We start from the raw sequence: 243793 nt of genomic DNA on the forward strand, positions 1-243793 counted from the left end.
AGCGTGTAACAGTCGGCCGCTTGACCCTCCTCACCCGCTACTCCAGCCCCTCGTGGGTAGAGCTGGCGCGGGGTAAAAGGCCACACAAGCTGAAGGGAGCCGATACTCGCCTCCCACCTGATTCCTCATCAGGGGCTGACTCCGCCTTCCTTGAGGGAAGCGGTCTGACCGGGCATGCGTGCGAGATTAGCGGCTCAAAGACAGAGCCTGCTCAGCTCCGGTGAACCTCCTCCTTTGGTTCCGCCCTCGCTCCAGGACCCGTGTTCACTCGGCGGGGCCTGCGCAGTTCGAGGGAGGGATTCCCAAAGCGAACTTTCAACCACAGTCACCAGTCTAAGCAAGCATGGAGTGCTACACGGCCAAACCACTCGGCGTTTCTGCCCCAGGCACTTGGCTTTAGCCTCCGTCCAGGATGAACCCACTACCCCTATTGTGGCAGTTCGTTACCACAGGTACAGAGAGGGGGGATTCTGTTGAAATACCAGATGACGCCTATTTCTCTCCTAGTTCTTGTGGCGACTGACCAGGCTCACAGGTTTCTCTCTCCTCCACTACAATTCCTGCTTTGGTCTAATCCTCCATTCCTTGAGTCTAAATCAGGACCTTTCTTACTGGGCAATAATCGGAGTTACACTCCAGTTCAGTCTCCCTCACCCAATCTTTCTTCTGGGGGCTGGATGGGGATATGCGCCCAGGGTCTCCAGGATTTCCTCTGGCAGGGTCAGGTCGGTAACTACAAGGAGAAAGGGGTGGTGAAACAGTAAGGAAGCGTCCCTACACTGGAAGATCAACCCTCTGATTATCCTACCCCACCTTATGCTACAGCCTTTACTCCAGCTAGCCTTCTCTGAAAAGACAAAATGGCTGCACTACAGCTGGCCTTATATAGGGTGGCATCAGAAGGTCCAGAAGGGACCGGAAGGTTCTGGAAAGTCCCTACTCTAGTCTATGGGTCCTGTCCAGGGGTGATCGTTATGGCAGTTAATGGCGACCATTTTGTGGGTCCCATACTCTCCAGTCAGAAATGGCACCTAGGCCTCAGGTAAAAAACTATGAGGGCAAAAGAGCATCTAACCCCTAGGACAACACCGCAAAAATAATCCAGTGGACACAAAAAGGGATGAAGGTATGAGGGGCAAAAAGGGGACAAAATAAATAATAAATTGGAGGGACTACCCAAAGGCAGACAGGTCTAACACGCGTCCCCCCCAGCTGAAAGTGGGGAGAACTACCCAACCCCTTGGGAGTCCTCATCACTAAGGCGGAAATACCTAGAGAGACCGTCTGAATTGGCGTGGTCCACTCCAGGCCGATGTTCCACCCGGAAGTCCATTCCCTGTAGGGAGATGGACCATCTCAACAACTTGGGATTTTCCCCCTTCATTTGCATCTGCCAACTAAGGGGTCGGTGGTCAGTCTGAACCAGGAAGTGCGAGCCAAACAGGTATGGCCGCAACTTCTTCAGAGCCCACACCACCGCAAAAGCCTCCCTCTCAATTGCACTCCACTTCTGTTCCCGTGGAAGCAGTCTCCTGGACAGGAAGACTACAGGCTGATCCAGACCCTCTTCATTGAGTTGCGATAACACTGCCCCAATGCCATGTTCTGATGCATCTGTCTGGACAATGAACTCCTTGGAGAAGTCTGGGGCCCTCAGGACCGGTGCTGCACACATTGCCTGCTTCAGTTTTTCAAAAGCTTGCTGACAAGCCTCTGTCCAAACTACCCGTCGAGGTTGTTTCTTTGAGGTAAGCTCTGTGAGGGGCGCTACAATAGTGCCATACCCCTTCACAAAGCGACGGTAGGAACCTGTGAGGCCCAGGAAAGCTCGGACCTCAGTCTGGGTCTTGGGGGTTCCCAGGCCATGATTGCCTCAATCTTTGACTGGAGGGGCTGCACTGTTCCCCTACCCACCAAGTGTCCAAGGTACACAACCGACCCCTGCCCAATCTGACATTTGCTGGCCTTGATTGTCAAGCCAGCTTGTTTCAGGGCCTGGAGAACTGCTTGCAAATGTTGCAAATGGTCCTCCCAACTGCTGCTGAAGACAGCAATGTCATCCAGGTAAGCAGCGGAGAAACCCTCCATTCCGGAGAGGACCTGATTCACCAGCCGCTGAAAAGTGGCAGGGGCATTCTTGAGCCCAAAGGGCATCACACAAAATTGGAAGTGTCCCTCAGGCGTGGAGAAGGCTGACCTTTCCTTTGCTCCATCTGTCAGGGAGATCTGCCAGTACCCTGAAGTGAGGTCAAAGGTACTCAAGTATTGGGCAGCTCCCAGCCGGTCAATTAATTCATCCGCCCTAGGGATCGGATGAGCATCAGTTTTGGTAACTGAGTTCAGTCCCCGGTAATCCACACAGAACCTCAGTTCTGGAGTGGTGCCTGGTGGAGCTGCTTTTGGCACTAGAACCACCGGACTGGACCAGGGGCTACTGGAAGGTTCTATAACTCCTAGCTCTAGCATCTTGGTAACCTCACCATGGATGCTAGCCTTCACCTTGTCTGACAGCCGGTAGGTCTTAGACTTCACTGGTGGGCTGTCTCCTGTGTCCACATCATGGGTACACAGGTGGGTCCTTCCCGGGACAAGGGAGAACAACGTAGAGAACTGCTCCAGTATCTGGCGGCAGTCCTCTCGCTGTTCAGGAGTTAGGGATGGGGAGAGAATCACTCCCTCAACCGACCCATCCTTTTCCTGAGACGAAAACAAGTCTGGGAGAGGTTCGCTTTCCGCTTCCTCTCCTCCATCAGTCACCACCATTAAGATGACCTCGGGCCTCTCATGGTGGGGTTTGAGTCGGTTAGCATGTAGCACCCGTAGGGGCTGTCGAGGGGTCTTAAGGTCCACCAGGTAGGTGGCCTTACCCTTCTTTTCTAACACCTCAAAGGGGCCTGTCCAGCGATCCTGGAGGGCACTTAGCTCTCCAGGCTCCATTACACACACTTTCTGGCCAGGCTCCAACTCCACCGGTTGAGCGTTGTGGTCATACCACTCTTTCATGACTGCCTGGCTGGCCTCCAAGTTGTCAGAAGCTTGCTTCCACAACTTCGCCATTTGGCTCCTGAAGGCCAGCATGTAGCTCACCACATCCTGGGGGGGGTTCCTGGGAGACCTTTCCCATCCATCCTTCACCAGGCTGAGAGGACCGCGTACAGGGTGCCCATACAGAAGCTCAAAGGGGCTGAAGCCCACTCCCTTCTGTGGCAGTTCCCTGTAGGAAAATAGCAAACAGGGTAGGAGGACGTCCCATTTCCTCCGCAGGCTTTCAGGCAGACTTCTGATCATGCCCTTCAAGGTCTTGTTGAACCTTTCTACCAGTCCATTTGACTGGGGGTGATAGGGAGTGGTGAACCGGTAGGTCACTCCACACTCCTTCCACATTGCCCGCATGTATGCTGACATAAAGTTGGTCTCCCTGTCGGACACAACTTCTTTGGGGAAACCCACTCGGGTAAAGATCCCCATCAGGGCCCTAGCCACCACAGGTGCAGTGACAGTCCTCAGAGGAATTGCCTCTGGGTGCCGGGTGGCATGATCCACCAGAACCAGGATAAACCTGTGACCAGCTGTTGTTGGTGGATCCAATGGCCCCACAATGTTGATGCCCACCCTTTCAAAGGGGGTGCTAACGACAGGAAGTGGTTCCAGGGGTGCTTTCAGCTTCACCCCTGTTTTCCCACTGGCTTGGCAGGTTACACACGTCCGACAGTAGGTGTTAGACGCCACTTTCATCTGAGGCCAGTAAGGTGTCCTGCCAAGGGAATTTCATGAGCCAATTCCAGCAGAAAGGCTCGGTACCGTTGCGGGACTACCAAGGCCCTTGATGAACCAGGTAAGGGTACCTTGGGTTCACTGTAGAGGAGTCCGTCCTCCCAGTAAATGTGGTAGTGTCCCGCAACGTCCCCTGCTGCTTGGGCCTCGGCCTGTCGCCTCAGTCCCTCAAGGGTAGGGCACTCCTTCTGGCCCTTACAAAACTCCTCCCTGATAGGCCCTCCCTCCACATGCCACTCAGCAGGGATGGGTAGGTCCTCCAGGGAGACTACTTCCCCCTCCACGGACTCCTGGACCACCCCTGCAGGTGGCCGATCTGTCACATGGGGTGTGGAAGCCAAAGCAGGCTTCTCCTGTCTTCGGGTCTGTCCATTTTTGGCAGCGGGCTGGGCCATTGTTCCAGGCTCCAACCCGGGCGAACTCCCTCTCTGGGCAGTCGCAGACCTTGTGCTTGCACAGGCTCAGTCAGGTGTACCCAGCATCTCTGAATGCGTCCGGTATTCCACCTCTCTCCAAGCATTGTGCTCCATGTCATTCCCCAGCAGACAATCGACTGGCACGGCAGGGCTTACGGCAACTCGAAGTGAACCTGCAACCCCTTCCCACTCAAAGGGAACCTCGGCCACAGGGTAGTGGCCCATTCTGCCGTCAACCCTCGCGGCGGGGTGGAGTACATTGGGAATCACCTGCTCTGGAGACACCAGTTGACTTCTCACCATAGTCATACTGGCTCCTGTATCTCTCAGAGCCTCCCCTCTCTGGCCATTGATGGTGATCCACTGCCCATACTTGGTAGTATTTGGGGACACCTGGATCTTAGGAACCATCTCCCGTTCTCCCAGGGACACTAAGGTGACACCCGCCCACTCACCCCCCTTATCTAAGGGCAACTCCTCCCCGAGCGCTACACTAGCTACTCCCGGGGCTTTTCCTCCGGTGGGAGGGGGTGGTCTCTTTGGGCATCTGACATCTCCCTTATAATGTCCAACACCACCACACTCAAAACAGTGGACAACCCTTGGCTTCTGGCTCTGGCCAGGATGAGGGTTTCTGGGCGGGTTAGCCTTAGGGGTGAAACCTGTTCCCTTTCCCTGGAAACTGTTTTGGGGACCTTTAGAGAACTCCCGTTTTTTATCTCTCCCATCCTGCTTCTGAGGGGCGCCCTGTCCGGCCTTTTGGGAATCCCCTCCTGTCCCCTTTGAGAACACCCGGGTACTTGCCCAGATGTCCGCCTCCTCTGCAAGCTTCCGGGGGTTGGTCAGCTTGCTGTCCACCAGGTGTTGGCGCAGCTCGGGAAAACATTTCTCGAGTAGATGCTCTTTAAGAAAAAGGTCATACAAACCCTCATAGTCCTTCACCCCACTGCCCTGTACCCAGCCCTCCAATGCCTTCCTCGCATAGTCCAGGAAATCCACCCAGTTCTGGGTGCTTAACTTGTGGCTCCCCCTGAACTTTTGGCGATACTTCTCCGGGGTTAGCCCAAACTTTCTGATCAATGCTAACTTCATGATGGGGTAGTTGGTCTGCTCCTCCGGTTCTAAGGCTAACAAGGTGTCCCGACCAGTAGGAGGCATGTATTTGTACAACCCACCCCCCAGTGTTTCTCCTGGATCCCATGGGCTCTTAAGGAGACCTCATAGGCAGCCAGCCATTTGGCTATATCTTCCCCCTGACTATAGCTGGCAACTATATCCTTAGGCAGGTAGGGTCTGGACTCCCTGGTTGGTTCTCTGGTTTCGCTGCCACCATTTGGAGAGTTGGCGAGTCCTAACTGTAGTTCTAGCTCTTTTAGTCTAAGCTCATGACCCATCCTCTGTTCCTCCCTCCCCTGTTCTAACCTGGCTAACTCCCACTTCAGCTTCCTTTTTTCCCTCCTGTCTGTTAGTTCAGCTTCGGTCAAGCTTCCTCCGGAGACACTACTGCCCCCCCTTGAGTAGGTCATTGGTCCTGGAAGTAGGTTTCCCATCTCAGGATGGAACAATCCCTATACCTCTATGACTGTGTCCCGGTCCGTCCCCTCTTCCTTCTCCTTCCCTTCTCCATGTGCTGCCACCCAAGCCCTCAAGCTGGTTTGGAGCTCCCCCTTCTTGGCACCCCGCTTAAAGAACACTCCCATCTGTTGACAAAAGTCCCTAAGCTGGGCCACAGAATAAGTGTCCAGTTCTTCCAACGCAAATTCCATTTTGCTAAAGGCAAATCAGGGACAGGCACACAAAAAGAATGGAGTTACAAGGGCAATCTGAAGCTACCTCCACCCCACCACCAGGAATGAATTTGGAAAAAGCAAAAATTAGGAAGGCCGCCAGGAGAAAACTCCTGGTGTAGGTCAGTGGATTACACTTAGTTACTGCAGAGTAGTCGCAACCACAGTTCTCATCCCGCCGCTAGACACCAATATGTTGGACCTGGATTTTGCCAAGTCTCATAGGGTAGCCTGGCCTAGGGTAAGACAGTCAATATCCAGAAGCACAAGTGTGAAGTTTGCATACCACCCAGCAGTAACTCAATGCAGTTCCACTTAAAAACGACACTACACCAAATTTTTGTGGAAAAATACGTGCTGTTTTATAAAAATAGTACTAGGTTCTCTTTTCCACTATATATCCTTAGTCAGTACAGAAAAATACATTTAGTCCATGTCTCTACCAGTTACAATTGTTTTAGAAGAGTTCTCACAATTCAATTTATCAGCATTAAGGTACAATTCATAGGCTCTCAGGAATAGTGTCTTGCCACCTTACAAGCTCAGGGAGTCTTTGGACCTCCAAGATAGGTTAACACCAATTACCCCCCACTCTACTATTCTGAATAAGCTCTTCTCTAGACCTGTCACAAGGAGGTTTATATCTGGGCACCACGTAATCAGCGTTCCAGATCAGCTTTAATACAATCAGGTTCCTTGTGAAAGTCTTTAAGGCTTCTGACGGTTTTAGTTCACTCTTAGTGAGGCCAACCATTAGGTTCCGCCCCTCTGCCCTTCGATCATAAGATCTACATCCTTCACTCTCCCCCCTTCACACACTCCTTACTTTTCAGCGTTGGGCCCACTGGGCCAGAGTCTCGGATCGCTGGAGAAGGGAAGTTCACACCGCGGGGGGGGCTCAGCGTGTAACAGCCGGCCGCTTGACCCTCCTCACCCGCTACTCCAGCCCCTCATGGGTAGAGCTGGCGCGGGGTAAAAGGCCACACAAGCTGAAGGGAGCCGATGCTCGCCTCCCGCCCGATTCCTCCTCAGGGGCTGACTCCGCCTTCCTTGAGGGAAGTGGTCTGACCGGGCATGCGCGCGAGATTAGCGGCTCAAAGACAGAGCCTGCTCAGCTCCGGTGAACCTCCTCCTTTGGTTCCGCCCTCGCTCCAGGACCCGTGTTCACTCGGCGGGGCCTGCGCAGTTCGAGGGAGGGATTCCCACAGCGAACTTTCAACCACAGTCACCAGTCTAAGCAAGCATGGAGTGGCCTTCGCTACACGGCCAAACCACTCGGCGTTTCTGCCCCAGGCACTTGGCTTTAGCCTCCGTCCAGGATGAACCCACTACCCCTATTGTGGCAGTTCGTTACCACAGGTACAGAGAGGGGGGATTCTGTTGAAATACCAGATGACGCCTATTTCTCTCCTAGTTCTTGTGGTGACTGACCAGGCTCACAGGTTTCTCTCTCCTCCACTACAATTCCTGCTTTGGTCTAATCCTCCATTCCTTGAGTCTAAATCAGGACCTTTCTTACTGGGCAATAATCGGAGTTACACTCCAGTTCAGTCTCCCTCACCCAATCTTTCTTCTGGGGGCTGGATGGGGATATGCGCCCAGGGTCTCCAGGATTTCCTCTGGCAGGGTCAGGTCGGTAACTACAAGGAGAAATGGGTGGTGAAACAGTAAGGAAGCGTCCCTACACTGGGAGATCAACCCTCTGATTACCCTACCCCCACCTTATGCTACAGCCTTTACTCCAGCTAGCCTTCTCTGAAAAGACAAAATGGCTGCACTACAGCTGGCCTTATATAGGGTGGCCTCAGAAGGTCCAGAAGGGACCGGAAGGTTCTGGAAAGTCCCTACTCTAGTCTATGGGTCCTGTCCAGGGGTGATCGTTATGGCAGTTAATGGCGACCATTTTGTGGGTCCCATACTCTCCAGTCAGAAATGGCACCTAGGCCTCAGGTAAAAAAACTATGAGGGCAAAAGAGCATCTAACCCCTAGGACAACACCGCAAAAATAATCCAGTGGACACAAAAAGGGATGAAGGTATGAGGGGCAAAAAGGGGACAAAATAAATAATAAATTGGAGGGACTACCCAAAGGCAGACAGGTCTAACACCGGGTAAATAGAAATGTCCATGCCTTCATATTTTAGACTGCCCAGTTCCCTGGACTTACAGAGCACTGCATCCCAGTCTCTATAATTCAATACTCTTGCAATGATCGGGCGTGGCCATGCTCCCGGTGGAGGTGGTGGCGCCAAGATCTATGGGCTCGCTCAATGATAAAAAGGTCGAGAACTTTTCTTTGCCAAGCAATGTGGTTAGTAGGGTCTCGATGTAGCGCTCCAAGTTACCCGTATTTGTCAATTCTGCAATTCCCATAAGGCACAGGTTGTTTTGGCTAGACCTCGCTTCTAAGTCTTCTGACTTTGCTATCAGTATTGTAAAGGTTTTATCTATTTTTTCATGTTTGGTCTCGAGGTGATGGTGTGCATCCTAAGCATCAGAGATACGGCGCTCCGCCATGTCTATCCGTTCCGTGTGTCTGTCCAGTCGTTCAGGAATGCAATCCACCCGGTAGGGTAGAGTGTCTATTTTAACATCTATGTTTGATAGCGTTGACTGAATCATCGAAAACATAGATTGGAAGTCCACTGCAGCATCCGAGCCCGCCGCCGCCGGTGCCTAGGCAGCAGGTTGGTAATTTTCACCATGGTCGGCGGACTTTTTTGTCTGTTCAAAATGCAGCTTGGATTGGTTCCTCTCCGGTTTCCCCATTTCTGCCACATCGTAATTGCACAGTATCGTAACTAAATCCTCGCCACCTGGAGGCCAGGGCTCAGCAATTGTGGCTGCTGGGTTTTAGATATGCGATCAGTAGAGTCCAGTTGTGCGCTCAGCCAAGGCTCTTTCAGCGCAGCCCCACCTCCGAAGAACGCAGGCGGGCCACCTCAGAGGAACACAAGCTGCATGTTATTGGGACCAATGTACCGTGGGGGGCCTCCAGTTGCAACGGGTAGTGGATGAGCCACTCTAACAGAGATTGCGACACTTTAGGATGATAAAAAACAAACTAGAGGATTGCAGCAGCACAGTGTCCCGTAGCGTGGAGTTCCGCGCCTCGGTGGGCTAACGTCGACAAGGGGCAACCCGCCTAGTGCTCGTAATCCAGTCGCCGCTTCACCTCAGTCTACGGTGCCTGTGCAACGGCTCAGTGAGTTCATGCGCTCGTTCTGCGAGTAGGCCGCGCCGCAGTGCTACGATGCTTTTACCCACTATGGGGATGAATTGGGCAGTGAGAGTGGGATTCGCGGAATGCCGCTGAGTTCCGGTTTCAATATTGGTAGTTTTTAGTGTGTGTTGCAGGTTATGTACGCAGGATTGTTGCAGGATCGAGAAGCGACGGAAGGAGCTTGCTTACAGCGCAACCATCTTCAGACTTGGCTAGCTCCGCCCCCCCCTCCCCCCCCAGATTTGTGATTTCTCTGTTGTCGCACCAACACTCAATCTCCTTCATTGAAAGCAGTGTTCTTGGTACAACAACACTTGTTGGCATATGCTTTCATTTTTTGCTAGCGGCACCAATCTGTTTGACAAAGTTAACCATCTGTTATGGATCTTCTGTTGGTCCATTGTGGTAATTTGGTTGTCATGGCTCTCCCAGACATTAGGGTGGCAGGCCCTTCATCTGTCATTGAATGCGGGGTCAACTTGTAAGTTCAAAGAGAAGCATGGAGAGCAGACTTCAGATCAAGCTTTTACAATGTAGCATGTTGGGCAGTCTTTTTAAGTGTGCTCATAAAGTGTTCGATAACGTAATTTTCTTGTGGCCAAAGAGGTGTGCTTTTCTGACGATTCACATTGGGAGAATGAACAATGGCTCTGAATTTGCAACACAAACGACGGGCCATTGTCAGATTTAAGAATTGTAGGAACACCCCATGTTGCAAAAATGCTATCTAACTGCCCAATGACTTTTGAGTGGTCAATGAGAGATCTTCCAATGGAAAACAGGAGAATTCATCAATGACCATCATCTGGTGATGTCCGTTGTCAAGAGGACCAACAAAATCAACAGTTATTCTCCCCCATACATGTTCTGCTAATTCCAGCATGTTCAAGGTATGTTGATTGGTTTTGGGAGATAAGCAATTTCATAAATGACAGGCATTCGACTCTCTTTTGACTCTCTCATCCAGATGAGGAAAACGAACTCGGTATCGGAGAGCTTGTTTATGGGCAACAATTCCACAATATCCTTTGTGGGCCACTTCAATTACTTCTTGTTGCAGACTCTCCAGTATGACAATTCACAAATCTCATAAGACAACACCTTCTTGAGTAACGGACAGTTCACCTTTCACATTTTTTAACTTCTGATATTCACTGTTACAGGTGAGAGGTTGAGTGTGCTGTTTTCAGAATTGGTGTGCAATAATGTCTTTTAGTATCGACATGTCACTATCTTTGCTTGTTGCAGTAATTATTTGTTACACTGAAATAGCGGCAGGTGTACTGGTCTTTACAATTAAGTCAATGTAGGCTTCAGCCATTTTGGAAGGGGTACCATGACACTGTACTGGCACTCGTGAAAAGTAGTCAGTAGGGTTTTGATCTTTCCCTGGTCGGTGCACAATAGCTCGTACTTGAGGACATGGTTGGCTCTCTATAGACGGACTACCCATTTTTGAAGCGTCACGTGGGGTTACCTACTACAAAAGGACGCCTACGGGGATTTACATGTCCGTCTGCAAATGTATTGATTTTAGACATTTTGGATCGACTTAGGATCTTCATTGAGTTCCAATTTTGGAAACTTAACCTGAACTGTGCATATCGTCCTATATACATGTGGGGTGGAATTATCACCACATGACAAATTTCTACCAGAGACAGTTGAGCCTTGAAAAAGTTGCGGGACAATTTCCCAGTGTGGCGACGAAACACATGTTGGCTGGCTAAGAACTCTATAAAGTAACGAGAAAAGGAAAAGAATAAAAGAAAGAAAGGATTATGACTACTGAGTTTATATTTTGTGTACACTATTTCACATAACCATTGTCTTCACCCTACAGACGTGTGCGGAGGATTGTATATACCTGTTGTGTTGGCCTAGGCCACAATCTGAGGAGGTTGGTGGTTCTCTTCACCTTACAGCACCATCATCTGATATTGCCTTATTGTAAATACATGTGTGATATTTCCTGAGTGGAGCCAGTACACCTAGTCACATACCAACGATCTTTGGAACCTTGATCAGTGCACAACAGTGTAGTCAGATTCCTGAAGTTGCATACCCTAACGCTCAATTCTAGGACGCATCTTGGCTTTTGTTTTGCCTAAGATGGTAAGCAAGGCTTTATGATCTGTTACAAAAGTGAAACGTTTTCCGTTTAAGAATATGTAGAAATGTTAACAAGTCCACACCACTGATAAACTTTTCTTCTCAGGTTGTGAATAGGCACGTTCAGTTTGTGTCAAAATTCTGCTTGCAAATGTCACAATAAGCATTCGAGCATTTGGGTGTCCACTGTGCTGGGCGAGGGTCATGCTCGACCGGGCTTGCATCAACAACAACCTTTGTATGAAGCTTCGGATCAAAGTAGGCCATGTCCATGATGCTTTCAATTGCATGGTTTATTTTCTTAAAACTTTCACATTTGTGACCAGTAAAATTAAGCATTTCTTTTTGTTAAGTCTCTCAAGGAAGCATTTACTGTGGCAAAGTCCCGCAATTATCTGGAACAGTAACTGGCCATGCCAAGGCACTACCACTATGCACAGAGTTAGACCAGTAGATTGCTCAATATCATGCTTTAGTAATGTCTCAAGCTCTTTCTCAACAGCTTCTTATAGATGACATGCAATTTGTCTATGTCTTTGGGCAACAGGACGAACGTCCTCATTGATAGGTAGTTATATTTTCATGGTCTTAAGTTTTCCTATTCCATAAAACAACGACAGGAGCTGACTTACAATTCTGTGATGAGCATGTTGTAGTTCACAGATATCAGTCCCACATCAGCAGCAGTATTAAAACAGAGTAAGCAGGCACTTGACGCAGAACAGTATATGAATGGGTGCTTGTACTTTTGTCCTCATGTGTTTCATGGTTGCTACAAATGAACCTTGACACTTTAATGGTGTTGATGCAAACCATGTGTACACTTTAGTCTTTGATAGTAGACGGGGCAATGGAGACAGTTCACAGTATTTCTCTTCAAGCATAAAATTTATCGACACACCACTGTGATTAATAAAAGGAATAGAGCAACTGTTTACTTTTAGTGTAATTTTCGGACAATGTTTGAATGACAAAACAAGGCAAGGATGGCTGGGTCACAATTGTGCTATGCTGTGTAAAGTAATGCTGGCTATATTAGGGTGCTCCAAGGATATAAATAATGGTCATCCACCATTACCAAATATGCAGAAAAAGCCCGCACATATAAACACAAGCCAGAAAGTAATATCCTGAGCAATAAACGTCCACAATAATAAGCACAGTCCACAACAATAGTAGTCTCAAAGTTCTTCTTTGTCTTCTTTATTTCTTTAAAACACACTTCAACACAGGTCTCAGCCAACACGTGTTTCGCCTTAGTGTGCAGTCAACCACAGACTTCTTCTTGGCTAGAACATTTAACACAAGAAAAGCCCATATTACAATTACAGAATTTTTCACAAAGAAAACATGTCTATAAAGGACAACAAATAAGACCAAATTCATGTGAGCATACAGTGAACAGAGACCCCTAGCAAACATTACATGCTCATATTAACAAAAAGAATAAGAGTTTCAGTCTGGCACATCTTAGTGTTAGTGCACTTGATTCAGAGTAAAAATTCACCGTGCAAATTATAAAAGCTGAAAAATGAAACCAATGTGCGAAAGAGACTGTGAGAATATCTAAACCAGTAAAACCACCAGCCAAAAAAAACACTGAGTTGAGAAAGTGAGAAAGAAAGATAGATAACCAAAATAGGGAATGTAACCTATACGTCAACATGACCCTACAGTGATCTGATATTCAGGCAAAGACCCAACAAAAGTACCTAGTAGCTCAATATAGGTTAGAAGTATAGACTGTAGGGCCAAAAGAAATTTTTCATCCAAACACGAGAAAAGACCAAACCAATATGGATTCTATAGCATAATAAGAGACATGAGACGGCAGTAAACCAATACAACCCTCCATATTAACACAAGTCATCTCTCAGTTAGCTTTGAAATCTGCTTTGATTACGTAAAGATACTCACTTACAGGAGACCAAAGAACCCATGAAAGTCGCTATGGACTATCCAAGTCAATTGAGAGTCCAGAGTTTTGTATCCAGTCCCCTAATGCAAATATACATCAATGGGTCAGTACTCAAGTAATATCAATTATAGCTAAAATTCAATCAGTGTTTAAGAAAAGTACCGTCACGCTATCCCTATTGCGCTTGCTATGAGTTCCTTCAAAAAGTGTCTGCCATTAGGCATGCAAAGTTGCACATTTAAAACTCATGTTTAAGTGGTAAGATCATAAAGTCCAGAAAGTCTGTTGCAATGGCCGTATGCGAGACCCGTAATCCTTAATGGTCTTGTGGTGCATACGGGAGGTATAACAGATCATGACGTAAACCTCATAAAAATCAAGAGGGAGTCAACACCCTCTAAATCAATAATTTTTTGTTTACATCTGTTTTTATTGACTTTTAGGTTACATGTACATGAAAGGCAATGTACTCCTGTACTTAACTATGCATAAGATCACATATCAATAATGAAAATACATATCGGGTGCATGAAGGTAGAGCGTTATAGTGGTCCATAGGATGCACGTTGCACCAGGATGCTTGGAAGTCCCGTGATCGGCTCATTCCATGAACATAACAGGCTGCAGTACAGTGAAAGTATAGTTACATTAATCCAACGCATAAAGTCTTTCAAATGAGTCGGTGCAGACTTCTGAACAGATGTCCAGTAAGTAAAACAGTTAAAACCCAACAACCTCAACATAGACCGGTACTGATATGGATATCCCCACCACCCCTCTATTCCCCCCTCCACATTCTGCTGTACAGCAGGCTGGCTGTTACTCCCCAACCGTGGCGCTAGCTGAGTTCACCCATGGTACCTGTTCAGGTATTTTTCATACATGGAACACTACGGCCACACACTGGCATGGCTCCCACTACCTACCCTGGGTTTGGATCCCTCCCCTCGGGTTGTCCCCCTGGGCATGCCTTCCCGGTTCGTTGGAGTGCCTGGAGCAATCCCTCCCACTGTGCAGCTATGGGGGTCTTCCTCAACCCCAGTCTCTCTTCCCAGCGGATGGCGGTTCCCTCTGCTCCGGCCCACGCGGAGAGCAAGCACCTCCATGCCTGTGGATGTGGCGAGTCCTGCGCTTTCCACCTCTTCGTCAGAAGTCGCTTAGCGACCGCAAGCCCCAGGTCTAGAAACCGGGATGTTACTTTGGTGGCTTACGCGCAATGACTCGCTGATTGTGTGCCAGTATTTGTGTAATCTGCGGCAACTCCACAGCATGTGGACTAGATCAGCCCCTGGCTCGGCGCATCTAGGGCACACCACGTCCATGCCGTGAATGTACCTGTTGAGCGCCTTAGGTGCGAGGTATGCCCTATGCACAACAAACAACTGAATTTGTCGGAGTCTCATATTTCTGGGTATGCGTACTGGGCTCTTCAATACCCGCTCCCACTCCTTGTAAGCTAGTTGTCTCCCCAGGTCTAGTTGCCATTTGCGTCGGAGAGGTTCTAGGGTGATCGCCGAGTGTGTGCGTAGTGACGCTGCGAACCAACGGACTAGACGCCTGCCTCGCCCCCTAACGTGAAGATCCCTCTAGATCAATCATTACGAAGGTACCACCACAAGGGTTCTGGGCAAAGTAATGTCATCAAGCCGCCGCACTCTTTAGTCAAACTGACAACGGCAACAGAAGAGTCAATAAAGCATAGAATCGCCAAGCAATTTAAAATAAGGAGTATACGTGGGGAATAGTGAGCCACACAGTTTAATAACCTATATGAATATCATTCTGTTAATAAGTTGTGATCTCACAAGAGTAGCTTGCTATCTATAATTGTATTGAAGCTCCTGTCAAAAAGAATATTCAGCTGTAACTGGCAGAATGATAGCACAACCTAGCAACACATCATACCGTAAACTGGCAAAAAACGCCAAATAAGTATAAATTGATCGAGTAAACTTAAAAATCAGCGCAAGGGATAGCACACCATGCAATTAAATACCTTAAAAAGTAGCAATTCACTCAAGGAGGGTGCTCCAATTCACAGCGTCTAGCAACAGTGCCATGTTAGATAGGTGTTTTAATAGTACGTAGGGAAAAGAGATTGGACAAGGAAAACCTCTTCTAGAAGTCAGAAACTAGAGAAACTGCCGTCTTAAAATAGGTATAATCTGTTTGTAAATTCATAAATAAAAAATGAGTGTGCCCTATATTGCAGAGTAATGTATAACGCCCACTACTACTGTGATAATTATTAAAAGCGTAGTGCGCCCGACGACGGTGTAAACACCAGAGGGATTAATATTGTATAGAATAAACAGAACACAGACGGCAATCAGTGTGGTGAAATTCGAACAAGGTAGGTCTGGACCCATATGCCACCTGGTTATACACGGGAGGAGTAAAACAGAGATGAAATATTTCTTTTGGCCCTACATTCCATACTTCTATCCTATATTGAGCTACTACGTACTCTTGGTGAGTCTTTGCCTGAATATCAGATGACTATAGGGTTATGTTGAAGTATAGGTTATATTCCTTATTTTGGTTATCTTTCTTTCTTTCTCATTTTTGTGTTTTTGCTGGTGGTTTTACTGGTTTAGATTTTCTAAGTCTCTTTCGCACATTAGTTACACTTTTCCACTTTTAGAATTTACACAATGAGGTTTTACTCTGAATCAAGTGCACTAACACTAAGATGTACCAGATTGGATCTCTTATTCTTTTTGTGACTACGAGCATGTCATTTTTCCTAGGGGTCTCTGCTCACTGTATGCTCACAGGAATTCGGTCTTATTTGTTGTCCTTTATAGATATATTTTCTTTGTGAAAAATTCTGTAATTGTAATATGGCGCTTCTTGTGTTAAATATTCTAGCCCTGAAGATTCTGTGGTTGACTCCACACTAAGATGAAACAAGTGTTGGCTAAGACCTGTGTTGAAGTGTGTTTTAAAGAAATAAAGAAGACCTTTGAGACTACTATTGTTGTGGACTGTGCTTATTATTGTGGACATTTATTGCTCAGGATATTACTTTGTTGCTAATGTTTGAATGACATTTGGGATTTCAATTGTTGACTTCCCTTCGTCTCATTCTTCTTCGCATGCAGCCAGTCCGACATGCGCGCGTTTTTCTGAGGTAAACATTGACATCGCACATCTGTCTCCATCAGGGTCACTTGACAATAGAACTAAAAAAAAAGTTTCGATGAAGATTTAGGTGACAATCAACTTCTTCTAGTGTTGATTTCTCTCTGCTGATGTTACCGCTTGTCCTTTTTTTTGTTGAAAATGTATTTATAAAACATTGTTGAAAAGCATGTCAGTGAACATCAGTTACATATATACATTTCCGTCTGTAAGAAGTTATCACTATATACATTTACAAATAAACATACCACAGTGCATAGGAGTTAGTTGCACCCAAGAGACAGGGTGTTGCCATATCAAATGATCCAATGAATATCTTCCAATGTTTGTGCAATCATCGTCCATTTTAATCATCAATGTATATATTCATTTATCGCCTGATTCTAAACCAGAGGAATCCTGCTGCACGCTAACATGAAAGTAAACTTAACAAAACGACTAAAAAAGAAATCAATAACTGCCAGGAGTCTACATGGTTTCATTGCATGAAAGGAGTTAAGTGTCGACAATACAGGGCCGGGCCGGGGAAGGGTCAGTCCTGTCCACCGCTCCGAGCAAATAGCGCAAAGCATTCGTGGGTGAACTCCATGCGAGTACTACTCCGCTGTCTCTGTCCCGCTACCCTGGGGGTCCCGATCCAATCCATGTCGTGTTTCCCACGACCTGGCGATATCCCCCCCATGGCTCCGTGTACGGCTTATGCCGCTTAGTAATCTTATCCTCTGAAACTAGCAACTGTTCCTCCTCATCAAGTAACATCTGCTTCCCATGAGGTAACCAGAGGTGGAGTCTTAGCTTCCAGTGGAACGCAATCCTCCTCTTGGCCAAGAGGAGGGCCAGATCTACGAACCTGTGCCCTAGCTTACGGGACTTTAGGTCTCGGAAAGAGGCCCAAAAGCCAGACCTCAGGATTGCACTACAAAGTGTGATTCAGTACTTTATTAACCAGGTCCACAATCTTGTTCCAATAGTTAGAGAGCATCGGACACGACCAAACCATATGGAGCCTGCGTTCCCCATTAAACACCTAGCGCAGGCCTGGTCGTTCCTATTGTAAACCACGTTCAACCAATGCGGTGTGAGGTAGGTTCTATGGAGGACGTTGAACTGGAGGGCCTTAAAGGCCCTATTCCAAGAGACCTTTTTCAGGCTCGCTAGGTCTTTCCGCCATTCCTTATTGGTCAATGGTCTCGAAAACAGTCCTTCCTACCTCTCCCGTAGACCTCGGCAAGGTCCTAGGTGCCTGTTCTCTTATGGTGAGGTAAAGCCAGCGTTTCAGGTGCCCAGCGGAACCCAAAGTCACCACCACTTCCAGGGCCGGGTGTATATCCGGCTCGCCAGTGGCAGCACCCCAAAGCTCCGAGACAGACAGCCCCTCGGAGCTTATGGTAGTTTAAGAATTGGCCCAGTGGAAGTTTATGATATGTAAGAAAATCAGCCAACGAGAGCCACTCCTTGTCTCTGTAGCAGTCACCCACCGTACGTACCCCGCCTCCTCCAAAACCTTCAAGCGTCGCTGTGTAAGGGGGCACCTAGCCCTGCCCAAGGGCTGCCCACAATCAGAATGCTCGGGGCGTAAAGCTGTCTCTCCCGTGAACATGCCACACACCTATCCCAGCACTCCTCCGCTACCGAAAGCAGCGTTCCTATATTTGCTATCTTCTGGCGATGGTTAAGATGCCTAGGAAGTAACCTTATATGCAATTCCCCGGCGGGAAGGGAGAGCGTAAGTATATCTCGGCCATCTAACCATCTTGCCAACCATTGGAGTTGACCTGCCATGTAGTACGCCTCGAAATCCGGGGCCCCCAAAAACCCGTCCTCAAGGGGGAGGCTCCAGGGTCTGCAGTGACACTCTATTACGGCTGCCATCCCATATGAGATCTCTAGGAAGGCCATCCAACAACCTAAACCACGATTTTGGTATTAATACTGGCAGATTAACTAAATAAAAGAGGTGGGGGAGTACAATCACTTTGATAAACGCCAGCCGGGCCATGATTGACAACTTGAGGGTGCGCCAGAAGGCCACCTGCGGTCGCAAAGCCCTCAGGGTGCTTCCAAGGTTTCTATCGAACAGATCTGCCTGCGCATGGTAGATCTGATATTTAACAGATACAGGTGCTCATGTCAGGGTGGCATAGATGCTCAACGGCTGAGGCATGGTGTTGTGCAGCTGGAACACAAATGTTTTTTTCCTGTTTAACCGGAGGCCAGATAGAGCGGTAAATTCATCCAGGATGTCCAGTACTTGACGGACTCCCGAAGTTCCGTCCCGAAAGTAGATCAGCACATCATCCACGTATGCGAGATGATATGGGGAATCCCATCGAGCGTCACCACCAACCCCTCACATTCCCTCCGCATTCTCGCCACCAGAGGCTCTATGGCAAGAGCGAAAATCAGCGGCGACGAGGGGCACCCCTGCCGGGTCCCCTTATAGATGGGATAGGATGCCGAAATCGTGGTACCCGTTCGCACCCGTGCTGTGGGGTTCCCATAGAGCAGTCAAATCCACTGCAACCATCCATCTCCCAGCTGCAAAAAGCCCATTACCGAAAATAAACAATCCCACCGTAGGGTGTTAAACGCCTTTTCCAGGTCAATCGCCACCACCAGAGCATCAGGATAATCTCGCAAGTCAGGGTGAAACATAACATGATACAATCTTCTCAAATTACTGGACGTTGAACGGGAGGGGATCAAACCACTCTGGTCCGCATGCACCAGACGGCACATGTGGGGTAGTGTCAGAACTCGAACACTTATTGCAAGGCTTACCAAATCTTGCACAGGAACAGAGATGCTAGATCCCTAATCCCTCTTAGCAATGCCAGGAGGTCTATTACAGAACCTTCTAGTCATTACCTTAAGGGACGGGGGAATTGGATAAAATAATAAACAGAGAAGAGACTGGTCCAGAATTAGGCTCCTTCTGTCTGCTACCTGCAGTCACTTTTTCTGCTGGTGTAATGGAACCTGAAATTTAACCCATAATTACTCTATACATTTCTACTCATTCCTATCTCTAACTCTATGAAGAATGTGTACTCTTATGTATCGTACCCACCCTTTTTAGGTTGGACCTTGCCACTCTTCTTTTATTTTTTGATTTAGTGCTATCCTCCTTCTCTGGTTAGTTGTCACTGGTTGAAAATAACAAGGACATTTATTATACCTTTTTATTCTTCCTTGCGCTATTCTATTAATCTATTGTAATAAACAAGTGCACTTATTTCACTAACTAGTAGAAGGTTCTTTTATTTGGGGGTCTGTTGTCAATCTTTTTCTCTTGTGAATACTAAATATCTGCGACCGTTTCTAATGATATTCTCTTCTGTTTTGCAGAGTTAAAGATTGTCTCCAGTTTTCCAGTCACTGGTAAGTCTTTACTTTTATATGTACATATTTATATGGTTATTTTCAAAACTGCATTGTCTCTTGTAATGTTTATCACATTTCTTATTTTAAGCTCACAGTTCAGTCTCTCAATTTGACTTCTCACTCTTATTTGTGCTCTAATTCACTTTGCCTCCAAAAACGCCTTTTCATTCCATTTGCATATTCAACAAAAAAGGCTTTTTTAAACTTAGCTCTGTATGACGTCTTTTCTTCTTGTGAATGTAAATGTATAGGCATTTATATAGCGCACTACTTACCCGTAGGGTCCCAAGGCGCTTCGACCGCTGCGAAACCCTTCCTGGCTTCCCTGAGAGATGGTCCCTTAATGGGTATCTCCAGGGTGAGACCAGGCATCCCCGGCGGTCTGGTGGGGCCGTTAGTGAAGATGAGGCAAGCTAATGCCCAGAGTTGCCGAGTGTGATCGCTGATCAGAGTGGGCACCGAGGCGAGAGAATTATCGAGTCCGCTGACCCTGGTCCAGAAACCTGCCGCGCCGGGAATCGAACCCTGGTCCCGGGCCGTCCTCTGCTCTCGAGTCTGCCGCCTCTAACCAGTGAGCCACACTACTTCACTTGCTGCACGAAGCCTCTCACTGCTGAGGTTTTCTACTTGAACTCCACTGTGACACCAGTGAACTTTCACTCTGTGAAAAGCGTCGGCTTTTCAGCTTCCTGACACGAACTTCAAAGGAAAATACCGCCGCTACTGTAATTTGTCAAGAAGACAAGCCGGTCTTCGTTTCCGTCTCTCACACTCCGACTCCGGCTGCCAATACTTATTTCTAAAGGGACTCTAGGACACTTCTTTCGTAAAAAAAGGGGGGGAAATACTGAGGTAACGGGTTTTTAGGAACCCGTTTGGTGCCAGGGGATAACACCCGAAGACCTCTGAGATCTCCCTGTTCCGGACCACAGAAACACGGAGTCTTCTAGTCGAGTCAGAGATCAAGTTTTATTGATAGCTACCAAGTAACAGGTGTCCTAGAAGCACGACAAACACGGGTCATGTGTTCTCAGGAGACTGTTCGTTTTTACAGAACCAGCCTTCTCCTTATATACAAAAATAATAGCTGCAGGCAAGAATTCTTAAGTTTATGATATGGCTATACACATATTTCTACAATAATGCAAAAGAGCGAAGTCATGTATGCAAGCCCGTATTTTAGATGTCCAATTCGTGATAGATTACTCAGCTAAGCCCGGAACTCCCATCAGATATCGGTGAAGCCCCAATAAAGGAAGGCACCTCCTAGTCATAAAACTGGCCATAAACAGGTAACAGGACAGGTGTGTGTTTGTAGAAAGCATGGTTTGTATGTAGTGAATGGTTTGAGGAATGTTATGTATCGATGCTATCGCATTTGGCCACTGGGCGAGGGGCTGCCAAAACAGGTTTCGCTAAAGGCAATGGAGTCAGTTGGGACAGGTCAGGGGGAAGTCAGGGAAGGAGGACGTGTCCTTTTAGATCAAGCTCGACCTTTAATTGACTTATCATGAGGGCAAGGCACAAGATGGATACCGTTTACAAAATGGAGTCTGGGGGTTGGGACGGAAACTACGATTCAGGGGTGTTAGCATGCCTCGATCATGACGCAAATACATAGGAATGATGTCCTAATCATTATCGGTTCGTCGACACCAAATTCGTCATGGTACGTTGATGTTTCGGGACACGGATATCGGGTCTCGATACCGGGACAACAGTAGGGTCCAGAATTTCAGAACCACAGACCCTCCTTTTGCCCTCATATAAGGCAATGATTCATGTTAATCCGAGTCTAAATCTGTATGAAGGAATACGTGGAGATGCTGCTGTAGCATCATTCTGTTGCTAAGTTCGTCCCTTGACCCAGGCTTCCGTACACATGAGGTAGCACAGAGGCCACATAGTGCCGGAGCGCACTGTACACATAGGCAAAACATAAACAGAAGTGCTAAGATCATCCCAATGAAGATCAGTGTTTTCCATCCCCAGGTGGCGATCAGTCCCCAGAACCATCCTAATAAGGACCAGTCCCCTTTTTCTACGTGAAGGGAACCAGATATCTCGTGTAACTTAGAGATGGCCTGGTACACTGTCGGTGCGTTATCAGGGATGAAAATGCAACAACTGGATTGGATCACTCTACACACACCACCACGATCGGCGAGTATGATATCTAGGGCAACTCGGTTCTGAAGGGTCATAAGTCGATCCGACTGAAGTTCGGTCGTCAAGTTGCCAAGAGCTCCGGCCGTTGTACTCACGGCGGATTCAACTATCCTCGATAACTGGCGAATATTCCTGCTGTTCACCATAGGCCCCCAAAATGGCAGAAAACCCTTTGCGAAGTCAGCGAATTCCTGACCCGCGGTGTCGTCTTTACTCACGACACCTCTAGCTGTCCTTGTCCGATGGTAATCTGCTCTGGCCGTGTAGGTGGGAGGCAGCAGAAATGCGATAAAGCATGTACCTGAGAAGTCAGGGGGCAACCAGGTGTGGGCTTGGTCATGGCAGACGAAATACGTGCCTTTGGCTGCTAAGAGTATAGGGGAAGTTCGAGAAGCGAATACATAGGTTTCCGTGCATATACTCTTTCCTAATTGTGCTTTGGGATCCCTGCCGATACCTTGTAAACATAAGTGACCTCGGTTGGGTACTATCCAAACTGGGCGGGATTTCTTTGCTGTCTGGCTCTTACTCAGGTAAACCCCATATTTAGTTACGTTCCAACGAGTGTACGGAGTGAGTTCATCTTTGGGAATCGTAAGATAGGTGTCGAACTCTCTACTCGTATTTCTTATCCCTGCTATTAGTGCCTTGTTACTGGAGTCACTTTCAGTAGACCGTGTCGGGTATGGTTCTAGGGCGAATAGGAACATGGTCTGGAAAGCCCACAGAGAACCATAATAACTGAAAGGCAGGATGAAGTATGGGATACCCTTATCCGTTGTGTGTGGCATGAGTCCACATATCCAACAGTTCGATGTGTTCATGATGGACTGGTGTTGGTGTAGGAGTTGAATGAATGAGTTATTTACAAATTCGAGTCTTCTGGCAGATTTGTGTTCAGGTAGAGGGTGAAAGTAGTGTGGAGAGATAGTAGGCGGAGGCTGTGGCCGGGTGTCATTTGAAAACGTAACTTGGAATACGAATAGAGTATAGCCAGTCAAAAACATCGTTATGCTACACAACATTAAAATACATGTTATCAAAAACTTCCTTTTGGCCAGTACAGTGCATAGTTGTCTTTCAACGTTCGTGAGTGTGGTAGGTCTCTTTACCCTAGGAAACTCCATCCTCTACTTGCTGCCCGCGGTGGTAGGTTGGTTCTCCCAGGGAGTGCGCTCTGTTCAGTCCGGGGTAACTCCCTTGGACCAACCAGAACCGTTGACCTAAACGTCCCCAGTTGCACTCCCCAGACTTCAACCGCGACCCTAGCAGCAGAACCGGATGGCGGTTCGAAAATCAAAAATGAGCTAGTTCCCTGGGACGAGAGAGCTGAAGAATCAAAAAATAGTTCTTAGGGGAAAAGAAATCACATTAGTTTGCTCTTTTATTAGTCTCTGGGGTTAGATCTCAAGTTGTACCGTCGTTTCCCAGGTACGGAAGTGTCTTCAAACAATGTCTCAGGTTCGGTAGTGTCCAACTGCATAGACTGTGGCACAAGTCCTTGTAAAATATGATCACTCTCCTTTTCGGTACCAGTTTCTTTTAGACGTGCATCGCTGAAAGGGATGAAACGAGGTATGGACTCTGTCTCGGAGTCGGCAATTCCTTCGTTGACCCACCGGTCGTATGGAAGGGGCAGAGGGACCCGTTTACAATGGGTCCCGTGCACCCAGTTCTTTTTGCCTTCCACCCGAACCGCTGATCTCGTGGAAAGAAGTACCAGGTAAGGTCCGGTCCACCTCGGCTGTCCGTTGTTTGTGCGCTGAAAATTCCGCACCAAGACCCACGTGCCGGGTGCGATGGAGTGACCTGGATCGTCAGAGGCTGGCGGAGAGGAACTGTGAACCTGTTGGTGTAAAACACGCAATTTAGTTGTCAATTCGCACACATAGTCAAGCAGTACGGGGTGCTCTATTTGGCTAAGTTTGTTTGGCCTTGGCACGCCCCAGACGTTGGCTGGGCGGCCAAACACTATCTCATGGGGGCTAAGTCCTAATCTGGAATGGACTGTCATTCTCGTTGACAAGAGTGCTAGGGGCAAGGCGTCAGGCCATTTAAGACCTGTACTGGCTTGGATTTTGGCTAATTTGAGCTTCAAAGTGCCATTGTAGCACTCTACTAATCCAGCTGATTGGGGGTGATTCGCAGAGTGGAATTTTTGTTGGATGCCCAAACACTCACACACTCTCTTCATCACGCGTCCTACGAATTCATTTCCATTATCACTCCAGACGATTCTAGGCATGCCAAATCTCGGGAAGAACTCTTTGACAAGGGCTTTGGCAGTTGACAAGGCTGTATTGTCCTTAAGGGGGTACGCTTCCACCCACCTGGAGAAAGCGCAAACAACAACGAGCACATACTTCAGATTGTTGCATCTCTCCATGTGAATGAAATCGAGCTGCAAAACCTCGAACGGATACGTTGGAGGCGCAAAATGACCAGCTGGAGTTGGGGTTCCCCTACCGGGATTATACTTCAAACACACCATACAGTTTCTGACCACATTCTCTGCATATTTCGGGATATTGCTATTTTGCCATACTGGGGCCAATACTTTACAAATTCCTCTCGAACTGATGTGTGCAAATCCGTGAGCCATTGTTACTACTGCGAGTACATATGCGTTAGGTAATAGCCATCGCTGGTGTTCTGACAATTCGACCCAACAACCATTCGCATCTAACCTACCCTTACTTTCTCTCCATTCATTCACCTCTTTCTCAGTTGCCTCGGCTTGTATAGATTTCACGCTCTCAATGGTGTCCTCACACATTCCCACATCAGTAATCCACCTAGCGGGACCTACAACATACATCCGACTCATTGTGTTCCTTGCAGTCTCTTTTGCAACCTCGTCTGCAAATGCATTCCCGCGGCCAACATCGTCCTGAATCTTTTTGTGTGCACTGCATTTTATAATGGCAACTTGTAGTGGCAAGGTCAGTGACTGGAGGAGCTCATTAACTAGCTGACCGTGTTGTATCTTTGCACCATGGGACGTAAGAAATCCACGTTCACGCCACAATCTCCCAAAACTGTGAGCCACACCAAAGGCGTATTGGCTGTCAGTGTACACATTCACTCGCTTTCCTTTCGCTAGCACACATGCTCTGGTAAGCGCAATTAGCTCTGCAGCTTGTGCAGAATTATGGGAAATGCGCGCAGTCTCTATAACGGTGTGTAATGTCGTTACGGCATATGCTGCAGTCGTATCACCATTCGGCAACTTGAAGCATGAACCATCAACCCATAAAGTATTGTTGCATTCAGGAAGGGGAGTGTCCTGTAAGTCTACTCTCCCTTTTGTCTCTTCTTCTGTCCTAAAACAGCAGTCATACCTATCAATCTCGTCTGTTCCTGTCGGAATGGGTAATAACGTTGCGGGGTTCAGTGTATCACACCTCTTTATGTGGATGTGACTTGCTAGCAGTGTAAGTTCGTAACTGGATAGTCGAGCGCTGGTAAGGTGTTGTGTCTTTGTCCTGTTTAGTAAAATGTCTACTGCATGCGGAACCATAACGATCAGAGTATTATTCATGACTAATCCAGCGGATTGTCGGATGCAGACAGCTGCTGCGGCGGTAGCCCTCAGACAACTTGGTAGGGCTTTAGCCACAGGGTCTAGAGTTGCCGAAAAATACGCGCATGGGCGCTGTCTGTCCCCAAAATGTTCTGTTAAAACTGATAAGGCACAACCTTCCTTCTCATGGACATATAATGTAAAGGGCTTGCTGTAGTTGGGGTTTCCCAACACAGGAGCCGAACACAATGCATCACGCAACTCGTGGAAATTCGTCTGGCAATCTTCAGACCAAGGCATAGGATTTGGCGTGTCTTTGCAGAGTAGTGCCAGCAAGCGTTTAGCTAGTAGTGAGAAATTCGGTATCCATTGTCTACAGTACGATGTAATGCCCAAGAAAGCTCGAACCTCTCTCTGTGTCCTTGGGGCACTCAGTTCTGCGATTGCCTGTATTCTTTCTGGTGTCAGTCTCCTTCCCTCCTTCGACAAGATGTGACCTAAGTAGGTTACTTCTTGTCGGCAAAATTGTAGTTTGGAAAGAGAGACTTTGTGCTTCATATCACATAAGTGATGCAATAATGATAACGTAGCTTTCTTGCAAATCTCTTCAGTGTCTGCAGCGATCAGCAGATCGTCTACGTACTGAATCAGAGTTGAACCATTCGGTAGAACAATCGTGTCTAGTTGTGTTTTCAGGGCCTGACTGAATATTGAAGGGCTTTCGCAGTAGCCCTGAGGAGCGCACTTGAAGCGGAAGCTTCGTCCTCCTAAATTAAATCCGAAAATATCTCTACTCTCCTCAGCAATCGGGATGCTGAAGAAAGCGTTCTTCAGGTCGATCACCGAGAACCAATTTGCTGAAGCTGGAACCATTGTCAATAAGGCAGTAATATCGGGGACAACTGGAAACTGTGGGATAACTATCTTGTTCACTTCTCTGAGGTCGATCACGAACCTATACACAGGGGGCTGTGAAGGATTGGTACGTTTTAAAACCGGTAAGACTGGACTGTTACAAACATTTCCTGTTGTTTCTTCGATGACGTCTTTATCAATCAGGTCATAGACAATCGTCAATAACGCCTTTTCACATTCGCTAGATATTTTGTATTGGGGAATACGTGGCAACCTAACGTTGGCTTTCAACGTGATGACATACGGTGCTATTTCCAAACGACCTACATCATTAGAACCGTTTGCCCAGAGTACATCAGGAAGGCACGACAATTCAGTTGCAATATTTTCTTTCGACACATACATTGGAGAAACTATTTTCTTACCTAAAGTAAGCTGTACTCCCAATGGTGAACAGTACAAAGTCGCATATAACCTTTTTAGTAAATCTAAACCTAACAAATTTTCACCGCAACCTGTGGTAAGAATGAGGGGTGCCTCTAATTCGCATGGGCCAATAGAAAGAGATACAAGACTGGAGATCGGGTTTCTAACAGGGGCGCCAGAGAAACCTACTGAAACATTTATTTCGCCAGACAAAGGTGCGCCAGGAAGTTTTGAGTGCATGATAGAACTTTTTGTAGCACCAGTATCCAGCAGAAATGGCTCTGACACTCCTGAGGCGATCACCTCGACATAAGGTCCATTCTGATCTACTGGAACTAAAACAACTCCCTCTCTTTGTCCATGGCTGTCCTAGCAATCATTACCCTCATTTTCGTGTTCGGTGTAATAGTCGTCAGCATAGTACTGAGCTGACCTAGATGATGCATTGTTCTGTTGGTCAAAGCTGTTCATCGAATTCTGAGGCGGAAAAGAAGTTGTATTCTGCGTGAAATTTCCACGGCCCCTACCTCTAGGGGCATGTTGAACACCTCTTCCCCTTACACCTGAAGCACCGCTCAGACGTCGCGCAAGAGCCGGACAATTACTTTTAAAGTGACCCTCTTCCTTGCAATACGCACATTGATTCGGGCCATAAGCAATACGCTGGTGGGGAAACTCGTTTCCTTGCGCGTTTCTCGAATACTGCTGTTGTGGTTGATAATTGGGCTGACTAGCCGTACGAGGCGGATAAGCTTGCTGGAGAAGAACTTTAGTTTTTAAATCTTTCGTCTTTTTGTCGACTTTATCTAGCTCGTCTTTGCGCCTATTTTCATAGTACTGGGCTGTAGCTAAAATTTGAGCTGACGTAGAGACAGCCCAAGCACTCTCTGAATCTTTTAGTTTATTACACAGTTCAGGGATTAAATTATGTACAAACTTGTCTACAAACAATCTTTGACCACCCTCGGTAGCCATATCCTGATCACTATGATCGGTGAAAGTCTCCTCAAATCTTGTGAAAAAGTCAGACACATTCTCATCTTTCTTCTGCTTGCACGCAGATAGCTTGTCCCAGTTTACGCGTACCTCGGGCATTATCGTTTTCATGTACGCGATAATTCTACCGGGAAGTTCAGCTATTAACGGCTCAGGTTTAGAACCACCAATTTGTCTAGCATCGATAGCGGCAATGTTCGCCCATGAGTCACCTAGTTCTTGGTCATGGTTCGTATGACGTATTTTGCTCCATAGAGGATGTGGAACAACGTTCCCGAACAACATGTCTATGTCCGCTAAATTCATTATACATGAGCTTGCAGTTTGCGATAACTCCTTATAATACCCAGTCGGGTTTTTACGAGGATCAGGCAATGTCTGCTTTAGTGCTAAGACATCGGATCTTTTCCAGGGGACATGTACCCATACACGCTGGAAATGAGGCAGAATCGGTGGATTCGCATTCGCATCACCTTCCCTCCAAACCGGAGGAACTTCTCTCATGGGGTACTGTCTCGCTCTTTTCCCGTCTGGTGCATCGTCTTCGTAACATGATCTAGAGACGTTTCCCTTACTCCTATAAGAGAGCAATAATTCTATTGCTTTCTCAACATCTGCACCTATAATCATACCTTCATAGAACTTAAAGCGTGTACGCCATAGTTCGTTCATTGTATATTTGGGATCATTTGTCTTTACATCTTCGCCTAGATATACACACATTTCTTCGAATACGTATCTCTGAGTGGGTGCATTCCATTGACGGAAAACTTCCATAACAGACTGAACATCATATCTAACAGTATCCGTAATCCATTGGCGTGCTAATTCATTCAGCACTCGTCTTTCCTCATAATCAGGCAGTTGACTACGCAGCTGTCTATGTTCTGTTTTAGGGGTCGTTCTAGGCGACCCGAAGAAAGGTGAAAGCAGACCAGTGACGGTACCTGTCACTCTTTGTCTAATAGAAGGAGAAGCTTGCGGAGGAGCAAGTGCATCGGAAAAAACAGGCTGAGGCAAAGAAGAAGTAGAGGCAATAGTAGAGGAAGTTGAAACAGTGACAGACGTAGTATCATAGGGAACAGTTGGAGCTGTAGGCAAAGTGGTAGAAGTAGATGGAGTATGTAGCAAAGATGGCGGCCTTTGAGAAGGCTGCGCCGGAGAAGTAGGAACCAGCTGAAGAGTAGCCGGCGTGTGTGCAAGAGCTGTGTTTCGTGCGCCGGGGCGTGGTATAGAAAAACGCTTTGGCGTTGTAGTAGCGTCTAACGCATACGGTGGAGGTGAGCTTAATAAGTGGGACATTAATGGATCTTTCTCGGATCTTTCCTCTCGACCTTGTCCCTTATTTGGTAACATCGGGTAGCATTTATCTACTGCTAGTTTCTTGCTCCTAAGTATTTGTTCGCTTTCTTGCTCTTCCTCGTTATCCCTGTATGCAACGGCAGCTTGCACCATTGACATACCTCTTTTATTCCTTTTTGCTAACTTTATTTCCTTCTGTTTGGCTTCTTTGCGCCATAAGCGAAAAGAGTCAAACATCGCCGGCCGGGCTTTTCTCTTAAATAATTTGACCTCTAGGTTATCTAATATTTCTGAGTCGAAACTACCATATTGGGGCCATTTTAAAACACCATCCTTGTGGGTGTATTTTATCCATACTTCATTATATGTGATAGGACCTACGCCGTGCTTTACGTAGAGCTCGTATGTCGGAGTTCCAATCGGAGTAACCGGACAGGAATCCTCTAATCGGGAGTCCTTACTACAACCAAGACAAAACAAGTTTCCAAGTCTGCTAAAACCAGGCATCTTTGCTCACTAGTCTAGCTTCAAACTTCAAAGGATTATCTGTTACGATATTTCTCGTGAAAACACAAGTCCTTCGGCTTTGGGGCTTGCAAGTACCAAATCAAGGCGTATCTCAAGGATACCAAAAACTAAGGACAAACTAAGGACTGGGAGACGCTCCACTTATACTTAACTGAAGTATTTGAAGATCGGTGACGTCGCTAGAAGACTCGTCTATCGTTTCGCTCTACCAAGGATCACTGGGTCCAAAACAAGGCGATAGTCAGGGCAGCAGTCCTTCGTAGCCGTCGGGACGAGGGGAACCTCGCAGCAAAGACCTTCGGAACCACGTCGACATACAGGGGTCGCTGAAGTGGCTGGCCGTCCTCCGGAATTTTCACACGAAGCTCCTCACGAACATCTGGCTTGGACCGTCACCGCTTGATACCGCCCCGAGTTGGGCGCCAACTGAGGTAACGGGTTTTTAGGAACCCGTTTGGTGCCAGGGGATAACACCCGAAGACCTCTGAGTTCTCCCTGTTCCGGACCACAGAAACACGGAGTCTTCTAGTCGAGTCAGAGATCAAGTTTTATTGATAGCTACCAAGTAACAGGTGTCCTAGAAGCACGACAAACACGGGTCATGTGTTCTCAGGAGACTGTTCGTTTTTACAGAACCAGCCTTCTCCTTATATACAAAAATAATAGCTGCAGGCAAGAATTCTTAAGTTTATGATATGGCTATACACATATTTCTACAATAATGCAAAAGAGCGAAGTCATGTAGGCAAGCCCGTATTTTAGATGTCCAATTCGTGATAGATTACTCAGCTAAGCCCGGAACTCCCATCAGATATCGGTGAAGCCCCAATAAAGGAAGGCACCTCCTAGTCATAAAACTGGCCATAAACAGGGAACAGGACAGGTGTGTGTTTGTAGAAAGCATGGTTTGTATGTAGTGAATGGTTTGAGGAATGTTATGTATCGATGCTATCGCATTTGGCCACTGGGCGAGGGGCTGCCAAAACAGGTTTGGCTAAAGGCAATGGAGTCAGTTGGGACAGGTCAGGGGGAAGTCAGGGAAGGAGGACGTGTCCTTTTAGATCAAGCTCGACCTTTAATTGACTTATCATGAGGGCAAGGCACAAGATGGATACCGTTTACAAAATGGAGTCTGGGGGTTGGGACGGAAACTACGATTCAGGGGTGTTAGCATGCCTCGATCATGACGCAAATACATAGGAATGATGTCCTAATCATTATCAGTTCGTCGACACCAAATTCGTCATGGTACGTTGATGTTTCGGGACATGGATATCGGGTCTCGATACCGGGACAACAGTAGGGTCCAGAATTTCAGAACCACAATACAAGAACTCCAGATACGCGACCTCTTTGTCTAAGGGCTTTAGTGAAGTGCGCAATCTGCCGGGCGCTCGCGCTTCACTTAGCCTTCAGCACAGCTGTGCATTGGAAGACTAGAGCACCTATTTACACAGCGCTTCGGGCGCCGTGGTGGCCATCTTTAGTCTCCACCTTTGCACTAACGCTGCCCATGAGCAAGCGTTTTGAGGGGCATGGCACAAGTTAGCACTCGTAGTGCTACATATAGTGCGAACTGGAATTAGGGTTCTGACAGGTAGGAGTCTCAGGGCCAATGCTTTACTTAAAATGTGTAGATCAGTATTTAATATGAAGAGCGGCCTAAATTCCGTTAACCTAGGATGAACCAATTTAGATTTGGGCAGTGGGATCACTCCCGAAGAGAAGGCGGTAGGCTCCCATCTCGAAGTGCGGCGGCATACATGTTCCAACTGCGGGGAGAGGATATCAACGTAGGTACTATAAAATTCGGCTGGGGGCCATCAGGCCCTAGTGTTTTCCCTCTGGCCATTTCTCTAATAGCTGCCCTGATCTCGCCCGCCTTGATAGGTAAGGCCAACTGATCCCGGGCGTCTTGGTCCAATTGTACCAGTCGTTGCTCGTTTAGATAGGCTTGTAACTCTTCCCCAATGGGACGGCCCAGGAGGACCATACGGGGTCTCATAATATTCCTTGAATGCATCATTGATTAACCTCGGGGAGGAGAGAACTTGACCCTCGAAATTCGTGACACTCACTATGGGTGAACCTCTACTCTCTGGTCTGACTAACCAAGCTAGTAGTCTCCCAGCTCTGCCCCCCTCTGTGTGCTGTGTGGCCTGATACTGTTTAAAATCGAGGGCTCTCAATCAGTCCCTGGTAGCACTGTAAAGGCTCTTTACTTCGAGTAATTTCCCCAGGTTCCGGACTGTCTCTGCAATTCCCCTGCCCATTGTCAGGATTTGGGCCTCTAAGTCTGTCAGTTCCTGTGTGACCAGTCGTCGAGTGCCAACCATCTTGCCCAGACAGTGCACCCGTGTCACTACTTTATACGCCCCCCATTCCACCAGCGGAGAGCTGGCGGTTCCTTGATTAACAGTGAAATAGTCAGTTAGGGCCCCTAAAAGACCCTGATGGAACCCATAGTCATCTAGCAGCGACGGGTCCAGCCGCCAACGTGGGATTGGGGCTCTCTCCAGTACCGGGCCAAACCCCACAAGCAAAGGGCTATGGTCCGAAAAGGATCTTCTAAGATACTCAGCGCCTGTCATCTTGTGGGACAGAGCGGCAGAACAAAAGAACATGTCCAGGTGTGTGTGCATGTCATAAAGGTGTGAATAATAGGAATATTCTCTGCGCCCAACATTATGTAATCGCCATACCTCATGAAGGTCCCAACCTGTGGCCCAGGCTCTTAAACCCTTAGCAGTGGCAGAAGCCGTGGTTGCCGGCAGAGATGGGGTAGATCTATCCCAATAAGTATCAACAACACAGTTAAAGTCAATTCCCAGCAATAAGGTCCCATGGGAAAACCCCACCAACACCTCGGACAGCCGATCAAAAAATGTAAGCTACTCTTGGTCAGGGCCATACACACTGCCCAATGTGATCTCCCTACCCTTCACAGTGCCCGTGACCACCACATACCTCCCCTTGGGGTCTACTACTTTCCGGGTAAGCTGGAAGGGCACTCCCGGCCTAATCCATATCAACACTCCCCGAGAGAAGGCTGAAAATGTCATAGCAAAGAGTTAACCCTGCCATCATTGTCTCAGGCGAGAGACCTCCCCTTCAATTAGATGAGTCTCCTGCAGTAAAATCACTTGTGCCCCCCGCCTCTTGATAAAGTTGTAAACATTATAACGCTTAGCTGGTGATCCCATGCCTCTAATTTTCCGGGTCATAACCTTAAGCCCATCAGGGCTACCTGCAAATGCAGCCATCATTCCGGTTTGCATACCCCCTCATCCCCACTGCCCTCCATCCCTCACCCACACAGAAATCACCCTCCTGGCATAAAACAGCAAATCCCTTCAAAACAACTCCCCATCCCAAGAGTGGACTGACAACGGTCAGCTGCCAAAACACACAAGCAAACCGCATAATGAAAACTCACACCAAATTGGAAAAATCCAAGGCAAACTGCACTGGAACCTGCAAGGGGCGCAGCATGTCAGGGGACCAACAAATCGTCTGAATAACTTACTTCGCATAGCAGCAGCCATAATAGGCCGTCCCAACCTGCACCGGGGAGCGCTCGCCCAGAGAACCACCCCACCCTATGGCGCATTCAACACCTAGCAATAACCTGAGTATCCTCAAAACGTAATCCCGCCCAGGTAAATCATAAAGGATATAAAACGACAATATAAACAGGCAGGAGAAAGGAAGCAAGGAGAGAACCGTCTCCCAATCTCCAGAGCTACCAGTCTTACATGTCATTGGAAAGCTGCGGAGTCACTATGGGCATGGTGCCGCCAGAGGACCGGGAGGCATCTGAATCAGTGTCGTCCTCACCATATTTTGTTTCTGAGTCCGTCCCTGCAGAGGAGGCCCTTGATCGCACCATGAGGGAGACGGCTTCCAGTTCTGCTGCTCTTTCCATCGCCATCTGGGACAGGCTCGGCTTCTGGAGTTCCGTTTTCTTTTGGTGTTTCCGCAATCGTCTCACCGAACGTTCCGTCCCAGACGGCTGCCGCTCCAGTCGAGGCTGTGAAGGGTTTTGCCGCTTGTTCTTGTGTCGCTTCTGGAACGTTCAGGCGTCCATTTTGTTTACTGGTTGCGACGAACTTCGCTTTTTCTTTGCCTTGTAAACTGTTACAAAATGGTTCGCCTACCCACAGCCCTTGTATACTTGCCCAATGGTGGGACATTTACCTTGGTGTGGAAACGAAATCCACATCTATAGCGGTTTCTTTTACTCTGAAAACATCACTTTGTATCCTTCAGCTGTGTGTCTCTGCTTACTTTTCATGTTCATGACTGACTTATTCGCTTCAGTTTCTTTATTACCTCTTTTACTCCTTCATCAGCAAGAATGTTGGCAATCTTCTTGTTATTGGTTTCTCCCACTACATCAATGAAATCATCAAATGTTTCTGTCCAGGCAGTCCATCTGTCACCAATTTTGGCTTTTTCGTAGTATTGAAGGGAGGCTGTGGTTTTAGGAATGCGGCAGCTTCATAACCTGTGGAACTTTCTTGTGTCGAGAACGGCACTAACTCCGGCAGCATCTGTTGCCTATTGTACTGGCATCTTCGTTAAGCACTAGCTGCGTGCTACCATCAGGGTCGTCGCGCCCACTCTCAGGTGGTGAGATGCTAGCTTCTTATTTAGCAGTGAGTAGCGGCTTTGTTTCTTGAAACGTCTTCTCCACCCTTCTCACCTCTTTGCATTGTATTTGTTTTATCATGCCCTTAGCGTTTTTCTGCATTAGAAATGTTTTCCGCTTTTAAAAACGTCTTCTCCACCCTTCTCACCTCTTTGCATTGTATTTGTTTTATCATGCCCTTAGCGTTTTTCTGTATTATAAATGTTTTCCGCTTTTAGCGCATATTTGCACTCACCTACCTTTGTCTGTAACATCGTCGTACAGTATGATTTATAGCTCAGTGTTGTGCGCAGTACCTCTGTCACTGTCTTACTAGCAGGTTTCTGGCAGAGTAAACTTCTCAGTGAGGCTTTTGTTATCTTCAAACACTTCACTCTGGCTGAAGTAGTGCTTTGACTCCACATGCGCCAAACGTCGATCTTCACTTCAACTGAGGCACGTGTGGCAAGCATGAGTAGTTTGCTGGACCACGCCAAACTCTCTGGGAGAGCACCGTTGCTCTCGGGTTACGTATCCCCTAACTCGCTGCCAGTTGTAGCATCCTCCCCAGCCTGGGAACTCTGAGCTTGTACTATAAGTCTTTATTCCGCTGCATGTAATTGTGAACCAACATTCTAAACATGAATTATATTCCCCCACACCTGAACACTTACATTACAGTTCTACAGGTTGATCAGGAACCAAAAGTGTCCAGTCATCACTGGCTCACAATAAGGCACTACAGTTTCTACCATGTGTACGCTGGTGCGGGCGTGGAAACACCTGAAATTATGTACTCGTTAACATATATATATAAATGACTCACACATTCCCAGAAATTAAATTGAAGGAAATAACATTTCAACGGTTAATTTGCATTGGAATATACCAGGTTTTCAACGCGAAAAGCTTCTTGTTAAATCAGGGGCTCCCGCCAAAATAGGCTGCCGGTAGGCATGTATGAATCCTGAACGTCGGATTGGCTTTGCCGATAGTGCGAGACATTACATTCACTTAACAAAAACAACACTAGTCTTGCGGCCCGAAATGATTAGTTAATTTGTAAAGGCAGGAATGCGGACGGGCAGCTTCTTTCAGATGCAGGAAACGGAAAGCAGCGCATCCCTGAGGAGAGCGAGAGAGCGGCGGGTTCCGGGAGCCCGCCCAGCTGTGGAGGCGAAGAGGCGGAGGGCGGCTCCGTGCAGGGGGCGTGTAGTATCCGCGGCCATCACAACCAGCGAGAGACCCGCGGAGGGCCAGCGCGCGGAGGTCTGTTTACCTGTGAGGGGAGTCCCTCGCGAGCTGCGGACACGTAAGGTGAGAGGTGGGGTCAACCGTCACTCTGTCCGGGCAGCTGCGCCGCGGAGGTCAACCGTCCCCGGAGCTCACCGTTGGACGTCCGCGGAACTCTGCGCCGCTGACCTGTCCTGCTGTAGCGCTGCGCCAACCGCAGGGGTCGCTAGACCACTGTCACTCCAGGGGGCGCTGGACTGCTGCGCAAATATCATATTTAGTGCGTCGGCTGGGGGGGGGGGGGGGGGGGGGGAGAGGCTCGTTTTCACCCACGCTTAAATAGACAGGAATAATCAGTGCTTTACGTGGGCCGGTACTCACCGGTACTGAGTACCCGCACTTCTTTTTTTTACCTCTCTGAGTACCGGCACTTCTCCGCAGTCCGCTGCCAAGGAGAGTACCGGTACTCTTCAAAGGTAGGCTCATTGTTGCTTTTGTTCACGCGCACGAACGAGGCTGTCTGACAGCCAAAGCACCTCTGTGGCCCAAGCGGAGCCACTTTCAAACTATTTAGCAGGGCTCATCTGCATCTTGTCCGGTGTTCACCACCACGCTGTGTTTGACATAGAAGGGTCCATTCAGGCCCTGCGCTGTCAATCACATTCACACCATGGTGTGTATTTGTGCACACTCTCTCTGAATCCAGGCATCCCTCTGACAGCAGCAATAGCCGAGGGGTGTAAATGGTCTTTATCCCACCTGAGTGTTTTATGTGACTTTCTGTCTGCTTGTGTATGGGTGTTTGCCTGCTCGTGTGCCCATGTTTGTGTGTGTGTGTAAGAGAAAAGCGAGTGAAAGAGAGAGAGAATCCAGACACTAGGGAGGGATTTTAAAGGACATTCTGAAAAGCTTTGTGTGAGCATTGTTGCTGTGAGTGCGCAATCCAGAATATATAAGTATTCCACCACATAGTAGAAGTGTCTTATATGTCTTGTCCTTAGCACCGTCCACTGGCTACACTCATAGCTCATTTTAAGAGTACCTGCACTTATTTTTTCCCATTTAAAACAGGATAGTGGTGTAGCGGTCATCTCACCGTATGTAGCGCCTACATGGGAATTAATTTAAGTAGCTGCATACATCCTATACTTCATGCTTAAGCGCAGTTGCACGTTCGCCGCCACAAGAGTGAAGCCCGCATCTCAGGCCCCCCTTTAAAAACAAGCATTTACAATGCAATAGGTCTCGCATTTACACGAGTTTGAGCTATTGACATTGTAAATGACAATACCTTTTATTTTTGTTTTTGTTTTTAAAACATAAATAAAAGGCATTGTAATTTACAATGCTAATAGTGTAAACTCACGTAAATGCGAGACCTATTGCATTGCAAATGCTTGTTTTCAAAGTTGATGCCGGAGCAATTGCATAATCACAATGAAAACATGAACAATCATCCACCAAAGCACATACTCAAGTCAGCTGTCAGATACTTCAGTCAGAGGGGTACAAAAAAAATGTTGGCAGGGTTTGCTAGTAGCAAGAGAGTAGAAATGATTCGCTCACGTATCACTAAATGGCTCACTCACTAAACATTTCTTGATTTGTGAACAATCTTCTCAGCAGACCTCGTTAAAACCTCAATCAACCAATCAGGGGTGAGTTCCCACACTTATTGTTTTTACCCTCGTGCTTCACACAAAGGTCAGGCGATGCCAGGGCTCTCTATTACAAGTTGGAATCTGGCACAGGGGAGAAACGCACACAGTACTCAGGTGCCTGGCCTGTCGTCGTCTCTACTGAGGGGCAAAACCAGCTTCTAGCTTTCCTTTTCAAAAACAAACATGAACCGAATGAGCAACGGGCCAGTCTTTTATATAGCGCGGACTTTACCTGGGCTCCGACGTGCTGGTATCCGGGACGCTGTCTCCCCACTGCACTTAGCAATGCCTCTGCGGCCGCCGACGCTTGTTTTTTTTTGCGATACATCATAATAGCAACACAGACAAGAAAAGCTCTACTCTAAAGATTAACTGGTGGAAGGGTGTAGAGACAAAGACATAAAAGAAGGACTAGACAAAGGTAAACATGACGCAGTTAAAAATGACAACGGACCAGAGAGGGAGCATGTCTGCAAGGAGTTCTGCCTCCTGATTGGCTGTTTAAATAGAAACCTGTGGTGAGGAGCCGACGCGGGAATCGAAACTAGTGGTGCGCGCGCACACCAGAGGAGCGGGGCAAGGGAGCGCGAAGACGCCGAGACGAGGTAGGGGATGTGTGTGTAAGTGCCGGGGGTTCTCTGCTATGTGTGTGCGTGCGTGTGTGTATGCGGGCGTGTGTGTATGCGGGAGGGGAGGGGGTTCTGTATGTATGTATGTGTGTGTGTATGGGGGGGGCTGTATGTGTGTTGTGAAGAGCCTGCCGGAATCGGAGCGCGTGACCTGATCCTGGCAGGCTGCTGCTGCGTGCTTGCTGCTGCGTGCGCGTGACAGTCTGTTGTCCTCTCCGGCTCCCCTTGAGTCCTTGAAAGCCGGAATGATGACAATAGTCTCGCTCTGCGACTGCAGGCCTTTGGCCTGCAATCGCAGGGCGAGACCTAAAAATGGGTGGGGGGTGTTTTATGTTGACGAGTTAGAGCCATCCTTTATACTCTAACCAATGAACAACAGACTATTTGTCTACGGGACTGCCCGGTGATAGGAAAGCACTATAGAAGTGGTACAGCACAGTTGAGTGCCTAGAGGGGTAGTTTCTACCGCAGTGCACACACAAAATCTCAACTGTCGCCAGGGTCCAGGAGTCCACAAGTATTTTTGATAGAAAGTTAAAGTTTCAACAGAAAGGTTTTCCAAGTTTGACGCTCCATTAAATTCAGTGGCGCCGTAAGGATGAGCATGACTGTGAGTCAAGATGTGAGATCATACTGAGAGAACGAAGAATATGTATGTGCGCCTAGAAGCGAAGTGATTTCAGCTACAGCCACTATGCAGTCAATCAGTATTTCATTGAAATTATTTAAAATTGATGGTCAGCCAGTGACTGAATGCAGTGTCCGGACTAAACTTTTTTTGCAGGGTAACTTTCTAAAATGATACATTAGTAATCCTGATGAGTGTGTTTGAGGGTGTATCCTATAAACCTCTATGAGAAGAGTGTTTCACTGTAAGCGAAATTAACACAGCAACAAGGTTTGAGCACTTCTGTGACTTGTACACATGAATACAGTCTATAGAACAACAAACGTCAGCTGTAGTGTAAAAAAGTAACATCTTAAATTCTATAGTTGGATGTAGTTGAAACAGACCACGTGCAATTTCCACTTTGTGCTTGATGCATAGAAATATCCAAACGAGAAGATATATAATGTGTGTGTGTATATATGTATGTGTGTGTGTATAGAGAAAAAGAGAGACAAAAACACCATTGCAGAGCTCAAAAGAAGCTGTGCTCCATTAAGTGCGTGTTTTGCCAAGTTTGGGGCTTGTTTAGTGAGAGAATTCTGCCCATTCTTGAGCTTTCATTTAAACCTATTACATATCATCTTCCCAGTTGATTCAAAAGGGCTGGAATGCAAACTCATTCCGTGTTGAGGCCCGTCCATAAATGTGACCCAGGCAGTCGCCAAGGGAGACAAATTTGAGGAAAACACGGTACAAATTAAAAATAAGATCAAATCGAGGGCATATATTGAATGGCCCATCTACTATGTCAATTCTTGTGAGTCAATTTAGGGCCCTCCCCCCTTTGCCTTTAAGGGCCTTAGCCGAGGAGGTGCCCCTAGGGATACAGTAGAATAGTTGTTACTATCGCCCTCCAATATTTTATTTTCCTATATCCCTTTGCCCTTGTAATATTTGTAGCCTAGTTATCTGTAATTAACATTTATTGATTTTTATAAGGTGGGCACATAGTCGATAGTGCCTGGCATACTTACATGGATCCGACTTTGTCTTCACAATCCTTCATATGCGAGAGAGTTAGACACCTTTGTTATTTACAGATTAACCAAATCCTTTGTTCAGATTACATAGCGTACATTTTCGTTACCACCTCGTCACTCTTTCTTTGTCACAGGAATATATATCAAGCAGATAAGAGCAGAATTTGATCAACCACATAATCGAAAAAATGAGGAAGCACACCAGTGTTTCATAATATGCAAAATATTTTAGAGTTTCACAACTGAGAATAGCCGTTCCAAACTCTGCGAAGGAAACATCTGAAGTCTGACGTTAGAATATAGGTACCAGAAGTTGTCCCAGTCACTGCTCTATTGCTAACAGACATCAGTACGGCCACGAAACACCTGAGGCAAACAAACCGGCACCTGCTCATATGCCAACACAGTTGTCTCTCACACACCCTTCTATTCAGTGTAGCCAAAGAATGCTTCTTTAGGCCTGTGCCGTGCACCAAAAACTACTAAGAGGTGGGTCGGAGGAACAAAAACTGCTGCTCACTCCGGGACGGTGAGCACCCCGTTCCCCCTCCCTCCACCGCTACAATTCTGTTTTTTTTGCGCAGGGTGGACGGAGAAGGCTTCCTCTCTGAGCTCATCAAAAGAGGACGTTGAAGAGAAAAATTAAAGTTGCTATTTAGTTCATGTTATATATGGACCGCCCATCTGCTATCTTAGTAGATACAGTAGTTGTTCCTCATGAGAACCCCGGGTGCAGATATGGTGCGGAATAAGGTGCAGATGGAAGTCAGGAAACACCTTGGCTTAAACGAGGGCGAAGGAAGGGCCTTGGAGCATTGCAAACAGAAGAAAGTGCAGATAGGCAGTAGCAATCTCAATTGGGCTTTGTCCAAATGGAGACCTAGTGTTAATGAGCAATATGAACTACTTATGGCCAGCTGGTAGATATCACTCTTTTCTATGCAGTGGTAGGTAGAAGCCTATTGGGTGCTTTTGTAGCCAATCGAGGCCTTTGAAAACCGAGAAGGAAATGGTAGGTGGAGCTTAAATGAGAAAATAAAAGCCTACTTGTTCAAAATATATGGGGCTGGACCATGTTTTTATTGCTCGACCCACAACCGTTCAATAACATTTGAGTTCCAGTTATTTAAAAATGGGGCAAACGCATGATAGATTTTCTTACTTGGAAATCAACTACTAAAGACAGATAAGTCTGAATACATCGCGAATTTGACCCTCTCCATTGCCGTCGTAAATGTTGAAAAATGGCCTAACATTGTGGACAGTTAGTAGGAAAATGAGGAGAGAGACACAGCTGTTGTGACGTCTCTTCCAAGGTAGGTATACGGAGACCTCTCTCTTGGTACTGCTTGTTTGTTGGGTAAGTATTTGTCCAAGTACTCTGCGACCTCACGTTTGTTGCAGATTATTCTAAGTTTACATTGCATACTGGCACAGCCACACCTTAAATTCAGGGTAATAGCACATCAATAGGAAAACCATGTAATAGCAAGGCTCACAGTAATTCACAGTTGGTATCCATCTTATCTTGACCTCTACCACTTGTAGGGCTGTGTTGATCGTTGAGGAAGACTAGGAGACATTCCCAACAATCAGGTGAAAGCCAACGACACAGAAGCCAGCAAAATTAGAGTAAGGAAGCAATAAAATAGAACAGCAACAACCTGACTAACTGAGCAGGTATAATCAGTACCGAAGGGGGTAAAGGAACGGGAGAACAAACCCAACATGACAGAGAGACCATTTTCTGAACTGGAGCGGTGTTGAATACACCTTAGCAAGATGCAAATGTCCAGTCATGGTTTGTCTGCTCTACAAGCCCTCTTATGTAGGTGTTCAAATGATGACTTGAACGGCCACCCTTCCAGAACCACTGACTGCCTCGAAATGCTAGACTGCTAACCTATGTCAAAGGTGCCATCTTCTTATAGCCCTCAATTTCCAGGTTTTCCTACTCCGCACAAGAGCTTGACCCTTCTTAATCCTGGCCCATAGAGGAACCACTGTGTTTACTTTTAAGGTCCAGATTGGTACAGAAATCCCTGGTTTGTTTCCACACTGAGGTTTTGAGTATTTGTATAGGGCAGTTGACACCCAAGGGTTTCTTGGTGCTGGATTCAATAGAATCTCATCCCCTCTTCACCTTGTGATGCAGCAATCAGGACATCTCACTGCAGATAATCCCTGTGTTCCCAGAATAAGATTTTTGAATCCTCCTCAGTTGCTGACTAAAGTGACCAGAAATCTTGGAAAAAGGATGTGTTTATTGTGAATGGTCTCCACTCGCTCTAATAGAAAAATTGAGGGAATGATCGGAAATGTACAATAACTTTAGCCTGGTGGTATGTGAAGTTGACAAAAAGAGGCAGTTAACACTCTCTTTAAGTAGGAGAAACTGCTTAATTAAGTCTTTTATTTGGTGTTATTTTTCCAGAGGTTTCTGGTGGACACCAGCACACTTTTCCAAGATTTGCTGGTGTGTGGAGTTATCCTCTAGATCTCTTTCCACCGACAAAGATGTATTTCAATGTGTGAACCCCAAACTATACACAGAAAACAAACAAGTAGTGGCTAGGTCAGTAAGCCTGACGTTAATGTATGTAAACTGAAAATGTAAAATGCAGTGTCTCCATGCATAACCATATTAAAACCAGATGTTTTGGCTTTTCCATTACTTGTTTTATTTAAAGCAGCTGGATCGTACTCTGTGCATGTAGAGGTTTGTCAACATGTGTTTCACACACATTTCCTGACTAAAGCACACTTTAAAAGCCTTCTGCCGAGAAAACGCAAAAACATTGCTTTTCATATACATTGCACGTTTTTAGAAAAATAATTTAATATATGTTGAATCTTTGTATTTTTGAGATACAAAATAGTTCTTCATGCATTGCTACGTAATGTACGTCACAAGAGACCGAATAATACATCAAACACTCAATAGCGTGAGGTTGGAGAGGAATATATTTTTGGGTGGAGTCAAAGCACACATTTTGCATATTTTTAATCATTTATAGCAATACACATTGCTGCCTGTCAGGCCAGACATGAAATGGCAAAAATCATATGTAGAGGAACTGAGGTTATTATCCATGTTCATTAATAGTAAGCACTCAGTCTTACAAATGGAGACTTACAAAACAGGGTTACCTCAATGTACTTACTCTCCCTTCAGGGAGACGTAAAGATGGTGAAGTTACCCTTACTTACTGTCTACCAGATAGATAGATACATTTATTTCAGTTAATAAAACACATGAAATATTACACCGATAAAAACGTTCAAAGAACATAATTCTGCTGAAATCAGGTTTTGAAAGTTTCCTTGAGCATCACCGGAGTTCCGTCTACCAAATTAAAGCTGTGACAAGTCAGGGCGGCAACGTTCTATTGTCATCCTCTTTAGAGAGGCATGTTTTTTTCTGTAAAACAAACACGTGGTGGACTGCTTAGAGTATAGTAGTGTTTTTGGTTAGTCATCGCATAAGATGGTCATGCAAGTGCTCCCACTCACTTTGAAGAACCGGGTTATTTAAGACCAGGCGGCGCCAGGGGCACGCCCAAAGTCTTCGGGTATCACCTGTCTTAGAATACAGAGACACGGAAACTTCATGGTGGCGTCAAAGATCGAATTTATTGGCTGCAGCCAGTAACAGAAGTCCTAGAAGTCAACACGGTATGAGTTCTCAGGAGACTGCTCAATTTTACAAAGCAAGTCATCCCTTTTTATGCCAAAAATCACATTCAAGACAAATACCTTACATTTACAAACTGTCCAATCACATGTATCCACAACAGAGGTATCGCATGGCGGTAAAACCCACTTTTCAGTTGCACAGCCCATGATCAATCATTGGTCAAACCCAACATTCTTCAGACAGGTCGAACGAACCCATAATATAAAAGGGCACATCCCCATCGTAAATAGACCATAAAGAAAGGAGCAGAAACAGGTGAGAGTAGGATAAGACATATTTGTGTGCAATAAAGTTTTACAATGTCCTGTGCTTTGATCCTCAATCTTGATCAGCTACTGGGAAAGGAACTGGCCTAACAAGTTTGGCTTCAGGCAAGAGGGTCAGTTCGCTCAGGTCATTCAGAAGTCAGCTAAAGTGTACGTGTGCTAAAGACTCATTCGGCCGTAGTCATCGGCCTATGTGAGGGCAACCACAAAATGGTTGCCATACACAAAATGGAACCCAAGGGTTCAGAACGAAATCCCCAAATACGTAGTGAATCCATCTGTCTAACGTGACGAAAACACTCATACTTGCCGTACTAACTAGTTACGGTTCGCTAATATCAAATTCGTAGCGAAACCATGACCTTTATGAAACGGGTTCAGAATTCACGGAACCTCAACTTTCTCTTCTTTCTTCCCCTTTTTTTCTCACACAAAAAGACGTGGGAAGTTTTATTTCTGTCATTTTTCGGAGATTCGAATTCTAGGCTTCCCAAAAATGCAGGAAAGTGACGCCGACTACTTTACTACACATTTATATTTAACACATCCCACTGGAAGGTTAAGGCCAATAGAGATTTTTTTAGGCACACAGACTAGAAAGCACTACAGAGTCTCCATATAAACCAGGGGAAAACCGTATGTGCCACTGTCAAAAACTTAACCGGGTAACAGCCCAACCACCACTAATGCACCTAATTTCCTGAAGGTGGAAATCTACTATGCACACATTGCCAAAGTGTACGGACTTGGGTGTGGGGTTGTAACCCAACCACCACTAAGTATTTTGACAGAAAATATCTGCAGATTCCCAACTGTAATTACTTGATGCACAAAGCAGTCGTTCCTACTCCCTGGCCCAGGGAAGTACAGCCATGTTTGCACGTCAAAATCCTGCTTCTGAAGGGTGAGCCCAAGCGCTGTTCTGGTGAGGCATCCACATTGCCACTCCAGACAAAACCCCAGGGGGAAGGTTCTAAATTATCACTTCCATGGGCAGTTTGGAAAGAATAACCCTATTATCACTCGTATTCAATAAAGAAAGCCCATCTTAATTCCACTAAGCTACATCTGGGTCTGTGTCACACTGAGCATACGCTCTCTGTAGGAGCCCTTGCATCTAACATCTGTAGGAGTCTTCACATTTACATGGTGCTATCAGTCAGTCTGAAAGCTTAGTGAGGTGTTGACTTTTGACACTTAAGAGCTGATTACGATGTCAGTACGAAAGCCTCTGACCGCTAGTCAGAAGCTTTCTGACCGTGGTCGGAGGCTTTCTGACCGGCACGGTCGGTTTACGGTCTGACCACCCTTTTATGATGTTGACGGTCGGAACGTAAACCGCCCGGTCATTCTGACTCTGTTTCGACCGGCTCTTGGAGGATTCTTGCCAGTCAGAACCGCACCGGAATCCCCTAGTGACGGGGTTTCCGCCGTCTGGATTACAATGTCTATTTGCCACAGCCTTTCCGTACCAACCTTTGACACCTAAAGGCTGTCAGAAAGCAACTGTGGGTGCCCATAGCAAGGCCCCCTTGCCTCCGTGGTCTACAGTTGGTGGTCAAGGGGGTACCTAGGGTACCCCCTCTAAAACACTGCTCTGTGTGGTGTGGCAGGCACCATCTGCCTGCCTCAGGGTGCAAGGTTTTACACACACCCCAATTTCTCTATAGGAGCCTGTATTACAGCAGAGATGGTGTCGGTCGGAGGCAAATCTGACCAACATCGTAATAAGTGCCTTAGTCTCTCTGGGCTTAGACTACCTTCTCCATATCTGTGCAATCTCTTAGATAGCTGTGGACCAAGTCGAAGCTGCTTGAGCCTATATTACAAATAAGATGGACACAATGAGCTTTCTGCACTGCTTTGTTAGAATGTTAATTTTTTATTTTTTAGTGCACACAGGCGTTTTAACACCTGCCATTCTGGAGTAGGTTGACTGTAATTCATCAAGAACGTTTTAGATTAATACATGAGAATGGCAGCTGATACCTATGGTACTCTATTTTAGGGGAATTCTTGGACGGATCAAGGACTCAAAATGACAGTAGCATGAGGTTAAGAATAATCCCTGCATTACTTAAATATGGCACCGATTTCAAGAAATGCATTTATCCATTGTGCACTAATGCCAGCTCCTGTTGATTATCCTTCAGAATGTTTATCTTTCAATATACATCTAACAATCAAGATCTGCTGAAAATGTGGTAATTGTTGACTTTGAATATAATAAGAAATCTTTCAACTTTGAGGTTGAAACTGTTATCTTATGTGGTTATCGCTTCTCAGAAACTGTTAATTACAGTCTTTTATCAATTCAGTAGCCGCTAAGTGCTTCCGGTGACATAAGTATTACTAAACTTGGACTTCAGACTTGCAGATATGAGGATAGCTGCCAGTTTCGAGAAAGTACTGTTAAATTACTAAAAAAAGGTACCCCAGTAAGAGTGGGAACATATCAGGTTGCACACTTTATGTGATTGTGACAAGGTTGTTTTACAAATGTATTGTGTGTAATCACTGAACTTTATATTGATCCTGTGAGGTGGGCTGTCTCACTCACTCCCTTGCCTTTTTTCAGATATGCAAGATTGCTTGTAATGCATGATTGCTTTTGAAGGCTATGATGCGAGGTGGGGTGTCTGACTCGGTCACTTGCCTTTTTGCAGATATGCTAGATTACTTGTATTGTATGATTGATTTTGAAGGCTATGCTACGTTTAAAACCCTCAGACATCAACAATCAGCCTAGCTACTCTCCTCCCCCCTAAATGTATCCAGGAGTTTCGCAAACCTCAGAAGCAAAGGAGTTCAGCGTGAATTTAAAAGATTTCAATACCACGTGGCTCCAAGCAAATCTTTTCTGGGTCTACTCCCTCTTCCCTCTCCCTGAGGATCTCAGAGGCCAGGAAAACATAGCCCCGTCCCGAAAAGAACCGAAAACCCTTATGTTGACTGTTAAACTCTCACCTAAGCATTTCAATACTATGTCTTCCTTCTTCAACAACAGGTGGAAGGCAATTTGATTCTGTCAACCGAGATGCCTTACTTTTCTACTCCTCTCTTTTCCCTGGTACCCTTTACCATGCAGCATGAACTCAAGAGTTTTTCAAGTGCCTCTCGATGTTTCTTTGATTTATTATTAGATACCTTGGTCTCGTGTTTTCTTAAATGTAAGGTGCTCTGATACCCCATGGGGAAAAGCGCTATATTAATATCAGAATTAAATGTAAGTGAAAAAGTACCATACAATATCATTTCATAGCAGCCCACTGAGACTTTGGTACACCAGGCACACAAACGTGCAGATCAGCACAGTTAAAAACTAATATAAATTAAATGCATGCAACTTTTTTTTCACAGTCATAGCTTAATAAAAGACAATTTATTTTTTCTTTCTATTGGCCTTTTCCTGTGTGTTCTCAAATTTCCAAAATATTACACCGTTATTTTAAAAACTAAAGCTGGGATCTTTATTTTAATGCATTTTAATGGTTCTTTAAAATTATGTAGGACATATGAGATGCTTCAAGTCAACATTAGAAAATCAGAGAAGGTAGGGAAAATGTGTTTGAGGATTGAGGTTATTTTGTTGTCAGCAGGCACAATAGAAGCCAATGCCCCAATGATGACTTATGTAAGGTAAGATAGCATAAGTACAAGAGCCTGTATCCGAGTTGGCAGCAGTGCTAGATTCTGATGTACCATAGAGAGCATGTACAGTTGACCAGAGGAGGAGACTCTTGTCCAAATAATATTTCAGGTTGCTAAAGTCCTGATAGCTTTTGGTTCAATGTGATTTATGACTTCTTCATCAGGTATGTGTCTGAGGATGTAGGTTAGATATGATTTGAAATGTAATAGAATTTCTTGTCATGGAAACAAGTTTAAAGTTGTTGCTTTCTTATCACTTACAAAGTTTTCGATCCTTTTTACATATCACATCCAATTCGAGTACGTGGAAATTCAACAACTTTTCGCAAGGAAGGCAATTTGTAAGACACAGGAAGCCAGAATGTCAGGGACTCTGATTCGATAGAAATATATGTGCATGCGTAGGGATAATGATATTTTTCTCACATTGACCTGGTTCATAACATTTTGTAGTCACTTACTTTGGCGGTGGTCAGATAGTTTCTTAGGTGACAAGGCAGTGATCCTGTCTTGACATTTATACCTTTTTAAGCCCAGGCTGTTTTTTCTACCAGAAACTAAGACATTGCTGACATTTTTGCATATTGTTCAGTGAAATGAGCGACCACTTCCTTCTCAGGATAGCAACATTGAAGTTGTGCGTAAAAGCACTTCTGTTTGGGACACACTGGGCCTATTTCCCTGATAAAAGTAAACTTAGAGGCAGAGATTCACATATCCGCCCAAGCATACTTTTTATGGTCTGACTTGACCGTGCAGCTGTCACCAGTAACCTTTGTGAGTATTACCAGGAGAGTGGCTCTGGCTCTGCCTACTTACTGGGAGTACATGTTTTTTATTGGTCAGAAGGTGTGTACTTCCAGAAGAAAGTGCTTGACCTCCATTCTGCTGTGATCATTTTGTTTATTTATCCCTCTGCCTGAGCTTGCACTTTAAGGGTCACACACATGACATTGAAATGCTATTAAAGTGTCTTGGATAACAAGATCATTTTTTTTCACTGGCAGCAGCACAAGTGGGAGGAGTGTAGTCCTTAACCTACATGGATTTTTAGGTCTGGCTTTAAAGTGAACTTTCACCTGACGTTTTAACCTATATCCATATTTTTCTGCAGTTCTTTGCTTCCACACAAATAAATATCCACTCCTATGCTATTTACTTGTAATGCTTTACATTATCATACACCATTCCTTTAATGCCAGACCTATTGGCATTGCCAATGCTTGTTGGAGTTGCTCTATTAATAAACTTTTCCAGAATTAGGCCAGGAAAGCTGCACCCGCAGCTGGTTGCCAGGCAGACAATTGGGAATATTATGTGATGGTTCCCATGGTGTCCTGCTGTGCAAAATTCTACATAGTAAAGAATTCTTCAAAAGAGGTATGGAGCGCTTTTTTTCCTCCATGGGGATTTTCTTTTTCCTGTGGAGAAATTCTTACCCGCATGCCCCCCTCCCCAAATTGATGGTGAGCCTCTGCCCTACATGTACGACTATTTTCAGGTTGGGAAAGTGTTAGATGGAAGTTTGAGTATGACCACAAACATAGGGTTGCAGAGTTTCTCAAACCACCAAGCAAATCATGCCCCATTCCCTCTCCTGGGAATTTGACTTTAGATTTTTGCACTGCACTCGTGATAGAGAAATCCGCAGTGGTATTTCCATTTCCTGCAGGCAGTAATGCTTTTGTGAATTCCTGGCAACCTTAAATGGAGGTATTTTCTGCTGAACATACCTTTGTGAAATGGCCCACTGTATTTTTGCATACAGGCACTCATTTATCACATTTATACTCCTTTCACAAAGGACTGAGTATACTTTAGTTTAAAATTAATGGTGATCATTTTAAACGTGTACGTTTGAACGAGTAGAAATGCAGTTTCATGCAGCGTGCAACATATAGTTAACATTCAAACCTAGAGTATCTTGATTTTTTTTCAAAGCAGTTTTTATAGACGAAGCTCTGAACAGGTTTATTGATTTTCATGAATGATTTATGTGTTCGTTTGATTTTTTTAAATAGGCCTTTTTTCAAAATGTCTTCTGCAGTCAGCAATTGTCAACACTGCTACATCTATTAAACGCAAGTTTAGAAGATTACAAACATTTTGGTTGTTTTTAACCTTTGCATATCCCCATTTAGATACATGTAGTTATTTTAAAAATCTGGCATGAATCCGGCCCTCCAGGACCGGTTTGGAGAATCCTGGTCTAATTTTTGGACGTTAGTAAAACGTGTTCAAAATACAATAACAGAGATCATTTTTTCTTTTGCCTGAAAATGCACTCCTTTCGTTTTTAAATCATTTTTCTTGTAATTGGGTTTTAGAGGTAGTACATACATTAACTATAAAGATACTAAAAGCCAACCCTAGTCAAAAAACAAATGGATGCTTAAGACCGCAAGCTCACCTCGTGTGAGATCACTTCTCTTCCTGGGCGACGAGTGTGTAGCTGCCATACCACACAAGGACAAAGGTAAACTACAACAGGTGAAAAGCCTGTGGCCCTTTAGTGTAGCGGATGCAACACTTGGACTCAGCTAAAGACCGTGTTCTCAAATTGATTCTTCAAGTGTCATTTCACTCACTTATGTGATACATCAATGTATTGTAGTTCTTGCATGGATACAGTCCTTAAAATTGAAACCGAGCAGTGAAGATGTTCACTATTCCAGAGGACCTGTCTGCTCTTGAGAAGTGCAGACCCACTTCCATTATAAGTATTTCAGTCCTGATGAGAAGTGATGGCACGCTTGCTTTGAAATAAGGAAAGTGCAAGCACTCGGTACCTTAGGACAAAAAAATGCCCTCTAAGTTTACTGTGAAAGGTAGGGTGACCATATAAACCATAACTGAAAACAGAGCAGACCCTGTGATATCTTAAATGCAGAGCTTGCTTTGTGTCATTTCAAAAGGAGAGGCCAATTTCAAGAAGGCCCTTCTGCGCATGTCCCTCCCGGGCTCCCAAAGAGGAAACCTTCTCTAGCCAGGCAAGCCCCAAACTGACTAATACTCCAACTGGTCTGGTAGTTTGCCCACGCATACGTCTGACTAGAAACGGGCTGTCAACTACTACTTTGTAAAATTTAGAAGAGGCTCTGATCACCGTGAGGGTCACTCAACTCTCTTTAAGCACATTAAAACCCACAGCTACATTTTGATCCCAGAACATTTCACTGTGTTTTCTGCACATATGCAGTGCTGCCACGCTTTCAATGGAACCTGTGGAAAAGCCGTTGGACAATAAATGGAGCCTCATTCTCAATAATGAGTTAACTTAATTGTGATCCTGTACATGCAGATTTGGAGGCTGGGGAACCTGGAAGGGCAGCATTCTGGAACATGGAAAGGCCACATACATATCTCTGTGCAGGTGCCTTTCATTGTCCAGTTGGATCAGGCCACCTAGAAAGCTTCCATTAATCATTTCTGTAGAGGAGGCTATTTGCGCATGCACTATTGACAGTAAGCATCTACGAACCTCCCCCTCCCTGGCGGAATTCATTAGAGAAATCGAGACCTGGCTCTTCAACTGAGACCAGAGATACCTCCCTGCCCTGATACCCTCATGGGTGAGGAGTAGCGCTCTATAAAACTCATTGATTGAGTGGACCAGCGCATTGAGAAGTATTTTTCATAGTGCAAAAACAACAATTGATGGACAGAATGCAGAACAATGTCATTTTGCCACTGGATTCAAGCAAGCCCGGCTGAAGATGGCTGCAATGCCAGAAACCGGTCCAGGGAAGGCATGGCTTGGCAGTTCGGGCTGGACTGTTCCCATGAGGCACAGGGTCAGACTGATTTGCATATGGCCATGTCTGAACTGGGGTGGTAGAGTGGGCTAAAGAATGGTGATGGATTAAACCCAGATCAGTTGACTCTGGGTGAGTGCTTGTATTGTCAACGCTCCGTCCATCATTTCCTTTGGTTTTGCTGTATTTATCATAGTGCCTTGAGATCCACATGGTCACCACTTTGCCTGAACCGTCATAAAATGCCATTGCCTATTATGGACTGGTTTTACCAACCATATGCATCAGACTGCAGAAGTTATTTTTGATGTTTCACTAACAAATGTTTTTTAACAAGGTTGTTGTACTTTTGCCCAACCTAGTAGACCAGTGTATCGCGCTTCTTCCGGTCTCTACACTTTGACCTGTCTGGTTTAGGCGACCCTGCCAGGAGACTAAGCTTCTGCCGGCTTAGCTCTCCAGATCACTGAGACATACAAGCCCCTAAATCTTTTGTTTTCAAGAGCTGACTTTAAATTTTGGCTTGCAAATATTTTAAAAATGTTCTTCAGTAAACATGAAGTCATTTTCATCTTGTGAGTGTGCAGCTCAGCTCAAGAGGCAGCATCCAGAATAAGAGGTAAAGCAACAGATTTGGTTCAGTAGCACCGAATACGATGTGTCCATATAGCACATCAAATACTGTGTGAGACATCAAGGAGGCATAAGGTAATCTCTTCTTCTGTAGGGAATGCTTCGTCTTAAAGCTGGTGCAAATATTTTGACTCTTGATGCCCTCGAATTGCATTGACTGTATGGGATCTTTGGCCATCTTAGGTGAAAGTGCCTGGTTCCCAAGCAGGCAGCATCTTATTTGGCATGTTATTTGTCAGAAAAAAACTAGATGTATCTACTGTTGTGACTTGGTGAGGACTAGCTGAATGGCACATATGTTACTGTGTGAGAACATTGAAATGTCATAGGATGTACTTTATTGTCCGCATCACTGTACTCTGCCTTATGCCAGTCTTCAGTCTTTAACCGCTTCCGCGCTACCGCGTTTACCTGCTGTGCGCTGAAATTCGAAAAATGGCTTGATTGTGACAAAGCCAGCTCGTCATGCGCGCAGCGCAGGTAACGCCCATGACGAGCTGGCTTTGTCACCCGCGCTGAAGGGGTTAAAGAAATTACGTTTTGATAAATAATAAAACCAACTCACTTGGGGATTTCGAAGACCCTCTATCACCAGGATTGTCCGCTTTTTTTTTCTTCTTTTTTTTTTTTAAAATATTTTATTGAACAAAAGCAGAGGTAGTGATAAGTTGACAGTCATAAATTACAGACTTGACATAGAATACGTACATTACAGCAGTTTATCACAAGCACGATTCCGAGGGGAACCAGTTCTAGTCATCGCCATGTCAGTTGAGGGGGAAGTACAAAGTTCGCCTCTATAAACATTCCAGTGTCCCCATTTCTTATCCCAAGTTCCAGGACACCCCCTAACCTTGTAGACCGTTTTTTCGGATAGCATACAAACATCCATAGCAGCAACCCACTTAATCAAGAGCGGTGTAGATGGCGAACCCCATTGCATTGCTATTTCACGTTTCAGTAAGAGGAAGCCCAGAGCCGCCCATTGTCTTTCCATTGCAGTAAGATCTGTAGGGCCCCACACATTGAGGAGTTCGCATTTTGGAGTCAGAGGGACGGGTTTTCCTAGAGCATCAGTCATTTTGCGGGCAGCACGTTTCCACAGGTCCTGAATCACCGGGCATTCCCAGATAGTGTGGTAGAAAGTACCAGTCTGTCTGCAGTTACGGAGACAAAGGTCGGATGTGCGTCTGCCGATTTTGGCCAGGAGGGGAGCGGACATGTATGTTCTATGTAATATCTTTAATTGTATGAGTCTAAATCTGTGGTTGATAGCTGATTCGCGCGGAGACATCAATGCCGCCTGCCATTCGGTGTCATCTAGGACTCCGATATCTTTCTGCCATTTGTCTCGTAGAAGTTGGAAGGTGTTGGGCATGTTATTGCATAGTTTACGGTAGGTATGGGATATCGCTTTGGCCTGGAGGGGTTCTGACAAGAGTCTGTCCTCGAGGGGCGAGGATTGTGGGAGAGAAGAGAGGTTAGGGACATTGGCGAGTATGGCATGTTTGATTTGGAGATAGCGGAAGGCTTCAGATTGGGCTAAGTCGTGTGTATTTCGAAGCTCTTCGAATGTCAGTAATTTGCCCTTGTGAAGTATGTCTCCTAAGGTAGAGATTCCAATTGTGTCCCACTTATCAAAGCCCTGATAGTGACAGAGGGAGCTCAATTTATATGAGGTCCAGAGTGGGGTGGATAATGTAAGAGTGTCAGCCCAGCCGAGTCGCTGGTTCGCACGGTGCCAGATTGTTATTGTGTGGGACATCGGGTCTATATAACGGGTGCGGGAGAGACCATACAAAGCCTCAAGATAGCCCCCTCGGCCCGTCTGGTATCTCTCAAGGTGAAAAGCCGGATTCGTGGGTGATCCATATATCCCCGAGTTAGTGGCAGTTAATTGAGTAGCCCAATAGTAGAGTCGAATATTTGGCAAGGCAATACCCCATCATACCACCCCTGGGTAAGCGAGGGAAGAGCAATACGGGGAGAGCCGGCGTCCCATAAGAGGAGTCGGAGGTCTCCTTCAAGCGTGTTAAAATAAGAGTCCGCTATGGGAAAAGGGCAATTCTGCAGGGCATATAAAAAACGAGGGAGTGCAAGCATTTTGAAAAGGGCTGCTCTGCCCGGGAGAGAGAGAGGGAGTGATCTCCAGTGGGAGATGTCATTATGGAGTCTTTGGAGTGGGCCCTGTAGGTTACGGTCATAGAATAGTTTTGCGTCTGGGGTGATAAAAATGCCCAGGTATTTGAATCCGTCCAGGGCCACTTCGATCGAGTAGCCTCGTGGGAGAGGAGGGGGTGGGACATGCAGTACGTATAATACTGATTTGGACCAGTTGATGGAAAAACCCGAGTATTTGCCAAAATTAGTGATGACGTGTAGTAAACTTAAAAGAGGATTTGGGGGAAGAGACGTAGACGAGGATATCGTCTGCATAGAGCGAGATCTTGTCAATCGTGTCGTCATTCCAACGGAGGCCTCGGATGGAGTTGTCAGTTCTGATCCAATGAGCCAGGGGTTCCAGGGTGAGTGCGAACAGCAATGGGGGCAGAGGACACCCCTGCCTTGTACCTCTGTGCAGGGAAAATCGTCTGGATGTATGTCCATTAACATAGACTTGACCCCAAAGATCGGTATAGAGCAGTCGGATCCACTGGATGAATTTGGGACCAACACCATAGCGGAGTAGGACCTCGGAAGAGGTAAGGCCATTCTATAAAATCAAAGGCAAGCGTAGCGTCAAGGGAGAGGATAGCCACGTTCTTCTGGAGATGTGGTATCCTACTCATTACATTGTGAACCTGTCGGAGGTTAAGCGCTGTGTTGCGGCCTGGCAAGAAGCCCGACTGGTCCTCATGGATCAGGGTGGGGAGGACAGGATTGTCTGATTTTTTGTTTTTTTTCTCCTACCCATATTTTCCCTTTACTTCTTCCCATCCTGTACCATACAAATATCCTTATGACCCTATATTTCTACCTGCCTCTAAACTCTAAAATCACCCTTACCCCATTTACCTCTACACTCCCATAAACCCAAAAATCGCTTTTACCACCTTTACCTCTACGCATCCCTAAACACTAAATTCTCACTTGCCTCCCCTTTACTCTACCCACCCAAACCTTTTTTAAATAACATAAATTATGACTACGCACTTACCTGTGTGGTAATGGCTGCACTGTAAAGGCTGCACACCATTGATAGTATATGAAGGAAGCAGTATTGGACTTCCTGGGCTGCCTCCTGAAGGTGTTAGCCCTTCTCGGGGGACACGATTGGTCCCTGCGGCAGGTGGTGGAGCACATGGCTGAATGTGACAATGAGAGCTTTTAAAGATGTAGCATGCTACTTGGCCCATAGGTATTCTCACAAACCTCATCTTACTACTATGATCTCCCAAATTACACGTTTTAGGATCTTCCCTCTTCTATCCCTCCATTATCCTATTCAATCCTAATAACAGACTCACCTGTCCACCTCACACAACTCATATTTTCCCATACTTATCCACCACTAATGATTTTGGATTCTAAAGTAGCATGCTACTCGCCAAAAAGCGCTTTGGCGCCTCGTCAGGGGTAGTAAGCGGTATATAAATACAATTATACAATTATAATTTGTCCTTGCAAAGACCCTCTATGCCTTCATCTTACATACGTGAAGCTCAATGGAGAGCTATAATTATTTGACCTGCCTTACTCAGACTCCTGCTTCTATGGTTCACATGCTGAAGATAAAGTGGCTTAAATAAAGTCTTAGTTTCTCAGTTAGGTGGAACTAGAAGAGAAAAAGAGCACATTTCCTGGTCACCTCCTTGGAGCTTTGATCAACAGAATTATGGGACCACAGCAGCAGCTTCAGATCCAGTATCAACCGAGATAAAGAGGGTGAGTTCAGGTGTGAGTGGCTGCCAGGAAGCGCACCATCATTCGAAACCGACAATGCCCACTTTCTTCTCTCTGAATCATGTTCAGTGGTGGCAAGAAATCACAAGATATATGGTTTCTTGCTGATGTACATAATGGGTAGCTTCTTAGATTCACAAGCTCTCCACCAAATATCCCTCCTAAAACATTTTTCAAACCTCTTCACTGGCTAGTCTGGAAGGAGCAATTCTTCCAGGATTTAAGGTCCGTCGAGAAAGTTTTGAAACACATTGGATATACTCCTGCTACTTCTTTGTAGCAAAGGAATGACCTCAGGAAGAGAATAAACCTATTTTGGATACAGCATGAAGTAATTGGAAATAAGTGGATCAGAAAGGCAACAAGTCAGGATCCTTGTGTTACAGCACATTTCAGACAACTAGAAAGAGTCTAGGTGTACTTCACAGGCCTTCCAGATAGTTACTTTCATATCCATTTTGCCAGTAAGCATAAAGACGTATAGGTTTTTTTAATTGTAAGCTTCCAGAATAACCAGTGCAAGAGCCTTCTTTTTTTTCTCCTCAAGATACATTGGTAATCTTTGACCTGTGCATTTGGAGAAGACACAAGGTGGTCCCCTTTGCAAGATGGATATTTGAGTCTCCTCCCATTTGGAGGCCTGACTCCTCAAATCTAATATGTGCAAGAAGGCCTTGCAAGATGTTCAGACTGTGCACGTCCTCTGGCTTTAGTCCAATTTTACCATGTTAACAAATGCTTCAGTCCAGATATTAGAGTGGAAAATAGGCTGTCTACAATGCTACAGAAGTGTATAAAGATTTGGGCAACTCCTCAGCTTCAGTCGGCTCCTTCATTCTCGTTGCTACGTTTAAGAAACTACAGCAGTGTCAAGAGGGCTTTTGGATCCATAAGTCAGTCGGAACACAAACTGATTTGATTTGTTGGGATTTCTTGATTTCTCTCTTCCCTTTAGGGATGAACGTTATATGCTACTTGAGTACACCCAACTAAGAGCTGATGCAGGAGAAGCAAAAGTTACTTGATGCAGGTTCTCCATCTTGGGACTTCTCATTGAATTCTTTGGCAACTCTTTCGAGGTAGCCTTAGAAACATGGACCTCTTTTCAGGAGGCAAACGTGTGAGATCTTTGTACAGGTTAGCTTATAAAATAAGCTGAAGTTGTAAGTGTTAACACTTTGCCGTCTGACTTTAGAGGATGTCTCACAGTACTAAAGCCTTTTTTTGTTTTTAACAATTTAACTAGAAAATTACCTGATTGTGGCTTGTTAAATTCCCAAAGCATTGTATGTGACTGCTAAAAATTACAATGCAGTGCTATAGATTGTGTTTTAAAGAGAGAGCTCTGAATTTTGAAAATGTCCATAACGAAGAACTTCTCCCTTCTCGTTTAATGCTCTAGGTAGAAGCTTTAATTTATGAATGCACTGTGATGTGCGTCAGTTCTGTAGTAGACTTGAAGTTTAGAAAAATCCCCTGGTGCCAAAGCACCAGCAAAAAGAGCATATTGATTTAGGTGTATTGTGTTTCCTGCTCTCTGAAGGGGAATTTGCGTTGGCACTGGCATTGGCAGACAAAGTAGTTACTATTTGTGTCAACTTCCTTATGGTTGCTGTGAACCTGTTCGGAGAGTCTGGTATTCCAAAGTGATGTAATTCGTTGCATATTAAATGCTCTGTCATTGTGACTTGAGAAGTATAATAGTTTTTACAGCCATGTGTCTTGCTAGTGTATTCCGTTCTTCGTTGGCAGACAGAAACTGGTTTTATCAAAGGCTTTTGATGGCTGTGGGGGTTGATATTTTGGTGTGATATTTGTTTTACTGCTTTTTTTTTTAGTTGGGTGGCTGATGTACATTTGAGGTACATGTCTATTAAGAGGATCGGATTCCTATTTTTTTGTCCCAAGATAGAATGAGTAGGTGTCCAGCACACTAATATGTTTAAAAGAGCTTTTCTCTCCCCCTCCCCTTCCCACTCCCCCCGTCTCCGTTGTCTTGAATACCAGCATGCAGCTCTCTGAGACAGCCATGTGGTTTGATGGGCCATGTATATGACGCTTAATACATTCTGTTACATTGGAGACCATAAACTTTTCTCATTTGCCAAAGTCAGGGCTTCTACTTTACCATTTATTTTTCTGTCCGCACAATATAAAAACAATTATGTCCACGTGGTATTTCAGTGGGACTGCCAGATTTTGTTATTTCAGTAAATCAGTGTGATTGGTCATCAATAATTGATCTGTTTCAATGTATGTAGTGGTGAAAGCACGCAGATGGCATGTCAGTCCAGATGACGTTTTCCATATTCTGCCCCAGTAGCTGTCCTTTGTGCTGTCCTTGCCTATCTCAAGTCAATGCATGAAAATTGAGTTGGCTAGTGTTGGACAGGCCGCATGGTCGGGCTGCCCCCCCTCCCCGCAGTAGGACCTGGACCCTGGCTCTCCCTGCATCCCCAGCCAGAGTCCCTAAACGACCACCCGAAGTACCCTGCAATCCCTCCACTACAAGACACCAGCCCCGGACCCAGCTGGCCCGGGTCACCATCCACACCACGACATCGAACCGGCCGCCATCTTGGGGCACTGCAGCACGAGGCCGCGTGGCCTCAACCCGACCCTAACCCTGGGCCCGGCCGGCCCCGACATCGGGGCACCAACCTCCCCCCAGGAGGCAGAGTGACCACTTGGCAAATCAATGGGAGAAGGAATCGTCAACGGCTCCCCTCCGCCAGGTGTCGATCACCCCCGGCCGCCCTGGGCGCTGGCTCCACCCCCCTGCTGGGTGTCTGGACTCCCTCATCCCGGACCTCCCGGCCCCCAGGCGCGAGGGTCCGGACATCAAAGGGGACCAGACCTATAACTGGGGCAGGGCCAGACCAGGAAGGGAGTTGTATCCTGGAGTCGAGAGACCCGAGAAGAACTCATCCGTGACTGGCCTGCTGGCGCTGCCGCGGCCCTCTGCCTCGTAAACCCATCTTGGCCTGCTGGCGCTGCCGCGGCCCTCTGCCTCGTAAACCATCGTCTTGGCCTGCTGGCGCTGCCGCGGCCCTCTGCCTCGTGAAACCATCGACTTGGCCTGCTGGCGCTGCCGCGGCCCTCTACCTCGTGAAACCATCGACTTGGCCTGCTGGCGCTGCCGCGGCCCTCTGCCTTGTGAGACTACCATCTTGGCCTGCTGGCGCTGCCGCGGCCCTCTGCCTCGTGAAACCATCGACTTGGCCTGCTGGCGCTGCCGCGGCCCTCTGCCTTGTGAGACTACCATCTTGGCCTGCTGGCGCTGCCGCGGCCCGATCCACAGACCCTCCAGCTCGAGGATTGTGAGCTCGCCCCTTACCACTACCTGTACCGATCCGGTACCAAGACTGTCCCGCTACCCCCTTTCCCTACAGAGACTAGAAGTGAGAGGACCCCCGGGTCCGAGATATCCTGTATCGCTGATATCCTTGCCTTAAGAACCTTATATAAAGCATTGAACTCGACTTGGTGTGGTGCCTGTTTGTGGGGAGGGAAGTAACTTGTCTGTACGATCACCGGAGACGGTCCCCCTCGGGGATCTCTCCCTCAGTATCCGGCCGACCCTCAGGGTCCCCGTCTAACATTGGTGGCCAGCGACGGGATCCGAACCTACGCATAATCGTACAGAAAGTCACCCGACCCACGACACACGACCACCATGACAACAGAGAGCGGAACAACAGAGAAATTCCAGATGGAAAAATTGGAAGACTACAACCACCGAGAACTGAAGCAATATTGCATGGAACTTGGTCTCCCAACCACGGGTCTGAGTACGAAGGAAGACTTCAAACGAGCCCTAGAAGCCTGGGCGGAAACGGGTACGGCCGTACCCCGAACACAAACGACCGAAACGAGCCCCGCACCAACTAAAGAAAGAGCGGGTCTCTCCCTGGAAGAGATCCGAGAAAGAGAAAAAAACAGACTCCACGAATTAGAACTAGCCCGACTTCGCTTGGATGGAGAACTCAAGCTGGCCGAACAAAAAATAACCCTGGAACACTTACGGCTCAAGGAAGAGCGAGAAGACAAGCAAAGACAGAGAGAGCTAGAGGAAAAGAAACTAGAGTACGAACATGAGCGCGATCTCAAAGCACTGGAGATCCAGAAACAGAATAAAGACCTCGGGCTCCCCGAACGACCGACCCCGTCTGCTTCGACCGAACCCAAGGTTCACATCCCCAAAGAGGTCATCCGGGAATACCACAAGAACGATGATATACAGCAGTGGTTTAAAGCCTATGAGGTGGCAATGACCTCCCACCGGATTCCCCGAAGCGATTGGGGAGCCGGATTATGGGGGAGGTTTGTCAACGAAGGGCGGGACGCCCTGCTGCAACTCCCGGACCAGCTGATGACCTCCTACGACCACATGAAGGCCGCCCTCCTCACTCGATACGGGCTCACACCTGAGATGTACCGCCAACGGTTCCGCGACTGCAAACGGATTCCGGGTACAACTTGGGTGGAGTACGTGAACTTTTTTAGCCGAGCCTTCGAGGGGTGGATCAAGGGCAACAAAGTAACCACCTACGAACAACTCTTTGACCTTATCGTATGGGAACACCTGTCGAACAACTGCTTCGTGGAGCTCCGGCAACACCTCCTGGACAGTAAGCTAACCGACCCTCGACAACTCGCCGTCGAAGCCGACCGGTGGGAAAGCACCCGAGTTGGCCGGAACGCACCCAGCGAATTATCCAGACCGTATCGCCCCCGAGGGGGAGGAGGGAGTCAGGGTCGGGGGAGAGACCCCGGCCCCTCGTCACCCCCCAGAAACCCCTCGACCCCGGTTGGCCGAGGAAGCCCTGCAGTCCGGGCCGGTTTCCGGGCCAACATTACGTGCCACAGGTGCCAGCGACCCGGCCACTACGCCAGTGATCCCAACTGCCCAAAGAATCCGAACACTACCCCCCGCCAAGTTGCAGCGGCGGCCCTAGGGGAAGAACTAATCCCGGAAGACCAAGAAGAGTACGAGACCGATCCCTCTGAGTGGGCGCCCGCCGCCATGGCACTGGTCTGCTTAGGGGAGAGAGACATGATTCCGCGGGCCCCCCTTCCTGCCAACACCCAGAAGTACGGTCAATGGGTCAACATTAATGGCCGCCGGGCGGAAGCCCTCCGCGACACCGGGGCCAGTGTAACGGCGGTCCGACGCCACCTCGTCACTCCCGACCAAATCTTGCCGAACATTCTTTGCCCTGTCCGATCAGCCGACAACTCCGAAAGCCTATGCCACATGGCCTGCGTCCCCTTCGAGTGGGGAGGAGTAACAGGGATGTTAAAAGTAACTGTCCGCGATGATGCCCCCGTGGACTGCCTCCTAGGAAACGACCTTGAAAGCTCTCCATGGGCAGCTGTCGAACGGAGGGAGCACCTGGGGATGCTTGGCCTCCCCGAATGGGTCTGCGTCACGACCCGGTCCATGACCGCCCGCGCGGTCCCCAGCCCAGAAGAGCCCGAGTGGCCAGAACCTCCTCCCGCGCTCATCCCAGAGGAGGCCGCCCCAGGAGCCAGTCCATTGACCCAAACCGAAGAAGGATCCGACCAGCTTCGGGACGTCCCTGACCTGGCACAATGGCGGCAGGAGGGAGGCCCCACGCAGGAACAATTCCGGGCCGAACAGAAAACCTGTCCCTCTCTCGAAGGACTCCGGCAGCAAGCCCTGGCCCAGAGCACCGGGGATACCTCGGGGGCCCACTGGATCTACTGGGACCAAGACCTGCTCTACAGCGAGCAGAAAGTGGCGGAACTAGGGGCCAGTCGGGTGCTGGTGGTGCCCCTTCGCTTCCGAGACTTCCTCCTGAACTTAGCCCACGATGTCCCCCTTGCCGGACACCTGGGGCAGGATAAAACCTACGACCGCCTGGTGACCCATTTTTTCTGGCCCCACATGCGAAAGGATGTCACCAACCACTGCAAGGCCTGCCCCACCTGCCAGGCCAGCGGAAAAAGTGGCCGAAAAATCAAAGCACCATTGCAACCCTTTCCTGTCGTCACCACCCCGTTTGAACGAGTGGGAATAGACATTGTGGGGCCCCTCGACCCTCGAACAGCCCAAGGACACCGGTTCATCCTGGTCCTCGTAGACCACGCCACTCGCTATCCCGAGGCCATCCCTCTTCGGACGGTGACGGCCCCCGTGGTGGGCCGGGCCCTGATGGGGATCTTCTCCCGGGTGGGGTTCCCCCGGGAGGTCGTCAGTGACAGGGGCACGAACTTTATCTCCAGATATATGAAGTCTCTGTGGCAACAATGCGGGGTCACCTACAAATTCACGACCCCCTATCACCCGCAGGGAAACGGACTGGTCGAGAGGTTCAACCGCACCCTCAAGGGGATGATTATGGGCCTAGAAGAACCCCTTCGACGCCAGTGGGACGTGCTACTTCCCTGCCTCCTGTTTGCCTATCGGGAGGTCCCGCAGAAGTCCCTCGGCTTCAGCCCATTTGAACTCCTGTACGGGCACCCCGTCCGGGGCCCCCTCAGCCTAGTCAAGGAAGGTTGGGAGCAGCCTCCCCAGAAAACTCCCCCGGACATCTACAGGTACCTCCTGGCTCTCCGCAACCAGACCCGGCAGTTCCGAGACACCGCCAAAGCCAATCTCGAGGCCAGTCAGGAGGACATGAAGAGGTGGTACGATCAGCACGCGTCCTCCATTGAGTTCGAACCGGGACAACAGGTCTGGGTGATGTCCCCGGTTGAACCCTGTGCACTCCAAGACCGATGGTCCGGGCCCTTCAAGGTAATCGAACGCAAAGGGCCCGTCACCTATTTAATCGACATGGAGACTGCCCGGAACCCCCTACGGGTCCTCCATGCCAACAGGCTAAAACCCCATTTTGTGCGATCCGAGCTCAGCCTCCTGATGGCTACCGATAATGGGACAGAAGAAGACTCCGAACCCCTTCCGGACTTACTGAGGGCCTTCGAGCAGGATGGCTCAGTGGAAGGGGTCCAGCTCTCCGAGGCCCTGTCCCCGGAGCAACGCCAAGACTGCCAAACGCTCCTGAGGCGGTTCGCCTCCCTGTTCTCCCTCACCCCCGGAGTCACCCCCTGGTGCCTCCACGATGTGGACACCGGGGACAGCCCTCCTATCCGACACCGGGCATACCGCGTACCAGACCGGGTACGAGCCTGCATCCAGACCGAGGTGTCCAAAATGCTGACCCTGGGAGTGATCGAACCCTCAGACAGCCCCTGGGCAAGCCCAGTCGTCCTGGTTCCCAAGGCGGCCGCCCCGGGCGTTGCCCCTGAGCTCCGGTTCTGCGTGGACTATCGGGGGCTGAATACAGTTACCAGGACCGACGCTCATCCCATCCCCCGGGCCGACGAGCTAATTGACCGGATGGGGGCCGCCCGCTACCTGAGCATCTTCGACCTAACAGCGGGCTACTGGCAGATCGGCCTCACCCCTCGGGCCCAAGAACGATCCGCCTTCTCTACCCCAGACGGGCACTACCACTTTAAAGTCATGCCCTTCGGCATGAAAAACGCCCCGGCCACGTTCCAACGGCTGGTAAACCAGGTACTGGCGGGCCTGGAAGACTTCAGCGCCGCCTACCTGGACGACATTGCTGTGTACAGCTACCAGTGGACCGACCACCTCCGCCACCTGCGGGAGGTTCTACACGCCCTCCAGCAAGCCGGGCTCACCATCAAGGCCAGCAAGTGCCAGGTTGGCCAAGGGTCCGTGACCTACCTGGGACACCAAGTGGGAAGCGGGCTAGTGGCTCCTCTCCAACTCAAGATTGCTGCCATCCAGGCCTGGCAACCCCCTACGACCCAAACGGAGGTCCGGGCCTTCCTGGGGCTCACCGGATACTACCGGCGGTTCGTGAAGGACTATGGCAGCATCGTGGGGCCCCTCACAGAGCTCACCTCCAAAAAGGGCCCCAAAACCGTCAACTGGACCCTGGACTGCCAATCGGCCTTCGAGAAACTAAAGACCGCCATGTGCACGGCCCCCGTGCTCCAGGCTCCCGACTACAGCCGGGAATTCATTGTGCAGACGGACGCCTCCGATCATGGTGTGGGGGCCGTCCTCTCCCAACTCAACGCCGAAGGGGTCGACCATCCGGTGGTCTTCATCAGCAGACGCCTCTTGCCCCGAGAACAGCGCTGGAGCACCATTGAGAGAGAAGCCTTCGCCGTAGTCTGGGCACTCAAGAAGCTCCGGCCATACCTCTTCGGCACCCACTTCCGGGTGCAAACAGACCACCGACCCCTGCAATGGCTGATGCAAATGCGGGGGGAAAACCCGAAGCTGTTGCGCTGGTCCATCTCCCTGCAGGGGATGGACTTCACGGTGGAACATCGTCCAGGCCAGGACCACGCCAACGCCGACGGCCTGTCACGCTTTTTCCGCCTCAGCGAGGAGAGTCCCCAGGAAGATGGCTGACTCTCCCCGCCTTCAGCTGGGGGGGACGCATGTTGGACAGGCCGCATGGTCGGGCTGCCCCCCCTCCCCGCAGTAGGACCTGGACCCTGGCTCTCCCTGCATCCCCAGCCAGAGTCCCTAAACGACCACCCGAAGTACCCTGCAATCCCTCCACTACAAGACACCAGCCCCGGACCCAGCTGGCCCGGGTCACCATCCACACCACGACATCGAACCGGCCGCCATCTTGGGGCACTGCAGCACGAGGCCGCGTGGCCTCAACCCGACCCTAACCCTGGGCCCGGCCGGCCCCGACATCGGGGCACCAACCTCCCCCCAGGAGGCAGAGTGACCACTTGGCAAATCAATGGGAGAAGGAATCGTCAACGGCTCCCCTCCGCCAGGTGTCGATCACCCCCGGCCGCCCTGGGCGCTGGCTCCACCCCCCTGCTGGGTGTCTGGACTCCCTCATCCCGGACCTCCCGGCCCCCAGGCGCGAGGGTCCGGACATCAAAGGGGACCAGACCTATAACTGGGGCAGGGCCAGACCAGGAAGGGAGTTGTATCCTGGAGTCGAGAGACCCGAGAAGAACTCATCCGTGACTGGCCTGCTGGCGCTGCCGCGGCCCTCTGCCTCGTAAACCCATCTTGGCCTGCTGGCGCTGCCGCGGCCCTCTGCCTCGTAAACCATCGTCTTGGCCTGCTGGCGCTGCCGCGGCCCTCTGCCTCGTGAAACCATCGACTTGGCCTGCTGGCGCTGCCGCGGCCCTCTACCTCGTGAAACCATCGACTTGGCCTGCTGGCGCTGCCGCGGCCCTCTGCCTTGTGAGACTACCATCTTGGCCTGCTGGCGCTGCCGCGGCCCTCTGCCTCGTGAAACCATCGACTTGGCCTGCTGGCGCTGCCGCGGCCCTCTGCCTTGTGAGACTACCATCTTGGCCTGCTGGCGCTGCCGCGGCCCGATCCACAGACCCTCCAGCTCGAGGATTGTGAGCTCGCCCCTTACCACTACCTGTACCGATCCGGTACCAAGACTGTCCCGCTACCCCCTTTCCCTACAGAGACTAGAAGTGAGAGGACCCCCGGGTCCGAGATATCCTGTATCGCTGATATCCTTGCCTTAAGAACCTTATATAAAGCATTGAACTCGACTTGGTGTGGTGCCTGTTTGTGGGGAGGGAAGTAACTTGTCTGTACGATCACCGGAGACGGTCCCCCTCGGGGATCTCTCCCTCAGTATCCGGCCGACCCTCAGGGTCCCCGTCTAACAGCTAGGGATGGATTTTCTTGTTTACAGTACAAGTGCTGGCCCTGCTTTAATGTATTTACAAAGCAATACCAAAGGGGATGATGGACGGAGTGTTGAACAATGCAAGCACTCACCCTCAGTCAACTGATCTGGGTTTAATCCATCATCATTCTTTAGCTCACTCCGCCACCCCAGTTCAGACATGGCCATATGCAAATCAGTCTGACCCTATGCCTCATGGGAACAGTCCAGCCCGAACTGCCAAGCCATGTCTTCCCTGGACCGGAAACAAGCATCCTGGGACCGGTTACTGACTAATCAACCTTCATCAGCCAGGCTAGCTTAACTGCAGTGGCAAAGTGAGCAAGGGACCCACGTCTGGGCATACCCTGCCAATTTAGGGCGAACAAAGCAATACCAAAGGGGATGATGGATTAAACTCAGATCAGTTGACTGGGGGTGAGTGTTTGATTTGCTTAAACGCTCCGTCCATCATCCCCTTTGGTATCGTTTTAATGTATTTACGTGCACCGAAAAGACTGGCATGAGTCTGATTCTACTAATGACGTAAGAAAAGGCAGCAGGTATGACTTGGCCAGGTGATCACTTAACCAGTGTATTTGTGGTTGCAAACGGAGAGAAAATTAGTATTACCATTTTTACATTTCCATCACTTCAGTAGGATGGCTACAATTTATTGGAGTACTGATTATGAGGAGAATTCACAATAACATTATATGCCTCCAGCGTATCAGTTTGTGATTGAAATGTTGGAGTAAGGTATGCTAGGTGAGAGCAATTTCCCTAGCTTCGAATGAGTAGTAAATTACATTCAGCAGGCAGGTATCACCATCAAAATGTGGGAGTATGAGAGCTTGAACAGCAGTTCTGAAGCCACTGTCTGGAAGAAACAGTTAATTTTAGGTACCATGCCATCTTTGCTATTTGGCAATGCGTTCCTTGAGGTCGAGGTTAGTACCCAAGATGAATCCAAGTATTTTGCCATTCTGTGAAAGATAGAGAGTTTCGTCTGTGAAAGATAGGGAGTTTGGGTCTAAACGCATCCAGGTTCATTTCATTGAGCCAGGTTTGCACTATTTTTTGCTTGTTCTTAAAATGAAACCTGAATTGTGTTGAACTTAAGGTATGTAATGGGCATCCATGTCTGGATGAGTTGCACTCCATATTTGAGGCTTAGAATGTCTGGAGCAGAGGAGACTTTCAAGTAGAGTTGTGTATCATCAGCATGTGTGTGTCTCTTAATGCTGTTATGTGTCAGTAGAGCCCACAGGGGCTCCATGTAGAGGTTGAAGATGACAGGAGACTGTATGGAACCCTGTGGGACTCCACAGGTGATGGTAATCCTCTGGGACTTTAGAGTGTCCATATGAACAAACTGGTCTTGATAGGAAAGTTAGGAGCAGAACCAATGAATAACATGAAACCAATATCTATTATAGACGTATAGCCTGTTGCTGAGGGCTATACCTGTTGTTAAAAGCCCTGAAGGCTTGGGCCTATTTCAGGAGTGAGGGCTTTTAACAACCGGTATAGTCTAAGGCATAAGGGCTATAAGTCCTATTAGAACATTCCTCCCACTAAGAGTAGAATGTTCTAAATAAAAAAGGGAAAACAGAAAGACAAACATTGGAATGTTGGAACTCCTGGCTTATACCAGCCATTATAAGCCTGAAGCTGCTACTTTGGAGCTACTCCTTTGTCTTTAACAGAGCTCTCAACATTCCAATGTTCTAATATGTGTTATGAGTAATAAACCAATATTGACTAGATCTAGTAAGCCACTGGACCTAAAGGAGCATGGGAATGAAATAAACCTTCCAAAACTTTCCATGCTTTGGAATTATTTTTGCAAAATAAAAACCGTGAAGCAGTTCTAACAGTGAGTTAATTCTGATGAAGAGAATGAAGCTTCATTTTGTTCTTTCTGTAACAGCAAGGAAACCAAAGGTACCTCGAATTTTCTCTCACACTCCTACCCCAAGCTATATGGGCACCATAAAGTAATCCTCCTCTCAAACTGAGATGACCTTTCAGTCCTTAACCCTTTAACATATGGATCACTTTTTAAATTTTAAAGTGATGATAACACATTTGTTTAATTATCTCAAATGTATAAGTGATACATTATTTTACAATTGTTGGTGGCACATTGGGTTTTGGTTTGTAAAACAATTAAAAGAAAATATCGCAAGCTTATTATTCGTCACCATAATGTATTCACCAAGAAAATGTATTTCTAAAAGTGACTTTTCTTCAAGTCACTTTCTTTGTGAAGCCATTCCCCTTGTTTTTGATGGAATGGATGGGTCATAGTCATGGAATTGTATATACTTGTAACTCTCTGACATTTGAGAGAGTGCACCCTTGACCTGCTTGATCCTCTGCTCTATGAGCTTTTCTGTGAAGAAAAAACATTTGGCTACTTAAAATCGAGTGAAGACAGGTCATCAACGAACGTCCTGGATATGGTATTGAGGCAAGTATTGGTAACTGTTGGTATAATTTGCCTCTTATTCTTGTATCCCTGCCAAAATACCTGTTAATATCCACATTAGTGACGGTAACGATACATCTGTCAGCTTCTTAAGAAATCCATCCATAAAATGTAAACATGTTGCTATGTCATTAGTTCCAGAGTCTATTCCCATCAGAATTTACTTTTGTCTATTAGCCATAATGAATGTGTTTGCATTTGCTAAAAACTTTATTGCCCTCGGAATTCATTGTTTTGGGAGAAATAGTCTAAATGTAAATACCTTTTAACTACAACCTACTCCTACTGAACTATCTAACCTACCTAATAATGTATCCTGAACTATATTTAACTTAATAGCTCAAGTCCCTTCTTTGGTTCTTTCTTCACTTCAAGAACGAATGTCACCATTTTAGGGACAAGTTCAGTAATTGTGCATAATATTTCCTTCACCACACCTGCTGAGCATTGTAGCAGCACCATGTTCATCTTCTGGTTCTGAGACTTTCGTCGACTTACATTGAATGAATTTTGCCACATGCTCTTCAAACCTCCTTTAAATTGTGTAAGTGAATGTCTGTAGGTTGGCATTCTTCAGCATTCTGTCCATCAGTTGTTCTTTTTAGATTTTTCACTGCGAGTGGAACGGGTATGCCCAGACCTGGGTCCCATGCTTGCCATGCCACTGGAGTCGAGCTAGCCTGGCTGATGAGGGGTGAGACCCCCATAACCGGTCACAGGACGCTTGTGTTCGGTCCGAGGAGGACCTGGCCTGGTTGTTCAGTCTGTACTGTTTCCATAGGAAGCAGAGACAAGACGGATTTGCATACGGCTTGGTCCAAACTGGAATGGCATGGTGGGCAAAACAAAAAGATGGTTTTGGGCCCAGATCTCTGTACTGGGGGTGAATGTTTGACATTGTTCAGCATTCTATCCATCAATTGTTCTTTTTGCATTTAAAAGTTCAAATTGTGAATCTTCATTCAAGTTTTCTCAGGCTTTCTCAGGCTTTTCAATTAGTAGTGACAGGCCATGCTAGTTTGGACTGGTCAAGGTGGTGTGTGGGTTACATGTTAGGTAGAGTTCTGTGTGTGGTCCAACACATTACGAGGAGGAATGGGCAGTAGAAATTCCTTTTAACAAAGGAATGGGCTGGTGATTTTACCGAGTACTACAGAGGTTGTAGAGGGGTATCGGCAAAGCAGTACATGGAAGATGGCATAATCAATGAGATTAAGATATGGAAATGTATAGTGATACAATAGTCCTTGTGTTGCATTTGGAACAGAATGGATTCTGCCAATCTTAACTCCCTCTACTGGATTTTATGATCAGTGAAAGGGAGGTGTAATTTTCCCATCGACCATGAGTGCTTTGGGACACTTGACAATCCGAGAAGCCCCTTGTTATTAAGTTTTAATGGTCTAGCATTCGAGACCTTGTATATACTTTAGTATATTCTTGTATGTGTATGTACTTTGTGGTCTCTGGAGATCAGCTCTAGGACTTGTCGGCTTCTGCTTAGGGCTTTTTTTCTGTTCAACTGCCTCTATTTGACTGTCTTGATAGAAAACGACCAGAAGAGGTCAGTAAAATACCAAAATTGCTTTCTGCTGAAGGGCTTTCTTTTTTTTTTATTTTACTGGTTACTGCCTCTATTTAACTTATGTTGATAGACAACGACCAGCAGAGGTCAGTAAAACACCAGAATCACTTAAGCATTCTCTAGATTCCAGTCCATAGACATTGTCTTCCATGAGCACCCGTAGACAATAATATTTTTTTCAAATCTTGTATTTTGAGTGATATGACCACCGATTTTATATTAAAAAGAGTTTTGGAATATGCCATTTACAGCTGAAAGGCAATATTTCTCTCCATGTGTTCCCATACCCGGCGTGTCATGCAGTTTGGTGCTTACTTTCCCTCCATGTTAAAGAACAGTAGAAGTTTCAGCACCCAGGCTAATGTGCTGCATAGCTAAATACATATAAGGTCCCAATAGCGAGACCGATTGCATTGCAAATGCTTGTTTGTGTTCTGGGGTTAATTGTGACATGGAGAGGGCCATAGTGCTCAGCCGGTTTTAACTATATACTTTTTCTTTTTTCCTTTTTTTGTGCCTCGTTTTTGTCTTTGCATACTCTTTACGAACTTGCCATCCCTTGTGCTACACCTAATGCAGCCCAGATCTTTTGGGGTAGGAGTAGGATGGGGGTTAGGGGTTTTAGGGTTAAACTTGGATAATGGTCCTACTTTTCAGTGACTGCTAAGTTACAGTGCAACTTTTTGCAGAGCATTTTCTAAATACTTTGTGCTAATCACCTAATAAAGTTTTCTTTATAAAAATTCCACCTGCCAGGATGTGAAGAAACTAGTTTTGGTTTTTGAGGAGAAATCATGATCACAATCAGAAAAATGCAAGCCAATCTGTGAAAATCAGCAATGCAGTTGACTGGGATATTGAAGGACCAAAGGTAGCTGAGAGTGCATCAGTTTTCCCATAAGATTGATTGTGAAAGGGCCAGCGAGGTCTGACCTTAAGCGTGTTCATTGGGGCTAGCGTCAACAATAAGATCCATCAGTCTTGAAAATGTCAATCGAAATGCTACTTCTAACCGAGCAGTCCTGGATCACAATCCTCCTGCTGCCTGGATCGAAAGTTCACCTGGGTCTTCGTGATGAGCCGCCCTGCCATGATCATTTATTTGCTAATAAAAAGGATCGCTTGGCCTTTCAACTGGACAGTCGGGAAGTCCCGATTTAATACCCCATCAGATTTGAACATTTATTATCCTAACTTGCACCTTTGATTACAACAGTGCTTTTCGTTTTGATGAGGATTTTTCTGTTTGATAAACCTTCATTTGGTTAGCTTTTTAGGTACAATACATATGTATAATCTATATTCCTGGCTCTTTCCAATCCTAAACGTGTGGTTATTCTTGTCACCTAGAGGTGGGATGAAACTGTTTTGATGGTTATCAGTATAGCATACAACTAGCTATGTCGTAAGTAGTATGCCACCAACCCTGTGCCTAAAGCACCCTCACCAGTTCTCTCTTTTCTATCTTTGTGCATTGGAATCTGCTTCGTTTGTGCTTAGTAAATTCTTCTTGTGGGACCAAGAACATATTTTTGTATCCGTTTTAAGTCGAGACTGGGCAGCGCGTGCACTGCTCTGCAAGGCATGTTGTATCGCGGTAGGGACTTGAAGCTCCGCCCTCATTTTTCATTGGTTTGTGTCATTGTCCACTGTAAACTGTGGCTGTTCATTGGTCAAAAGGCTTAATAGTCCCGCCTTAGTACTGCCTTGTCTCATTTTGTAACCTCCCATGGCAACACCCCCTGTTACATGTGTTGTTGCTTGAGAGGCTTTAATTATAGCTTCCGAACACTATTTTGTTTAATGATTCTAACATGCCTGTGCTTGCAGGTCTTTCCAGCTTCCCTGACATCAGCAGATATGATGTTCTAAGGCTAAACAAGCATTTGCAATGCAATAGGTCTCGCATTTATATGGGTTTGAGCTATTGGCATTGTAAATGACAATGCCTTTTAGTTATGTTTTGAAAACAAAAATTAAAGGCATTATCATTTGCAATGTCAATAGCTCAAACTCACGTAAATGCGAGACCTATTGCATTGCAAATGCTTGTTCTAGCTTGTATTGTTCACACATCTGGACCGCAGAGTCACATGTACCTTTCAAACGAAACTTTTTGGAACTTGTATTCTTTGCCCTAATAGAAGGGGTTGTGATAATTATACTTTGTTTTGGGATACAGAAACGCGCAATCTGTTGATCATCCATCTGAAGCAAACACAAGCCGTCGTAAGAATTACATTATTCATTTAACTTGACGCCCCAAGCCATAAAACGAATACACTGCATGTACTCCGACCCCCTCCTCACACTCTAGGCACGATGTCGTCGCTCACTGCCTGTCCCTCTGAGGAGAAGATTCTACAGCCAGGGGTGAGCCTGTTTTTCTGCGGTGTTAGCTGCCCAACACAGGCCCTGTACAAGCATAGCTCTGTAATCACGAGACCGACAGGGTCTCAATAGAAAAGCAGATGGACGGGGCGCAAGCCAGCGTGACCTCAGCGGATCGTGTCACGGTAGGGATCCGCAATGTGACCAGAAAGCCTTTCTGCAACCAGATCGCAGGAGTCGATTTGGGACAATAAACAAATACTGTTCTATTTAGGGCCTGTTGGGACCGCCTTTATACCAACAACGAGGGGCTGTGAGCATACTTCTACACTGTGTATAGCCGTGCTGTGTCCTCGATGACCTTCCTCACCCAGAGAAACGGTCCTACGACGCTGCCAGCCCACTTCCCGCTGGCTGCATAGCCCTGTTCTAAGGGCAGATGGCCATTTTAAGAGCTGTGATGACGTCAGCAGTTAATCTGGACAACGAGGAAGAGGCTGGCTTTAGCACCCTAGAGTTTTGTCCCTCTACTTTCCATGCAAATAAAAAACATGAGCACCTAAAAAGGGGAGGATTTTTCAGTTGCACCTTTCAGCAACTACAGAAGGATGAAGAGCAGAGGCGAAAATCTGAACCCTGGGGTCGGATAGAAGGCCAGCAGTGTTTTTACAGCACGCTTGGAGGATAGCACCTGATTGGGAGGGAGGGACGAGAGGGCAGCTGGAAGGCTTGTTTACTTTCTTCGTTTCCCCTCCTTCCCCAGGAGACTCAGCTCGGCATCTGCAGTGTAACGTCGCAAGTGAAAGATCCAGTCCGGGTGGGTGGGGCCAAAAGGAGACAGGGCAGTAACAAGGAGGGACTAAGAAGCCTCAACATACTAACCTGTCCATGGGTTATTATTAGGCAATCGGTGAGCAGTCGGCGCTCCCTTCGCCACAAATCAACACAACACGAAGATGCACAGCGACATGAAAGCAGCAGAGCAAGAGTTGAACACGCAGCGTATTGCCCCGAACGTACTAACCTGTCCATGGCTCCCTGTCACACTGGCGAGTACTGGCGCATACGAGCTCCAGCGCTAGGTCTGCGAGGCCTAAAAAGCACCCCAAAGCTGCACGAAAAGCCCTATTACAAAAGAGCCACCGCGGTCAATTCACGCGCAGAAGTCTTGTGTGACGTAAAGTAAACAGCCCTTTCGCAGCAGCACGAGCGTGTGAGCATTCTCATATAAGGACACCGAGGAGGGAACTACCCAGAGGTCTGTGCTGGCCCCTTTCCATCCATCAGCAGCTTGTCCTGTCCAAGTTATTTTTTTCCAAGTCTGTAGTTTTAGTGCTGTTTATTCTTGCTAAAATCCACAATAGCTTCAGAATGCAAGGAAAAAACACAGAAGGGGCTGAACTTCACGCACATGGTACGGCGAAACTTGAGCGCTCCAACCGACTCTAAGCGCTTGAGAGGAGGATACACGGTGTGACTTTAGTCCGCTTGAAAGCTGCTGTTTGAGACACTGCAATTTAGGTCCGACCGGCGGCCTTATATACATGTTCCTTACAGTGCTTCGAGGCCTTAAGAATGTGGCAGTAGGACTGGAGCAAACTAGACACTGCCACAGGTCACACGTGAGAACTCCGCTCATTCTTGCCTGCCTGTTTCCTTTCATTTTTGGACACGTTCAATACGTAACATTTTGAATTTCAGTTTTTTCCTCCTTCTGGGACATAACAAAGTTGAGCTTGGCACGCAGACACAGGGCCTCATTGGGGCTGTTGCCAGTTTGACGGCAGCTTGGCAAGTGTCAAGAATCCATTGTATTTATACCAAAAGGGAGTGCCTGTAAATAATTAATCTAAGTGATAGAAACCTAAACGCTGGCGAAAAATGGAAATGCAGTTGATAGACATTATTTTACACGTGTGGGGGGGGGGGGTAATTCCACTTCCGGATGCCACTGAGCCACATATATTTAACACGCTGCAGATGAGTGTCACTCTTCTCTTATAAACCTATTATTAAACAGCAGTTAAAGTGTGCCAAACGCGTAATGTACAAGCCTGCTCTACATAGCTTCCAGCTTTATTCACCCCGTCTCGCTCAGTACTCTTGTTTACCCATGTCTTTCCACCAGACCTGTTAACTGCCAATGACACGAGTGACTTTCAGACATTACTACTTTTTTTAAGCAAAGATGACACAGCATGGCCAGACCTGTAGGCACATCCTTGTAATGTGGAATAAGAAACTACAAAATCCCAGCCTGCTTGGCACTGCTTTTTGAAACGCCTACTAAAAGTTGAAAGTCCCACTCGAGGTTTATGGTAAGGTCACAGCTATGCCCAGGCAGTCTGACACCTACTAGCCTTAATGGTTTCATAGACTGCTTTGGAATCTGCCTCTGTTCTGTACACGAAGAAACACAGTTTGACCCAAAGGCATTCAACTCTTACATCCAAGGACCCCTACCCTCCAGCAGCATATACAGTGCAATCACAGTACAACAACAAAGGCCAAACGCGGCCGCGTGTTTTTTTCTTTTTTTGCTATATATTAAATTATTTTTATTTGTTTATTATTTTTAACTTCCCTCTACCGCACTTTAAACGGTCATGGCGGTCGCGCCCCATACCTTAAACGAGCGGAGTCAAAGGAAAGGGGCGCGGCCGCCATTAAACGCCATTAAAGTGAAAGCATGTTTGGGGCGCTTTAAAAAAAAAAAAAAAAGCATTTATTTGTCCACTTGACAAACAAATGCTTTTTTTTTGTAAAAGCGCCCCATACCGTGCTTTCACTTTAATGGCGACCACGGCCCTTTATTTAGACACGGCTCGGGTGAAAGCGCCCCGTGGGCGTTTTTACAAACAATCATTTGCAATGCATTAGGTGTTGCATTTACGAAACTCGTAAATGCGAGACCTATTGCATTGCAAATGCTTGTTTGGGTCTGTTCTTATACTGTTTTTTCCTCTGGCTGCTTCGTCATTCAGGGTGTATGGTACAGTGGCTGTGGCTAAAGCCATGTGCGTTATTCTATTGACCATTTGCAGCATCTGATTAACATCATTTCTACATCTTGTGTTTGGGAAGAAGTAGTCGTCTGGTGCATGGATGTGCTCTATGTGCTGCTTTGGTACACGGTCGCTCTGGGACTGCCTGGCTTGCATGTAAAGGTGCACCAATCCTGTAAGCAATTGATTTCAGAAGCAGAAAGAATTGGAAGGTAAGTACAGAGTTCAAGCTACTTACCCTGGTGCTGTGCATCCTTCTTTCTGGTGATGGAAAGATTCATTTTTGCAGGTACCCTCCTCCTGGTTGACATCACCATCACTGCCACTTTGCAAGAGGTACTGGTAACCCTGTGGAAGCTTGGAGTAGTTAGCCAACAGGTGCTATTCTAGTATCTGATGACTTGATTCAGTTTAAACACATTATCACAGTCCAGGGTAATAACTCCAACCTACACTGAGCAAAGGTTCCTTCTCTATGAAATCCCACTGCTACAGAGACTGCGTTGGTCCATTGGGTCATGCTCCGCTCCACATCTGAGCACGGAGTTCCTAAACATGTTGCGGAGAAGGATCGGCCTAGTTTCGCCCTCTGGGAATAGTGCTGCTGGCAGCTGAACCGAGCAGTTGAGTCGATCTCCCTGTCTGGGCGTGGATCTGGGGCCTAAGTCTTCATCTCCTCCAGTGACAGTGAGGGGTCTGTGATGGAGTCAATCCCAGCTCTCCTGTGGCCAGCATCGCTACAGTCCCAGGCGGGCCCCTTCTCTTGACACATCCTCCTTCCTGCTGGTTTACCGTGGCCCATACGTTGTTGAGGTCGCTGTTGAGAAGGGGAACACCTTGACCTTTGATCCATGACCAGGCACGCGTAGAGTCCATACTGCAGTATAAGCATTCACAAGTGAGCTGTCCTGAAAGTCTACAGCTGTCCTATTGATTGTCCCCCTAGACACCAGAGGCACACCATGCCTGCTCCTCTATTCCACTTCCAAACAGGACTTGACTCCAGTTTAGTCAGTGCAGCAGTTTGGCTCTCAGAAGTCAAACACAGTTCCAGCAGCCCATTCCTTAAGTCAGTCACCAGCAGACGATCCCCAGGGGCCCATGGATCTGGGGTTGTGAACTCTGTGGTGAAAAGGTCAGACCTTTCTGTCCCTGTGGACAAAAGCATATTCTCAACAGCTTCAACCTCTCCCAGCCTCCTGTTCTTTTTACACACTGTATCTCCATGATGTCCTTCATCCTTTCTGAATTCTCTAGGTGCAAAGTTTAAGAACTCGAGACCCCCATTTCTTCTCTGCCACAAGTACTGGTGTAGTTACCACCTACCCCAGTGCAGTTCTTGGCCTCTCTGGCCCATCCCTCCAAAGTCACCAGTGCAGCTTCCAGGGCCAGATGGAAAGTCTATGGCACATGCTGTCTGACTCCGCTGGCACCCTCACCTCCAGTCTAGGTACATCTCCTGACTTCTGTCATGACTCTACCTTCTAGGCCGTCTCCCTGAAAAAATATATTCTGTAAAAGGAGTTTGCTGCATCTTGAAGCGTTGTCCTTCCTGCATCGAACAATATTGTAGTGCCTGGAGAGACATCGCTCTCTAAGATGGTCTATGCTGCGGGACCTATGAGAAGAGTCTGGGATAGCTCCTTGGTAACTGCACCCGCAGATGGCTGCTTCATGGTCCTAGACCACCCAACTCCATTGGAGGCGTGCACCGAGGCAGCTCAAGTTTCAGAAGTGGTTCGGATAGAAGTACTTGTTCGTTGGAGGAGTGCCTTGCTTCGGGAGAAAGGCTCAGCGAGTGGTAGTCTGTGGGACACAGCAAGGCATTTTGGGCGTTGAGAGGTTGTGCAACAGGTAACTATAATGCAAACCATGTAATTGACGGCCAACGAATTTGATTTAAAAGGCTCAAAGCTGTCTGTGAGCATCGAATGCATCATGGGCTGAAAGGAAGGAAGGGAAGCCCTCTTAGTGGATGTGATGCAACCATGTGGACATGTGAACTGTTGTGCAGAACTTTACTAGCTGTTGAAGGTTTAGGGGTCTGCTGACCTTGGGAGGTTGCAATTGAATCTTCGTTTTCACTATTGGTTTTTGAACAATAGTAGCTGCCAGGGTCGTCGTCAGCCCTTCCCCCTCCCCCCACGGCTTTAGCAGCTACAGCGGGTTGTGGTTCTGGGGTTCTCAACCGTCCATCTCGCTGTTCAGGAAGGCATTAAAGACATGGCTATTTACCGAGCCATATCTGTAACCTGGTTCCCGGCTCCTACTCCACTCTTTCTGTTAGGCGCCTTGAAGCCCACCGGGCTAAGTTTGCGCGGTACAAGATTGTTTTCATTCATTCATTCATTCATTTATGGGCCTCTTCTGTCTGCAACTCGGCAGACAATGGCTCATAACATGAAAGGTGGGTAGGTGGATGGATGTGTGAGTGACATGCTGGATGGATTTGTGAGTGAAAGAATGGATGGATAGATGCATGGATGAATGAGTGAAGGGATGGATGAGTGAAAGGGGGAGGATGAATGGCTAGATGAGTGAAAGGAAGAATGGTTGGATGATGAGGACGGATGAGTGCGTGAAAGGATGGATGATGGGTGAGTTGATGGATGAAGGGAAAGGATGGATGGGTTGAAAGTGGGTAGAAAGATGGCTGGATGGGCGGGTGGACAGATGGATGAGTGAAAGGATGAATGGATGGACGGATGAGTGAAAGGATGGATGGGTGAGGGAATTAATGAAATTGTGGGTGGATAGGTGAGTGACCGTATGGATAGGTGGATGGATAGATGCATGGATGAATGAGTGAAACGACAGATGTAAGGATGGACGAGTGAAAGGGAGGATGTATGGATGAAAGTGTGGATAGATGGATGAGTGAAAGTGGATGTAGGATGGATGAATGAGCGAATGAAACAATGGATGGATGAGTGAAAGTTTGGATGAATTGATGTAGTGAAAGGGTAAGTGAAAGGACCGCGACCGGCGCAAGGGACCCTGGATCTCCGACCTCCCACCGCTACGACGCTGCTGCCCTCCTTGCACTCAACCCTGGAAGGAACAACAACTGCCAGCGGTCGACGCCGAACACCACCCACAGACAGTTCTCCTGCCAACAGTCTTTCACCATTCACAGCACCCCCACGACCGCTGCACCCACGCCAGATGCCCGCGTCACCGAAGCCCTGAAGTGCATCCTCCTCAACGTGCGCTCCCGACACAAACGCCATAGAGATCTGGGACCTCCTTGACACCCCCTCGTCAGACATCGCCTTCTTAATGGAAACCTTTGACAAACTCCGCCTCCGCTCCCGACATCGCCACCGCCATTCCCGACGGATGCAAGATCCAGACCCGCCCCAGGACCACGCTTTGCGAACCCTCGCTTACAGGCCCCCTGGACCTCGCGTTTCTTTCACCACCACCATTGCCGACCTCATCGCACCCCACGCCATCGCCTCCATGGACTACATACTCATCAGAGACCTGAGCTTCCACCTAGACAACCGCAGCGACCCTGACTCCACCGCCCTCCTGGACAACCTCGCCAACCTCGGATTGAAGCCCTCCTCACCACCCCCACCCACAAGGCTGGAAACATCCTCGACCCCATCTTCGCAGGAGGGGGCCAACATCTACTTTATCCACACCCCGCAGCCCCTCCGGACTGACCACCACTGCATATACTTCTCCTTCAACACCACCAATGCACACAAACCTGCCCTGCGGCAGCCAGAAAGGAATTGGAGCAAGGTCACAGAGGCGCACCACAACTCAACCCTCATCCACGACCCCCCCTCCGCCACGTCAGGCGCCAACTCTGCTGCCAAGGAACTTCACCGCTGGATCACCAGCTGCGCAGACAAGCTCGCCCCTCTCTGCCACCCCGACAGACTACGACCCGTTAAGGCAGCCTGGTTCACCACCGACCTCCAAGAAGCCAGATGCTCCTGCAGACGTCTCTCAAAATGCTCGAGAAACAGCAAAACCACCAAATAACCTGAACACCTACAAGAACACCATGACCGACTACCACCAATGCATAAGAGCCACCAAGACGACCTTCATCCGGAACAAAATCCTCACCAACGCCAGCAACTCAAAGGAACTCTTCAACGTCATCCAGCAGTTCACCCTACGAAGCCACGGACGTTACGCCGTCCCAGGACCTCTGCAACAAGCTTGGCTCCTACTTCCACCTGAAAATCAAGGCCCTGTACGACAACTTCAGCGAAAAGACTTCAGAAACCACCCTTCCCTCCAGCAATAACTGCCAGCCCACCATCATCACCTGGACACCTGTCACCACCGAAGATACCACCACTACCATGAAGAGCACCCACTCAGGAGCCCCACGGACCCCTGCCCATGGCACATCTTCCACAGAGCTGCCGCTGCCATAGCACTTGAACTACGCCGCACCTTCCACGCCTCTTTCAAACCCGGCATTTTCCCTGACAACTGGAAACGGGCAGAGGTTAAGTCCCTCCTCAAGAAACCCTCGGCCAACCCAATAAACCTGAAACTACCGGCCCATCTCTCTCCTTCCCTTCGCAGCTAAGGTCACTGAGAAATTTGTCCACACCCAGCTGACCACCTTCATTGAAGAAAGGAATGACAGACGTGGTAGCCTGGATGAGCAACAGCTGCCTAAAGCTCAACTCGGAGAAGACCGAGGTCCTCGTCCTTGGCCCATCCTCCACCGCTTGGGATAACAGCTGGTGGCCCTCGGAAACCCACCCACCCCGAAGGACCATGCCTGGAACCTCGGCATCATTCTTGACTCCTCCCTCACCATATCAACGCCGCCGCCTCCACCTGCTTCAACTCCCTCCCCAAGACCTTCAAGTGGATCCCCCCCAAACCCAGAAAGACCATCACCAAGGCACTCATCACCAGCAGACTGGACTGCGGTAACGCCCTCTACACTGGAATCAACAAATCCCTATTGCACAAGCTCCAGACCATCCAGAACACCGCAGCCAGACTCGTCCTCGGCACCCCACGACATGAGCACAGGACACAGCACCTGGGTGACCTCCACTGGCTTCCAGTCGAGAATAGAGTAACTTTTAAGCTTCTCCCCCACGCCTACAAATCCCACCACAACATCGGACCCAAATACCTCAAGGAAAGAGTCTCTTTACACGTACCCTAAAGACACCTCCGCTCAGCCGACCTCGCCCTAGCAGAGACCCCGCGGATCCACAGAACCTGAGCAGGTGGAAGAGCCTTCTCCTACGTGGCGGCCAAGGTAGAACGAGCTCCCAGTCAAGATCAGAAGCTCCCCTACCCTGCGCACTTTCAGGAAGAGCCTAAAAACCTGGCTTTTCGACTGACCCGTAGCTGCACCACTGCCCTCCCCGCGCATTGAGACCCTCACAGGTGAGTAGCGCGCTTAAAGCCCACCTGAGTGAATGAGTGTAAGGATGGATGTAAGGCTGGATGAGTGACCGAATGGATGGATGAGTGAAAGAAGGTAGTTGGATAGCTGGATTTGAGGATGGATGGATGAGTGAAAGGGTGAATGGATGGATGAGTGAGTGAAAAGGTGGATGCATTCGTGAAAGAGTAGATGGATGGATGAGTGAAAGGGTGGATGGATAGATGCATGGATGATTGGGTGAAAGGATAAACGCAAGGATGATGTGTGAAAGGGAGGAAGGATGAATGAGTGAAAGTGAGGAAGAATGGATGAATAAGTGAAAGAGTGAATGGACAGGAAAGAAATGGTGGGTGGATGGATAGAAGATTAGAGAGGGTGGATGGGTGAGTGGATGGATGAGTGAAAGGGTAAATGCACGGATCGATGAGTGGATGGATAGGTGATTGCAGTGAAAGGCAAGATCAATTAGAGTGAGTGAAAGGTGGATGGATGTATGGATGGATGAGTGCAATATGGATGTAAGAATGAATTCAAGAACGGATGGATCAGTGAAAAGGAGGATAGATGAATGGTTAGGTGAATAGATAGATGGATGGATGAGTGAAAGGATGGATGGATGAGTGAAAGGATGGTTGGATGAGTGAAAGGATGGTTGGATGAGTGAGTGAAGGTATGGAGTGAAAGGGTAAATGGATGCATGAGTGGATGGATGGGTTGAGTGAAAGGATGGATGGCTTAGTGGATGGATGGATGAATGAAAGGGAGGATGGATGGGTAAATGGAGTGAAAGGTGGATAGATGAGCGAAAGTATGGATGATTGGATGGATAAAAGGGGGTGGATATGTGAAAGGATGGATGCATGGATAGGTTTGAATATGGATGGATAGGCGGACAGTCGTAACGTAATGGTGATAGACTGAATGTTGGATGAATTACTAAATATATGACGGAATGTAACTGGAATTATGGATATCAGTGAGTGGATTGAAGGATGAAAGGAAAAGATGGATAGATGCTTGGATGGAAGAATTAAGCACGCTCTTCTGGGGAGGGCCGCAATGACTTTCTTTGCTTGCTTGGTGCCATAAGAGCTTGGGTTCAAATTGGGGGTATTTTAATTTTTGGGATACTCCCTTGGCAGTGGTTATATAGTATTCAGTCTGCTGTGCCCTCTGTTGTCTTAATTTCCAGCTTAAATTTGTTACCCATGGTGATAATCCTGGCCACTCCTCTGCTTCTTATGACTGGCGCGTACACTTACTCTGACTCTCTCAAAAATAGACTGTTGCCTTTTATAACAGAAATATGTTCATTATTAGAAGGTAGTTAAGAGGCTCCGGATGAACTCCAGGCCGAGTAAAAGAAATTGTCATTTTCACCCGGCGTCTATCACACTTAACCTCTCATTTAGGCAACCCCAGGCTCAGATAATCTCTAAGGACTTTACTCATCACAGACCTATTAATGTCCCTCCATTCTCTAATTAAATAATCTCTCTGTGCACCTGCTCCCAAAACTCTTTCCAGTTGGGGATTTCCGTCTGTCAGAATGATTCCTTTTGGTAGATCACATATCTTCGGTTTGACATAGGATCCTTACAGCTTTCTCACGTGATCACAAGAGATTTGCGTCTGTGATACTGCTCCCTTCCCACAGGCTCTTCCATTGAACCTTTCTAGCCTTTGGCCCCTGATGGCTTTAGGGGCGCTGCAAAGTATGTTGCACAGAATGATGGCCAGTCCAGCAGAGGGAAGAAACATCTGTAAGGTCACTATAATAATGATAGTCCACAAGCCCTCTACGAAACACCATGGAGGAGGAGATAGGTTCCCTTGTCTCTCGAGTCTCCGTTATTTGTTTATTTTGCAGTTTTATATTGCGCGAACTCGACCCCAATGTACAAGAGCGCTTTACATAAGCACCAGTTACATTACACAAGGACGCATTCATTTTTTGTAGGCCCAAGGGGGTGAAGTGATTTGCCAGAATCACAGGATGTTGAGCCGACGCCGAGACTCGAAACTGGTTCCCCGGTTCCAAAATCGGTAGCTCTGGCCGTCCTCAACCCTGCAAGTGTATTGCCGGTGTTTATTTGCATACTAAAAGATTTATGCTAAAATACTGGAAGTGGCTAGCATAACATGGGTATAAACTGTAAAAATTAAAATGCACTGTGCTCCCAATTGGTTCTGTGACATCTTCAAAACACGAACGTTGGTAGTTCTACTATAGCCGTGCCTTATTTATACCGTGTTGTTTTCCCTGGTTAGAGCCTGCCGGGTAAAACATCTGACTAGAACCCGTTTTATATCTTTGTTTTTCACAAGAAGAGAATCCAGGAAAACCAAACTCGCCTTATCCCGGTTTTCGGCTGCAATGGACACCTGTACAACAGGCAGCATATACACGGTGGATTTAGCAAAACCTGGGGCTGATTACTGTACCATGGCGAACATTAAACTGCACCACCGAGCAGGGCTCATATTAATTGTGCTGTACTTTAAAATCACAGATACCCCGGCCCTGTAAACCTTTAACTAAAGTTGCATGTGATTTTGGATGGCAGGCGGCCGATGCGGCCATTGGTTCTTGCCTTTTTTTAAACTTTTCAAAATCTGTTCGCTTTCTGAAGACTTCTGTTTTTAATGGTGATGTAGCAATATCCAGCCTCAGCTAGTACCCGGTGGAGCAACACTCCAGATGTGGGAGCAAAGGAACGTTTGAAGTATTTATATCTAACTATATATTGATATATATTTATTGATGTTTATATAGCGCGAATTCGACGCCAAGGTGTCAGGGCGCTTTACTTGAAAACCAGTCGTGTTACAAATGGACACGTTTATTTTGTTGGGCAGGGGGAGAATGAATAATTTGCCCAGAATCACAGGACGTTGAGAGTCCCTCCCGAGACTCGCACCCGGTCCCCCAGCTTCGAGGTCGACCTCTCTAACCCTTAGCCCACATCCTCTTTATATGAAGCGAATACTCACTGTTTTTGACAAGAGAACTCTTACTGCTAATATCTTGTAGATGAGAGAAATAAAGTAGGCTCGTCGGCGTTTTGAAGTGGCCAAAGTACACCTGACTCGAACAGGAGGAGCCCTTTTCAGGGGTTTGTTAATATTAATCCGAGCTAGAAACGAGGCCTCTACAAACCAGAACGACTTGTTCCCAGTGAGACGTCACCCCAGTGAGCATAATTATAGCATTGCCTGCGTGGGGTGCATCTGACTTATTGCACTGTATGTTCTGGATCACCTTATTGCATGTCTTGGCCACAGCTGTTGCCTAAAATAAACTCTTTGCACTATACTATGTACACTAACAAGCACAAAGGTGTCTATTCATGCCGCTGCTCACATTCTTGCATGGAGTTGAGGATAACAAAAGCGAGGGGCGGACTTCAACACTCTCAGTCATTTGGATTTATCAATAAATGAGCCACCATTTTGAATGTTTTTATTGGTGAGTGGTGTAAGAAAAACCTAACATTTCAGGAATATGTCTCGCACCCTGCTGCTCAGTCTGCAGCTTCTATAGAGATGGGTGTTGTGTAGCAGTTCTGTATTCCTCCAGGTCTTTCTGCCCTCTCCGACCATCTTTCGCGTGCTAACATCTTGGACGTGACGCAGAATGGATTCCGAGCGGGTCATAGCACAGAGACTGCCCTCCTTTTTATGGTGGAACATCTGCGCTCTGTACTCGATGCGGGTCAAACGGCGGCGCTTGTTTTGTTAGATCTTAGCGCCGCCTTTGACACCGTCTCGCACGGGATTCTTCTGCAACGCCTAGAGGATGCTGGTATCGTTGGCTCTGCTGTCCAGTGGTTCCGCTCTTTTCTTGCGGACCGATCTTTTTGCGTGGCCGTCCCGCCTCATCAGTCTAAATTCTATCCCCTGGATCTTGGTGTGCCTCAGGGTTCCTCGCTGAGCCCCACGCTATTTAATCTGTATGTGAGACCGCTGGCTGAGGTGGTCAAGCAGTGGGGTATGACCATGGTGTCATACGCTGATGACACCCAGCTAGCGGTCACGCTCAGCGGGGATTCAGCGCTGGATGCCCCAAGATTCCAGAATGGACTATGGGCGGTTGCCAGCTGGATGACGTCCAACTGTCTCCAGCTGAACGCAACAAAGACGGAGATTATGATCTTCGGTAAGCAAGCGGAACTCTGGGGAGATGCGTGGTGGCCTTCAGAGCTCGGTTCCGCCCCAACTCCGGTCTCTGAGATAAAAAACCTCGGGGTGTGGTTAGACCCCACTCTCAGCTTTGTCTGCCACACTAAGCGCACTGCTGCCTGCTGCTTTGGCGTTTTGCGCAGCTTAAGACCTGTGTTAAAATTTTTTGATGCTTCGACCAGGCAGCTCATTGTGCAGGCGACGGTGATCTCTCGGCTTGATTATGCCAGCTCCCTTTTGGTAGGGTTAAATCAGGCCGAAATCACTCGTCTTCAACGTTTGCAAAATGCGGCCGCCAGAGCAGTAGTGGGGCTACCTAAGTACTGTTCAGTCGCGAGCACCTTGCGCTCTCTCCATTGGCTGCCGATTAAGCAGAGGTTTCAATTCAAAGTGCTTTGCATGTCTCATAAGATCCTCAAGGGTTTCCCATCTCAGATTCTTTTGAATCTTTTGTCCTTTTATGTCCCTGCCCGGTGCCTGCGTTCTTCGGACCTTGAACTTGCAATAGTCCCCCGGTTCAAGCGCAGCCGTGCTGGTGGCCGTTCATTTCGAGTACGTGCTGCGGCTTTGTGGAACTCCCTTCCTGTAGAGATACGTACCCTCGGTGAGCTGCTCGTGTTTCGAAGGGCGGTTAAGACCTTTTTATTTCCCTAGTCTGTCTTTCTTTGTTCTTTTTATCTAGTTGTGTTATGTTGGTTCCTTGGCAGGCGCCAGGACGCTCCTTCGCTGGAGCAGCTGTGCGCGTTACAAATGCTCATAACATAACATAACAATGTTTGTGTCTTGCAAAATGATCGATATCTACCTAATCCAGATATACTCAAGGTGATTGGGTCAACTAATCGTACGTAGGGTCCGGCACCCTCTTCCTGTCGATTAGGAATACCCAATGTTTGTTGTGAGTGAATACTTCAATGGGGTTTAGACCATTATTACCCCAGTCATAAAGTAGTTTAAAGGCAGAATTGCCAGAAAGCCCTGGGCATATCAGGCGTAGGGGGCGAAACGTGTTGCCTGCTTTCAAATGTTGTACTATACATCAAACGCCACATCCTATTCTCGCTTGATCATGGAAATATTCACTTTAAAATAATGAAGTGCAGAGCTCGTCAAGGAGTTCTGCTTGTCATAGGGGCAAGGGTATCCAGTCACAGGTGCCAAGATAAGATTTGACCATATCCAGGGGCGGTTCTTCTCAAGAGTATAGCTTTTGGTGGTAATCTAGAAAGATATGGGGTTTGTCGCTTTTGGATGTCGCCCATTCCCCATGTAAGGACCGCATTCGGGCTATGTGGGTCATGGCTTGTGCTTGATGAAGTCTACAGGCCAAAAGTCTACCTACTTTATTAACCCCTCGTAATATCGTTCTTGTAGTGCCAGTAGCGCTCGTTCAGCCTTTCCTGTCCGAAGTGCACAGAGTTGGCCTCGCAACACTGCCAGTTTTCGTTTATTGCGAAATGTGAGTTTTGCTTTTTCCAGGCGCTACAACTGCTTAACTTCAGTGATGAGACCAGACTCCACCAGTCTGGTTTCCCGCCCTCGAGCAATCATGATGGATGTGATCACTTCCCTGATGGTTGCTTTAAATCCATCCCAAAGAGTGTGCAAAGGGGTCTACGAGAGGGCATTAAGGGAGAAGTATTCTACAATGCCATTCCGGTTATCCGCTACATCCACCGGATCCTGCAGGAGACGTGGGGGCAAGCGCCAGGTTGGTTGGGTCTTTGAAGAGTGGCTAGTACCCTCCCATGCTAGCTCTAAGTGGGCGTGGTCCGAGATGGAGATATCTGACTTCTCTATGGCGGTTAAGCGGCGGAGAAGAGAATGGGAGATCAGGGGGTAGTCGATGTGGGAATAGGAGGCATATACATGTGAGTAGAAAGAATAATCCCTTGAGCCTGGGTGTTTGTACCGCAGAATGTCCACTAGGCCCAAGTTCTCAATATCCAGTTTTAGATATGCTGACATGGCTACCGCATGTTGGAATATAGCTCCACTACAGTCGAGGGTAGAGTCCCAAACCAGGTTAAAGTCTCCACAAACTATTGTCACCCTCCACACCCCCCCCATAATTGTTAATGCAAGATCTTCCTAAGATATGAGACCTAGGAAGTGTTCGGTGCACAAATGTTAAGTAGTGTAAGCGTTCAACGTCCCCTAGTGAGGTGAAGGGTGAGGTAGGGCCCCTCCCCATCCCGGACCACTTTAGTGACTGTGGTAGAGAAGCCCGCCTTGCACAGGGGCACCCACTCCCAGTGTCTTCGTGTTATTATACGCCCCAGAGCACTTAGGATATCTCGGTGCGCCATGCGGTGCCAGTCAAGTGAGTCTCCTGTAAGAGGATGATATCCGGGTCATGTTGCAGTCGATATCACCAGATGTGCTTGCGTTTGTTCGGAGAGTTGAAGCCCTGCACATTCAGAGAAATTAATTTAATGTTGCCCATCATCTATTTGTTGCCTATTGAAGAGCCTATTGTATTGTAATTGTAGTTATATAGCGCTTACCACCCCTGACGAGGCGTTGAAGCGCTTTTTTGGCGAGGAGCACGCTACTCTGGAACCCATAAAGGGTTAGTGGTGAATTAGTATAGTGAAAATATAAAAGAAATTTGAGTGGTGGATATGTTAGTTATTTGGATTGAGAAGGATAGTGGAGGGATAGAGAAGGGGAAAAGGGTTTGCATTTATAAAGCACTTGCTACCCCTGAAGGGGGGTTGAAGTGCTTTTTTCGGCAAGTAGCATGCTACTCTGGAACCCATACAGTGTGGCACTCTATAACAAAGATGTAAGAAGCTCTACGGAGTACAACATGCCTATGTGTGAGGGAGGGACTGCATTTCCCACCCCGCTCCCAGAGAGAAATGATGTTAAAGGCGCCCATGGAAACCATATCACACTAGGCTAGAGTCCCTGCCTTCCTTGAGATAAGGGTGACCCCTACTGTTCTTGATAAGGGTCGCTTGCAGTCTAGATTGACCTGAAGGGAAGGAAACATAATTTATCAACGGACCAATATGGCCCAACAGTGTCTTCCACACATTGCGGAGGCCAGCATTAAGTGCATTGGAGCCTATGGAGGAGTCACCCTCCTGGGGGAAGAGTCGTAGGGGGATGGACATCATCAGGGGACATTAGACCATGTTGACACGCAGATTGGGAGTCTCTCTCGGTCCCCGCGGCCCATTGCAGCCAGCAACAGGTCAGCGGGTTCGCAGGAAGACAATCCCACCGGTATGGAAGGGCACACCTGAGTAGCAAACTATTTACATTCAAACAAGAGTCTGCCGCAGAGGACCCAGGGGACAACCCTTCCCCGAAGCTGCAGAGATGATGTATAATGCCTCTTTTAGTTTCCTGTGTGGACTCTTCTGTTTGTCGGAGCTTTTTGGTTTGACCGTGCTCCGGACCAGGTGGAGATCTCTTCCAGGGGGATCTCTCGCCAGAGGATCTGTGCGTGTGTTAGTGTCATCCGAGGTACCTACCAGGTTTTTCGCCTCCATGAGTGACTTCAGCGCATGGTGTCTGCCTTCCCACATAAAAAGTAGGGCTAAAGTATGGCCCCATTTATAGCGGATTCCCATGGAACAACTGAGTTTATCCGTAACCGCTATGAAGTCTTGTCGGTGGACAAGTATTGGAAACAGCTGTACACTTTGTCCCGGAATGTGTCCCCGGAATACCAGCTTGGTTTTGTCCCTGGCAGCTTGTAGTATCGCCTCCTTTGTAGTAAAAAGGTGTACTCTGGTCAAGATGGCCGGAGCTGCAACCTCACGCCCAGGTGCCATGGCCACCCTATGTGCCCTGTCGAAGGTCAGTGGGGAGGCATCTTCGTCCCCTTGAATGTCCTGGAGGAGATCTGCTATGAATGAAAGGATGTCCTTGCCCTCCACTCCACCTGGGCACCCTTTTGATGCGGATGTTATTCCACTGGCTTCTGTTTTCCAACTCCTCCTGCTTGGAATGTATTTCAATGTTTTGCTCCTCTAGAGCCGCTACCCTCCCCCACAGCATTTCCTGGTCTTCTGATCGTGCGTTCACGGTACGTTCAAGATCATCCACTCGTTTCCCTATGTTGGAGATGCCTTTCCAGATGTCTTGGATACATGATTTAAACTCTTCCTTGAGAGAATCAATGTCCGATCGAATTTCCTGCAGAAAATGCTCCATGTTGCACAAAAGCATGCCATGCCTGCAGTAGGAGAAACTCATTAAAGAAAATAGTGCTTACAGATTAATTAAGATATAGTATATAACAGAGATAAAAGGGCCAGTCCTCATGGGAGATTACAAATGAAGACAAGGTGGTACTAAGGAGGGATTAACAAGCCTATTAACGAATCATAAGCCAGCATTTACGAAGGACAATGACACAAGCCAATGCAAAATATGGGCGGAGATTCACGTCCTTCTTCGAATACAGCATGCCTCGCAGAGCAGCACATGCACTGCACAGGCTCGACCTAAACAAGCATTTACAATGCAATGGTTTTGCCTTTGTTAAAGTTTGAGCTATTGGCATTGCTCTTGACAATATTTTTATATATGTTTTTTTTAACATAAATAAATGGCATTGTCATTTACAATGCCACTAGCTTTATCTCTCGCAAATGACGCACACAAACACCCACAGAGAGCCCCCCCCAACACACACCCACACAGAGCCCCCCACACACACAGCCATACAAAGCCCCCCCCACACACCCACAGAGCCTCCCTACACACTGCGAGCCCCCCCACACACTGCGAGCCCCCCACACACTGCGAGCCCCCCACACACTGCGAGCCCCCCACACACTGCGAGCCCCCCACACACTGCGAGCCCCCCCACACACTGCAAGCCCCCCCACACACTGCGAGCCCCCCAACACACTGCGAGCCCCCCCACACTGCGAGCCCCCAACACACTGCGAGCCCCCCCACACTGCGAGCCCCCAACACACTGCGAGCCCCCAACACACTGCAAGCCCCCAACACACTGCAAGCCCCCCAAACACACTGCGAGCCCCCCAACACACTGCGAGCCCCCCAACACACTGCGAGCCCCCAACACACTGCGAGCCCCCAACACACTGCGAGCCCCCCCCACACTGCGAGCCCCCCCACACTGCGAGCCCCCCCCACACTGCGAGCCCCCCCACACACTGCGAGCCCCCCACACACTGCGAGCCCCCCACACACTGCGAGCCCCCCCACACACTGCGAGCCCCCCCAACACACTGCGAGCCCCCCAACACACTGCGAGCCCCCCCAACACACTGCGAGCCCCCTCCACACACTGCGAGCCCCCCCCACACACTGCGAGCCCCCCCCACACACTGCGAGCCCCCCCCACACTGCAAGCGCCCCCAACACACTGCAAGCCCCCACACACACTGCAAGCCCGAGCCCAAGCGTAGTTACAGGCAAATAGAAGGGGGTCACGTAAATGAAAAGGACGAGAGTTCGTAATGATACGTGTATTAAGCACACAAAGGCACTGGAGAATGAATAAAGGCAGTTACGCAGGTGACACTGGAGAGTGGTAGGAGAAGGTAATATAGTGTCATATAGTGACATGTAAGAAGCTCAAGTAGTGCATGGTCTAAAAACAGTCTCTGGGAGAGACCTTAGTCGAGTCTACATAGAAAGAGGATATTAATATCGTGTGTCAATAACACAAGAAGAACCCCACAAAGGTATACAAGTCACAGAGGAGGGCGGGGGGGGGGGGGAAGAGGAAATCATGGAAGAACCGCTAGTCGAAAGGAATGTAAAATGATGCACGTTTCACCTGCTGCGCTCTGTGGATGTCCAGGTGCTCTTCGGAAGACTAAAGAAAAGAAAAAAAGTACGGGGTGATTAACAGAGGATGAGAGTGCGAGCGGCGTGATGACTGACAGTGGCAGGGGGTCTTACCGTGGTGGCGACTACTGGATACAAAGTCGGCCACGTGGTAAAAAGTACAGTAAACGACCAGGGCACCCCGTGCCAAAGGTGGGAGTACTGTACTGGACGGGTGCGTCCAGAACTATTCGAGGCGACCTGGGAGGGAAAATAAGAATGAGGTCAGAGAGAGATAATAAGGGGCTACTGCGGTCAGCATCGGGTGGACGGGATGGCTCTCACCTGAGTCAGAAGGTCAGAAGACTCATCCGGTCCGCGCGTCCATGTAGCGAGTTCCGGGTAATGGACGTGTCCCGGCACCCCTCCCTTCTCTGCGGCCGCACTCACCGGTACTTGGACGCTGCAGCTCTTCCTCACCCGGTCCCGCTTCTTGGGGCCGGGTGCTCTCACGGGCGGCGGCGGGGCTCCTCTTCCACCATGGAGCCCTGCCGGTGGGTGCAGCTGCTTCTCCTTGTCCGCGCTGGGGGAGCGGGACTTCCGGGTCGCCCCCTCAGCTTCCGGGTCGTCGCGGGCAGCGCGGCGGCCCGTCTCAGCTACTGCAGGCGGGGAGTGAATTCACCGAGGGGTGGGCTCCCTCGAGGTGAAAATAAACAATAGCGGCAAGGTCCCTGGGCGCCTGCCAGGGGACAATTTAATTACAAAAAAGCGAGGTGAGCACTCGCTAGGGCAGAAAAGCGCTATGAAGCGCTCTGGGTGTTTTTCACGAAACTCCCCGGCCCCGAGCAGGAAGGCGGGTGCCGGCAATGCCGGACCAGATTCGGGGGCGTTCCCGGCTTTTGGCTGACGTAACGTGACGTAGCCAAAAATTCTCGGGAACGCCCCCGAATCTGGTCCGGCATTGACGGACAGGCCCGTCTTCCAATGGCTAGCCTCCATTTATGGAGCTAGCCAATGGAAGACGGGGCCGTTCCTGTCTCCCCTACTATACTCATTAGGTTTTCGCCTGCGCGAAAAAGCTGCGCAGAGCGCAGCTTTCGCCAGGCAAAACCTAAAAAGGCACCACACCTAGTGCAAGGCCACCTTCTGGCCTGCCGCTTTTTTATTTTGATTCTTTATTTGTTTTATTTTAGTAGTTTGGTTTAGAGTTGTGTGACTTTGTTGTACATAATTTCTAGCTTTGGCTTCCTGATGTGGGTTCACTGGGTTTGGTACCAGAGTACAAGCTGATCTCCCACCCCCATGGAACACGGTGTCTCCTGTTTTTGTAATGTAAAGATATTTTTTGAAGAGAGCGAATGTGTGCCTGTGACATTTAGAGTCAATCCAGTACTTCAAATTTATATTTTTCTAAGGTGTGTTGTTTAGATGCATGTGCTGATAAAAAGATTGCAACCAACATATGAATGGCAATTATACTTTTCAACCGGGCCAACAGAAAATTGTCTTGTTACAGTGAGTCTGCAAAACTGACAACGCGTGCTGAGAAAAGATGTTGAAAGCGCGTTGCAAAACTGGTTTAATGGTAATGTAAGCCGAGGAATGCTTTTGTAAACACTGTTGTAAAAGAGCACTTCCACTTTTCCAAAGGAGTGGGTGTAACATTAAGGAACCACCTGTCATTTTAAGCGAAGCGAGTGGAAAAGAAAATGATCTGAAAGAGGACACAGCAAGTGAAGAAAGTGTGGTCATTTTCAACAGGTAAACGTCCTGAGGCATTCAGCCTTTCTAGTTTGGTTTCGGCTACAGACATCTTTGGCTGTCTGTGTGAAACCGATAGTTTCAAAAGCATTACATATACTTAATTTGGGTTTCCGATCTGCCCCCTGCTCATGATTCATTTGCTTTGCTGTCTGCCTCACTTCCTTGCTCCCGATTCAATGGCTGTCTTCGCTATTCTTGTGTTTGTCCCACCCTAGAGCATTTTGACCTCAGTTTTGTTATTTGATGGTGTTTGCTTCCACTGCTGATGTCAGACATTGCAGTGGCTATAAGAGGCTATGGGCCAGATGTACATAGATTTTTTTAGGTCGCAAACGGCCCGATTAATAGAATCTGGCCATTTGCGACCTCAAAAAAGCTTATTTAATGTACAGAGCCCTATTTCTCGATTCAGTAATCTATTACGGAGTCGCAAAATGGGATTGCAATATGGTATTAGGAAGAGGCGTGTTAAGGGCATTCCGTCCTAATACCGAATGACAATTGTATGTGTGAATGTTTTGCAACTAAAATGCAGTAGCAAAATAGTCGCATTTTACCACCTACTTCAAGTAGGTGGTAACCCATTCGCAAATGGGAAGGAGCCCCCAATGGACCCTTCCCCTTTGTGAATGTATGTAAAAACTTTTATTTTCCGATTTTATTTTTGAAACACATCCTGTTTTCCTTTAAGGAAAACGGTCTGCATTTAATTAAATACAAAAACATTGCTTCATTTAAAAGCAACCACAGATATAGTGGTCTGCTGACCCCCCCAGCAGGCCACCGTCCCTGTCATTGCCAATGGGTCGCAAACCGAGATATACCTCATGAATATTAATGAGGTAGGCATATTTACGACCCACTGGGAATTGCTAAATAAGTGAAACACACATTTGTGCTTAGCTGTTTATGAATTATGATTAACAAATAGCAAATTGCTAAAATTCGCTCTTGGGTAATCGCAAACCCTAAGCCATGTACATCTGGCCCCAACTTCTTTTCTTCTCTCTATCTGCTCCCTGTCATCACACTCCTTTCTTTTTCACTGCCATTCACTTTCCCATTGAGAGTCTGATTGCCACCCTCATTCCGCCCTTTGCACCTTCAGCACAGTCCACCACGCTATCTGCCATCCCATTGTTTTTTAACCATTTTAAGATGGTCCTGTTCATGACACCCAGTTTTTAATGCAATTTCTCATATTTGAGGAAATCCTGGGCAAAGATTGCTGCCCTGAATGGGCACCCACCCATAGTCACCATCTCTGAAAAAGACAACCACTGGACATATGTGGAAGGCCATCTTGCAATGGTTATAACAAACAAATTAAGGCAGTTGCCTGTCAATAGCGCAATAATAATCGCTTAAAAAAATAACAAGAAAAGCTTTGGCAAAGCTAGTATTTTTCATAGCTGAGACTTATTGGCTTTGGGAGTGCTTCTGTTAATATTTCTTTTGTTACAGTTGGATACATTTTATTTTCTCCAATGAGAGTTGGTGTGGTAGGTTTGCTTTTTTTCTTTGTCTCCTCTCTCGTTGCTATCATAATGGGCTCTCTGCTGTGAGCAACTGTTAGTAAACCTTCAGGGTGAGGATGCTGCTATCTTTAGAGGGCCTCTTGTTGCTTGAATGGAGCATCACACCCAAGACTGTGCTAATAGTGCATGCCACGTCACTGGTACATAGTGGAATCAGTATGCCGCCAAATGCAATACTGTAACGACTGGACATGCCACCTCGCTTTTACTTGGTGGAAAAAGTATGACGTCATACCTAAGATGACAATGACAGAACATGCACCTTAGCTAGTATGGGTGGAAAGAGTATGACATGACATGACATCACATCACATCCAAGATTGTACTGGCTGTGCCTTCCACGTCACTGTTCTGTTATGCGAGCAGTATAACATCACACCCAACCTCTGTAATGACAGGACATATACCACGTCACTCATACTTGGTGGGAACAGCATGACATAGTAAACAGTACTGTAATGACAGAATATGCCACATGAAAGTGAATTTACTCTTATATGTACCATAATGTATATACGTTTACTATGAAAATGTTAACACTCCTGCGTGCCTTATCATGCGCTGTTTCATTTTATCATTCATTTGTGCTATGTGTTTTTCAGATTGTCTTGAAGACCACTAAAATCTTGGTTTTCTTGAATATTTACATGCATTTTAAATATACTGTGGCTATGTAACTCCATGTTGTGCGGTACACCTTTACTAATAGTAAAGCGTTGCCTTGTCCTGAGGCTGGCACGACGAAACAAGGATTTTAGAAAATAGTGGGGTCCTTTCCTGTTAGTGTTGTTTGCATGCTAGCTATTTTTGCATGTGGCGCATATTAAACTTCACGGGCTGCCCAGAGCGTTGTGTTTTTATTTGTATTTTTTACACATTACTGGGACTTACGGGACAGCATGCTATTACACACAAGATAGTAATGACAGGGCATTCTATATAACTTGTATTTGGTGTAATAAGCCTGTGGACGTCGAATAAAACACATAAATTAAACAAGTGTGTACAAAGCCAAAGTTCTAGTGAAAAGATTTCACTAACCGTCTCTACCAGCTCAGGCATAGCAGGGGCAGCAGTAGTTCACCCTTCTCATGCACACAGAATAGGATCAGTTTCAGCAGCATTAGTACAAGGGAGATGCCCATGACTTGTACAGTGCACACATTCACTTACGCACATTACACTGCAACATGCTGCTTCCCTCCTCACCACCTAACACACACCAGGTACAGTATGGGCTGCAGCAGGGCAATCTCCACCTTTTCAAGCGCATATTGGAGCTATTATATTTGGTAAACTTAAGGTGTATAAGCAGTGTGAGTCATGTCAACACAGCTGGAAAGCTAAGAGGAATTTTAGTGTGCTGATATGTTCTTTTATAATCAGCATAAAAGGGAGATAGTGTACATATTGTGCTGTGCTGTGCATTGTACACATCACTGATATAGCCTTACCTGGTGAACTGTATCCAATTCCAGAATGCACATCTGGATTATTGTGTTAGATGGTTAAAGGCTCATCTGGAGCAACATGTCCAGTTAACAGTGACTCGTCTTTCAAATTGCTAGTGCTTGGAGGAACCATTGTTGCATTTTTGATAGTTACACGGTGCATCTATGGCATATTGTTGAGTTCCAGTGCCACACTGTGATTATTGTGTGTATGTAAACTTATTTGTACAGCTTGAACATAACTAGGAAGCAAAGAGCGCTGAATGGCTGGGGAGAACACATTGGTACAATTTGACTTGTCAACATAGAGATAGTATAAAGGACTCGACACTGGAAGTTCTGTTGTATCTCCTCCTTGATTGCACGAGGAAAGGGAGACTCCTAGCAGCAACGGTGCCACCCTGCACTTAATAGAACATGTGAAATGTGTCAAGTATCTTTGTAAGAGGGTCCCAGTTAGGAGTGAAGAACAAAGGGTTAAAAAAAATTCTCCTTGGCAATCATGTAGCTCTTTATTGAAGATGAAGCATAATACAAACATTAATAATAGGGCATCAACCAACCCTTGACATCAGGGAAGAGGAAAGAGGCAAGCAAGTATATCCAGACTTGGATCTTAAAGAATTCCAACTGCATTAAGCCAAAATCAGGGGCAAAAATAATGGATGGAACAAATGTGTTGCTGCACATCCATCACTTGTGCATGCATCCCTAAATATAATCTAAACAGGAAATTAAATCACAGGAAAGGACTCTACATCTTCTTGGATTGGGAATATAACATTATATTCTCTAGACAAACCCCCATAATGGAAAGGGCAGTTTATAAAGCTTGTCTACACCCCTTTCGAGAACCTCATGGGGCCATTTGGCACAAAAAGAACCAAAGTTTGCCTTCCTTCAACCAGTGCTGAACTCTGTAGTGCTGCTGCCACCCATCATGCCGAGTGCTCCAAACGGCTTGTAGAGCATCCCTCCAGGTCACCACAAGCATAAAAATGCACTGTGGTGTTGACAACACTGATGCTTAACCCATGTGCTGAACACTGTGTCCACCAAACAGCTGGTTGACTCTGCAAGGAGCACATGATCTTCTCCTGAACTCCCAATCTCTGATACGCTATTGGCACAGATGTAAACAGCAGATTACAGGTTAGGTCCTGTAGTGTGTGGGGTTAGGGAAAACTGAAGTGATGTCTTCTGCTTCATTCTGAATTGCAGGATATTGAACAGGTCTGATATTTGTGAGGATTCAGTCCCATGTCCTGAGGTTGTGGACAGTGAAGGCTTGCCTTCTGGATTTATCTTTCTTTCATATTTTCATCTCCAGTCTGGTGATGTCCACTGTGGGTTGTTAATTTCTTGGCCTGATAAGTCGAAGTAGCATTTCTGATGTCCTTGAAGGTGACACACCAGGTTCTGAAGACGATGAAGACCTGGCCAAGGAGTCAATATAGCTCATTCCGTGTCTAGGTAATGCTGTTGAATTTCTTTTAACCCAGACGTGCACGTTGTTACCTTCATCCAGGAGTGAGAAGACCATGGTGGTTTGCACTGGTGTTCTGAAATCTACTACTGGAAGGAAGATATCCACTTTAAGAAGGAGAGCTTGTACCACGCTATCTTGGTTTTCATTTGCTCTTTCAAGATAAGGTCTATGTCAGTGGTGAATCCAAGTAATTCTGAATTGTTGCAATTGGGTTCCACCCATTCTGTACGCCTGGATTGTTTGCTTTTTGAATCGCCCAGTTTTGGATTTTTTACTTTAAGCGAGCCTCACTACATGTGTCTCACCCATGGTAATCGCATGGCAAATGGACTGCATATGTTTACCGCCAGTCGCCGCCTTTTAAGATAAGACCACTGTGACGTAGCTAGGGTAAGGGACACCTAGATATTTACAAATGAACACATGTGAGGGCTGTTTGTGGGAGACTACTGTTGTGCGCAGCCTGGTAACTGCCCACAGGTAGCCTGGCACAGAGGGGACTCTGCAGGGTTAGATATGGACATGGGTAGGCCTTATAATGTTAGTGCACACTAATAGGGAAAGTCAATGTGATTTACTGTTTTGTCTGTAGTGACACCTTATTACACACGAGGGAAAACTGCCTTAGAATGCCGTTTCGCCTCTACAGAGACCAGTGACGTATCGATTATGTGGTGTGACCCGTGTGAGAAAATCAGATCTGCAAGATCCACAAAGCTATCTGTACAACTTTATAAGTCATCCAGAACTGTCATATTTCCCTCGCTCAGCTCAAGATCAGAGCCCAGGCCTTTTGTCACCCTGTTGTGCCAGGTTAATTACATTTCTCTCCAGCAATAGGATCAAAGGTTCCCCCCCCCCTCAAAGGGAGCAATTAACAGTGCTTCAATCAGCTCTTGAGGAGGAAAGGGGTGGGGCTGAATTTTGTAGTTATTTAGAGTGTTTTATTAAGCGTGGACATGGCCCAAAGGTATCCGAGCGCTGTAAATAAGATTGACTGTGCAAAAATAAACATAGACAAGTACATCAAAAGTAAAAGACACAATGGGCTGTTGAAACAGATCTCACAATAAATATCTGTCAATCCATTATTAGGCACTGATTAGTCACTGATCTAGATTCTTCATGGTGGGTATTCTGCTGCTGCTCTGAAAATACTTAGTTCCAGGTACCCAGGGGCGCAGTGTTTGAGTCTGGTTCTCCAGTGAAGCAAGTGCTTCTGACCGATCTAGATAATGCTAACATCGTGACATCCTCCGCGCCCTTGGGAGAGGCTCCCAGAGAGTCTGAAGGTTCTATATCAATTAATCAGCTGTCGTACTGTATACCAAGGATGGGCTTGCACAAGCCCACCAAACAAAGGAGCGAGCCCAGGCCTCTGGAGCCAACACAGGAGGGAGCTATCTTTTGAAGATTTTATGAGAAAGGCTCTGTAGTGATGTCAGTGAGGGGGTGGGGCTGAGGCCCCCAGAAGAAATGAGAATAGTGCCTCCTGGATTATGTCATTTTGAACTGTCCCAGCATGCTGTGCATAAGGGTTGGGGAGGTATGATTGGCAAGGGGTGCCTGGCTTCTGGAGCCTTCCATTCCCTTTTAAAAACTCTTGCACAAGGGGGCAATAAAGGGTACTTATAGAGGTAACCACTAGGCAAGTTTAAGCTTAGACCTAATCTCCTAGTGGTAGTGTGAGGTTTAAAGTATAGCCCATCCATGTATTGAGTGTATCTGAACAAGAACTCGATGAGGCGTGCCACAAGAATTTCTGGCACGTGACAGTCCTTTTTAAAACAACTGGGGTGCCTCTCTGGGTCAGTTTAGGCAGATTTTTAAAATATCAAGAATAATTTGTCCCTCTTTGATATTTGTCTCTTCCTAATGAAACTAAATTTTGAACCTTCTAGCCTTTCCAGATGCACCCCATTGCTACTCTACTGGTATTGACGAAAATCCTAGAAAAGCTGTCATGGTACAGCTCTACGGTCACCTTGCAGTAGCCTTAGAGCTGTGTGGCTCCAAATACTATTGAGGCTTAAACTAACCCATGGGATGGAGACTGCAGTGATCAGATATTTGGTGTTACCTAAGTCGTATGGTTGATGAGTGGGCTTGGTGATCATTGATTAAGCTCGACCTTTCAGCAGCACATGCTATGTGGACCAGTGCATCCTATTTTGATAGAATGTGGTTGATCCCATATCAGTTTCCAGAACTTTAGATCGCTCTTTTTGTTTAATAGTAACATTCCCAAAGAGTGGCATTTGGTGGTTTCCTGTCTAAAGAAAGTACTCCTACATATGGTGAGGCACTGGACTCCCAGTATCCCCTTTTTAATGATTACCCGAACCCTCTTTTAACATCATTTTGAGCAATCTCCATCAACACAATCATGAGCCGCAAATGTGTATGAAGATTTCCCAAGAGAATTAAATTATAACATTGCAGCAGTATGTACTTTTAAATGTTCAGTCTTGATATCTGATAACTGTCCCCCGATCAGTAGCATGAAAACTGAGCTGCTTATTGTTTGCGGAAATAGAAATCCTCTCTATCTCCGCAGAATTCTTTGCACCAAGTACTAAAGTGTGTATAATGAAGAAAAAAAATGTAGGAGTTTTTTTGACGCCGACCACACCACTTAATACTCAAAGTTGTGGTGTGGTTATTAGCTGCTTCTGCATATGTACTCCTTATGTTGCCCACGTCACCTCATTGGATGTTGGCCAGTTGGGCAAGTATTATTTGCCGCATGACTGATTAAACACTTTACATGCTAGCCTTCTAGCGTCCCAAACGTGATATTTGGTAGCGGTGCCTTCTCTCTTTGGGGCCCTCTGCACCTGGGGCCGCAGCAATCGTCCTTCTGGCTGCCTTTCAGAAGTGTCTGAAGGCGTTCTTGTTGTATGGTCGTTGTTTAAGGATTGTGCATCTCTTTAGTGTAGTTCTCTTCTAAGTGTAGTCGGCCAGTCTCCAAACTTTGATACGGTATTTAGTTGTGAGGGTCACAGCCTGGACATTATTTCCAGTTTTTGTGCCTTATCGCGACTATTGTGTTAGGTCTGATACATCACTTTGGGTGAATTGTTTCCAGTTTCGAGTCCACATCTGGAGAGTGATGCGGTTCTGGATGCCACCATTTATGCATTGCCAGGTTATGTCACGCGCCTTTAGGATATTGATCATTTCTGAAGGCCACATCTGGTTTATTGTGTCCATTCTGCAGGTCGCCTTCCAGTGCTGAAGGGCTCATCTGGAGTATTGTGTGCAGTGTTGAAGGGCTTGTGTGGAGTATTGTGTTTAATTGCTGAATGGCTCGTGTGGAGTATTGTGTGCAGTGCTGAAGGGCTCATCTGGAGTATTGTGTGCAGTGTTGGAGGGCTTGTGTGGAGTATTGTGTGCAGTTCTGAAGGCCTCGTCTAGAGCATTGTGTGCAGTGCTGAAGGGCTCATCTGGAGTATTGTGTGCAGTGTTGAAGGGCTTGTGTGGAGTATTGTGTGCAATTGCTGAATGGCTCGTGTGGAGTATTGTGTGCAGTGTTGAAGGGCTTGTGTGGAGTATTGTGTGCAATGTTGAAGGGCTTGTGTGGAGTATTGTGTGCAATTGCTGAATGGCTCGTGTGGAGTATTGTGTGCAATTGCTGAATGGCTCGTGTGGAGTATTGTGTGCAGTGTTGAAGGGCTTGTGTGGAGTATTGTGTGCAATGTTGAAGGGCTTGTGTGGAGTATTGTGTGCAATTGCTGAATGGCTCGTGTGGAGTATTGTGTGCAGTGTTGAAGGGCTTGTGTGGAGTATTGTGTGCAATGTTGAAGGGCTTGTGTGGAGTATTGTGTGCAATTGCTGAATGGCTCATGTGGAGTATTGCGTGCACTGCTGAAGGGCTCATCTGGAGTATTGTGTGCAGTGCTGAAGGGCTCATCTGGAGTATTGTGTGCAGTGTTGAAGGGCTTGTGTGGAGTATTGTGTGCAATTGCTGAATGGCTCGTGTGGAGTATTGTGTGCAATTGCTGAATGGCTCGTGTGGAGTATTGTGTGCAATTGCTGAATGGCTCGTGTGGAGTATTGTGTGCAGTGCTGAAGGGCTCGTGTGGAGTATTGTGTGCAGTTCTGAAGGCCTCGTCTAGAGTATTGTGTGCACTGCTGAAGGGCTCATCTGGAGTATTGTGTGCAGTGTTGAAGGGCTTGTGTGGAGTATTGTGTGCAATTGCTGAATGGCTCATGTGGAGTATTGTGTGCAGTGCTGAAGGGCTCATCTGGAGTATTGTGTGCAGTGTTGAAGGGCTTGTGTGGAGTATTGTGTGCAGTGCTAAAGGGCTCTTGTGGAGTATTGTGTGCAGTGCTTGTGTGGAGTATTGTGTGCAGTGCTGAAGGGCTCGTGTGGAGTATTGTGTGCAGTTCTGAAGGTCTCTTGTGGAGTGTTGTGCGCAGTGCTGAGGGGCTCTTGTGGAGTATTGTGTGCAGTTCTGAAGGTCTCTTGTGGAGTGTTGTGCGCAGTGCTGAGGGGCTCGTGTGGAGTATCGTGTGCAGTGCTGAAGGACTTGTGTGGAGTATTGTGTGCAGTGCTGAAGGGCTTGTGTGGAGTATTGTGTGCAGTGCTCGTGTGGAGTATTGTGTGCAGTGCTGAAGGGCTCGTGTGGAGTATTGTGTGCAGTGCTGAAGGGCTCGTGTGGATTATTGTGTGCAGTGCTATAGCGCTTGTGTGCAGTGCTGAAGGGCTCGTGTTGAGTACTGCATGCTGTTCTGGAGGTTATGCCTAGAGTGTTGTACAGAATTCTTAATGCCTTGGCTTATTCCTACTCTTTTTAGAGGTCACGTCTTGAACACCGTGCCCATTTCTGGAGGTCATACCTGAGGTTATGGATATGACACTTTGCGAGTATTGCTATCTGGCATGTTATGTCCAGTTTTGAAGGCAGCATCACAGGTGTATGAATCTGTTGGTTTCTTGATGTACAAGTGTGTGTGGGAGGTTAACGTGATGGATACATAGAGGCTAGGATGGATAAGTATGTATGTGTGTGAGAAATCAGACCAGAGTTTCCATAAATTGAGTGAGTGAGTAAGTATATGGAAGAGTGGGCGGAAGGATGAATGCGTGAGTGAGTTGATAGACAAGTTAGAGGCTGGGTAGAAGGCTAAGTGAAAGGGATGGTGGATGAATGTGTGAGTGAGGTATGCATAAATAGGAGATCGGTGAGGGGGAGTTTTATTGAGCAGGTGAATAGGTGAGCAGGCCAATGATACCAGAGTGCTTCTACTTGGAGGAATGCGCTCTGCAGTACAAGTGTGGTCAGTCCAGCGTGCAAAGCGAAATGTTGGTGTGCACCCCTGAAACTCAGCAGTGTGACTCCGCAAATGCTGGGTGTCTTGATTGAAATAAAAAAATATATATTTCTTACAAAAGCTCAGTGTGTTGTCTTTGTGAAGACTGTGCCAAATATTCTGACTGATGTGGAAGCGCTGGGGAAACTTGAATCTGCACACAGAAAGAGAGAGGTTTACAGTAAAGGGCACGAGGGTAGCTGCCGTGGCCCCGCACCAGTGTTAGAAGTGGGCGGGGACAGAAGGGCACGGCGTGCCCCTACTTTTAAAAATGATGCTAGTCCGTTCCCCTACTTCTAGTTTTTAAAAAAGCGTACCTGGAACTTCCTTTTTCTGTCTTAGTGGTGTAACGTGCACATCGACGAAGGCCTCTACAGTGCCCCCCCGACCTCCTCCCCTTCCCCTCTGTGTCTAGGGGCCTGCAAAGTGACACTGAACGGGCCATCAGTGCGCCATAGCGCGAAAACGGCTATCTTTGATGGCCCTGCTGCTGCTGTGATCCTTTGATTCACACCTCATTTTGTGAGGATGCTGCCTGCCTGCCCCCACTGCGTGACCAATACAATGGTCACCTCAGGAATCGTTGGCCCGATTTCGAGGGGTGCAGGACGGAAGCCTCATTGTCCTGGCAGACTGGAAGGTGCCGCTAATCCATCGCTGCTGAATTGAAAGGACCCAGGAGGATACTTTGGTGTCCAAACCCAGGCTTTCCTTCAGGTTTGTAATTAAATATAAATAAGTTTAATATTTTCATTGATGTTACAAGAACCGAAGGATTCGCTGTGTTTGAAAAGTGCAGTGTCAGCTGATCAGGTAGAGGCAGTGCCATGCCAGCATTTCAACCACTTTGTCGTTAACTGCAAGTCTCACCGCAAAAGCAATACAATAAATAATTACGAAAATAAATATTAAAATATGTCAAAAGTCAATAAGACTGAAGAAAAGGCCAGTCTTGGGATCCCCATGCCTGCACGATGATTCCCCACTGCGTGTTTTCTACATTTTGCAGTACATACAAACAGACATGGAGGTGTGGCTGCATAAGTGCGGCTAGTGTTTTACGCATGGACACAGCAACCTTCGCGGTTTAGCATTTCCAGAAATCCTTCCCACGATCATTTTAACAACAACCAGCCCAACCCTCGTCACACACTGGTGCATACCGTGGTGATGCCACCGCCAGCTGCTTCCTCTGACTGAAAATTGTGGTACTATGAGGTATTCTCTTACATCCGTGTGCCTCTGCTCTTCGGTTGTCTGCGGAAAATAAACTCCCTCCTTCGAATCCTGGTCTGACTCAGCATCCTGTGAAACCAGACATAGCTCCCAGTGACATTTTTACACATACTAACAGTCTCTGGAAAACTTTCGCCTCATTAATCCCCGTGTAACATGTAAATGCAGCGGTGAGAGAGGTGACCAGTCAACCTTTGCACACGGCCTTCCATTTCACAACGACACAATTCACGTTGTTTAGTAACTTTTGCTCCATTAAACAACTTGTATATTAAACCTCAAATAAACATGTGTATCGATTGTTTGAATTAAATAGCGTTATAAGCTGTAACTGGTCAGTGAAATGCCAAACGTACTAAAAATTGGTATGTTTTGCTATTTCTAGCCACACCTCCGACTGCGCCCACTAATCCAATCCTCTGCTTATTCCCTCCCCCTGAGTCTCGGCCCACAGTTCCCCTACTTTTTTCCCCCCACTTCGACCACTGCCCCACACACATGTATGGCATCATAGAATGTGGGCTACAGAACCCGTATACTGCCACCTAATATGCCCCATTGGTTTACCCCTGGTTCTTGGGGGGCAGTAACAGCTCGGCTGCTGCACTCTCCTGCCTGGTGGCTGCACAGAGCGACTGCAGAGCATCAGTGGGTGCTGCAAACAGCATCTTTATCATACACGAGCCCCATGCCGCCGTGTCACATCACACCTGCCAGGCCCTGCTGGACCCAACTTCACCACACTAAAGGGGTGGTAAATGCACGGGTATGGGCAAGTGGCAGTGAGGTAAGGGAGAAGAGTCACTGGTTTTAACAAGAGGGGTCCCAGTGTTTGGCAGGTGAAGGAGGGTGGGTGGGGGGGGGGTAGTCACAGGGACTCAAGGAGTTAAAATACCCTTCAAAAACTAAAGGAGACCAACGAGAAAATGGCTGTGCTGTGAGAATATGTTCGACTGTGCTTACGTAGAAAAGCGGCTAATAGGGGGCTTCAGGGAGTATTCGATTTGCACAAGAGGGGATTCGTGCGTCGTGCTTACAACCGGATGTACTTACGATCCCTCTGCACAGGAGCTGAGAGGGAGATTACTCAACTTCCCTTCTCAAGCCCTAATCCTGAAACACTATTAGAGTTGGCAGCTCTAGTTGTACTGTTGAACTTTTGCGCCACAACTAAAACTTTGCACATCACCTGTCCTGGGCACAGAGGAGAGTGACGGCATGAAAAGGCAGAAGTCAAAATAAAACTTGAAAATCTGATGCATAGCAATCAAAATGTTTACACGAGTCTAGACAAGTTGTTTAAAGCTCCATTTTGTTTCTATGACCAATGTTTTACATTTATTCTAGTTTTCTATCTGTAATTGTGATCTGAATATCTATTTGTTCACATTCATATTTTTTTGGCCATCAATTTAATCCCATCGAAGTTATATATCGTCCATCTGCCAGGATAAAATTCGCCCTTGACACAAATGATCATTCGTTCGTTAGTGTGATTCCACTCGCATTTGTCACATGAAGCCTTTCCTGGGAGATTGTAAATGTTTATTTTATATCCATGCCTGTTGGTGCCAGTTTGCTTGCAGTGGTTATCAAGAAAAAAATGTTCAACTGTTGTGTAAATAGCGTCTCTGTTGTTTCTCGCACACAGGCATGTTATCAGTGTTTATAGTGACCCGCTTTTATTCCCCATACACCTTGTTATCGGCTGCTCTTTCCTGCATTTAGGATTGTTTGACCACAGAGTTTACTCTCTCACCCAGTGGTTTGGAACGGAGCATTTCACCATGTACCTGCCTGATGGGCTCTGTAAACTCCGGCCCTGTGTTCACTGAACACGCTGATTGTACATAAACATTGATAACCAGTTGCCATTTTTAGATCGGTAAACTGGTTTCTGAAAAGCACAAGGTGGCCTTAAAAAATCCATACCGATCCTGCGTGGTGTTGCTGGGGTTCAGCTATTTTTCCCAATACTGTTCTTTGCATTTCACTGCAATTTTGTGATGAGAGGCAGCTTTTTTACGCTAGTGAATTAATGGATAATTAAAAATAGGTTTGATGATGTGGATACGTTTATTGGAACAGTACAAGCCAGGTGAAAATGTTACGAATGTAAATGACCCTTTGATACCACAGGAAACCTTCTTGCAGAAAAATACCAGTTCTTTGAATTGGCTTATGTGTGGGGAGAACCACTGCGGTCTCCGGAGCTTAGTAGTATGCATAATTGAAACATCTTTGGACAAACAGAGCATCATTTAATAATTTCTTGATAGAGAGTGCGTTCAGTGAAATGAAATGCATTTGTGTATGTTTGTGCCACAAGGCCCGTAAAAATAGGCCCGGCTTCTGGTAACACCTATCTTCTGCAGTGGTGTATTAGCTATGACAATAAACCCGAGGTCCTCCAGGGAAAATGACGTGATATGCCTGTAAATTGGAGCAGATGTAGGCCGCCTGTACCCTCATGTTGGTGGCTGTGCTTCAGATGGCTGTAGATCTCGCTACAGGGCATAAACTGAACTCAAAGCAGGGGGGCAGGGGCGCTATTAGATAGGGCGCAAATTTCCTGTTTGAGCCATGGCTCACCTTTCAGCAGGTGCGCCCTTAGGGCAGCCGGGAACTTGCATTCAAGAGAAATAAAGATCACTGTTTTAAAGCTGTTCCGTGTTTCCTTGTGCAGGTGGGAACCCCCCCTGCACTTTCAAAAGGGATTAGAAAACCCCTTGCAGGGGGGTGCAGTGAGTGACTGCACCCGCCTGCAAGGGGATGTCCTCGGGGGCGCCCGTTGGACCCTCTTTCAACCCTCAAGAGGGCTGCCCTTAGGGGGCGCACTGAGAGTGCCGCCTTTTTGTGGCACACTTTCAGTGTGGCTCCCAAGGGTGGTTTGCCTCTGCTTCGACGTCGGTAATATTGCACGAGTGCAGAGAAAAGAGATTCCCTCATTTTGATGGCGGGAATGCCCTCTTGCGAAAGCACTAATGCTACATGTGCACCAGTACTATCTGTATTACAGAAGGGTGCTGCGAAAGCACCAGCTGCCTAGTCTGTAATACCAAAGTGCCCCCCGAGTGCACAAAGTGATCACAAACACCCTCTGCACCCCCGGGCGCTCCTGTAATACGGCCCCAGGTTTCGAGTGTTAGTTGGGACATACCTGGTGTTGATTAATGCAATATTGTACTTCCGCGTTCGTGGAATGACCAGTTTTGGTTTTTAGATTCTGGTAGCCCTAGTAGAGGGTCCCACCATTTTGAGGGAAAGGTCGAGTTCCATTTTTGCACATTCCCCTTCTCCTCCTCCCCAGTTCTGGAGAGAAGGCTTGTGTTTTACCAGGTTCCTTTTCGATCTCCTTCAGAACCGGAGCTCTAGTAACTCATCCCCAGATGTTTGTGGCTTACTCGTTTTTAAGTGGTTTTCGAGCGCAAGCTGTTACACTATTGATAAAAATGGAAAAATTGGATACTGCAATTGCACTAGGGAATTATCTGAGAGGTGTAAATTGATTGGCTAGGGAAAAACTCAAGAAAGTACCGTGACTCATTCATTACCTACTTTTGCAGGAGACAATGGTGAAAGACCGATGTAAGTCTAGTTCAAATGGTTTTAATTTTTGTAAAATAATAATGATGTATGTACAGGGCTTTTTAAAGATTGTAATGCTTATTTTACTAAGTTCAGATGTTTTAACATTTTAACTTATTTTTAAAACTGGAAATATTGAGATATATGGGCCAATGGTAGTTATGGTTTTACTATAAATGTATAAGTAGAGCAGTTCAGAAACGTAACTGTGTGATTTTAGAGATCATTATGTATCATTTGTCATCGATTGGATTGTAATGTTTTATATTTTATATGAACTTGAAGTTTAAAGACCATGGTCTAAATAAACAGATTTCTCTCTCTCTCTCTCTCTCTCTCTCTCTCTCTCTCTCTCTCTCTCTCTCTCTCTCTCTCTCTCTCTCTCTCTCTCTCTCTCTCTCTCTCTCTCTCTCTCTCAAGTGGTTTTCGGTTCAAACTTTATTTAAAACATTTAGTCCCAAGTTTTATTTTTTATGCTTAGTATTTGTTTGATCTAGTTTATGTTCACTTATTACTATATGTTGCGAATTCAATCACATTCATATTAGGGTCTGGCGAACCAGAGCTTCCTGTGCCACACTGGCTTATTCAGTATCTCATCTCACTCACCGTGTGCAGAATGGCCGCACACCATTCAGAACTCAGTGGCCAGAATCACTCTCAACCTTTCACACCTCACTCGCATCACACCACACCTGAAGGAGCTCCACTGGCTCCCCATACACAAGCGAGCACAATTCAAACTTTTCACTCACACATTCAAGACACTACTTCGCATTAGCACAGCATACCTCAACCTCCAAATCTGCTTTCACAAGTCTTCCAGACGCTTCTGCTCATCCGGACTCATAGTTGCACATATCCCACGTATTCGGAAAGCCATATCCAGCGGTCAAGCCTTAGTCATTGCTTCTAAAGCGTGAAACCAGCCTCCTCCTCGCTTCTTGAATTCCACAGGAAGCTGAAGACGAGGCTTTTCGAGTAGCCGCACCATGCCTTAAATTTGGCTAGTCACACATTCCTCATACCCGCTCTACAAACATGTATAACCGGTCATAACATGTCTGGGGATGGCTTTTTTTCTTGTTCGGAGGAGACGGGGACTAGCCGTTTTCCCCTAACTGTTCCTTTTGGGTATTGGTAAAATGATTTGCTTATGGTTGGTCCCACTCTCTAATGGCACAAGCAAGCTTAAAAGCAATCTGACCCTTTCTAGTTCTCAATTTGGTGGGACCAGCAACCCAGTAGGAGAAAAAAAACCTGCCTCAATAGCTTTTGAATAATGCTGTGCCTGCTCAGTCCCACGTGTGTGTTCATGAGGTCACGCTGCCTATCCCTGTATGTAGACACACCTTTGCCTGTTCCCCTTTTACCATAATTTTCTTCCACTCCCATGACTTTCTGTGTAGGTCACAGCCCTTTTTTTTCTCTAAAATGTTTTCTGTTTATTTTTTCATTTTCGTCACCTCTTTGGGTAGCTCCTGCCATAACTCTTTTAAGCCACACATCTTGTGCCACTGTTTGTTTGTTTGCAGCAGTTGATACAAGTAAGTTGTGTCTTTTGTTTGGAGTGGTGTCAACTTTGATTTTAGTATAAGCGACACATGGTGTGAACTCGATGTGGAACCAGAAACGTACACTGTTGACATTGCGCTCTAAAACACCATGGAGTGAGAAACATATACTGCGCACTCAGAAGGGGTCAAGAGCAGCCTGTTACAGCCCTCAACCTCCAATGTAGTCTGGATATTCATATTGTGTTGACTGACAAGGACTGACCACAGGCTTTTCACCACATACCCAAGGTTTCTTGAAATGCGCGCCTTAAACTTTTGCAGTTTAACTACGTACACTGACTGCACTTATTAAACCCTTTCCAAGTTGCACCGATTTCTCATTACTGCCTGCCATAAATGCCCCAGGTGTACAACGACGAGGCAGATTTTTTTTATACGACTCGGAAGTGCAGTATACTCCAGCCTTTCTGGTGGGAGGTTTACAAGTTAGTTACTCGCGTGACAGGGAGGCATCTCATTCTCACCCCAAGGAACATGTCTTTTGGGATTAATGCCTCATCCAAAGTCGGATAAACCCCATAGCAAGTTGATCGACCTCGCTCTCACAAACTGTGCGATCATGAGGTAATCACACACAACACTCCAGTCAAGTATTAAAGGCCATTTATTGCAATAAACTTCTCATTTTAACATTTAAACAATTTTGTAACGGCTTAAACATAGTCCATTACATCATGCCCATTCTCTCTATTGACCCAGCTTTCATCCCAGCCAATCATGCTTCACTCTTCTTTTCACCTTTTGCTCCATGAGCTCCTTGCATAACCAGTCTCCGTCTCACTTCTGTTCCCAAGCATTCTTCAATGTAGCCTCCTTGCCTTGTCCCGGGCATCCTGCACACAGTCATCCTTAGCCTTTGCTACCTTCCATCACCCATGAGGGGTGGATATGCACGCATCTGACTGTCCACCCTCCACGCCCAACTCCGGTCCTGCTTCCCTTGCAACCTGTCCTCTTCTGGTAATGTACAAGACCTGCTACCTCCCCTCACCCAATCCTTAAATTCTTAAGGGTGGTTGGGAGGCCAAACTCGTCTCTTAGTAGCATGAGGTCGAATGAGACCGAGAGAGGACTACCCCCTCTCATGGCTCGTATAAGAAACCCTCACAAGGCTGCACCCCCGCCCACCAACCCACCTATCCTGTCCAGCCGTGTCATGCCCCTCCCGAAGAATCCCCTAGCGGACCCTCCATAGCGATGAGCTGGAAATCCTGTTTACCCCTGTCCATACAGGCTTGGAAGCCTGGGCTCTGGCAGGAAATGATGTGGCTAGGCACATGAGGTACTGGGCTGAGATACCCACGACCATCATGGGTGGGGCACTATCCTACTGGCATTGGTCCCCCGTACAGAGGCAACACCTCTGTAGGTTACGTGCCGTATGTCTGCGGATGTCGCCTTCTTCTTGATGCATGATTACTGTACCAAACGTGCACAAATCCGGCCTCTTTTCTCCCATTTCACTCCTCCCCCCCCTCCCCCCGCCACACACCTCTCCTCCCCGGCTTCACCCAGGGTCTTGTATTGTTTGTTGGCTTGCATTGTTTTTCAATGTGTTCTCCCTGTGTGAGCCATGACTATTGAACACCTGCATGCTGTTTTATTGTCAGTATTTTTATTGTATACGGTAAAATCCAATCAAAACCAATTCAAGAAAAAAACTCAAATTTTAATATGGTCTCTCTCTCTGTTGGTGAAGGCAGAGACATGCCTTAAAAATAAATAGACAAATACAAATATTTTAATGACTTTTTTGTGCTTGATTTTCGTTATTTTTTTATCAACTCCAATCAAGTCCACTATTTTGTGTGCCTGTTTTCTTGATAGCATCACAGGTATTCTATACTCCTCTGTCTCCATTCCAAGCCAGTGTGTAGGGCAACAACATGCGGCTGAAAGGAATCGCCTCTGCTGGTCCCACGGTTGAGCATTCACGGGGTGTCTAGAGGTCCACCGCACTTTTAAAGGCGGAGGTATGGATTCCTTTCTGACTGGATTAATCAAGGGATGATGCATGTTTGCAGCGTAAACACGCCGATTACTCATACTCCAGAAGAATTTTCTCACTCCACAACCTACCCATTGTGCCGCTTGTAAAATATTCACCTTGTGCTCTTATGCCATCGAAAGGCCTGTATTACGAGTTGCTTGGTACTGGTGGGGTGCAAAGTCCACCACTGTGATTACTAGTACTGTGCATTTAAGAAAAGAATGGTGCAATAACTGCACACAGGGTTTTGCTTGACATAAAACCGCCCATCTTTCCCACTTATGTGGGGTTGGTTTAATACTCTTATTTCGCACCAGCTCAAAGCAGGTGGTAATTGGGAGCAGGGTTTTCTGTCCACGGTGTAGGTGGAGGGGCAGGGCTGGGAAAGACAGGTAAGGTTAAGGACAAAATGTGTCTGGACAGGTGGGAGGATTACATGCTCTTCTTGGGAAGGGGAAGATGTGTCCGGACAGGGTGGAGGATTCCATGTTCTTCTCTTTTCAGGAAACAAGGTTGGGTGGTGCAGGATGTGAGGGCTGGCTGCAGTTTCAGCCAAAGCCTGAAGCAAATTTATTTGTTGTTTTTTCCAATTATTTTGTTTATTTTAAAAGTTTTATATAGCGCTAGCTCGACCATTAGGTATCAGAGCGCTTTACATACACAAAGGAAAGAAAATTGCATTACATAGCAGGACATAAGGAAGCATAAAGATATAAGCAAAACATAATAATTATGCATACAGTGAAGGGGAAGAAAAGTGCAGGTGGTTGAAACAGTCAAATAACCACCTATCCTTGATGGTCAGGTGAGAGGGGGGTCAACTAGGTTATTGAAGTCTAGGTTAGTTGACCTGTTCTGTAAAGTATTTGTTGAGGAGAAGGAGTTGTATGTCCCTTTTGAAGCAGGAGAAGGAGTTGCATCTGAGGTCTATAGAGAGTGTGTTCCACATCCTGGGTACGTTACCAGAAAAGGATCAGCACCGAGTGGTTTTCCTTTTCAATTTCGTGGGGATGAGAAGAAGTGAGTTGGAGCTTCTCAGAGTTCTGGATTTTCCTGCTTTTACCCGTTTGCTGCTTAGGTAGTTGGGGGAATGTGAGTGAAGGGTTTTGTGGGTGATGCAGGTCAATTTGTAAATACATCTACCTTCCATGGGAAGCCAGTTGAGGGAGTTAAGGGTTGGTGTGATGTGTTTAAATCTTTTCTCACTAGTTATGAGTCGAGCTGCCATGTTAAGGACTGACCTTAGTGGGACTAGGTGAGCTTTTGGTATCCCTTTTAGGATGGCGTTCCCATAGTCCAGTTTGGAGAGGACTAGAGATTGTACTATTGTATAGAGAGTATTCTGGGAAATGAAAAGTTAAATTTTCTTGAGGTGTTTAAGTGAGTAAAGCGCACCTTTTGCAGAGTTTTTGATGTGGTCCTTCATTGATAAGTTCTTGTCCAGGGTAATGCCTAGTGACTTCACCGAGTCGGATAAGACGAGGGAGCAGTTTAGGGCATCAAGATTCTTGAGCCAGTCTTGGATTGGTTGGTGGTTACTTTTCAGAGAGAACAGTATTAACTCTGTTTTGTCCGAGTTCGGCTTTAAGTGGTTTGCGTTAAACCAAGCTTGGATCTTGGTTAGTGTGACATTGAGGTGTTGGGATGTCACTGGGTGATTTGATTTTGTAGTAGATTTGTGTGTCATCTGCATATAGGTGGTATTTAACTCCTGCTTGTTTCAGACTGATTGTAAGGGGTTTCATGAAGAGATTGAAGAGGGATGGTGAGAGGATCGAGCCTTGTGGGACCCCAAGTGTGACTTGTGTTGGCTTAGAGAGACGAGAGTTGATTTTAATTTGTTGCAAACGGTGCTGAAGGAAGGAGGTGAACCATTTTAGTACTATGCCATTGATGCCAGAGCGCCTCTTCAAAGTCTCAAGTAAATCTGGATGATTTATTGTGTCCAATGCCGCTGATTGGTCAATAAGGATGAGGAGACCAGCTTCACCTTCATCTAAGTCTCTGTGGATATCGTCTGAAATATTGAGCATAGCTGTGTCGGTGCTACAACCTTTCCTGAATCTCGATTGAAAGGTGTCGAGGAGGTTGAAATCATCAATATTTTGTTAAGTTGTTGGAAAACGCACTTCTCCAATGTTTTAGCTTGGAACGGTAGCTTGGAGATAGGTCTGAGGTTGTTGAGATTGTTAGGGTCGGCCGCTGGTTTCGTGAGTATGGGTGTGATTTGTCCTAGTTGAATGGAATCTGAGGCACAGCCTGAAGTGAGAGAGGAGTTGATGATTTTTGTCCAGAAAGGGGCAATGATGTGGTTGAGTTTTTTTCCACTGTGGATCGGAGGGAGATCAACATGTGGGAAGTAGGCTTTAAGCTTGCAATTATATTGAAGACCTCATTTTCCAACGAGAGTTCGAAGTCCGACCAATTAGCATCATTTTTCAGTTGGAAGCGGACCTGGTTATCCTTGACACAATTTCGTTCTGTTTGGTCAAGCGTGATTAAAGGAGGGCAGGTTGAGAGGGAAGGAGGATTTGAGGTTTGGATGAAGGACTGCTCAATTTTTATGACTTTATCTGGGAAGAAGCTGTCCATTTATTTGCATCGATACTTGGTGGCTTTTATTTTGTGTGGGGATGTGCCGTTTGTTTGACTTTTAACAATGTTGAAGAGTTCTATAGGTCTATTCTTCGCCTGGTCTAGGTGGCTGCGGAAGAAAGAGGCCTTTTCTCTAAAAAAAAAAATGTTATATACCAACCGAGCCGATCTAAGTTGTGCTAGGTGTAATGTTGAAGGGTTTAGGCTCCAAGTCATTTCTGAATGTCTGAGCTGTCGTCTTTCGTTATTAAGATACATGTTGAACCAAGATTTTTGATAGTTCTCACATGTTTGAGTTTGAGTGGCGCTACTTGATCTAACACTTCCGTAATTGTTGAAATAAAGTGAGCTGTGAGGTCATTTGCCGTCATAGTGGAAGGCTGGAGCTGTAGATAGGCATGAATCCTGGATTCAAGTTCGGTTATAGGGACTTCTTTGATGTTCCTTGTCAAGTGCTTAGGTTTGTCAGATCGTATTGGTTGGTATCTGACATGCAAGTCAGTATTAAACCGTATGAGGTGGTGGTCAGACCAGTCAATGGGAGAAATCAAACTTGGAGAGACCAGCTCATTTTTGGTGATGATCGCATCTTGAGTTGTTCCTCTGATGTGTGCTGGATCACTGCAGAGTTGATTGAGGTTGGTTATTTCAAGCAGGTTGGAGAGGTTCTGGACTGTGGTGTCTTCTGTGTTGTTCCAGTGGATATTGAAGTCACCTAGGAACACGTCTTTTTTGTCTGTTAAGGAGAAACGTGTTATTAGGTTGCTTAGTTCTTCAGCGGAGAGGGCACGCTCACCAGGAGGATGGTAGATGGTGTGAAATTTGATGGGCGTGGTGCCTTTGACTGTAAGTTTAACACCTAGGTACTGAAGAGTAAGGTATTCTGTAGATTTTAATGTGGTAAGCTGTATTCCTTCTTTGAAATATGACTGGAATACGACTGTATTCCATCCAGTCATATTAGTTCTGGTCAGTGGCGGCTAGTGACATTTGAAAGTGGTGAGTTGAAAAAGTTCCAGCTGAGTGACCTGTGGCTGGTGAGCGAGCCCGACCGTCATAATGGTGGTTCAGAGGAAGGGGGGGAGGGGGGGTTCTTATCCTGAGAATTATTTTCAAAAAGAGTGGGCAAATGGTGGATTTTCAAGCAAATTTGAGAAAGCAAGAAAGTTAATAAGGGGGTTGTGAAAGTGTAGATATGACATCAAATAAGAGATTTAATATGATAATGACGTAGGCATTGGTTATTCAGAACTTCAAAACAGACTAAGATAAGAATGCTGAGTACTGCATACATTTCCTATTTATTGATGGACCTTCACAAATGAAATCTACTGAGAAAATACAAGTCATTGTGATTTGTCGGACTGCACACAATGATATAAAGTGTTTCCAAAATATAGATTTTTTGCAGACTGTAAGTAGTGCAGTTTTTTCATAACTTTTTTTAAAAGCACACACTTCACAGCTTAGCTGTTTGCCCCCTTACAATATCCCTCAAAAAGAATAAATGTGTGTCATCAGAAAGCAATTTTTTTGGTAACTGTCTTTTAAAAGCCCACACTTGACATCGTAGGTGGTAGCTCCCTTACACTACCTCTAAAAAAAGAATAAGCTTGTTTCCAAAGTAAGTTTCAAGTGATTCCATCAATTAAAGCCAATACCGTCACCCTTTACATGTGGAGATTGACCAGCTGCGCACATTTACATTTCTTTCTGGGAAACGGGCATACTTGCAAGAAGGCTTGTTTTGCTGTCTGCCCCTCCATCTGTTTCACTGCACAGGAGATGCCTTACACTTCATCTGAAGCATTTCAACGGATGGGGAAGAAGGGAAGGTTACATAAGTCCGATGCGTAGCTGCCAGCTCTCGTTTTGTTCCTTATGTTCCAAATACCATATTTTAAGTGTGTTTGACATTTCGATGTTTTATGAGTATCAGGTTGAGTGACACTTTATTCCTAGTAGAAAAAAAAGTAGCTATATCCGTTGGCATGAATATCTGAAATTTGGAAGCCCGAAATCACAGCATGAAGCTTACATTTCCTTAATATATTTAATTGCCTTATTAAAATATTTTACTTGAAGTAGCAAAGTAAATGTGTCTAATTAGTGAAACCCCGGCAACTAAGCAGGAAAAGAGTGCCCGCCGTTTAAAGCTGTAATTACATACTTAAAGGTGCACAATGCCTTCCAGCATGCAATTCTTTCACAATGTTTAAATGGAAGTAAAGAACCCAACCGGGGGGCTGCTAGGCCGAGAGTTTCGCGTTGAGAAAACAATGTCGAAGCTAGAAGACCGGAGAGAGCTTTATAAAATATTCAGTCCCATGGGTCTAATCTGTCCAGTGAGACTGCAGGAGAGGTTAAAGTTCAACAATGCTTGATAACGGAATCTGCCAGCACTGTAGACCAGGCTGTGCCCTTCGGCTTACAGGAAGCTCTCTCTAGCATTAGCGACCCCATATTACACCAGTCATTCCTGCCTTTGTTAGCCAACCACACTATCTTGCCATATTGGAACACGAGGACGGTTCCCTTAACTGTCAGGACTGATGTCTTTTAGTTCACGTCCGCCGTGCCCTTCAGATTAGTTTTTGCCCGGGGAGACTGGACCACCTCTAATGGGGCTCCCTTCCTCGAGGCACGCCGACATGCACATGCTGCAGTGCAGTTCTTCATCAGAAACCGGGCATATCACGGGCAATAGTTTGAAAGAGCGAGCTTACCTGAATCTCTCAGGCTAGTAGAGAGAGAGAGAGAGACTCCAATCCCAAATCCTTCAGTCGGAGGTTTAGCCAAACTTCCTACAGAGACAATGCAGACGTTTATCAATATTAGTTTCCGTACTGATACCAAACAATGCAGTGTGAGATGCTTATCAGCCACATATTCTGTCTGCATCTACATCTGAAGCAGTGGCCCCAACCCAAACTTATTTACCTTCCCTCTCAGAGCCCATAAAACATTTATGTTTATTCTCTGTCATCAGATACGTTTTTTGGCACACTGCTGATGAAGGTTCGAACCTCAGTCTTTTATTTTTCAATAGAATATCTCGGTTCATTAGTCTCTCAATTTTCATCAAAAGATCTTAGTTCATCACAGGATTTAGATTGAAGTTCTCGATTTTTTTGATTCGCCTCTGCCCCCTTAGTATAAAACATTTGAAACACCTAAAAATGACCCCTTGAGCATTATGAGTTGTGTGCTGGCTTTGTCGTTTGTTGTCACAGCAGCATGTGAGAACAGTGAAAGGACCATTTCCTCCTTTAGATAAAGACGTGAATGCAGGGGAATTCCAGATAAAATGTCCTATTTGAATATCTTTTTCCTTAAAACAAATCAATATGGCAGTTGGCAATGGTATGTTACAACCTACGGAAAATGTAAATGTATTTGTAGGTATTCTGCTCTTTTGGCTACTTAAAGAAAGAGAATCTCTTTTACAGCTACTAAAGCTAAAGCAGTGGCAGATTCTACAGCTTGTGTGTCATGAATGTTTCTGCATTATTGAGACTGGAAGTTTGACTATATGCTTTCTCACTGCACAGTGGCATTCAAGACTAAGTCATGGGCTTACATTTTGATTTTAAAACCCTGTTCTATGCCCATTGGCAAGGTCTCACGAAAGTGCATAGCTGCAAAATCTGTACTTTTGATCAGACATCCTTAGAAACAGTGTTCCCCTATCATTTCAGGACTTTGAGATCTAGACACCAGTATTTTCTCTATCAGTGGATATTTGTTTCTCAAGAATAGTGAGTGATGAACCACGCAATGGGGGTGGAGTGACCTGTACGAAATACGTTAAACTATCCTTCTGTCATTCCTTTATTTCTTCTGTGATTAAAGATGTTTTCTCCAGATTTTCTGAAGGAAATTCAAACACATGTTTTTGGGACTAATAACTTGGACTAGAAACAAAAAAAAAATGTCTCCGATTTTGTTAGATATTTCTTTGTGCCCAAGAACATTGAAAGTACGGTGCTGACCGTAGATCTTTACTTATCAAACTAGTTTCATAATGTGGAATATTTATACATGGTGACTAAAGCTCAGATCTTGCTGGGCGTGCACATTGAATGACATCTGTTAATCTCCAAGAAGCCTCTTTCAATAGAATGATCACAGAAGAACATTTTTTGTATTTAAGGTTTGCCATCAGCAGCCATCACTGTCAGTAACAATACTTGCCCTTCAGCCTGAATGTAACTCCCAGAGCTGTTCTCTAATTTTTCAGGGTGTAGCTCCACTTTCACATACTTCCCACTACAGTGAATCAGTTGGTAAAAGCACAATCTATAGAAACCACTGGAAATTGTTTTCAAAAACCGCATAACAATCTGCACAATATGGGAAGTCACAACACGTGCTCTCACAGCGGGTTCAGTGTGTTTTATCAGTGAGAAATTCTACAGCGGCCCAAACATTCCTGGAACTGGAACTTCTGACCATAGGCAGATCATTGAACACTTCTCTGCTTTCAAAGTAATATGGGGAAGGTGGCACCAGAGACTTCTGGGCCTGATGGTTTGGTGCATGCACTGTAATTCATATATTCTTAGTCCTTCCTCTCATTTCTACGCAACATCCACCCAGCCATTTCCTCCGAGCATATGCCGTGCTTTAACCTTGCATGATGAGTGAAGAAAAAATGTACGTCATGGTGTGGAGTAATTGGTGCCATACTGGTTAAGGTTATGCGGACGCCAGCACAACCCCTTCAATTGCTCCGCACTGGGGAGCAGGAGCGTCCCACAAAAATTGAATGCAACCTCGTTCTTGGAGTGAAGCACTCTAGTCCTGCTGAGGGCTCTCTGTCAATTTGCAAACTGTTGTGAAGGAGGTAGAGCAAGGACTAAGAGGAGTGGACTGACCATTAAGTTTCCTGTCTTTATTTATTTATTTATTTATTTATTTATATATAAAGTCTTATTTAACGCGGACATGACCCACAGGGGTATCAGAACGCTTTACAGTACATAATTATCACGTGTTATACATACAATCGGGAATCGCATATAATACAAATGAGGCAGACATTGCTGTTTGATTAAAAGCGGTGGCAAGTAGGCTTCAGAGAGTTAAAGGTCTAGGATGTTAATTTGTTCATTTGTTCATGAGAAACATTTTCGCTTCCTTTTTGAAGACGGTAAAAGAAGAGATTCTGCGTACGTCTGTGAGAAGGTTGTTCCAAATTTTCGGTGCGATACCTAACTGCACCCAGTTCTCTTTTTGTGGAAGGATTGAGGTTTAAGTAGTAGTGAGCTTGCGCTTCGCGAATGTCTACAACCTACCGACCGCTCTGGCCTTTATGCTAAATAGCTGGGGGTGTTGCTATGTAGGGCTTTATGTGTCATGCAGGCGATCTTTAGTTGTATTCTCGACTCGTATGGTACCCAGTTCAAGGGCCGGGGTGATGTGGTTATTTATTTTTATTCCGGAGACCAGCCTGGCCGCAGCGTTAAGCGATGCCCTTATCAGTGCTAGTTTGTATTTTGGAAGACTGCAAAGAGTGGTGCTTCCATAGTCCAGTCTTGGTAGTGCTAGGGCTTGAACTGCCATTTTTAGATCAGTCTGTGGGAGAAAGGGTTTAAGTTTCCTTAAGATACTCAGCTGAAAGTTGGCTCCCTTGGTGCTATTGTAGATTTGTTCCTGCATATTTAAATGTTTGTCAAGGGTAACTTCCAGGGATTTTGCGGAGTTAATGATGTGAGGGGCACAATCAAAGGAAGTAAGAGGCTTCAGCCATAAGTCTCTCTTGGGTGTGTGATTGGGAGGGGAGATGAGGAGGAACTCCGTTTTCATGGTTTTAAGCATGAGGTGGTTGCCATTGAGCCAACTTTGAGTATTATGTAGAATAGCGTTGAGGGAGATGAAGTCATCTGGTAAGGAGATTTTCAAATCTAGTTGAGTGTCGTCCGCGTATAGATGATATAGAATGTTTGCAGAAATAAGCGCATTAGCAAGGGGTTCCATGAGTAGATTAAATAGTATAGGTGATAATGCTGATCCCTGTGGGACTCCTAGTGTGACCATAGAAGGTTGAGAGAATGATTGCTTCAATTTGATTCTTTGGGTTCTGTTGCTTAGGAACCTGGTAAACCATTGTAAATGATTTGGTAAATGTTCACTCGCATGAAGGTATTCTTCACCTCTGTCTTGATTACGAGAACATAGTTCGACATCTGTCTCCATTTGATCTATTGGGAGCTGTAGAGACCTTGGGAGCTGTAGAGACCTCCAAGTGCCCCATATGTTTAATTAATTATAGCAGATCAGACTAGATTCACTGGGAAACAGTTTGATCTACAAACAGAATGTGGTCAAACTGTATTGTAGTGCCTTCTGGTCCAGTAAGTAAAGAAAGCGGTCTGGCTGGAGATTTCAGACTCGCAGTAACTCTGGTATTCACCCCATGGTCTCGAAAGTTATGGTCTAGGATCTACATATTAAACCTTTCCAAAGTACTGTACTCTGGAACCTCCATTATCAAAACCAAATGAGGATTCTTAATCGTAGGCCAGTGTCTTTTTGTATATCTAGCGGCTAGCCATTGCAGGGTTGGACTGTGGTAATGTAAGTTCCCTAATGAAATGAAATGAAAAGACATATGCTCTGATCTGGTACGGTCCAATAGGAAGACATGCTATACATTGGTAAGGTTTTCCATCTGCTTCCTGAGCCCATACACTGAAGGGATATATATATATATATATATATATATATATATATATATATATATATATATATATCTCCATATCCTACACCGGGTCTCGGCCTTTGCACCCCTGCTTGTGTCCTATATAGTGGTGCAGAAACGTTTTGAAGAGGCATTTTTGGGTTCTTTCTCTTCTGCTTCTTGAAACCGATTTGGTGCAGATACCCTTTTACATGTTCTGGCCAGGCCACTTTCTAGGCCTGGCCTCTGTCTTCAAGGAAGATCTGCCCTGCAGGATAGACTACAGGTAGAGTACCCACCTCAAAAGTAAATAGAGGTGAGAGCAAACTGCACCCAGTTGTTTACGACCCCTCCTCACAGAGATGAGGAAGAGGACCAAGACCTGTGCCACTTCAATGGACTTCTTTCCCTTTTAACCCATACTGCAGGCTTCACCGTGTACCCCCAGCCATCCACCAGATGGCAGCTATAATCAGAGTAATTTCCTTCCCCATGTACTAAGAAGGGCCCTGGCACTTCTAATGAAAGCCTGTCTCCTCTTTCCCCCACCACAGTGTCTGTTGCCCCCCCTCCTCTCCCACTTAGAAGATGCCAGCAATACACATATGCTGTTGGGAGAAAAACAGCCTCTCCCCCCCATCTTCTACTCTGGCCTGTAACAGTTCTGCACACTACTTCTACTAATGTACATGCACACGTACAACTAGTCACATTTAGAAATTTGGGTTCATCGTGAGCAGCAGAACTTTAAATGAATGGGGCTCTATGTAGGTCAAAAGCATGTCTTTCTAATTCACTATCATGGTATGCTGCCACCACCGTGCTCCACTTATGAACCCAGTAATAGGGAAAGTAGTCGTCTGTCACTATGAAGGAGTACTAGGTTCACCCCTCCCTGGTCTGGACTGGGTCCAGAACCTAGCATTGTCATCAGACCAGGCCTAGGTCGCTGCATGCCTATGAGAATAGTGTGTGGCATGGTCAAAATAAAAAAAGCACATGATCAGGTGTATTCAGTTCGGACATACAGGGCAGGGGACATCATTGAACATCATGCAGGGGCCATTCCAGTCACAACAGAATGCAAGCACTTTTTAAAATAAATAGGTTGGGGGAATGTCAGTTCTGCACAAATGCAGAGTTAATGTAAAACTATTTTAAGATTTCTTTCCAAATAAATATAGCAGTGCACCAGTTCTATCTTGACGAGGCCGATGAACACCATTATAGATTCAATATTACAGCTTTCTAGCATGCAAATAGGTGCTTCATTCTAATCATAGTGACTGCTGTTCCACAACCCAGTGAGAGTTGTTCCTGCTCTCTGCCTTATCTACCCCTCACCTATACCAAAGACTGTGGATTAAAAGGAAACAGTAGAGCAAGGGCTTATGAAGAGAAAATCATGAAGACCTTGGGACTTGGGTGAAGTAACTCTACAGTGCATGAATAGAAAAGCATGTAAAACAGTGGCAAAGGGAGTGGTTCCTGAGAGGGGGAAAAGTGGGGCCGAAGGAGATGGAGACAAAACAGGGAGGCCAGTGAGTTATTCAGTAGGAGGTCCTACTGGTTAAGAGGGGCTGCACAAGAAGCACACTCTTGTCACACTGGCAGCATATAAGAGTGGTAGATTTCAGGTGAGGTAAATGGCAGGAGTTGTTGGACGGATCCTAGCTGGTGGCTTCTATCCACACCTGTAAATTAGAGACTGCAGGGAGAAAAGAAGGCGAAGTTTGTCCTCCTATGGGTTTAACATTGCACATATCAGTACTCCCTGAAATATAAAAAAAGCCTTTGCTTTGGAGGTTGGACTGCTGTATGAACTTCTGAACTACTACAATCTGTTGAATCTGCTGTAACTAGAATTTGATAAACTTCTTAAACCACCATGTACTAACTAGAAATGTTATAATTGACTTAAAAGGTGTTATTGTTTAAGCGAAGGGGATCTTTGATGCGAAACAAGCAAATTTTTTATAACAAGAACAGAAGAGGATTTTGAGTAATGTACAATAGTTCAGGAACAACCACTGTTGCTACCAATATAGATGTAAAGTCAGCAAAATAAAGTCTCTGTTGTCAATGGAACATAGACCCTAAGAAGCATATGTATATTAGAATACCAACATCCCACACAGCAGCTGATTATTTGGACTTTTTAAGAAGGAGCTACTTGCACTCGTTCCACCAGACCCCAAGGTTGGGCACATGACCCGCAGATTTTAACATGTTTTCGAGGGCAACCTCTTGCCTTTTATATAAGCCTCTTTGACTACATTCACCAAAACTGTATCTCTATTTCACAATACTTGGTGCGGTTGGGTTACGCCAATTTTCGGCTAGGTTTCATTTGGTCATTATCAGAATGAGATTAAGACACAGTTTCTACTGCCTTGTGAAGCCTTCAGAATATTCAGTAATGCAATACGTCGGTCAAATGAAATTTGTGTGCCCATAACCTCGTTACATCACCCCTCCACGTCTCCTCAGAACTCCCTTGGGGCACTACAGCCCTAGACTGTATGTAATCGGTTTCCTTCCTTAGTTTCACATCTGAGACATAGGGTTGAGGAATTGTGTTTAATGCGCCTTCTATTAGATGACTTGGGCAGGTATTTAAAATGTATTAAGCACATTTTCGTGCATAATGCTATCTCTCTTTGTGCTGCTAGAACCTCTTGCCAGTCTGAATATTCTGTGGACCCTAGGTCAGTCTCCCACACCTCCCAAAGAATCTGCTGTAACTAGAATTTGATAAACTTCTTAAACCACCATGTACTAACTAGAAATGTTATAATTGACTTAAAAGGTGTTATTGTTTAAGCGAAGGGGATCTTTGATGCGAAACAAGCAAATTTTTTATAACAAGAACAGAAGAGGATTTTGAGTAATGTACAATAGTTCAGGAACAACCACTGTTGCTACCAATATAGATGTAAAGTCAGCAAAATAAAGTCTCTGTTGTCAATGGAACATAGACCCTAAGAAGCATATGTATATTAGAATACCAACATCCCACACAGCAGCTGATTATTTGGACTTTTTAAGAAGGAGCTACTTGCACTCGTTCCACCAGACCCCAAGGTTGGGCACATGACCCGCAGATTTTAACATGTTTTCGAGGGCAACCTCTTGCCTTTTATATAAGCCTCTTTGACTACATTCACCAAAACTGTATCTCTATTTCACAATACTTGGTGCGGTTGGGTTACGCCAATTTTCGGCTAGGTTTCATTTGGTCATTATCAGAATGAGATTAAGACACAGTTTCTACTGCCTTGTGAAGCCTTCAGAATATTCAGTAATGCAATACGTCGGTCAAATGAAATTTGTGTGCCCATAACCTCGTTACATCACCCCTCCACGTCTCCTCAGAACTCCCTTGGGGCACTACAGCCCTAGACTGTATGTAATCGGTTTCCTTCCTTAGTTTCACATCTGAGACATAGGGTTGAGGAATTGTGTTTAATGCGCCTTCTATTAGATGACTTGGGCAGGTATTTAAAATGTATTAAGCACATTTTCGTGCATAATGCTATCTCTCTTTGTGCTGCTAGAACCTCTTGCCAGTCTGAATATTCTGTGGACCCTAGGTCAGTCTCCCACACCTCCCAAAGCTTATTAAAGATATCCTGTGTGTTCATTACTATGGATTTGTTTAGTTGAAAAATGTTGTTCTGGTGGATAATTTTAACATCTACTTCATCAACTAGTAAATATATTCCCCAGGTGTTGGACCACTTTTGGCAACTTTTAGAGAAGTTCCCCTGCATTCCATTAGGTGGTCTTGTGCGGTTCCCTCCAGACGACGTTCTGCTTTGGAAACAACAAGAAGAGCCCCATATATAACCACTATGAGCGCCAACTTCTTTGCTTTCTAGGCTGTCCATTGCCGGAGACAGCGAGCCTATCTGCAAAGTAATCAGTGTGCAGATATCTTGTTTAGGACTATGTTAGATTAGAAAAGTCCATTCCATAAAAAGTGGAAATGGGAGGGTCAGTAAGGAATTTGTGGTTAGGTTAGAGTATCCATCAGAAAGATTGTTACGAAAGGTAGGTAACTCGTTCTGGTGGATACTTCTAAACGCAGATTCCTCAGCTTTTGAATAGATACCACAACAGTACCTCACAAGGTGGTGGGTGTGTGAATTAGCTCTCACCAAAATGCCCAGCAGGACCGAGTGGCCAAAATGTCCCTCTTGATAGATCTGATTGTCGAGGCAGTAGTGCTTTGTGAATATGTGTACAAATGCTCATGTAGCCGCGTGACTGATGGCTGGGACAGGAGCTCCGTATGCCAACTCCGTGGTAGCAGCTTTGGCCCTGGTAGAATGAGCCAGCAAACCTCCTGAGGGCTTCTTTTTCACCAAAGTGTAGCAGATTTGATACAGAATTAGAAGTACTGAAGCACACACAAGAAGTCTGTTCAGTTAGGGTTTTGAGAAAAAAGGTCGTCAAAAAGTGATCAAAACTACAAAGTCCAAGTTATTTCTTCTTTTTTTGTGAATTGTTTATTCAATTTATGATTTCCACAATATCTGGTATGTACAAGCAGAAGCAGCGGAAAAGTGTTTCGTCTGTTGAACTTTTTCAAGGCTGAGTATCCCATAGTATGGACCATATCCAAGGTGCTCCAAAAAAACATGATGGAAATCTGAAGTGCTGAAACCGGCTCCAGGAAAAGTGTCCTACACTAAGTTTCGTACTGCCACTCCATACGGGCATCTTGCATGATTCAGGCTGATCAAGGCCATCACCCCCGTCGTAGCATTTCATGCAGACTACTTCATATCGGTTCACGCCGCTTTATGAACTCTTTTTGTCGAACATACTACTCCACTTTCTATTTAGTGTAAGACCCTTTTCCTGGATGCCATTTTCAGCCGTTTCCATAGTGTGGTTTTTTTTTTTTACCACCTTGGATATTGTCTGTACTTGGGACACTCCGCCTTGAAAAAGTCCAACGGACAAAACACCTATTAGCTGCTTCTAATTGTACATGCCAGATATTGTGGAAATCATAAATGGAATAAACAATTCAGAAAAAAGAAGAAAGAACTTGATGGACATTGTAGTTTTGATCACTTTTTGACTACCCTTTTTCATTAAAAACCCTAACTGAACGGATTCATGTGTGCTTCGGTGCTTATTATTTTGTATAGTTTCCGCCAAGGACGCTGTTCTAGGCAGGTAGAAAACCCAGGTGGCGGGGTGTTTCAGTACCATGACAGCACCTCCACTTCACATGAAAAGATATTATGCATGATACTACATCTCCAACAAATGTTAACATTTGGATGTGCAATCACCGTGGGCATAGCCACCATTTGTGTTTGTATGTATGGCAGATTTTAGGCAGAGAATAGTCCATCGGGAGATGATCCATTTTTGCCCTGCTTTGCCTTCTTTGCTCCAGAAAACCCTACAAAGAGCTGATTGTTCATACTATGCTCCTCTGTACAATCGATATAGAAACGTAATGCTCTTTTAGGGTTTAGGTGATGGAGTCTCTTCCCCATTAGAGGGATGAGACAGAGCAAAGAATGATGGAAGGGTGATAGCACGGCTGACATAAAAAGGAGTAACCACTTTCAGTAAAAATTAAGCTCTGGTCCTCAAAACCAACTTATCAGGGAAGGAGGTGGTATATGGTGGATTTACACAGAGAGCCTCAGGTTTTCTCATACTCCTAACCTATGTTTGGCGATGGGAAAGACTGTCTTTAAGGTCAGACGGTTTAAGGAACATCTGTGCAATAACTCAAAAGGGGTGCCCATCAAAGATGTGAGGACTTAGTTCAAGTCACACTGGGGCATCAGAAAAGGTTTCAGCGGAAACAAATGTTGGAAACCTTTCAAAAACCTCATCCCATGGGTGATTTGAGTAACAAAGGTGGATCTGGCAACCACAAGAAAGCCAAGGGAGCTGATAAATTGCCCTTAACCATACCCAAAGCAAGTCCTTACTAGACCAGGGACAGAATCAACAATAAAATCCACAAAAAAGTGTTACGGAAGGTAAGTAGCTTTCTGTAAATGTAAATGTAAAATCTAGTTGTCGTATCTATGGAACAATCATTCATCAATTGTGGGAATTTATAGAATTGTGTGCTTACCAGGCCAAATTATTTTTGGAACTCTGCAAATGATGTGATTGTATGGTGTGTTAGGACTTCCCCCAATTTTGAGTTGCACAATCGGTCCCATTCATCAAAGTCTGGCAGTGCAACCACCTGTGGTCGTAGTATACTCACCCACACTCACCCATAATGCAGTTTTTTTGATTAGTCTGCCTTGCCAACCTATCTGTTTCAATATGTCCGAGCAGGCTCTCAATACTGTTGTATTTGCTGGAAGAGTCTCGCAACAAGGAGGTCCACCATGTATGTAATGAGATGGAGATAGTTTCCCTAGTGCCTATAACTCTGTTCTATTTGGCAGGTCTCTCTTTGTATCAAAAAGCCTTTAGTAGGAGAGGAGATTTGCCATTGTCAATTCTTATATGTAGAGTTGCAACATTTTGTCATGGACACACGAGGCGGGTTATTTTGCAAGAGAAAGGTTCTTAGAGTGGATGTAAGTCTGTTAAAGAAATGGTGTAAGAGTGGAAAGGGGTAGCTGTGTAATATGTATAGCATTCTGCCTCCATTTTAACAAGTGCAACTCTACCCAAGAGGGGGAGTGGATCCTAGTAATCCAAATCTTGGTGCTACATACCGAGCATGGATGTTATGTTCTTGGTGAAGGCAACTGTAAGTGATGGAGGTAGGTGCATGCCAATGTATGTGAACGGACCAAAGGTATCTGAGTCAGCGAAGATAAAAGGATTCTATTATTAGCATTGGATCAAATAGATTTCAAAAATAATGTAAAAGGCACTCCATCATTAATGGTGATTGTAACAAGAGTAAATGTGGCACACCAAGTTGCTCTAATGTGATATGTTCTCTATTGAACACTTTAGAGCGGAGACCGGCAGGGACCTGAAGCTTTTCATGCTGTTTTTTGACAGATATTGAATGGAGCATGAGCCCAGAAAACAACATATTACTCCAGGCTCTCCTTACACTAGTTTTATTGCTGCAGAGTGAGAGAATTACCCAGAGCAGAAGTGAATGTTTTTAGCTCTTAAGTGCAAAGCGTTCAAGGTCCGGGTAGTTTCACAGCAGCAAAGACTGTTTCTCTGTCCTCCTCCAAATTTATTTCAACTGGCCACTTACTCTTGGTCAGTCCATTTTCTGTCCTAGTCCCTGGGTAGACCGTGACCTTTGATGTGTTTGTATACTCTTGGGTGGCTTCAGTGTTGTCATCGTATGACAACGTGAGGTTGTTTGAATCAATCAGGATTTATAAGCCGTGGCAAATCACCCGATAGGCTATCCAGGTGCTTTCAGGCCCCAGAGTCTTATTCAAACAGCCAGGTCCTAGAGGGCCATATGGAATTCGAGAAGTGAGATAGGTGTTGAGTAAGGTGATGAGTTCCTGCCCGATCCTTTGGTTTCTGAGGTTGAAGATCTGGTGCAGGCATGGGTTTGTGGCACTCCAGAGTGGATGGATTTCATGGTGGAAGGGGTGTCCTGGGTGGCGACTATGTTGCAGGTGGCCGGTGTGTGGGTCGTGTCGGTTACGGTGGTGGCATATCTGTCGAGGAAGTCCGTAGGTGTGGGTTGGGGTTCGACGTTTCTGTATATGGTTGCAATCTTGTCATGGAAGAAGTGGGCAAGGTTATTGTACAGCTCCTGTGAGGGTGTCATGTTATTTTTGCTGGCAGCCGGGTTGGAGAATTTCTTAACGATGCTGAAAAGTTCCTTGGTGTTGTTGGTGCTGGTTTCGATGCGTCCCACACCACGCTTGTCGAGTGAGTTTGCAAAATGATTAAAATTGCTTGATCCCCCTTCACTTACTGTGATCATGGGTCCATTTAAAGGGATCACCTGAAATGGTCAGCTTAAGTACTGGATATTTGACTTTATTCTTTTGTTCTTGTGTGACCCATGCCCAGTCACCTTCAGCAAGTGTTGATTCATTGACCCTTCTCCTTCAATCAGCATACTCCATCTTTTTTTTCCCTCCGGAGTTTTATATTGCGTGAACTTGACCCAAAGGTATCGGGTATCAGAGCGCTTTACATGAGCACCAGTTGCTTACATAAGGACACATTCATTTTTGTTAGGCATGGAGAGATTAAGTGATTTCCCTAGATTCACAGGATGTTGAGCGTCATTGCCGAGACTCGAACCCGGTTCCCCAAATTTGAGATCGACCGCCCTAGCCGTTAGGCTACATCCTCTTCCCATTGTACTTTTGTTGCTCTCGGCCGCATAGCACAGTTTCCTTTCAGGCCTTTCTCTAGTTTTTCTTCTGGGCTTTCGCAGAGGTCCAGCTTCTGATTTGGTGCATTCTTCATTTCCCATGATGGCTGTGGATAGATACTTTCCAGTAGTGCTGTGCAGAGCATTTGTGTAAGCACTGAAGACCGTGTTTGGACTTGGTGACGTGTCATTCTGTCAACCTATGCTTGTTGCACATTCTTCTTTAATGTGGCTATGAATCTTCCCACTATACTTTTCAACTGAGACCACAGTGGTGTAGACAACCGATATTTGAAGTCCAGGTGTGCTGCTAAATCAGAACTTTATTCCTTTGGAGTGTGGTCCCTTATCTGTTTTTATGGTATTAGGGATGCCCCAGGTGAAAATATTAATTGTGAGTTGGGATCTTCACTGAAGTAGTGATTGAGGACAGCTGCTTTACTAATGTGAGACTTGAATGTTCATCCATGACTCCCACAACATGTTCCCAGGCTTAAGGTGACCAAAGAACTCGACAGAGACTTGGCTCCAAATGCTGTCCGTTTGGAAATTTGCTACTGGAGCAGATCTTTTTGTCAACTGGTTACCTGGCATGCATGATATTCCTTTAGTGTATCTTCCTCACTTTTTTTAAGTTGTGGGAACCATACGTGCTACCTTATGGCTCCTTTAATGGAAATGAGTCCTTGATGACCTTCATGTGGTAGATCAACAACTTTCTGGGGCAGACTCTTTGGGGAGATGATTCTTCCTCTCAGTAGGATTCATCAATCACTTCAAATCAGCAAGTTCTTTGAGATCAACCTACCCATCATGTTCAAGAACCTCTGCTTGCCACCACTTGTGTTGGTTTACTCACCATATCACTTCCGGCAGTGTGGGATCTGCTGATGTTGCCTCAATAAGGATGTTGTTTGGTGACAGATTGAGGTGGTGCTTGTTCCAACATAAAGTTGGGTTTTGGTCCTTTCCCAGCTTGTTTTTTTATGACACAGGTGTAACTGGATTCCCCAACATTCAATTCAAGGAGTTATCTTTATTTTGGGTTTGACAGATATTGTCAGCAGTGCCTGGTGATCAGTTACGTTTGTGACTTGTTTACTGTCGAGGAACAGGAAGTAGTGTTCACAAACCCATACAACTGCTAAACTTTCCCTTTCTGGTTGTGAGTAGGCTTTCTTGGCCTCAGTCAGACGTCTGCTGGTATATGATACTATTTGACACATCGTTTCTCTTTGTGCTTGTTGGGATATGATAGCACCTCGTCCTACAGGCCAGGCATCCACAGTGATTTCTATGTATAGTTGTGGTTAAATCACACCATATTATTAGTTCCGCTGACACTTTATTTAATAGTCTGAAATTCTTGATCATATTCAACTGTCCATTTGACTGTTTTTCTGTGTTTTGCAAGATCTCTGAAAGGGGCAGTTATGGTGGCATAATCTTTGAGATACCTTACGCAATAAATAGTCATTCCTAGAAAGGATTGATGGTCACTGATATTACAGAGTGCTGGTATGTTGTTCAGTGCATCATCTATTTAGGGTCTGGTCTCATGCCTTTCTCTGAGAGCATGTGCCCATTAATTTCAAGTGCTCCTTATTGAACTTGTACTTTTCCACATGGAGCAGGATGTTGGCCTCCTGAAGTGTGTGAAAGATATGTCTCTGCATCTTGCCGTATTTGTCTCTTGTTGTTTTGCCGAAGACCAAGATGTTGTCTCTGTTTTTTAATGTATTGATAACATGTCAGATGACCCATTGAATAGCTTCTTGAAAGATCTTTGCAGCCGATAATACTCCAACGCTGAGTTTTGCACTCCTATAGTTCAAGAATGTTCTGAAAGTGGTGTTTGGCAGAGAGTCCTTGTACAGTTCAAGTTGATGGTATCATTTGTTGCAGTTCAGTTTGGAGAATATCTTAGCCGCATTAAGTAGTGTGATAATGTCCCTGTTGTGAGGGTCAGGGTGTTTTTTTCCACGGTCCCCTACTATTGTGGCGTGATGATGTCCCATCCTCAAATCAACTGTGGGGCATTTTCCTTTCCGCTCATGTCACATTAAGTCTATGAACACTTATTCATTGCTTTCCAGTGTGGAGGCGGATTTGCTTAAGTATTTTCTGTTTTTCCTACTTGTGGCAAAATGGCTCTTTCCTATGCTGGACCAAATGCAGGAGCTGGTTTACTGCAACACCATTGATCTGGGGGCAGGGACGGCTCCTATGCAATTATTGCCAATTGGGGGAAGATGGGGGGAGGGCTTGAGCTTCATCTTCACCAAGGATCGCTCTGACTCTTGTCCTTTATAGAGCTCAGTTCTGCCAATAAGATTGCCCAGCAGTGATTAATTCACTCTTGGTGGCACACAGCTGTATTCAAGTGTGGATGTGAAGACTACCAACCGACCCGCTGCCAACTGTCTTGTGTTGTATAGCACATTCTACCACTGTGTGGGGCACAGAAGGACCTGTGCATATGAGTAGCATGCAATGTTGTGGAGGGTATATGATTCGAAGGGTGTTGTCTTTGTTTTTGATCCTATGTAGGAAAGGTTCCCATCCCATGCATGATGACCCCTGAGGTGCAGTTATCGTTTTGTAGGATGCAGCACTTAGCAGTATGTGGGATCAGGAGGTGTGAGACTTATGTGCAGTTTTTTATAGGTTTCAGTAGGCTGACAGCTTTTGGCAGCTCATCCTTCCCCTGTATGGTATTTCTTATGATCAGAACCTACTTGACTGGTTGCTGCACAGGGTTGTCCAACCTGGATTTTTCATTTATGGTTTATGGTATTGATCGGGCATGATTAGAGAGAGAAGTGGTGTGGAGATGTGCTGGGATGGACTTTTACAATGACATTCAGATATGAGCGGATAGTAACAATGTCAAGAAGCGGTCATAGTATGTAGCTAGTTGGAACCTTAAGTGGTGAATTCGATTAGTCCACTGTAGCATAATCTCAGTCTAAGGCCTGCGTTGGTTACTACTGGTCGTAATGGGTAACTGATGGATTGGTACTTGTGATGTACTGTAGAGGGTATGATGAGCACAGCGTGGCGGAACTAGCATGAAGCAGGCTCAGTTGACCTGTAGCTCTGTTTGGTTAATGCCGGATCGCCCCCTGCTAATTTAGGGTCACTTGACAGCAGGTGCTCCCATTTCTAAATCTACCTCGTACATTACACCTTCTGTGCTAAAGCTTCTCCTCCTTACGCGTTATATACTGAAGGAAGGGTGCTGACTGGCCCTTCTGCACCGCTCTTATTGCATATGCCGGTGAGAGTGCTACGCACTGGCTGCTCCAATCTCTCACACTTCCCCTGGTTTGGAGAGGTGCTGGGCAGCCAGTTCCATGTAGCAATGGGGCCCTTGTGAAAGCTCACAGGGAGCATGTGCGTGCTGGGTTGGGTTGGGAAACGGGCTGTGTGCCTGCGATGACCTTAGATTGTGAGTCAGTGAATGGGATGTGCAGCAAAACGGAGGGGGTGGCAGAATCTGGGATGAAGGAACTGAGTATTTTATTTTATTTATTTATTTAATGCGATTTTATATAGCGTGAACATTACCCGAAGGTGTCAGAGCGCTTTACATAAGAACCAGTTGCGATACATAAGGATTTAGGATTACATGCGTTACATAAAAGATACAAACAGAAAAAAAAATTGCAAATGTATAAGTTAAAAAGTCACACAAGGAAGAGATATAAACCGAAAACATTGCAAATGTACAAGTAGTAAATGAGCATAAAGATCACAGTAACTTGTGCACTTATAGTAGTGTAGTCTCTTAGAGCAGGGGAGTGGTATTCGGATGTATACTGACTGGTTTACCAGAGCTCAGACTAGCTTCACCAAGGGCTAGTCACAAGTGAGGACCCCAATGTATGAGAGCAGCTCAAACGCGAGAGGGGTACATGCCTTGCAGTCAGTCATTTAATACAGATGTGAAAGAGCAAAACTATTAGACCAATAAATATGAACCCGCTTTAACAAGTGTTCATCTACCCTTCCAGTGCTCTCTGCCTTGATCAATGTCGTATTTACTTTGCTTGAATATAGGTACAGAGTATTTTTTGTGAGTATATGTTATGTACTCCTGACTTCTGCATTTCTAGAACCCATTTAGTGACGAGAAAACCTTTATAATTCCACTCTGCACTGTAGTGCGACATACAGAGGGAAAACGTAAAATATTCTTGGGTTTGTCAATCTGGTGAGCCAAGCAATGAGGAAGGAAGTGTTACGCTGATAGGGATGCTGTCTCCACTCGTGTCGATTAATTTGCTGCAACGCAAACGCTGTGTCTTAATGGTCTGTTTTGTAACAACAAGTTTTGTGAGGAACTAGGAATGGAGCAACCCTAGGGGTGGCGTAAAGCGTAGGTAGGGGGGCTGCTCTGTGTTTACTACAAAATAATAGGGCGCAGTTAAGTTCTCGTTAGCCACGCCTGGCCAAGATTTTAGTAGCGCAGCAGCCGTCTTTGGGCATTCATCACACGCGTGGAGCTCTGAGCAAGGTAAGGGCTGAACAGCAATTGAAGGCGGCGAGCTTTTAAAAACGGGACTGGAAAAGAATAGATGATTAAATTAGAATTGAGTCTCCCGGCTTTATGGTATTTGTGTTGTTGACAGTTCAGTCTGTTTTTTTTCCATTTTCTTTGTGCAAATTCTACCTTTGTTTATCCAGAGTTATTTAAGTTTTGTGAAGAAATGTTGCTGAAACTAATACATTTCCGGATGTATTTAACTAATAGAAGTGCACTCATACTTGAGTGCCTGACACGGTTCGATTATATGAATACCCATAGATCGGTGCCCGGACATTTTAGTTACAGCAGGCATGCACGTTTTGGTTACAACCTTGTCCACGTTTTTATCCATAGTTAAAAATAAATGCACACAGGAAAATAGATCGTTTTCTGTCTGTAGTTATCTGTAAAAAGAGAAGCCCTAGCGCCTTAATTGGGAGAAAAACAGACCTGAATGTAAGATCTGAAAACCCTTTTGAATGCACAAATAATTTGCCTATCATATTTGGTATGATTAGGAAACAAACCTTACATTTAGCAATAACTCGGTTTGTTCTAGATTTTTTTTTATATTTGTGACTGCTTTTTGCCCAAAATATTGACTCTTTAATTGACTTTCATAAATTAAGTGCAATGATAGAAGATCTAATACTTTCAATGTTTCAGTGTTTCCTTCTAGTGGGATGTGCACCTAACAAAGGGCAATCATGTCTATGTCGTTGAGGCATTTTACCACGGTGGGAGATGATCACCGCAAGAAATGGTGGCAAAAGAAGCACCACGAGCTCCAGGAGGAACACGAACAACACGTGGACCATGAACAGCCGAAAGAGACCGCTATCCAGATTCAGCATTCCTTCATGGAAGCGCACTCCTTCAGACAGGCTCTGAAATGGCTGCTGAGCAGTCACAATTTTCAGGTAAAGTAGTACTGTTTGTCAGAACCAACCTCCTTTGAGAGCCAGGGGAACAACCCGGTGTCCATAGCTTAGTCCTCTCTTGAGTAGATTTTCTTTTGTTGGGGGCGGGGGCGGGGAGGGCGTGGGTCTCCCATGTGTCAATGGAGTCTTTCCTGTATTATTATTTTTTTAACAACATTCATTGTTTTATATGTAAATACACACAAACAAGCACATTAGCAGTTAAGAAAAGGATCGTAAAACATAACGTGGTAGGAGCACCTTTTCAACGTGTAATGTGCCATTCTAGAAGGTAAAGTGCCATACCTGCAATTTCAAGCTGTAGTTTACATAGAATAATTGAGCCACTCTCCCCAGACCTTTATATGCTTCTCCGAACATTCCATGGATCTTTCTGCTTCAGTACAGTAGTTCATCCCTCGGGTCCATTCTGTCCTTGAGGGAGCTGTTGTTGATCACCTGTATTGCACTATGTCTCTCTTAGCCATGAGAAAACCCGTAGCCACCAGCAATCTAGCCTGGCGGCTACCTCCCCATCCATTCATCAGTTCCAATTTAACAAGTTTGGGCCTCGGCATTATATGTAAGTGCACTACCTATGATAGTACATGAGACACTTGGTTCCAGTATTGTTGTATAATCAGACATTCCCATATTGTATGGATAAAGGTTCCCTGGTCTGCCCCAAAGCTTAGACCCGGGGAGTTGAGGCCCAGCTTCATCCTGCTCAATTGTAGTTGGGCAGCAATACACCCTGTGTAGATATTTAAGTTGAATTAGCCGCAGGTGCATGGAAATGGCTAATATTCTGTTATCCATCTTTGCTTCCGTGCCATCATCCTCATCAAGGTCCCCTATATCCCGTTCCCACTGTCACTTCAATTATGAGATAGGGTTGGGAGTGTTGTTTACCAGTGCGTGGTATAATTGTGAAAAACTCCCACCCCTCCCCCAAGTGTGGCAGTAGTAATACAAGTCTCCACAGGGTTGCAAGCCGGTAAGGATTGAAGGGTGTAACAGTGCACCTCTAGAGTGTGGCATAGCTGGATACAATGTTAGAATTGTGTTTTGTGCATATTGTATTTGCTGAAAGGGGTGCACAGAGCTTCCTTTCCATAGAATACCCAATGTCGAGATCCCCAAGTCATCCCATTATACAAATCCCTCTAGTTGTGCTGTATGTTTGCGCCAAGTCCCGGACCATAAGGGTGTCTCTGTCGTCAGTATACCATGCCATCGTATCAATTTCAATGCTTAATGCCAGAAAGTTAGGGATCTTTGTGTTGCCGGGGGGGGGGAGGACGCTGTTTTTGTGGGGTCCATAAAGCAAATTTAGAACCCTATGTTTCTCGAGAGCTGAGTTCTGCCGCAACGGTGGAGTTGTTCCTACCCACAAATAGCCAGTTGTTGATGGGGATCACTAGGCTAGCCCAATAGTAGAGCGGAATGGCGGCAAGGCCTAAGTTGACTTTATATGTTCCTAGTTTATGGAACGCGATTGTACACTGACACACTCCACTTCCACCGATAGCCCACCATTGCCAATTGCAGGAAACGAAAATATGATTGTGGAACATTGTTACTTATGTATCTTTTTTAAAACTAATCATTTTAGTTGGGATTGATCGCAGTACTTATGGGAAGTGAGTTACTATAAAGTCTTATTTTGTCATAAAAAGTAAGTTTTTCAGACATGTACTTCATGTATCTGTAAATTTGAGAACGTTTATTCATGTGATGCCGTTAACGATGTAGAAAATAAAAGTGTAATTACTTCAGTAGCCCAGAGGAAACCTAAATAAAATGAGGACTGCGTTCTCGTGCCTCTTCCTAATTAATATGGTTATGCATTTAGTATCGAAGAAAATACTGCCTAGTTATTGTTTACATTTTAATGAAATTTGCTGGAGGATAATTTTATTGGCTTGTTTAAACTATAGTGTTACAAAGAAAACTGGGATGCACCATTTGTAAATCTAATCCTTAATCGCCCTTCCTTCCTAGGTCGCCATTATATGTCTCGTTATTATCGATGCATTATTTGTTCTCGTGGAGCTGCTGCTGGACTTGGAGATAATAGCACCTGATCATGAGCACATTGCACCTCGGGTAAGGTTCAGCCAAAATAAAAATGTTTTAAAAAAATTAGTTTGTGGTTTGGAAGTGGTCACTTCGAATTTGTTTTACTCAAAATGCGCTTTCAGTGACGAAACTTTGGGCCAGATGCATGAAAAAATCTTTTTGCGATTTCCCTACTGCAAATCCTTGCGATTCGTAATTAGGAAATCGCAAAACGGCATGTATGGTGTGTTGACCACTTTTTGCGATTCCTAGAGGATCACAAATGACCTCCCTCATGAATATTAATGAGGTAGGTCACAATTTGCGACCCCCTAGGAATCTCAAAAATCACAGGGATGGTAGCCTGCTGGGGTCAGCAGACCACCATGTCTGTGACTGCTTTAAAATAAAGCTATTTTTTTTAAAATGCAGCCTGTTTTTCTTTAAGGAAAACGGGATGCATTTCAAAAACAAAAATGAAAAGTTTTCTTTTAATTTGGGACCACTTCCAGCTCTTAAAAAAAGCGCTGTAACAAACATTCACAAAGGGGAAGGGGTCCCTTGGGGACCCCTTCCCATTTGCGAATGGGTAACCACCTACTTAATGTAGGTGGTAAAATGCTGATATTTTGCGACCGCATTTTGGTCACAAAACATTCCTATATACTGATGCGATTCGGTATTAGGAAGGGACGCCCTAAACACGCCCCTTCCTAATAGCGAATCGCAAACCTATTGCGATTCGTTAACAGGTTACCGAATTGCAAAATAGAGTTTGCTGCATCTCAAATGCATTTTTTGCGTTTGTAAATGGTCCGATTCTGCGAATCAGCCCGTTTGCGAAGACAAAAATGCTTGATGCATGTGCCCCTTTATGTTCAGAAATAGCTAAAAAAAGATTCAGTTCTTGCCCTCTTCAGTGTATTTTTTTTAATTAATATAGGGGGGGTTGCTGGTGTTTAATGAAGATACATTTCTCCTTATGTAACGCTGCAAGAAGCAGACACCAGGACCCACCAGGCTCAGCTTCCGCCTGGTTATTGTCCAGCCAATCCTGTTATGAGGAAGGACACAAATGACTCCGCCCACCCCTCCCCTTTCTTTCAAGTAGGGCAACAAGAGCAACCTGCTCACATGCCCTTGCCTAACAAAAATGTATATCCAAAAAGCCGTTAACACACTCCTAAAAAAGTACTTCTGGGTTTAGATCGGACAGTCACAGATTTCCAGGAGTATTTGATGCGCATCCTATAGGCCGGCAGGATTTCCATCAGGTGGAAAATTAAGCTTTGAGTAAATGATGCACACATGTGAATCTGTTCTTTAACTTTATTTTACCCGGTGGAGAAACCGTCTACCTCAATACCCTCGTGAACTATTGGGGTGTCCTCCTATTTTCCGTTCTGCATAGGCTCTTAATATTGACTATCATACAGATAGTTTGTCAGGACTCGTAAACTTATGAATTAGTGGGATTTCACTGCAGTGTGCAGGCCTCTTTTCTGACCCTGCATTTCCAAGTGTAAAATTCCACCAGTCCTGGTTCTGTGATAAAGATGTGGTATTTACTCTTATTAATTCCTGTTGCTGCATACACAATTGATCTTGGTGCATAAAAATGTTTGTTGTTCTTGCCCCCTGTGATTGCCCCATGCATGCTCTCATCAATGGGTTTCACCCCAGAAGCAAGTAAAAAGCAGTCCCTACACTTCTGGTTTGCTACAGTACGCCATTTGTTTAACTTATTGACTGCAAGCAAAACCTATAAAAAAGGCATTTATTTTTTGGTTTTATTTTATGTAGTACCATTATGTCACTTTTCTGTCTTTTCCTATTTTATTTACGCTATTTACATAACATGTGAGTTTAGTAAAAATATGTGAACATTAAATATAGGGCCAGATTCATCAAGCTTAAATCCACTCGCAAAGGGCCAGATTCTTTGCGAGCGGTATTTTTGCATTTGGGATGCATCATCCCAAATGCAAAAATCGCTAATTAAGAATTCGCTAAATTGCGATTCTTTACATTTAAGGAATCTCAAATTAAGATTCCTTAAATGCAATGCATGAAAGTGAAAAAAATAGCCAATTCGCTATTAGGGCACGCAAATTACCATGAAGTACATCTTCGTGGTAATTTGCAAAAACTTTGAAAAATGCACTAAAGTGCATTTTTCAGGTTGCGCACACACATGCCCTAAGGGCATGTGTGTGCGCAACATATGTGCACACATCAATTTCAGGGGTGCAACAGGGTGTCCTTTGGACACCCCTGCACCCTTGAAATCGCAATTTCAATTTGCGAATCGCTAATTCCGATTAGCAAATTGAGATTGTCTTCCCGTTCATTCCTATGGGCCTCTAGGCCCATAGGAATGAATGGGGAGATATTCCTTAATTGCGACTCGCAATTTGCAAGTCGCAATTAAGGAATTATTAGAAATCGCTATTTTTGTAGTGATTTCTTGATGCATAGCATTTTGCTATTCCTTAATAGCGAATCGGTATTTTTCGCTATTAAGGAATAGCAAAATGTGTTCTTGATGAATCTGGGGGATAGTGTATTAATATATATGACTAGAGTTAACGAAGTACGCAAATACGTACAGCTTACATCCTCTATGATCCTAGTTGGCTGTGAGTATGTAGAAAGGTAATAATAGGATCAAAGTGAATTGTAAGTCACAGTAGTTGGTTAAGCATTGCTTACATTAGTAGTTTGTTCACTAAGGTATTGCATCTCACTGCAGGGCAGTATTCCAATTCATGCATCTTTTTTCTGAATAAGGAGGTTGTGTAGCAGGGATTCTGCTCCTACACAGAACTGTGCATAGAGACTTAGAACCTAAGTGAATTAGGGTGTGCCAAAACTCACCTTCAGTATCCAAAATCCCCTACCAGACTAGCAATCAGTGTCTCATTGGTACTTACAAAACCCCAATGATTTAGACAACCCAGAACATGGACTTGGAACACCTCGGGTAACGTGGAACACATGAACACTCTTTCGGTATACTAACATATCAATCCAGAACCAGGAGTAAATGAGGACACGTACGAGTTTGAAATGTTTATTTCTAATGCAGTGTTCTCAAACGCAGTATCTTAGCTAATACAAGCAAACATATTAAAAGGAACAAGGTTAACAGCATGGCTACGATTCCATAGAATACAAAAGGTGAAAGCATGTTAAAATGCTAAAGCAAAAAGGTCTAAATAGAACCTCAGTTTGCCCTCCCTAGCTAGTATATCATATTATATCTACAGAAGGTCTCTTTGCGTTTTAGAAGGGCGGGCCCATACCTTTGGGTTCAGCAGAAATGGATCACATCATCTCCTGCACCAACTCTCTGCATACGGATATTCCTCAAGTGCTCTGTTCAGTGCATTATTAATCGCGCCTAAACCCAAAGTTGGCCACAGCTGGTTATATATTATGTCTACTCAGTGCGCGGATCAATCCAAACAACAAGCACTGTGTTGAGATAACCTTGAAGGCCTCGGCACTCACTGTACAGACATAGCTCACCATGCAAAGCTGATATTATAAGCAAACATGTTATTCTCGTGTGAATATCCAACTAGGCGAAGAGCTTTAATAACAAAATGTGTCATGTGCAGAGGCTGCAGAAAAGGAAAATGGTGTTTAAACTTTCTAACAAGCTCATGCTAACATAACACAGTGCAAAGTTGAAACCAAAACACAAGACACCCTTCCTTTGATCTGAGCACTGATCGGACAAGTAAGAAGGGGCAAATGTAGGAACGCAGAGTTCAAGATCGATAGTCCAAACACAAGTCTCCAATTTGGTACCTCAAAGACAGAGATAAAAGAAACACAATTGTTGAAAAAAGGAAATATTTTTTTCTTCAGTTTCGGACATTGATAAAGTCAATAGGCAAGGGTTTCAAAACACAGAGGGCCCAAGAAAATCCAATGAAAGGTGTCGGTCAAAAAAACGAGACTGCCAACACAGTTCATCCTAATAATGAATATGCAAAATATGCAGCAACAGGAAGTCACTGTTATCATCCGAAAATAATTCGGCCATCCAATTTAACAAAGGGAAAGAACATACATGCTCTTCAATTACCGGAGGACAACTCGGTGGGTTCTCGAGTAAAAAGAGGGTTATTCAACGGTGACACACAAGCCTTAGCTTCACGTCGGATTGGATATTGAGGTTGAGGCTGTGGCATAGACCGTAAAGGAATCTCGTGGTGTGGGGAAAATGTATCCCAACCACACTGTGTACGGTACAGAGCTGGCGCAAGAGCCTTAGCCCACTCTTCTGCAAAATTCAGCGTATGCTCTTTCGAGACTGTGTGCGCGAAACTAGGGAGGATTACCTCCTCCCCTCTCGGAGCTGCGAGCACAAAAGGTGGGGGCCAGTCAACATCCGCTAAGAAAATGTCATAGGTAGTCGTAAGATTTTCCCAAAATACCCCTTTGATGGTACATTGTATGTCACCTTCAATTAAAATGACTATGTTAAAAAGTATCAGGGGGAGCTAATCTAGTATCAGCTGTCTCCACAACAACATATTGGTCAGTTGCGGTCACCTTCAGTAGCGGACGCAGGGCCTCTCGCACTATGGTCATCTCCGGTGCGATGTCCGGCAAGGTCAGAGGCCATGTCTGATTCCGAAGCTGCGTTCTCACTATCTGTGGCATATCTCGCTGTTAAAGCGGCAACTTTCTTTTTCTGAAAATGGGGTATTTTCGGTGTTGAATCGTCCTGCTTGCCTTTAACGTCTTTCGGGCAGGGCTGGTCGCGTCCCTGCTGGCCACCCCGACCCCTGCCGCCTCCTCCACCACCGGTCGATGAGGCCGATGATTCCTGAAAAGAGCGAGGAGAGCGTTGTTCAGAAACCTGAAAACTATCAGGTGATTTTATCGTCGCGCGATCGCCCAAGTCATAAATACGTTCTGTAGGCGCAGGCAATGGAGATGCAGGACGAGACTCCTGTTTCTGCTGTTGTTGTTTACCGTGTTTTTGTTTTTTCGGCCAATTTAGCTTTTTAGCCTTGGGCTGTTCGTCAGTCTCTGACTTCGGCCCTTGGGGTTGCTTTTTCTCTTCAGTGGAAAATGGCTTGACTCCCACGCTATTGCGGCCCATGGTTTTATAAGCCGCCACAATAATCCTTGGTAACTGTCTGGGTTTATCGGCATCGGGAACTGCCTGCAAAGCATTGGACACCTGAAAGTTCACCGCATCTCCCTTGACATTCGCAAGTATGAGATCGGAAACTACGTCAAAGGAGCCGCATAGGCGCATACCCAATTCAACCGCTGCCTCAGGTCCGTGCTCATCTTGAACACGTTTAATGACCGTTGGAAGGACAGTCATGGACGGAGTGCCGAAGCACCTCGCATATACTGCCGCAAAGATCTTTCCCCACTACTCAGTCACCAATTTCTGGGGTCAAGTCTTTTGGCATGCTAATCGTCAGAATCCTGTGTTTTTCACCAGGAGTCGTGTTAGGAAATACCGCTTCTAGCTGGTCAAACTTTTCGGCAAGCCAGAAAGGAAAATCATCCTTATCCTGGGGGCGCCTGCCCATCACACCGTTCGCCATTACAGGACTAAGCTTCATTCCGCCTTGTCCGGGCAGGAAGCGCCGCACCACCTGGGGCCCCGCCCGGGAGATTGCGGGTAATGTATTGCACTAACGACCTGATTACGCTAATTGCGACTACATGCAGTCGTCTTAGTTCAGCAACCGAACACACCCCGTGCTGAGGATGAGGTATAAATCCAGCCAAAACAGGCCAAGTCATGCCTGGAATGGACACGGGACCTAACCTCTGAGCAGTCAAAGAGTGGGGTAGGACGCCATTAAGCCAAACTCTGTGCTGCCAAGCATCAATCGGAACTTCCTGTGTCCTATATGGAGCATAGTCCTGCGGCACAGCAGTGGGAGTGTACGTGTCGAACACATTGGTATTTGCGTTCACAGCTGGGAAGGTCACCCATGAGTAAAAAATGTTGTTCCGGTAAGCCACCTCTGCACTCACCACCATAATCACGGCCATGCAATCCACGGGGACATGATAATTCTGCAAGTGATTGCGCACCGCAATGCGACTATGTTGCGGAATGTCCACCGCGGCCATAGCGACACAGAAATGAAAAGGTACAACAAAAAACTTGATAGCACAACTGGGCAGTAATTCAAGGAAACCGTTTAGAATGAATCAAGCTATTTAAATATAGGTAGGTTTGTCAGACACCACTGTTTTCCGGAAACAACAATGAAGGGTGTTAAGGGCCGATATAAGTACCACTCAAGTGTCATGTAATAAGACCACCAACGATCGGGCGCCATGTAGCAGGTATTCTGCTCCTACACAGAACTGTGCATAGAGACTTAGAACCTCAGTGAATTAGGGTGTGCCAAAACTCACCTTAGTATCCAAAATCTCCTACCAGACTAGCAATCAGTGTCTCATTGGTACTTACAAAACCCCAATGATTTAGACAACCCAGAACATGTACTTATAACACCTCAGGTAACGTGGAACACATGAATACTCTTTCGTTATAGTAACATATCAATCCAGAACCAGGAGTAAATGAGGACACGTACGAGTTTGAAATGTTTATTTTAATGCAGTGTTCTCAAACGCAGTATCTTAGCTAATACAAGCAAACATATTATAAGGAATAAGGTTAACAGCATGGTTCAGATTCCATAGAATACAAAAGGCAAAAGCATGTTAAAAAGCTAAAAGGAAAAGGTCTAAATAGAACCTCAGCTTGCCCTCCCTAGCTAGTATATCATATTATATCTACAGAAGGTCTCTTTGGGTTTTAGAAGGGCGGGCCCATACCTTTGGGTTCAGCAGAAATGGATCACATCATCTCCTGCACCAACTCTCTGAATACGGATATTCATCAAATCGGTAACTCATGCTCTGTGCAGTGCATTAATAATCGTAGAGGTATCGGTATACAAGGGAACCCGTAAAATTGGCCAAGGACCACGGGTGGAACCAGTTCCACCCGTGGTCCTTGGCCAATTTTACGGGTTCCCTTGTATACCGATACCTACACGTAGCGCAATCACTAGATTGCAAGGGTTTCTATTCCCTTGCCCACCTCTTCTCGGGGGCGGGCCAGTCCTGACACCACGTCTCCCCTAAATCCTATATTGTGTAAAACCTTTCCCACACCTACTTCCCAAACATGTCAGTTAATACACCACTCTACACAGACGATTATTTAAAACAGCTATGCTCACGCCCTTCTCTATTATCTGAGACTCCTGAGGCGCCTATTTCAGTAAATGACTCCATTCCAGACCAACTAAAAAATTAAAAAAGAAGCAAGTCCGTTTAGAACTTATGATTTTAATGCTGACGGATTACTTAAAAGCCAACGTAATTCCCTTGGGCTTACAGGTCCGGAACATTCCGGGAATTTTCACTGATAATCCCAAATACATTCAAAATTTCAGCTTCATAGGCACCACTTGCTCACGCCACTGGCTAGCCCTCGGCATTGATATTGCGAGTGAAACCCTTAAATCTTTGGAAGTAGAAATCGCAGACCTCCTTAAACAAATAACAGACTCTGACTCAACTGTAGACGCAAAAAAACTACTTGAACAGATTGATAAAACTGTGGCTGACTTCCGCAGGATCGAACAAAATAAAAAGTCGAATAAAATCAAAAGGGACGTGAAACTATATAATATTGAAAACACCTACCCCTACCTACAGAAAGATTTTTATACCAACAAAACATACCCTCGCTATCAGAACAGCCGCCCGTGGGGGCGTTACAATAGACGCCAGAATCTGGTGGGATTCTCAGACACCTCTGCTGAATCCTCGGATAGTTCCGACCCAGGGGAAGGCAGCAGTGGGGCAAGGAGAGGCGGATCTCATCAAAACTCTTCTTCTTTTTTAGCCAGAGGTGCCCAGGACCCACCACAACGTGGAAAGGTCAAAAAAGTTCAACGATGGCACAACCCACCCGGGGAGCGCAGAACTCGCAACAACTATTACCAATGGTGAGCGCAGTACTGACTCCCCCCCAGAGAACTGATAGTATCCCTATTTTTAATCTTTCCAAATACACACTTGCACAAGAAGAACTATCATTACTCATGAAAGGCCTTTCCTTTGTGCCTACAATCTCTCCTAACTATCTGGACTTACAAACTGAATTGATGCGGTTTTTTAGACGCATACGCCTACAAGCCTTCTTCCAGTTACACCCTACTTCAGAAAGGACAGCCAATACCCCTTTCCGACCACCATCCATTTTTTCACCTTCTGCCAGTATGATTCCCACAGAAGTGGTTACATTTGAGAAGGTCATTTTGAAGGAATTGCAGAACTTCCAAAATAAGAAAATGTTTATTCCCTATAATATCTCTAGGGAAGAGAAAAATGCCATTTCCCAACTCAAAAATAATGACAATCTTATAATCAAGAGCGCCGATAAAGGCGGAGGGATTGTGCTACAAGAAAAAAGCGCATATATTTCAGAAATAATGCGACAACTTGAGAATAGGGAACACTACAAAAGATTGAGTCATAACCCTATTAAAGAAATACAGAGCCTAATACAAAAAACTACTAAGGAAGGCCTTGAGGCAGGATTTTTATCCAAAAAAGAGTACAACTTTTTAAATGTCAAAACACCCAGAATCCCAGTAATTTACACGCTGCCCAAAATGCACAAAGATGAGAAAAATCCCCCGGGCCGTCCCATTGTTTCAGCCTGTGGCTCCATCTTAGAACCACTGGGATCTTATGTAGATTTCTTTATTAAAGACTTTGTCCCTACAACGCAATGCTACATAAAGGACTCGATGCACATGATCAATATGATCGAACATCACCCGTATAATCCAATAAATGAAACTTTGGTGACCATGGACATTGAGTCCCTTTATACTAATATTCCACAGACTACAGCACTCCTAGTGATTAAAAAGATTCTGGACTCACGACCTCGACCCCATGCCGTACCCAGTATGTTTATTCTTCAGCTCCTAGAAATATGCATCACCAAGAACTTTTTTCTCTTTAATGGCAATTTCTATGAACAAATTAAGGGGACCGCCATGGGCGCAATTTTTGCTCCAAATCTAGCGGTATTGTTTATGGATGAGATTGAAACCAATGTGATCATCAACTCCACCAATCCCTTCCTCTCAGGGATCAAGTTTTGGCGCAGGTACATCAATGACATTTTCATCATTTGGAATGGAAACGACGATTGCCTGCGCCAATTCTTCACTGGCTTAACAATAATTGCCTGGGCCTCACCTTCACCACTACCTCTAACAAAGACTCTATAGCCTTTCTGGATCTTACAATCTATCACAGCGAAGGCTCCCTACTGACACGGCTATATCGCAAGCCTACTGAAAAAAACACCTTGTTGGCCTACAATAGCAACCATCCGAGAGCACTACGAGATTCACTCCCATATTCGCAATTTTTGCGAATCAGGCGTAACTGCTCCTGTAAGGATGACTATTTTCGAGAAGCGTCCACCTTAGCATCCAAACTTAACGATAGGGGATATCCAAAGAAGTTAATCAAAAACGCCACCAAGCGTGCATGGTACTGCCCGAGGGAGGCTTTACTTACACCAAAAGAAAAGTCTGACTCAAAACGCATACCTTGTGTATCCACGTTCTCACCAATCTCAAATCAACTGAGAAAGACTATTCTCAAGCACTGGCCAATACTAAACACAGGTGTACTTGCCATTGAAAAACCAGTCTTTGCCTTTAAAAAGAGTAAGAACCTGAGAGATCACCTTGTGCGGGCTGCCTTACCCAACTCTCTACCTCTGGCTACACTTGATAATGTATGGGGTCTGTCCCCCATTGTTGGGCATGCTAAATGTGGTAGATGCAATAATTGTGACAGTACGATTGAAGGAAAAAGCTTCACTTTTAACAACGTCACCATACAATGTCGTGCCTTCTCCAACTGTAATACCTGCAATGTCATTTACTTAATTCTGTGCCCATGCCAAAAGGTATACATTGGACAGACCAGCCAGAAGGTCAAAATCCGCATTGGGCAACACAGGAGTCGCATCCGGTGCAACACTCCAAACGCACCCCTGGTGGAACATTTTGCAGCCCAAAAACATTCTGAAAGTGATTTGAAATGGACTGTCCTGAAAGTACTGAGACTCCCACCGAGGGGTGGCAACATGGGACAGTTACTCAACAAAGAAGAGCTGAAGTCCATCATACAGTTCAACTCTATTCAGGATGGTCTCAACAGAACAGAGGATTGGACTAGCCTGTTATAAGCTTACTATGAACTTCTTTCCACATAACTTTTCATGCATGAGCCTAGATAATTGTTCAATTGCAACATTTACAGCTGTGTTTTTTATCATTTGGAGACCGTCTGTTTCAAAATATCGCATTCGAATGTGAGCACATATAATTATATGTGCTCCCCTCTGGCTTTATGTTTTTCATGATACTATAAGCTGTAAAACCTTGTCTTTATGCACGTATTTCACTCACTCGCCGGTTTTGCCTACTCAAAGATGGCGCCCAAATCTGGGATCACTATCATTTCTGATTAGTCCGTTTTCACTTTTTACCGCCACCGGCCGGGACCACATTTGGCACCGCTGCATGCAGACGCTGAACACAAGGCCATCGAGCCTCCAGACGGGAACCCACTGCGGCCCCACTACGAGCACATCACGGTAAGCACTGAACTGAACGCATCACCCCGGCTCCCCTGAGGGTCCCTCTCGCGCCAATGTGCCTCATGTGCGCCCTCCGTATTCTTCTCTTACAGGCTCGCACGGATAAGGCCCACGCTATTGAGCGCCCTGCGGAGATTACAAACCGCCTAGGACGGTAACTACCTGCCTGCACTCGCCGCCTTCATCTACACTGTCTCTCACTGCCGGTTTTAATTGCTCGTTTTTTGTTTCACAGGTTGAAACATTCATTTGAAGTTCCCCGTCGAGCCCACGCTAGATGCTAGGCTCCAAGGGTAATAGTTTTTTCCTCACTGCACCTAATCCGCCACCCCGGCTTCACCTAGTGGGTCCTGACTTTTGCTTTTTATTAAAACCCTCCTTTCAGGTCTGAACTGAACCGACCCTACCGGGTTTAGAATCCTTGATGCCGCTCGACCACGAACTGGACACGGTAACCCCGGCTCCCTTTAATTCTCTGTATTCTACTTGAATCTGCTGATTGCCTTGTATGACAGAAATATTTCTTTGTAGGCATCAGCTACACCGGAAGCTATTGCGCATTCCAATTGTCTTCAGCCACTCCAGGGCCAACCTTGCCCCGCTTGTGGTAATTATATTATACACTAAGGACTCACGCCCTCACGACCCTCTGGCCAACACCCCCTCACTAGGACCCCTCTAGCAACACCCCGCACAACCAGCCATTAAGCACTACCTTGTATTTTGTAAATGCGGTATGCCTCACTACCACTCGGTCTCCTTCAAGCCCAAATATGAGCACAAAAGCACCCGTGCCCTTTGGAACAAGCAATTGCATTTGCACGTGTTGCACTTTGCATGTCGGAAGTGGTCACTGACTGACATTTTAACCTTTTAATCATTTCAATGTAATGAATTGATGAAGAATCTTCTTTTCCCTTTTTCCTTCCTGTTTTAACTCTACAGGCTCACTCGACTAATCAGGCAAAGTCAATTGTTGTCCTGAAGATGATCCCACTATACCTTAGGAGATAGGGATCGAAACGTTCGTCGACTGTTTAGCAGTACTGCTTGTTTTATGAATTATTTTTTACGGCAGTTACTGTGGGTTTGTGCTTATCCAAAAATTGTTTGTACTATATTATAAGCCACCCTGTTCTCCTTGTTTGCCTGTAAACTCCTTCTTCTTTCCCCCTGTATTGTCTTCTTCTGACTAGGTACAGGCTTGTGCCCAGTTATCAATGTGCGACCTGTTTCGCCTTATTCTGCTTATACTAAAATTGTTTTCATAATAAATGCTTCTCGGTCCGGCTGGACATTGAAGAAGATAAACGCAGCCTTCATCACGAGTCTGTGCAAATTATCTTTCCAAGTATGATTCATAAAACCTAGGACCTCTGTTAAACAAAAATATATAGTGCATTAATAATCGAGCCTAAATCCAAAGTTGCAATAATCGCGCCTAAATCCAAAGTTTCCCGGTCTGGGAAAGACATGGCTTGGTAGTTCGGACTGGACTGTTCCCATGAGGCACAGGGTCAGAGCTGATTTGCATATAGCCAGTGTCAAACCCAGGGTGGTGTGGAGTGCAAAAAAACGATGGATTTAGGCCCAGATCCTTGTACTGGGGTGAATGTATGACATTGTTCTACATTCTGTCCATCAACTGTGTTTTTTGTAAATCCAAAGTTGGCCACAGCTGCATATATATTATGTCTACTCAGTGCGTTGATCAATCCAAACACAAGCGCTGTGTTGAGATAACCTTGAAGGCCTCGGCACTCACTGTACAGACATAGCTTACCAAGCAAGGCTGATATTATAAGCAAACATGTTATTCTCGTGTGAAGCAAAATATCCAACTAGGCGAAGAGCTTTAATAACAAAATGTGTCGTGTGCAGAGCCTGCAGAAAAGGAAAATGGCGTTTAAACTTCTAACAAGCTCATGCTAACATAACACAGTGCAAAGGTGAAACCAAAACACAAGACAGTTGGACGTTAATGTTTGCCAGTTATTGGGATCCCTGTCTTCTCATATTCTCATTCAGCAGATATGAGCAGAGGTCAAGTATTTCTGCACTTCATGTCCCCCCTACCAGAACTACTATCTACTCCGCAGGCTCGCACGGGCTGGCTGAGTAAGGGCTTTCAGGCAAATGGAGTGGGTGTGGCCAATTACTCTGAACTGATTGCAGGCACTAATCAATTTTTGTTGCAGGATGACCAATCGGTTTGCCTTGGGCACACAGTAGCTTTGCAGATAGGACAGCAAGAACAAATGAGCTTGTGGCCCCTGGGCACGTCACAGCAAGACTCCTTCCCTCCTCCACACTTTGATGCTTTGCAATCACTTGAGTTGATGGGCCAGACAAGGCGGTTGTTCCGCTATTGTCCAACCACCGCCTCATGTCTTTTCGAGGTGTATTTCTCTGGTCTAAGAGTTGGTCTAGAAGAGTGTTCTTCTTTCCACGTAGCTGAGTCAGGGGTCAGCTTTTGAGAGTGCCCAGCCCCTTAGTTCAAAGTGCCTTGTGCATATGAATTTAAATGTAACCATTGAATCCACAGATAGTCAAGCTTTCAACTAAAGTTTCACCTGGTCATGCTTGTTCTGGTAAATGTACAATAACCCTCGGTAACTCGAAGCTTTAAAATTAGTGTCCTATCTAGATAAAGGGCTCACAACAACATTCATCTAAAGGTTAATACAAAACATATTAATCATCAAGAAAGGTAAAAATGTTTTTAAAAACACAGGATTATATCTGATATCATGGTTCTATTGATGTGCATAAACAATGCTTGTTCATCTGACAAGAAATCCAACCCTCTTATCCAACATAAATCTCTACATTCGTATGGTCATTCATTCATAGCTGCAGATACAGGTAGCACAGTAAACAAAATCTATGCGGTAATGAAGTCTAGAACAGAGTGTTCCCTGATTGTATATAATTTTCACAAAAACAGTTATCATGCTAATGCTTTAAAGGGTACATTATTTTAGGTGGATGCCTTTTATTCAATGTCCTTGTGGCTTTTTATCTACACCTGTTTCGGCACACAAATGCCATCATCAAGAAAGCCACCTTCATGTTAGGATAATGGGTACCTACAATTACATTTTACCTTAAGTAGAGCCCTTAATTTAACCAGAATTACTTTAAAATATCAGTTTGTAATCAGTGGGCGGACACCGTCCCCATGTAAAAAGCTTCACCCGCTGTAGATGCATAGTTATTCCCTGAAAGGGTAAACAAGTGTGCAGATAGTACCAATTACAAGCCATACCAAGAGTGATGCTCCAGATCAGGGGTGTAGATACCAAAAATGTTGAATATACAGAGGGGCCACATGCCTCATGCGGCTTAGTTAAAAAGGAAGGTGAAGAAGCACAGGATATGGAGATGGATTAAAATGATAAGTAGTATTGACCTGCATTGAAAAAAAAACACTTAGACCTGATGTCGGACAAGAAAATACAAGAAATTGAAACTCTGGCTGATTCTGTCAGGGGTACTGGAAAGGAAATATGCGAAGATGTCAGTAACAAGAGAAGAGTATGGCAAAGGGGGTGACGACATTTGAAGTATGACACAAAGGCCACATACCTCAAGGTCATAGGGTGTAAATAGAACTGGCCCAAGGACCGATCAGGGGGCAAAAGTCGAGTACATGTGCAGCCTAAAAACAGCATATATATTATAAAACTACTTGCAAGGTAATGACGAAGGGCAAGAGGAGGCTCAAACTGGAATAACGTGCCTAAATGAACTGGACTGAAAAGTGTGGCATAAAAAATGAGTCCAGGAGCGGTAAACCGGTGACATTAAAACAGTACTGCAAACCAAGGGCGGGATGGAAAGGGCTAATCTGGAGCGTACCAGGGGGTAGTGTAAAACTACCATGCTTGTTCTGGTTTCGGGCGAGGGCTGCCTGCTTCTGAACTTAGTGTCATTATGATGAATCTGTTGCTCCACACAATAGGTTGTTGCAAGAGGTGTAAGATTTACACATCACAGAGTCCTTTAAGCACTGCATTGACTTGCAGGGAGAATAAGATTGATACATAAAAGATAATGCCCCGGTAACATGGCTTGAGGCCATCCAGTCTATGCTGTCTTGCTCTGCTTGCCACCTAGGCCGATGAAGGAAGCTGTCACACTGCAAATGGTCCAGGCATTTTGTGTCCTTAGACAGAATTCCCATCACATTCCCCAGCCAGAGATGAAGCCGGGTATTGTCTGCGTACATTTGAAGTTCTAAGTGGACATCCTCAAAGAGTTGAACATGTAAATGTTGAAAAGAAAGAGGAGAAAGGTCTTGCATTTGAACATCTTGAAGCAACATCAGTCTTTGAGCGAAACAATCCAATTTAAAGTGACTTTACCCCTAGTTTGACGTTGTGATATTTTGCATGCACTGACACATTGAAGGTAACACATTAATGTTCTTTATTGCAAACGTGCATACGCACAGATTTGCTTGTGCTTAGCTTTATAGAGTGAAGTGCATAAATAACTGGAGAGGATTATGTAGCGTATATGTGATCACTGGGGTTATTACTTTGATAGTTAAGTTTTTAATGAAGTACTAGTACCCACTAATGTGTGCACCTCTGTCTTAAAACGATTGGGTACTTCGACTGTAACCTAGTTCATGGTTTATCCATTATCTTTGTAAATAACTATGTGATTTAATTTTAACTTAGTCTTTTATGGTTTGTATAGTGCTTCTTGAGACAAGCTTCACTGGTACTGTGCGCAGTAGACAACTGAGGGTTGAGAACCGCGAGTTGGTGTAGTAAAAGGCACATCTTAATGGAATTTCCCTTTGCGTCAGGTGTATTTCAGAGCAGAACATTTGCAGGATCCTTATTCCAAAACATGCCTGCACGGTACATATGCCTGTAAATGTGACCATCGATTCCAAATGCAGTGATATAGGTTTGATGTAGTCCAGCTTTTTAGGATGCATGCCAATCTAGGCACTTGATGCCTAAGCCGTTGTCTGTCTCAAAGGTTTTTTTTAGGGACCAGTCTTGATCACTTTACAGGAATTACTTTGCAAACAAATTCTATCTCCGCTGTATAGCGCTTTAAAGCATTAGTGGTTGGTACTGGGTACAGTAGGCGTGAGGGGAAACATCCTTTACGACGCAACTTTCACTACTCAGTACCTTTACAACGCAGGTTTTAAAACGAAAGACATTACAACGAATTGCGTTGGGGGGCGCTGCAGGATAGGGAATAGTTTAATTTACTATCCAAACCCTTCCCTACTATCCACGGGGACTGGAGTTGGAATAGTAAATTAAACTATTCCACTATCCAGCGCCCCCCCAACGCAAGTCGTTCGCAAGTCGTAACGACTTGCGTTGTAAAACCTGCGTTGTAAAGGCATGCGTAGTAAAAGCATGCGTTACGATGACATACATACAGGCGTGAGGCAGTACAAAAACATTCCTTTGGAGTACAAGAAATGACTCTAGGGCTTTACTTACATTCTTGTACTTTATGTGGTGTAGACAGTAGGTCAGAGAAAGGCTAATGCAAGAGACGAAGGCAGTTATAGCGGTAACACATGTGCATTCCTGCAATTACTAAGTGCTCATTCTAAAAATGAGTACGCTCTTGATAAACCTTGATAAGGAAAAGCTTAAATAATCAATATCCATTGCAGGTTTTATGTATCTGCTTGTATGAAGCTCAGTACATAAAACACAAAATGGCAAGCATTTACATTTTGTGAAGTATAGTGCATTTGATCTGCAGTATACACTAATGTACATTTGGAATGCACCAAGATCATTAGGGGATTAAGCTGGAATAATCCAGCCTCTATCACTAGTGACTTTTGAACCGGTCTACAGAATCCCTTCTTATCAGGGTTATGGGGAAGATTATATGTTGTTGATGAACAATCATTCAGCAGGCCCCTTCAAAGACGTGGCAGTGGTTGATACATTAAGTTGTTGCCACCATGTTGTCACCATGTGCTCAGAAAATCCCTAAGCATTCACCCATCTTTACTCACGACGACCAAGATCCTGACTTGGCAGAATCGGGATCAGATGGAATTTAGTTCAGTCTTAAAGTTAGAAGACTATTAGGTTTTCAAGTGTACGAGGCATAGTGCAAACCACAACTACAGGCGAGGCGGTATGAGACGAACTAGAAGAATAGCCCAAAAAGGTTAGAGACACATACAATCAGTATGTTATATCTACTGAAAAGATAAGTGGGCAAACTCAACGGTTGGCAGGGGCCGGAGTTAAAGCAAGACACTCTTATATTCCTTTCACAGCAAACTGAATGTTTGTCAACATACAGATTTTCACAACATTCTTGTGCTTTTAGTATATTTGTTCAAGAAGGGGAGTCAGTCCGCCAAAAATCTCTTACGCTTTCATTCATTATATGCCTGATTTTTCCATCAGAAATATATCTAAAACTATGAAGCCAGACTACCGTACATGCAATAACTTTAAATCTCAGCTATCCGTGTTCGTTATCATCTCATGTCCACTAACGCACTATGTAGCAGCTTGGATGGTGTGTAAATCCAATCTTCGTTGGGCGAAATCAAACTACAGCAACAACTGATCCTCAAGGGGGGAAATATAGATATTCAATACCTTGGATGCCCTTCCAAACCTCATCAGGTTTGATATATCCCCTCACTTTCCTAGCAAGAACAGCACACACTTTAGGCACTATTTTGGCTAATTGTTCCATCTACTGATGCCAATATTGCAGTGGTTTCATACCATTTTCCATCATCTCGGGAAGCAGTTCCCAATCTCTAAATGATGGTCCCTTTGCTTTCCAATGTCTGTGGAAATTCATGTCGCTGTAGTCACATGTGCTGAAGGGTAATGTGCCAGTTTCAGATAGCCGAAACAAGTGGTTTTGTTTGGAGATTCATAGGGTTGTCCACAGACACACCTAAGCGGATGGACAAAAGAACAACTAGCCTATAATGGACAAATCGTGGTATAAGTTAAAAATAAATAAAACCCTCTTCCGTTTAGGATTGCCGTACGCCTAATAAAAGTGTCTGATCCAAATGACCAACAGCGGGCAGCCAAATGAAGAAGCTGAGCGGTCTCCAGTGTCAAAAGATACTGGAACTTACTGGCTAGAGAGGCGCATCTGTCAAAAATACACATCTTGGACATTTTAACATTCGCTGCTTCTTTGTTTAAATCCCAAATGCATTTAAAAACAAAAAATAAGTGATCAGCAGACTTTGCTTTATCAAGTGTTTTTTCTCTTTTGGTAAGGTTAATTTTGCACAGCCATTACTCTGGTGGCATTTTTATTTCATCTTGTTAAAGAACTTTTTTGACCGGGTTTTAGCTTACAATGAGAGTGAAATAAAACATATTTTTTGATGCCATTTACTGAAATACCATGGGGTATTTCTGTAATAAGAATTGCCCCTGTATTGAAGACTGGGTGCTAGAGAGAAAGAGGTGTTTGTAGCCATTGGCATGCTTGTGCATGGTTCAGGTCCCAATGGAACGGGAAAACTAATAAAGAAAGTGAGAGACAGACCAATAGCTCATGCCTCAGTCAAAGTGACTCCACCTACAATATCTGTGGTATGCCCGTCTGGGAACCTGCTAAAGGCTCTGAAGCTTTTCCTATTTGCTATTAAAACATGGACATCAAATTCATCTGAATGTCAAGAATGCCTTCAAGTCTGTACATTTCATGAATCACCATTGATAGGAATGCAACAGCAGTTGGATCTCTTGCCAGGAGGTCAATATCCTGATAAGACCTCACTTATGAGAGATCCTTGATAGAAGCCCCAACCTTGAGCGATCCTCTCTTTCTTGAATAGCGGACTCTCTACTGGCTAGAGAAATTATTCTGAAGAAAGCCGCTCTACCAAGGAACTAAAGTGGAAGTTGCTTATAATCCCCTGTATATTTTCCAAGCCTCAATAAAGCTGCTGCCTGCATCTTAGTCTGGCTCTGCATCTTGTTTTTGGGCACCATTATCTCTAGATATTTAAATGTCTCCTTCTATATAGGCAGTGGGCATGGTAGCAGGATTGCCAATTCCCCACTTTGCCCCTCAAATACTATAGATTTTTCCAAACTGATCATTTCCCGAACAGGTCCCATTGCCTTAAACTGACGTCTCTCCAGTAGGGTCAGCTCGCTCAAAAAGAGGCATGCTAGCTACAACTGTTGTCTTTGCAGGAGCGTCCTGAAGGAACTCTTCAGATGAGTAACTTGGAAGACAATCTGCCATTTCCATTTAGTACCAGAGTTGGGAATGGCTCAGTTGCTTGAAGCTCTGCCCAAAGAGATGTAGAGACCTGTAGAGATTTGACACGTGATGAGTAACCTTGATCATGAGAGATCCATGCCCTGGATTCATGCCCCGTTTCTTGAATGGTATATTATCTACTAAATATAAGAAACGTAGTAGAGAATTCAGTGTGAACCAAGGCGTACTCTCCTAAGGACCAAATCGGAAGTCTTCTCCAGTGCCTTGAATATTTCCAACCCTGAATTAACCCAATAAAGTCCAGTGCAGTTTAGATTCTGGACCAGAACCTTATTCCCTGGCACTATTACTCATAGGTATTTAAATATCTCCATTTCTCTAAGCAGTGGTCATCTCAGCTGGATTGCCAGTTCCCCACTTTACACATTGACCCTCCGCATCAAAACATGTAACATATTCCCAAAACATGCCTAGTCATTATATTCTGATGGTCAAACCTCTCACTTGTAGTTTCATACCTCACTTTACCAGAGATATGGCAGCTACAGATACTCTTGTTGGCAAGTCTTGGAAGCGGCAGCTTGGAGGACGACTTATGCCTTTGGCAAGTTTTTTTGCCTTCATGTAAAGTTCAGAGCAGAATCCACAGTGGAACACGCGGTTCTTCAAAACCTGTTTGCTTAAGCCTCATTCCTATCTACCACTTTCTTCTTCTGATAATGCTTTGCTAATCTTAATTGAGTGATGTGCATTTATGAAAGATCCAATGCTGGAAAGTGCAAAAGTGACTCACTTGTAACTACAGTTCTTCTGCTTTGGTATTGTTCACAGATTCGTAAGACCAGATACTCTTTTTTTTAATTTTTTTTTTTTAAAATAATTTTTATTGGCATTTATTAACAAGTACAGTACAATAGCATTAATATCGATTAGAATGTATTTTTCATCCATTTTACATCTTCTCATGGAATAGAATTAAATCTTATTTTGCGCCCCCCTTAACAGTTCTGGAATTGGCAATTCTGATGCAGATAGATGGGTGAGGCGAGTTCTGTGTCCATGCAAGGTAATCTGTGAGCTGTACTGGGAGTTGGGATTCGCTCTAATTGTCAGCCCAACGCTAAAGTTGGTGGTATGTGCCAGCTAATGATGTAAACTGGAACAAATTAGGGAGACATGACTGGGATACACTGTGTCTCATATTACGCCACTTGGTGGGGGCCACCTAAGTACTACATTTTGGCTAAGTCTCAGGTTGTGCATGCGCAGAGTTGGGGACGGCCTGGAATGCCACGTGAAGGGGAAAAACGTGTATTGTCCATTCTCGGCCTTCTATCCTTGGCCCATTGAGTGTCTATTCCATCTGGGGACTACCTTGAGTTGCCGCGGGGCGTGCCTATGCTACGGGGTAGCGGGTAGCCTGGGACACCGGTGCATCTGATGTTTCCTGCACAAAGGAGTGGAATAGCATAGCCCATGGCATAGATATAGAATGCTTGCGGGTTCCCTTGACCTCTTCAGATCGAAGTACCTCTTCCTCCGCTGCGCACCACTTTCTCACTGCTCCAACCCATGCTGCTAGTGGAGGACACCCCCGGCGACTCCCAATGCATTGCTATGCACCGCTTGGCCAGAAGGAGCACCAGGGACACGAAGCGTGTCTCAACTTTCATATTCTTGCGACGTTTGCTAGTGCCCTTTGCGCAGGCCACCCATGTGTGTATGCCCGGAAGCCCTGTGACTGCTAGGAGGATGACCTGGATTGTGGCCTTCGCAAGACCAGATACTCTTGACGAATTTTCTTAACCTGGCAGTTGGAGCCTCTGAGGAGAGTAGAGCTGCATGCTTCCCCACCTCATTGTCAAAAGTTTAGGTGACATGAAGACGTGGATTGACTACAAGTTGTATATGGCTTTGCAATGTTAATTGACTGCATATACAATACTATGTAAATGTTTGCTAACAAGGTTTCCTGGCCTGACACGGGGAATCATTCGAACGTTTGAATCTATGAAAGATACTAACATTGGAGAACTGTAATTACAAGGTGAGGAAGTTTTTACTTTAGTGGTGCTGCATTTCAGGCCGTTTGGAACTGCTACTAAATTTCTTGCTGCAATTGCATTTCTCTCTTTGGAGAAGAAGTCCCCTTATGCTGCCAAAGTACTCCTTTCTTCTGATCCTGTTTTTTGCGCTGAACCTGCTCTGAACATACATGGTTATGCCAAGCTGGCAAGATTAAATGGGCCCCTCGGTGTGTCATAGGCTGGAGTAATTCATTACAGTGATAACTAGTTTGCACATTCATCGCTACAGGTAAATGAGAACTGCAACCACCTTAAACATGAAATCTAAAATCCGTCATCTAAGAGATGTATGTTTGAAGTGCATACAAGTCACCAGACTCCTTATGTCAAATTTAGGTGAGGGATTTTAGTTTTGGTTACATCCTTTGCTTATTATAAAGATGAGGGCAATGCTTCCTCATTGTGTGTATATTACTTAGTTACTCATTGAAATCTTAATCCTTTTCCCGATAATATACAATAATGCACAATATGAAAGGTTAAGAAATATGTTGCTACAACCTGGTCAGTCAATTTATAAATTTGATATATTACACACTTTCACAACTTTGCTAAAGCAACAGAATTGACCATACACACGGGATACATTGGCCTACAATAAAGAAAACTACATGAACATATGCAGATAATCAACCTTCAAACTATTTGATACTCAAGCATGGATTGTTCAGCAGTGAGTGTTTTAGTAATTTGGTAATTTACTTGACTTGTTAGATAGGAACTTTATCATTTTTAAGGTATTTGTGTATATCACTGTGCCAGGTATTTTTTGTTAGTTAACCAAATATGTAATTGTTTGTAATTGCTAATGCATTTAATCAATTAAGGAAACATATGCATAGCGACAAAGGCCATTTAAAAAATTGCTTTAGAATGGACATTTTTACAAAGATTTAACTATAACTTTTTTGTCTTTCAGGTCTTTCACTACATGAGTTTGAGCATCCTGTCATTTTTCCTTATTGAACTCTTCTTTAAACTATATGCCTTTCAAGCAGAATTCTTTCATCACAAATTTGAAGTTATGGATGCAATTGTTATTGTGGTATCATTTGTTCTGGATATTGTCTACATAAGCCGAGAAGATATCTTCGCTGCTGTTGGGTTATTGATCCTGCTTAGGCTTTGGCGAGTTGCCAGAATTATAAACGGCAAGTGAATTATTTCCATTCTACCATGCATGTATGAAGGTATTTCTCAGTAATATGATACGGATGATTGTCTTTAAAATATAAGCGAGTACGTTTATTACTTGTATTTTTACAGTCTTTGTATTTGATTAGCTGTTATTCTTAATTGCAATATTTGAAATTTCTGTTTTAAACCTACATTACATTAGAATCATTCATCTATTTTGAATGTGTGATATAACTGTTACATCATTCACTATGTATGATTAGTGTCACAGCTATTAGCTGTTGAACATTCACAGCAAAAGCTGTGAAAGGGGTCTAAAGTCAGCCCCTGGTTCTCACTGGCTTGGTTGAACTGCTTTTTGTAGTTCAGCCGGGCCAGGGAGACCAAGGAGCTGAGCAGGATTCACCCCTCCCTCCTTCTGAAGCCCTATTGACACTGAGCTACAGGAGGTCAATATCTTAGGAGGAGGGAAGGGTGAAGGCTGCGTGTATCCTCCTGCACGCTCAAATCTGGTTTAATACTGATAAATTGGGTGATAATGGGTACCACTGTGTTATACTTGTCCATGTGGAATATTTTAACACTTTATTTATGACTGCTTTTCGTGATTAGGGGTAACTTGGGTGGGGTGGGGGATTTATGTTATAGTTTTATTGTACTGATTTTAGTAGACCTAAAATATGTATGAAATTTACAGTAGTTGAAATATGCTTGAATGCTTATGGATGCATGTCATATAAGATATATTGATTATCACTTTTAATCTGTAAATTATGGTTATCTGGACAGTCCTCCATTTTAATCTACATTACATTAATCTATTTATAATAATTATCCATGTACCTTTTTGAACCAAATTACGGTATATGTTGTGCACATCATTTATGATTTGTATTATATGCCTATCACTATTGTACTAAGGTCTATTTAATTAAACGAATACAATTTATTTAAACTGTAGAAAATTTACAGCAAAAGCTGTGAACAAATGCTTTGGAGCTGAGGGGGATTTCGGGCTCCAAGAGGCCTCTTTTTTTTTTTCTAATTAGACCATTCTGCCCTCATGGGACAGAATGTTCTAATAGCTTTTAAGCCCACTGAAGCTGGGCTAAACCGACCATTAAAAGCCCACTGGGGGGACTTTTAACATGGGCTATACCGGTCAATAAAGGCCCGCTCCAGCGTTTGCCTTTAACAAGGGAGCGGGACTTTAATGGCCGGGATAGGCTGCTACGGCAGGCTATTAGAACATTCTGCCACCAGAGGGCAGAATGTTCTAACAAATAAAACAAAGGCCTCTCGGAGCCAGAGGGGTGTTTAAATCCCCTCGGTCTCTGAGAGGTATTTATTCATAGCAACAGCTGTGAACAGCGGCCTCTCAGAGCCAGAGGGGGTTTAAATCCCTTCGAGCTCCAAGAGGCCTTTGTTCACAAAAACAAAGTGGGATGTTGCTCTGCAGGCTTTTACGGGCCTGTAGAAAACCGGAGCACTCCATTGTATTCAATGGAGTGCTCCACATTCCAATGTTCTAATGGCCTGTATAGCCCACTTCTTGCAGACTATAAGGCTACATTAAATAAGGCTAGTATTTCTTCCTTTTGTCTCTTCCCTGGACTTAAAAACATATCTTCAACTTAATATTGTATTCTCATGGATACCTCTGATCTTTTGAATATCTCTAGGCACCAGAGTGAATATGGATTTCTTTTTATTGTAACTGTATACATGTACCAGCAGTTGGTGCCATCCAGCTCCATAGTGAACTCGCTCACCCTCCGGATGTGAGGGTGGTGACGTGTGTATAAAGGTACAATCCCCTCAGGGTGACATCCGTCCTTTTATTTCTGCACCATTCAACATGGATCTGGATCTCAATTCCCGACTTTGGTCAGGTTTCAATGATTCCAAGTTGTGTTTCTAAATAAGACCTCTTGCTTGGGAAGAGTCTCCCTAAAAACCATAGGCTTTAAGCTGTGCCAGCCTGCAGGAAACGGATATTATTATTGGAGTTTTATATAGCACGAATTAGACCTGAAGGTATCAGAGCGCTTTACACGAGCACCAGATGCGTTACAGATGGACACATTCATTTTTGTTAGGTATGGGGAGATTAAGTGATTTTCGCAAAATCACAGAATGTTGAGCATCCCTGCCGAGACTCCTGCTCTGAGGTCGACTGCTCTAGCCGTTAGGCCACATTCTCTCCCCGATATGGTACACAGTTCTGCATGATGTCTGCTAATGTGTCTGCATCCAGCCACAAAACAAAGTTGTGCAACAAATTCTCCCATATCCATTCTAAAGCAATCAGGGAGCCGGCAGAGAAAGTATGTTGAGGAACACAAAAATGTGGCAGATCACGATCAAAACAGCAGACCCGCTCCAACTTATGGGTCTCCTCCAAGTTGCTTTCCAAGTTAAGTCTATGATGATGTTGAGAGAGAAGTTGTGCCACAAGTACTAATAGGCCCATCTGGAATGATAACCATCTCCCCACTCCTGCTCCAGGGAGAAGCACTCCAAGGAACTTGACTATGCTGGCATCTACTGACTGAGGGAAGAGGCCTGGTGCACCCTGATTTTCCTGCACCATCTTTGACCCTGCAGCAAATAGTGGCTTTTAGGGAGTGCATTCTGCAGATTTTCAGAACAATGAGGCTCCCTCTGGCGTACCTTCATGCCCAATGGATTCTCAAGGTCCCCTAGTCCCACTGGCTGGTCCTTTCCCTGTATAGACTAACCCTGTTGGGCTTCCATCAAGTTTGTTGCTGGTGTCCGTTTGTGCATCCACATGCGTGCTGTAGGCTCCATTGGCACCAACTGATCCAGTGCCAGCGCTTTCTCTGGATCTGATACCAATGCACATTTCCGATCTGTAGCGAATATCGCCCCACAAAAGGCCCATGCCTTTGTATTAAATCACCAAGGAGTAACCTCCCAATTTGGATGAAACATTTATATAGATGTCACTACTATTGTACACACGAGGCCATATTTGGGTCGAATTCTGATATTGTATGTGGGCTCCAAAATGTTCCACATGCAGAAGATGATGATCAGGTGAACAAAAATTCTGTAAACTTGGCATGATACGTTGGAGTGCTTACTGTCCTTTAACTCTGCCAGGACAGACACCCTGATGTCAACAGAGACTAAGCTGTGTTCTGCTCCCCAGTTAGTTACCAGGTAACTGTCATATTACGATCCACAGATACCCAGCATTTCAAACTTATCACCCGACTCCTAAAAGTTTGGTAGTTCACAGTTCTACTACAAGGTCGGCCCCATTGCATTTTCTACTGCGCCGTCTGATATGGAATTGAAATGTGGTGAGGCATTTGGAAAGAAAGTCTATTCTTCTGCCAACTTGGCCCTAATATCATTGAATATTTCTTATCTCCTTGCTCGGTAGACATGTACTCTTGAGGATATGGCCAGCGAGATCTTGTGGCCTCCCTAATGGATTCAGTAAAGGCATTTGTCCAGGCAATGTGGGAGAAGCAAGATGCAACAAAATATGCTCCAAGGGTGGGTCCGAGCAATGAGCCGAAGTCCCGCCTCCAGCCTGCTCAAAGAATCCCTTTTATAGGGCTTATCCTACATACTCTGACTTTCAGGGCCTTTCCATCCTGCAGTGTGTCTTAGACTTTCAGGATGCGAGCCTGTTGTATTAAGCTAAATCCTAGGTTCTGACCTAGCAGTTCTGAGGATTCTTGGCCATGTGCATCTTGCTCTCCAAGATGCCCATTGGCATGTACATGCTTTGAATGGAACACCCACCTACTGAGGGCACAGCACTGGGATTACATTTCTGGACAACATCTACATTTTAATAGAGGCGGCCCGGGACATTGGGTGGTAGCTGGTGGACACTAACATGAACTTGGCAGTCCAATCTCCCTACTCCATCAGAGATCACAGTATGGATGATTGACTATCAACTGGAAGAGGTGGAGATCAGAGCTCTTTAGTCACCAGCATAAGCTGCAAATCAACCTTCTAGAGCGTGCACCAGTTAGTTAGTTTTGAAGGCCTTCCTCTTTTTCATCAAAGGGAATTATTTCAGGTCTTGATGGACAATACAATCATCATGTTGTACAGCATAAAGCAGTGTAGCGTGGGGTCGCGGAGCCTATGCCAGGAGGCACAAAGTCTCTGGAAATGGCTGTGATCTGTTGATAAACAGATCTCCCTAGCGGTCAATCAGAGGGTTTGCTGAATGCCAGGGCGGGTCAGCTCAACAGATATCAGCTGATGGACCACGAATGGCGTCTGCATCAGGAGGTGTCGCAAGGCATCTTACCCTGGTGGGGCATTCCTTGGTTAGATCTTTTTGCCACCAAGAGAACACCCATTTGTGAGATTATTGCATGCTGGTATTTACACTAAGAGGTCCCTTAAGAGAACTGATCTGGTGGCAGTGGAAAGTTGGTTGTGTACGCTTTACCACCTTTGCCTCACGTTCTGAAGAAGATCAGCAGAGACCTGGCTCAGAATATCCTGGGTCTGCCAGTAGATTGTGGTAGCCTGATCTGTTAAGCCTGAACATTTGCGCACCAACATATCACCTTTTCGGGAAGCCCTTCTATTTTAGCACCGGGGCAGGGTCTGCACCCGAATCTGCACGGTCTACATCTCTTGAGTTGCAACAACTGAGTACTTTTGACTTATCTGCATAACAAGTGGATATTAGTCTTGCGGCTAGACGTCCTTCTATTAAGTCTATATGTTTTGATCATAGAGTGAGCTTTGTGGCCTGGTGCTTGACCATCTCATTGACGCAATATAGGCAAAATGATCTGACTTTTTGTTTTTGTTTTACCTCTGGCACAAGCTTTGCCGTGGGCTCTGTAAAGAGTTATTGGTCAGCCCTTTCAGCCTTTCTCTGCTTACAGGACCACCCTTCGTTATACAAGTCACCAGTTGTGATGTGTTTTTAAACAGGACTAACATATATGCTCTCACCTGTGCCTTCGATGATGCTCCTGTAGGACCTTAACTTGGTCCTTCCGATCCTAATGTTTAAGCTCTTCAAGCTCATGTACAGTTGGTCTCTTGGAATGCTAATCATCAAAACAGTATTACATTTACTGCTGTGCGCCTTGTCATTGAACTCCAGGTACTATCAGAACAACCTCTAAACCTCACCACCTTCCCTGACAAATTGATGCTGCTGATTTCTGCATCATTCTTTCCAAACATTTTGTCACCCTTCCACTTGAGACATTCTTTTACTCTCCTCACCTTTTTCTAACTGACATATCCCTTTAAAGAGGAGGAGAGGCTGTATCGATTGAATCCAAAAACCCTTTGCCTTTTTCTTCAAGAGCACAAAAGAGTACTGAGTGGATGTGCAGCTTTGTTGACTTTGCTAGTGCTTGGAAGCTAAAAGTGGTGCAGAAGCTAAAAGTGGTGCAGAAGTGAACACAGTCCAGGTGAATCATTGTGTTCACAAAAACGTGTTCTGCCTGACCAAGAAGGAATTCCTTCAGGGTCCTTTGGAGCCATAGCCATAAGCGGAGCCATAACCATCGTTATACCTGACCCAACACAGAGCCTGATGGGCATGGTCTGGTGCTGGCCAAGGACATTCACCCTGGATCGGAGTCAGTGTCTTATTTACTGGATAGGCCTGGAGAGGGAGATGTTTGGGAGGGGTCTATGGACCCTTATGGAGGTGACCCATTTGAAGAGGACAACTGGTATGAGAAACTGGGTGAGGCTTTTCGGTTAGACACCTCACCTAACACTCCCTGATTTCTTATCCTACTGTGGCTACGGAGGAGGGAGCCTCTTTTGCGATGGTGGTGCGCAGGGCGACTTAGGTCCCTGACCTTCAGCTGTCCGCTGTGGCAGTCAAGACTAACGTCATGACAGAGGTGCTTCAACGAGAGTCTCCCCCTCAGAGCTTTTACTTCTATTTAATGAAGCCCTTACGGATATCCAGCTTGGGACCTGGTCCAAGTCCTGAATAGGAGGAGTTCCTGTGAATAGGACGATTGACCTCTGCCATCGTCCCACTCCTGAGGATGTCCGTTTCCTTACCCAGCATCCCAGCCAAGAGAGCTTGGTGATCCAAGCCTCCTCATCCCGCATTCATCCTGGTGCATTCCCTATCGCACCACCAGAAAGGAAATCCAAGAGTCCAAGAGGCTGGACACCTTCAGTAAGAGGATGTTCTCTTCCACCAGCCTGGCAATGCAGTTGGTAAAAACCTTTGTAACTATTGAGGCGTTATTCCCATACGCTTTGGGATTTGTTGCACAAGTGCTCCCTGTGGTCCGGGAGGAAGCCGGGGGCGGACTCTCTCAGGCAGTTGCTGACTTTAGGGATGCAGCAGAGTTCTCCATCAGATGTGGACTCAATACGACTGACTTGCGAGGTAAATCTATTTCATTGTGCTCCTGCAGAGAACATTTAGTTTTTCAGAGGATGTCCAAGCTTCTCTCATGGACATGCCCTTTGATGGCTCTTGCCTATTTGGAGACAAGACTGATTCAGCACTGGAGCGCTTCGAGGCCAGCAGAGCAACGGCTATCTTCTTCGGCTTGTCTATGGCCCCTTCTCAACTGCACTCCACCTTCTGTCTCTTTTGTGGCTACAGGAGGAGTCTCCAGCATCATTGATACTCTCCCAAGTACCATAGCCATCAGGCTTCCCAGCCTTTTCGTGGCTGAGGGAGTGGGTCCCACAAACCATGTGGGACTGGTGGCCACTGGTCAGGTCAGTCCACCATCCCCCCCTAGCAGCCTCTGCCCTCAAGCCTCTTTAGTCTGCCCTACGACCATTGAGGGCATCCCGTGGGAGGCTGGATGCGCCATTACCTCCCCACTAGCGGTCAGTAACATCAGATCGATGGGTACTACATATAGTCCAAAGGGGCTACTCCCTCCCCTTTGTGATACCTCCTCCACCCATCTCACCCACTTACGATTGCTCCATCAAGAAGTGCAGGCTCACTTGGCCAAGGGAGTCATAGAGAGGGTGCCTGCATCAGAAGTAGGTTGTGGTAGCTATTCCCGCTACTTTCTGGTACCCAAGAAGGACAGAGTACTTCGTCCCATCGTAGGTCTGCGCCTTCTCAAACTTTTCTTGAAGAAGGAGACATTTTCAAAATGCTTATGCTCGCCCAAGTTTTGCATGCGCTGGACCTGGGAGACTGGATGGTAGCATTGACTTACAGGACGCTTATTTCCACATCACCATCCTGCCAACCGTCAGATGTTATCTGCGGTTCATGGTGGGCCCTGAGCATTATCAGTTTGCTGTGCTCCCCTTCGGCCTTACCAGCATTTCTCGGGTGTTTACCAAGGTTATGGCTGTGATCACAGTTCACCTGCGGAGGTTAGGGATTTCGGTCTACCCTACCTCGACAACTGATTGTTGAAGGCAGGTTTGCCCCAGGCAGTCATCACCCACCTTAAGACTAAGGCAAACTTCCTACACTCGCTGGGGTTCACTGTCAGCATGCTGAAGTCACACCTGACTCCTTGTCACACGCTGCATTTCATCAGAGCTGTTCCGGACACTTTGCAGTTTTGGGCCCATCCTCCAGAGAGGGGAGTCCAGGATATTCAGGCTATAATACCGATGTTTTAGCCTCTTGTCTGGATTTTGGTAAGACTGACTCTGAGGCTGTTGGGCCCCATGGCATTCTGCTGGTGATAAATGCCCACTGGTATATGTGGGTGGCACAGCATCAAGGTAATTTCTCCGACATGGTCCAGATCTTGGAGGGAACTGAACAAGACCTGCAGTGGTGGCTAACAATCCGCAATTGGTTCAATGACAGACTCCTCTTCGTTCCCCAGCCAGAGTTGACTAGTGACAAATGAGTCACTTCTGGGCTGGGTGGGAATTGGGTAGAGGTAGAGATCACAGGGCTCCGGTCTACGGCAGAGTTCAAGCTTCAAATAAGCCTGTTGGAGCTTCGGGCAAACCGCTTGGCATTAAAAGCCTTTCGTCTCGCAATCAAGGGGAGGCTGGTGCAGGTGTTTACCGACAACACCACCGCCTTGTAGTACTGCAACAAACAGGGTGGGGTGGGGTTTTGGATACTGTCAAGAGGCACTGCGCCTGTGGACATAGCTGGAACTTCAGGGCATCTCCCTGGTGGTTCAACACCTTGTGGGCTCTCTTAACGCCAGGGTGTGTGAACTCAGCCGAAGATGCCTAGTGGATCACAAATGGCGTCTCCACCCGGAGGTGGTGCAAAGTCTTTTAGCAATGGGGAGAACCTTGGTTAGATCTGTTAGTCACCACCAAGAGCCCGTATTGTCAGCAGTTCTGCGCGCTGGAGTTTCCAACGAGACACTCGCTCAGAGACACTTTTCATCTCGGGTGGAGCTCTGACCTCATGTACACCTTTCGACAAATACCACTCCTGCCCAGGGTTCTCAGGAAGATCAAGAACGACTGGGCCCAAGTCATTTGTGTGGCTTTGGATTGGGCACAGAGAGCGTGGTGTCATGCTCAACAGATCAGGATAAGCGATCCTCCGGCCTGACTGCCTATTATGGAGGGTCTTCTGTCGCAGCAACAGGGTAGGGTTCTGCACCTGAACCTGCGTACCCTCCACCTCCATGCATGGAGATTGAACGGCGACAGTTGGACAGATTGCTACCTTTCTCCTGAACTCAGTGAGGTTATTCTGGCAGCCAGGCATCCCTCCACCAGGATGGTATATGCCTGCTTCTTTGCTCAAGCTCATTCCGCTAAAGAAGAAGAGAGACTCCACCACCTTGGCCCAAAAATAGCTTTGTCTTTCTACCTTGACTGCACAAGAGAGTTTCAAGCGGACGATCAATTCTTCGTGGGTTATGTGGGAACAAAGAAAGTAAAAGCTGTACAGAAAGAACCATCTCATGATGGATTGTCCTTTGCATTAAGTTTTGCTACACATTGGCCAAGAATCAGCCCCCTGAGGGATTGCAGGCTCACTCTACAAGAGCCAAGGCTGCAACCACTGCGTTAGCGTGTAGCATTCCTCTCTTGGATATCTGTCAGGCAGTGATGGGGTCATTCCTGCACACATTCGCCAAACATTACTGCCCAGACAGTTGGGTCCGTCGTGATGAGCACTTTGCCTGTTCCGTCCAGCAGGACTTCTTTTTGATTTATTCAGATTCGCAGACCCACTTCGAGGAGATATTGCTTGGGTATCTATTCAAAAGTAAGGAATCTGCAGCTAGAAATCTCTATCAGGTGAAAAAGTTACTTGCCTTCGGTAATGCCTTATCTAGATGAAAAACTTACCTTTATATGTGAAATTCTTCTCAGTGACATTGTTGCTATTTGGGCTTCCTTCTTATGTTAACTGTGTGTGCTGGACCAGATAGCAACACCCAAGTGTAGCAGGCTATGACTGGCCAAGAGCCACCACTTTTTGTTTATTGCTATTACTGAACTCTGGATTCTTATAAAGGTGTGCACCAGTCTATCTCACCTCTGCACAACACCTCTTGCTCTGATTTCTATCTTACTATTACAACCTATGACTATATACATACATATAACAATATTGTAGCCTTAGGCACAGTCATTCACTTACCAAGATCACATCTAAAAGTTAACTGGACCAGAGAAGAGGTAGTCCTATGCCCGTTGTGTGCCAGAAAGGGTGCTGGAGTTGGACAAGAGCCAGTGATGTCCAAAGTGCCCTCATTCATCAGATTAACTTTGCAGAGGCACAACTGCATCACATGATGAAAAATAAATTAACAAACATGTAGAACCGGGGCATTTGTTGGGTGCAAGTTCACCCCAAAGTTTTATTGACCCTATTGACAGATGAAAGTGTGAGTGGACCCACAGGGATGTGGACGTGTGGTGATAGAGTAGACCACAGGTCTATGCAGTGCAGTGGATACATCATTCTAGTGAGCCACCATTCCTGGCTTAAAGCAACCTATTTAACAATGTAAATACCTATATACAACATATATACTTTACTACCTTGTTTCGAAAACAAGCTTTAGTGAAAATCTTGTGGCGCTAGTAACTCAGGGTACTCAGTCAGTAGGTTTAGTGAAAATTTGTTGCAGAACCTGGTGGATATATTGTGTGCCTGGTACCCCTCATGTTGATGTATGTTTGTTGCCATGACAATTTCCCAAAGCGGCCAACATCTTCTGCCCATCAGTGTGTGTTTGAACCTGAGTCTTAATGTGTTAACCTAATTTTTTCCTCAAAACCTGCAGTTTTTACTTCGTCCACTCTTCCTTTGGCTTAAAAAGCTTATGACATAACACTCGAAGCTTGAGCAATGTTCATCGTATCAGCGGCCATTTGCAGCAGTTGGCATGCATCTACTGCTCGGGAACAGTCCTCTGGTGCATTGCTCTATTCCATTTGCTACCATCAGTACAAGGGCGCTCCTGAATCATGAGGCATGCATATAGAGTAGCAGAGAATGGGTGGCCCTATCCTGCTGGAGAGGTTGGATTTCATAATTAGTAAGAGAATTCAAGAGGTGAGTATTGGGTCTTGGAAACCAGGCACAGTGCAAATGGCCATTTCTAACATTTGGGCACTATAGTGCTCCATTCAAAGACCCTCCTCTTTCAAAGGGATATCAGACTAACTTGCAGTCCATAAATTGTCCCTAGACCCTGTGTCCACCCCCCCACCCCGCCCCCAATTCTGTATAGATCAAGCCCACTATGCACAGCCTGAAGCTGCACTCTACACAGGGGTGTACATAACCCAAGCACAGCATCCATCTTGGAATGATTTTTCTTTTGCTTTAAAAAAAAATGACAAGATAACCACCCCACCTCCGTGCATATGCATGGCGCCCATATGAGGGGGGTGGGGGGGGGGGAGGCAAAACATTGGTAAAGCCGAATAGGTTTCACATTGGCTTGTCAATGCTTATTATATTTCTTGAATTTTTTTATACATTTTTCAAGAAGACATAGGAAGTACATAGTAGAATCAGGACATATACATCTGAGTAGTCTTGTACATTGGTATCATCAAAACTCAATGCTTATTAATATTTCATTTTCTCCAAGTAGGCGACAGCAAGTTAACCTTTTGCCCAAGATTTAAAAAAAAATGCTGGTTCAGGAGAACATGACGTGCAGAGATGTACTCTTGGAAAAATATCTTTCTACAAGAACAGATAATTTTTTTCTTGCACAAAACAGCAAAAATTATTTAATACTTACAGTTATAGGAAGAACATGTGGTGCACTCTAAGGTGTCTTGTTGATGTTGATGGTTCAAATGTAAAACTACAGCAATTTACAAAAAAGGTATGAAAAAAACATAGAATTCATAAAAGGAATATTCTGGGTATATAGATCATTTCTATAAGCTCAACTCTATCTGGTAAATGTATTGTCTGTAGAACAAAAAGGAACTTTTCACGTTAATCAGATGCAACATTTTTTCCACAAAATAACTCCTTATTTATTGACTAAACTGAGAGAGCCATCTACATCCGGTAATGAGAATGAAGGATGGGACAATTTTCCATCGGTGGTGAATTGCTATTACATAAAGCACACCACATTTTGCACAGAACTAAAGCAAGAGTGGTAACCACCTCAACTTGAATGAATGAGTGCTTTTGTAAAGCGCGACGTTCACTCCAAGGAGCATCTTGGCACTAGCGGAATAGACTTAGAGAAGTCTGTAGTAGGAAACGGCTGAGGATACCGCTTGGGATGAGTGTCAGATAAGAGATAGCACAGTATTATCTGGGGCAGCAAACATCCATGTTTTTAACAATTTTCTGTACCTGAGTTCAGATTGTTCAAGGCTCACCTAGGAGGGCAAGATATTCCAGGCTTTAGTTCCTAGTACAGCCATAGCCTTTCCCCCCTCTCGATTTCAAACGAAAGGTAGGGGATGCTAGGAAGTTTCCAAAAGATGACCGCAAGAGGCATTGTGTGGTATAGGGACTGATTCTGGACCTTCGATATTTCAGCCCCGTTGACTTGGTGGCCTTGTAAATGATTTTTAGAATTTTGAAAAGGATCCTTTTATGAATTGGTAGCCAGTGCAGGATTTTGAGTGCTGCTGCTGAAGAAGAGCCCTTGGGTAGCTTAAGCACTAACCTAGCTGCCGCGTTCTGGACCACCTGTAGTCTTTTCAGAACAATCTTGTTTGCTCCTGCATACGGGCTGTTGTATTAGTCCAGATGAGATAGGATTAGTGCTACCACTACTCTCGTCCTAGGGTTCATGGGAAGTAGATCGAGGAATTTTCTCCTCAAGATCTTTATTGTGTGGAAGCACATACCTGCCACAGCAAGCGCTTGCTTGTGGAAAGATAGTGTGGGATCAAACTTGATCCCTAAATGCCTCACAGTATCTACTGTGTTTCGGGGCGGAACCGTATTTGATGGCCACCATTGGTTGGGCGTGAAGAGGATAGATTTTCCAAACAGCATGATTTCCGTTTTTTGGCTGTTACATTTAAGATGGTTAAGTTTCAGCCAGTCCATAACTGCAGTTACAGTGATGACATTTCTCTTCAGCCACTGTGGAATTCTTGTCTAGGTTAAGAATTAGCTGTGTGTCGCCTGCATACGAAATGGATTCGATATCAAAATTGTCCATCAAGGTGAGCAGCGGTGTCATATAAAGATTGAATAAAGTCAGGATTAGGGATGAGCCCTGAGGGACCCCTGATGACGGCTGTATTTCTGTGGATTTGTGACTACCAAGTGTAACTATGTTACGCCTGTTCTCTAGAAAAGATGATAACCAGGGGAGCGCCTTTTTGGTAATGCCACTATTTGCTAGCCTGTCTCTCAGAATATCATGAGATACCATATCTAAAGCGGCTATAGGTCCGAAAGAATCAGTATTGCATCCTTGCCCTGATCTAGGGCAAACTTTAGGGTTTCAGTTGTGTGTAGCAGCACTGATTCTGTTGAATGGCCAGAACTAAAGCCAGATGGTTTAGGGTGTAAAATATTTCCTGACCTAGGATTTAATATGGAAAGTTTGAACCTCCTTGCCTGTCCCTCCTGTTGGTATAATAACTAGATATGACTGGAGTAGTTGATTAATATAAAGGCTGCACAGGGCTCAGTTTCTCTGTGCATATCACAGTGTATATTTGAATGTGTGTGTGTGTGTGTGTGTGTGTGTGTATATATATATATATATGTGTGTATATATATATATATATATATATATATATATATATATATATATATATATATATATATGTGTGTGTATATATATATATATATATATATATATATATATATATATATATATTTCTTTTTTTTTATGAGTTTATGTATTTGGATCATGCACAAGATTAACAAATTGAAAGCCTTGCATGAAATTTGGAAATAATTGATAAATCGTTCTTCACCCTGCCTCCATATCACTAAGTATTGTGTTGAATCTTAACACATTGTTGCACAGAACAATATCGTGCAAGAAACAGGGGAGATTTCCCATGTGAATTGCCACGGCAAAGCTTACTAGTTTTAGGGTAGAGCATTTCAATTGTTGCGTGGGGAGGCAGGGATCTCTGGGAGGCTGCGTTAAATGGTTATGCAGAATTTACTCCTACAATACATCAATCTGGAATATAAATTGCCACCTTTGGGTTTACCCCTATGTCAACATAAGGAACATAATACAAACAATATGGTTTGTACCAAAATGGTTTGGATACTTACTGTTAAGTTGGTAAATGTATCGGACATATAAGCTATTGTTCACACCGGTGAAAAAATCAAAAATAGTATACGTAATGATGTTGTAAATGTGAATCTTTCTTACAGGAATAATTATATCAATTCAGATACGAGCTGAAGAAAAGATAAACAAGCTAAAGGATGAGAAGAAACAACTAGCAGATCAAGTTGCTCTGCTCCAACAGCAAAACAGCGAGAAGGTATTTTTTATCTATACTGGTAGTGAGTTTGTGTGTATATATTTATATATTATACATAACTGGTAACTACGTTATGATACAATAGTGCCATTGAAATGTTCTGGTAACATCATAAACCATGAGGCTGAATGCCAAGTGGTTTGTAAATGTCACCAGGACGGGAAGATGGTATCATATTACACATGTTACCTTTTATGTATTTTGTTTTATATTGCATGGTTATTTTGGGTTAGTTACTTTGACAAATTATTTTGTTTGAGAGTGTAACTAACCAATGGCCATGGATTGGAATTCGAATGTTTCAATTCTGTTGACCTTTTATGAATAATTGATAAAACTATGGACAGTGGTATGAGCTAGTGGATATATGAGATGCTGTGGCACTATTTTTCTGGATTTACTGCATTTGCCATATAGTTTTAACCTAATACAGGATTTCTCCAAAAATTTCGTTTTCTATTTAAAGTGGATGAAAACAATACTTCCAGAGAATGTAATGTGCAGCATAATTTGCTTATTTGCCACATAATTTAGATAACCTTACAGCACATTTTATTCCTTAATGCTGCATAATCCTAGCTGGCCCTGACAATTGTAAAGCTCTCCATTCATTTGGGGACTGATGAAATTCATACTACAAAAGAAACTGAAATATTTTCCATATTTCATTATTTCATTTGAAATGGTGTTTTTATTTTTTTACTACTGCATTTTGGGCATTGAAAGCACTCAAACATGGGTCTTTCATACATTAACATGGTTGAATCATTACCTTTTTATTGAGCTGTGATATCCCATTGTGGTGTTGTGATAGATAGCAGTATCAAGAAATTCTGATAGAAAACAAGACCAACACTAATTTTAGTAGCTTAATCACCTCATTGAAGAACACCCGAACTTCAGCCAAAAAGCTGACAGTATCCTGATTTCCAATTCTCTCAAAGGCAACTTAGTTCAGATTTCTCCATCATTTCGTGCGGAAGGGAGCCCTGCTCAGAGCTCTGCTTTCTACTCACTGTTTTGTTCGGAAATCCCTTCCTTTTCTGCTTTATGCCATTTTCTGCATCTGTGCTTTTGGAAAATAATGTCTGGAAACTGGGAAATATTTATTTCTCTTCAAGAGATGATGGATTCTCTAAGGTAAGCTTTGTCCAGTGCTTGTGGTTTGTTTGAAAAAAAATAGTGAATGTGGTAGATGACCCACATCATCAATGTATATATTGTCTTTACTCGCAGCATAAGATTAAGGACTGTACAACATCCTGGAAAGTGTCTGTAAAAAACGCTAAATGTCAAGGAAGGATGTTTTCTCTGTTGGCTCCAGAAGAGGAAAGCCAGTGACTAGGGCTCTTCAGATGAAAAGTCGTCTCATAGTAGTCTCTATGAAAGTAAGAAAGTGCATAAATGCCATAGGGGGAGAGGGTGATACATTTCCTTTAAAGTGAAATCTGAGGACAATCCTCCATTTGCCTATGGAGAACCTCCATGAAAGGTCTTGAAACAATGTGAGAAAGCCGGATAAGCTGCAAAAGCCATTGTTTGAGGTGCACTCTAAAACTTTGTTAAAAGCTTCAACAACAATGAACCCTCCACAATGGGTGCACACCTAGACAGCCAATCTGACTTTAAAGCACTGTTAGCATCCCTTGCCCTGGTAACACCTTATCGTCAATGACTACACCAACAAACACTTCACTGTCGACGATCGGGATCCTATCGACAACAACACCATCATTGATGATATACTGTTCATCATCTAGTCACCTACCGCCTGCCACCATAGATGACTGAATCATCGGAGACATCGAAGCAAATGTCTGTCACTGCCATCTCACTTGTGGTGGGCAAGTGCCATTTGAAACGCTGCCCAGCAATATACTTGTTCTCCCTGTCAAGATCGGGATGCAAAGGTTGAGTTCCAGGATGAAGAGCTTTTTGGAGCTGCAATGAACACCTATCCAGCTGATTATCAAATGGCAGGAGAATGACGATGATGACTACCACATCGTCATGACCGAGAGAGGAGAATAAGGCGATATTCCAAAGAAAAAGATGAGTTCCATTGGAAGTAAAAACATCCTCACTATGAAAAACATGATGATGAATATTATGAAGGGTCACACGATCAGGAAGATCAGATGGTTAATGTCACTTCAAGCCTTATTAACAACCTTCATGCAGGATTATTATAATCCGCTTCCATCCACTTCAAAACCTACCATCACACCAGCTAAGCCCCAATCGCCTCCAACACCGCCCCCTTCTTCAGTACCTCTGCCATTACTGTGGTCTCTGATTCAGCCAAGACATGTTCTGCAGATAATAATTTACTCTTCAGTGACGATAATGTGCAGGAGGAAGCAAAACGTCTACATCACCTAAAGTGAGAGTCAATGATCCATCATGCATAGGTGGGCAGGAATTAAACAGCCAAGTTGTGCAGATCCCTCTATTTTGGTCTAAATGATAGACCGGAGAGAATCAAAAAGGAAAAGGCTTCCATCCTAGGACTGCAATGGGGAGGAGGTTACAAATACACCCTATTCTTGCCATGCACCAAGGGAGGATTGTGTTCGAACCCCTGGGAACCTTTTGATCTCCACCCTCTGCCTTGGCAAAGAGTTGGGGGGAAGCTAGATTCCACGGCCCTTTTTAAAAATAAAAAAAAGTCACCAGGACAATTAATAGCTGTCGCTGAGAACGGTGAACCTTGCGACCTTCCTTAATTAAGGGCCAGTATCATTTTCAGACCCTAAAAATGCAAGGGGATTTTCTTTACTACGTTTAATGCCCCCACTTCCTCAATACCAGTGACAGTAGGTGTCCCCTACCCTCTTCACCTTGTCCTAGAGGGATATTTATTCATTAAATGTGTATATATATTTATCTTGGTGGTGTCTTCTGCAGTTGTAAAGCTAGCACTGGAAGCATACCTCCTTCACCCTCCTAATTATAAAGGTGTGAAGGAGAACATGAACAGATGATGGGCACCTCTAACCCTTGTTCGCAGATGAAAACAGGGCACCGCCATTGAGCTGTCTGTTGGCAAGATCCCCCCCCTCCCTGCAGGGCTGAATGCCAAGGTATTAGGCGTGATATCAGGTAGCATTTACATTTTAAGTCCCAGATGAATTTTCACTTTCTGCTGCTGTAGAATTGAAGAAATAACATTGAACTTGACATGAGATTGTAACTCAACTTGGAATAGGATTTTTTTAGGATTTGGTGTAGATCAATTCATTTAAAAAAAAAATGTTAGATCAGCTTTGAAAATGTAATCATTTCATAGTTCGTGAAGACTATGTCCTTTACCTTCAGCTTAGAGACCCTTGCAAATAGCTGTGCGCAGCTGGTTTGAAGTCACGGCACCTGGGCATAAAGTATAGTGGGCATAAAATAAAACAGCAAACCAAAACACTGACAAATTTCAGAGAGAATTTATGGCGAGCAATGTAACCAATGCCCTGCTCATGACTTTACACGTGATTGCCAAGTGCTTCCGCCCAAATATGTGTCTGATTTATCTGTGACGCTTTCTTTAGTTAGGGACTTGAAGATAGGCATCTTCCAGGCCCAGAAAACACATTAACTCCACTTTCCAAAAGGACCATTTCTGCTAATGTCCTCATGTTGAAAAACTGCTTGCAGATAAATATGTTGACAATCCTCACATCCATGGTCGGCTGAATGTGGATGTACCTCTTCTGTATCCGCACGCATGCAGAGCAATTTCCATGGATCCCCCTGCACATCTCTATCACATCCTTGTGGATCAGCATCTGAACTTCAATCTGAACCTCTATCTTTAATTGCTAGTGGAGTTTTCTTGACTTATCTGGGCATATGATGATGGCAGCTTTTTTATGAAACCTAGTTGTCCATCCCCTATACATCTTGATCGTTTCCCTTCAGCGTTTTACTGTTGATGCTCTTTTTTGCGAGTGGAAGTCTCATGCCACCACGGAGATTGTCACACTGTTTCTAGTTGTTGTTCTTCGATTGATACCGTGCTCTCTGTGGATGCGTAAAGGATCGAAACTCTGGTTGCATCGCTGTGGTACTGCTGCTGATATCAATAGGGGCACATAGGAAATAACCTCTGTAACTATGGTGGTGGCAAGAATATACTGATCTGGGTAATATGTCTATCTGGTCCTGAAATGGCATAAGATGGCTCACCAGCAATATTCCCATTGCCTGTTGGTATTAGCTTTGATGACTTGACTTCTTTTTACAAATGGATTCTTGACAAATATGGTGGTGTTGAACTAGACCTACATCTGGCATATCGGGGATGCTTTAATTCAGTGCTAGTATACAGTTTCTCAGGATGAGCTCTACCCTGGCTTATTACTGCAAAGGCAGGAAGAGAAATATATTTGTCATCTTTTCTCGCTGTTGTCTGTTAGGCACATTTTGGCACCACCAAGAAATCATTGGGCTTCTGCCCAGCACTTCTGCTTTAGCTGTGTCAAGGGACCAAGGTGACCAAGACATGGTTGACTGTCCCTTTTCTGCCAGCAGGCATCACAGCTGAACATGTTTCTTTGAGGGTTTAGATGTGTAGGGTCAAGTCTCGTGCTCTGTAGACTTGTGCTTGAAGTAGGTTTGACCCTTGTTCTGTTTATGTTTCAATAGTGGTGGAGTGAGAATGTCTTTTCTGGTTCCTGATGCAAAACAAATGCACAACCAGTCTCTCTGCTTCCTTTTGCATCAACAGACAAAACTCCTCTGAAACACTCTCCGGTACTCCTGATTTGTGTCATGCACATCCCTCTGTCTTCCGATGAAATAATTAGACGGTAGAGGGATCAGAATCTCTTTTGAACCTTTGTGTTTATCCCTTAGATCAGTATCATCTTGCAGAGGCTGTATCACGTTGTGCCGTAACCCAACAGGGCTGTAGGGTTCAATCCTTACTCCTAATCAGTTTCTTCCTCTATAAAGGGGATTTCTGGATCTAGGCCTGTGAGCAGGGAGATGAGGGCTGCAATGTGGCAGTATTTCTTTGGTTTCCTCTTCATGCTGTCAGAGCATCAACTTGAGAGTCTAAATATATTGTCTTCCTGAAACCAGCAGCTGTATAAGGTTGACTTCTTTAAGAACCATTTTCTTTACCTTTTAGTTTAGTCTTAGGGTATAATCTTGTGATTTTACTTTTCTTTCTTGTCCTCCTTTGCTTTTATTTTCAGAAGATTTAATCGTGTATAAAAATACTATTGAAACATTGTTTATCCACCACCAACAAAAGCAGGCTACAATATTGAGAACAACTTCTGTGCATTCGATAATATATGAAATAGTAACTGAAAATGAGTCTTGTTCTGAGTCTAAGCTGTTTTAGCCGGATTTCATTGCTTTCCCTGAGCCATTTCAAGATTACCTTGATATACTTTAGAAAAATTCTTTGATACCAGTACTGGAGATGGGGGTGGGGGGGGGGGGGGGGGGGGGGTGGGGCCTCTGATTTGGATTGTTGGACAATCATGCTGTCCAATCCAGCAAGATACAATATGTTCGCAAAGGAAGGAGGTGGGGATTCTATTGATTTCTGAAAGTTTGACAACCTATAAAGGGCCGCAGTGTGAGGAATTGGCCGATATTAAATGAGACTTTCCTGATAGCCTATCCATCCTTAATTGTGAGCAATGTTGACCACCATTGTCTAGCAATGTTAATGCGTCATTGGTTTCAAAAGGTGCGTCTGGAGCTAAAAGGATAGTGTGGCATAGTACATTGAATACCCTCCCCCTTAGGCAGCCTCGAACTTGTGCTGTCCTGTGGCAGCCGATTCAAGTGAAATACGGAGCAGCTTTGAAGCAGCCGCTTAGTGTTTCACTGAGCAGGCAGCAGTCCACCTGCACTTCTAAGGGGGGAGAGAGATCCCCTTGCAGGGAGGTGCAGTGAGTCACTGCACCTGCCTGCAAGGGGATGTATAGGGAGTCCACGGGACCCCCTGTCCCCCTTGTAAAGGGCTGGCATCAGGGGGCGCATGACAGCACCGTAACTGACAGCTTCTTATCATCCGCACCCATGTCTATAAAACGGCACGGGCGCAGAAGCAATGGGAAAACACCCTCTTGTGATAGTGCTGCCACTATATGTGCGCCAGCGCTATTTATATTACAAAAAAGCCTGCACAAGTGTCTTTCTGTAAAATCAAAGTTCCCTGGGGGCACGCACAAGGGAGCCAATGGAGTTCCTTCAAGATGGGGATGATGTAGTCCTAGTTCTTTAGGCTCTTGATGAGACTTGCTGTGGCATGTAGGATGTCCTTAAGCGGTGCCAGTGTGAAGGCCGGGAGGCAATGGAGCAAGAAATTAACACCATCCAGCTGTGAGAGTATGTAGGCAGTTCTGACGTCGCTTTGTGGAAGAAACTTTTCCTCTGATTTCCATAGTGAAGAAAATTGTTATTATTATTATTATTTTCTCTATCGCAAGTATCTTAGCATAACCTGCTGCTGCCACCAGGGGTGATATTCTAAAAACTATTATTATTGACTTTGATTATAGGGAGTCTTTTAGTGAATTTATTTTGCTTGCTACTGTAAGAGATTTCCTGATGCAATACGCAGATGATGCCTGTATCATAACTTGCTCCAAATCAGCCTGTATCCTGCCCGGATCTATTGATCTATTCTATCACTTTTGGTACTTTATTTTTTTTTTAAACTCTTTTTATTAACATAGCTCAATAGACCATACATTACAATACGCGTTTCCAACAGTGCACAGGAAGGCAGGCACAGTACTTCATCAACAGTATGTTTACAGGGTGCTTTCAGGCAGTGGAGGCCCCCAATACCGCTCAGTCGCTCAAGCTCATTCCTCTGTACTTTCGCCAGGCACTTTTGGCACTCTTGATGTTAAACACCCTCAATTTTATCAACAAGGGCTTTAAATCTTTTCAATGGAAAAGGCTATTTGTTTGTATATTTTTCAAGGTATTCAATCTGGCCTTTTGGATAATGTTGCATGTTTCTTGCACCTATCATCACTAGTTCTTCATTTAGCTCCTATTAGGACTGATCTAGCTTCTCTTTTGAGGTAATCATCTATTTGAGCATGGTTCATTGTTTTCAGTTCCTTTGTTAAATTCTTTCTTTGAAAATTTAAAAAGGTTAATTCAAAAATGTTGCATTGCTTCTTTCCAAGACACAATGCCCACATTCTCTTTGATCAACTGCAGGCAATATTAGATTGTGTGTGACTGTTTTTCTTTTTTTGCCTTCTATTCTACTTGGGAAGAAACCCCCATACTTGCTCTTTACACCCCCCTCTTTTTTTCAACTAACTCCTCTATCCCTTCCATCTTCAAAGTGGCATGTGCTTGGCATGTCCTATATTTCTACAGTGGAGTACCCTATACCCCTTCACTTTCCCTGTGTCTTCATTATAGTTACTCTGCTGACTGTGCTATCCTCTGACCATTACCTCTTTCCATGTTCCATTTGTCTCCACCTCTTTTTCCTCCACACTCTCCCTTTTCTCTGTTCTGCCTTCCTATACCCTCTGGCACCCCTTTCTCATTTACTACCGACCCCAAAGCCCTTCTATCTCAGATTGCTACCTTTTTCTGTTTGCTGTCTCCTTCACCAGTGCACAGTCACCTACTCAGCGGTTGGTCCTCTTCAATGAAAACTATGAACTATGAAAGGACTCAAAACTCCTATGCTGTCTGCTGTCCAGGGATAGAAAGCCCTTTAGTATTTACTGTACAGTTTGGCACTATTGGAGCACAGCAGATTTTTTTCCTAGCTTTTAAGCACCTTTTTTTGGAGTGAATTTCTTTTTTGTTCTGTTCAGCGTTTACTGAGTCAAAACCTTTTGTCAATATGTTTTAATCATTTTTTAAATATTTGAAAATGGCTTCTTGTGTAAATTTGCCTGCTCTGTCTAAGGGGTGGATTATCAAAAAGGCTAATAAATGAAGATGTATCCATTAGCTATCACAATTTTTCACTGGAACAACGTTGTGTATAGAAACTGGTCACACAAGCTCTGTTGTGTCACAAAAGGTATATTGAGTCTCAAGACAGGGACTGCATGGCAGATTCAGTGTTGTTTTGCAGAGAACATCTCTGTGCCTGGAAAATGTATTGACAGTAAATGATGGAAGATCAACTGGACCCTTGGTGAATGCACTCGGGAGGAAATTTGCAAGTTTACCATTGGAGGTTCTTGCATACTTTCAGCGAAGATTTCTGAACACTTGGGTATGGCATCTGAATATGTACTCTAAAATATTGTTTGACTATAGTATCATGGTCAGAATATCGCAGGTAAATATATTGTTTTTTCATGTTAGTAAATAATATTGGTTTTCTTTTAAATATACTTCAAGAAAGTATTGTTCAATATTATATTGTTTTATGTATTATGTTATTTGGTTATTTGTTTTAGTAAATGTTCTTATAAATATATGTTCAATAATTTAATTTGGTATTTTTTATATAAAAAAATTTGGGATTCATTAGGGGATTGGGTAGGTAGCATATATCTAAATATACATAATTTGGGTACATATTAATTGTAAAGTGTATTCATTTTTGTATGTTGGAGTATAGATTTATAATAGTTGTGTATGATTTTTTAGTTTGGTTTGTCAAGGTAGTGGGGTTGACAGTGTTTTATTTTAATGCTATCCTAATTCATATATAAATAATTTAAAAACATTAATTTGAGTAATTTAAAATACATTATAAATGAATCCTAAAAATGCCAGGGCTCATTTAATTCTATTTGATAGATTGTAAAGAATAAGAAAATGTTTTTACATTTTTTAGGGGATTCGAGGGGGGGGGGGTTATAATTTGGAGGACTCATTTACATATGTTGTGATAAAAGTGATTTTAATTTTACATTATCAGTATTTTTACAATTTTTATTTATAAACTATTTGGGATTCACTGTTTGTTTATATACATTTTAATACATCTTTAATTAAAAAATGGGTGTTGCACATTTGTTTTAATTTTTTTTCATTATATAGTTAAAATACTTGTATGATAAAAACATCTGAGAGGAGTTGTTGGCCTAACGGCAAGGGCGCTCGACCGCTGACCTGGAGAACACTGGGTTCGAGTCTCGGTAATGACGCCAAAAACATCATGTGATTCTGGGCAAATCACTTAATCTCCCCGTGCCTAACAAAAATGAATGTGTGACCTCATGTAACCTAACTGGTGCTATGTAGAGCGCTCTGATACCCGATTTGGGTCAAGTTCGCGCTATATAAAACTCAAAAAAGAAAAAAAAAGTACAATAACAATTTATTAGTTTACATTTCTATTAAATTCAAATCTGGTTTTTGATAGGATATTTAATTACTCCTGTGTGATAAACAATATTTTTGCATATTTTAAGTTGGGATAGTGAAACAGAATGGACCCCCTCCTGTTATCAATATTTTCTCTAGTGTTAGTCACACAGGAATAAAAACAGAAATGCAGCCCTCCAAATGCCTAATGTATGGATTTTCCCCAATGTTTGTTGGATTGATGTTAGAATGTTAAATCTGCCCATCTTCGCTGCAAATATAAGCACTCTCCCAGTGTTTGTGAGACAAGAATTACAATAATAAATCTCACTCTTCCTTTCCTTCTCGCAAGTATATGCTCCCTCCCATTCTTAGTGGGGCTGGAGTTAGAATACTAAACCTAACTCCTTCCTCACCCCAGAATCTCCGCAATTTAAGCACTTTTACCAGCGTGTGTGGGATTGGAGTTATAAAAGTACACCTAGCAATGGTGACTAACACACATTAGTAGGAATACAGGATACAGATTTATGTGTTATCCCTTTTTCAGGGAAAATAACTCGCAGCTTTGCATTTTGTTTACCACTTTTGGGCATAGGGGTCCGGGCTACCTGTAATCAGTGTCCTGCAGTTCTCCCCTTGGGTAACACCATTCTCAATAAGGTTTTTAAAAATGGCTTCCATACGATATATGACATGGCGATGTTATGTTTTTAAAGAACTTGACTGAGCCGTCAAAAAAGTCAAAGCACATCCACACTGCGATGGGTGTCAAACCTGGAGAGTTTGCTGTAAGTAAATATTTTTTCAGTTCCTTAATACATCATAGCGTAAAGGGAATAAAGATCCTCAAATTACTTAATTGTAAAACCAATTAAAGTTGACTAGTTGGAGTGGAAAAACCTGATAGCTTTAGATTATTAAACATGAAATCTTTGTATTGTGATTGTTTTAGGGAAAATTTTAACTGAAAAGGTATTTTTCTGTAACAGGAGGCAGAAATTAATAGACTTCAAAAGCTTCTACACCAGCATACCGTTGTTCCAAGCAAAGGAAGACAGATCTGAGGCAGTGTGAGGCAGTAAGCATTTGTAACCATTTGCATACTTCTCCGTTAAATGTATCCGTGTCAGACTAACATACTAAATATATTTGAAGGCTTTTAAAATCCTATTATTCAGGGCTTCATTCTTTGTAGCATGAGGAATCCACATGTTTTGGTGGCTATAGGATTTGGGGATAAGGAACACACATGCTGACTATACAAAAACACTATCTGATGTCATTGCCCCCAATTTGAGAGCATTTTAGGTACTTCTATTTAATGAAAAACGTTTATGTTCTTGTTTAATAAGTTTCTGTATTGTTTAATATATATATATATTGCCCAGTATTAAAACCTAGGCTGTGTTGATATCAATTTATGCAACTTTCTGTCAAACGATTGCTTGAATTTTTATGGTTGTATTTTCAGGTTCTTACAATAATATATAGGTAATAGTGCATAAACTTGAGTGCTGACAAATTGTAACTTCAATGAATTGGATTACTGCTAAGGGATGAATTGTTGTGAAATGTGAATAAAACAAACTATTTAACCTTGTTTTACAAATCATCCAGAGCTTTCACAAAAGGGTGTGAAATAGTTTGTGACTCGTACTAATGAGATATTGAGAGGTACAACAGTAGCATTATTTCAATGGCTACTATTCCTGGTGCAGTTTTCTTCATCTTGAAAGTATCCAGCCTCAGCATGAGAACCCTGGAAGCTTTTGGAGGTTGTCAAGGTGCTGGGCCACCACCTACGAACAAACACAAAACAGTTATGTCAAGAGACTGCATACAAAGACCATTGTATTTGTGCCAGGAAATGTGTCCCCTTTGGGAAGTGAGGTAATAACTTCTTCCCTCCACACAAGGGAAAGGGACTGCAATTGTAGTTTTTTCATCACAGTGAAAATTGCTAAATGTCTTCCTGACTTCTATGGGTTAACTTATTCCAGTGGGGTGCAGAAAATCTGGCAGTGGCCTATACAATTACATTCAATACACCCTTTCCTTCCCCAAAACGCTCCTTCTATTATGACTCCATCCTAGAATATACTTGATAAAGAAATTCGGCTATCTGATAGCGACTACTAGCCGCAGATTCCTTAACGTAGAATTATCCCCAGGCGTGAGACTGGATCGGGAAAACTTTTCTTTTCCCCAGCATCTCTACGCCCTGCCGTCGTTCACGGGCGTGACGTCAGCGAGGTCACATAAGCCCCACCCCAGTGCGCCAACCTCAGTTTTTTCCTTCACCGCGTGCAACGCGGATCCGGTCTATGCTCTGGGCCTGTTTAGGCCTTTCCCTTCGCTATTGCGAGACTTGTGACAACAGTGTGCGGATGCCTTCTAGCTCTAAAACGTGTTCGTCTTGTGGACGTCTGATGTCGGCGACGGACCCTCACCTCATTTGCATGTGGTGTTTGGGGGAAGATCACGACTCCACTGACTGCGAGGCGTGCCAACAATTGAAGCCGAAGTCGCGGCGGGAGCGCCGGATGAAACTTCTCTCGGCTCGCATGTCCAGGTTGGCTTAGTCACCTTGATCAGCTTCTGCAGAAGGGATTCGAAGCAGCCGTCATCGCCGTTGTCCTCATCCCTCCCCTGTGCCGCAAGAGCGTCGCTCCCCTGTCGGTAAGTGTCGCAGTTTGTCCCTGAGGGCTGTTTTCTGCCCTGTTGGGGGCTTGGGATCTCTGCGGGTGATGTAGCCCAGCGTATCGTCCCCCTATCCACGTTTCCTTGGTGAGGGGGTGTCGGGAGCCCGGATGGAGGCATATGCTGCGGCTTTGAAGGCCTCGCTGGCTCCTCCTCTTTCTCCTCCTGGGGCGTCCGCAGATCCCTTGCGCTGTGCGGGGCCCTTCGTGGTGCCGGCGGCGGCTCTGGCCCGATGACTGGCTTGGATCCGGCTTGGAGGATGTGGTGTGGTTGGGGTGCGACCCTTCGGGGGTCCCTGCTTCGGTCCAAGGCACCCGGCTTCGCCGCAAACTCCTGTGGGAGTCCCTGTGGCGTCACCGGAGGTCGCCGGGGTTCCGGTCGCATTCCCAACCCCCTCTTGGCCCTTTGACAAGGTGGTCCTGTCTAAGGCCGAGGTGACGCCGCTCTGGCGCAGGCAGCTGCTGGCCCTGGCGGCGCCTAAGGGGTCACCGGACACCCCTCGTCCCATGGGCCGAGGCTGGCGGGGGACTCCTCGTCAGTCTCCGGGCCCCTCTCGTACCTCCGTGCAGGCGGCCGACTTAGTGGAGGCCGAGTCGGCCCTGGCGGCGCCACAGGGGTCAGCGCCCCCCTCTCATACCCTCGTGGGTCAAGGCTGGCGGGGGTCTCCTTGCCCCTCCCCGGGTCCCTCTCGTCCCTCCGTGCAGGCGACTGCCTTGTCAGAGGCCGAGTCGGCCTTGGCGCCGCCATGGGGGTTGGCGGGCTCCTCTCGTCCACTCATGGGTTGAAGTTGGCGAGGGGCTCCCTCCCATTCCCCAGGTGCCCCTCGTCCCTCCACGCAGGCGGCTGCCTCGTTGGAGGTTGAGCTGGCGCCATTCCAGCGCCGTCTCGTAGCCACCTCGGCTCCGCCGCGCCCTGGTCTGGTCCTCAGCACTGTGTGATGTGGCGGAAGACTGTTTGGTGTCCCCGGTAGCGCTGGACGACGATGCCGTCCTGCTCCAGGTTGCGGATTCGACGGCATCGGGCAGGCGTCAGGTCGCGGACTCTTCTTCAGACGTCCCCTCTTCCACGGAGGCGGGGCGCATGCTGGTGTCGTCCTCGCGGAGACGGGCCGCAGCTTCGTGGCTTTTTCCCCGACGTCATCGAAGGCCAGCTCCTCTCCATCACTGCGGACGGGGTTTTCGCCAGAGGAACCTCAGGACCCCACTCCTCGGCGCCTCTTTCTCCCTTCCAGGGCTTGCCCTTCCCCACTCCGATTAGCTTAGGGGATGGCCACATTAGCTTGCAGCCGTCGCCAACGGAGGAGCTGCTTTTCCTGCCGCATGGCCCTATGGAGGCGGGTGTGGCCTTCGCCCGCGCTGTTTGAACCGCTGTGAGGATTTTGCGCATGGGTGATCCGGCTGCTCATTTCCCTGCGGATCATCTTTTGGAAGTCCTTCACCAGGGCTCTGGTGGGAGGGAGCTGCTGCTTCCCTTTGAAGGTTCTCTCCGTTCTTCTCTGATAGGGGCTTGAGGGCGCCCCGCCACGGGGGATCCGGCGCCTCAACACCTTCTGCACCGGCACCTTCCAGGACCGCGCAACCGCGTGTGTCTGTCCCTCCACCCCTTTGCCAGTGGGCCCCTTTTGCAAACTGCTTTTCCCTCCCTGCCGTCTCTGTTATCTCCACCATCACGGGAGGCCCGTTGGCTGGACTCCTGGGGGCGAAATATGTTCGCTTCGACCAGTGCGGCCTTGCAGGCGCTTAACACCTTATGTGTGCTGGCTAGGGCCACCTCTTGCTTGTGGGATGGTGCTGGTGTGGACTTGCGTCACCATGCGTTAGATGGCCGCGAGCTGATGGCGTTTATTCTGCGCTCCGCTCTGAACATCTCGGAGGTGCTTGGTCGTGCCATGGCCTCCTCGGTTGCCCTTCGCCGCCATGCTTGGCTTCGGGACAGTGTGTTCCCGGAAAATGTCCGGGAGCGGCTGTTGGATCTTCCATTCGATGGAACTCTCTTGTTCCACGCCCCGGCAGACTCGGCCATCCAGAGATTTTTGTCGGGGCTTCGGCCCTTCTCCTTCTCCTTCTCCTCCTCCTTCTCCTTCTCCTTCTCCTTCTCCTTCTCCTTCTCCTTCTCCTTCTCCTCCTCTTCCCCCTTCTCCTCCCCCTCAGTGACCTGTGGGTTGATCAGGTTCTTGAGAGCTGTTCTTTCGTTGGGGCGGGGCGGCCCACTTGTGTGATCTGTGTGGTTCATGTGCCTGAGAGTCCTCTTTTATTGGGAACTGTGGCTTTGTTGGCTGCTGGCCGGCCCTTTTTGCTGTGTGTTTTGCTTGGGTTGTCTGTACCAGGTTGGCCCTGAGATTAGGCCTTCTGTCTTTTTTTCTTTTTTCTTTTTTTGCGGCTTGTAAGCCCTCTGTAGGGTTTTTTGCAGTGGTTCTTTAAGTTGTCCTCTGCTTCGGAAGTTTCTTCCTAAGAGGGTTCCCATGTATTGGGACTAACATACCCTAGGTGGGTAGTGGTAGCTGTTATATAGCTTGTTCTGTGCTTGGAAGTTGTGGTTGCTTCGGGCCTCTGCTCTTCCTGGCGTTTAAGTACCTTGCAGGTGCAATTCCCTTCTACTTAACATGTGCCTTTACCGTTCGCGCAGCGGACGGGCGCAGCGGGCGCGCCGTTTGCGCGCCGAAGGCGCGCCTAAGGCAAGCCCGTCTGCGCCCGTCTGCGCCCGTCCGCGACCGACCGGGACCAGGGGCCACAGACTCTGCCCCTCGTCTGGCGTATTCTTCGGCCCAACTCTCATCTCTCTCTGCCTCAATCCCTCTTTCCCCATCTATAGCTCTACACTTATCCTCGCATGATATCTACGCCCCCCCCTCCCCGGTGTCATTTTGCCTTCTTCTTCTTCTACAATCTCTTCTCTGCCTTCCCCTCCTTGTGTTTCCCCCGTCTCCCTTGATGCCTCAGCTATTCTCTTGAACACACGCTCTGCTGTAAAAAATCAAACCGCCCTTTTCAACCTATTGGATACGGACCCCCCGGACTTTCTTTTCCTCACTGAGACTTGGTTTTCCTCCCATTCACTTCCTGACCTTCTTGCTATCCTCCCTGCATCTCACTACGCCCTCCGTGCCGACCGCCCAGATGGAAGAACTGGGGGTGGCGTGGCGATGATAGTCCGCCGATCCCTGCAATTCCAGCTTCTTTCGCATCCTGGCATCACCAATGTAGATTTTCTGGTGGCCCGCTCTCTCAACCTCCCGGTCCCCCTCACGGTGATTCTTCTGTACCGCCCCCCTCAGTACATGTCCTCTTTTGTGTCCTCTTTGCAGGATCTCCTGGCCACCCTGGCTGTAGACAACTCGTCGCTAATTCTGCTGGGGGACTTTAATTTCTGGCCGGGCGACCCGCAGGAGGACCCCCTCTCGAAAGACTTTTCCGCTACTCTCTGTTGTCTCAACTTCTCATCCCACGTCTTGACCCCTACCCACATTCATGGTCATATTCTCGACCAGATCTGGTCTCTCCGTTGCAATCCCCTGGTGTCTTCTATCTCCCCCTGTGGTTGGTCTGATCATTTTTTGATCTCCTTTTCAATCCCCTTAGGTCAGCCCGAGAAAGCTACTCTGCCCAAGAACATCTGGGCTCGGTGCTGGAATAAGGTTGATCTCAATGATCTTTCCTCCTCTCTCTCTCTATCGGCCCCCGCTCTGACCGACCTCTCTGTGGAAAATCAGGCGGCTGCCATCCACACTTGGCTCTCCTCGGCTTGCGATCAGGCCGCTCCTCTTAAAAAGATTCGATCGGCCCGTCTTCACGACGCCCACAGGTGGTTCTCCGATGACCTTAGATCCCTGAAGCTCGAGCTTAGACGGTCGGAGCGTCGTTGGCGTCGCACCTATTGCCCCACTCTCCGCCTGAAATATAGGGCCCTCCTCAATAATTACAAATCCGCCATTTTAGCAGCCAAATCCAAATACTTCTCGGACCGCGTTGCCCTTTCGGCCAACAAAACTCGTGAGATCTTTTCTCTGGTCCGTAGCCTTGCCACCTCTGACCGTGCTGGTCTTTCCCCTGCTCCTTCGCAATCCCTCTGCTACTCGTTGAACTCCTATTTCATCAACAAAATAACCACCATCAAGGCCAACATCCCGATTGTTCCTCCCCTTGATTTACCGGACCATCCCCCTCTCTTTTCCCCCGTTTTTGATCATTTCACACCCATCTCACCCGAGCTTTTTCTCGACCTCCTTATTAAGGTCAAGTCCGGCTCCCGGTGGATTGTGCACCTGCTCGTATCCTCAGATCTTTATTCACTAGTTGTCCCACCCCCCCCCTAACTTTTCTCAACTCTTGTTTGGTCCTGGGCTCTGTCCCTTCTTTCTTTAAGTCTGCCATCGTGCTTCCCATCCTGAAGAAAGCTGGCCTGGATCCCTCCCTTCCATCGAATTTTAGGCCGATTTCCCTCCTCCCCTATCTAGGGAAGATTCTTGAGAGCCATGTAACATCTTGTCTCTCTTCTTACATCGAGGGGAACAACATCCTGGCCTCCCACCAGGCCGGCTTTCGTCCGGGCCATTCCACTGAGGGCGTGGTCCTTGCGGTCCTTGACGAACTGAAGGGCAAGGCCGATGGCAACCTTCCTCAGGCCTTAGTCCTTTTGGATCTGTCCGCTGCGTTTGACACGGTCGATCATACTATTCTTCTTGATCGTGTCAGCGCAGCGGGCATCCAGGGCGCTGCCCTCTCTTGGATCGCGTCCTTTCTGCAGGGACGCTCACAGGCAGTTCACCTCTCCTCCTTCTCGGCTCCTCCCCTTCCGGTCACGTGTGGGGTACCCCAAGGCTCCTCTCTTCCCCCCTCCTCTTTAACCTCTATATCCGTCCTCTCATTTCCTCTCTCCTTGAGCTGGGGGTCTCAGTGTATAATTACGCTGATGACCTCCAGCTCGTCTTTGATCTATCTTCCCCCACTCACTCTCTTCCCAAGCTCAGGTCAACTCTTGTCTTTATTTCTCAGTGGATGAGCCTCAATCATTTGAAGCTCAACCCTGACAAGACAGAGCTTGTCCTCACTGGTGGCCCCTCCAACCCTTGGTCCTCTGTCCACTGGCCCCTTTCGTTTGGTCCTCCACCTTCCCCGGTTCCCTCTGTTCGGACTTTGGGCATCAAGGTCAGCAATGACCTCTCGATGCACGCGCACATTAGTTCTGTTGTATCCTCTTTCTTTCTCTCCCTCCGCCTCATCCGTAAGATCTCCCGGTTTTTTTCTGTTGATGCCCTCAAAGTTATCATCACTGCCCTTATTACATCCCGCCTGGATTATGGCAATGGCCTGTATGTAGGCATTCCTGCCTACGAGACCCGTCGTCTCCAGGCCATCCAGAACCAGGCGGCCCGTCTTGTCCTTCGTCTTCCGAAGTTCTCCCACATCACTCCCGCCCTAAAAACCCTTCACTGGCTCCCCGTTCAGTTCAGGTCCCAGTTCAAACTTGCCTGCCTGGCCTTTCGGGCACAGGCCCGGTCCGCTCCTCTCTTCATCAACTCTCTGATCTCCTCCCATGCCCCTCCCCGTTCCCTCCGATCCTCCTCCCTTTCTCTCCTTCATGTCCCCCGCTTCCGTAAGTCCCGCACAGGGGGCACCCACTTCTCTGTGCGTGCTCCGCAAATCTGGAACTCCCTTCCCCTCTCTATCTGCTCCATTCCCATTTTTTCTCATTTTCGGAAAGCCCTTAAAACTTTTTTCTTTCTTCAGGCTTTCCCGGGCTAAACTCTCTCGCACCAGTTAGGCAGATACCGATGTGTTCCTTAGCACCAGGAAGCCGCTTGGCCACAGAGCGCTCTATAAATTTCTTTTTCATTTCATTTCATAGATGGTTAGAGTGCCTTTGGCAGCACCCTGGGGTATCCTTATCCGGGGTCGCTGCGCTGTTGGCCTGGTCTGCCCCGCTGTCTGCGGCCCGGCGTCAAGGCTCTGGTTCCACGTCCTTTTGTGTTGTGTGTGTGGACCCCTTTCTGAGGTGTATCCGGGGTTTCTTCGCCTTCTGGCTCTCTGTATCGGGGGCTGAGGTGGATTTCTGTTCCATCCCTTCTTTAGTCGCACCCTGCCAGTCTTCCTGGGTGTTCCCAGGCTGCTATTTCTGTTTCTGCCTACTGTTTTGCTGTAGGCGCTGTTCTGTCTGACCTATTGACTTCTAGCTGTGGTAGGATCAGCTACCCTCTTCACGGGTGGGTTCCTGCTGAGGGGGGTCTTGCCTTCTTTCTACCTCGTCTCCTTGGTGTCTCTGGGTTAATCTTCTCCCTCTTCCTGGCCCTGGCTGGAGGTTTTTGTTGCCTGCTTCGGCCTTCTCTTGCCTTCCCCCTGTTTCCTCTGCGGAGTGTGAAAGGGCTTCCACTTCCTTTCTGGGATCGCTGGTGTTCTGACTGTAGGGCTCCCCTTGCCTGGGGGGGGGGGGAATCAGGGCTTCTCGCCCTGTCCGCCTGACTTGTCCCCTTGGGGACTCTCTGTTATGTCCAGGCTGGTGGGGTCCTCTCGCAGATCCTCCATCCCTATAGGTATGGCTAGGATATCTATTCTACGTTAAGGAATCTGTGGTTAGTAGTCTCTATCAGATGTACGAGTTACTTACCTTCAGTAACAATGTATCTGGTAGAGACGATTCTAGCTGCAGATTCCTTCACGACCAGCCCTTCCTCCCGGTTCTGCGAGGGTCCTTAGCTTGCTCTTCCGCACTCCCCTACCTCTGGGTGCTTTGTCTTCGGCGAGTGCCTCTTTCACTCCTCCCTAGCGGGGTGTTTGTTTGGTGGGTTTGCATCCATTCCTCCTTTCTGGTACTCGGCCGGTAGGTTCATTGGTACTTCTGCGTCCCTACACTTTGGTGTTTCAAGTGTGGGTCCTTCTTATAATTTTTTCCTCTGTCCTTGTTTGTAGAGTTTCTGGCTCATGTACAGTCCTCTGAATTGGAGCCTCTTGGCTGGGTCTCAGCCTTGGCTCTTTTCAGGGGACGTGACTCTCCTTTGTGGTGTTGTCTTGGGTTAAATTGACGTTACTCTTTTGCCCTTCACTACTAACGGACTGTGGTTTCAGACTTCTTTCGTCTGCTGCACAGTTTTTCATATGTTGTGTTTCTGTCTCCAGGGAGAATGTTGTATTGTTTGCAAGGTTGCTTTGCAGTGGCTGCGCTCTGCTTTTCCTTTTATGACTTCCGGTGCCACAGTGTCTGGCACTTTCCCGAATGGGCTGTTCTCCTCCATTCGTTTCTGTTTCTCTGCTGTTTCGCCCACTGTTCCCATATTCTCACAGTTTTTGTTATGATGGCTCCGCGTTGTGGCACGGAAATGTTCTTCGAAGAAAACTGAGGTTGGCGCGCCAGGGTGGGGCTTATGTGACCTTGTTGACGTCACTCCCGCGGACGACGTCAGGGCAGAGTCACGCAGTACCGCCCCTGGTTCCAGAGATGCTGGGGAAAAGAAAAGTTTTCCAGATCCAGTCTCATGCCTGGGGATAATTCTACGTTAAGGAATCTGCAGCTAGAATCGTCTCTACCAGATACATCGTTACCGAAGGTAAGTAACTCGTACTTTAGTTTTAGTGAAAATTATGCCGTTTGACCACCTCATGGATAATGAACTCCTTACCGGAAATCTGAAAATGTAATCTGCTCTCAGTGCACTTTAACGTTTGTTAGCAGATAGTTGTAGGCAACACCCCAAACTCTTAATTTTCTTTTGACATTTAGAAACCACTCAACCTTCAGTCTGATTAATTAAATGACTAGAATTAATTGATTGCAAAACAAACCAGGGGTTGGGCCAATTTTATGTCAGCAAGGCTAGGCCACTTTAACTATCATTTAGAATTTATAGAAATTCATTAGATCTCATTTATGGCATTACTGTACCGCAGTAATATACATAAATGTCCAGATAGATATATGCCCCTCTTTAGTTTTGGTGGAGGGGAGGAGAATGGCAATTCTCCAATTAACACGCAGAAAGAATCTTGATTTCATCAAAGACAACAGAGGCTCGCATTATGCATAAAATGTGATTGCTTATCCTACAAGCAGCCCTTCAAAGAACGTAAACAGATCACAAAGCAAAATGTTCCATTCTGGAATCATAGTACAGTGTTTATGACTATGACACACAGCTATCTTCATCTTTAGGTTGCGACACAAAGAACTTAAAAACATCTGACACAACATAATCAACGCCAAAGAATTCAAACATTCCCTCTTGATATGATCCAATCACAATCGGTTTCCATATTTTATGTCACTTGCATGCTTCGTGGTCTCAAGTAGAAATTTGCAAAGGTCCTGGCATTCGATCAGTCTGCTGCTTTCATGTTCTTGGAAGGAGGGCCTTCCGTCTGATTACTTCAGTCAGAATACTTGAATAGCCAGTGCACCTCTGGCTGAATGTCTAACCCACCTAACTATTGTGGCGGTAGATCCAGCTTTATGTGGTTTTGCATAAGATATTCGTAGCAGAGTATCGCCATCATGTCTAAATTCTAGCATTCTTTGCTCATATAACTTCATGCAACTTACCACGCACAGTTTCGAACAATCCTGGAATAAAGGATAGAAAACATGACCAGACATACTTTTTGTTCTCTTCCAAAATTTCAAAATGTACACTAGCTGATGAATAAACTCTGTTGCAAGTCTAGATTTTTAACAGCTTGTTAAATAATGTTGTGTTTCTAACAGAAATACCATATGTCCTTTGCTAGATCTTCTAACTGCTTTGACTTCGAACCTCGCAGGCGATTGATATAAGAAACCGCTGCAACATTGTCCATGCAAGTCACCACTACACTGTTTACCAAATAGGTTTTGAAGCTCTTCAAACCATTCAGTTAGGCCATCAAATTCAAACAATATATGTGTAATAGTTTCTCTTGTCCCGCCTATCTCCTTCCTGTCTCTACATTAATCAGGCAAGCCCCGCAGCCCAAAATACTGGGATCTGTCTCTAGAATAAACTTTGGCACATTTCACAAAAAATAGCTTTGCCATTCCAAATCTCTAGACTGTTAGCCACAACTCCAGATCTCTTTGAGCTTCTGGAAACTCATTAAATCCACATACCATAGACCTTTCCTCACACCTACTGTCTTTAAACACTGAAAAGCCCTGTAATACAGGGGACCTGGAGAAATTGCTTGAATAGAAGAGGAAAGAAGACCAATAGTCCTTGCCAAGTCTCTGAATGTTACTACCTCCTTCCCTAGGATGTATCTTACTAATTTTCTTTATCTGAGGCAGAAGTACCTTAGGTATTGGAGTGTCTACCTGAAAGCCTAGAAACTCCAAGGACTGACTTCTCCAAGTTCACAATGAGCCCTAGGTTTTCAAGAAGTTCCCTTATCATACGTAAATGATCCATTAACTCTGTTTTAACCTGACTCGTCAACAGGATGTTGTCTAAGTCAAGTATCAGCTGAATTCCTCTCTCTCTCTTACATAAAGGCCACCACTGGTCTTAATACCTTGATAAAATACCATGGAGCAGAGGATAACCCAAAGGGAAGACAACAAAACTGGTATGGTACATCTCTCCATTTGGACCGGAGATACTTCTGCGAATCCATTTCCAAAGGAATTGTGAAGTGTGCATTTTTTAAATCCAGTTTTCCTAACCAATCTTTTTCCTGTAAAATATCCAGAAAAAGATGGATACCCTCCCTTTTGAAATGCCTATATACCAAGTACTAGTTTGGTCTCTTAGATTTATCACAGGGCACCACCCTTTGTCTTTCTTTTTCAGCAGAAACATTGCACTTACAAAACCATTGTTTGAGTCTCCAACTTTTATTATTGCACCCTTTTTCAATATTTGCGCAAACTACATAGCCACCAAATCCATTCTTACCTTGACTAAGGCAATCTCCCAGGGTTGAGCACTCTGAATAGGAGTTTCTCAAAAAACCCATCTTGAAACCTGCTATAGTTTCCAGAACCCAGGGATTGTTAGTCACTCCTCCCTATTTGTGTACAAATAGTTTTAGCCTTCTGGCTACCTTTGCGCAAGAAGAACCAGTACACATTTTTCCACTTAACTTTGTGTCTTGAACCTTGATATGTAAATGTAAATGTAGTATACTTGTAAAGCGCACAGCTGCCCCAGCAACGGGGCGTCCCGGCGCTGTATAACTCTGGGGAACCCGTCCTGGCTTTCCCTGTGGGATGGTCCCTGCTGGGAGTCCCCAAGGTGGAGCCAGGCATCCCCGGAATTGGTGGGGCCGTTGTGGAGATTAGGCAAGCTAGTGCCCAGAGTTGCCGAGTGTGATCCCTGATTAGAGTAAGCACCGGAGCGAGAATTATCGAGTCCGCTGACCAAGGTCCACGACCCTGCCGCGTCGGGAATCGAACCCTGGTCCCAGGCCGACTTCTGCTCTCGGGTCTGCCGCCTCTAACCAGTGAGCCACACTACTCCATATCTAGCTCTTCCTCCTCTGGTTCGAGATCTTCCTCTCTGCAGGTAGAATCCTGAAGAAGTTTGGAAACCTCTGCCATATCCTCTTTAACTCTAGGAGTACTGTTTGTGTTATAAAGGTGGGACCTTCTAACTCCCTGGTCCGCAGCCAGTCCCCTTCTGTCGGCCCTTCCAAAAACCTGCGTACCAAACACACGCCTCATGTTCTATTGGGCTTTACTCAGTGGTGAACGTGGATTCGTACTTGCCCAAGGAGTTAATGGAGTCATGTCTGAAAAGGAGCTTCCCCCACCCCACTCCACCCCACCCCATATCGCCACCCATATCTTTATTGGCCACCTCAGCAAAAGTAGTTCTTATTCTCATAAGGATGGCCTTTTTTCTTTCAGATATCAGTCCAGCGTTGGTGTTAGCCAACAACAGACCGCCCTTTGGCTCCTGCCCCTTAAGAATTCCATGTCTAGTTCCATGTTATTTATATGTGCTTCTTAACTCATGTCTAATATAAGTGCGAAAGGGCCCAAGGCGTCTAAATGTCGGTTCTGACATTGTTTTAGGCACCGCTCTAGGCCTTTCTGAGGTCTTTACCTGATTTGAGCAGGAATGTTATTAGGTCTGGATCTACGATGGGTGTATGACATGCCTTATCTATCCCTGGTCTGGGGCATTCAGTTTGCATCATATTCCTATGCTGACTGTCAAGGGGTCTTCTCATCCACTATTTTATAAATGTTTCCACGTGTGTTAGTGGCCACCACTCAGTGGGTGTTTTATGGCATCTGAGATTAACATATCCTTCACCAAAGGATCCCTAACTGGCTTAGTGCATGGAGTCCTGTAAGTCATGGTCTAGACTCTCAAAGGTATCTAAACCGTCATCAGGGTCAAAGACTAACTCATCAAACGCTCTGCCATTGTTATTGACATCAAACATGTCATCCAGGCTGAGTGAGTCCTGGTTCTCTTTAGAGCCGCTGAGGACACCACTCCTTTTTGTGCTGCAACGGACACCACCATCTCTTGTAGCGCTAAGGCTACCCCAGTCATTTATAGCACTAAGGCTACCACTTGTGGAGGACAGAGGTTCGTCCCTCCTTGTTCTTGACCCAGTGTTTAGGGATATGTTCTGATGTCTCGTCTTTCTTAGGGCCTTTCTGCCCTTTTCGTGTTTGTTGGTCCGTCTTCCTCAGAGACGGAGAAGTACTCACATAGCAGCCTCCACCATTTCTTTGATAGAGGTCTTTAATCCCTCTTCAAAGTATCTCCTAAACCTCTCCTCACTTTTTCTCTAGCTGAGAAGTTTCCTTTTCTGCAGCTATACCACTACCTGAAATAGTCAGTGATATACACTATACTTAATAAAATAAATTTAGCCTAAAATCACTAAATATTAACTGCTAATATTTAAAATCTAATCCTAAATTTGTAATTAGGAGTAACTAATATTAAAAGAACTTAAATCTAAACTTGTAATTAGAAACCAAATTATGAGTCTAATTCTAAACTTGCAAGAATTGGAAATCTTTTAATAAAGCCCCACTGCTATTTTTTATTTTTCTTAGTTATAGAGGAAGGATATATTGAATCAAGACAAGGTAAGAACCTCAGGAGAAATAAAGCAGCACTAGTAATCGGCTGACAGCCAGATCAGAGGCAAGGCAGTGAAAAAGCAACTGCTGATCGCCTTTGAAACAAAGGAGTTGTCATGGTAGTCAATTATGTATTGGTGTCCCAATTCAAAATGGCGGCTGGATTCCAGTCTACTTTTCTTTGCTTTGATTTTTTTTTATAGAATATATTCAGGCTCACTGTTGTTGTGTAATTGCACTTTTAATACTACCTGCCACTGCTAAAAGAAATGGGAGAGGCAGCTTCCTTGCGTTCCCGCTCCCGGCCGAGTCTCCGAGCACCTCTAGTGCATCGAGAGAGGTCAGCCGGGCTGGGTAGGAACCAAGGAGCAAAGGTGAGAACGAGCTGGAGAGACTACTCAGCCCAAATTAATGACGCAGCGCCTGAGTAGCGCTGGCGCGATTGAAACAAAACATGCCACCAGTAAGTGCATGCGATTTACAATAACTTCAAAAGACCAACTGTGGCATTGTTATCTCTTGTATTCTTATTGCCTCAACCAGTTAGCTTATTACTTGATAAACAAATACAGTCTAACAGCACAATTCATTAAAATGCAAGAAATTAAAACCCAAGTATATTGGAATAGCCCACAAGAATTCTAAGCATATATATACTAACGGTATATGAAGAAACCCCAGCCAAAGAATTTTATAAAAGGTATGCAACATTAGATACAATAATGTACTTATCTGCTGAGGTAACAGCTAATAAAAGAGGAAGATAGCAGTGTGTCATTGTCATATATACTGTAAAATGGTTCCAGAATGGAACATTTTACTCTGTGATGTGTTCACGTTTTTTAAAGGGCTGCATGCGTGGACAGCAATAAAGGTTGGTGCATAACGATAGCCTCCGGTCTTGTAATGAAATCCAGGGGAAAGAGCAGTGACAATCAGATGATTTGGATAAGGACTAATGTACTGCACTGAAGAAACTGCATGAAGAACGAGTTACTTACCTTCGGTAACGATGTATCTGGTAGAGACGCAGTCTAGCCGAAGATTCCTTAACTTAGAATATCCCCCAGGCGTCAGTCTGGATTCAGAGATTTTTTCAGAAGTACCTCTGCGCGCAGGGGACGGCGCTGCACGGCTCCGACTTGATGTCCTCTACCGATATGACGTCAGTGGAGCCTCAGAAATCCCTCCCGGCGTGCTGACGTCAGTTTTCTACTGTGAAACTTTTCCACGCCACAACGCAGAGCCACTACTAAAACTTTGAGTGTGTGGGAGCAGTGTGCCAAAAAAGATCAAAATCTTTGAAATAACAACGACAATAAATAATAAAATGAGGAGAAACATCACCTTGTATGACAGTGACAAAGCACTCCATACTGTAAGGGACTGAAGGTAGAGAGAAGAGTACCTACTTCTAGAAACAGTCTTGCAGAAGCAAAGAATCATAACCTCCTATGAGGCAAAACAGAAATGGAACTGACTGTCATGGTAAAGGACAAGCAGTCTGCCACCACAGGAATGTTACTGTAATGGGCAACAAGAAACCCAACAATACTCTGGAGAAGTCAGCATCTACAGAGGCAGGAGAGCATTATGGTCCAACTGTAAAATCCAAACATACAAGCTCCAAAGAGAGCCATACCAGTCCTGCGGGTCTCATCAGAGGAGAGGTTCCACAACAATAGGTAGAGTGTGACAAAGCGAGAAGCCTACAGTATAAACCTTAGGATGGTTATCTTCTACCCCTCTGGGGAATTTTCCTATGAAGACTTTGCGGAAGCCTTCCGAAAGGATCTATACCATTCCGAAAGGAACTACATAATCCAGGAAGACAGTCCCTGGAGCAGTGAAGAAACTTCCTATGCGAAGAAGAGCTGCTGTACAGTAATCAACGAATACCCCACATAGAGTATGTCACATCCCTATAAAAGGCAAGGTACACCTCTTGACACCAGCTCTTAGACAGAGAACTCAAAAATAAAGGCAGAAACAGCTGACTTGCTGTACCAAATAAGGGTAAAAACAGCTGACTAGCTACAGGCCGTCTGGGAAATAACAGTGTGAATCCATAGCGAATACCAGGAAAAGCAGGGACTACTGCAACCATACTAGAAGTCCGCAACCAGGACTAGAAACAGACATGAGACGTTGGACCGCTGAGTCAACATGACTGTCAAAAAGGGTGGCTCCATCAAAGGGCAAATCCCGCAGACGCTCCTGAACATTTCCGGGGAAACTGCCATTGCGCAGCCAGGCATGGCGACGTAGAGCAACTGATCTGGCCATAGCCCGGCCCACAGAGTCCGTGGTGTCCATGGCTGACCGACTGGAAAACTGGGCCAGTTTCCGACCATCGTGAAGTAACAAATCTAGGTCAGCCAGAGGGCCTTCCGGAAGAGACGGATGAGGAGCTCGACCGAGTCCCAGAGGGCAAAAGTAGCTCACGCAAACGCGCAAGACGTGTTTAAGGACCAAATGCCTGAGCTCATGGACGCAAAGACATGGCAGCCACACAACTCTAACCATCGAGACTCCCTAGTGGGTGGAAGTAACAGAGGAGAGGAGAAAGGTAGCGAGACTGAGACTACTAGCCCTTGAGCCCTAGGGTGAAGGGACAAACAGACCGGGTCATCTGGAGCTGGGTGATGACGATAAAAAAATGGCACAACCCACAGGGTCTCCCGATAAGGGCCCCGCCCAAGTCCCAATAAGAATGTCATATAATGACCCGCCAAAAGGCAGCAAGGGCTCCACCTCCTTGGTGCCCTAGTGGAGCGGATCCAACAAGGGATCAGAAAGCAGAGAGACTGGTGGAGGCTGCATCTGTAAGATGTCTGGAGCTTTGCGAACAGCTCTCGCAAATGCCGCACCAGTCCCGTGGCCATTCTAGGTGGCAACAGTAGGTCATCAGTAGGGGATGGTTGCAAGCTAACACGTCCACCAAACGGCAGAGACTCTGCAGCCCAAAGAGGACCAAGGGCCTGCCAGCGCTCCATAGCCACCCGCTCAGTGGAGCATGTAAAAAACCCTGGGGGTGGAGAACCTTCAGGGGCCTCATCTTCCATCAGTTGAGGGACAGCTCAGGGTGTCACTGGCGTCGACCAATGTCGAGACGGCGTCACATTAACATCTACGAATGCCAGAGAGGACTCCACCGCCCGGCGTCGGGCCGGCGTCGATTCGACCTCCACTGAAATGGGAGACTGCGGTGAGGAACGGCATCGACTCGGAGTCAAGCCCCCGCTGCAGCCGTATCCAACGTTGCTACAGGGAGCCCCACAGGGCAGTGCAATGACGCAGCAGGACGACTGCGGCCTGATGTCTGACTGGAATGCCCCTCCGGGCCCTGTCCTGACGTCGGAGCGACTCCGGAACCGGAGTCAGGGCACTCGATTGGCACCGAGGGCCAGCCCGCCTGCAAATTCCAATCTGAGTCCCTACACCCTCTATGGGGCCTGAAGGTGCGGCAGGGAGAGGGGAAGAGGAGGTGAACCAAAGATGGCTTGCAAGTCCAAAAATAGGCTTTCATCTGGGTCCTAGTTTCCCCAGCACCAGGAAAAGGTGGGTAGGTGGGGGCCGACTTCTGAGGGCCCGTGTCCAGTGATGAGCGGGGGCAGCGGGCCCTGACGTCATGTTTATGTGAGGTCGATGACCTCCGTTACTTTCTTTTGTGTTTACCTGCCTCAGGCGAGCAACGTCAGTGGGAACGACTCCTTGACTAGTCCCAAACAGTAGCCCATCTCGAGATGCTTGGACTTCGAACGGGACTTCCGGGCGGCCAACAACTACATCTGAAGTTCTGCCTACCGGCAGGCGCAACGCTCCTCAGGGTCTTGATGCTCTCCCAAGCACCACATACAGATAATGTGTGGATCCGTTTCCGACAAATGCCGTGAACAGCTTTCACATGATTTGAAGCCCGAAGGCATCGCACACTGTTCCCGGACGCTAAAAGGCGTCGTTAAGGCCTGAAAACAAAAACAGGCCAGAGGAACCACTTCTCCTGGATCCGTGTTGAGACTTGGAAAAGAAGGAAACTGACGTCCGCTCGCCGGTGGGACTTGTGGCTCCACTGACATCCTATCCGTGGACGATGTCAAGGCGGAGCCGTGCACGCCGTCTCCTGGCGCGCTGAGGTACTGCTGAAAAAGTCTCCGGATCCAGACTGATGCCTGGGGGATATTTTAAGTTAAGGAATCTACGGCTAGATGTCTCTATGAGATATATAAAACACCCATATACCCTCACAGGTTGTCAAGGTAAATTCTTGCCATTTAGTAGTAGGTGTAGTGCTGCATCCTTGAGAGGCTGGGTTCAGTCATTCCTTGGTTACTACAGATGATATTCAGTTTGGTAAGTTGTTTGTGTACTGTCTGTTTTTTTTAGCACTGCTGTGTAAGTAAGGGTAATTGAAAGAGGATAAGGACACCTTTTAGGGGAAGGCATATTGTTGTTTCAGTGCGCTAAATAATCTTCATTGTGTGTGCCATAATCTCAATGAAGAAGCCATAATTTAGACTGCTGCAGTAGCCTCCAGGTAAGTTTGGGATTGATACCACTCTGTGACACAATTTGCAACAGCTATTTAAGGAAGCTGTTAAAATTCTGTTGCAGTTGATTCACAAAGGGGATTCTTTCATTCTGAATGTTTTGGTAACACATTGGCAACAGCAATTTGAGGTTTTATTGACATGAAAGAATTTCCTGATCACTGATCCATACATTATTTGAGAAGTATTGACTACGGTGTCTAGCAATTTTCCCGATTTCTTTGGCGGAATACTGTTGTCAATTTTCACAGTGAGCAGGATTGTTAACATATAATAGATTACACCTTTCTATTGACTACTATCAATAATTAGTATTCCACCACACTTATTGATGAGGTTAATAGTCAAACTGATATCATTAGATAAGCCAATTTAAGCAAAAGGAAAACCACTAATTCACCAATTTAATTACACCTCTCTCAATGATATATAAGAAAATGATAAACCAGTTTAAGGCAAAAACAGCAGAAATTTGTTCAGAAATGAGTGGAATTTGATCTGAAATGGCAAGATAAGTTAACAATGGCGCCATTCCACTACTGAGCTTCACAATACCTTATCTGAATGAAAATGTTCCTAGCTGTCGTAATGGAAAATTTCAATTCTATTAAGGACTCTGAGGAGAGGATTATGCCTTCTCTCTTCACTTTTATTAACCGCAGCCAAAACAACATATAACAACTACATTTCCCACGAAACCTTGGGAAAAAGTAGTAGAAACAAAATTGTCTAATCAGATGCAGACTTGGATCCTCCAATCAGGGGCGTTGTTGACCAACATACTCTATCCCCACGGGCTTTCCATCCTCTTTCGAAGTGTGAAGTCCGACTGTAGCTCACACTCATGAGTCTTGTTTGTTTAGTTCAGATCCTACAAAAAAAGAAAAGAATTATCGTTTATTCAGGCAAGGTTATATCAAAGTCTGTGAATAAAATCGGTGAGGCATAAAGAAATCTCATAATGCTTTTCTTCCAAACAATACAGTGTTAAAACTGTTTTACTTACTCTCCCACGGGGAGGGCAATGTTCATCTGAAATCCCCAGGGTGGGATAATCCTCGCCTCTGCATCCTTAATAGAATTTAAACTTTCTGTTACTATATCTAGCGACATTTTCATTCTATGTCAGGCCTGGAGGCGAGGATTATGCAGTTCAAAGCTTGCGCACCACGAGGTGGGCCATATCCAACACAGGCTTTAAGTAGAACGTTTTAAACGTGTCTGCCTTGTTGAGGATGTCCTCCAAACGGGCACCTAAGCCAAAAGCCTTAGAGGCCATAGGCCCTTGAGTTGAGTGAGCTCCAAAATCCTTAAGGCTAATTGAGGCCTCTTGCATTACCCACCTAACCCTTCAGACTATTGTGGGGGAAGATACTGCTTTAAAAGGCTTACATAACGCAACATGGAGCGGCCCCTCTCTCGGGAGACAGAATTCCTCTGTCAATTCCTCATATGGCTTCAAACAACGGACTACATACAGGGAGGATTATGGGGATTCCGGATAACTGATCACTCTTGTGTGGCACTTTGTCCGTCTGTGAAGGGTGAAAGTCACCCCATTAGTTGTGAACATCCTGCTTGTGATATCCAACGCTCTCACGTCTGAGTCCCGGCGACAGGAAATGAGGCAGAGCAGCATGGCTAGTTTGGCCGACAACTAGTTCCGCAAAAGAAGCGGATTAGGTTGCCAGGACAGAAACAGGTTAAGAACCTGATTCACACCCCAAAGGACCGAGTACTGGGATTCTGGAGGAAGAGACAATCTGATGCCTCATAGGAGCCTGCAAACAAGAGGATGTTCTCCGAAACGCCAAGTTGCTAAGCAGGATGTGGCCAGCTGAAATGGCTGATTGAAAGGTAGTCCCTCCGAGGCTAAATGGGCCAGGAAATTCAGAATATGAACTACTCCTGCATCCACGGGATTAAGACCCCGTTGCCTACACCAACCGAAACATCTACCCCATGCGGACCTGGACAGCTTTACTGTACTGTCTGCCCACGCCTTGGATATGAACGCTTCAGCTTTTTCCGAAAGGCCTGGGACTTCCCATCATCTCCTGTAATCCGCCATGCCATGAGCCACAATGAGTTCCCCGAGAATTAGAGGATAAGGGACTCGGTCAGGACTCATGAGGAGAGATGGAAACCGGGGGAGTAGGATTGGAAAATCCCAAGAAAGTTACAAAAGAACTGGATACCAAACTTGCGATCTCCACAGGGGAGTGATCATTTCCACCTCCGCCCGTTTTCTCCTGATCTGGGCCGTCGCCCTCGTTATCACGATTGGAGGGAACGCATATCCCTGTTCCCTGTTCCAGACTCCAGTCTAGGAGAAAGGCATCCATGGCCCCTGCCAACGGATCCCGTCTCCAGCTGAAGAACCTCAGAAGTTGATTGTCTAAACTTGAAGCAAAAAGGTCCATTGAAAAAGGACACCAATGGTCAGTCAAGGCCTGAAAGACTTCTGGACCGAGCTTGCAGAGAGTGGAATCCTGAAGTTGCAGAATTGGAAGTCTGCTACCATGTTCTCTCGACCGGGCAGGTACTCCACCGTGACTGACACCTGATGTTCAGGGCAGTACTGCCAAAAGCTGGTGGCCAAGTCGTAAGGGCTTTGGACCTCGTGCCCCCAAATGATTGATATATCGGACCTCCAAGATATTGTCCATCTTTAAAAGGACAGAAAATCGAACTGCGAAAGAGCCCGCTAGGAGCTCTAAGCAGTTGATATGTAACCTCCGTTCTTGAGGATACCACAATCCTCCTGTGCAAAACTTGCTGCATCTAGCCCCCCAGCCTTGTCTGCTGGCATCGGATTCTATCACTAGGTCTGGGATGGACCCAAATATTGGCCGACTGTTCCAGGCCTCCCTGTGTTCTAACCACCATGTGATCTCCTCCCGGGCTCCCTCCGACAGAGGTACTTTGTAAGAGTAGGGACGGCCCCTCCGTAAGTGAGTCGCTATGAGGTGTTGAAGCACTCGATAATGAAGAAGGGCCTGGAAGATGGCATGGATGGAGGCGTAGAGAAGACCCACAATCTGGGCCAATTGCCTGAGTGATATATGAGGTTTGGTGATTGAACAACTTAATTTGTGACAAATTTTTGAAATCTTTCTGGTTGGATTACTGAGAGTGGAGGAATTGGAGTCTATCACGAAGCCTAAAAAGGTAGGAGTCTGTGAGGGCGTTAGGACAGATTTTGTCTCATTTACCACAAAACCCAGACCCTGAAGAAGATCCACCGCCGTTTTGAGGTGGAGCAAGAGTTGGTGGGAGCATTCGTCCATGAAGAGCCTGTCGTCCAGGTAGACGATCCTTTCAATACGCTGAGCCCTCAGGAACTCCACTGCTGGCCTGAGGACCTTTGTGAAGCACCAGGGAGCTGAGGATCGAAGGAAGGGCGGTAAACTCATATGGCTGCTGACGACAAACTAATTGGAGGAAGCGACGATGAGGAGGAAAGATTGGGATAACCTGGTAGGCGTCTTTTAAATCCAACCGTACCATCTAATCCAGAGGTCTTAGGACTTCCCTGAGGAGATGAATCCTTTCCATTTTGAAGTGGCGGTAGACTAGCCACTCATTGAACTCACTGAGTTTGTTTACTGGCCGCTTACCTCCATTTGTCTTGTCTACTGAAAAGATGTTGCTGATGAGCCCCGTGGATGAGGAGTTGCCTGGGTGATAGCACCTTTGGCTAGAAGGGCTGAAACTTCAGAGTCTACCAGACTGGACTCTTGTTGAGATAACTGAATGAGACGTGGTTTTAGTTCTTGAAAGGGTTCGCCTATATAATCTACATGGAACCCCTGAACCGTCTGAAGTACCCAAGAGTCCCTTGTGATAAAAATCCAGGCCTGGAAATAATTCACCAGCCTCCCCCCTACCCTTAAGCGGAAAGAAGGGAGAACACTCACCAGAACTAGTGGAGGATGCTGCTCCGCGATATCCTCGGTCATTGCTGTGCCAGTCCCTTGTGGGATAGAAATTCCCGAATCTGGTCTGGTCCTGGTATTGACCCTGTCTGGTGCCTTGTCCCCTTGGAGGGAATAGGTTGGAAGGTCGGCCAGTCGAGCGGCCCCTATCTCGACCAACCCGGAGAAAGACTTTCCTAATCGATGACTGGGCCTTGTTAAGGGAGGAGAAAGTATTCATAAACTTTCCCAGAGCATTGACAAAAGACTCGCCAAAGAGTCCCCCTTGAGCCACTGCCCCTGCCTCTGAATCAGCAAGATTCTCTAACTTGGGGTCCACCTTAATGAGGAGGGTGCGACTGCGCTCCATGGAAAGGGCACAGTTGGCATTACCAAAAAATACTACGGCCCTTTGTACCCAACCTGAAATCCCCACAAAGCGCCGCGTGCTGAATACAGACCCCAAAAAGGGATTTTAACCCCTTCGAGGCGGATGACGAGCTCAGCTCGTCATGAGTTACGCCTCTCGTACGCCCATGACGAGCTGAGCTCGTCATGCACCGCTGGTTTTTTTCAAACTCAGCGCAGCGCGGGAATCTGCACCGCACGCATGCGGTTAAGGGCGTCAGACACAAGTTACAGACTCTGCTGCCTGATTAATATTGCATGTCAAGTAGGCAGCAGAGCTTAGGTGTATTGTACACAGATCGGCCGTTTAACGGGCAGAGGCACGATCTTACGACTGTTGGGCGTCTCCCTCAGGACACACACAGCTCGGTGAAGCTACGGCATGCTGTTCGATCCTCTCAGGGATACGAACGCATGCGGCATGTCCTGCTCAGCCTTCGGCGCCCCCTGGCAGCGGGAGGTCTACACCGAGCTCCAGAATCCAAGCAGAGGCGACCGCATAGGAGCGGAAGGACTCCTGCTGTCAGCAAAAATGCTAAAAAGGAAGCGAAGGAAATACGGAGATATGGTCGAGCCGCCTGGCAGAACATACAAGCAATTCAGACACTAGACAGCTACTCATGATGTCGCAAAGCACTCCAAAGGCAAGTAATTACAATATAATTGATCTTAAGCCTGTAGTCAAATAGCTACCACAATAGCAACGTTTTAAAACATGTTTGTTGTTGTGGGAGGGCAAGATGGCCGCGGGTGGATTGTGGTGAGAGGTCGCATCTACCCCTCTCTCCCATCATCAAAAACATCGCCAACATCATGTCCAGAGCCGGGTACTGTACGGACTGAGCAATAACCTCTGATGGCCCTTGAACTTTGGCGGAAGTCTCGAATCGCACTATTTGTTGGAGCAGCCTTGAAAACTCATTTTTTAGCAGAATTTGCCTGGCTGAGGACGAAGCTACGGGAGTTGATGAATACCATCAGCTTCGAAAGATCAGCACAGACACGGCGGCAGTCGCAGTCACAGCCGCACACACAGACACAGCCGGCAAAAATGCCCTCACGCGCGGCAAAGAATGAAAAGAAGGACAAGGACAAAAGTAAAGACCAGCTGCAGCCTGGCGCAGCAAAAAAGGTATCTACACAAGAGGCAACACTGCCAGCAAAAAACCCAGGCGCTGTAAGGAAAGTAACGGCCCCGCAGCAGAGAGCGAGGACGGAGCAGCGGGGGAAGTTGAGCGCGATGCCCAACAACAGCGTGAACAGCCCTGACATGCTCTTTAAAAGTACAGGAAAAGTAAAAGAAACACCGTCTAGGCAGCCTACCTTGATGGAGGTCTTCACTGTGCGATCGACAGCACAAAGAACCAATTTCAGTGGCAGTAACGCTGGAGGGCCAAGTAATGGTGGAGCCGGCCTCGAGGACGCCGCTGTTGCACCGAAAGCGATGTTGGTGGTTGCTAAGCAACAGCCCGACCAGAGCACTGGGAGTGAAGAGCTTACCGATTCAGGGACACACGCAGTAGACATGCCTCGGGATTCAGAGCAGAGAGAAGCAGCTCCTGAAGCTATCTCGGAGGGCGCAGCAGCGGCACATGCAGAGCCAGTGGCAGAGACTATACACAAGGGTGAGATTGGAACTGGAAGCGCTGATATGATGAGCGCTATTATCTCACTTGAGAAGGAATTAGCTGTTGCAAATAACGTCAAGGCTACTTGGGGGAGCTCAGTTAGCCTAGCAAATAATGATCTGTTTACTGGGGGATGTACAAGGGCCCAGGAGCTGATGAGAGTGGGAGATGTCGCATCAGTGGAAGGGGAGCATTTTTACTCCGTGAACGAGGATTCTGACTCAGTAATGCCTACAGAAGAGTCATCTGAGGAGCAGGGTGACGATGATGAGGGTGAGATCACTGGTCTTAGTTCAAACTCCTCAGATATGGATATGGATATGGGTATGGAAACCACGCAAAAGAAAAGACAGGGTAAATCTAGTAAAGGAGTGAAAGGCTCCCCTGCGGGTCCAGATAAAAGACTCCTCTGGGACTATTCGGCAACCTCGCAGACCTACCAGGAAGAGGATATAGTCAGTCCTTCGAAGCATATTGCTCCATTTGACCTTGTATTTAATATGCTGAAGCAAATACAGACTGAGGCCAGAGCAGTAAGTCGTAAAGCAAGACAGGACTCGAAAAAAATTCAACTGGCACTGAAAAAAACAAACAAACTCTATGATGATTTGGTAGGGAGGGTGACAGAGGTGGAAGAGAGAACTGGCAAATTAGAAGACGACCTAGGGAGCTGGCAATCTTTCAAGTCAACACAGGAAAAGTTATCAGAAGACTACCAGTGGAAGATGGAGGATTTTGAAAATCGCCAAAGGCGCAACAATGTTAGACTCTTGGGTGTGGCCGAAGGGCTGGAGGGCCAAGACACTAGGCGTTTTGTGGTAGATCTATTGAAGGGGGCATTCCCTGAGTCCGATTGGCAGTGGGACAGGGAAATACAGAGGGCGCACAGGTTTCCGTTTAAACAGAAGAAGGTGTACGGCGCAGAAGGAGGCGGCCAGGCTCCCCTTCCTAGAGCTATCCTAGTCTATATTGGGAATTTTTTGCTGCGGCAAGAAATTATTGATAAGGCTAGGCCCGACAGTAAAAGAACATTTGAGGGCTCCACTTTTTTCGCCAGACCAGATTTTTGCCATGTGACAGTCGAGAGAAGGTGGAGGTTGAGGCAGCTGATTACGCAGTTTCAGGCTCTGGGATCAGAGGCTTACCTACTTTTTCCTGCCAAACTGAAAGTGGTTACAAAAGGGGGGGTCAGAATGTTCCTCTCAGAGATCAAGGCACAGCAATACTTGGAAGAGTTAAAGAGAGATAAGGAATAAATGAAATAAGTATGTATCAGTTGGTGTAATGTAGGGATAACAACAGGGCTCACATGGGTGCAAAAAAAACAAAAACAAAAGTTTTTTTTACTAGGATGATTGGTGGAGGGGTGATCGGCGAGAGATGATGGGAGGGGGGTGCGACTGTCACAATTCAGAAACGGCCATACATAGGTCATACATGACCTATTTGCCTGTAAAGGGGGGGACGGGGGGAATGGGCAAGCTAGGGGAGGGGTAGGGGGGTGGGGGCCATTAAACATGGTTAAAATTGTTGTTTTTTCGATTATAATGACACACATTTTCACTGAAGTTCAATCACAGTATAAACAGATTAGGCTATACACGAAAAAGGCAGAATTTGTTTATATTTTCTATAACCTCAACTATGAAGGAAGGTTAATAATAAGGAGGATATTGGATATGCTTTAATGTCTTGTAAAATTGCCTCAATCAATATATGTGGTCTTAACGATCCCAATAAGAGAATGAAAGTTGCAGGATTATTGAGAACTTTACATTTAGATCTGGTGTGCCTCCAGGAGACCCATATCGAAACCGCACAGGTGCATCTTCTGGATCAGTTGGGGTTCAAGGTACTAGCGGCTAGCAAACAAGGAACTAGGACCAGAGGGGTGGCAATTCTGGGGAGAAATAGAGATGTGGTGGTCCATAGAAAAAAGGAGGATCTCTGGGGTAGGTGGGCCATTGTGGAAATTTGTTACAAAGGGGTGAAATTTACATTAGCTACAATATATGGGTCTACTGATGACGATCCAGATGTATGGCAGTTTATGGATACTGAGCTTGCCCTCTGGCCCGAGCCCATTGTATGCTGCGGGGATTTTAATATCCACGACCCAGAAAGCACATTTATGGTACCGGGGGGTAGATACATGGGGAGGAAGAAAAAGACACACAGGGCGTTAGCTGATATGGTACAACACAATTCCTTAGCCGATCCTTGGAGGGAGCAACATCCTCATTTGGATAGCAGCACGTTTTATTCGGCCCCTCACAAAATCTTGGTGAGACTGGATTATTTTTTAGTCTCTAACATATTAATCAATGGGGCGCAAGTGGAAAAACATCCCAGGATTGATTCAGACCACAATCCTTTGGTGTTAACATTTAAGATGCCTATAGCTGAAACTTGTAAAACACGGTGGACTTTTGAACGTACCCTCCTAAAGGATGGGGCATATCAGAAACATATGGAAGCCTGGATAAAATTTTATTGGGATATAAATAGAGGTTCAGCATCGCCAGGGGTGGTCTGGGATTGCTTTAAAGCTGGCATAAGAGGCGAGACAATGAGTTATGTATTAGCTAAACGAAAGAGGGAAAGAATTAGAACGGAAGAGATCCGACAAATGTTGGCTGTGGAGGAAGTAACACTAGCTGCAGCTATAAGTCAGAATATCGCCGTGGAACCAATCCTATTTAAAATTGTAGCCCTTAAAGAACAGGCCATAGAAGGTTTCAGTAGGAAAACGGCAGAGAACTATATACACGAGGTATATGAATTAAGTGAGAGGGTTGGCCACGTCTTAGCCGTTAGAACTAGGCAGCGTATTGCTGCAGCTGATATAAAAGAGATTCATGATCTGCAGGGGGTGCCTGTTACAGACCCAGATTTGATAAGGGAAGTTTTTAGGAAATTTTATGATGATTTATATTCTTTGGATGAAACAATAACTCAGGATCAGATAGATAGCTATCTCTGTGATATTCCTCCCCCCGTCTAACACCGGAAGAAAAGGTGAGGTTAGAGGTCCCTCTTTGTCTGCAGGAGTTTACTTGGGCTTTGGGGAGTCTCCCCTCAGGGAAAGCAGCCGGGCCGGATCAAATACCGATAGAATTTTATAAAGTATTCCAGAACGTTCTCCTGGCGGACATGTTTGAAATTATGGATTATACACAGCGGGGAGGGATACCTCCTGAGTCCTGGGGCGGGGCAGATATTATTGTTATTGCAAAAAAAGGGAAACCGACAACACTTCAAGGCTCATACAGACCTATTACTTTTATGAACGCAGATGTCAAAGTCTACTCCAAGATTTTAGCAAAAAGATTAGCCGGGAGCATTGAACATCTGGTGAGCAAACCACAACATGGCTTTATACCTGGGAAGGGCACGACCCAGCATGTTAGAATGGTGATTACGATGTTCGATGCTGCTGAGGGTCTAGGCGACCCTATCGCGGCACTATTTTTAGATGCCGAGAAGGCCTTTGATAGGGTCGCCTGGAAATTCTTATGGGCAGTATTGAGGTGGTGTGGTATTGGTGAAGGGTTTTTGAAAGCCATACAAGTTTTGTACAATAATCCTACTGCAAGCATCAGAGTAAACAGAGGGCATTCAAATGTAGTAAAAATTTTAAGGGGGACAAGGCAAGGGTGCCCCGCATCCCCACTGTTGTTTGCATTATATTTAGAGCCATTTTTACGAAAATTAGAAAGAAATGGAGGGATTCCACCAATGATATTGAATGGATCTACAGTTAAGTCGCTAGCCTATGCAGACGATGTGGCTATATTAACGCCAAATCCAGATTTTGCTATCACGGGGGTGGAACTGGAAGCCCAAAGATTTGGTCAAGTCTCAGGTTACAGGTTAAACAAATCTAAGACGCAAATTGTCATAAATCAATTTGCGAGGTGTACTGATAACAGGGTGGTTAGATCAGCAACATATTTGGGGATCATAATCACTGCGAATTTGGACAAGGTGGTGGAGGTAAACACGGCTCCTATATTGGCTAAAGTTAAGAAGGATTTGGAGAGGTGGAATAATCTGCATTTTTCCTTGGTCGGTTGTACAAATGTGCTAAAAATGCTGATCTTACCGAAGTTTCTGTATTTGTTCCGCTCAACCCCCCTTCTGTTTGATGCAAAATGGTTTAACACACTGGAAGGCATTTTAAATAGGTTTTTGTGGGCGCATGGAAAAACTCGGAGGGCTTATAGATTTATGTCGCTGCCTAGAGAAAGAGGGGGTTGGGGTGCGCCAGATTTTAGGTTATATTATTTAGCGGCGGCACTACAATATATGCAGGGACTGATTGGAGGGGGTGGACAGTTACAGAAAGTAACAAATATGTCAACAGAAATATATGCAGTAGTGCTAGGACAGGAGGCAGAAAACTGTTTCTTATATCATACTGACCTAGGATATCTGAGACGGAAAAAATCTAGGACTGTAAATGCCGCCCTAAAAATTTGGAATATCTTTCTGAAGAAGTCAGGGATGGGCAGATATAATAGATATATTAAAATTTGCAACAATAAATCATTCCCCCCTGAAATATTCTCTGATTCGGTAATGATTGCCTGGGAGGATAAAGGAATTAGACAGATAGGGGATTTAAGGAATCAAGAGGGAATAGTACAATTCGAGGATCTTGTAAGGAAATATAGCATAGATAGAAGATATTTCTTCAAGTTTCTACAAGTCAGGAGTTTTCTGGGTAATAAACAGGGGGGCCCAGTAGGATATAATGATAATGATCTTATGGAAAATATAGTTGGTGGTGGTGAATTAACTATTAGGTCAGGATATGCTTTCTTGGTGAGGGGCAAACCGGATGATATGGCTAAACATAGTAATAAGTGGAGGGAGAAAATAGGTGTGGATCCTGAAGCCTTCAAGGCGTCATTGGATCTGGGTCGCACTATTTTGTGCTCAGCTCCACTACAATCTCAGCATTACAAAACCCTATACTCGCTGTACCATACACCAGCTAGAATTGCTAAGTGGGGGGGCTCTGAGGGGATTATGTGTCCTAGGTGTAACTCTTCTAATGCTGATATCGTACATATGTTTGCTATCTGTCCTCAGTTGCACACTTTAATTAAAGATATTGAGGGCTTTCTGAATGTGTCATTAGGGATACAGATAACTTTAACCCCTACTTGGATTTTGTTGGGAATTGGTCCAGAAGGGAGTATTCTTGGGCAGGCCGACTCCTTCATGTTTATGGCTATGGCAGTTTTTAGATTAATGATAGCAAGGGCCTGGTTGGACAAGACTCCTCCGGAGATGCAAGTCTGGTTGGCGAACTTAATAGCTGTGCATAACCTGGAAAAACCCATATATGCCAGAAAGGGAAGGATTAGGAGAGCACGAGGAGATAGAATCTGGGAACCCTTAGCTTGCTGGAGGGATGGGATAGGGTAATATCTTTAGGATTGTTACTCAGTATTACATACGATTGTGAATAATAACAGAGGGATCTTTGATTTACGTAAAGTATTATGAGAAATTTTTTATTTAAAAAAAAAAACTTATTTTATTATTTTTTAGGGTTCTGCTTTATTTGGCTCTTGTTTTTCCTTCTGATGAAAAATTACCTATGTTCATGTTCATTAATGTCATAATATTATAAAACTGCCTTGATCTGATTGCTTTTCTGTATAACATATTACTGAAAGTATAAATGTGTGTGAGCAGAAGTATAATAAAAAAAAAAAAAAATTAAAACATGTTTAAAACAGTTACAATACAGTGCAATAAGGTTAACACCCAACACAGCATATTATGTAAAGGGAGCAAAAACACTTATCTCGGCTGCGCAGCAGCGAAGAAAGAGGATGGGAAGCCTGTGGGGACAGAGTATGTTGGTCTGCAACACCCCTGATTAGAGGTTCCAAGTCTGCTTCTGATTGGACAATTTTGTTTCTTACTACTTCTTCCCAAGGTTTCATGGAAAATGTAGTTGTTATATGTTGTTTTGGCTGCAAGTGAAGAGCGACTGCATAATCCTCTCCTTCAGTCCTGACATAGAATTGTAATCTCTGTTGTACCCTGGGTTGGAAGGTGAACTGCTCTCCATGTAACCCATGTTTCCCATCTGAAAAAATGGTTATTTTCATTATTTACTCTATAAGAATTGTTGTAACCCAGTCAGTTGATGTACCTGGGTTGCCATTATTAAGCCTGTAGATGTTATGCTTGTGATTGTAATATATTGCCTTACCAAAGAGAAGTTTATGCCTTTACAACATGCGCCAACTGAACCTATGCTCTGAAGAAGGCTGCCATACATTCTTGGCTTGCTAAAACACTGTTGGTGCTCTTTATATTAAAACCCCCTTGACCTATGAAGCACTGTAAATGTGCTGCTAGTGGACGTACTAAATGTTATTCATTGACTGTGTTAGTTTTTAAATTGATTTAGTGATGTGAGGACCTACTTTTGTATAAATGCTGAGGACTAGTGGTTGGATGGTCTGGGTTATGAATTGTCTCGCTGTTTGATTAGTAAATATTGGAAGGACTAATTGTTGTAAATGGTTTGAAATTATTTGCAATTCATACCCTGGATGAAAGAATTTGGAAATAAAATATTTGTAGAATTTTTAGAAAACGTACTAATTAATTCTGTCTACATGATTGTTGGTTTGGGTAACTATGGGTTTTTGCCCTGGAGTCAGATTAAGTATGAGGGTGATTTACCTTTTATCGAGGTTACCCCCTTTCCAATCTACATTTTGTTTACCTACTTGTTAGAGCAGAGTTCGATCACTAGAAACATGAATTATTGGTTTAGCTTCACATGTATACAAAATTCCTTTGTAAACAGGAATAGTTTGCAAGAGACTATTATGACTAATATTTGCATGAGGTTGTTCCTGTTTTAAATGATGCTTGAGCATGACCTACAAAAAAAAAACGTACCCTGAACGCTGCTAATTCTCTGTTTCTACTAAGGCATTCCCGTCCTATTTTCATCATCTCCCTTCCCCATGCATAGCCACTGTTATTGCCACTTTGCAATTTTTAGATGCCTTTTTACTTCTCCTCCAAATCGTCATCCATACCTCATCATCCTCACACTCCCACCCCCTTCTCCCGAAACACAATTACCTCCACCCCTCTATTTTCCTTACATCTTCCCACTGCACAGTAGAAGCCCCATTATTCTTTTTTCTGGTTCCTGTACCATTGCATAGTCTGCCTCAGGGGCTAGCGCGCCTTCACTGAAAACTAAGAAAGAACTCTCTACCCCTGTGCTGCCAAGGCACAGGAAGTACTTTTCATTTTCTGTTGTGCATTGTTTGTAACGAGCCTAGTGACCAGTTGATGTGAGTTTTTGTGGAGTTTTTTTGTAGTCCGTCCTTTTTTAATGGGTTCATTACTTAAGAACCTTTTGTCAGAACATTGGAAAACATGTTTTAAATGTTTGAAAACAAATGTTTATTCTCATGCACCTAGGTGTGTTGCATCTTAATAATGCTTTCTCTTTCAAAGCTAATGGATGACCCCTTTAGAGACCATACCTAACAGTGTCATTAAATGTCTTTCAATTTGGCTACCTTGTCAGGCAGAAACGTTACTGAATGGAGATGTCAATTGGTGAACAAGGTGTTGCATAGGACGCAGCCAAGTTTTCTTCTAAGTGTAAGGTTCAGTCACCGACTGGTATCTTACGCCAGTACGACAACACAGGGGAAATCCAATGCGCAGTGCTGACTGACAGGGAGGCTGTGGATTCCCTGGGACCTTATTGCATTTGCTATGGGAGTGCCCGAGACTCATTATTTACTGGACAAAACTGCTTGACAACATAGATGCTCACCTCAATACACAACTACCTCAATTTCCTGATTATACGATTCTTGGGTAACCCAATGCGCTCACCTACACGCTTACATCCTGTAGGGGACAACAGATCGAATTAGCTTTAGGTGCGCGGCCCTGCAGAACATTCTAACACAATGGGGTACAGCCCTGTTTCCGACACACCAGGGATGGCTCCACCACCTTTGGTACCCACAAGGGATGGAGGCTTCCCTGACTCTTTCAGCACCGGGCACTTCATATGCTGTGCTCTGGTGCCCCTACATCGCCCTACTCTCTGCAGAGTTCCAAGAACTCACTTGCCACAAACATCAAGACAGACATTACTACTGATTCCCAAGGAGTTCTGACTATGATGACATGCAGGGCCACACCACTAAAAACTTTTCTAGCTCTGCAGTTCCAGGAGTAAAGTTGGTGGGATGTTTGGGGGATTGTTCTGTTTTATTCATATCAGTGCTATGGAGGATCAGTGAAGTATGCTCATGGTAACACTGTGTGTGTTTTCTTTATACTTGAAAACCTAATAAAGAGATGTGAAGTTGAACTTGAGATTTGAGATTGAAAATGTAAGGTTCAGAATCTCACTGAAACTAGTCCAACTCACTGTTGCTTTTTATAGTCCAAATTCAAAAACACAAAGGGCCCCACTCGAGCTGCCAGCTATGTAGGATGGTCCACAGTAAGGGCTCCCTTAATTGCAGACAGGGTAGTTGCTAGCCGGGCCAGTACCTTCATCATCCACCACCTATACACATTACAACCCCCCTGCAGACATTGATTGACTTGTCAGGTCAGAACCAACACATTCCCAGGCCACCTGCTTGGTGGCGGAGAGAGAGATAAAAAAGAAATAAGATCAAAAGATGCACCAAAAGAAGTTGTGGTACCCCAGAAATCCCCTGAAGGTTTGCTGAATGCAATCAGCTGGACTATTGCTGGTTTAAGCTCTGTTTGGCTGATGACCAGGGGAGTGATATTTGTAAATTCTTTGATATTATGTGCTTTTAGGAGTCCTGGGATGCGGAGGGTCAGTTTTATATGGATGGTTTTGTCGTCTCTTGAGTAAATGCAGAGGCCTCCAACTATGGTAGGGCTAAGGGAGGTCTAGCAACGTTTACGCCCCTAAGGGTGGACTATGAAGTGGAGCAGATAGCTTTTAACACAGGAATTGTTTCGGCGTTTTGATATCATTTCACTTTAAGGTGAAGGTCTTAATCATAAATGTTTATAACTCACCCTCCTCAAAGATTGCTCTGGAAGTTGAATTAGAATGGTTCTTTGAAAAGGTCCTGAAAGACTGGCCGATTTTCCATTTTATTATATTAGTGGGGGATTTTAATTTACACTCATGTACAACCTGTACTAATAACAAGAAGGATGCAGACTCTGACGTGGGCAGTGAACGGGTTCATTTTAGCCATTCATGACAGGGCGATATGATTATTATCCTCCTATCAGAATTAAATTATATTAACTTATCAAGCATTGAGGATTATGGTTCACAGGAGAGAGTACCAACCTATAAGGGTTGGGGAGCATCCTCCACCATTGATTATTGTCTATGTTTCTGCAAATATGTACTCCCTCTTTGTTGGGTTGAGGACCTTTTGGAGTATTTTTAGTGACCGTTACCCTCTTTGATTGAATTTAGCTGGAATGGTTTAGGGAAGATGCCTCTCCACATTTATAGCAATGCCCTTACATTAAAGGAGCAGGGCTGGCGGATAGGCTGGGATAGGAAACAGGTCAAGGTATGCAGTCATGATTTTGAGGTGTATTTAAACCTCAACTCTCTAGATAAGGCGATCTTGAACGCATACTCCAATATTTGCAGAGAGGTGCAGAAAGCTCTCCTTAGTACTAAATTGAAATCTGATGAAGAAGGCCCTTAACGGTTCGACAAGCCCTGCACAAGTGTTTATAAGGACCTAAAGCGGGCCCTTAAACAAAAGCCAAGGAACATGCTGGCTATTAAATTGGCCAGAAGGAATTCTGTGCAAGCACGAAAGCATAGGTAAATGATAAAAATGGCATTGGAGGATTTAAAGGAAGAGTGTGAAGAGAGGAATAATCCAGCATTGTGGAGTATTGCGAACCTCCCTCTCTTCAAAGAAATAACCCCACCAGACATGAGACAATCTATCCCAGCGAAGAACTGGATTGCACATTTATTTCAGTGACTGCGTCCCTACCTATATCCAGTGCCCGAGTGGAGACCGCTACTGACATGTGAATTAGAAGAGGTAAGAGAAGGCAGCGCGGGAATTACACTAGGGAAGGCGCAGGGGCCTGATTGGGTGCCTGGAGATCTTTTTAAATCCTGCAAGGATCTCTGGGCCACACTAATCGTTCAACATCAGAATTCTGTAGCCATATTCCTACATCCTGGAAACAATCAATTATTGTTTCTGTTTTTAAAAAGGGCAACCGAGAGGACCCAGCGTGCTACCAGCCTATACCTTTTAATAGACACCGAGGTGAAGGTCCTGAGCAGGATTCTCCTAAAACGATTGACAGACTAGTCTGAACACCAATACATTTTGTCCGATATTCAGTACAGCTTCAGGCCAGGTGAAAATAGAACAGAATCTTAATCTTTATTTGTTGATTAATAAATATACAACTGTTAAAAAAGAGAGGGCAGTATACACTTGGCTTTCATGGACCTCAGAACAGCATTTGACATAGTGGATAGATCTAAACTGTGGCCAGTGCAGAGGGACATGGGAGTGAACGAGGCCCTTGTAGCCTTTTTGCACCATATACACACTTGGCTAGAGGCTTCAGCGAGATTTGGCCCCACGGAAGAATGCACTCTGCACTATGTTAGGACGGGGGTCCTACAGGGTTATATTTTAGCCCCCATGCTTTTTATTTTGTATATTAATAGGCTAGACCAGTTTTTAAGAGAACGCTGCCGGGATGTGCCAATTGGGGGGGGGCGGGCTTGAATGGTCCCGGCATTATTGTACGTCAATAACTCCGTTCTTATTGTGCAGACATCAAATTGTATATAGTTGTTATTACATTTGGTTTATGAATTTATGGAGGATTTAGGACTGAAAACTAATTATCTCAAGTGTTATACTATGATAGTATGCCCCAAAAACATGAAATCTAAAACTCACTACATAAAAAACCATTGCTTAGGGAAAGCTGATAGCTTTTGTTATTTAGGCATTCTGCTGGATAATCAATTACATTGGGGACCTCTGGTAAGAGCACATATACAATCTTTCAACCGGGTGGCGCATAGCATAGACTCCTTTCCTAAGCGCCTCGGTCATAGCCATGTGAAATGTATTTTACATCTCTATAATGCGAAGTGCGTACCGACCGTGGTGTTTTGAGCAGAAATCTGGGGATATAAACCCTGTCGCCCAATACAAATTGCTGAAAATACATTTTTTAGGAGGTTTTTACGAGTTCCCCAGAGTGTCCCAGAGGAAATTTTGCATGAAGAGATGGGAGGAGATTTTATTTCTGATTTTATTCCACTCCGCCAGTACTCTTTCGGTTCTCTTTTTGGCTTAAGCAGGAGCTAGAATTTAATAGAAAGATTGCGATAGATTGCACAAATATGGATCTGAGGCACAATATACCATGGCTAACCTATGTCAAAACCTCTCTTGGGGTTTTGGACAAACCTCTGTTATTCAGCACCCCAGAACTGACCTATTAATCAGACACAGCCTGGGTCAAAGAGATCTTTAGGATTATTACATGAGAGGCAAGGTTCCAAGTGGCTCAACGTATAGACAATTACAAGCACTTTATGATGGTGAAATCCACAAATAAAATGGAAATGTATTTATCTCTTAAATATGTCAGCCCACCACAGAAGGCTGCTAACGTACGTTCGATTAAGCCTGTTTCCACAGGTGTTGATGGGATGGTAGAATACATCAGATCGTCTTCTCTGCTCAAGTGATAAGACTACTGCACTAGATACTTTTACACATTGTTTTTATTTGTCCTAACTGTTCAACCTTAAGACTTAAGTATGTTCACCCTCTTCTTGTGCCTTCCAAATTGTAATCAAGTGAGAAAAGCCTTATTCTACCTGCAATTATTAGACTCAGCTAAAGTCTGCTGCTTTTTAAACAAGTTTCTGGAAGGGGTGTATTCTGTTAATTTGTGATAATATTATTAATTCTGTGTTACAATGTTATTTTACAAATGTTTTCTTAATAGCTTACCCTTCAAGATTACATACGCAAATTGTATAAAGATATTTACGACGATAATTTAAATTAATGGATCTAGGTGGCCCCCTTTAATTCCTACCAACATACCAGACCCTAAAATTGAGGTTTTTGTTTGTTAGGTTTTATTGGGATGAGCCTCCTTACAGTTCACTTACAACCACTTGTGTCTTTATTATTAGATGTTTCTCCTTTTTCTATTTCAAGATAATTGTAATGTATGCTGTTCTTCATCTAGATTGTTAGAAAGAGCTTTTTATGCTTATCCATGAATTTGTATCCTCTTGATAGCGCATGTATTTACTCAAGATTTTTAGCGGTTTAATTATTATTTTAATTTTTATATGATTGCTATTGCAAATCGAATTAAGAAAATCTGACTCACTGTTTCTTTTATTCCAAAGCCTCTGTCTCATTCAGAGGAAGATTGTCATCCTTGGTATCTAAGAAAATGTGAATGTGCTATATCAATAACAATAACAATAGATAATCCAAATATCCATACAGCAAGGCTATAATCATTTATTTTCTACACAAGCTTTGGATGATAGATCGTATGCTATTCCACAGAGAATAGAACTTTGTCTATCAAGGTTCATGTGCAATGGGCTATGCAATTGGCGAATGACCCTATGGTTCAGATTTTCTTTGTTACCCAATGGACACTTTCAGCAAAGTTTACTGAACATACGTAAATACCTGGTGTGATGCTCTGGCGAGGGAATCTTCTCTTAAGCAAGTAAGAATTCAGTATTACCACCCCTCTTCCAGTCTGTTCATAAATCTGAAAAGTAAAATTCTGGAGGCAAGAGAAAGCATATACCTGCAAGCTGCTTTCCCAGCAATTCAATATTTCAGAGAGTCAATAAGCATTGCTCCCCTTGAATATGCAGCATCATTTTCAAAAATGAAACGTATTCTAAAATGGCTTCTGTACAATACCTGACATTAGGTTTTCTTTGGATTTGAAAGATGTATGTCAACTTTATGTAATTTTTCACATTCCAGCAGTGACATTTGTCGAACCTGTAGAGGCATTGTTAGGAGTAAAAAGCTGTTGACAGCCTACATATGCCACAAAGCAACGGGGATCTAAATGTGTGAACTTGCTCTCCAAATAAACATTATATAAGTATAAATTGAGATCGCGTAAGGACAATTTACACTGATAAACTCTTTTTCTTTAACAGGAAGCAGAAATTCAGAGACTTCATCATCTTCTACAACAGAATAAAATATTCCCAAACACTTGAAGATAAAAGTCACAATTTGTGGCAATTCCGTGATTACAGTTTTTGAATCACTTGTGTTCCTCATGGAAAATAAAAATGCCATCTACGGATATGTATTTTGTCGCACTGTCATGAATATGTTTGACGTTTTTTAAAGTCTTATTTTGTAGGGTTGAAAGCATTGTGGAGTGAGCGGACCAACTTTTGTTTAGGGCTATGGGACAAAGGATAAAAGGAACAAACTTTATGACTGTGTACAAGGGCGCTATCAGAGATCATCGACTCACAACTTGGGAACTTTTTATGTACTGCCATTAAATAGAAAAACCACTATTGTCACACCTAATAATAAATACAGTTACTTGTGTTTCCCCCATCAAAAACTAGGCTGTATTAAAATTAATATATGCAACATTTGTCAAATATTGCTTGTATTACACCATGAATAAATACAATTTAATTGTGATTATATCTGCAAGGATTTTCGCGTTAATGTTTAGTTACTGTTTCATGAAATCATGATGCTGCCAAACTATAATTCAATTGGGTTTGGTTTCTGCTAAGCAAGAAAAGGGTGGCTAACACGAAATCCAGTCCCCCAAGGACATTACCTCGAGTCGCTAGGTATGGTTTTCTAAAATACTCCATTCTGGAAGAGACTTCCCAGTTTTCTATGAGAAGCACTCCTCTTCTGCTGCTATACTTTGAGATTTTGGAACTTTGTCTTGCCATTTAAATTTAGTTTTTTTTAAAATTATTTTTTATATATTAATACTGCATTGTTAATCACAAAAATTATTAACAACATTTACTCGTAATCTGCCCAAGGGCCTTCAACAAGGAGTACATTGCAATGTCCGTGATGCCATTTAAATCTTTAACATTCTTTGTGTCGAAATGTGCCTTCCTGTAGGTAACCTGTCCATGTTCCCTCCTATCAAAGTATTAAGAGTGTGAGGGACTCACAAGTATTGAGGTAATTTCGGCTGATAAATATCTTCTATGAAACATCCCGATGACCCTATCTATGTCGAGTGATGTTATAGACTCAAATATACTCCCACACGAATGAAGTGGATGGGGGTGTTTCCAACCTCCCTCCTGAAGCTCACTGACAAGACTAAGAGAAGATCATGAACAGTGAGAAGAAAAAAAGAGATTTAATGGCACAAGAATCATATTCTTTTGCTCCAATAGCAAGAGGAGAACGGCTTATTGAAATGCTAAAGAAAACTCTTTGGGGAAAAGCAGTCAGATCAAGACTTCTGTATCTGCATGTGACCGGGAAGGAAAGGTGCTGCTTATTGCTTTGGAAAATAGAAAAGGAGAAGGTGCAGCTTATTGCATTTGAATGCAGTCCAAGGGTTTGGAAATGGTGACTCTCAAGGTGCATGACAAGCGGTCTAGAAATTGTCCAGTGGACACCAGTATGGAGGTTTGAGTAGTGAGACTTGCTTCGGCCATATTATTTAGGTCTCACCTATCAGACAGTGCAAGCTGTTTGCAAAAAGACCTATTGTCTGCCTATTGTGGATTTAGAACCCACCCATTGCTTACCATTAGTTGGATTTATTGTCCCTCTCTTTTGCTTCTTATTTGTCAGTGTCGTGGACTTACATTCCTCATCTTGTGCTTGTCCCTCCCCTGGAGCACGGTCTCATCCCTTGTATCCTTCCACTGCTTACTTTTCTGGCACTCTTTTTTTTCTTTTTCGTTAGGGTCATTGAGGGTGCATGTTGTTTCTGTTGACTCATCGTGTACTTCCCCCCCCCCCACTGTGATCTATGTTGCTTTTTCTCATCCATGTCCTGCTTCCCTGCTCCCTTTGTACTCTGCTCACCTTTGTGCTTCTCCCTCTCCACATTCTCTCTCCTGTGTGTTCCTTAACCCCCTCCCCCGGAAGTTCTTCACATTCCTCCCTATGGTCCATGTGCTCCTCCCACCCTTAACCCCCCATAATCCCCCTTCACATTCCTCTCACGTGCCTGGAAAAAAAGAACAAAAACGCTTTTGTGTTAATTTATTTTTTGACTGATCTACTCTGATTGGTAAATAAAAAAGGGAAAAAAGTGCCTGCGTCGTAGCACCTTGTTCAAAATGTATTTATTGTTATAAATCATTGGCAAAGCTAATGGGTCCCAAGTGTGAGACCTGTTGGCTTTGACAATGCTTGTTTTGACACAACAGAGGGATACCTAACCAGCCCATCCTTACTTTACATCGAATGAGACCAGCACTACCATGGAGCTCATCAAAAATATAACCCAAGGATGGTTCCCCTTAAAGCATGGCAATCGTAATTGATTCAGACCTGATAGGGGATAACATTGTAGCAAGTTTGTATACAGAGAGTAACGGGTGATGATGTCTGTAAATATTGCTTTCTCCTTTAGGGGGATGGCATGTTGTAGTTGTATTACCTGAATTGTAACAATTGCTTTGCGCTTTTAAAATGAAATAAAAATATTTAAAAACCTAAAAAAAGAAGGTCTCTTTAAACGTGCATTACAAAATGTCTAGTGCTCAGTACAAGGGTTTGGACTTAAATTTTGGGCTGGTATAAAGAAAAAAATGTAGAGCCAGTTCTCGGTGTAACTTGATAAACATCTAAGAGTCCATAGATGCTGAGCATCTGGTGAAAGGATGGTGTCACACTGTGCAGATGTCTCATATCATGGAGCACTTTGTATCTTATGAAAACTGAGATCGTATCCGTTATGTCTCCAACAAAACAACAGCTTCCCATCTTCAGTCTTCACTATGCATTTTGTACTGCACTGGGGGTGATGGTGATAAATAGCCCTGTGATGTGCTCAGGAAGAATTTAACTCCAGTTTTGGCAAGGAAAACAGTGGAGGGGGCCAAGGTTACCTTGCCAGACCTACCCATTCTGCTGCACCATGTACTGGTTTCGAGATAACCAGTGGCCACGCTGCTATCTCTGGAACCAAAATCAAAGCTGGATAGAGAAAATCTGATGCCTGCTGTTTTAAGAATGCACAGGAGACTTCAGTTCTTCAATCAAAGGTTTATTATACACAAGTTAAGATGAGTTACTTGGGCCCCACAGTTGCACCTCACACTCTCATTTCCCCAGCCGCCAAGTCTCATACACTCACCACATTCTTGCCCTCAATATTCCATACATCGCAAACCCAACATTCTACAATTTGCAGTCAAAGTGGCCAGCACCACGCACTAACTTTCCCCATTACAAACAAAAATATGAAAACAAAATATGAGGAAATATTAAAAATACATTGTAAATTGGGCTGTACCATACAACATAAACAGAGTACAACCGCAGTGGGAAAAACAGATATTCAAACTAAGGCAATATAAAGTCCTTGAATATTTTAGCTACAACCTTTTCTCATGCTCTGACTCACTGCAGATCCTTCTATAGATGCATGAGACGCGGAATTTTAAACAGGGCATGAAGATTGATTTATAGATCCACTCCTCAAAGTCTCACTTTCTTTCCCACTCATAACAGAACCTACTTCAGATTGTCCAGATAACCACGAATCCCAAAATAATCAGTCAAACTTCCCCATCCAAAGAAAGATTGAGTTTAGGATCTCCACAAATCAAAATCTTGCTTAGATTCCATACCGCTCTTCCCTCCACTCTCAACAGCACCATGGAGTTTCTGAATTACTGTCACAGGCTTCAACTATTTCACACACATCTTCCTGGCAGTTTCACACAAACAAATTGACAAACCTACAACACTAGCAGAGGGCTTGCCTCCTCGGAGACACAAGCTAAATAACATTTTCTTCTTTTACTTCGCAGATGAACTTAGTAATTGTTTTTATTATTTAACAGCAACCCCCCCTGGCTCTTCCTTAGAGGAATAGTTTTCTGCTAGTTTTGCATAAAATTCTACAATGCAAGAAATGACACCTACTGTTCCATTGTTGCTAGATTCCGGGCTTCCAAAATAGTCATAACATGTGAATTTATCAGCCTGATCCCCTCTCAGGATATAAAGTGTCCAAAGTATTCCACTTTGTTTGGCCTGAAACAGGATTTTCCTAACTTCAGGGTCAGTCTATTTTTTGAAAAACCTGTAGAACTCTCCTTAACTTCAAATTGTGCTGATCATTTTTCTGCTACTGCTCTATCCAAACCATCAAGCGTATCAATTTTGTGGCACTCACTAATCCAAAAGACATCCTTATGAATACAAACCTTCCCTTTCGAGAGACAAAAGTAGTAAAATGTCTGGAAATCTCTTCAAAAACCAAATAGGCACTGCTATGGTCCAAAGTTGAGAACACTACTGCTCCCTCTGGAATGGAAATGAACTCATTCATATTTGATAGGGTATGCTGTTCAATCCAATTAACACTGTTAAGAATACAGAGGTAGACACATGGCCTACATTCCCCCCACACACGTAAGCAAAATGGCAATGGGGCAACCCCGGGAGAAGATTCGAAAGGTTCAACAACATTTGCTGACTACAAATCCTCTCCCTGTAAGATCAGGACATTTCCCACACAGTGCCTGACCAGTACGGCATCCTCCTTGATAATTCCAGAACTTTTTCATGAACTCCATATTGAAATACTTTTTAGTGTCTGGACAAACCTTTCTACTGATTCCTCAGCATCATCTTTTGACCATTTCTAATTTACATAATCCAATCCATCCTGTTTAGAATGTATTTCACATACAGGAGGATTGGCTCTGGGGTCTAATCTAGGCCCCATCTCCCAACCTAGAATGGAATAGCATTTATCAACCACATAAACCTTCTCTCAGGTTCTGCGAACTTGAAAGTCTAAGTCCCCCCCCCCCCAAGAAATAATCCACTATATTCAATGTGTGCCCTGTGTTTCTTCCAGGTCATATATTAATGGGTAGTAACTACCTTTTCTCTTTCTCAAAGACTGTGGAATACATCTAGACCTACTTTTGTGAACCAGGCACACAAATCAAACATAACCTCCATCCCAGTTCATCTATTCAAATGTTGGATTTGGGAAGGCCCCCACACCTTTTCTCTGCTTCCAAACATAAAAACCCACATTAGGATCAAAACCTTCATTGCTGTCATCAGCTTTCTAATAAATCACACTGACTCTTCCTCCCCTACAAACTCTGCAAGGGTGACCCTTTGTAGATTGTAGGATCTGCTTTTATGGCTACCCCTCACTTTTTGCCTGGTGTTATGCTGTTTCTGGCCAGTCTGACTGGGATCCTGCTAATCAGGAACCCAGTCTCTGTGTTTTCTCCCCTAAATTGGCATGGTTAGTACTTAATACCATATACTAGGATCTGTCCCATCTGGGATGTACCCGAGGTATCCAGGGCATAGGTACACCAGAGGTCCCTGATGGGCTGAAGCATGCATTATGCCACCCATGAGGGACCACTCAAACTGAAACTACAGGCCTGCCATTACAGCCTGTGTAAGCTGGTGCTAGCACCATTTACAAAATATATAGGTTTCCCTATATTTAAGGTCACTGCACTTAAAACCAATAAGTCACCCCTAAAGCAGGCCTTTCAATCCTGAAAGCAGGGTGCTCGGTTCTAAGTGTGAGGGTGCCCCTGCATAAGCCGGAAAACCCTACAGCCTTCGGAGTCCATTCTACCGGACTGTAAGTGCATCGGCCATTACGATACATAGAGTGTCCATGCGTCATTACGCAATGACCATCTCTAAACTAGTTGTAACAAACCCCTGTCATGTTTGGTATCAAACATGTTGGAATCATACCCCCACACCGAAGGTATGATTCCATGCACTAGGATGCTCCTCTGGGAGCCCCTCCGTGCTCCCCGGTCTTCCAGACCGGGACAGCACAACATGAATGCTGCTGGCCAGTTACCCGAATCTGCCCTCCTGCTACTGAGCCAGACTCGAGCAGGGGAAGGCAGAACAATAGGTATCCTGTCCCAGACAGGGTTTAGTGTTTGGGACAGGGTGGGGGCGCTGGCCAGTGCCACTCAGTCTGCTTGAACTGCACATTTAGTGCCCTCCTTGCATTGTCCAGTTCAAATCAGCTCAGAGAGCCTTTTGCTCCTGCTCTGGCTCGAAACTGGACAAAGGACATGGGAGTATCCTCCCCACTGTCCAACCCCTCCCCTGTGAGGGAACCTTGAATCGTCCGAAACCTTTCCTTAGGGTACTTAAGGGCTTATCTGTGTGAGGGTCCCTAGATTAGTCGTTGGACAAGATTCATTTCAAGACACCTATTTCTTCTTCAACCATCTGGGCACTCCGAACTTCGCTCTGGGCATCAAGGCTGCAACTGGGAAGACTGCTGCTGCTCTTGATCTCGTCGGCCTGCTCGTCTGCTGCAACATTCCATGCCTGTGCTCCATACAGGAACCTTCAATCGACCAATCCAGGTTTTATAAAGCACGCTACTCACCCGTGATCAGTCGAAGAGCCAGGTCTTGAGGCTCTTCCTGAAGATGTAGGGGGGTATCTGATGGTGACTGGGAGATCGTTCAGGTCTTTGCTGCGATGTAGGAGAAGGCTCTTCCGCCTGCTCTGGTTCTGAGGATGCGTGGGGTCTCTGCCAGGGCGAGGTCGGCAGAGCGGAGGTTCCTTTTGGGTATGTGGAAGGACACTCTCTCATTGAGCTATTTGGGTCCGATGTTGTGGAGGGATTTGTAGGCGTGGGTGAGTAGCTTGAAGGTTACCCTCTTCTCGACGGGGAGCCAGTGGAGGTCTCGTAGGTGCTGGGTCATGTGCTGTGGGGTTCCGAGGACGTTCTGGATGGTTTGGAGCTGTGTAGCAGGGTTCTGTTGATTCCGGGATAGAGGGTGTTGCTGTAGTCCAGTCTGCTGGTTATGAGTGCGTGGATGATGGTCTGTCTGCATTTGGGGGGGATCCACTTGAAGGTCTTGCAGAGGATGCCGAGGGAGTTGAAGCAGGTGGAGGCGACAGCGTTGATCTGGTGGGTCATGGTGAAGGAGGAGTCTAGGATAATGCCGAGGTTTTGGGTGTGGTCTGATGGAGTGGGAGGGTTTCCGAGGGCAGAACGCCACCAGGTGTTGTCCCAGACGGTGGAAGAGGGTCTGAGGACGAGGACCTCTGTCTTCTCCGAGTTGAACTTCAGACAGCTGTTGTTGATCCAGGCTGCGATGTCCTTCATTCCTTCCTGGAAACAGTCTAGAGTCTTCAGGGGTTTTCGTGAGGGAGAGGATGAGCTGGGTGTCGTCGGGTAGGATACTATGCTGAGCCCATGCTGTCTGACGATGGCGGTGAGGGGGGCCATGTAGATGTTGAAGAGCGAGGGGCTGAGCGAGGATCCTTGGGGAACGCCACAGTAGATCTGGATTCGGAGAGGTAGGGTGGGTGTCTGATCCTTTGGGTTCTGCCGGAGAGAAAGGAGCGGATCCAGTCGAGGGCAGTTCCTCGTATACCGGCGTAGTTGAGTCTGGCTGCGAGAGTGCGGTGTGAGACGGTGTCGATGGCTGCGGAGAGGTCTAGTAGGATGAGGGCCGCAGTGTGGCCCTGGTCGAGTAGCATGTGGATGTCATCGGTGGTGGCGAGAAGGGCGGTCTTGGTGCTATGGTTGCTGCAAAATTCGGACAGGGAGGGGTCGAGGATGGAGTTCTCTTCGATGAAGATAATCAGCTGGGCGTTGACTAATCTCTTGGTGACTTTGGCTGTTAAGGGAAGGAGAGAGATGGGCTGGTAGTTTTTCAGATCCGTCAGGTCGGCCGAGGTTTTCTTGAGGAGGGGCTTGACCGACCTCTTCCTGCTTCCAGTCGCAGGGGAAGATGCCGGCTTCGAGGGAGGTGTTAATGGTCCGGCCTAGTTCAGGTGCTATGGCGGTGGCAGCTCTGTGGTAGATGTGCAGTGGGCAGGGGTCCATGGAGGCTCCTGAGTGGGTGTTCTTCATACACGTGTCGGTGTCGTCGGTGGTAGCAGGTTTCCAGGTGGTGATGGTGGGCTGGTTGTTGCTGGTGGAGAGGGGGGGGGGTGTCTGGAGTCTGTTAGCTGAAGTTGTCATAGAGGGCCTTGATCTTCAGGTGGAAGTAAGAGCTGAGTTTGTTGCAGAGGTCCTGGGAAGGTGTGACATCCGTGGTTTCGCTCGGGCGTTTGGTGAACTGGTGTATAATGTTGAAGAGTTCTTTTGCGTTGCTGGCATTAGTGTGGATTTTGCTCTTGATAACCATCCGCTTGGTGGCTCTTATGCGCTGGTGGTATTCAGTCATGGCGTTCCTGTAGGGGTTCTGGTCTTTGGTGGTTTTCCTGTTAGAGTTTTTTGAGGCGTCTGCAAGAGCGCCTGGCTTCTTGGAGGTCGGTGGTGAACCAGGCGGCCTTCAGGGGGCGTTGTGTGGGGGAGGGGTGCAAGCTTGTCTGCACAGCTGGAGATCCAGCGGTGTAGTTCTGTTGCGGAGTTGGCGTTGGTCGTGGCAGAGGGGGGGTTGTGGATGGTCCCGCGCATCGTGGTTCTGGGGCTGGTCTGGATCTGGAATTGGAGGTGCTCTGTGTTTGGAGAGGGGGTGTTCGTGCTGGAGGTGGAGAGTCGGAGGGAACTCTTGTGTGCGATGGCGAGTCCTCCTCCTGGGCGGTGGAGGCAGTCCTTTCTTTGGAACTTGTATCCGTTGGGGGCGGCGATGTCGGGGGCGAAGATCGCATTGGTCCATGTTTCCGTGAAGAAGGCGACGTCTGGCGAGAGGGTGTTGAGCAGGTCCCAGATCTCCATGGCGTGTCTGTGTAGGGAGCGAACGTGGAGGAGGATTCACATCAGGGCTTCGGTGGTGCAGGCGTCCGGTATGGGTTCAGCGGTCTTGGGGGGGCTATTGATCATTAAGGATTGTCAGCAGTGTTGGCAGGAGAACTGGCTGTGGGTGGTGTTCGGCGTTGATCTCTGGCAGTTGTTGTTTATTCCAGGGTTGAGTACGAGGAGGGCAGTGGAGTTGTAGCGGTGGAAAGTCGTAGATCCAGAGTTTCTGCCCTCTGTCGGGTCACGGACGGGTGAAGACGGGCTTGCCTTTGGCACACCTTCGGCGCAAAGCCGCCATTAACTAGGGAAGTGGGAAGGCAACACAGCTGGACGGCGGAAACCATCAGGGGGGATGGGCCGCGGGGGCAGCAGTGGCAGGAAGGACACGGTGGGCAAGGGGCACCAGGACAGAACGGCACAGAAGACACGGGTACAATTTCTGGCACAGAAAAGGCAGAAAACGGAGAACCGAAAAAATACAGAAAAATGTCTCAAGACAGATACGGGCACAAAGTCAGAAAAATGGCACATGGACAGACACTAGCACAAACAGAAGACAGAAAAATGGCACAAGGCCAGACACGGGCACAGACACAGAAGACAGACAAAATGGCACAAGGACAGTCACAAACAACAGCAGCCAGCAGAAGAACAAGGCTCCCCCACTGGACCACCAGGGATGAGGTGCAGGCAGGAGCCTGCGGGTGGAGGAGGACCTCGACACCTACCTGAGCGAGTAGATCCTGGTGCCCTGAGCGGTGGCACATAGGAGCGGAGCTGCGGGGGACAGCAGGTCCCTGACCAGTAGGTTAGAGGTCTTGCTCAGACTCCTTCGCCACCACAGCGTCGCCTGGTCGGCACAGTTGCAGTTCCAAGGTCACCCTCAGCTCTCCTGCAGCCCCGACATTGGTGGGCATTAGTCTTCCATGCCTCCTGGTCACTCCTGAGTGAGATAGACTCTGTCCCTCTGCTTGCAGGTACTTCTCATCTTGAATCCACCTTTGGGTTCCACCGGACACTTTCACCTTCTCCAGCAGCGGCATCTTCCTTAAGTCCTCCATTGAGTTCGACAATGGTTTCCAACGCCACTTCACACCTATGCACCCGGCTTCCCTGGTGTAGGTATCCTGGTTCCTAGGGTATCCACGGGTGAGGTGGCTCTCCAACCTTCTCTCTTCCACAGGGTTTCTTCAGGGTCCTCTGGGAAGGGTGCTCCTTCTTTAAAATTCAACCGAGACTCACCCGTTGACTTGTATTGAGCCAGCAGTCGTGTTCTCACCCTGCACACGGCTTCCGTGGGATTTTTGGTTACTTACCTCGGGTGGTTTCTTGAGTCCCCAGCATTTCTACATCTTCTGGGTATAGTCTTGACTTGAGTCGTGGTTCACATACCACTATTTTAGTATACACTGTGTAATTGTGCTACTTACCTGTTTCTATTGAAAAGTATTGTGTGCATTGTGTATATCTTCGGCTAGGAGATATCTGTATGTGTTAGTGTCTTATAATAAATACATATTTTTATAAATACACTGTGTGGTTCTCTTTCACTTAATCTATACCTACAAATTATGCTCTGGTAAAACAAGCTGCTTTACTCGCCTGGATTACACCTGAAGTCTGCTCTCCAATGCTACCACTTAGAGAGCTATCGAAGGTTGTCTAAGATCATTACAATCATCATAAGAGTTGTTTGGATTGGTGCCAGAAGCCCACTTATATTAGTTTACACCACATACCAAGCCAGCCTCTCACACTCTTTTTCTTGCACTTTTTGTCAGATGCTGGATATCCCTTCGAGTGTCCTAGCTGTCCTATGGGAGCAGTCTTCACCCTCAAGTGTGTCAACATATGCTAAAAACCTATTGAGGGGACAGAGGTTTCCCAGGGATATGCAAAATAGAAGAATCTGAATTCCATTGTCTCTCAGGATTTACTAGAAATTGAATGGCATTGAAAACTAAAATAAATAAAAGTGGGCACCAATATCTGTGAAGAAAAAACACAATTTGAAAACATACTCTTTAGAAAGTTAGCTGAAAAAGAAATCCTGTTGTGTACTTACAAAGTATGGTCTTCAAATTACAGCTTTTATCACAAGATAGGGCTTCCCTCAGTAAAATCCATATACGCTTGATAAAGTGTTCTTATTAATTAGAAAATATTGTTTATTTACATGTGTTATAGTTAACATAACTAGTCCTTTAAATTCCGGTCTGCACTGACTTTCATTCAAAGTTGCTGAAGAAAATGTGGCTTTTAAAATTGCCTGAACAATGGTGTTGTCTTGTACTGAATATTACATACTACCCCAAGTTCTACAGACGGACATTGCTTCCAAAACACAATGTGACTTGGTGTTTCTGTATTTTCAGGAAGAAATACTGTATATGGCTTTTTGATTAAACCAATATACCTGAACCACACGCACTGTTTTCACAACTTTTTTAGTGTGGTAGGTCACTTGGGGATAATGCACACTTTACACAGATTCCTTAGTTCTGTTTCTACAATTACATTTTCCATGCAAAATAAACTATTCTTAAATGTTTGAAACTAACTACAACATGCTGGTTCTCTCTTGATTTAATCTTGACAGTTATTTTGCTGTCACACTGCATGTATGAGTTCCATGGAAACGCTCGTATATGTTTTGTTTCAAACCCCAAGTTTGCATGGACATTTGGGTTACTCTGGTCTTGGGAAAAAAAGCAGTCCATTCTTCAACACCTAAATCTCCAATATCTTCACCAAAGCATCACCCACCTATTCCAGTAACCTCTTATGTGACTTCTACCCCTGAGGATTATTTAGGAAACCCCCAGCAACCATCTTAATACCACAGACATAAAGAATCCTATCTCTTCCAACACACTCCAGAGGCAACACACTCTTCATTCCCATCTCAAGCTGCCACCAACCAGTACCCAGACTCAAAAGGTCATGGCTGTATTTCCTTCTAACTCGCTCAGTACAGACTTCAGCATCATAGACCTCTATTGACAACTAAACACCAATTCAACTCCTTCAGGCATCACCCCTTAAACTCCCTCCACGGAAGCCAACTTCAGACCACCTCTCTTCACACAATGATGAACTCCAAATAAACAGGTACACCAATCAGACCATGCATATTTATATCCCTTCAGCCCCCCCCCTGGCTTTCCCAAGAACCTTTGTACAACAGACACACCTGAATGCAAATAGTGGCCGAGGTCCAACCTCCTAAAAGACCTCATACCCTTGAAGTCATCAAGCACACCACACATCCATCAAGCAAACACTCTACAGTGTAATAGAGCGAATCGGGCTTCAGAAAAAAATTGATACGTTCAGGAAGCACATTGATAACGTCTCAAATGTCCTTACCTCTGTCAAGGTAAACATACCATGAAGATCCAATTTCTAGTGAAGTCCATCACTAACAAAACAATTGAGCCAATGCTCATCATCAATGCAGCTATCACTCAGGAGTTTCCAAGCACTCTGTATTCCTAATTCCAAGGACCACTTGGCGTGAGTGAAAACACAAGTTTATTTTGTAATTACAGCAAAAATGATTTAACACGAGGCTGGCCAGGTCCCCACTCTTCAACTGCCTCTCACAAACTGCCGCTGCCAACATTCCACTCATAATGACATTAACAAATGTCAGAATGTTGGCAGAGTCTCTTACATAAGTTGGCCACATCAATATCTCCTTTTTTTTTTTTTTAAAACCTGTCTACTCCAACTTTTTACGATCTTAACCAACATTATCCTATACAAAAAATAGCATAGCCTATCAACGAACCCTAACATAAAATACATGTAAAATAGCATATCCTAATACAAAACACATCCTAACATACTATACCTATAAAATAGTATAACATGACATAAAATTAATACATCTCAATTTCCATGGCACCCTTGTAACAAGGAATGATATAAGTGGTGTACTTCCCTGAATGCTAAACATAACATGTTATAAATTACGTTTATATCGATTTCCATGGCACCCTTGTAACACAGGACGACCTTATTCTTTTCCAATAGGATTCTAGACAACCTCACCTTAGAGTCAACCTTACTAGCACCGGATTCATCGTGAGCTGCAGCTTCATACACCTTTACCATTATTTTTCTACATTCCACCGTTGACCACCTCGCACCTTTACTGCATTATCACACACTTTCTCAACTTTAAGGGGCTTACCAAAAATTCCATCGCCCTTTTTCACAAAACCTATATTTTTTAACCTGCACCACATCTCCTACTGCATATTCCTTTACTTCTGTATGTTTTCTGTTATTGTACTCAGTGCACGGTTTCATCTGAAACTCACCTTCTCTTTTTCCTAACTACTGCATTCAACACCTTCACTTCCTATCCCTTTGACAGTCACTTAGACATCCATGATGGAACAGCCACCGAGGTAGATTTTTGATCTTTCAACAATTCAAAAGGAGTGACACGAGTAACTGAATGTGAAGTGGTGCGATAAGCCAAAACATGGCTTTTCTGACTCCTCTACCACATTTCCTTTATTCTTGGTCCACTTGGCAGTCCGTTACCACTCTATTCATCCTCTACACCAAACCACTAGTTTGAGGATAAAACAATTAACTCCTGAGATGTTTGAACCCTGACTCAAGAGTTACGTCATTTCTGATTTAAAAAAATGCCACTCGTTCTCTGAAATCAAATATTCAGGGATACCTTCCCTTGAAAAGACATCTCTTAGAATCCATTAGTACAAATGCATACCGCTGCTGAGTTGTAAAAATAAATTAAAAGATACCACCCTGTCTATTCTAACTTTACTCCAAGGTCTACCCCTCCATTCTATTGGGTGCAAAGGTGGCGAACGCACCTTAAGGCCTTTAACTGAGCTCCTACTTATAACACACTCCTTCACTACAGCCTCATACATAAATCTCTGTCCGTTGCCGGACACCAAAAGTTAATTCTGATCATTCTTTTAGTCATAGTGGACCCTCATGCACAAATATCAGATCTTTCCGTACACTAACCGGAGATACCAATCTTTCACCTCTTAGTATCACCCCCGTGCTAAATGGATAATTCGTCTGCAAACTTGACATATGAATATAACACACTTTGCACACTCTTCTCTTTTGGCTAACCATTCTCAATGCACTCCATAACTATCTTGAGAAAATTGTCATCTTCACTCGTGCTTCTCCACGCCTCTTCCATGAAAGCACTCACTTTAGCCACATCTATCAATGAAATGTAACAATTATGCAGATCATCTTCTTTAGAATAACTTCTGGCTTCTTTATGGGTAATCTAGATAGAAAATCATCTTTTACATTTGCACATCCGGGAATGTCTCACCTCAAAATTATACTGTAAAAAACTTGTAGTAAGCCTTCGCAACATGCTTGTAGGATGTTTCATTTTAGAAGCATAGTCAGGGACACTTTTGCATAAAATTCCCACAGCCCTATAAAAGTGAGCAATTCGTCCTTGTCTGCAGGGACAGGACATTCCACCATGGCCTTCACCAACCCATGCCTATGCATTATGCCTGCTGAAGAAATAACATGCCCTAAAAACTCTTAATTCTTTCTAAAAAATTCACAATTTTTTTTTACCACTATCTCCCTTTTGTAAATAAATCCACAAGGACATCATTCAGAAAGTTGTCATGTTCTTGTAAGTTCCTGGCAAAGATCAACAGATCATCCTGGTGTACAAAAACTCCACGTACTTTGCCCAGAAGTTTAAACATGACTCTTTGGAATACTGACAACAGTCCAAAAGGCTTCCTGCATAATTGAAATGTGCCTATGGGTGGATTAAATGGAGTGTAATGCCTTGAACTCTGTTACCCTGAAGCTAAAACGATGTCAGACAATGATCCAACCTGCTCAGCTTTCCCAATAATTCATCTAATATAGGGAGAAAGTGGGAGTCAATCTATATTTCCTTATTCAGACTATGCCAGTCCACACATACCCTCAAATTCCCATTACGCTTCTGTGCTGCTATTAATGGAGACAACCACAGTGTCGACTCCACTATTTTAATAACTCATTTTCCAAGCGTTGTCTTCAATTCTTTTTCCAAATCTTCTCTTAAACTGAAAGGTACAATTCTCACTTTATCTTTTTAGAGGTACCACACCTTCCTTAACCTTAATCCTATGTTTAACTTCAGAAAATGTCCTAATTTGTCCTTAAAGACATTAGGGTACTTTTGGACTAAATTCTCAACTAAAGACTGTTCCCTCACCACCATAACTTGGTCTTTCTTTCTAGGCCTCAATACCATGCCAAACAATTCTTGATTGAACCATCGAGTATATTTAGCCCTTTGCAAGCAACATACATTTGTACATGAATTCTCCGTGCCTTAAACTGTAGTACATCTTTAATGTATCCTTCTAAAACAAATTTTCTACCTTCATAAGATACCAGAGACCTGTCTAATGGAAAAGGTTTTGCTACTACTCAGTTTTTAATAAAAGCATCCTATATGATCATGGTAATACTGGCCCAGAGTCAACTAATAGATGTAAACTCTTACCGCAGACATCAATATCAACACTCTGAGGGATCACCACTTTTCACCATGTCCTCACTAACATTCAACACCATATCATGTAAATCCTGAAGTCTCCCTCAGCTACACTTTGTACCTTCTTCAGTGAAGTACTCGCTACTTTAGGTGACACATTGCATACTGCTAAACTAACTTTCATAAAATTACCAATTTTGTCACAATTCCTACAAGCAATATTCTCTACTGGACGGGTCTGCCACTCAGACTGTGGTAGATTACCACAGCTAAAGCAAATATTGTGGTAAAGAATTTGTTTTCACAATACATCTTTCTTAGTTGATGACAATTCTGAAACTGCTCCTAGAATATTTTTCTGACAAACCACTAAGCTCTTTTACGAAAGTCTGTGATATTTCACTGCTCTTAGCAACTTTGATAACATCTTCCAGCGTGGGATCACCCATTTTGAACAACTTCTGCCCTATAAACTGATCCCTAATAAGTTGATCATTCAAGTTGCCCAATTATGAGTTCCATGGGTCACTTTTTACACCACTTAAAGTGGTACATGCATGACACAAATCTCTGAGTCAGATTTATTAACACCTTGGCTGCTAGGGAGATTATCCTGCTGTGCTGCAGACCCTTGTTTCCCATTGTTCATGACGAGCTCAGCTCGTCATGAGCACACGAGCAGTGTACTGCATGGCTCGTCATGAGCATGGAAGGGGTTAAGTAACGCAAAGCCACCCTCCGTGGCTTTGAATGGCCTCAAATCTTGAGTAAGGCAATGCAGCGCAAATCGCTGCATCGCCTTTGTCTGTGCTCGGGAGGCATTCCGTGGACGTTGCAGTGGGTGTTCCCAAGCAACACCCATGGATTTCATTGCTGCCCCAGACTTACAAGAGCATATAAACCAGGGGAGGCGAAACGCCTCTTAGGATTGTTTCTGTGCAGGAAGGTCCCCATTCCTGCAGAAAAACAATCCTGTATGCAACACAGGCACCCTGGCACGATGGAGCAAGGGTGCCTGTGTTGGTGCTAGAAAGCCAAAATGGCATAGGCGCATGGAGTAATAACAGGAGTGCACTGAATTGCATAAATACAGTGCATTCCTGCCCCTTGACTAGGGTAAATCAGCAAGGTGACTTGCTACACTGCCCTATGCCAAATTCCCATAAATGATGGCCTAAGTCTGCGTAACTCACATCTGTGTCAACATTTTAATCCTGCATCTGCAATCTTTTCAAAAACTGGTCTTCAAACCACTGTACTAGGACATGTATCAAGTCTGTGTTCTAACTTCTTCATCACCTCCTGATATTCCTAAAATTGTTCACTTTAATCCAAAACTAGTTCCGGAAGATGCTTGAAAATTTCCCTTCCTTCAAATTACAAAGAATGTAATAGCACATATTTCTTTCTCTCAGTTCTAAACCAAGAAGTACCTAAATACATTGTACCACCGTTTCCACTGTATGGGAGGAGAACCAAGGGGCATATTATCAAGACCAGGCAATAAAATTATCGCCAGGAAACTGCCGCTAAAGCGGCGATAATGGGCTTGATAATATGCCCTTGTGAATTCCCATAGCAGCCCAGGTTCTGGTGTTAACCTGGGCTGCTATGGGAATTCACAAGGGCATATTATCAAGCCCATTATCGCCGCTTTAGCGGCGATAATTTTATCGCCTGTTCTTGATAATATGCCCCCAGTTGTTTCCAGGAAAGGTGGAGGTGGATTTACCGCCTGCATTTTTCCCCCTTGAATGTGAGATTTAAAATCACAGCCAATAGTTTGCAGTGGTGATCCTGAACTCCACACACATAGGCCCTTCAGAAGGGATTAGTCCACTGTGATAGCCAGTGTCCATTCTTCACCGTTCAACCGTGGCCCATGTCTGGAAAGAATTCACCCTTTTCAGATGACTATAGTTATCAGAAAGACGAAATGCTCCAAACCTTTTACCTGCCACCTTTACGTTTGTTATGAACACAGCCCACACAGTACATGAACGTCAAGTAGATATGGAGTGCAAATCACCGATGATGCGGTCCTTTTACTAGAGGACCCTGACTGAAGCTCCCATTTTAACACACCTTTGCGAATATCAATGTGTATTCTATGCGTTTTTTCTTTCACTGAAAATGGATCCCATCAAGTGTTCCCTCTTGATAGATGGACCCCAATCTAAAATGGCCGCCATTTTCTTTGAACAGGTGATTGAACTATTTTGTAGAACTTCCCAATCGTTAATGGCTGATGGGCTTCAAAACGACCATCTAGGTTTTTTTTCTTTTGATTTCCACAGGGGATTGAGCTTGTTTTGTGTTTTAGCCCACGCATAAATGCCCACTACCCTTCATTCTGTTTTCTACAGGTGGTTGGCCAAAAGTATAAAACGTATGCATGTTCTTTGCCGATTTACCTTTCCAGCACCTGTTCTCTGTGGCTGTCCCCCAGCTATGCAGCGCGGTCACTTAGCCGCTCCACCTTCTACTAAGTACTGGAAATGTAAGCCCGAGCCAAATGATGACGCAAGGTGCTGTGTCAGAGGTGATCCTCCAGGCTACCTCCTTGCCAAATTCATGTAGTGTTCTTAATTCCAAGGACCACTTGACACGAGTACAAGCACATTTTTATAATGTAGTTACAGCAAATATTAATCACGGCTAGGTTGGCCAGGTCCCCACTCTTCAAATCCTCTCTCGCAAACTACTGACGCCAATATTCCACTCATAATGACATGAATGAAGGTCAACATTTTGGCAGAGCCTATTACATAAGCAATCCACCATATTATAATCTATCCAAAAGATGCCAGCTCATTCAAATGAACACATCAGCGCTTCCTGGTAACCAGTGGTGTACTTCATGTTCATGCCGTTTTTCAGCCACTTTCACTTTTCACACTATATACATACAAGCATAACATTATTTACCATAAATAACATATCTTCCCCCCCCATAAAAACTACGCAATAAAATAAATATAGGCAAACAATAAAACTAAATCGCCTAAAATAAATACAAGACTAAATCAGTACATTACACCATTTCCTTCTATGCACTGAACAATAATAATACAATAAGGGCCATAAAATGTAAAAGAGAAAACAAAGTTAAGAATCCACAACTACTTCTTCCATATTACACACAAAGGGCCAGATGTACGACCTGCTAAATAGAGACTCGCAAATTGCTTCGAATTTGCGACTCGCAATTGCGAGGCTCTATTTGGCATGTAAAACAGTGTGTTTAACACTGTTTGTGATTCGCAATGGGGTTGCAAATTAATGAGCCTCTCGCAATTTGCGAGCCCATTGGGAATGACAGGCCCTCCCAGGGATGGTGGCCTGCTGGGCTCAACAGACCACCATGACTGGGACTGCTTTTAAATAAAGCAGCTATTTTTTAAGTGCAGCCCGTTTAAAAAAAAATGAAAAATTTATTTTGCATGCATTTGCAAAGGGGTTCTCTGTGGACCCCTTCCCATTTGCAAATGCATTACCACCTACTTGAAGTAGGAGGTAATTTTCAAATTTTATGCAACTACAATTGGGGTCGCAAAACATTGGTACATAGTTTTACGATCGCTATTAGGAAGGGAACGCCCATCCCTAATAGCGAGTCGCAAAACAGTATTTTGCGAGTCGCAATTTATTTGTGAGTCGCAAAATACTGTTTATACATGGGCCCATGCTTTTTAGTGTGCGCAAACGGGTCCAAGACCCGTTTTCGTACGCTAATAAGTGTCGTACATCTACCCATAGTCTGATAGCCACTTAGGTTTAATCCCCACTCTTCTTCCATTGACATATCTTATTACAAGCTACACCAACCTCATTAGCATTTAAATTAACATTTTCAGGATTCACGCTATCTTCACCAACTGAGTCTCTCTCATCACTCTGATTATACTCTCCATACCTTCCATACTCACAACCCCTTTACTCTTCAAAATAGCAATCCTACTAAGATTCTAGACTTTACCGTCACGGAAAAGTATTGTGCAATACCTAGATGACTTCCAAAGATCCAGTGAATGGCCTCTTTCCTTACCTTCCACAGTTTTTTAACCTTAACCTACATGCTTTCCTTGACCATTACTTCCTCAGAAATCCTCCCTACATCATATTTTTCCTTATCGTTCAAGTGGGTATCCACAATTTTCCCTTCTCCACTTTCCATAGAAATATCTGCACTCAAAGTTTGTAATAACCACTCAGCATTACCTTTAGTTCTCGCTTCCCTTCCCTTCCTCTCATGACTTTAAAAGGAGCCACACCCAAAACATCATGAATAGCCGTCCTATGCATCCATATAGTCTTCAAACATGTATTTCCCAATACTCTAATATTAACTGCCAACTGTACAGCGTTCTTAATCAACCATGTTCAATGAAACCAATAAGCTTCTGCAACATCGTATCCTCTGAATATTCCCCCACTATACTATTTCATCCATCACTAATATACCATGATCAGGAAAAGAGGCAATCTGATATAATCTTCCCATTCACTCTTGAATTTGCAGAGGCATTCTGGATCAGATCGGCCGTCACTTTACTTTTCCCTGGTACATATTCAATCTTGTAAATAAAATCCTGTAACCTCATTGGCATTCATGCAATTCTCGCAGAAGCCATAAGCTTACCTTTAGTCGTTAATATCTCACTTCTCACTATGCATGCTTTTTCCCACACAAAAGACCTAAATTGTTCTAGCTCCCAAACATGTGCAAGGGTTTCCTTTTCAATAACTAAAACTTTTCTTCAATAAGTGACCATGCTCGAGAAGCAATTGCGAAAATTAGTTCCTTACCCAACTCATCAATTTGTGTCAACATATCCCTTAACCTCATGTTACCGGAATCTATTATGTTTACATTCTTTAAATTAGGGTCAGAACTCTTCAAAACAGGATCTTTTACAATTGCATTGATTCCTTCAAACTTTTTTTGACATTCAACTGACCACATGAACGTGGTGTTATTTTTAAAGTCTTCTGATATTGTAAATCTTGTCTGCAAATCTCTTTACAAATTTGGCATAAAACTCTACAAGACCAAGAAATTATCTCACATAATCTTTGTTTGAAGGAGCTGGAGCACTGTGAATGGCATCCGCCAATATAAGTTTGGAAGTGAAACCAGGTTCATTCAAAACATGACCTAAACATGTTACTGATTGTACAGCAAATTCCCATTTCAAAGATTAAACAGTAAGACCTCTCATTTCCTGGATACTTAAAAAAAAACTCCATAATTTTATCATGTTCTTGCCAATCCTTCCCTTAAATTAGGATATTATCTTAGAAACATTTGATGTTCTTAGTTTTCCGGAACAATTGATGCATCAATCACTGAAAACTGCATAAGTGGATGCCTTCCTAAAAGGCATTTGTTTATACTTCTTCCCTCATAAAAATGGGAATGTTTCTAATTTTGTGGACTTTCGGACAAGCAGGATTCAAAATCAGTAAGGTTACCAATTTCACTGCAGAAAACTTTAGGAAATTTCCTTAGCATGGTCTTACCAACACCATCGCCATCATATACAATCATAACAGGATCACAACTGTTTAGATTCAAAACTATATGTAGATTGCCCTGATCATGCCAGCCTAATACAGAAGGTCCTTTTTTGCGATGTACAATTTGCCATGGGTGTTCAGTTGTTAAATCTAAAAATGATGGGGCTGTAGCATAGCAAATCAATCTTTTCACCTGAGAAACACTCTGGATATATATCTGATTTAAATAATTTCCCACCAATGCAATCCACAAAATCTCTCCTCCACACTTCCTCATTAATAATGGAATATGGTGAACCTGAGTCTGCTTACAATTGAACAATTGCACTACCAATACACATCAAACATACAGGTTTCTTTCTTAACTTGTACTCACCATCGTTCAAATTCAAAACAAAACATTTTTTTGATTAAAAAATATTATTGACTAGTTTTTTTTAATCAGAAAAACCCTCATCCACACATTTACCTTGAAGTTCTTCCTCTTCCTGTAAACCTTAGCAAAGTGCCCTACTAGTCTACATGAAGTACATTTCTGCTTAAAAGGGGTAGGATTTGCTGAATGCTGGGTGTGACTCACTATCGCAAAGCTAACATCTAAGCCCTTCCCTTGAAGTCTCTTCACTTTTGGAAATTATTCTTGTTGAATTTATATTTACCTTTGAATTTCCCTGCCACTTCATCATGGTGCTTACAAAGGTCAGCCTTAACAACCTCGACACTGCGGCTGGACAACTCGACTTTCTTTACCTCCACCCCTGAATCCTTTGGAATTTGTTTGTACACGTTCAATTCTACTGGTCCTACAGCATGAAAAAGAATACCTATCTTCTGCTCGGGAGCCGTTCTACCTTGCTCATCGATAGTATTCTAATAATTAAGAAAATAAGACTTCCACTTTGGCAATTTCATACAAGACATGCCCCCAGCCTGCCAAAAAGCCTGAGAAGGGGATAATATAAAGTTGTATGAATGCATGACTGTGAGAAATAAGGGAGTCTATAGTCCTCCAGTAGAGACGAGTTCACTGAATCCATTGCAAAAAATAGGTAGAAAAAAAAGCTGCTGACCTACTACTAGTTCCAACCACTGGTCACTTCATAAAGGTTCCTGAAGAAAGGGGAAGCAATAACACCTGTAAATTAGGCAACACTGAGGAAACGCGAAGAAAATCCTCACAAGAATAATCCCTGTATTGTTACGTATACCCTGCTAGCCCATACAATATGGCAGCACATTGGCTCCTGTTGCACGGACTCGCAATTCGAGAGTACCCTGAGATCTCATAGCGTATTCCTTTCGAATGCAAAGATAATGTAAGTGTGAGGTACATACGGACAGAGCTGCACGTAATGAAACGGAGCTCAATGTCCACCTCACCCACACAGCAAGAACACCTCAAAGAAGAGAATGTTTTGGCAGATTTGAAAAATGTGTAGTAACCATTCCTTCGAGCACTGTAAGCTGCTAAACACCAAAATTCCTTGAACAGTCAGTTCCATAGAGGTCACACCACCAATTTGCTTAAGTAACTGTACCAGTAATAAACGGGATGAAGCAGTGATCCAAGATAGCGCAGCACCCGTCTGTATATCCAGTGAGGTCATCGCCAAAATTGGTTAGTAATACTCCATGGCAAAATCTTCTTAATGCTTTATTCAGGTACTAAAATGCTATAAGTAAGCGCAGTAGCAACAGCCACAGCCTCTTTCTCTCTTTCTCCTGCCACTACCCAAAATTCCACAATCTAGAACCATAGGAGGTTGCCTAGAAGAATGGCTGTACATTTAAATGTAACAGAACACTGTATACAAACAAGCATTACATTATTTACCATACATAACACATCTTCCTCCTTTACAAACTACACAATAAAATAATCATAGTCAAACAATAAAAAATAGCCTAAAATAAATACAATTCTAAATCAATACAACTTCAACTCGGATGAATTCAACTGCTACCCACTCACATAACTCCCTTTTAAAGGTAATGTCACTGGGAAGGGACTCCATATCCAGCTAAATAAAAAATGTAAGACCAATACTGTACAACAGGATTACCCAGCAAGATTCAGTACAGAATCAGTAATCATCCAGGTGGTTGACAACGCCCTCTCCGTCACTGAGATGAGCAGACCCTGCCTCCTCATCTTTTTTGACTTCTGTGCTATGTTTGATAGTAGACCAGTAAGAAATGTTCTAAACCCTCCTGTGTATGTGCTTTGATGGCACCATATTGTAATCTATTCAACAGATGCCAGCTCATTCCAATGAACACATCAGCGCTTCCTGCTAACCAGTGGTGCGGCTCATGTCCATGCCATCTTTAGCCACTTGCACTTCTCACATGGACCCTTTGGCACACTCTTGACAGGCAAGGGCTCTACCAGTACTCAAATAATATAATTAACCAGGAGTTAAATGTTGAATTATATCACTTGCATTACCCATGGCATTCTGGTGAACTGACGTCTTTGACGAACTCTTCTGTCCATTGTCCTTCAGAAACTGCAAAGACTGTAAATGCCTAGCCTACGTGGTAAACCTGATAACTGTGCCTCTGTGATCTACAATATGCAGCAATGAAGTACACCACACAAAAAGCTGCCTTGTAGACATTCAGATCTAGATGCCAAAGGTGTACCTCAATCTGAACCCCCCGAAAACATAGGGGCAGATTTACAATTACTGGCACATCCCTGAAAATTTGCTTGTTTACTGACGGCGGCTCTCCCAGTAATTAGGGGCGTCTTCAGCAGTGCGGAGCGGGAACGCCCATTGGGATTTCCTAAGGGCGGCTGTCCCGGCTCCCGCGGAGCCATTGAACTCGCGATTGCGCTCGACAGAGCGAAGGAGCACTGATGACGTTACCTTCTCACAGCGGCTGCTGTGGGAGAGCAAGAGAAGTGGGATTTTCTCTTTCCGCCATTTCTCGCATGTCTCCATTACCGCGGCTGCGGTTAACTCATCACTCTTTGCCGGGGGCGGCCGGCTGGAATTGCCAGTAGTTCCGGTTCCGTGTTTGGAAACCACAACATAAGTTCTTGGCCTGGTAAGATCTCTATCCTTCTGGAGAGCCAATACTAACTTTGAGACATTGTTTCTTTCTTTCTTTTGTGCTTGGGAATAACAGAAATTTGTGCTGAAGCAAGCTGGTTATTTCAAAGAGTCCTGAGTGTTCGTTTACCTTATCTTGTTTTGGAACCTTCATGACCAGGCTTTGGAGGAATATTAGGAACTTGCTATTGATTAATGACTTGGCCGTTTGTTTGCTGTTTCCTACCCCTGGCTGCCCATAACTCTGCCCGTCTTTCTGGACAGCGCTACTTCATCGTAAGGACTCATCCTTCTGCTGCACCCTGGTCCACCCCGCCGCCGCTCACCGTTCCAACTAGCGGCCGCTGAGCGGGGGGACTACTGGGACCAGAAACCCTTGCGGGATTGTCCCGCCTCCTAACGTGGACTCCCGACCCCGGAGGCGCTTAAAACACCTGCGCTCCCTCCGCGTCGCGGGACGCGCGAAGCCCGGGAAAAGGGGCGGGCCGTCTGTGGCCGTCCGGGGCTGGACAGGGCTGTGCTGGGCCACCCCCTTTTTGTTACCTGTTGAAGAACATTTTGATCTTTGAAGTAAGAACTGTCTAGGTTTGAACTCAACTCTTAAGTGAACAATTTCTATTCTTCTTTATCTTATTCTGTTGTTTGGATATTGTTTAAAAATGACCATGAAATCAGGTTTGGGCGGGCAATTGCTAGCGGGGGGGGGGTCATCTTCTTCTTTTAAAGGAACCCTAGATAATTACATTACAAGGGCCGTTTCAGTTGTAGATCATGAAATTGAGCAGGCTGAACGGCGTATATCCTCAGAGTGGCAAAATAAACGTTCCTCCCTTGGTGTCATACAGACAGCAGTGTCTCCATCTCAGAAATGTCACAGCACTGACCAACTAACTGATATTGGTATCCCGCGCCAGCTACAAGACCTATCTGAATGTCCGGTTAGGTAGGGGGCGTGTAATCCTACTAATATCACAATTGAATCCCCAACGGACAGTTCTTTGGAGGAGCAACTAACAGCGAAGACCATTAGTATCGGAACGCCAGGGCCAGCCCTCTCATTAAAAAGAAAGCGAGGTCGAAACAAACAAAAAGGTTCCAGAGCTAAAAATCATAAATCTGCAATAACCACTAAAATCTCTAGAGCTAATCCACAAAGCAAATCTGACCAAGATCCCTTGACCTTGCCTCCGCTGGAAGATCTATTGAGAAATATAGAGCAACTGGTGAAATCTTTGCCGTTGCCTCTTGTAGAGAGGGTAAAGAGGATAGCAGACCAATTGGGTCAATTCAAGCCACGGGTATTTCGAATACGAATTTACTCAGAGAATTGTCAACAATCAGGTACCTAGCGACTGTCCAATTAGGGGTAAGCCCTCACCAAATGTCCATGACAATTTTTCGATCACTCAATTCCTTAACCCAGCCCCTGCTAGTTTAAATCACTGGGGAACCTTCAGAATTAGCACAAGTAAACAA

At 45.3% G+C, this 243793-nt stretch overlaps 1 protein-coding gene across 4 annotated transcripts; it reads left to right on the top strand.

Moving 5' to 3' along the window:
* Positions 1 to 35293: 35293 nt before the first annotated feature.
* Positions 35294 to 218975, top strand: HVCN1 (hydrogen voltage gated channel 1). 4 transcript variants are annotated; one of them, XM_078667476.1, is made up of 7 exons: positions 35294 to 35504; positions 132414 to 132667; positions 134672 to 134776; positions 156666 to 156897; positions 170640 to 170752; positions 181006 to 181094; positions 218463 to 218975. In XM_078667476.1, the coding sequence occupies exons 2-6, from the start codon at positions 132455 to 132457 to the stop codon at positions 181078 to 181080; spliced, it is 738 nt and encodes a 245-aa protein (XP_078523602.1). In that variant the 5' UTR covers positions 35294 to 35504; positions 132414 to 132454; the 3' UTR covers positions 181081 to 181094; positions 218463 to 218975. The 4 variants fall into 4 exon arrangements, with proteins under 4 accessions (XP_078523602.1, XP_078523604.1, XP_078523603.1 ...); XM_078667477.1 differs by lacking the exon at positions 35294 to 35504 and adding an exon at positions 131539 to 131735; XM_078667478.1 differs by lacking the exon at positions 181006 to 181094 and having other exon boundaries at positions 35302 to 35504.
* The last annotated feature ends 24818 nt before the right edge of the window (positions 218976 to 243793 follow it).

The sequence above is a fragment of the Lissotriton helveticus genome, chromosome 11, assembly GCF_964261635.1.
Source record: "Lissotriton helveticus chromosome 11, aLisHel1.1, whole genome shotgun sequence".
NCBI classification, from domain to species: Eukaryota; Metazoa; Chordata; class Amphibia; order Caudata; family Salamandridae; genus Lissotriton; species Lissotriton helveticus.

Bases quoted from the DNA above. Each gene is read 5' to 3' on its own strand.
- HVCN1 (XM_078667476.1), top strand. From the start codon at position 132,455: ATGTCTATGTCGTTGAGGCATTTTACCACGGTGGGAGATGATCACCGC. The intron at 156,898-170,639 runs GCAAGTGAATTA...TCTTTCTTACAG, and splicing joins AGTTGCCAGAATTATAAACG to GAATAATTATATCAATTCAG. The intron at 170,753-181,005 runs GTATTTTTTATC...TTTCTGTAACAG, and splicing joins AACAGCAAAACAGCGAGAAG to GAGGCAGAAATTAATAGACT.